Source organism: Spermophilus citellus (assembly GCF_964194105.1).
Source record: "Spermophilus citellus genome assembly, chromosome: 9".
Classification (NCBI taxonomy): domain Eukaryota; kingdom Metazoa; phylum Chordata; class Mammalia; order Rodentia; family Sciuridae; genus Spermophilus; species Spermophilus citellus.
Genome location: NC_138191.1, coordinates 61,743,005 through 62,031,362, shown reverse-complemented (window position 1 = coordinate 62,031,362; position 288,358 = coordinate 61,743,005). Strand labels below are relative to the sequence as shown.

The window sequence follows — 288,358 nt, the reverse complement described above, 5'->3', positions numbered from 1 at the left end:
AAATCCTGCCATTTGAAAAACATGTATGAAAATTGAGGGCATTATGCTAAGTGAAATACACCGGTTCAAAAACAAAAATACTACATCATCTCATTCAAATGTGGAATATAAAATGGTCTAGTAATCAAACCTGTAGCAGCAGAGAATGGAACAGTATGTCTGGAATCTGCAGGATGGGAGAAATAAAGAGATATTGGACAAAAAGTACAAAGTTTCAGTCATGCAAGATAAGTTCTGGAAGTCTAAGGTACAGCATGGTCACTAAGTTAACACTGTATCATATACTTGAATTTTGCTAAGAAGCTGTGTCTTTAGCGTTCTCATTACAAAAAGAAAAAGAAAACTGTGTGAGGTGATACATATATTAATTTGTGCTGATCATTTCACAAAGTAAATCAAAACATTAAGTTGTACATCTTACATACATACAATCTTTTTTTAAATGTTTATTTTTATTTTTTAGTTATATTTAGACACATATTTTTATTTTATTTTTATGTGGTGCTGAGGATCAAATCCAGTGCCACACAGATGGTAGGCAAGCGCTCTACTTCTGAGCCACAACCCCACCCCAAATACATACAATATTATTTGTTAATGATATTTTTTGAATTTGCAAAAAATAATTTGTTAATTATATTTTTAAAGCTGAATAAATATTATTACAGAATATCTATCTCCTTATGGAAAACAGGAGAGTATGAAAATTTAGACACTTTAATAAGTCTCAAAAATAGGCATAAAAGGAAGATCACAGGTTGGTATTGTACCTCTGTCGTGGTGTGCTTGCCTAGTACATGTGAGGCACTGGGTTCCAGCCTTAGCGCAACATAAAAATAAATAAGCAAAATAAAGTTATTATGTCAAAAAAAGACAGATTACTCAGTTTACCTATTGTTAGAAAGCTAAAATATCAAAAAACCATCTTAAAATGTGTATTATAAGTCAAAAACATGCTTTGATAGAACCAGCATAGTTGTGGATTTCTAAAAGATTTCCAGAATGTTCTGTGGGCTACTGATGAGCTTCACCATAAGAAATGCAAACTTAACTCTTCAAACTCTAACACTCAAATACAAATTGCATTTTATAGTTTGAATGGTGGATCAGAAGCCTTTCCTCATCCATGGAGATGCAGCCAATACCTCTCCACCCTCCTATCAAGTTCTCTTTATACACAACTCTATGTATTGGAAGAAATTATCCACAGCTATTAGAAGTGCAGAAGGACGACAGGCCTCAGAAGTCAGCACTCTTAATGAGAAAGGCTTCCAGGGCAGACCTCCAAGGACTGATCAGCACCAGGGATCAAGACCCAACTTCCTTGTCTCAACGCAGGATCCCTCAAAAGGGCCAACCCAGCCACAGATTTCCCCGTGGAAGTGACAGAGGTCAGACATTACTGCAGTATGGGGTCTTCCTCTCTCCAACCTGCTTCTTTCCCAGGCCCTGTGCTTAATCTGAAGCATAGGTGTGGTCTCTTCAATGGGACTAAAGGGTATTTTTGAGGACAGAGCCTTTACTTTGTCAGTAATGCCTATCTACTGAGCCCAGAAGCCTTGAACTTAATTACTTATTAGGCTTTTTTATAGAGAATCAAAACATTCACCCCAGCATCAAGAAATAAAGTATCCTCTCTAATGTACCACAGATTCATCTCAAAAAGAACAAAAGGGCAGTCAGTTAGGGTAGATAGATGATGGGGTGGGCAAGATGGGGCCTAATTCAAAAGGAAATAAAATCCTAATACCTCCAGAACACTTCCTCCGCCTCACAACCTGTTGCCAATGTTACTTCCCCTCCAGGGAATTGTTCCTCCCAGAAAGGAGTTATTAATGAGTACTTCCTGGGGGCTCCTTTCCCACTTTTTGGGTTAATCCCACCTTTTGGTCTTATAGGCAGTATAGGAAAAGGGGGCATGAGAATAAAGGAAACATGAAATCTATATAAGGACAGGACTCACCCCATCCCATGGATACTAACACTGAATCACCACCCCCTACCCGGAAGAAGTCTGTTTCTATTTTATCCTTTAAATAAAACTTCTTTTCTGTACTACATCGGCATTGCTCTGGTATTTAATTTCAACACCAGGGAAATAAGGACCTTATCCTGATTTTCAAGACCTGTTTCAGGAAGATTCAAGATTCAGTTTGCGGGTCTGGGGATGTGGCTCAAGCGGTAGCGCGCTCGCCTGGCATGCATGTGGCCCAGGTTCGATCCTCAGCACCACATACAAACAAAGATGTTGTGTCCGCCAAGAACTAAAAAATAAATATTAAAAAAATTCTCTCTCTCTCTCTCTCAAAAAAAAAAAAGATTCAGTTTGCCTCATTCACTATAGTTCTGTTTCCAAATTTCACAAATAGATCAAAGCAGTTAAATTGTAAAGGATCATAAGGCAATAAGGAGAAAATTCAGCATACTGAGGATCTGAGACTCACTGCCTCATCTCACCTTTTCCACATCGCCCAGGCCCTCAGTGTCCAGAAGGACAAGGGTGTGGTTTGGCTTGTTGGGGTGGGGCACACACCACATCCAGATGCCCTTGGTTTCAGATTGCACTGTGGAGCCCAGTGGGGAAGCCTGCAACGGAAGAGGAGAGAGCAGCATATGGTAGGAGCAGATCTTCTAAGCAGCCTAGGACACACATAGCCAGAAGTCTTGGATTGTAAATACCACAGTAGTCAGGATGGTACATTCTCTATTTCCTCAAGAATGTCTTACTTTGCAAGCCACCTGTTTCAATGTGCAGAGGTCATTAAACATGAGAGTGATAGCATTCTCAAGATGGTGGCAATATCAAAATCTCAATAACCACATAAGCATAATGGCTATCTTGTATGGCATTAAAAAATGGGAACATAGTTTGTCATCATGTAAGTTTCTTTTCAATAACGCTGCTATGTCAATGTTTTAGCACTTCCACATTACTATAAAGCAATATTTTTTTATTTTTTATTTTTTACATTTTAAGAAACCTTTACATAAGAGATAGAAATCTGTCTTTTAATTATTGGTGATTTTATTTAGTTTCCATAGAAAGATTGCTGTCATTTCATGGTAAAGCTAAAGATTATGGAAAGGAATGGTTAAGAATGAAAAGATAATAAAATTTTCTTCTGCTCTGAAAAAAAAAAGATGGAGGCAAATCATCTATGAATCAGACTAAATGGAAGGCAGCAAGAGTTTCTTGGAAGAATGGTTGGGTTCAATGTCAGAGAGGAGTTTATAGAAGAGAGATATGAGAAAATGAAAGATAGTAAAAGGAAACTCGGATAATATTATTCATACTGAACAATTGATGTTTGAGGGGTAAGGATTTGCTCCCAAGATGTAGGATCTCTATTCACTTCACAGATTGTTTCTTTTGCTGAAAAGAAACTTTTTAGTTTGAATTCATCCCATTTATTGATTCTTGATTTTAATTCTTACACCACAGGAGTCTTATTAAGGAAGTTGGGGCCTAATTCGACATGATGGAGGTTTAGGCCTACTTTTTCTTCTATTAGACGCAGGGTCTCAGGTTGTATTCCTAAGTCCTTAATCCATTTTGAGTTGAGTTTTGTGCATGGTGAGACACAGGGGTTTAATTTCATTTTGTTGCATATGGATTTCCAGTTTTCTCAGTACCATTTGTTAAAGAGACTATCTTTTCTCCAATGCGTGTTTTTGGCGCCTTTGTCTAATATAAGATAATCTCTAGGTTATATAAAGAACTCAAAAAGTTAAACATCAAAAAAACAAATAATCCAATCAATAAATGGGCCAAGGACCCGAACAGACATTTCTCAGAAGATGATATACAATCAATCAACAAATGTATGAAAAAAATTTTAATCATCACTAGAAATTAGAGAAATACAAATCAAAAGTACTCTAAGATTTTATTTCACTCCAGTCAGAATGGCAGCTATTATGAAGACAAACAATAAGTGTTGGTGAGGATGTGGGGAAAAATGCACACTCATACACTGCTGGTGGGATTGCAAATTGGTACAGCCAATATGGAAAGCAGTATGGAGATTCCTTGGAAAATGGGGAATGGAACCACCATTTGGCCCAGCTATCCCACTCCTCAGTCTATACCCAAAGAACTTAAAGACAGCATACTACAGGGACAGCATACTACAGCCACATCAATGTTTATAGGAGCACAATTCCCAATAGCTAAACTGTGGAAACAACCTAGATGCCCTTCAATAGATGAATGGATTAAAAAAATGTGGCTTATATGCACAATGGAATATTATTCAGCAATATAAGAGAATAAAATCATGGCATTTGCAGGTAAATGGATGGAGTTAGAGAAGATAATGCTAAGTGAAGTTAGCCAATCCCCAAAAAACAAATGCTGAATGTTTTCTTTGATATAAGAAGGCTGATTCTAGTGGGGCAGGGAGGAGGAGCATGGGAGGAATAGATGAACTCTAGATAGGGCAGAGGGGTGAGAGGGGAAGGGAGGGGCATGAGGTTAGAAATGATGGTAGAATGTGATGAATATTATTATATAAAGTACATGTATGAAGACATTAATTGGTCTGAATATACTTTGTATACATACAATCAGAGATATGAAAAATTGTGCTCTACATGTGTAATAAGAATTGTAATGCATTCTGCTGTCATATATAAATTTAAAAACTAATTAAAATTTTAAAAAGAGCTAATAAATTAAAAAATTCAGTGTAAAAAAGTGATTAAAAACAAAGACAAAGCAAGAAATAAACAGCTCACAGGTGCAATGAGATGTGAAATCAAGAGAGGGTTTTTAAGATGACAGACATTCAAAAATCTTTCCATATTGTTGGAAGTAGTATATAGGAAAAGAAGAATATGTTGTCTGAGAGGAGAGACAGGATATAAGAAAAGGTATGATCCTGGTCATAAGTAGGAAAGATTTTCCTTACTGAGGATAAAGAAAAGAATATTAATTGGAAGAGTTTACAATGAAGTAGTAATTTGGTGGTGATATTTAGGATGACAAGTTTGCTTTATTGAGAGGGGTTGGGTCCTCCCTTCATGTGAATGGAAATCAGCACTAGGAAGCTGCGATTCAGCTGGAGTCAAACAACTGGCCCTCCACCCAGGACACCACTCACCAGTGTTCTGCCCTGCCAGACGGTTCATCAAGTAGGATTTTCCCGTACGGTACAGTCCAACAATGGCCACCACTATCACTGGCTGATAAATCTTCTCAAGAATCTGTATAGCCTGCTGGTTCACAATCAGCTGCTCATTGTTGTTTTCCACCAGACAAATTGGGGCTGACATTTTTGGTCCAGATGCCATAGCAACCTGCTAATCTGGAAGAGCATCCCAGGAGAAATGGGATTACAAAATCATTCTCTGCCTCAGAGCTATCCAAACACCATCAATTTAGGACTGATGAGACTTCTGCATTTTGTATGGGACAACACTTATCTGAACATGAGCAGACTGCAGAAGGTCTCCTCCATCATTCCCCAAAACCTCTAATGACATTTGGAATTATCTAAAGTTGTACTTCAATTGTAATAATAAAACCCAAGGCATTATTACATAATAGGAGGCCTAAGATAAGCTGTGTCTCTAACCTTATTGATATTTAAAAGTAACGCAAATTTGAAATTATTATATTCACTTTGCAAATGAAATAAGTGAATTTCACAAAGGCTTAGTGATTAAGTCATACAGGCACAATTAAGAACCTAGAAAATCAAACTAAAAATGGCCAACTTGAAAGTTCTAAGCCCTAATTTCCTCCATGAGACTTTATCAAAAAAAAAAAAAAAAAAAGCTCTAAAATGGTTATAGTAATCTTATAGGAACTCTGAAAAAAAATGAAAAGTCAAATAAGACAAAGCTGAATTCATAATGGTAGGAATTCCATGGTGTCAGCCTGCTCATTCGCAATCCATTCCCCCAGAATGGCAAGGTCTTTCCTGAATAGCATGAAAACATATTTAGCAACACTAATCACTAGTATAAAAGAAAAATCTGAGGCGCAATACATTTTAAAGAGTTTATTTGAATAAGTTATTTTTCATGAACTGAGGAACAGATTGAAAGACAGTGTTGGTGTTGGCATTTGTGTTCTGTTGGGCAAGTGTCAGAGGCAAGTATTTATTAAGAAAATGTCAAAACAATGTAAAGAAATTATTTGAAAAGGTTTAGCAACAAAACCATTATTTTGTAGTTACAAAAATCCCAATTTTTTGATACTTTCTTTGAAAGTTTTTAGTCACATAACCATGTTAGTGGGCTGCTTATTAATAGTGTTAAATTTTGTTTTTCTCTTAAATAAGTATTTATGTGAAATGACTCAAGCTTAGTGTTGCTTAATTTTGGAGGTTAAGCAAGGATAAGGCTATTTTTAAGGCCTACTTGGTTTTGCTTGTTCAGTATTTTTCATGTCTGGTCTCCATTTTAATTTTGCATTAACATTAATGAAATGCAAATCAAAGCCATAACAAAGTGTCACTTCACACCCATGAGGATTGCTACAATAAAAAATTAAACAAAATATGAGTTAGTTTTAGGATGTGGAGAAATTAGAAATTGGTAGCAGAAACATAAAGTGGGAAAAATCTGATGATTCATCAAAAAAATTAAACTCAACATTAGCATTTGATCCAACAATTCCACATTTGAGTACATACATCACACACACACACAAAAAGAAAAAATCAAAACAATGAAGTCAAGGACTTGAACAGAGAACTATACCCCTAATTATGACAGCATTATTCACAAGAATCAATGTGTGGAAACACTCAAATTTTCATTGGTAGATAAATAGATTAACAAAGTATCCAATTCTGTACAACGGAATGTAATCACCCATAAAAAGAGGTGAAGCCCTGACACATACCCCAACATTGATGAATTTTAAGGACATGATGCTAAGTGATATAACCCAGACACAGAAAGACAAATATATACTTCTGCTTATGTGAGGTACCTGATAAAGCCCAATACATCTAACAGAAAAAGTAGAGTAGCGATTATTATGTGCTGTTGGGAGGAAGAATGGGGGATCACTATTTAAAAGGTACAGAGTTTAGGTCTGGATTGTTGAAAAAGTGCTGGAGATGTTTAGTGGGAGTAGTCACACAACAATGTGAAACACTCATGTCCCCAAACTGTACTCTGAAAAAGTACAGAGAATTCTTAATCCAGTAAATTTTGCAATGTACAGTTTACCACCAAAAGGAGGAGGAGGAGGAGGAGGAGGAGGAGGAGGAGGAGGAGGAGGAGGAGGAGGAGGGGAAGAAGAGAAAGAAGAAGAAAAAATAATAATCTTGGATATTATGAAAATCTATTTCTCTGTGCTATGCTATAACAACCACCTGGAAGAAAATCCTCCTCAAAGACATTGATTATGCTAGAAGTTCTTTGATCAATAGCTTGCACTAGCTTTGGAATGACCAAAACATATTCTTGAATGCACCAGTGTGACTTAAGTGCACTTTTATTTCCAGGATTAGAGGAGTGTTGGGAATGAGGGCTGGAAGCCCTGGGAATGAGGCTTGAACAGAGACAAGAGAATCAACTTGAGCCCCTGAGACCAGGGTGGGGAACATAGTGAGATCCATTCTCAAACAAATAAACATAAAGAGATGGGGATGCAGGAGAATGTCTGGAATTTTAAGAATTCAGATACAGCCTGTACTAATTGACTGAGAAGGATCCAGTTCTCTGCAACCTACTCCCATGGATGAGAATTAAAATGCATATAATATTGTATCTCTTTAGTGAAACAAAGGGGAAGGCATAGGAGATTTCATTGTCATTTATTTTTAGATAAAAGTTTAATGTAAAAAATGAACTGCTCTGTGTCTAATTACTTATCCCATGCATCTCCTGGCACATTTTTTGTTTTCACTACTTTAAAATGCTTTTCTATGATAACTGCTTATTTTTTTCATTCTTGGAATATGCAAGCATAATGTTGCATAGAAATGTCACCTATATTCAGTTTTATAATTATTTGTTAAATATTCAAGATGCATCTAGTGCCATCAAAATTATCAGCTCTATCATTTACTACTAGAGTGGACTTTATCAAAGAGTTTCCTTTAGTTGAGCCTAAGTTCTTTAGGATAATTATAGAGCTAATGTGAGTAAAATTAAGGTTGAATCTGATTGTTAAATGAGACACCACAAATATATCTTAGCATAGTATGAAACACAAAATATGAATTCACTAAATGTCAAGTTAGATGAAAATTAAATTATAATTACAATAAGCAAATGGGCCCATTAGATTATATATTTCAACAAAATCTGTATACTATGAATTACAAAAAATAAAATTACCATTAAATTTTTCAGCAGACAGAATAGTAGTCAAGTTCAAACATACTGTTCCTGTATGACAACCTCTTGTCTGCTTCTTTAGTATAAGGAGTGGGGCATATGGAGGTAAAACGTGAATTCCTAGCACCTACATTATAATTCCTGGAACTGTGTGCTCCCTTCTCTGAAGTAAGGATCAAAGGCAGGCCTAGGATGATGTAGCTGTTAACTGCAATCAACTTTAGATACATCTCTGGTCTCTTGGCTTTAAATGAAGCCTGGGACTTTTAAATTCAAATTATTCTATTTGATCCCGTTCAAAATGTTTTTCATTATACATAAGATTCACTCTAAGCTATTGTTAAAATGTAGATTCCCAGCTAGCGATGTGTCTCAGTAGTAGAGTGATTACCTAGCATGCAAGAGGTCCCCAGCACCACCACCACCAAAAAAAAAAGAATTCCTAGTGCTGTGGAGCACACATAATCCGAACAACTTGAGAGGCTGAGACAGGAGGTTCATAAATTTGAGGGCAGCCTCAGCAATGTAGTGAGACCCTGACTCGTAATTTAAAAACTAAGCACTTGATATGTGGCTCAGTAGTACAAAGATTCTGGGTGCAATCCTCACTATCAAAATTTTTTTTAATTAAAATCTAGATTCCAAGGCCTAAGTATTTACACCTAACAAATGCTACAGGGGACTCTGAGATCCCTGTGAGAAACAAACATCACACATATGCACATACAAAGTTTTGACTATGAAGTTATTTTGAACTAATAAAAATTATGAATTTGAACTAATAATGTAAAAATGATAAATAAAGTCAAGGTAAAGACTGAATTGCATGTTTAAAAAAAAAAAATGCCTTCTCCCAGCACCAGAGGTTCCAGCGCAGTTCTCAGCTGCCTCACACTCACTCCTTGCTGTTTTTCTCTCTTCTACTTGTCTGCCACCCTTTACATAGCTATAAAAACAAACAAAAGAAAAACATAAAAATACTTAGAAAACTCATCCTTTCCACAAATGGAATGCTGCAGTAAAACTGAAATTGAAAGTGAATAATTTATACTGTTTTTTTCACTGATTAGAATGGGTTTGCTCGTTAGTGAACGCAGAGCCAAAAAGCACAACCAGGAGATAAGAGCAAAGGAAGCCCTAGTACTCACAGCCAGTAAAGAGAGCACTGGGGATATTATCCAAAACACTGTCTGTTTTATTGTAGAAACTTATGCATATTCATATTGGAAAGACTCCGACGTCATCACTTGAGAGATGGGCACATTTCTGAGCATGCTCAGTTAGAGACCATGCCGCCTCTTACATTCAAATGTTCAAAGGTGGAAACAGGACACCTTTGGGATGAAGGAGAATTTAGAATTATAATGGGATTATAATGTGGAAAGTTTACTCTAGGCTACCTAGAAAAATGACTACGTGATTTTGGCTGGTTTAAATGATGCCTTGTGGTTTTCTCTGGCAGGCCTTATCTGAAACAAGAAGACAACTTAGCAGCTTCTTTGCCAGAAAGTGCTGGTACTTGCCCCCAAAGTTCCTGCCTAGAAGTTGGCATCATTAAAGGTAGCAAAGGCATGTCTGGAACATCTGAGCAGAGCTCAAATATGGATGTTTGGTGCAGAGGTGAGAGGTCAGAAAAGCCACAGACACTCCACTGTTATACCCAGGCAACACAATCCTGCCAGGTTATATTTGTCCTTGTCTTGGAAGCTTTCACGGGATCCTTTCTGGATTCATCTCTCAGGCTGCCTTAAGATTCCTGAACACACAAGGAATATAGAAAATCCATGGCATAAATGTTTACAAAGATATTATTTCAAATAATTTCTTCTTTTAAAACATTATTTACTTAATGGAAATTCCTAGAAGTTTTATTAATAAAGACTTTTAGTAAATTTTAACATATTTTTTCATAAAATAAGGAACATTAAACAGGTAATTGCTTATTAGTAAATTATCTAGACAATAAAGATAAGATAAAGTGAATAACATCTAATTTAATTTATTCAGAGATATTCACTGTTAACATTTTTCTCAAGATTTTTATGCTTCCCTGATATAGAATCTCTCCCAAAACAGGTGTCCCTTTTTTACAGAAACATAGACAATTGGCCCAAATACAAGGCCTTTATATAGTCAAGAAAGTTATTGAGTGTACCTATTCATGGAATGAAGAAATTAATCAGTTCAAAGAGGAAGATGAGAGATGAAATAGGAAAACCCCTGAGGAAGCAGGCCTTATTTGAGGGCAGAGGGTAGTTTCTGTCCTCTATTCCTTCCCCACTATCACCTTCCTTATCTATGCTATTGTTTTTTTTTTTAAAGGCAATGCAGTACTATTTTAAGCCATAAGGTCTCTATTGTGACCAATTTTCTAGAGCATCAGCAGAAAATAAATGGGAGTGACTGTGTTCCTATAGCACCTTATTTACAATAGCAGGCAGAAGGCAGATTTGGCTCATGTGCTGGCCCTTGGTTTGGGTAAATGGATGCTACAACATGCAGAGTGTGATCACCACCCTAGTATGGTTGTCTTAAGGGGTAGTGGATTGATTCCCCACCCAAATCTGAGTGCCTACTTCTAGTGTCACCTAGGTCAAATAGCATATAAAAATCTGAGAGCTTTTTAAGCTGAGGTGTTGAAAGAGAGTATGTTTCCTCCTCTGTTTTTCACCCATGAGAGCTCTTGCCTGGGTGTCTTGGCAATGTGATCACAGGTCCGCACAACTAATAGTCCAACTCCCAATATCAGAGCACAGGCCACATTGCTCACATAAGCCAAAGATGAACAGGTGGTGAAGGAGTATAGTCATCTCTATTGCAGGAGAATGTGGTTTGCTTGGGGAATAGCTGCCCAGGTCTGCCGGCTTCTGTGAGTGAGCAAGGAAGTCTATTCAGCTATGCATCATGGTGGTGAGTCCAGTTAGCCTAGTGGGATAGGAAAAGGCAAAGATAATGATTACAAAGACAGACTTTTCTGTCTACATTCACCAGGAACAGGCTTGTTCATTCTAACCATGGATTAAAGAATAACACAGTTGTCATGCATGTATCACAAGCCATACTTGAGAGAAGAGTTCTCAGGCCCTCCTAATATGTAGTAACTCAAAAACATAATTTATTCAGTAACATGTTCATGATTAGATTTTTCCAATGAAAAGCAATTTATTGATGTCAATGTGAAATTTATGGAAATATATTGATATTAATATAAAACTTACAGAGATTTTTCAATTTAATATAAAATATATAATAAAAATAAAAAGATAGGCAGAAATCCACATGCAAATGTACCAAATGCACTCAACAATAATGATGCCACTCTATGTTCCCTCACACACATTGGCTATAATGTAGTTTCTGAAAAGTTTCACTGCAATTGTCCTAGGAGGGGACATGTCTTTGAAGAAGGGTCTTAGCAGTTAGCAGAGAATACAGGAAACTTGTCTCAGGACCAGCAAGGTTCTTGTCATAAGTGATGGGAAAGGGGTTTAAACACATGCCTGGCAAAAACAGAGGTTTAATTAGAAGAGCAGATCTATATTCAAGGGAAAATTGGAGCAATCTCAAGAGAGATGCCTTTTGGGTAAAAGAAGAAATGCATATTCAAAGGAGAGTGAAGGCTCTCTCCAGAGGGGGACACAGCAGCCCCTTGGTGTGGGGTATCAATATTTATAGAGCACACGTGCTAGAGGTTGAACTAGAGTTGGATCTAGGGTGGACCAACCTACTTTTGTGCCTGTTTCTGCCTCATGTTAAAAGAGCATGGATAAAGGGTGTGGGCCAAGGGCGTATGTTCAGGAATTGTGATTCTTCCTGTATACTTGTTGCATTGCAATGGTTCATAGGTGTTTGATTTGAGGCTCAGGATCTCTCCCTTTACTCCCAAGTTTCTATCTTGGAATGATATGAGAGATCAAAGGTCTTAAGCGCCTGTGGAGATAAAGGGGTTTTGTTTGAATTCCTCCTGCAAGAGAAAAAGATGTGAATGCATGTGGTTTATTTGGGATGTGATGACAGGAAGACAATTGGGAGTAGAAAATGTAGTGTAAAAATGGGAATATGGAAACACTAATAACACAAAGTATTGAGTTGGTAAACATCATGGGAAACTTGATATTAATCCCAGAATATCCCACTAGTTATAATCATTGTTTCCAGACCTTCTCAGAGGGAGAGATGAAATGTGTGTCTGTGTGTGTGTATGCCCATACACCCTAGCATGAGCATACAAACATCTATATGAACTTTGTATCTATGAATTGTCATATATAATTTGAGTTTCTAATATTTTCATTTCCAATCCAGCACAACTAAACTCATTCAAGTTTTCCCCCTCTCTTTATTTTTAACTCCTCTTTCTATGAGAGTGTTGGTTGTTATTATATACAATAAGTTTAACTATTTGCTCAAGTCTAGCTTACACAGAAAGTAATTTCAAAGTTGTTGACCTAAAACTCTATAAGAAACAAATTTACTAACCAGAGTTACACTAATAGTGGACAGTTCTTTTGGTATATGTGTGTATGCAATTGGTCAAAACACTGTATTCCAAAGTTGCTTAGACAGCTTGTTTCTTCTTCAACTACTGTGGTGTTAATTCACTTGTAGTTCAGAATGATTCATTCATACTGTGTCTGTTCCACTTGGGGCTCCTCCATTTTTTGTGTCTTAGTTGATTTTCAGTTTGTGTTTATTTATTTATTTTTTTACTATATCACGGTTCTAAAATGCAAAGTTAAGCATAGTGAGACCCTGTCACAAAATAAAAGATAAAAGGACTGGAGATGTAGCCCACTGATAAAACATCCCTGATTCAATCCCCAGTACTCAAAATAATAAAATAAAATAAAATAAATCAGAGATTTCAAAAGATGTAGTTAGAAAAATGTCACTACATCTTACCACTTTATTCCAATTCTAGTTGTCTTTCTCTTCTTTCTACTCCATTTCCACCTCCATCTTCTATTAATATATAATCTTGTTAGTCACTGGTTTGTCCTTCCTGGGTTTCCTTTTCAAATTTAATAATCAAGGTAGTAAGCATTTCCATCACTTCCAACATTAATCATTTTCATGTGTGAGGAATTTCAATCTTGGTTATTACCTCCATGCACATCAGCTGCATGTAGCTTTAAGTTATTTCAGGAAATGAAGCCTCCATCACAGAACAGTCTCTGATGAATGTGCCTTGTTTTTTCTCTGAATTCCGCTCCATATGGAATATTATAATTATATACACAATTCTAGGCAAATCTCCTTTAACCAAAGCTTGATGATTGGATAATTTTGAAAAGTTTATGAAGTTAAAAGGAGGAAACATTTTTCATTACAAATGCAGTAACAGAGTGTTTATTATGTCAGCATTTCAATCCCTGTCACTCAAAGAGTTCATGATAAAACTTGTGAGGTCCTTGAGATACAAATATACAGCATAAACACTAAGTTTTCATTCTTTCACTTTGTAAAGTTGGTTACTTCTGACTTGTTTCACCTAAATCATAGAATGCCATTCCTGCCTCAATCTTACTTCCAAAGTCTTCAGGGAGAGATTGAGGATAATTCGATACATTGTGTGTGTGTGTGTGTGTGTGTGTGTGTGTGTACGTAACACACACACATATATATACAATATATATATATAACATACATACACTATATAATCCATTGTGTATATATATTGTATATGGCACATATATACCACATGTTGAATTATTTTAATACATAGTATATATACTATGTATTGAATATATATATAATTAACATATTTATTATTTTTAAATCAATAATAAAAATGTAGAAGACTGTATACTCAAAATTAAACAGTAGTTTCAGCTCATAGTTTTTATTCATAATTAGTTGACACTAGTATGCTTCCTGAGTAGTGTGAATTTTATACACAAATGATTTTATCATAGAAAAAACATGCATAGCAAAAAAGAAATATCCCTTTGAAGAACAAAATCACTTATTCACAAAATACTTTCTGCTGGTTATTATGTGCTGCAATTTTTTTGTGTGTATAGTGCTGGGGATTGAACCCAGGTTCTTGTGCATGCTAGGCAAGCACTCTACCAACTGAGCTATATCCCCAGCCCTGTGTTGTGATTCTTTTGAGACAGTTGGAACCACCTTGGTGGGAGAAAAAGAATGGGACAATGAAATAAAACCCTGATTGCAATAAATATTTGCTCTTTGTAGCATGGCAGATAGCATCTCTACCCTTGGACTAGTTCTAACATACCCATTATAAGACCCTGTTAAAACTAGAAGCAGAATGTTTATATGAGATTTTTAAGAACAAGTGAAGCTGGGGAAAAAAAACCTAATTAAAACCTCCAGCTTCACTTGTTCTTATTCATCATTTATTTTGGAGGTCACACAGCTGGACAATACATTATTAGTGTCCCACTAGTTTGCTGTGGATAACACCTCTGACATGTGGGTCATGATGATAATGAAGGCTGCTTTTGCTGAAAACTGACTCATCACTGAATTTTTGGTAAAATTCTCCTCAGCTCTGCATACAGACATATTGCCTGTGGGAGCTGGTTTGTGTTTTCCTCTACTCCACCCTTGTGCTTTTTCATCAGCTACAGCAGCCCAAACATGCAAAGTCCTTCAGCCTATTATCAGACCCAGACTGAACGACAAGGCCAGGATGATTGCACAGTATGATGGCACCTGAGTCACTCAGCAGTTCCTAGCACAAGTTGAAGGTGACCACCTGGTGCTCTGAGTCTCTGGTACAAGAAGAAATATTTTTTTGAAAAGGTGTCTCTGGTCAATGGAAAACAACCAGATTTGAGGCCACTCCAGAAAATTAATAAAAGCTTGTAGGTCATTTTTCTCAGAATGCAGCCTGGTACTTGATTACTGAGATCTCGCTTCAGCTAAACCCCTTTTCTCCCTTAGGCCTACACCCCAGTAGAAGCCTTGCATGTATATTTGTGCTCATTTAACTAGATTTTGTTTCCATTGTCTCTATGTCAGGAACTTTTGACATAGAGACAATGGAAACAAAATCTAGTTAAATGAGCACAAATGTGTTTGTTTGATAATTGTTGAATAGGCAATGAATATACACAGTGTCTCAGTGCATTAATGTTCATCAGAATACAGTTCTTATATTAAATTATATCACATAGGAAAATTTACTCTGGAAAGATGAATTATACTTGTTTCCTTTAGAATAAAACTAGGAATATTTGTTATATATCCAGGGGGGAGCAATAAAGGTGTTCCTTTGGTCAAGGTGAGTAAATAAGATAAGACTTTTTGAAAATAGCAGGTTAGAATTTTCCCAAATTGTTATTTTCACCATGTAAAAATATACTTTAAATTATTTGGGGGTATCTTAATTTTTTATGAGTGGCTAAAACAAAATATCATAAACTAGCTGGCATCATATGTATGATAGATAACTAATCCTTACAGTACTGGAGTCTGGGAAGTTCAAAATCAACTCATTGGCAGATGAAGGGTCCAGAGAGGGCCCACGTTCTGGGTTCAGATGGTGGTTTCTACTTATGTCCTCATAGGGTGTAAGGAAAAAATTCTGTTCTTTTAGGCACCTCAGAAAGACAATAATCTCATTCTTGCAGGCTCCACACTTGTGATCTGAGCACTTCCTATGACCTCCCTTCCTAGTAACCATCACATTGGGGATTAGGTCTCAACATGTGAATTTAGGGTCATTCATAAGCATTAATTCCTTTGCACAGAATAAGTACTGTGCTATAGCTGTTTAAAAGCAGATTCCAGCTACAGCGATGATGAGCAAGTGAATTGGCCTGATCTGAAATGATCATCTTAATAGCTGATGATTTAGCATGGGAGTCATTCTTCTCTATAAAAACAAGAACGGATTGACTAACTTATAGAAGAAATGATAGAGGACTGGGGTTGTGGCTCAGTGATAGAGTGCCCGCCTAGCATGAGATTCAATCCCCAACACCAGATAAAAATAAATAAATAAAGACATAAAAAAATCGAATCATCTTAAAAAGAAGAAAAGAAATGATAGAAATAATGGGTCTTAAAGGGTGTGATTGTTTATGAGAAGTAAGCAGTTGCCTATTCCCTTTCATGATTATGAAATAAGGCACCAAAGTCCTGGAAGCTCATGGCAATTATGTCATGTTCCAGGGACTGGAGCTGCTGCCCACTTCCCTCACTCCAGAGAGGAGGCAGCTCTTGATCTCACTTTGAGGCAGAGAACCTGCCTCAGAACCTCCTTAAATCCCCATTGGGTGAGGCTTTGCTAGAGATGTGTTAAAGTCACCCAGGATTATTGTGTTGTGCTCTATTTGATTCTTGAAATTGAGAAGGGTTTGTTTGATATATGTAGATGCTCCATTTTGGGGGGCATAAATATTTAATGATTGTTATGTCTTGTTGATATATGCTTCCCTTAAGCAGTATGAAATGTACTTCTTTGTCCATTATGATTAATTTTGGCTTGAAATCCACTTTATCTGAGGATAGAAACCCCCTCTTATTTACACAATCCATGTGAGTGGTATGTTTTTCCCATCCTTTCACCTTCGGTCTGTGGCTGTCTTTGCCTATGAGGTGAGTCTCTTGGAGACATCGTATTGTAGGATCTTGGTTTTTAATCCAATCTGCCAGTCTATGTGTTTTGATTGATGAGTTTAGGCCATTAACATTCAAGGTTATTATTGAGATTGATTTGTATTTCTGCTCATTTCAGTTTATTTCTAGTTTTCAGTGTGGATTAGTTTCTCCTTTAATTGAATTTTCCTTTAGTGTAGTTCTTCCCTTTGCTGGTTTTTACATATTCTTTTTAATTTCATCTTCATGGAATATTTTGTTGAGATGTTCTCTACTGCAGGCTTTCTAGTTGTGAATTCTTTTAACTTTTGTTTACCATGGATGGTTTTTATTGAGTCTTTACATACAGAGCTTAATTTGCGGGGATGTATTTGGATGACATTTTGGTTGACATCCATTTTTTTCAGAGCTTAGTATATGTTATTCCACAGCCTCCTAGCTTTGAGGATCTGGGTTGAGAAATCAGCTAAGATCTGTTTTCTCTCTATACATAATCAAATATTTTTTTCTTGCAGGCTTTAAAATTCTATTCTTATCTGTATGTTAGGCATTTTCATTGTAACGTGTCTATTATTTTGCACATTTAGAGTTCTTAAGCCTTTTGTATTTGATTTTTCATTTTATTCTTTAGGTTTGGGACATTTTCTGATATTATTTCATTGAAAAGTTGTCTATTCCTTTGGTTTATATTTCTGTACTTTCATCTATCCCAATAAACCTGAAATTTGGTCATTTTATGTTAAACCTAGTTCTTGGAAAAATCTGTTTAGGATTTCTTAACATCTTCTCTCTGTTATATAGATATATTTTTCATTGCCTGAGGTTCTGTCTTCCAAGGTGGTCTAGTCTGTTGGTGATGCTTTCTATTAAATTTTTAATTTGGTTTATTGTTTCCTTAATTTCAAATATTTCTGCTTTTTCTTTTTCAGAATCTCTGCCTCTTGATTGAAGTGATCTTTCACTTCCTGTATTTTCTGATTTCATTCCTTTTGCTATCCTTTCCTTTGCAGATCAGTTTAACTATGTACATTCTAAACTCCTTCTCTAACATTTCTCCCATTGTGGTGTTGATAGATTCTGTTATTTGAGTATCTTGGTTTGTTTGGGGCAATTTGTTCCCTAGCTTTTTAATGTTGTTTTTGTGTCTATCCATCTAATAGTATGGATCTGAGGAAGTAGAGTTCATATCCTGTGGACTTAGAGTGTCCCTGAAGGTTTCCAGTATCACATTGTTTAGGGAAAGACAAATAATAACAACAAACAATTCAAACAATGTACAGCATTAAATCAAATAATTCCTATTATAATATCTATAATGTTAATTATCACAACAAACAGAAATAATGTAATCAGTTATTGCTTACAAAAAACAGCAAGTTGCCAGGCGTGGTGGTGCCAGGTGTGGTTTTGCCAGGCATGGTAGTGCACATCTGTAATCCTAAAGGCTTAGGAGGCTAAGTCAAGAGGATCATGAGTTCAAAGCCAAATCTCAGCAGTAGAAAGGCATTTAGCAACTCAGGGAGACCCTTTATCTAAGTTAAATACAAAATAGGGCTGGAGTTGTGACTCAGTGGTCAAATGCCTCTGAGTTCAATCCCTAGTACCAAACGAAGAAGAAGAAGGGAAAAAAAAACACAGCAGCTTATAAAAGGGTTTATAATTTCAAATGGTAGAGAGAAAGAGGACAGAAGAGACATGAGATGTGATGATTATGAGGGAGGAGGAGAGACAATAGAAGTAAAAAATTTTAAAAAGTGTGAAAGAGTAAACAATAGAGATTGGTTGATAGTGGAAGAAAAGAACAAATCAAGGGAAGCAGGTAGGTGAAAAATATATATAAAGTAAAAAAATTTTAAGAGTAAAAATTAAAATGGAAGAATACAAAATAAAACTAAAATACACTAACCAAACATTGTAGTTCACACACACACACACGCACACACACACAAAAACTAGTCCATGAAAAATAACTGGCTTCAAAAATGCTATGGAAAGCAGTATGGAGATTCCTCAGAAAACTCAGAATGGAACCACCATTTGATCCAGCTATCACACTCCTTGGTCTATACCAAAAGGACTTAAAATCAGCATACTACAGTGATGCAGCCACATCAATATTTATAGCAGCTTAAATCAATCACAATAGCTAAACTATGGAACCAACCTAGGTGTCCTTCAATAGATGAATGGATAAAGAAAATGTGGCATATATATTTGAAATCCACCTTATCTGAGGATATATATATATGTGTATATATATATATATATATGTATATATATATAAATATAAATATCTATATCTATATATATATGTATATATATAAATATAAATATCTATATATATATATAGATATATCAAAAATATGTTTTCCTATAGTTCCCTAATCCCTCCACTCAGCTCCCTCAGCTGCTAGCCCCCTTAACATGGCTGCCAAATTTTTCCTTCCTTTGTCCTCTGCACACCACCTAGAGAGAGGGTGGGTTTTTTCCTTGCACACAGATATTATGCAGCACACCTTTCAGGTTTGTCAGTCAATGTCCTTGGTCTCTAAATGCTCCATACCCAGACATCCCTTGGGCCTCCCAAAAATATGGATTCCTATAGTTCTCTAATCCCTCTACTATGCTCACAGGAGAATGACACTTGCTGGTGCTTCTGGCCTGGGTTGTGGCAGGAGCTGTGCCACTGGGGATTTTTCCCCTTACTTTATTATATCCAATCTCCTGTGTCCCCATTCCTTTGAATGTTCAGTTTTAAATTACAGTAAAGTTCACTTTTTTTTTTTTTTTTTTTTTGCTCACCCACCTTGAAGAGAAGCTGCCTGTCTGCTTTCATGATTTCATGCCATGAAGCTACCAGGAAAGTAACCTCCCCTATTCCACTGTCTTGAAAAGCCCCCAAATAGCTATAATTTCACACAAATGTTTTTTATGACAGCTTTATATTTCATTGCTGGTCACATGTGTTGGGGAAATGTGATGGGGAAACAGAGCTCTTGCCTGACCACCTAAACGCCTTCACCAGACCATCCCAATATGCAGTATTCAGGGCTTTTATCTGAGGGATGGAAAAAGTTCCTTAGGCACTTGTTATCCACAAGCCTTCTGTTTTCAGTGGTGTGTGTGTGTGTGTGTGTGTGTGTGTGTGTGTGTGTATTGGTTTTGTATCTGTTTTTCCCATTTGCCAAGCTGGAGACAGAACCTAGGGCCTCACATATGCTAGGTAAGCTCTCTTTCCTGAAGCCACACACTAGTCCCTTACAATTCTTTTGTGGCCAGGCGAGGGTGAGGGAATGGGGGTGATGGATTGGAAGGCAAATAGACATTACTGTAAAACCCCAAGGAAAACATGGTCATGCTCTTAGGGACTTAGTGGAAGAAAGAAATAAGGAGAATTCACAATGTTAACATCTTGTGGCTCTGTGGACAACATGCACATTCCTCTGACAGCCTGTGGGTATCTTTTTTAGTGAGATTTTGTTCCTCATATAAAAGGTATTGCATATTGGCATACCACAGCAAAACAGCTACATCAATATTTATAGCAGTATAATTCAAAATATCTAAAATACAGAATCAATCCAGATGATTGTAATTGATGAATGGATTAAGAAATTCTGAGATACTCACACACACACACACACACACACGCATACACAAATGGTGTTCTTCTAAGGCCTTAAAAGAGAATGAAAATATGGCAATTGCCAGTAAATGGATGGAAATGGAGAATATTATGTTAAATGAAATTAGCCAAACTAGATAATAAAAGGTTCAGTGTTTTCTCTAATACATAAAAGATAGAGTAAAATAAAGAAAAGAGGGAGGGAAGGATAAGATAACATAAAGAACTAATCAAGTGAGAATTTATAGATGATTGAAAGAAAGTCTACTAGAGTAGGGAAAGGAGAATGGGAGAGATGAGGGAAGACAGGAAGGAAACAGGAGAGATCAATAACTGAAATAGATTCCCATGCATGTGTGAGTTTGTCAGGATGAACTTACTACTGTGTAAATCTATATAGTCTTAATAATAATAAAAAATAAAATGCATGGTTACATTTCAGCAGAACGATCTTGGACTGATAAAGGACTACGACAGGTGTAAGGTTTACATGATTTGGCATGTTTTTTACTATGCTAAATGTCATCTGTCTGTTGGAACTAAAGATAGTGATGCCATTCTTGGGTATTTACTGTGAGGGAGAAGCTTGAAGAAGCAGACATGTGGGGTGTCCAGTCCTGAGAGACAACAGGCATCAGTTTCACATCAATGTGTAGGTGTTGGGGTACAAGTCTTCTGCTTTCTAGTTTCTTGTTCTCATGAGCAGATTTTCTCCTGTTGATCTGACTTATGCTATTCCTACTCATTCTAAACATTTTTATCCTTTATATAAATAAATAAAATAAAAGCCCATTGACAACTAAAAAATATTTAAAAAAATAAAATAAAATATTTCTTTCTTCCACCTGGGAATGTGCCCATCCATGTGCTTTTTTATTTTGAACTGTGTTTTCACCATCTTTGAAAACAATTTGGTTTGTATAACTCCAGCCCTCATCATTCAAATTGTTGCAATTATTATTGCTGTAGATGACATAGTTGACACCTGCTACCTACTTTAAATCTGCTACCAGATTTGTTTTACAGTTTTTTCTTGTTTTTGCTGTTGGCAATAGGTGACTTCATCATTACTGTTCTGATGGTAGTTAGTGTGGTAGAAGTTACTGTATTCACTGTGAATTTATTTATTTTATTTATTTTTAATATTTTTTAGTTGTCAATGGACCTTTATTTTATTTATTTATATGAAGTGCTAAGAATGGAACCCAGTCTCTCACACATGTTAGGCAAGCGTTCTACCATTGAGCCACAACTCCAGCCCTGGAAATTTATATTAATGCTGTTTATTGTTTGCTTTGGTTGTTGCTACTGTTTGTTTTCCCCCTTTCTTTGAGGTCCTGGGAATCTAAGATAGAGTCTTTGCTGCTGAAAGAAAATCAGCCAAAAAATGTTGGACCATGTTCTACATACAAATTTAAAAACACTCAAGCATTAGCTCTACTTTCATACAAAGCATAAAAGAGACTAAAACCCCAAACAAATGAACAGGTGCCAGGTAGAAATGTCTAGAGGTGGGCCCTTGTGCCCCACATATGGATATCCATTCCTAAATCAAAATAGAGAATTAATACAAAGCCTGTGGATACCAAACCTATGAGGGGGTCTCAAACTTGATCACTCTTGGACATTTTGGTAGGAAAAAGCTGTGACCCAAACAGACCCACACGTAAGAATAGAAGAGGAATCTATCACAAAAGATGCATACAATCCAACATATGGATATGAAAAAGTTGAACAAAAAAGGTAACACAGCAACTTCTAAGGTCATAATTCACCAGCAACTGACTCCAAAGGTATTGAAGTGGTGAAGTACTAGGTAAATAATTAAAATGAATGGTTATAAAATTGATAAAGACTACAGAAGAACAACTGAGTGAGAGTACACTATGCTGAAGACAGAATCTCAAAGCTGGACACAAAGTGAATAGGCTTAAATATTCAGTCAGAATTAAAGAAAAGAAAATGAGTCACCATGATAAAAATATAAAAAGAACTCTAAGACACATGAAGAGATCAGATTTAAGACTCAATTAAATTGAATAGGGGTGTAACATGAAAGTGAATACAATGGATAATCTCTTCAGGAGAATACTAACAAGAATTTTTCTAATACTTCAGTCATTCTGAATCTCAAATAGATAAGATCAAAAAAGAACCTCTCACCAGGTATGGTGGCATATACCTGTAATCCCAGTGGCTTGGGTGGTTGAGAATGGAGAATCAGAAATCCAAAGCCAGGCTTTGCCAATTAGTGAGGCTTTAAGTAACTTAGCAAGACCCTGTCTCAAAATTTAAAAGTAAATAAATAAAAAGGACTGGGAAGGTAACCCAGTGGTTAAACACCCTTAACTCGACCCCTTATTTAAAATAAAAACAAAACAAAACAAAAAAACCTCTCCAGAACACATTATGATGAAAATGCCTAACATATTAACAAGGATAGAATTTTTTTTCTGTGTGAGGTGGGGGAGGGGCAGTGGTTCTGGGGATTCAACCCAGGGTCTTGGGCATGGGAGGCAAGCACTCTACCAACTGAGTTCTATTTCCAGCCCAAAGATAGAATTTTTAATGCATCAAAATAAAAATAAACGTCAGGTTACATTTAGAGGCCAGCCAATTCGATTACTTCTGATTCCTTATCAAACTCTAATTGACAGGTAGATTTTGGAATAATGTGTTCTAAGTCCTGAGAGAAAATAACAGTCAACCTATACTGCTATATAAAGCAAAGTTATCCTCAAAAACTATAGACAAATAAATACCCACCAAGATAAGAAGAAATTGAAAGAATTCATGATTACTAATGGAGCACTACAGAAATCAATTAAAGAAATACTGCACTCAAGTTAAAAGCAAACTCCAGAGCTCACAAATATCATTAAAAGAGTAGTTCAGCAAATGAGAAACAGGATCACTTCAAACATTAGAAATAAATCAAAATGGCAGGGGTTTGTAAACATCTCTCCATAATAACATTGACTATAAATATATTCAGCTATCCAACTTAAAGACATAGGCTTGCAAAATGGATTTAAGAGGAAGACCCATATCCAAGTTGTTTGCAAGAGATTCACTTTACTGGCAAAGATAGACACTGGCTGAAAGTGAAAGTGTTGAAATTGATATTCCATGCAAATGGAGTGTCAAAGTAAGAAGGAGTAGCTAGTCTCATATCTGAAAAAGCTGAATTCAAGAAAAAAAAATAATCAGAAGAAACAAAGAAGGTCACTTCACACTAGTAACAGGAACATTCCAAAAAGAAGATATAACAATAATAAGTATTTATAGCCCAAATATGGGTGCAACTAATTACATAAAATAGACACTACTCAAACTGAAGCATCAGATTGACACCAGTACAATAATGTTGGATGATTTCAACACACCTATCTCACAAATAATTTGGTCATCCAAACATTCCCTCAGTAATGACTCTTTGGACCTGAAACATGTTATAAATCAAATTGACTTAACAGACATCTAAGAAGTATTTCATCCAAGAACAGCATCTAAGTACACTTTCTTCTCAGTTACTCATGGAATGTTCTCCAAAATAGACCATATTTAATACCACAAAACCACACTTGTAAAATACAAAAAAAGAGATATGATTCCTTTCATCTTATTTGATCATAACAGAATGAAATTTAAAATATCCACCAAAAAACTCTACAGAAATTATATAAATGCATGAAGATTGAATAAAAGACTTTTGAATGGTGAATATGTGCTAGAAGAAACAGAACAGAAATTGCGAAATTCATAGAAGCAAATGAGAAGGGTTATACATACCAGAACATTTGGGACACCATGAGGACAATTCTAAGAGGAAAGTTTATAGGTATGAGCTCTTATGTAAGAAAATCAAAAAGATCCCAAATAAATAACTCAATGATGTATCTCAAGACCTTTGAAAATGAACAAACCAAAAACAAAACAATACAAACCAGTTACCAAACCAGTAGAGGGAAGGAAATACATAAAATCAAAGTAAAATAAATGAAATTGAGAGTTTAAAAAAATGCAAAGGATCAATTAAATGAAAAATTTATTCTTTGAAAGATAAACAAGTTTCATAAACACTAGCATACTAACAAGAAGGAGAAGGAGGAAGAGGAGGAGGAGGAGGAGGAGGAGAAGGAGAAGGAGAAGGAGAAGATTCAAATTAATAAAATTAGAGATGAATTAGAAAACATCACATAAATTTAGAGTATCTTCAGGGTCTATGTTGAAGATATATGTTTCAATAAATTGGAAAACTTTAGTTTGAGCATTCAAACTAGGGTGGACTGATTAGGTTGAAGCTCTCACAACCGAATCACTTTACCTCTGAACATCCCTATATTAACAGGAGTTCTGGGGAAATAGCTTATTTTCAAACCATAACTTATACTTTTATAATTTTGAGTCTTACAGTGAAGTCTCTCAACAATTTTTTCTACTTTTTTGTATCTGGTATGAGATAAAGTCTAATTCATTCCCCTTCATGTGGCTATCCAGTTAACCTAACACCTTCAATAAAGATACTATCCTTTCACCATTATGTGCTCTTAGCAACTTTTGCCCAAATCATTTGACCATGAAAGTTTGAATTTTTTTCTGGGTTCTTAAATATGTTCCATTGGTCTACATATCTGTTTTCATGCCAGCACTGTGCCTACTTGTATCAATTGCTATCACTTTGTAGCACATTTTGAAATCAGACTGTAAGATGTTTCCTGCTTTGTTTTTGCTTTGCTTTGTTTTATTTCTCAAAAAAAAAAACTTTGTATATTCAGTCTTTCATGGTTCTATACTAATTTTAGTATTTTTTATATTTATGTGAAAAATAATTTTGACTGATATTACATTAAATGTCTAGGTCACATTGGGTAATGTAGACAATATTAATTCTTCCAATCTATGACAACAGGATTTCTTTCAATTATTTGTGTCACTTTCGGTTTTGTTCACTAATACTTTAGAGCTGATAGTGCATAGGTTTTATACCTTCTTGTTTAAATTTACTCTCAACTACATCATTTTATGTAGCTATTTTTATAGAATTATTTTCTTGATTTTATTTTCAGGTAATTCATTATAAGCATATGGAATCACTTTTGATTTTTTTAAATTTTATTTTTTTTAATTACTTATACATGACAATAGAATGCACTCTGATACATCATATATAATGGAGCATTATTTCTCATTCTTCTGGTTGTACACAATGGAGAATCCCACCAGTCATAAGGTTATATATGTACATAGGGTAATAAGTCATTCTACTCTTTTTTCTACCCCCATACCCACTCCCATCCCTTCACTCCCTCCTGCCCAGTCCAGAGTTCCTCCATTTTTCCCCTGCCCCCCACTCCCATTATGGATCAGCATCTCCATATCAGAGAAAATATTTGGCCTTTGGTGTTGGGGGATTGGCTTATTTTGCTTAGCATGATATTCTCCAGCTCCATCCATTCACTAGCAAATGCCACAGTTACATTTTTCTTTAAGGCTGAATAATATTCCATCGTACATATATGCCACATTTTCTTATCCATTCATCTATTGAAGGGCAGCCCCTCAGTTGGTTCCATAGTTTAGCTTTTGTGAGCTACTACAACCATTGATGTGGCTGCTTCACTGTAATATACTGATTTTAAGTCCTTTGGGTATAAACAAAGAAGTGGGATAGCTGGGTCAAATGGTGGTTCCAATCCAAGTGTTTTGAGGAATTTCCATACCGCTTTCCATAATGGTTGCACCAACTTGCATTCTTACCAGCAATGTATGAGTGTATCTTTTCCCCCACATCCTCTCCATCATTTATTGTTGTTTGTATTCTTGATAATTACCATTCTGACTGAGGGGAGATGAAATTTTAGTTTTGATTTGCATTTCTCTAATTGCTAAAGATGTTGAATATGTTTAATTTGTTGATTGATTATATTTTTTCTTCTGCAAAGTGTTCAGTTCCTTAGCCGTTTATTGATTGAGTTACTTGGGTTTGGGGTGTTACGTCTTTTGAGTTCTTTATATCTCCTGGAGATTAATGCTCTATGTGAAGTGCATGTGATGAAGATTTTCTCCCATTCTGTAGGCTCTCTGTTTATGTCATTGACTGTTTCCTTTGATGAGAAGAACCTTTTTGGTTTGAATCCCTCCCATTTATTGATTCTTGATTTTATATCTTGTACTTCAGGAGTCTTATTAAAGAAGTCAGGTTCTAAGCCAACATGGTGAAGATTTGGGTCTACATTTTATTATTATTATTATTATTATTATTATTATTATTATTAGGCACAGGGTTTCTGTTCTAGTGCATGAGTCTTTGATCTACTTTGAGTTGAGTTTCATGCAGGGTGAGAGATAGGGGTTTAATTTCATTTTGTTACATGTGGATTTCCAATTTTCCCAGCACCATTTATTGAATAGGCTAACTTTCCTCTTGTGAATGTTTTTGGTTCCTTTGTCTAGTATGAGATAATTGTATTTATGTGGATTTGTCTCTGTGTCTTCTATTCTTTACTGTTAGTCTACATGTTTGTTTGGGTGCCAATACCATGATGTTTTTGTTACTATTGCCCTTTAGTTTTGTGTAAGTTCTGGTATTGTGATGTCTCTTGTTTCACTCTTGTTGCTAAGGATTGCTTTCTATCCTAGGTCTCTTATTTTTCCCAATGAATTCCATAATTGCTTTTTCTAGGTCTATGAAGAATGTCATTTGGATTTTATTTGGAATTGCATTAAATCTGTATAACACTTTTGGTAGTATGGCCATTTTGACAATATTAATTCTGCCTATCTAGAAGCATGGGAGGTATTTCCATCTTCTAAGGTCTTCTTCAGTTTTTGTTTGTTTGTTTGTTTTGTTTTGTTTTTAGTGTTCTGTAGTTTTCATTGTACAGGACTTTCATCTCTTTTTAGATTGAGTTCTAAGTTTTGTCTTTTGTTTTTTGTTTGTTTTCCTTTTTTTTTTTTAGAGAGAGAGAGAGAGGAGAGAGAGTGAGAGAGAGAGAGAGAGAGAGAATTTTTTTTTAATATTTATTTTTTAGTTCTCGGTGGACACAACATCTTTGTTGGTATGTGGTGCTGAGGATCGAACCCGGGCCGCACGCATGCAAGGCGAGCGCGCTACCGCTTGAGCCACATCCCCAGCCCCTGTTTTCTTAATTATTGTGAATAGATTAGTTTTCCTAATTTCTCTTTCAGTAGATTCATCCCTGATGTGTGGGAACATGTTTGATTTATAGGTGCTGATTTTATAACCTGCTAATTTGATGAATTCATTTTTGAGCTTTAGAAGATTTCAGGTGGAATTTTTTGGCTCTTTTAAATGTAGAATCATGTCATTGGCAAATAGTGATAGTTTGAGTTCTTCTTTTCCTATTTGTATCCCTTTAATTTCTTTCCCCTGTCTAATTGCTCTGGCTAGAGTTTCAAGGACAACGTTGAATAGAAGTTGTGAAAGAGGGCATCTTTATCTTGTTCCAGTTTTTAGAGAGCATACTTTCAATTTTTCTCCATTTAGAATGATGTTGGCCTTAAGTTTATCATATATAGCTTTTATAATGTTGAGGTATGTTCCTTCTATTCCTAGTTTTTCTAGTGTTTTGAACACAAAGAGGTGCTATATTTTTGTCAAATGCTTTTTGTACATCTATTGAGATGATCGTATGATTCTTGTTTTTAAGTAAGTCTATTGATGTGATGAATTATGTTTGTTGATTTCTGTATGTTAAAACAATCTTGCATCCCTGGGCTGAACCCCACTTGATTGTGGTGCACTATATTTTAAATATGTTTTTGTATGTGATTTGCCACAATTTTATTGAAAATTTTTGCATCTATGTTCATCAGGGATATTGATCTGAAGTTTTCTCTTTGATGTGTCTTTGTCTCGCTTTCAATTTTATATGCTAATTTTATATTATGCAAGTTTACTTAATTCATTTACTAGTTTTGACAAATTTTTAGTTTTTGGACAAATTACTAGATTTTCTATATGAGATCATGTTATCCTTGAACGGGGAAAATGTAACTTCCATTTTTATAGTTTGCATGCCTTTCCTTTCTTTCTCTTGCCTCATTTCTCTAGCTAGAATTTCCAGTGAGCTGTTGAACAGATGCAAGCATGGGGTAAGAAGTTTATCTCCGTGGTAGAGTACCAGCCTGTGGGTTTGAGTCCTTGAGCGTGGGCATTCATATGCACACATGCAGTGCAAGCCTGAACATCTATGTCTTGTTCCTATTCTAAGAAGAAAGGCTTTGATCTTTCCATCACTGAGTGTGATGTTAAGTATGAATCTGTTATAGACAGCCATTATTGTGCTATGTTACATTCCTTCCATACCTAAATTGTTAATCATAGGGCTGGGGATGTAGCTTAGTGGTAGAGGGTTTGTCTATCTTGCTTTAGGCTCTGGGTTCAATCCTTAGTACCATATATATATATATATATATATATATCATAAAAGAATGTGATATTTTGTCAAATGCTTCTTCTGCATCCATTGAGGTAATCACAAGATTTTTTATCCTTCATTAAGTTAATATAGTGTATCACTCTATTGAACTGCTTGTGTTCAACCATCCTTGCATCCCTGGGATAAATGTCACTTGATAATTTTAAATGACAATTCTCATGAGCTGTTGAAATTGACTTAATATTTTGTTCAGAATTTTGCAAAGGGGATGTTGGGCTGTAGTTGTCTTCTTTTGGGGGAACCCTGACCTTGCTTTGCTATCAGAATTTTGTTACCTTTTGAATGAGTTAGGAAGTACCTCCTTCTCAGCTTTTGCAAGGAAATAAATAATGTTGGTATTAGTTCTTATTTAAAAGTTTGGTAAGAAGAATTAAGTCAATAATATGTCCTGAATTTTCTTTTTTTCTTTTCTTTTCTTTCTTTTTTTTTTTTTTTTTTTTTTTTTTTTTTTTTTTTTTTTGTTGCTGTTGTTTTGTTCTTTTGTTTTGTTTTGGTGGAAGACTCTACTTATTTTCTTTTTATTATTAAAAATAAAATCCACACATTTGGAGCCTTTCTCCTGGCTTTATTGTGGGTAATTGTTGTAAGGAAAACTATCATCCAAAATAATATTCTGGCGGGGCGCCGGCGAGCTCTTGGCCTGTGGGTCACGAGCGGCGCTCCGCGGAAGCCGGCGCCAGCCAGGCGCTGTCCGGCGGCCCGGATGGAGGAGGCCGGAGCGGTGGTGGCCACTGCCGGAGAAGCGGAACTGAGCTGGTCCCGCCTCAGTGTGTCCGCCGAGACGCTGGAGTCGGAGCTGGAGGCGCGCGGCGAGGAGCGGCGTTGCTGCGGCTGCTGCTGCCCCATAACCGTCTGGTGTCACTGCCACGGGCTCTGGGCAGTGGCTTCCAGCACCTCCAGCTGCTGGACGTGAGCGGTAACGCGTTGACCGCGCTGGGATCAGAACTGCTTGCGCTGACCGGCCTGCGCACGCTGCTGGCTAGAAACAACAGGCTTGGCGGGTCAGGCGCGCTACCCAAGGGCTTGGCCGAGTCGCCACTCCGCCACAGCCTCCAAGTGCTCAATCTCAGCGGCAACTGCTTCCAGGAGGTGCCCGCCTCGCTGCTGGAGCTGCGTGCGCTGCAGACCCTCAGCCTGGGCGGCAACCAGTTGCAGAGCATCCCGGCCGAAATCGAGAACTTGCAGAGTTTAGAGTGTTTATATCTTGGAGGAAACTTCATCAAAGAAATCCCACCAGAATTAGCAAATTTGCCTTCTCTGACTTACTTGGTATCATGTGACAACAAAATCCAAAGTGTGCCTCCTCAGCTTTCACAGCTGCATTCACTTCGTTCCCTCAGTCTCCACAATAACTTGCTGACATACCTGCCTCGAGAGATCCTCAACCTCATTTGGAAGAGTTGAGTTTACGAGGAAATCCATTGGTTGTTCGTTTGGTCAGAGATTTAACATATGACCCTCCAACTCTCCTGGAATTAGCTGCACGGACCATTAAGATCCGGAACATTTCCTACACTCCTTATGATCTTCCGGGGAATCTTCTTAGATACTTAAGTTTAGCCAGCAATTGCCCAAACCCAAAGTGTGGAGGAGTCTACTTTGACTGCTGTGTCAGACAAATTAAATTTGTGGATTTCTGTGGGAAGTATCGCCTCCCACTGATGCACTACTTATGTTCGCCAGAATGCTCTTCACCCTGCAGTTCTGCCTCTCACAGCTCCACTTCCCAGAGTGAATCTGACTCAGAAGACATCTGACTCAGAAGACGAAGCTAGTGTTGCTGCACACAGAATGCAGAAAGTTCTTCTTGGCTGAACAGAAATACAGGATGTTGTGAAATACTTTAAAAAAAATGAGCAAAGATGATTAGAAAAGAAAATAGAGCTAGAAGTTGACTAGAAACCTTATTATCTTCATCTTGAATGTCCATGAAAGAATCTGAGATGATGTGAAAGATTTTATGTTCATCTACCCATTCAGCAGGAAAAAGTTCAATACCATGTTTGGAATCTTTGAATATAATTTGAATATAATCCGAATGGCAGATTCAAATTTGGCTGATTGTTGTGCAATTTCACAAGTTTTGCATGAATCACATAGCAGAATGGTATATTTTGAAGAGCAGTGGTATAATAAGGCCATGAATAGTGAAACTTGTGGCAGGTGAGATGAAAAATAGTAAGAAATTATCAAAGCTATAATTATTACCAGGGTTATCCTTGGGTTTAGGCTGAACACCATACAACAAACAAGGTTAGCTCTTTGCTTATTTTGTCTGTCTGTGTAGATTGCAGACCTATTCATATAAGCTCACAGATGGTTACATAGGACCTAAACTTTTCTGACCAACTAACTGTAAAGTAAGGGGTATAACTTGTAAGTGGGATAACTTTTCATTTCTTCTTCTTTGTTTTGTAAGATTGTTATTAACTTTATATAGTTCAGCAATGACTTGTTATAGTGCCTTAATCCTAGCAAGAATATGGAAACTTACTCAAGAAATAATGCCAGAGCAGCCTATAACCTAATGTACTATGCAAGACACTTTAAAATATGATTTAACAGAACTATGTAAAAACTGTATAACTAACAGCTGAGCTCATGGCCACCTTAATTTTTTTTTATTATTTATAATTTTTTTCAGTGTGCAGTGGTCCCTTGTAAGCAAATCACTTTTTATAGTTAATGGGAAGCTACCATCTTGATCAGTTTATTCCTTATCAGACAGAATAATACTTTTAATAAAAATCTGGAAAAGATGTAAGCCAAGAAAGCTTCTTTGTATCTTGAATGAATAGGGGGGAAATTTTAACAGTCAAATGTGACTCCTTTGTGTAGTGTACTAAAGCTGCAACTTTCTCTGCATTTTAAAGAAAAATGAATAAAACTAGAAAAACATGGCAATAAGGCAAATAAAGTTAGGAGCAGGAGTCGTGTTCATACACAATAGAATACCAAAACTAGTTATCCATGGAATAATTTTTTGAAAATAAAGTACTGATAGAATAGAGGGGGGGAAAACAGAATATGAGATACAGGGAGTTGATGATACATTTAAAATGTATCCTTGAAGTATAGGAGAAAAATAGTTTCAAAAATTACCAAATTTTAATTAACTAAGTGCTTATAAACTAATATTATAAATCGATATTACAGAATACACAACACTTTCATCATAATTAGCTAACCAATCTATGATAAAATGATGGCTAGTTGGCAAACGTTAAGTATACAGTGATACACAGGCAGATTACGTTAGAGCCTCCTGATCTCTTTTCTGACTTCTAGCATTCATGACTGGGCACATCATTTCTTAAAAGCTGATTATTGTATATATATATATATATATATATATATATGTATGTTAGATTTTTTCCATATGTATTATTTTTTACTTTAGAAGAAAGTATAGTATAGGATAATTCAGGGTTTGTGTGTTTATTTGTGTGTTTATTTGTGTGTTTATTCATGAAACGTCATGAAAGTTTCATGACTGCAGTTGTGAAACGCTGCTATAGAGATCCCTTTACCTTTACCCTGTTAAAATGTAGTAAGGTTCTTATTTTCTTTTTAACTCTGAATTTTTTTATGTGTATAGAAGTGATTTAATATGTTTCTACTGTCTATTGAAGTAGTATGTGAATAGTTATAAAATATAAAGTCTTTGCTTACTTCTAAAATGAGCCACAGCGAGCTGCAGACAGCAAGATTATGAAAAGTAAAAATGACTTAGGCTGTGCCTAAATGACAAACCTAAAATGTTTTGTAACTAACTGATTTAGATTGGTAGGACCAAATTTTTCTGGCTTAAATGCCTCTGTTTATTTCTTAATTGACTATTAGCTTTGACATAAGTTAACAGCTTAGTTGATCTTCTAAGAATTAAATAAACATGTAAATATAGCATTTAACCTTCCCAGGCTTCCTAGAATATAAACTACTCCAACCAGAGACAGTTTCTAGCCTGTGCCATATAATGGAGATGAATACCAGTGTTCTTTCAACAAAATCTTTGTTAGGGTTCTTTACATGTACAGTTGAAAAATCTATGATCGGTGTGCTACTGTCTTTGGTAACTTTTAAGTAAATCTACATTTTAGCATTAGTTTTTCTTTTGTTGTTTTGTTTTTTTCTCCCAAATCTTTGACCTTAGCCTTTATAAGAGCTGCTGATAGTTTCTAAGATTTTCTTCTTTTTCACTATTTTTCCTTTCCTTTTTAAATAACTGGTGATTATAGAAATTAACCAGAAAATGAGATACAGGGAGTTGATCATCTAAAACAATATAAACAGCTCCCAAGTCATGTAGCAGACTTTGTATTTAAAATGGTAGTCTTACTTGTTAGTTGCTAAGTTCCATGTTTCTGTTTAACTACTGTTAATGAATTTGAGGATTTTTTTAAACGATGTGAAAAAACAACAAAGTAGTTTTCATAATCAAATTAGGTTTAGATATTGCTCCACTTGGATGATTTTAGTGAACAAAACTACTTAAGCAGAACATTAATATATGTTGAGTGGAATTCTTCAGTGCTAATATTCAAAATTGGAATTGGGTACATTATACATTCTCAACTTATTCCTAGAATCCAGTGTATCAGCCTCACCAAACTGAGGCAGAATAGGACTTTAGGAAATAGGAAGATTCACTAATATGATATTGATTCCATGTTGCAAGGGATTGACTGACATAAGGACCTGTGGTCAGAATTCTCAGTATTCCCTGTATATGAGTAGTAGAGATAGATCTAGAGGTGACTGTTCATATTTTATTTCTAAATGTGTGCCGAAGGAATCTCTTGTCCTAAAATTCTTGATACTAAAATTTTAAGTTAAAAAAATTCTAAAGATTTGCATTGTAAATTGTACCTCAAATGTGAGAAAGTTTTGTGTTTATGTCAATAAAAGTAAAAGGCAGTTCATAATGGTGCAGCATAATACAGCAGACCAATTTTACCAGACGTTATAAATATCAAGTTTATTGCTGGAGTGGTAAAGAAATCTTTAAAAGCAACAAAGTGTAGGGTCAGAGAAGTCACCAGACACCCAAGAATATCTCTGAGCCAAGAAAGCTCTTTAGAGTAATAGTGAATTGTTTTTAAATTAAGTCACTAAGTAGCTTATTGACTACCATCTAAAAGCCTTTATTACTAAATTTATTTAATGTCTTGGACTTGGGAGATTGTTCACATCCTGCCATAACTGAGGGCCCAAGTAATAGGATTTTCTTCCAGCCAACCTTGCTCTTCACAAAGAGAAGGTAGTACCTCATTAGCCTGAAATTTGTGGTACGGCAGGTAGCCCTGGTTGATATTTACTTTTTCACTATGTGTTTAAAAAAAAAAAACCACTAAGTAAATAGTGCAAATAAAGTTCGATCTTCTAAAGCATTTTAGCAGCAGCTATTTATGTATTTAAACAATGGTTATTATTTCTAAACCTCATATAACCCCTGTAGACAAAACTATATTAGAGTATGTATATAGAATTAGTTTAGCAGCATTTAGTTAGAAATACCTAATTTTAACCTAAATGAGCTCTTTCTCATCTAAAAGTAGATATGATTATGTCATGAATACCATTCCCCATGCGAGGCCCTGAGTTCAGTCTTCAGCCCTGAAAAAAAATAAAATATAAATATACATTTACATATATATCTGTATATCACTCTCCATTTAGTCCAAAATAGTGAGATTTTAAGTTGTATGGAATGTTTAACCCTGTGGTAAAGGCTGCTGTATAGGTTTTTAGGCAACGTGCCCTGTAATGCATAATTCTGATTCCTCATTATATCTCTGTACTAAGCACTAAACACAATATAATAATAATGAATTTAGTAGCATGCTGTTTTGTATTTTCATTATAAACATCATAATTTTATAGGTAGCAGTGTCTTGATTTATGGTCAGAAAGCATGTGCCTTAAATCCTCCACTCTAGACCCAAAGTTTGGGAAACTAATCATTAAATAAGTTATGACAGCTTCATGATTATTTGTATTTCACTTGAGAGATAAGGACTGATCCTGAGAGATTTCTTCACCTAAAATAATGCCCAGGTATGAGTTCTAGGGCTTCTGGGGAGGGAACTGAAATCATGTATACTGTTATAGAGGTCAAAGCCATAAGCATCAGGGTTGTCTGAAATAAAATCAATGAAAAAGTGTATTTTCTTACGTATTATTTTAATTTAAAAATATATCTGGTACCACCAAAGGGTAACAGTGGTTTCTAACCAACTTCATATTTATAGCAATATATAAAAATATTGTTATTGTGAGGCCTAGCATATTTTGCCACTGTTTTGTTGTTGTTGTTGTTGTTGTTGTTGTTATATAGGTTTAAAGGGGGTATGTTTTAATATTATGCATGTAAATACCTCCATTCGCTTTTTTTTTATTTTTTGGTTCATATTTACTAAGAATTAATGTAAAAAATAACAATTCATTAACAACCATTACACATCATTGAACACTCACAGGGTAATACTGATTTGGGTGCTACTAGACTTTTAGCTAGCATTTGTCAATCTCAAGAATTCATGTAAAGGACAGTATTCAATTTAGTATATATTAAAATCCATTAGTTTAATGAAGGTTATGTATATACTGTCATACAGAAAGTCATGGCAGAAAGACCATCTGCATTTACCAGAACTTCTTTGTTCAGCTGTGAATAAATTGGTTAACATTTTTTTATTCAGAATTCCATCTAAGGGAAGAAACTGGGATATTGCTGGTATTGCAAACTGCTATTGCTGGTATTGCAAAAACATTACTAAATTGGTTGTTTCTGCTTACTATTTATATTAAGAGAGTTCTTTCACTAATTGAAATGGTTAACATTGAGGTGGTGTTGAGGAAGAATATTAACCTTCAAAGTCACTTTACAACAATCATGCAGACTTGTGTTGAGGTTTGTTGCATTCTGAGCCCTCTTCATAATTTATGAGAAACAAAAACATAATGGGACAAAATTATAGAATAATCAGTATTTTTAACTTTTTATAAATAAAAAGTTTGGTCCTTCAAGTATCAATGGAGGATACTAAAATGTATAGACTTTTACTTTGGTCAAATTACTATTTTTGATCTGATTTTTAAATTTTCTGTAATTGAAATCTTGTGAATTAGGAATATCTTTATAGATATATGGATAATGAAAGCTTAATGGTAAAATAAGTGTAATTCAGCAATATGATAAGTTTTTTTCTCAATGTAAGCTATAGTTTACTTTATCAGATTTATATGTAACCTTATAATGGTAAATGCTCTAAAAAGAATATCTAATCTACTTCAACTCTATTACCTACTACCCCTTCCCCCCAGGACATATAAAAAAATGTATGTATTCGATCTTCTGTATGAATTTTGCCTTACTAAACATTGTGCCTTATTTTATTAAATTGTTTTGTTGGAATCCAGTTCTGTATTTTAAAAATGTAACAATTAACAAACATTTACCTGTTTAAAAAATCTAAAATCCTAAAAAAAAAATATTCTGTAAGTCTGTTGGAAGTATATAATGTGGGGGAAAGTATTGTCAAAATGATTTCCTAACCCTATGGAATGAGACTTGTAACTAAAATGAACTTTTTCTTATTACAATAAGACAACTCTAGAAAAGATTAGCCAACATCCTTGTTCAGAAATTGTGATTTGTTAAAATTTTATTTTATTTTTTTATTCATTTATCTTGGTGCCTATATTTAGCTCTGGATTTGGTGGAAATTCTCAGGTGGGAAGAGTATTATTTACTAACACACTATTCAAAACTTAGTGAGGAAACAAAATACCATGGATGTCACAGCCCTTCTGGAGGAGCATAGACTTGAAGTATTTTCAGTTCAGAATTCTGAGTAAAATTAAATAAGAAGCACAAGGATTCATGGGTGTGTCAAAACCATATCAGAGAAACCAGACAAGATTCTGTAATAAATTGGGCTCTCGCTAGGAGTGGAGTCTACTGATAACTTGATCTTTTTTTTTTTTTTTAAGAGAGAGTGAGAGAGGAGAGAGAGAGAGAGAGAGAGAGAGAGAGAGAGAGAGAGAGAGAGAGAAAATTTTTAATATTTATTTTTAGTTCTCGGCGGACACAACATCTTTGTTGGTATGTGGTGCTGAGGATCTAACCCGGGCCGCACGCATGCGAGGTGAGCGCGCTACCGCTTGAGCCACATCCCCAGCCCATGATAACTTGATTTTGAACTTCCCAACCTCCAAGGCCACGAGAAATACATATCTGTTTATTAGCCAGTTCTATGGATGATTAATAAGCAGCAGTCCAAATGGACTGCACACCTCCACTCCAGCTTTCAAGTCAAAAGATATGTTTATATTTAAAGGTGTTACCAGGCTGATGGTGGTTGTTTACTTGATGTTTATACATATCTGCATTTATAAATACATAAATATGTTACATTGTTAACATATATATAAATATGTTATATTGTTATAAAATATTTATATACATATATATATATATTTTTTTTACCAAGCAGATAGTGGTTTTTTACTTGCACAATCAAGGTATAGAATTGCTCTATGTTGGCTCTTGGGCTCAAAATGGAGCAACTCATGGCAAACCACTGCTTAACAAAATGGAGTGATGCAGAGCTGGGCACAACCTGAAAACAGTGTTCTGTTCATCATGGAGGAATTCATAGAAAGACACAGGCTGCTCTCCACAGGATTAAAGCAGAAAGCTATCTAAAAGCCACTATCAGTTAAGGACTAAGAAAATTAGGCCAAAAGTAGGAGAAATAATTAAATCTGAGAGAGAAAATTTTAATGTACAAGAAAACAAATATACAATAGAATCAAAGCATCCAAAATGTTGGTGTCTGATGAAGATTAATGGAATTGGCAAAACACAAAGAGATGACAAATTGCCATCTTCATTAGCAAAGCATATATAAAATGACTCAAGAAAATCTTCTCCTACACCTACAATCAGAAAGAGGCAGACAATCAAAGCATCTTAATTTCATTAAGCTACTAAAGAACTGAATACATAAGAGAAGCGGATAATCTGAACTTCCAAAAAGAAGAATATCCCTTGAAGAGACAGGTCTCAAACATACATTTTAAATTTTGTCTGAATCTGGAATTAAAAAGTAATAGACTTAAGACTTCTCATAGCAAAATTCAACAGTCATTTTTTTTCTAGTAATATTTTCTGGGTAAGTTTTATGTATCAGGTGTGGCAATTCAATTGGTCATTTCTCCGCTAAGAAGTATTCCGTAGGCACTGAATACATCCAATACTCAGACACACAGCACAGCTTACTTGGGTACTTCTAAGTTATTGATATTAAAGTGGTCAGATAGGAAAGGCTGCTCAGTTGATTGGTTGTTCTCACCTTCGTAGTATGAGCAGAAACCAAGCACTTGATAAAGTAGCAGGGTAAAAAAGAAAAGATGGTATTTAATTGTGAAAAATGAGGAGGCAAACTCCTTAAAAATAGATTATTGCAACTGGGGTGATCCTTTTATCTATGTGGCAACCTTCCTTAAATTATTGCAGAGGATGCAGTAACCTGAGGCTGTTGCAATGTGCCTTCTCCAGTTCATATCCATGGGTTGGATAAGGAGAGTATGAATTCCCAATTCTGGAATGATCATTTTAGGACTTGGGAATTTAGCACAGGAAACATTCCTCTCTCTATCAGCAAAAGAGGGTTTGTTAATGGATAAGGACAGGGTAGTCCTGAGGAATAATGAAGTCAGTGGGGTTTAAAGTGTGTGATGGGTCAGGAGAGATGAACAGGAGGACTAGGTCACTTTCTGTGAAAAGGCAGGAGGCACGGCAGGCACAGATCTGCTCATGCCAGCGGTGCATCCTCCAGAACTACAAACCCTGACCCATCTCTCCTCACTCCACAGAGGATTCCACCATAGACCTCACAGGCTCCAGGCTGGACTGAGTCTTGCTTTATAGGAAGCACATTTTCACCTCCCTGTCATATTTTATGAGCACAACATTGGCAAAATTTAATCTGAAGCTCTTGCGACTGAAAACCAGGTTGTCAAATTTGTGGAGTTGGGAGTCCAAGGTCCCCTAACTTCTAAGCAACAGGAGCTACAAGTATCACCACAAGAACCCAACATCTCACAATAGGCCACGAGGTTACTCAGCACAGCAGATGTCTTCACAAATACTAAGGTGAAGAACTAGAGAGCCCCCAGGGGCAGATGTCAGGGACCCTGGGAAACAGAACCCAGAGTAGTCTGGAGCCCAGTCAGTGCACTCAGGACTCACTCCCCAAGGGGTTCTAACTGGCACCCCCATTGCCAGGAGAAAGGCTGACTTAAGAAGTCACAGTTACAAGCCTGTAAGGGCATGAGATATTAAACATGTTACCTGAAGAGAATTCTGAAACAAGGATCAAGCTCAAACAAGATGTGAAAGCTCTGGCAAGCCATGGACAGCTGGAGCTCACCTCAGACACAGATTATCTCTCAGGTGTGTCTTCTCAAGCCTAACTCAGGAGGGGAAAAGTCCTAAGAAACCGGTGCTGGCACTCAGGGCTGGCTTGTGAATATGGGAAGATAGTCAAGAGCTATGGACAGAGAATGAGAGCAATTGAAACTAAAAAACATTACTTTCCAAAACTGTTAGGAATTTGCAAGCTCAGCATATCCATCGTTTCTGAAAACCTCCGTAATTCCTCAAAGCATTTGAATTACAGGAATTCCAGGTTCCTGTCAGGAGCTGTCAGTACTGTTTGTACTGGTGTCAGGATCACCCAAATGTAGCAGAGCCTCCTGTGTTGGTTACCTTCCCGCCCTGCTGCTGCCCATGTGGACTTTGAGCAGGCCAGAGAGGACCATGTGACACTGTCTTGTCAGCTTTCCTGCTCCCTAACATTCCCAGTAATTTTGGAGAGAGGTTTACTCTCTATTCTTTGAACTTCTAATGGGTTTCTGCCCAGACCCACCTACCACCCAGCCCTGAAGAGTTTCTGTAAGAGGGAAATGCTGTGAGGACTATCGAAGGCCTGAGGGACCATGGAGAAATGATTCCAGAGGGACATCCTGGAAACTAAATAGGGAATGGAGAAAGGATTGCAGAAGTGTCCAAAGCAGGGGTCTTCATATTGTATCAGAACACCATGAGCATGAAATTGCCTCACTACAATTGAAGAAGTGCAAGAGATAGAACTTGATTATTGAATCATTCAACTGATTAATTTTTATTATTAAGAAAATTTAACAAGAGCCTCATGCATCCTGAGGTGTACATGAACTTGCTTACAACAGATGACAGATTATGACTCAAAGCCAAAGTGCATGAAGAATCTTCTCACACAACTGTTATTTTCCATTTTCTCACCTTTAATCCTTACTTCTAAACCACAATCACCTCAAGTCAACATTATGATGTTGTTGAGAGCCACAGCCAAATCGGAATGGCCCCTGGCATTTTGCCAGAAGTAGAGGTTGAGAGGTGACGCCTGCGAGCCATTAAGATGATGACTTTTGAGTTCTCGAGGATCCCGTTGAGTTCTGGTGGAGCTCTCCAGGGGATTCCTGAAGAGTTCGCGTTGGTGGGTGCAGTTCCAGTGGAGGGAGTTCCGGTTGGTGTGTGGTCGTTGGAAGGACCCCGAGGGTGGCTTTCGGGTGAGTTCGAAATAAAGTTTGTTCCTGCTTGAGTGGCTTGTGATTTGTGCCCAGCCAGACTGCGGCATGATGGGACTATTTATTATCGTTTATTGCTGCTTATGCAAATTAGGGAGATTTGATGGGAGTGCAGTACTACCCTGCTTTAGCACCTTATCTAAATAAAATAATTAACTATGTACTCTTTAGTATTCAGGGTTTTTCAATTCTGTTTGTGACATTAGTCTACATTTTTGTGTATGGCTAGAGGATCACTTACTCCCACTGATATTAAGTACTCCAGCTGTGGGTATATCAAATATTTATCCATGCAAGTGCTGATAAACATTTCAGTAGTATCTAGTGTTTGAGGATTATAAGGGAAAAAAACTATTATGAAAATTCCTGTACTTTCTACTTAGTTCGCAGGCAGGCACATACTTCTAATATATACACTGTAGAAAGGCACGTGTTCAGCACAAGCAGATACTCCAAAGAGTTTCAGAGCTGTGCTATCTAGTCTTTGCACTAGCAGTGTGTGAGCATTCCAGGTTCTCCACAAGTTCATCAGACCCTGATTGTCAGCTGTGGGGACAAGTGCATGGAGTACTGCATACATGGCATACGTTAAGGGCATCTTAGAGGCAGGCCACTCCCCTCGTGATAGGCATGTGAGCGGCCACTTACCCTGTAGGTACAGCCCTGGGCATGAGGCCATGTGTTGCAGTCCCTGTGCTTGCTCCACTGCCCACTCCTGGATTGGTCGCTGCAAGGATAGTTAGCAGACATTGCATTGGTGGCTACCTGTAATCTGCTTAGCTACTGCCTGAGTATTTATACATGGTAACTGTGCAATAAAATCAGACCTGCTTCCTGCTTGGTCTCCGGAGGTCTTGATTAGTGACTTTGCAGCCACACTCTCCTCTACTCTGTTCTGTGGACCTCCTCACTGGATGGCTGGATGAGAGACAGCCCACGCAGTCAGCTGTATTTTTATTAGCAGATGTGTAGAGGTAACATATAATGGTATTAATGAATCATACAATTGAACACTTTTCATATGTTTATTACCCATTTGAAAATCCTTAGTTTGTCTTTTACATGCATTCCACTTTAAAATCCTTTTGTCACACAATATTTTTTACATCTGTGTGTTTATGTATGCTTGAATGGCTTGTTACATGAAAATGAATAAATATAACATTTGCCCATTAAAACATATTTAGGCTGATATATATATATATATATATATATATATATATATATATATGTGTATATATATATATATATATATATATATATATGTATATATATACATACATATATATATATATATATCGCTGAAAGTAAGGGCAACTTTATCTTACTGAAAATTAAAGCTCCAAGTTGTTTTAACTTGCCAACCTCCTCGGACTCAGAACAGAAATGACCACAAATACACATGTTCCATAACACTGCCTAACTAAATCTACATTCTATTACTATTACAATCTATTACTGCCTTTTGTCCCACTTTGCCAACACTTCTCTTATAAAAGCTTCCCTTTCCCTTGAGTTTTCTGAAGATGATAATTTGAAATGAAAAGGTTTCCTCTGTCTTCCATCAAAACTGGGCTTGAATAAAAATTATTTTCCTGCCACCCTGCCTCCTGAGGTTTTGGTGGAGTGAGGAGGGGTAAAGCCTTGCCTCTTGTCCTCACAGGGAACAGTTCTGTGCATCAATTCTGTGGGCAATTTGGAGGGAGAAAAGGGGAAAACATGTTTTAGAGTTCCAGCACTTACGATTATTGTTGTTCAAGAACAAGCATATGACATTTTACTCTTTCAAGTGTTTCTACAGATAGGCAGGTCATTTTATAAGTTAAATTGGTGGAATTTTTATAAGCACTGATAGCCTGACCAGGAATTATCACTTTTTACCATCTCCAATTCATTCTACCTGCTCAGTCATGGGGAGTTGTCAAAACACAAATTAAGTCATGTCACCATTCTTAAAAGTCTTTAAGAATGAATTTTTAAGACTCCCATTACAGCAAGAATCAAGTCTAGTCTTCCTGTCAAGACTTGCAAAAACCCTACCCAGCTGGGCTCCTGCCTGCTCCTCTTCTCATCTCTCTTTGTCTCAGATTCACCATCTGGCCCTTCCTGCAGGGCCAAACACATCAAGTTCTTCCCCACTGAGGAATTTGTGCACAGACCCTTTTCTGTCTGGAATTCACATCCCTCATTTCCATCCTAATTTTGTGCTCAGTAAAAATTCATCTTAACTCATTTCCTGATGGAAAGATCACCAACTGATTAGCCTCAACTGGTTCTACACTTTGTTTCTACACTGACTCCTGCACACTGTGCTAATCCTTTACGATGCTTATGAGCAATTAAAATTCTTGCTGTTGGTATAATTCATTTGATGTCTTATTTCTGAACTGAGACATACAAGAACACAAAAATGTAGCCACTTTCCCCTCAGCACCTTCCCAAGGCTTCCCTAGTGCCAGCAGCACATGGCTAGGGTCAGTGCAGTTACCTGTTTACTCACTGACCAGATGCAATTATGATTAAAAGTACTTGTATTGACCTCACTCAGGATCTCATATGAGTTTTTTTTTTTCTCTGCATTATGAATGTGTAAAACAAATCAGAACACAAACTCATAAAGGTGAGCTTTAAGTCAGTGTCGAATTTCTGGCTATAATCATCACCATCGTCATCATTTTGTTAGCTTTTCATATAGATTTCTATGATTCAGAAGAAATGATGTCTGTAAGATAGATAATTTTATTACATTATCAACTTGTTTTAAGAATTTTGCTCAGAGTTGTTCATTTATGTACTAGAGTTTTAGATTTTATTCTTAGTCCAATTATTTACTTAATATTTGTAATGCTTAATTTGAATTGTCAACTTGATTGGATTAAGAGACCTCAAAGATTAAAAGGCTTCTGGGTGTGTCAATAAGGGAGTGTCTAGGAATGTTTGGCATGTGGGATATCAAACTGAAGTGAAGACCCTGCCTAAGCACGGGCAGCACCATCCTATAGGACAATGGCTTGGATGGAATAAAAGTAAGCTGGCTGATGTTATTTGCAGAAATAATGAGACATTTCATCATATAATGGTCAAATCTACTTTCATTATTATCACTATCACTAATTTATAATTTTTTTTCAAAATGAATGAGATACAAGCTTTCTTTATGATCTTCCAAAGATGGAGTAGGTAATGAATGGTATGTGTCCCTGGAACCTCTGATTCCAATCATTTCTCCCCAAAAGGAGCCAAAGATATTAGTTTCTCATTAAAACTTCAGAAGACATTTTATTTGTGCAATGTATATTTGCATATGATAATTTCACTTTTAATAGTGGTCAACCATATATACTATTTTGGACTTTGTTTTTACATAACAATTTATCTTCAAGATCCTTCGTATTAGGGTACCTAGAGTTCCAAGGCATTTTGTTTCCTGGCTATTCCAGTATTGACACATATGAAAATTTATAGTACCAATTTTATGTAGATGACATTTACATAGTTTCCGAACTTTTCTGATTAAAATCAATGCATTAAAGAACCTCTTATGTATGTAAACTATTGCAAATGTGAGTTTACTAAAACTAGCATTATCTGTAAATGTTTCCAAGCATTTGTTCCATCTAAGGCAGGTCATGCACTGATATCTTCTAGCAAACACTTTTTATGTTTAAAACTTTGCAGAACTAAAATGAAAAACTTGAGCACCAAAATAGGCCAAAGCATGTACCACAAGCCACATTTTTCCTTACTTCTTTCTAAACAGTGAGTAAAGTCCTTTTCCAAGTTTACCAACAGAACTACCAAGAGAAAATAATGCATTTAGACCATTGCCAAATGATTCCAATACTTGAAAAATCCAGGGAATTTTACTCTCCTTTGTATTATCAATCATATTTCTCAGTTGATTAATTGTTGCATTCATTTCCTCAGATTTCCTCTTGAATCCTTCCTCAAGCAAATCCTTTTGAACCTAAAATAAATAGAATTGAAAGGGGTGTAAATATTTTATAATTTTGATACTTTGAGTTATACTTTGTTTAAAAAACTTTGTCAACATGTCTTATTTTCTCCCTAAAATGTTTTCTCAATTACTGTAGGATAATTTAGCAACAGACTATCATCTGAGCTAGACCTAGACACTACCAGGAAGTAACATTTCCTACTTTACTAATATTCACCCACCATTACAGATTGGCTGTGTGCTAACCAAGGTGTGAGAACAAATTCATATTCTTGCCAAGAAATGTTATTGGTCTGAATAAACAGATTCTCAGTCCCACTGGGATGGCATGGTCACCATCACATAGCAATGATGAGAACACATTATCTGATCCAGAAATCTATTACCATATAATTTCCAAATGGACAATGAGGGATTTCCTCTCATACCCTGTGCAGCTGTTTACATCTGGTTTTAACTGCAGCAAGTTTAGAAGCTGTCACTTTCCTGGATTTCTACTTCTGTCAGTGCAGATCTGCCTTAAGGTCTTTGAGTAGAAATAGGGCTCCAGACAACATGGGACTTGGTGATGCTAACCAATTGCTTTCCCATCTTGACTACAGCTGGTTAAAATCTGTCTGCTTAATCAGGCCCTCATGAAATTTTTTTGTTTGTTTATTCCTTTTAGTCATTTACCAAATACTTGAAAGTAACACCTTAACATTCAATCATTTTACCACTACACCTCGTATATGCATCTCTAAACAATGTTAATATTTGTCTTATATAAACACAAGGGCTTTATCATACTTATCAAAATTATTTCACATTATCTAATGCTTCAAATTTCCTTGATTGCTTCAAATATTCTGGAAGTTGTTTTGTTCAAATCAGGGTCCCAAAAAAGTTTATATACATTTGGTTATTAGGTCTGAACTATCTTTTAATCTAGAAAAGTTCACCTCACTACTGCTGCCATGACTCCTCCTTCTCTTCCTTCTTATCCTCCTCTTTCTCCTTCTTTTCTTTTTTTAATACCATTGATTTGTTTCAGACTGAGACAATCGCCCTATAGAATGCCCCACACTCTAGATCTCACTGTCATAAGATTACTTTAAAATCTCCTTAAACAGCAGCTTACACCATGTATAAAATCTAAAGATTTAAGGGACTATAAATGATTCTCCAGAGTCTAAATACAGAATACAATTTAAAAAAAATCTTTTTACAAGAGAATTCAGGGCTTGCAATAAATCACAAGCAACACATGGTGATTATCTTCCTTCTGTGAGCGGAGTGTAATCTGCACTATTCCTTCTGGGGCCCCAGGACCATCAGAACTACTGAGCAGGGCATCACCCACCTTCAGCTGGTGCTCCAACATGGTGTTCTGGTTTTTCAGGAGCTCTTCTCTCTCCTCCTCCAGCTTCTTTTTCAGTTGCTCCATGTTTTCCTTGAAACTCCTCTCTTGAGCCTCCATCTGTTGCTGTTGTTCCTGTAGTCTCTGTCTTGAAAGTTCCTCTTCCCTCTCAGCTGCCTCCTTCTTGGCCCGCTCCTCTGTCACAGGAAAGTTTTAGAGAAGGAAGAAAGAAACAGCACTATACTATAATTTCCTGAGCTCAGAGACCAAACCAAATCTGAAAGGCAGGGCAAGGCAGGAAATCACAGAATTCACACAAGTCCACACCATCAAGTGCAAGTTTCAGACACTGATAGGAAAGGTCCTGCCCATCAGGTTGAGGTCTGACCTCTACTTCCCCTTGTTCCTCACACATTCAGCAGAGCATGCATTCCACAGAGAAGGGAAAGCTCACAGTTTGGAGAAGGTCTTCCTGTCAGACCTGTCAGAGGGCTTTACAGGAATCCAACCACCACCTGGGAGTGGAGTCCTGTCCCTGTACCTGCAATGGCCTTCTCCTTATCACTGAGGGCTTTATCTGCCTGCAGGATAGACTTCTCTGTTGCTGTCTGTGACTGCAGAAACCTCTGGAAGACCTCGCCTGCCTGTGGAACCAAGAAGCAAAAAACTTAGATTTCATTGGAAGACCACTTCTGTAAAAACAATATATCAGCCAGAGGCAGTGGTGCACACTTATAAATCCCAGCAACTTGGGAGGATGAGGAAGGAGGGTTGCAAGTTCAAAGCCAACCTCAGAAACTTAGCAAGGCCCTAAGCAACTTCACAAGACCCTGTCTCAAAAATGTAAAAATAAATAAAAAGGGTTGGGGATGTGACTTCGGATCGTTAGGCACCCCTAGGTTCAATCCCCAGTCCTCAGCAAAAAATAGAATAAAATAAAACAAACAAAAAACACACATGTCCATATCATTTTGGCTTCATGGTTAAAATTTCAGTGATTCCCTTCTAAGTGACCAAGCTCCTCGGTGTGACCTGAGACCCTCCATATCTCCTCTTCCTGCCCCCTCCTCCCCTTCTCCCAATGCTTTTTCCCTCTACCTGCTCTAGGCTCCACCTAGTCTAAATGATGTGAAATTGTACAAATTATAATCTCTAATGCTTTCACGTGTTTGTTTTCCAATGTGAAATGCTGCCTCTGGTCTATGCTGCTGCTCTCTCCCACCACTGGCTGGGTATTACTTTGGACCAGTTATTAAATCTGTCTGGGCCTCTCAGTTCAGATGTATAAAATGTTCACATGAGGAGAGGTATTACATAGAGTTGTTTGGGAAACTAAATTAAAAGTTCTCGGGAAAAAGCATATCACCATGTCTATAGTCAATAGAATATGAAATGTTAATTGTGCCATTATTGTGTTTCCTGCCACCACCTATGTAGCCTGTTGTCCCTGGCTCATAAGTGATATCAATAAGTGATATCACTCAATATGTACATTTAGTTGACTCTTTCTTACCTTGATCAGCCCTGAGAGCAAAGGTTCAGACTGAACCTTGGGAATCACCAGCACTTGGCACATTTCAAATAATGTGGATGAAGAAATTCATAAGTTTTTTCTGTCTTTCCTGAATTTCTGAAATCCATAATACCTTTGGAAATGAATACTTCCACTCTCAGGTAAATATAATAAATAGGAAGCATTCGAAGACTAAGTGGGGTCAGGGAGTAGCTCAGTGGTAGAGCACTTGTCTAGATAGCACAAAGCCCTGGGTTTCCATCTCCAGCTCTGGGGAAGAGGGAGGGAGATAGAGGTATCATGCTTTCTTATCACTCACAAGTAGATTTAAGAGATCCTTTGACTGTTCTCTAAGCTCCCCATGTCCCCTTACTCCTCACCTTGACTCCTTTCCTGGGCACTTGCAAATAGTTCTGTTCAACATTTTCTCTTGCTTTCATGTAGAGCTTGTGGCCTCCAGGAACAGAGAAAGTTCCTGCAGAAATGCTTTCCATTAGGGTCTTTGAAAACCGATTCAGTTCAGCCTGGCAGTATTTTTCAGAAGTCTCCTCATTCTTCAGCAAGAAATAGTTCTTCTTCTCCTCTACTATTTTCTGCAATGGAATTATAGACACATGTTACTGGAAGATAGGAATGAAAAAGATAAAACTCCAAAGAACCTTATAGAAGGGTCAATCTAACTGTATTGATGATGAGAAAAGCATTCAAGTGGAATAAGACTCGGGATGAATCAGAAATCACAAAACTTGACTCATTACATCCCTGAAGATCCTCTGCAAGTCTACAGGAAAATTTCTTAAACTTCCTGGGCCTCAAAATGCTCATCTGTGTGATGAAGCGATTGCATTCCAGAAGCTCCATGGTGTCTTGCCAGCTGTGGAGTGCTGTGATTCGATCTTCAATGATGCAATGAAACAAGGAATAACATAAGATGAACAGCAACGTGGAAAGAGGGTCTGGTGAAAGAAACTTTGGTTCCTAGGAAAAGGAGAGTGTGCACAGAAGAAGAAACGGTATGGGGGTGACTTGCAGGTGTTCCAGGCTGGCTTGTCACCAATAGAAGGATTTTCCAGTATTCATTAGAAGCATTCAGGGGGATATTGATACAGATTTGACTTCAGTCATCAGATTATTATGGAAGATATCTATTCTGGTTTTCCTTCAGTCATCTGAGAGATTTCTGGATAATGTGCCCCAAGTTTGGGGGAAGGGGCAAAGAGGGATATATGGTCTTTGGGAACTGTATTCCTCATGAGAATCCAAAGTGCTTTATCCTTGAATTAGAGAGAGGAACCCTGAGGTCCATAAAGGCACCTCTAGGCTTCCTTTTCAAGGGAACTACCAGAAAAGGTAATAACTGAGACAATTACCGCCAGTTCCTTTTGGAACTCCTGATTTTCATCCTTGAAGGAGTGCTCCATGAAGACTGTGATGGCTCCCTTCTCACAGGCTGCGTGCACCTCCAGCAGCTCCTGGAGTGTGTCTGTGGGGAACTGCACCCGCTGGGCCATCTGCTCACTGTAGTGGTTGGCTGCCTTCTGCACAGCTGCTGAGTTCTCGCGCTGGGCCAGAGTAGTCACAGCATTCTCCAAACAAGGCACTGATCCACTAGCGATGGTATCTACATAGGTCACCACCAGAGTCCCCAGGCCTGAGGAAGCCAGAAATTTTAGGGGATAAATTGGAATCTATAACTCAATAAGATCCAAGATTCTAAGACAATATTTCTAAAACCTCATACACATAAAAACACACATGCCTACCTCTTTCTACTATCATCACTTTGGTGTTACTATTGACCTCAGTTTTATGGTTCTCTAGGCCACAGTATTTAAAATGTTAACTATCCACCTCCCTGTAATATATTAAGTGTATATGGAAAACATGACGTCTCAATTAAAAGTCAAAGGAAAACACATTACATAGGTTGACCAATGAGGAAAGGTATATCAGATTATATTTATTGCCAAAACTTTCAAAGGATTTTCAGGTGTTTATAGGCCAGCATTTATATATGAGCTACTATAAATTTCTAAAATACACATCATATTCTCCTTACAAACAATACTTAACATATAAGAATTCCCCTAAAAAAATAGTATCTATCTGTTTTTATATACTATTAGTGATTTTTATTATCAATGGAGGACTTTTCAGACATGTGGAAGCCACAGACAGCAGTAACAAAGTGCATAATTTTACAGAAGGTCTGTAAACCTAACAAGTAACCTGATTTAAAATTGTGCATATTTCTCTAATTATCAAACAAAACTAATGGAAACACATTATATAGTATATTCAACATGTATTAGTCAACACAGAAATATGAAAAGACTCACGATTGCCAGTAACCACAATCCCCTCTCTGAGTGTCTTGATCTTTGCCTGGGTAAAGATGTAAGAACTGAAACTATTTGTTTGTTCCTGGAATTTAGGATCCAGTTGGTCTTCTGAGATGCTCTCAATATGGGCTAGGTGTTCTTTGTTATTTGTTGGCCGGTCAAAGACAAAACACTTCCGTTTTGGAAAGAAATTCCTGATGCATTCCCTGGGCTGATTGAACATTGCAACTCTGGAGCCGTTCCCTGAGGGATGGGGAAAACAGAGAATACAATGGAAATTGTTTTAGGACCGGAAACTAAAGATTTTTTGACAGAGGTTGTTGTATCTTTGCAGTTAATATATACTGTTAAAGAATTGTTTTAACATTAACATTCAATACTTCTTTGTACACCAAACTTGTGCCAATGATGTAACTCTGACAAGAGATTTAGATCCTAGCAGAAAAAAAATATCTAGACTGATATCCCCAGACCTGAACGAGTTGTTATTTATTATATGTTCACTGAATGAATGAAAGGCTAAACATAAATCTCTGGTCCACTCAATCCCTTGCAAAAATTGAGCTGTAGGAACAGAAAGAAGACACACAAATAAGTGATAATGGAGCAATATCAGAAATAACATTAGGAATACTGAGAACGATACCATAATTCATTAAGGGAAACTACTTCCGTGCTCAAAAGAATTCATTTTTAAAAAAGCCAAATAAACAGAAAGAATGAAATAGTTGTTACCAGGGGTGGGGAGGAAATGGGAAATGTAGGTCAAACATTAAAGTAACAGATATGTAGGAAGCAGAAGTTTAGGGATCTAATGTCCAACATGAGGACTATGGGTAACAAAACTACTATATTTGGGATTGTTATTAAATCAAATCAACTAACTATGTGAGATGATAGATGGATTATTGGCTTCACTTGACTAATCACCTTACTATCTGTATATATCCCATAATATAACAATGTAGTTTGTTTTTTTAAAATAACTTTCACACAATGTTAGCTATTTGTAGCAAACATTTCCAAAGACCAAAAGTAAACAAAATGTGATTTTTAAAATTTGAGACAGAGGTGTATATTTGATTTGACTATTTGCTTTTCTGCCTACCAATTTTTCAATTAATGTTTTGAGAAAGCATAGAGAGAAAAATGAAAGCACAAAAGAATACATCAGAATTGGTATTCTCACAAGATTTCTTTAGCTATGCACCCATGCAAATAATTTACATATAAGCAATATGTACACCAATTAATATAATTTTTTAAAATAATACCATGAATAAATGCATTGGAATTAAGAGAAAGCCATCATATATAAGTAAAATGAGTGTTCTTATAATCATAATAAGTATTGGAAAGGAATAAATAGAAAAGATACATGCTTCTTCAGGCCTATTTAGAACACAAAGGTATGAGAGTGGGAAGGGAGTACTGACTGGCAAGTGAACTCAGGGCCATTCCAGAGAGTTACATACCCAAACTTTTTAGGTTTCATTTTAAGATAGGATCTTGCTAAGTTGCCCAAATTGGCCTCAAATTGAAATCCTGCTGTTCTAGGCAGGGGCCACTACCACTGAGCTATATCCCCAGGCTTTTTAATTTTTTCATTTTGAGACAGGTCTCATTAAGCTTGAACTTGAGATTCTGCTGCTCTGTACTCCGGAGTGCCAAGAATTACAGATGCCACACCTGGATCACAAAGGTATTCATATGAATGAAATAAATACACTAGTATTTTAAAATTAGAAGAATTATCTGTGTGAAATACATATTTTTTCATGAGATGGGTTTTGGATTATAATTTCATGTCTAATAATTTTGAGGCCATTTGTTCTCCTAAACAGAGGACAGCAGATGCCAAAGAGGGTACAGAAGTGTCTGGTCACTAGAAAGTTTTAGCCTCCATTGTAATCAGGATACTAAAGTAAAAATTGTTTAAAAGAATTTGGTTTTGAATAATTTCATTGTACTTTAGGCCTTACATATCATAAGTAAACATCAGTTCCTGGAGCTCTTCAACCTATATTCCACTCACCATTGCTACAGACCTCAGTTCAGTTTCAAATACTAATGGAATTCCAGAAATGATGGACAGTTTTCAGTGATCCCACCCACTCCTGAGCCACACTCTGGTACCTTTAATCAGCTTCAAGGCATTCTCCAGGTACTGGTCTTCTGTGATGTCCTCACCATTAAACTTCAGCTCTAGGGTGAAATCCCGGACAGTCCAGACAAAGTCTGGAAAGAAACTCACAAACTCTGTGCAATCTTCTATTTCATCAGGATCTGAGGAGGACTTTGCCCTGATTAATTCTGTCAGCTCTGTCACATAACTAGGTCTTGGCTGAGGAAAAAACATCATTTCTGTGTTTCCCTATTAAAAAAATTCTAATAAACAGCCTCTTTGACATAGGTGCTCGCTGCTTCACCAGAAACTACTAATTGACAGGGCAAAAGATAATGACTCAATATTCATTCCCCTAAACTCAATGACAGGGAGGTTGAGTTCCTGGAAGGATACTGCAGCTGGTCCAGGGCCTGCTGATTGATGGTGCCCATGCTGTTGTAGACAAAGGTGCTGCTGAGAAGCACAGCCAGCGCAAAGATCCAGGAGTCATTCTTAGGGTCACCCTAGAAGCACATTACAGCAAGGAACTTAGGAGTTAAGTTTTACAAATTCATTCAGACTTTATTCTGTCAGTCTTTCGTTTATGGGTTTACTAATAGGAATTCATATGCAATGAAGAAAGACCTGAACAAATAACAGCTTTGACAATTATAATGTTTCTTAGAATCATAATTTCTTCATATGATGATTCTCATCCTCACATAGCTTTATTTTTCTCAGTGAGATGAAATAATATACATACATAAACTTGTACTCTATTGGGTTCTCAATAGGATATTCATTCAATCGTTGATGTTAGCATTTCCTCATTCTCTCTATATATTTATTGGCCATAGACCTTATAAAACATATAAATATCAGAGTAGGGATAGCTGGGCATAGATGGCTACTGATCCCCTGATCTTAGATTCAGAAAAACAAATTTCACAATGACAAGTTACTTTGAGATGACTAATTCCAAGCAATGAAGATATTCACAAAAATAAATACAACACAGATAATAATATCTATAAAAATTTGGATCTTAGTAATTTATATAAGTAGTGAAATCCATAGCTGTTATATTAAATTAAGAAGTACATGTCAATCAAGAAAGAACAGAGATATGAAAGTTGGAGAAAAACATGTATGAAGCCTTCCTAGAGATCATGAGCTGACCATTAAAGAGTTGGCAGAAGGTTGACAGAACAAATAAAGATGATCCTACAAGTAGAAAGATCCACAGTAACAAAACTAGAGATTGTAGGAGTCTTTGCAGTGAAAATAGTTATTTTGTTTGACTGAGAAGCAAGTAAGAGCAGGAAACAATGCTGGATCGTGAGCACTGACACAGGTTGATGAAGGACATGAAAGGTCAGGCTAATTTGTTTCTATAAATTGTAGAATTTGTCTAAATTAAATCTAGAAATTACTTATAAAGAGTATATAAAGCTTGTTCCTAGAGAGCAAGGTAATAACAGATTCAGGCCTATAATATTCTATATAGCAATTTAAGGGTGGGGAGATTAACCTATTCGTTTCCTATTTCACCAAAACCCTAATATTAAAAAGTAATCAATGTTCTTAGAACTAAGACTTGTGGCAAACGAAAACCCATTTAGATAAGCACATACCATTGTTTGATAGATGGCTTTCAACTGCCTATGACAATGACATTCTTAAGTAAACAAAAAGAGAAATTCTAAAATCTATACAGGACTACAAAGGATACTGAATAACCAAACCAATCTTGAGCAAGAAGAACAAAGGTCAAGGTATCACACATCCTGATTTAAAATGTTACAAAGCTACAGTGATCAAAGCAGTATGGCAATGTTGTAAAAGCAGGTATCTAGACCCATGGAACAGAAGAGCACCCAGAAAAAAATCCATGCTTTAATAGTCAACTCAGCTTGGACAACAGTGCCAAGAACACACAATAGGGACAGAATGGCTTTGTTAACAAGTGATGTCAGAAGAACTGGATATCCATAGCCAGAAGAGTGTTTAAAATTGAACTCAAAATAGATTTGAGAATTGCATATAAGCACTGAAAGTGGATGTACTACTGTGTGTTATCCAAAGGAAATGAAGTTGAGGCAAGGAATCAAACCAAGTGTTCATCAATGGATAAATGGATGCAGAAAATGTGGGAAATGCACACACCAGAATACCATACATCCATAAAAGCAAGGAAATTTTGTCATTTGCAACAACATATATGGACCTGCAGGACTTTAAGCTAAAGTGAAATGAAGAGAGACACAAAAAGCAAATACCACCTGACCTCACTTGTATGTGGAACTTAGAGAAGTTGCATCCATACAAGTAGAGAATGGAATGGTTGTTGAAAGGGTGGTCCAAAGGCCGGAAAAGGATTATACAGAAATATTGGTCAAAGGACACAAAATTTCAGTTAGATAGTAGGGAAAAAAAATGACCATGTGTCCTGAAATTTCAAGAAGAAAACAGGCAAAACCTTTTTAACATTGGTCTAGCCTTGGCTTTTGTGGAAATGACACCAAAGTACAGACAACAAAAGCAAAATCCAACTGAAAACCTTCTTGCAAGCAAAAAAAACCAATCAGCCATGTAAAAAGGAAACTACAGAATGGGATAAAAAATATTAGCAAATCATATCTGACAAGGGGTTAATATTCAAAGTATATAAGAAATTCATATAACTCAACAGTAAGTCAAGCAACTCAATAAATAAGAGAAAATGACTTGAAAATACATTTCTCAAAATTTAATATACAAATTGCCAATGGGTACATGAAAAGATATTCAACCTCACTAATTATCAGGGAAATGAAAGTCAAAATCACAATGAGCTATCACAACAATTAGGATGGCTATGAACAAAAAAACAAAAGATGACATGTGTTGATGAGGATATAGAAAAAACAACACTTGTATGCTGTTGATTGCAATGTAAATTGGTATAGCCGTTATGGAAAACATTCTGGAAATTCCTCAAAAAAATAGAAGTACCATATAATCCAGCAATATCACTTCTCAAGAGCCAAAGGAAGTAATTGCAGTATCTCAGATACCTGCCCTTCCATATTTATTATAGCATTATTTCACAATGGCCAAGATACAGACATTTATCAAGGAATAAATGGGTAAAGAAAGTGTGGAGTATGAGTACTCAAACCTAAAAGGACAAAGGAAATCATGCCATTTGCAAAACATGAATGAAAATTGAGGACATTATGCTAAGTGAAATACGCCAGGTACAAAAAGAAAAATACTATATTATCTCATTCAGGTATGGAATGTAAAATGGTCCAATAGTCAAATCCATATCAACAGAGAATGGGATGGTGTGTTCTGGAATCTGGGGGATGGGAGAAACAGGGAGATACTGGTCAAAAAGTACAGAGTTTCAGTTATGCAAAATAAATAATTTCTAGAGGTCTAAGGTATAGCATGGTGACTATAGTTAACACTGTATCGTATACTTGAATTTTGCTAAGAAGCTTTGTCTTAGGTGTTCTCATTAAAAAGCAAAAAAGAAAACTAAAAATTAATACATGTATTAATGTGTTTGTACTGATCATTTCACAAAGTAAATCAAAACATCAACTTGTGCACCTTAAATGCATACAATTTTATTTGTTAATTATATTTCAAAGAAGCTGATAAAAAATAAGCACAGGATATCTAAATCCTTATGCAAAAAAAGGAGTATAGAAATTTAGATACTTTTCTCAAATAAGTCTCAAAATAAAGCATAAAAGGGCAGATCACAGGCTGGGACTATAGCTCAGTGGTAGAGTGCTTGCCTAACAAGTGTGAGGCACTGGATCTGATCCTCAGCACTACATAAAAATAAATAAAATAAATTTATTGTGTCAAAAAAAAAACAACAACCAGATCACTCAGTTTACCTATTGTTAGAAAGCTACAATATCAAAAATCCATCTTAAAATTTGTATTATAAGTCAGAAATATGCTTTGATAGTACCAGCAGTCATAGATTTCTCAAAGACTTCCAGAATGTTTGTAGTTTGAAAGGTGGATCAGGAGGCTTTCCTCATCCACAGGGATGAGGCTGATACCTCTTCACCCTCCTATCAAGCTCCGTTTACACTTAAATATTTGATCAAGTTGGGATGTGCTGTGTGGGTCATTTTTCAAGCTATTGGAAGTGCTAATGGATGACAGCCCTCAGAGGTCAGCACTCAATGAGAAAGGCTTCCAGGGCAGACCTCCAAGGACTGATCAGCACCAGGGATCAAGACCCAACTTCCTTGTCTCAACCCAGGATCCTTCCAAAGGGCCAACCCAGCCACAGATTTCCCCCATGGAACTCAACAGGGGTCAGGCACTACACTGCAGCATGGGACCTTCCTCTCTCCAACCAGCTTCTTTCCCAGGCCTTGTATTTAACCTGAGGCATAGGTGTGGTCTCCTCAATGGGGCTGCAGGTTTTTTGAGGACAGAGCCTTTACTTGGTCAGTAATGCCAATGTACTGAGCCCAGAAAGCTAGAACTTAGCTGCTCAATAATTTTTTTATTATATTGAATCAAAACATTCACCCTACTGAAACAAAATTAAATATAGGCAGTTAGTGTAGATAGTGATTTGGTCAGATTGAGAAAATGGAGGCCAATTTGGGTCTAGGAAGTTAGAGACTGCCCCTGGAGATTGGAATGTTAATGCCTCCAGAGCCCTTTGAGCACCAAGATCACCTACCTGTACTGCCCCTCCCAGAAGGTTGTTAAGGAGCTTACAGTGAGCAGGCAGGAAACTGCTAATTAATGCCTCCCAGGCTGCCCATTCCCTTCCTGCCCAGATCACTCCACCTTGGCCATTTGAACCCACCTGCTTCTCACGTTTTACCATTCCACCTAGATCTCTTGGGCAGGAAGGAGAGAGATAAGGGGGAAGAGGTCATGAGAACAAAGAAAACCTAAAATGTATAAAAGGAGCAAGATGCTGTCACTTCTTGGGATACCAGGATACCAGCTATGGCCCCCTTCTCCTAGGAGAAGTCTGTGTTACTATTTTTTAAAATAAAATTGCTTCCCATACTTGCCTCGGCTGCTTCTATAATGTTCAAACTTCCACATCTGAGGAAGCGGAACTCCTCAGTGATAAAGGGTGGTATTGCTAACCATCAAGAAATAAAACATTCTATTCACCATACCTCTATCTTATTTGAGCTGGAGGCAAGATTTAGACTACCAGTTTGCCTTATTCACTATAGTTCTGTTTCCAGGTGGTAGATCAAAGCAGTTAAATTAGAAAGGGTCATAAAGCAATAAGGAGAAAATTCAGCATACAAAGGATCTGAGACTCCCTCCCTCACCTTTTCCACATCGCCCAGGCCCTCAGTGTCCAGAAGAACCAGGGTGTGATTTCGCTTGATGGGGTGGGGCACACACCACATCCAGATGCCCTTGGTTTCAGATTGCACTGTGGAGCCCAAAGGAAAGCCTGCAAGGGAAGGGGAGAACAATATATGCTGAGAGCAGAACTCCTAAAGCAGCCAAGAACTCACAGAGCCTGAGGTCTTGGATTGTGTGTACCCCAACAGCCAGGATGGTGGAATCTCTACTTCCTCAAGAATGCCTTATTTTGCAAGTCACCTATTTTAAGGAGCAGAGAATCAGTCATTAATCTGAGAATGATGCCACTTGAGGGTTCTAGATGAAGACAAAGAGGCATTCATGAACTAGACAACATGGAGGTCACTAGTAGGAAGCATTTTAAAGAAATGGTGAGGCTCAGAGATCTGCAGATTAAAGACAGACATAAGAACAAAAACAAATGACAAAAAGGAAGTTGAATACTATTTTTTTTTTGCATTGAAAAATAAGTGAAAGAAAAAGCAAAACAGAAAAAGAGTAGTTGCAATAGGAAGTGAAGTCCAGGAAGGATTTTTAAGATGACAAATATTCAAAGATCTTCACATGTTGATGAAATATTACATAGAGGGAAAAAATATTTTATATAAGACAGAAGAAACATTTATGGAAGTGTTAGAAAAGATGTGGATGTTAGAAAAGATACAACTGTGAACACCAGTAGGAGAGATTTTCCTTAATCAGAATAAAGAAAAGAATATGGGGAAAGATTACAGTAAAGTAGTAATTTGGCCATGAGAATTAGAATGAGAAAGTTCCTTTACTGAGAAAAGTTGGGTCCTCCCTTGAGCGAGGATCATCACTAAGAAGATGAGATTCAGCTGGAGACAAGCAACTGGCCCTGCCCAGGACACCACTCACCGCAGTTCTGTCCTGCCAGACGGTTCATCAAGTAGGATTTTCCTGTACGGTACAGTCCAACAATGGCCACCACTATGACTGGCTGAGAAATATTCTCAAGAATTCTTAGAGCCTGCTGGTTCACCATCAGCTGCTCATTGTTATTTTCCACCAGACAAATGGGGGCTGACATTTTCGGTCCAGATGCCATAGCAACCTGCTAACCTGGAACAGCCTCCAAATAGAAATAAGATTACAAAGTCATTCTCTGTCTGAGAGTTATCCAACCACCCATCAACTTGGGACTGATGAGCCATCTGTACTTTGTTTGGGACTACACATAACTGAACAAGAGCAGACTCCACAAGGTTGCCTTCATCATTCTCCCAAATCTCTAATGTTTTTGATGAAACATAAGGTGTTATCTTCCCTGAAATGTTTCTACAAGTAATAATAAAACCCATGTAATGTTACTGAGGGTCTAAAATATGCTAAAAACTGTAATAAATAATTTATGTACCTGCAAGGTAGAGATTATTCAGCCCACTTTGCAAATGAGATAAATAAGCTTCACAAATGTTGAGTGAATATGTCACAGAGACATGATTAAAACCTAGACAATTGAGCAGAATGGCAGACTAGGAAGCTTTAAGCTCTTGTTCCTTCCATGGAGATGTGAAAAAAAAAAAAGCTAAAATAATCTTATAGGAATTCTGAAAACCATTCAAAGAAACAGTGTGCAAAGCCACATTCAAAATAGAAGGAAATTCTATGTCTTTGCTTACCCTTTCCCTAGCCACTCCCCAGGACATCACAGTCTTATTCTGAAGGTCTGATCCTGAATCCTCCCCACACTTTGCACTGGAGGGAAAGGAGCAGATCTTGTTAGCAATAGGCTAACCTGACTGGGGGGGGGGGGCTACTTTTCTAGTTTGTTTTTTCCTAACTTGGATTTCAGATAACCATGAATTCTTGGATATGATACCAAAGCACAGGAAATAAATGAGAAACAGATAAACTATACTTCTTTAAAATTGAAAACTGTTATGCACAAAGGATGCTATCAATGGAGCAAAAGAAAACTCACACAAAATGGGTGAAAAATATTTGCAAATCATTTGTCTGATTAAGGATTAATCTCCAGACTCTACGAAGACCTCCTAAAGCTCATCAACAAGAACAGAAAACCCAACTTAAAAGTGAGCAAATGACTGAAATAGACATTTCTCCAAAGAAGATATGCAAGTGACCATAAGCACATTGAGACAGGCTCAACTCCACTAATAACTAGTGTAAAAGGAAATTTGGAGATATAATAAAATTTTAGAGTTCATTTCAATAAGATCAGTTTGTGTTTGGGGAAATATCCAGATTGAAGACTGTTTGTTTTAGTGTTTGTGTTCTGATAACAAAGCCTCAGAATCAAGTATTTATTAGAAAAATGTAGAAAGAAGCATGAGGAATAACTGATTAGTGGTAGTTACAAATTTGCCTTTTATGGTTTAACATGTAATAAGTATTAGTCACATAATCATATGTTAATTGGCTACTTATGAGTAACTGAGGTTAGGTTTTCATTCCATTTTACATAAGCATTTACCCAAATGACCCAAGTTTGTTTTGTTTAGATTTGAAGCTTTCACAAGGCTAATATTATTTTTAACATCTAGTTGGTTTTGTTTGCTCAGAAATTTTTCAGGCCAAATCTCCACTTTAATCTTGCTTTAATATTAAGGAAATGCAAATCAAACCACAATATAGAGCCAGGTGTGGTAGCTCAGGCCTGTAATTCCAGCATAAACAAGAATGAGTTTATAGCATTTGCTGGTAAATGGATGGAACTGGAGAATATCACATAAGTCAGTCATATTAACCAGCCCTAGAAGGTCAAAGATTGAATGTTTTCTCTCATATGCAGGAACTAGATGAAAATAGGGGGAAAGAAAAGAAAAAGAGATAGGGGAATACCATAAAAATTGAAGAGAGTTCAGTGAAGTAAAAGAAAGAGATTGAGGGAGAAGGAGGAGGAATAGGAAAAGGGAGGAACAGTGAAATTAATCTGACCAAATTTTCCTATGTATATATATATATGAATATACCACAGGGAATTTTACCTTTATATGTTTAAATAATTTATGCATATAAATTTATGTATATAAATTATTTATATGTAAATAATTTTGTATCTTTATTGTATATTATACAATTTATATATTAAATATTAATATAATTTTTATTATATATATTCTTTCATATATATATATATATATATATATATATATCCATAAAGCACTGTTTTTTTAAAACCATAAATAAATAGAAGAAAGATCAGTAGGGTAAAGAGAAGAGGGTGGGGAGAAGGAGAGGCAAAGGATAAATATGGAAACTGAATTGGAGCAAAGTTTATTCCATGCTTGTATAAAAAGAACTCCAGGGCTAGGGTTGTGGCTCAGGGGTAGAGCGCTTGCCTAGCATGCCTGAGGCATTGGATTCAATCCTCAGCATCACCTAAAAATAAAATAAAAGTATTGTGTCCACCTACAACCAAAAAATAAATATTTTTTTAAAAAAGAACTTCAATATTATGTATAACTGAAATGAACTAATTTTTAAAAATAGCTCTAAGATTCACGTGAGTTCACTTAAGCCAGGAGTTTCCTCTAGCAAAGCCTAAGTTGGGTAATTACAGAGTTAATATGAGTAAAACTATAGGTCCAACCTGAAGGGTGTTCTGACAACTAAATGAAACAGCAGAAGTTTATATCTTAGAATAGCGTACATCCAATGCAGAATTCAGTAAATGTTTCTTGAATTAATGGAAATTAAGTTATAATAACCATACTAAGCAAAATGATCCATTAGATCATATGTCTCAACAAAATCTGCACACTGTTAATTTTTCACAGGAACAGAACATTAATCAAGTTCAAACATGCTGTTCCTCTTATCTGGTTCTTCAAGTGAAGAACATATAATCCCCCAGCATCAATGTTTTGATTCTGGAATTGTTATAATTCCTCAAATTGGGAGGGCCCCCTCTCTGCAGTCACAGGTCTAGGATGATACGGCGGTTACTGCAGACAACTTTAGAAATGTCTCTGGTTAGCTATGAATGAACTGTTGAGCATTTTAAATTCAAATTAATGATTATTCTTTTGGTCCTGTTGAGGAATGGTTTCAAACTTCAGTGTACATAAGACCCTAAGGGATTATTAAAATGTAGATTCTTATGCATCTATATTCTTAACAAGTGCTACAGTTGACTCTGATGTCCCTGTGAGAAACAAACATCTCTCTCTCTCTCTCTCTCTCTCTCTCTCTCTCTCTCACACACACACACACACACACACACACACCACACACACACACACACACAGCATCTTGCCTATACAGTTACTTTGAAGAATAAAGATCAGCACTACAGTAACTAAATTTGTTTCTACATGGGAATAGTTCTCACTCTAAAGATATCTTAAGTGTGACTACGAGAAAGATAAAAAGAGAAGTCTCTGGATTATAGTTGCCTTAAGTTCCTAGGCAGGGAACCTCTCCTTCTGCATATTCCAGATCTGTGAAGGGAACTGAAAGAGGTCAGCAGATGGCAGATGGGCTTCCATCCAGGGCTCTTTCCACTCCCCTAGCTTAGGCCTTGAGTTGAAGATGCAGGGAATTCAGGGACCAAGGGCTTCTGTGTGTCTGGCTGTTACCTCAAAGCTGTTACTGGTCAAAGGGAGAAGCTGAGCTTCCCCAGAACTAAAGCCAGGGAAAGACCCCTGCAGGCTCAACAATGGGCTACCTTCCCTTCCTGGCCGGCCTCCAATTGCCACTTTGAACTGGAAATCAAGTCATAAGTAAGACTAAGCCGCATGTAAAAAGAAGAAGAGGAAGAAGGAGGAGGTGGGGGAGTTGGGAGGAGGAGGAGGGGAAGGAGGAGGAGGAGAGGAGGAGGAGAGGAGGAGGAACAACATACCTGAACTACACTGAACTACAGCTCCACTGAACTACAGCTCCTCAGCTTCCTCGAACTCTCCTTTCCAGTCATCTGCCTTCTTCCACTTCGGTCTCTCCTTTATATAAGCTGAAAAGCAAAACCAAAACTAAGTTAGCCCTTTCCACGAATAGAATACTGCAGACAAACTGAAATTAAAAGTAACTCACAGCATTGCTAAGCCTAACAAAGACATGTCTGAAAAATCAGACCACAACTCAGATACAGATGTTTGGTGTAGAGATAAAAGGACAGAAAGAAAAGCCAAACACTCCTAGTGACATCTCCGCCAACACAGTCCTGCCAAGCTTCTTTTTTCTCCCTCCTCTTGGAAGGCTTTCACAGGCTCCCTTTTAGATACATTGCTCCAGTTGGCTTATGTTTCATTAAAAAAAGAGAGAGAGAGAAAATCTGTGTTGCAAATGTAAGCAAAGTTATATAAATCAAAACTACTTCAAGCATTTTGCTCTTAGTGGAAATCCCTGTTTTGCTACTGAAGAGTTTTTAATGTTTTTGAACATAGTATACGTTATCATTTTATAATAAAATAGAGAATGAAGATAAAAATGAGTAATCCTTTATTTTATTGTCCAGAGATATTCATTATTGGCATTTTTTTCAGTATTCTCAACGCTTCCCCAATACATAGCCCTTCCTAACACAGGGGTTCCCTTTCTACAGACATGTAGCCAATTGGCAGAGTTTCTAAAGCATTTTAGAATTTGTGCATGTTTGTGCAGCAAAGAGACTAATCAGTTACCTCTTCCCATGGTAGGAAGATAAAGGGTGAAGTGTGGGGGAAGAGGGGAGGGACATGCATGAGAAGGCTGGGCTGTGTGAGGGCAGAGGGCATTCTCCTTCCACCTCTCCTTCCACCTCTCCTTCATTAAAAACTCTTCAGTAGCAAAACAGGAATTTCCAGTAAGAGAAAAATGCTTGAAGTAGTTTTGATTTATATAACTTTTCCTAGTAGCTCTTGATTTTCATCTGTGTGAGCTCTTGCCTGGCTGCCTGAGCTGTGCATTCACAGGTCTGCACAACTAATTGTACAACTCCCAACAACAACATAGCACAGCCCACAGCCCTGAGATAAGTCAAAGATGAACAGGTGCTGAAAGAGTAGAGTCAGCTATACTGCAGAAGATTCTGGTTTGGTTGGAGGGCAACTGTCCACATTTGTAGACTCCTATGAGCAAGGAAGCTTAACATTGGGGTGCATGGCATGGTGACTCCAGGCAGCCCTAGTAAGGGTGGGCAAAAAGCAAAAATGAAGGTCATAAAGACAGACTTTGTAGGGGTGAATTCGCCTTCATTTTCTAGACATAGCCTATAGAGTTGAACCATAAATTAAGGAATGACACAGTGGCCAGACATGTTATCACGTGCTACACCCGAGAGAAAAGTTTGCCGGCACTGCCACCCTGTGGTGACTCAAAATCATAACTTACTCAGTGATGTGAATGCTGGATTTTGCTATGAAAAATGATTAGCTGATATCAATCAACATGGAATTTATGATATGTTGTTATTAATATAGAACTTTATACTAAAATATAAATTATAATGAAGTAGAAATTCATGTATGGAAATATATCATCTGCACACAATGATACCAATGCCTTTACACATTTTCTAATGTACTCATTGGCTATTATGTAGATTCTTTAAAAGTTCAATGAAATGATGGATGAGGTATAAAGTCTTAAGCTCCTATGGAGAAAATGTGTTTTTATTTGTGTTCTCCCTTGAAGAAAAAGAAATTTGAATGCATGTTGTTTATTTGGTGTGTAATGACAGAAGACAGAGGAATGGAGAAGGGGAAAAAGGAGATTAGACAGAGAAATGCAAAGTGTCTCTGAAGGACAATGTGGAGTATCTATTTATTCAATATCACACAGTTCCCATTGGTTTAAAATTGCCCCAGAGATCTTTTATCCCTCTGAACTTATACTTTGTGCTTGCGTAAATGGGCAGGCTTTCACACACTGGAGAAAAAGCCAGAGAAAGAAAAGGAGAAAGATATATGAGGTGGGACACAGAGGAATACTAGAAATATCTACCACGATACAATGAGTTTGAGAATAAACACAAGATGTGGAGTGACCAGATATTAAGAATAGAAAATAACTTAAACTGAGGACAGAAGAAATATGGTGGCCTAATTTGACTATTCTCTTAATTATCAAATATATATATACACATATATTATATGTATACATACAATCTCCTATTGGTCCTGTTTCTCTATAGAATCCTAACTTATATAGATTTTAAATGCCAGAGGTGGTTCTAGCAAACAAAATTATAAGGATATATTTCCTGAGTTGGTTTTGTGGTTTCTAGAGTTGGCTCTCTAAGTTAATTAGGCCTAAAGTTCCTAAATTCTTTCCTGCTGGCAGCATGGAGGGCCATGACCCATGTGGGAACTGTTTAAAGAGATTCATCAACTAAATGCATCCAGTGCTCCTAATTCTATAAGAGGCAAGGAGTTTAGTGACTCTGTACATGATACTTTTGAACATTTCTGGAAAACTGAGGAATGTAACAATTCTGGATCATTGCTCTGGCTTCACTCAACAAAGTAACAAAGGAAAAGGAACAGTTCCAGACCCACATGACCAGTTTAAAAGCTTCTTAGTGTGCTCTGAAGGAGAATGTTCTCTCTTGTAGTCTCTGAGGTGTCTCTTGTAGGACAGAGGTTGCTGAAAATCAGATACAAACCCTTATCCTGAAATTGACAGAATTAAGATGCAAGTTTAACTCTCAGCCTCAAAACATGTCTGTAGTTAAAGTGATGACACAGCTTGGAAAAGAATGGGATTCTGTAAATTGGGGTGGAAACACACGGGAGGACAATGAAGAGTCTGGAGACACTGAACTCCTACATTCTGATGAGTTTATTCTGCCAGAAGGAGTTGAGTCTCTTAGTGATGGCAGTGTCACCCTTACTCCCACCCTCTGTGGCATTGACCTCTCTACCTCCCCCAAAGGGAATTAATCCTGCTTTGCCTGTAAAAACACCAATGGCCTTCCATGAGTCAGTTGTTGAGCATGAAAATACTGATACTCCTCTGGACCCTCCCTCATCACCCACTTCTGCCTTATCTAAGTCTATAATTAGATCCAAATCTAAGCAGGCCCTTAGAAGTGATGTACACAGTGACCAATGAGGAGGTGCACTACACTCCAAAGGAACTTCTTGAATTTTCTAATTCATACAAAGATCTGGGGAACATGTGTGGGAATGGATTTTAAGGGTGTGGAATAAAGGAACATAAAATTAGACCAGCCTGAATTGATGGATATGGGTCCATTAAACAAAGGTTATAAATTTAATGTAACAGTTTGCAGTGTTACAAAAAGTACTAATAGTTTGTTTGGATGGTTGGCTGAAGTATGGGTAAAATACAGACTACTGAGTGAGCTGGAAATGCCTGACACCCCTGTTTACTGTTGATGAAGGGACTCAGAGGCTCAGAGAGATTAGAATGCTGGAGTGGATCTGCCCTATAGGACCTTCTCCTCCACAGTGGGAGGGTCCAAAAGATGTACCTTTCACCAAAACTATAAGAGTCAAGTTTGTGAGGGGGGTACCAGCATCCTTGAAGAATTCTGTGTCATTGCTCTTTTCTGTATGCCGGACTTCATGATGGGAGCTGCAGTCAATCAATTGGGAGAATTAAATGCAATGGGAATAATTGGATCCCAGAGAGAAAGGGGCCAAGTGGCAGCACTCATTTGCCAAAAACAGGGTGGCTGCACTTACCATAATGGGCAGCAAAGGAGAAGAAATGAATTGAACATTCTGACTCATGTAGATCTGTGCTCTTGGCTAATTAATTATGGTGTCTCCGGAAGTCAAATGGATGGGAAACCCACCAAGATCTTACTCAACTTATATAAGCAGAAAAATTCAAGGGCAAATGTACAAAATCCTGTCTTAGATCATAAAAACAGAGGACCATGGCCTCTCAGCCAATTCCCAGACTTGAGCTAGTTTTCAGTCCCAGAACTCCTTGAATGAAGGGGAGGTAGTTCCCCTTGAGGAAGGACCCTGGTACCTACCAAAAACATTTACTGTTCATCTTTCTCCCATCCTTCCCCAAAGGGACCTAAGGCCTTTTACCATAACTGTTGTTTATGGAAAAGGCAATGATCAAATCTTTGAGGACTGCTAGACACAGGCTATGAATTAACATTGGCAATCCAAAATGTCATTGTGGCCTTCCAGTAAAATAGGAACTTATGGGGATTAGGTGATCAGTAGAGTTTTGGTTAAGCTCCAACTCACAATAGATCCAGTGGGTCTCCAAACTTGTCCTGTGTTTATTTCTCCAATCCCTGAATTCATAATTGGGATAGATATTCTTAGCATTTGGCAAAACTCAGAAAATTGTCATGAATGACATCAAGGTCAAATTTCAAGGGAAAATGGGAACCCAAAAAGTTAAATGGAGCATTAAAGTTGCTTTTTTTTTCTGGAAGCATTTGCTAATTAATGAAATGTCTCATCCGTTTTGGAGGCACTATGAAGTAAGAGGCCAGAGGTCAAAGGCCAGAGCTAGATAGTAAAAGACAAAATCAATAATTCTTAATATCTAGTGCACATACATATCAACTGGACTGTGCTTCTCAAATGCTCATTTTTGGGGAGATCCAAGATGGTGGAATAGAGGAGGTCACATTCTTGGCTGCTCCATGGCATGAAACCAAGAAAGCAGATAGGCAGCTTCTCTGCAAGGTGGGTGGAAAAAAGGGTGGGGGGACTTTACTGGAAACTAAAAATGGACATTCAAAGCAGACTGGGGTCACAGGAGATTAGATATAATAAAATAAGGGGGGAAAGCCAGCACTATAGTCACTGCCACAGCCAGGCAAAAGCTCCAGCCAGAGGTCCCTCCATGAGCATAGTAGGGGAATAAGGAAATTAAAGGAACCTACATTTGGGGGAGGCCAGAGGTGTGTCTGGGTATGGAGCATTTAGAGACCAAGGACATTTCTTTGAGGTGTCTTTGTCTGGTTTCTGAATCAGGGTGATGTTGGCCTCATAGAATGAATTTGGAAGAGCTCCCTCTTTTTCTATTTTTTGAAATAACTTGAAAAGTATTGGTGTTAATTCTTCTTTAAATGTTTTGTAAAACTCTGTTGTATACCCATCTGGTCCTGGGCTTTTCTTGGTTGGTAGTCTTTTGATTGCTTCTTCTATTTCATCCATTGATATTGGTCTGTTCAAATTGTGTGTATCCTCCTGACTCAGTCTGGGCAAATCATATGACTGAAGAAATTTATCGATGTCTTCACTATCTTCTATTTTATTGGAATATAGGTTTTCAAAATAATTCCTAATTATCTTCTGTATTTCTGTAGTATCTGTTGTAATGTTGCCTTTTTCATCCCGTATGTTAGTTCTCTCTCTTCTTCGCTTCGTTAGCATGGCTAAGAGTCTGTCGATCTTATTTATTTTTTCAAAGAACCAACTTTTAGTTTTGTCAATTTTTTCAATAGTTTCTTTTGTTTCAATTTCGTTGATTTCCACTCTGATTTTAATTATTTCTTGCCTTCTGCTACATTTGCTGTTGTTTTGCTCTTCCTTTTCTAGGGCTTTGAGATGAAGTGTGAGCTCATTTATTTGTTGGTTTTTTCTTTTTTTGAGGAATGACCTCCAGGCGATGAATTTCCCTCTTAAAATTGCTTTCATTGTGTCCCATAGATTCCGATATGTTGTGTCTGTATTTTTATTTATCTCTAAGAATTTTTTGATTTCCTCCTTTATGTCTTCTGTAACCCATTGATCATTCAGTAACATAGTGTTCATTTTCCTTGTGATGTAGGATTTTTCCTTCCTTCTTTTATCATTGATTTCCAGTTTCATTCCATTATGATCAGATATGGTGCATGGTATTATCTCCACCACTTTATATTTACTGAGGGTTGCCCTATGGCATAATATATGGTCTATTTTTGAGAAGGATCCATGTGCTGCTGAGAAAAAAGTATATCCACTTGATGATGGTTGATATATTCTCTATATGTCAGTTAAGTCTAGGTTATTAATTGTGATATTGAGTTCTATAGTTTCTTTTTTACTTTTGTTTGGAGGATCTGTCCAATGGTGAGAGAGGTGCATTGAAGTCACCCATAATTATTGTGTTGTGGTCTATTTGATTCTTGAACTTGAGGAGAGTTTGTTTTATGAACATCACAGCACCATTATTTGGTGCATAAATATTGATAATTGTTATGTCTTGTTGGTGAATGGTTCCTTTTAACAGTATATAATGTCCTTCCTTATCCCTTTTGATTAACTTGGTCTTGAAGTCGATTTTATTCGATATGAGGATGGCCACCCCTGCTTGCTTACGAGGACTGTGTGCGGGGTGTATTTTTTCCCAACCTTTCACCTTCAGCCTGTGTATGTCTTTTCCAATCAGATGTGTCTCCTGGAGGCAGCATATTGTTGGATTTGTTTTTTAATTCCATGTTACCAGCCTATGTCGCTTTATTGGAGAGTTTAAGCCATTAACATTTAGAGTTACTATTGATATATGATTTGTACATCCAGCCATGTTTGATTATTTATCTTTTTTTTTAAATTTAGTTTGTTTCTCTATGATTAGCTTTTCCCCTGCCCTCTGTCTTTACTGAGGCACTTCCCACTGTTGGTTTTGGTTATTGTTTTTTCATTTCTTCCTCATGTAGTGTTTTGCTCAAGATGCTTTGCAATGCTGGTTTTCTGGCTGTAAATTCTTTTAGCTTTTGTTTATCATGAAAGATTTTTATTTCATTGTCATACCTGAAGCTTAATTTTGCTGGATACAAAATTCTTGGTTGGCATCCATTGTCTTTCAGTGTTTGAAATACTTTGTTCCAGGATCTTCTCGCTTTCAGCGTCTGTGATGAAAAATCCATTGTTAACCTTATTGGTTTACCCCTGAATGTAATCTGCCTCCTTTCTCTTGTAGCTTTTAAAATTTTCTCTTTGTTCTGTATGTTGGATGTCTTCATAACAATGTGTCTTGGCATTGGTCTACTGTGATATTGTATGCTCGGTGTCCTGTATGCATCTACAATTTGTATATCTATTTCTTTTTTTTATTTCTGGAAAGTTTTCTATAATTAGTTCATTCAGCAGGTGGCTCATTCCCTTGGTTTGAACCTCTATACCTTCTTCTATCCCTATGACTCTTAAGTTTTTTTTTTATGTTATCCCATAACTCTTGGATGTTTTTCTCATGATTTTTTACCAGCCTTTCTGAGTTGGCTAGACTCTTTTCAAGATGATATATTTTGTCTTCATTATCTGACGTTCTGGCTTCTACTTGCTCCACTCTGTTAGTGATACTCTCATTTGAGTTTTTAATTTGGTTTATAGTTTCCTTCATTTCTAGAATTATTGTTTGATTTTTTTTAATAATCTCTATGTCCTGATAAAGATGCTTATTTGCTTCCTTTATCTGTTTATGTAATTCGTTTTCAATGAGTTCTTTCACTGTTTGAATTTGCTGTCTCATATCCTCTTTAAGTTTCCATTCCATCTTTCTAACGTATTCCTCGAGTTCTTTATTTGACCATTTTTCGGATGCCTCTAGGTCCTCCTGAATATTTAGGCTGTCCTGCATTGTTTGTATTCCTTTTCGTCCTTGCTTTTTCATGCTGCTCATGTTACTTCTTGTTCTGTTTGGCTGCTGAGTTATTGTTTATTCCTATAAATTTATTTGATGCTTGGGAGGAAAGGTATTAGAAGGGAAGGGAAGAAGTCACTAAAGAGAATGAGAGTAAGCAGGTAGAGTTCAAGGAAGAAGGAATAAGGAAATTGAAAAGAAATGAAAAGACAAAAGAAAAAAATAGAAAATAAAAAAAGAAACAAAATTTAAAAAATAATAAAAAAATTAAAATAAAATTAAAAAAATAATAAAAAATATTTAAAAAATTTAAAAATTAAAAAAAAGAAAATGAAAAAAAAACCCAAATAATTAAAAAAAATTAATAAATGCAGTCTTAGAGTTTGATTAACTTCTCTTCCAGTAGGTGGAGCTGTGCCCACCGGGCCAAGCTTCTCCTCTCAATACATGGGAACCAATCACTGTGCAGCAGCTCATCCTCTCAGACTGGGCGGGTCTCCAATCCTGAGTGCCTAGGGCCTTCTCTTGTGTCTAGTCACTTCCCCACTTTTCCTCAAGCCAGGGCCCGCTCACTGGTGATGTTCACCACAATACTGGCTACACGCCAGGTCTGCTGCTCCCGAGAGCCCTATTTTCTTGAATGACTGGGCACACTCTCCCTGTTTGCCATTCCCTCAGACCCTAAGTTTGTGGAGCTTGGGGCTGAGAACCCTCAGTGAATTTTGCTTGCCCTCCAGTAGCAACTCCCTGGTAGCTCGTGCAAGAGACCTCAGTTGTCAGCACTGGAGGGAGCAGTAGCTGTGGGTTCCGCGCCACGGGTCCCGCGCTACTCCTGATTCCCTAGGTCTGACTATCGCACTCACGGGAGAGCTGGGAGGGGCCCTTAAGTTTTCCCTGCTGTGTGGAGAGGGAGGGCTAGGGGGTTACACACCTGCTGCCGCCGGTTTCAATGAAGTTATCTTCTCCGCCGCATTCTGGTGACGTCAGTTCTCTGCCATGGTGGTATCCCATGAAAATGGTGACAGTTCATTCCCTTTGCCTGGTGACAGATGCAACAGGTGGGTCCTGACTGGCTCTCCCAAGCCCCATCTCAATCCTGTGGCCACTGCCTATGAAGGCTCAGTTGGTATTAACCTCCGCAGGTTCAGAAGGGCCGACCAGTTGTTTCAGCGGGATCGTTTAGTGCTGAGTCACAGCGGTTTGTCTGTGAGACGCAGACGAATAGGAGCTTGAAATCAGCCGATCCGGGCTCGGTGTGTGTTCTGAGAGGCCCAGGCTGTTCGCCCCAGATCCATGTCAGCTCAGCATTGCCTAGTGATCCTGAGCAAACAGCATTTAGATGGTTTACGACTCCCTATGCCTGCGCAGCTGAAGAGGTCAGAGACTTGATCTCTCTGCACCTGCTGCCATGTTGGATATGCCTCATTACTTTAAAAAGTTCTTTAATGCTCATCTTCAATTCCTCCCACACCTATGTACCATCCTGTACCTTAGAAATCAATTATATACTTTATTATAATTAATTAATTAACTAATTATTTTAGTTGTTGATAGACCTTTATTTTATTTATTTTTATGCAGTGCTGAGAAATGAACCCTGTGCCTCACATATGCCAGGCAAGTCCACTACCACTGAGCCACAGCCCCTGCCCCTACTTTTTATCACTAAAGATTAGCTTTCATATTTGCTAATATTTCATGTACTTGCAATAATACTGTTACATATAAGTATTTTTTTGGGTGGAGAGGAATGACTTTGATTTAGCATAATGCTTTTGTGACTCATCAATAGTTTTTTACTGTGTAATGGATATATATTGTTAAGTATAAAATAATGAGTAATAAAGTGAACTATGTAATGGACTTCTTATTATGTAATGGATATTTATTGTTAAGTAAGACTATATACCACAGTTTGTTTATCCAATCAGGGATGCTAGGTTGTTTCTATTTTTTGGTATGAAAAATATTCCTATGAACAATTTTGAACAAGTTTTGAAGGGAGTGTATGTTTTAATTTCTTTTGTGTATATAAAAGAACAAGATTGCTGTGTTGTATGTTAAATGAATATTCAAGTGTTTAAGAAACTGTCAGGGACCTGGTGATGTAGCTCAGTAGTAGAGTTTTTCTAGTGTGCACAAGGTCACCGGGATTGGATCCCAGTATAAATAAAGAAAAGAAATGAAACTGTCAAATTGTTTTCCAAAGGTTTTGTGGACCTTGTAGAGCAGTGTTGTATTACAGGTATAATAGTTGTTCATCTTTATCAACATTTAGTATTTCAGTCTAGCTGAAATTAAAATTTCTTGTGAAAATTTAGTGGTCTTTCAGTTTAAATTTGTAGTTCCCTAATACTAATGATGTTAAGCATTGTTTCATATGTATTTCTCAGTGTGTATCATCTTTTGTGATGTGTCTATTCACTTTATTATTCATTATTTTATTTATTTATTTGCTTTCTTATTATTGATTTGTAAGAGAATATTCCTATGCTGATATCTTGCACTGTCTTGATTCTTGTAGCTCTACAGTAAATCTTAAAGTCAATCAGTCTAGATTCTCCAGCTCTGTTCTTTTTCAGAATTTCTTTGGCTATTCCATATCTTTAACATTTTCATATAAATTTTAGAATCACCTTGTTAATTTCTGCATAAAAACCTGGAGGGATCTTGGAAGTGCCTGAAACTGTATATCATTTTGAGAGAAAAAAAATTTTAGAGTATTGAGTTTTGCAATTCTATTAATGTGGCATACCTGTCAGTTTATTCAGTTCTTTCATTTCTTGCAGTAGTGTTTTATAACTTTTAATTTAGGATCTTACACATGCTTTGTTCAACTTATCTCTAAGAATATCTTGTTTTTTGATGGTATTATAAATGGTTTTTAAAATTTTGTAGTTCAATTATTTGTTGTTAATATATTGTAGTGTATTGACTTGTATTCTGTGACCTTGCTATATTCATTTATTGGATGTAGTAGCTTATTTATGAGTTCCTCAAGACTTTTTTAGGAACACAGACATGTCATCTCATTAAAATGCTTTCTCCCCTTTCAGTCTGAATGCATTTTATTTTCAATCTACTATACTGGCTAAGCCCTTTGGTAACAATATTGATCCAGATTTCTAAGGGAAAGCATTATCTGTCACCATTATGATGAATAGGTCTTAGTTTTTTTAAAAAAAAATTTATAAACGCCTTTTGTGAGGGAGAAGAATTTCCCTTCTGTTCTGACTTGATGACTTTCTCATGAAAGGGCATGGAATCCTGTTAGATATTTTTTTCTGTGTCTTTTGAAATGGTCAGATAGTTTTTCTCTAGTGAATGTTAAACTAAGTTTGCATCCTGGGACAAAGCCTTTTTGGCCATGGTGTTGTTGGGTTTAATTTGCTAATACTGTATTGAGGAATTTGGGCTCAGTTTTCTTGTAATGTCTTTGTCTGGCTTTGGTATCTTTTTCAGTTTTAAACATGAAAAGAAGTAGAATAATAAAATTAAAACATTAATCATAATATTGATTAGAGGTATAATACAATCTGTTTTAGTACTGTGTGTGTGTGTGTGTGTGTGTGTGTGAGAGAGAGAGAGAGAGAGAGAGAGAGAGAGAACAGATTTTGCTGTCTTATTTAAAAATTGTCAACTTTTTTTTTACAACGTTGGGTTACTATTTTTTTAATTTTTAATATTTATTTTTCAGTTTTTGGCGGACACAATATCTTTGTATGTGGTGCTGAGGATCGAACCCGGGCTGCATGCATGCCAGGGGAGCGTGCTACCACTTGAGCCACATACCCAGCCCTCTAGGTTACTAATCTGACACAGTTACTTCAGGTCTATTCTTTTTATTCAGATACGTGAAGTGTTTTATTTCAAACTTGTCTTATGTCTTTAACTTTTGTAACATCTTTACCAATAACAGTGAAAAAGTTGCCTAATTTTACTAAATTTAAAAGCTGCCAGAGGCAAAAAATGACTTTGATTAAGTAAACTGCAAAAGTGATAAGATTTGTTAGGTTAATCGCTCTTCAGTTAGTGATTTACACAAGAGCTGCCCAAATAAGGCACTTGAATTTTTTGTTGAATTGTTTATTTCTCTTGATGGCAAAAATTAGGTGTAATAAGAGTGCTAAAACATGATCTGAGGTTCATTTTAGAAATTACATATTTAAGGATTAACATTAGATAGGCTTGAAACTAGTTTAAGTGTAGAAAATCTATTTTTAAATAATTTGGAATTAACAAAAGAATATTGAATAAAGGAACTTTAAAAGCTATTAAAAAGTATTGGGAGTGGGGTGCTGGGGTTACGGCTCAGTGGCAGAGCACTTGCCTCGCACATGTGAAGCACTGGGTTTGATCCTCAGCACCACATAAAAATAAACAAACAAAATAAAGATATCGTGTCCATGTATAACTAAAAAAATATTTTAAAAAGTATTGGGTTACCATATTTACAAAGAACATAATAGAAATACAACTTTTATTTCAGTTTTTTTTTTGTAATTTTGCCTTCACTCAGCTTCATTTACTTTTTTTTTAAAGATAACATTTTAGAGATAGATTTTTAAAAAGTTTTCTCTTTGAAATATTGCAAAAATCCAGAGTTATTTTTGTTTCTGTAAAAGTCAGTTCTAACTATATTAATTTATGTTCACTGTTTCTGCAAATTCATGATTCATTCTGCAAATAGTTTTGAGTAGTTCATTCTTTCTTTGTAAAGCACAGTGCTGTGAGCAAGAGAACAAATAATTAACAACCAAGACAAGGTCTTAATTTCTTTAAGATTCTAGTCTAAATGGTAAGATTGAATTATCTATTTGGACTGTGGTAAGTGCAGTGATGAACAGTGTAGGATGCTGTAGAGCATTGCTAGGGGTTCTGTTCTAGTTTGGTAACGGTGGTTATGGGACCATGGGAGTAGTGCAGGAGAGTTTCTCTGAGGAAGTGATCTTGGAGTGAGATTAGAGTCAGTGATTGAAGAAGAAGGAATATTGCAGGCAAGTTGATCTGCATGTAGACTGGACCCCCAGTTGAACAATAGGTGTTTTTCAAGCTATAGTGTCATGACCCTATTGCATGTATGAAGCCAATTTAGTAACTTGAAATCAGCATTATAAAAATGAAATTGAATAGAATGAAAAAATTCTGAGTACATCTTATGGATCCTTAGCTAGAATCTGTTTTACGAAAGATTCTTACACATACCACATACCAACATTACATACTAATATATATATATAGTCATGATGTAAAACTGTTTCATACTGTGGGTTAAAGTAAACAAATACTGTTAGAAGAATGAAAAGGAGGTGTATGTGGCAGGAATGTTTAGAGCCCAGGAGTATGATGGTACTGCAGAGGCAGGCAAAAGCCATGTCTCTCAGTCTCACAGAGCATGACATTTTTCCTTTGGAAGGGTTTAAGTAGAGAAATGACACCATTTTGAAATGGTCACATAGTTTTTCTTTACTGAATGTTAAACTAAGTTTGCATCCTGAGACAAAGCCTTCTTGGCCATGGTATTGTTGGGTTTAATTTGCTAATACTGTATTGAGGAATTTGGGCTCAGTTTTCTTGTAATGTGTTTGTCTGGCTTTGTATCTTTTTGTTTGGTATCTTTTATGTTTGAAAAGTTTACTTAATAAATTTATAATGGGACAAGAATGGTTGTGGAATGATCATTAGGAAATTAGTGCAGTAGCTCAGGCAAGAAATGACAATTCACTAGTGTGGGAGAGGCAGAAATAGAAGTGGACAGACTAGAGAACTGTAATCACAGGGATAAACCAAATCTGTGGAATTGGGCATGGTGTAATAGTACATGATAGAGTAATGTATCTTACAATGATTAAAATATTGCATAAAACTTTCTACTGTTACTTCATAGGAGTCCTTTGTCATTTTACATTTTGAAAGTATCCAAATATTTAAGACAAACTATTTGAAAAATCTTTTAACGATCATGCTTGTGCTAATTCCTCAAGTTGTTTCCTTTTTTATTTTAAGAATTTTTTAAAAATTGGGTCTTTTAATTCTGGAAAGTTAAAATAAGGATGAAAAAGAAACTAAGATTCTCTTTGAGTCCCAGTGGGCCAGGAATAGATATTTTAACATAAAAGTTTCTAAATTTCGTGATCCCTTCTTTTAATCTCCATGCAAACATGAGAGTAAATTGTGTAAGTCACACATTTAGAAAATATTAAAGCCAGGATTCAAATCTAACTTGTTTTTAATTCCAAAACATTGTCTTTAACATCCTTAAATTACCAGAAGTATTACTCTGATAATATGACATTTATTTGTTTAGTCAGGATACATCAGATTAAGGGGCATCCTTAGAATTTGTTTTCAACAAAAATGTTCTTTATGAAACTTAATAACCCAGAATGTCAGTGTGTGTGTGTGTGTGTATCTGACCTTGCCACATTGGCCCCCCTTGACCTTCATTGGATGAAATTTTCCCCAGAATTTTTTGTTCCCCAATTAAAGGCCTATCCCTAGTGTGTTCTCTCTCTCTCTGTCCTCTTCAGTAAATCCTCACTGCCCCCCTGGGGAGCTTGAGGCTGAGGGTTCAAGGAGCCATCCCAGAGCTGATTTAAAGGTAAAATGGTGTCTGTGTCTTTAATTTAAACTCCCTGAGGATTTTCCCACGTGACCAAACTGTTCACACCATCTGCGCTGGCCATGGACTAAATAGCACCACAAACTCTTCTTGCAATCATAGAATGAGAAAGGGCTGACTCTTATGTAGATCAACTAGGAGTTCCTTTGAGTTTGTTGAGATGAAAAGTGCTTAGAACAGTACCTGACCTAATAAATTCTCAGTACACTTCACCATTACCTGGTTAAGATCAACATTTCTTATTGTGTACTATATATCCTGAGATAGTGGAACTGTGTGCCTTGCCAGTGGTCTGATGGCTTTCCAATGGTGCTGTAGTCTGGCTGGGCACAAATCACGAGCCACTGAAGCAGGAACAAACTTTGTTTCTGAACTCCACCAGCACACTCCACACATGCTCCCGAACGCCACATGGCCGAGGCGGTCAGTAAAGGTCTAATATACAACCGAATCAATCCAGCATCATCTTAATGGCTTGCCTCCCAACCAATACTATTGGCAAAATGCCAGGGGCCGTTCCGACTCGGCTGTGGCTCTCAGCACAATGGCCCTGTTTATAGCCCATGGTTTTCATCCCTGCCACCTGCTTCTTTTCCCACATCCTTGGGCAGTAGTTTGCAGATAGGTGCACACCAGCATCCCTTGCAGGTCATCATTTCATCTGACCTCCTTCTACACCTGAGGCTGCTGTTCTCTCTTCCCTGGTTCCCAGGCAGTGGTAATGTGATTTGCTCCCCTGGGCCCTTCTCCACATTGATAGAAGGGAGCTGAGCCATTGTGGTTGGATTGTAAACACCAGACCATAGTTACAGTCCTGCAGAACTTCTAGCACCATGAAGTTTGCAGGCTCTGCAGCCAGCTGCCTGGGTGCTGGCTCAGCTCCTGCTCAAGTTCTGCCCTGGGCAAGTCCATTGCACTAGCTCTACCTGCCTTCCTCTGTCAAGACTGATTCCTATGTGGAGATATGTTGGCATGTGGTCTTAATGATCTACTAAAGAACAGGCTTAGAATTACTTGGTATGTAATAAGCAGTCAAAATTAAAAATTTTAACTTATCTTTTTTAATATTCCTCATTAGGAGCCCTAGGTCTTGGGATAGTAAAATAAATGGAAGCTAGCTGGGTTCAAATTCTGACTGAATGACTCATTGGGAGCACATTATTGAACTAAAATCAGCCTGTTAGGCTATAGGATTAATACTACCTACTTCATAACACACAGTTGTTTCAGAAGTAAATAAAATAAATGGAATTAAGCACTTTGTATACTGCCTAACATGTAATAAATAGGAATTACTAAACTTCAGTGCAGTGGTTTTTAGACCTTATGATTCCTGATACCAGATTTCAGATCAAAGTTATCATATAGGACTCTATTTTCATATATCAATTTGAATTTAGCTCTTCTAGTATCGAGAACTGCAGTAGCAAGAAATAGTTTTTTAAAATCAGTGTTTATGAACTCTTACAACAAAAATATATTAGAAAAAAATTGAGTGAAATATAGTTTAAAAAGTATATTCACATATGTATATTCACTAAAGGCAGACCACAGTCAAAAAAAGTTAGAAAATTCCTTATGAATTTCAGAAGTCTAGTTTGACCCCTGTGGAGCAGTTAGTCAAGAAAGAACTTTCACTGTGTTAACACACCCCTAGCTTGGCTTTGTTTCATGGAAGAATCTCCGGTCTGTTATTTTAGTGCTGTGCTATTATGCATTAGATGAACTAGTTTTCCTGGTTGGTTTTCTATTTGTAACATTCAATTGATAATCAACCCAGATTTGTATACAAGAGTTGGGACTTTTAAACTCATTACAATGCTTTTTTGTATATACACAGCAAAGAGGCTATTTTCCAAATGATGTTATTTTGCCAACATCATGAATGAGATGCTGCCGATTTGACTGGCTTGTTAAGAAGGTCCTTTTATTTTTTTGGTTTCAGGATGTCCTCTTGTAGGTCACAATTTGCTAAGTGTTTTTTTTTAAACATAAATGGTGTTGATTTTTTTTTTTTTTTTTTTTTTAGATTCCAAAAATTCCAGTTTGGTACTCTCCTGTGGGTCTTTTCTTTCTGGTTGCTAAGCACTCTGGTTGGCTCTTTTTTTTTTATTTATTGGTTGTTCAAGACATTACAAAGTTCATGACATATCATCTTTCATACATTTGATTCAAGTGGGTTATGAACTCCCATTTTCACCCCAAATACAAGTTTCAGAATCACATCGGTTACACATCCACATTTTTACATAATGCCATATTAGTGACTGTTGTATTCTCCTACCTTTCCTATCCCCTACTATCCCCCCTCCCCTTCCCTCTCATCTTCCCTTTCTACCCCATCTCGTGTTATTCAATTATCTCCCTTGTTTTTCTTTCCCCTTTCCCCTCACAAACTCTTATATGTAACTTTGTGTAACAATGAGGGTCTCCTTCCATTTCCATACAGTCTCCCTTCTCTCTCCCTTTCTCTCCCCCCACTCGTCTCTGTTTAATGTTAATCTTTTCCTCATGCTCTTCCTCCCTGTTCTGTTCTTAGTTGCTCTCTTTATATCAAAGAAGACATTTGGCATTTGTTTTTTAAGGATTGGCTAGCTTCACTTAGCTATTTTTTTCTTGAATACATGGTACTTAAACAAATCTGACTTTTGCAAATGTGAAAATAAAATCCACTGAGAGTTAGCTGCCAATTCCTGGTAGTATTTAGTTGTAAGTTCCACAAATACAGAAAGGTTTTTTGTTTGTTTTTAGTACTGGAAATTGAACGCAGAGCCATGCACATGTTAGGCAAGCACTTAACTGTGAGCTTTACTCCAGCCCAGAAAGTGTTTTTAAAGATTGTCTTATCTCTGTTATCTAGCATGGTGATGATATATAGTAAATTGTCATTAAATGTTTGTTTAATTATTGTAATTAAATATCAACAACCTAAAGCTTTAAACTACCCAACAGTCCTTAAATCCTATAATCCAATAGTGACATCAGTTCATGTGAGTAGCAAGATGGAGATGGGAACCAGGGCCACAGTGCAGTGATCCCTAACTGGTAGCTGAAACCTCAGGATGCAAGCTGCATCAGCACAGGGCACTGCCATGTGTATAGACACATATTTGGAAACAGCCCACTAGAATCAAGGTCTATTTACCCTACAGTCTTAGGTTCAGAGATAGAAAGGACTTTCCACATTATTTAAACCAACATTCTTTCCCCAGAAGGATTTCTCTCTTTTTTATTGGTTGTTCAAAACATTACAAAGCTCATGACATATGATCTTTCATACATTTGATTCAAGTGGGTTATGAACTCCCATTTTTACCCCAAATACAAATTGCAGAATCACATCAGTTGCAAACTCACAATTTTTACATAATGCCATATTAGTGACTGTTGTATTCTGCTGCCTTTCCTATCCCCTACTATCCCCCCTCCCCTCCCCTCCCATCTTCCCTCTCTACCTCATCTGCTGTTGTTCAATTCTCTCCCTTGTTCCCCCCCCTTTCTCCTCACAACCTCTTATATGTAATTTTGTGTAACATTGAGGGTCCCCTACCATTTCCATATGCTCTCCCTTCTCTATCCCTTTCTCTCACCCAACTCATCTCTGTTTAATGTTAATCTTTTCCTCATGCTCTTCCTCCCTGTTCTGTTCTTAGTTGCTCTCTTTGTATCAAAGAAGACATTTGGCATTTGTTTTTTAAGGATTGGCTAGCTTCACTTAGCATAATCTGTTCTAATGCCATCCATTTCCCTGAAAATTCTATGATTTTGTCATTTTTTAGTGCTGCGTAATACTCCATTGTGTATAGATGCCACATTTTTTTTATCCATTCATCTATTGAAGGGCATCTAGGTTGGTTCCACAGTCTAGCTATTGTGAATTGTGCCACTATGATCATTGATGTGGCAGTTTCCCTATAGTACGCTCTTTTAAGATCCTCAGGGAATAGTCCGAGAAGGGTGACAGCTGGGTCAAATGGTGGATCCATTCCCAGCTTTCCCAGGAATCTCCATACTGCTTTCCAAACTGGCTGCACCAATTTTCAGTCCCACCAGCAATGTAGAAGAGCCCCCTTTTCCCCACATCCTCGCCAGCACTTATTGTTGTTTGACTTCATAATGGCTGCCAATCTTACTGGAGTGAGATGGTATCTTAGGGTTGTCTTGATTTGCATTTCTCTGACTGCTAGAGATGGTGAGCATTTTTTCATGTACTTGTTGATTGATTGTATGTCCTCCTCTGTGAAGTGTCTGTTCAGTTCCTTGGCCCATTTGTTGATTGGGTTATTATCTTATTGTTTAATTTTTTGAGTTCTTTGTATATTCTGGATATTAGGGCTCTATCTGAAGTGTGAGGGGTAAAAATTGGTTCCCAGTATGTAGGCTCTCTATTTACCTCTCTTATTGTTTCTCTTGCTGAGAAAAAAACTTTTTAGTTTAAGTAAGTCCCATTTGTTTATTCTTGTTATTAACTCTTGGGCTATGGGCATCCTATTAAGGAATTTGGAGCCCGACCTCACAGTATGTAGATTGTAGCCAACTTTTTCTTCTATCAGATGCAGTGTCTGTGATTTGATATCTAGGTCCTTGATCCATTTTGAGTTAAATTTTGTGCATGGCGAGAGAAAGGGATTCAGTTTCATTTTGTTGCATATGGATTTCCAATTTTCCCAGCACCATTTGTTGAAGATGCTATCCTTCCTCCATTGCATGCTTTTAGCCCCTTTATCAAATATAAGAAAGTTGTACTTTTGTGGATTGGTTTCTGTGTCCTCTATTCTGTACCATTGGTCCACCTGCCTGTTTTGGTACCGGTATCACGCTGTTTTTGTTACTATTGCTTTGTAGTACAGTTTGAACTCTGGTATCGCTATACCTCCAGATTCACACTTCCTGCTTAGAATTGCTTTTGCTATTCTGGGTCTTTTGTTTGTCTATATGAATTTCATGATTGCTTTATCTATTTCTACAAGAAGTGCCGTTGGGATTTTGATTGGCATCGCATTAAACCTGTAGAGAACTTTTGTTAATATTGCCATTTTGATGATGTTAGTTCTGCCTATCCATGAACAGGGTACATTTTTCCATCTTCCAAGATCTTCTTCTATCTCTCTCTTTAGGGTTCTGTAGTTTTCATTGTATAAATCTTTCACCTCTTTTGTTAGGTTGATTCCCAAGTATCTTATTTTCTTTGAGGATATTGTGAATGGAGTGGTTTTCCTCATTTCCATTTCAGAAGTTTTGTTGCTGATATACAGGAATGCCTGATTTATGCGTGTTGATTTCATATCCTGCCACTTTGCTGAATTCATTTATTAACTCCAGCAGTTTCTTTGTAGACCCTTTTGGGTCTGTTAAATATATTATCATGTCAGCCACAAATAGCGATAATTTAAGTTCTTCTTTTCCTATTTTTATGCCTTTAATTTCTTTTGTCTGTCTAATTGCTCTGGCTAGTATTTCAAGGACTAAATTGAATAGAAGTGGTGATAGAGGGCATCCCTGTCTTGTTCCAGATTTTAGAGGGAATGCCTTCAATTTTTCTCCATTTAGGATGATGCTAGCCTGAGGTTTAGCATATATAGCTTTTACAATGTTGAGGTAAGTTCCTGTTATCCCTAGTTTTTCTAGTGTTTTGAACATAAAGGGATGCTGTACTTTGTCGAATGCTTTTTCTACATCTATCAAGATGATCATATGGTTCTTGTCTTTAAGTCTATTGATGTGGTGGATTACATTTATTGATTTCCGTATATTGAACCAGCCTTGCATCCCAGGGATGAATCCTACTTGATCATGATGCACAATTTTTTTGATATGCTTTTGTATTCAATTTGCCAGGATTTTATTGAGAATTTTTGCATCCAAGTTCATTAGAGATATTGGTCTGTAGTTTTCTTTCTTTGAAGTATCTTTGTCTGGTTTTGGGATCAGGGTGATGTTGGCCTCATAGAATGAATTTGGAAGAACTCCTTCTTTTTCTATTTCTTGGAATAGCTTGAAAAGTATTGGTATTAATTCTTCTTTGAAGGTTTTGTAGAACTCCGCTGTATACCCATCCGGTCCAGGGCTTTTTCTGGTTGGTAGTCTTTTGATGGCTTCTTGTATTTCTTCTTTTGTTATTGGTCTGTTTAAATTGTGTGTGTCTTCCTGACTCAATCTGGGCAGATCCTATGACTTAAGAAATTAATTGATGTCTTCATTATCTTCTATTTTATTGGAATATAGGGTTTCAAAATACTTTCTAATTATCTTCTGTATTTCTGTTGTGTCTGTTGTGATATTGCCTTTTTCATACCTTATGTTAGTAATTTGAGTTCTCTCTCTTCTTCTCTTCGTTAGCATGGCTAAGGGCCTGTCGATCATTTATTTTTTCAATGAACCAACTTTTAGTTTTTTCAATTTTTTCAGTGGTTTTTTTTTGTTTCAATTTCATTGATTTCTGCTCTAATTTTTTTTAATTAATTTATTCATGAAAAGTTGATATTCCCACAAACCAAAGAGAGACTTTACATTGCTCTGTTCTTACAGCCAAGATTATTTCAGGAATGCTTATCAAATAATAAAAACCATTTTTTCTCTCCTTTAGAGACATTTCTTTTTATACTTATATGAAATTTTTGATATGATTACTTTATGTCTCAAAACTCTGCTTTGAAGATGACAATTTTTTTCTTGGCAGAGACTTGTGAGTCATGCAAAGTAAACTTCAAAGCATTTTAAAATAAAAACAATTCTATGTGTTCATTAATAAATGTTGGCATTAATTTCTGTCATAAAAATGGCCCAATTTTTTTTCTTTTTTTTTTATTGGTTGTTCACAACATTACAAAGCTCTTGACATATCATACTTCATACATTAGATTGAAGTGGGTAATGAACTCCCAATTTTTACCCCAAATGCAGATTGCAGAATCACATCGGTTACACATCCACATTTTTACATAATGCCCTATTAGTGACTGTTGTATTCTGCTACCTTTCCTATCCCCTTCTATCCCCCCTCCCCTCCCCTCCCATCTTCTCTCTCTACCCCATCTCCTGTAATTCATTTCTCTCCTTGTTTATTTTCCCATTCCCCTCACAACCTCTTATATGTAATTTTGTATAGCAATGAGGGTGTCCCTTCATTTCCATGCAATTTCCCTTTTCTCTCCCTTTCCCTCCCATCTCATGTCTCTGTTTAAAGTTAATATTTTTTTCCTGCTCTTCCTCCCTACTCTGATCATAGTTGCTCTCATTATATCAAAGAAGACAATAGGTATTTGTTTTTTTGGGATTGGCTAGCTTCACTAAGCATAATCTGCTCTAGTGCCATCCATTTCCCTGCACATTCTATGATTTTGTCATTTTTTATTGCTGCATAGTACTCCATTGTGTATAGATGCCACATTTTTTTTATCCATTCATCTACTGAGGGGCATCTGGGTTGGTTCCACAGTCTAGCAATTGTGAATTGTGCTGCTATGAACACCGATGTGGCAGTATCCCTGTAGCATGCTCTTTTAAGGTCTTCAGGGAATAGTCCAAGAAGGGCAATAGCAGGGTCAAATGGTGGTTCCATTCCCATTTTTCCCAGGAATCTCCAAACTGCTTTCCAAATTGGCCGCACCAATTTGCAGTCCCACCAGCAATGTACAAGTGTACCCTTTTCTCCACAACCTCTCCAGCACTTGTTGTTGTTTGACTTCATAGTGGCTGCCAATCTTACTGGAGTGAAATGGTATCTTAGGGTGGTTTTGATTTGCATTTCTCTGACTGCTAGAGATGGTGAGCATTTTTTCATGTACTTATTGATTGATTGTATATCCTCCTCTGAGAAGTGTCTGTTCAGGTCCTTGGCCCATTTGTTGATTGGGTTATTTGTTATCTTATTGTCTAATTTTTTGAGTTATTTGTATACTCTGGATATTAGGGCTCTATCTGAAGTGTGAGGAGTAAAGATTTGTTCCCAGGATGTAGGCTCCCTGTTTACCTCTCTTATTGTTTCTCTTGCTGAGAAAAAACTTTTCAGTTTAAGAAAGTCCCATTTGTTGATTCTTGTTGTTAACTCTTGTGCTATGGGTGTCCTATTAAGGAATTTGGAGCCCGACCCCACAATCTGTAGATCGGATCCAACTTTTTCTTCTATCAGATGCAGAGTCTCTGGTTTGATATCAAGTTCCTTGATCCATTTTGAGTTAATTTTTGTGCATGGTGAGAGAAAGGGGTTCAGTTTCATTTTGTTGCATATGGATTTCCAGTTTTCCCAACACCATTTGTTGAAGATGCTATCCTTCCTCCATTGCATGCTTTTAGCCCCTTTATCAAATATAAGATAGTTGTAACTTTGTGGATCAGTCTCTGTGTCCTCTATTCTAAACCATTGGTCCACCCGCCTGTTTTGGTACCAGTACCATGCTGTTTTTGTCACTATTGCTTTGTAATATAGTTTGAAATCTGGTATTGCTATACCGCCTGATTCACACTTCCTGTTTAGAATTGCTTTTGCTATTCTGGGTCTTTTATTTATCCATATGAATTTCATGATTGCTTTGTCAATTTCTACAAGATATGCCGTTGGGATTTTGATTGGCATTGCATTAAACCTATAGAGAACTTTTGGTAATATCGCCATTTTGATGATGTTAGTTCTGCCTATCCATGAACAGGGTATGTTTTTCCATCTTCTAAGATCTTCATCAACTTCTCTCTTTAGGGTTCTGTAGTTTTCATTATATAAATCTTTCACCTCTTTTGTTAGGTTAATTCCCAAGTATATTATTTTTTTTGAGGATATCGTGAATGGAGTGTTTTTCCTCATTTCCGTTTCAGAAGTTTTGTCGCTGATATACAGAAATGCCTTTGATTTATGCGTGTTGATTTTATATCCTGCCACTTTGCTGAATTCATTTATTAGTTCTATTAGTTTCTTTGTAGACCCTTTTGGGTCTTCTAGGTATAGAATCATGTCATCTGCAAATAGTGATAATTTAAGTTCTTCTTTTCCAATTTTTATGCCTTTAATTTCTTTCGTCTGTCTAATTGCTCTGGCCAGTGTTTCGAGAACTATATTGAATAGAAGTGGAGATAGAGGGCATCCCTGTCTTGTTCCGGATTTTAGAGGGAATGCCTTCAACTTTTGTCCATTCAGAATGATGCTAGCCTGAGGCTTAGCATAGATAGCTTTTACAATGTCAAGGTAAGTTCCTGTTATCCCTAATTTTTCTAATGTTTTGAACATAAAGGGATGCTGTACTTTGTCAAATGCTTTCTCTGCATCTATCGAGATGATCATATGGTTCTTATCTTTAAGTCTATTGATGTGGTGAATAACATTTATTGATTTCCGTATGTTGAACCATCCTTGCATCCCAGGGATGAATCCTACTTGGTCATGGTGCACAATTTTTTTGATGTGTTTTTGTATTCGATTCGCCAGAATTTTATTGAGGATTTTTGCATCTAGGTTCATTAGAGATATTGGTCTGTAGTTTTCTTTCTTTGAGGTGTCTTTGTCTGGTTTCGGAATCAGGGTGATTTTGGCCTCATAGAATGAATTTGGAAGAGCTCCCTCTTTTTCTATTTCTTGAAATAACTTGAAAAGTATTGGTTTTAATTCTTCTTTAAAGGTTTTGTAAAACTCTGCTGTATACCCATCCGGTCCTGGGCTTTTCTTGGTTGGTAGTCTTTTGATGGCTTCTTCAATTTCATCCATTGATATTGGTCTGTTCAAATTGTGTGTATCCTCCTGACTCAGTCTGGGCAAATCATATGACTTAAGAAATTAATTGATGTCTTCACTATCTTCTATTTTGTTGGAATATAGGTTTTCAAAATAATTTCTAATTGTCTTCTGTATTTCTGTAGGATCTGTTGTGATATTGCCTTTTTCATCCCGTATGTTAGTAATTTGAGTTCTCTCTCTTCTTCTCTTCGTTAGCATGGCTAAAGGTCTGTCGATCTTATTTATTTTTTCGAAGAACCAACTTTTAGTTTTGTTAATTTTTTCAATAGTTTCTTTTGTTTCAATTTCATTGATTTCCGCTCTAATTTTAATTATTTCTAGCCTTCTGCTACATTTGCTGTTGTTTTGCTCTTCCTTTTCTAGGGCTTTGAGATGAAGTGTGAGCTCATTTATTTGTTGGTTTTTTCTTTTTTTGAGGAATGACCACCAGGCGATGAATTTTCCTCTTAAAAGTGCTTTCATTGCGTCCCATAGATTCCGATATGTTGTGTCTGTATTTTCATTTATCTCTAAGAATTTTTTAATTTCCTCCTTTATGTCTTCTGTAACCCATTGATCATTCAGTAACATATTGTTCATTTTCCATGTGATGTAGGATTTTTCCTTCCTTCTTTTATCATTGATTTCCAGTTTCATTCCATTATGATCAGATAAAATGCATGGTATTATCTCCACCCCTTTATATTTACTGAGGGTTGCCCTATGGCATAATATATGGTCTATTTTTGAGAAGGATCCATGTGCTGCTGAGAAAAAAGTATATCCATTTGATGATGGTTGATATATTCTATATATGTCAGTTAAGTCTAGGTTGTTGATTGTGATATTGAGTTCTATAGTTTCTTTATTCAATTTTTGTTTGGAGGATCTGTCCAACGGTGAAAGAGGTGTGTTGAAGTCACCCATAATTATTGTGTTGTGGTCTATTTGATTCTTGAACTTGAGGAGAGTTTGTTTTATGAATGTCGCAGCACCATTGTTTGGTGCATAAATATTGATAATTGTTATGTCTTGTTGGTGAATGGTTCCTTTTAACAGTATATAATGACCTTCTTTATCCCTTTTTATTAACTTAGTCTTGAAGTCGATTTTATTCGATATGAGGATGGCCACTCCTGCTTGCTTACGAGAAGTGTGTGCGTGGTATATTTTTTCCCATCCTTTCACCTTCAGCCTGTGTATGTCTTTTCCAATCAGATGTGTCTCCTGGAGGCAGCATATTGTTGGATATGTTTTTTTAATCCATGATACCAGCCTATGTCGCTTTATTGGAGAGTTTAGGCCATTAACATTCAGAGTTACTATTGATATATGGTTTGAACTTCCATCCATGTTTGAATGTTTATCCTTTTTTTTTTTTAAATATTTAGTTTGTTTCTCCGTGATTATCTTTCCCCTCGCCCTCTGTCTTTACTGAGGCACTTCCCACTGATGGTTTTGGTTATTGTTTTTCATTTCTTCCTCGTGTAGTGTTTTGCTCAAAACGCTTTGCAATGCAGGTTTTCTGGCTGCAAATTCTTTTAACTTTTGTTTATCATGAAAGATCTTTATTTCGTTGTCATACCTGAAGCTTAATTTTGCTGGATACAGAATTCTTGGTTGGCATCCATTGTCTTTCAGTGTTTGAAATACATTGTTCCATGACCTTCTTGCTTTCAGTGTCTGTGATGAAAAGTCCGTTGTTAACCGTATTGGTTTACCCCTAAATGTAATCTGTCTCCTTTTTTAATATTTTAATATTTTCTCTTTGTTCTGTATATTGGATATCTTCATAACAATGTGTCTTGGCGTTGGTCTACTGTGATTTTGTGTGCTCGGTGTCCTGTATGCATCTTCAATTTGTATATCTGTTTCCTTTTTTATTTCTGGAAAGTTTTCTGTAATTATTTCATTCAGCAGGTTTCTCATTCCCTTGGTTTGAATCTCTGTACCTTCTTCTATCCCAATGACTCGTAAGTTTGGTTTCTTCATGTTATCGCATAACTCTTGGATGTTTTTCTCGTGATTTTTTACCAGCCTTTCTGAGTTGGCTAGACTCTTTTCAAGATGGTATATTTTGTCTTCATTATCTGACGTTCTGGTTTCTACTTGTTCCACTCTGTTAGTGATACTCTCAATTGAGTTTTTAATTTGGTTTATCGTTTCTTCATTTCTAGAATTATTGTTTGATTATTTCTTATAATCTCTATCTCCTTATAAAGATGCTTAACTTCTTCTTTTAGCTGTTTATGTAACTCATTCTCAATGTGTTCTTTCGCTGCTTGAATTTGCTGTCTTGTATCCTCTTTGAGGTTCCATTCCATCTGTCTAAGGTGTTCCTTGAGGTCTTTATATGACCATTTTTCTGATGACTCTACGTCCTCCTGAATATTTAGGCTGTCCTGCATTGTTTGTACTCCTTTTCTTCCTTGTTTCTTGAAGCTGCTCATGTTGCTTCTTGTTCTGATTGATTGCTTGGTTACTGTTTATTCCTATAAATTTATTTGATGCTAGGGATTAAAGGTATTAGAAGGGAAAGGAAGAAGTCACTAAGGAGAATGAGAGTAGGCAGGTAGAATTCAAGGAAGGGGGATAATAAAAATGAAAAGACAAAAGAAGAAATAAATAGGAACTAAAAAAGAACAAAAATTTAAAAAAATATTAATAATAATTAAAAAAAATTAAAATTAAGATTAGAAGAGAAAGAAGAAAAAAAAGAGAAAAGAAACAAAAAACAAGATATAAAAATGAAGATGAAAGAAAAACCCCAATCAAAAAAAAAAAAACCAACAATAAAAAAGACTAATAAATGCCGTCTTAGAGTTTGATTAACTTTCTTCCACTAGGTGGCGCTGTGCCCACCAGGTCAAGTCTTTCCCGTCAGTTCGCGGGAACCAATCACTGTGCAGCAGCTCCTCCCAGACTGGGCGATTCTCCAATCCTGAGTGCCTAGGGCCTCCTCTTGTGTCCAATCACTTCCACTTTTCCTCTAGCCAGGCCCCTCTCACCACAATACTGGCTACAGGCCAGGTCTGCTGCTCCCGGGAGCCCTGTTTTCATGAACGACTGGGCTCACTCCTCCAGATTGCCATTCCCTCAGACCCTAAGCTTGTAGAGCTTGGTGCTGAGAATCCTCAGCGAATTTTGCTTGCCCTCCGGTAGCCACACCCCTGTAGCTGGTGCAAGAGTCCTCAGCAGTCAGCCCTGGCGGGAGCGGCAGTCCCACACCACCTCTGACTCCCTCGGGCTGGCTGTAGCACTCTTGGGAGAGCTGGGAGGGCCTCTTAAGGTTTCCCTGATGCGTGGAGAGGGAAAGCCAGGAGACCACACACCTGCTGCAGCAAGCTTCAATGAAGTTATCTCCTCCGCCGCAGTCCTGCCACGCCAGCCCTCCGCCACAGTGGTGTCCTCCGCAAACGGCTACAGTTCGCCTCCCCCTGCCGGGCGACCAATGCCACGGGCAGGTCCCCACTGTCTCCCAAGCCCCGCCTGGCCCCTGCGGCCACTACCCACGAAGGCCCGGCAGGCATCCACCTCCGGGGGATGAGAAGGGCTGACCAGCCGCCTCAGCCGGATAGCTTAATGCTGAGTCGCAGCTGTCTGTCTCAGCTTTTCAGACGCGGCGGTGCAGGCCACGGAACATGGAGGGGCTTACTCACTTCCCGCCGCCATCTTCCTCTTCTCGCTATTTCGGGATGATGGCAGGGTGCTGGCTCGCTCTCTCCGGTGTGTCTCTGCCTCGAGCTCCCACGCCTCTCTCCACCGCGGTTTCTACAGCCGGCGCTGCCCTGGTCGCTCTCTCCGCCCCCGGCATTCCCGGCTTCTAGCCGCACCGCGGCCCGGTCCGTGTCTTTATGGCTCGCGGCTCCAGCGGCGCCCGGAGCCAGGGAGGCGACGGCCCAACTCCGGCAAGTACCACAGTCCCCAGGCCCCGAGTCCCGGCGGCCACAAACCGACACTTCTAATAGACCTACCAGATCCCGGCAGGACCCCTCTTCATGGAATTTTGCTAGAAGTTCCTCAGTGTGAAGACTGCCGCTGTTGCAAAGGGTCTTTTTGATCTCGTTAGTGCGGAGACATTAGAGTCGCTGCTTCCTCCTCGGCTGCCATGTTCCCTCTTGCTCTAATTTTATTATTTCTTGTCTTCTACTACATTTGCTGTTGTTTTGCTCTTCCTTTTCTAGGTTTTTGAGGTGTAGTGTGAGTTCATTTATTTGTTCTTTTTTTCTTTTTTTTTTTTTTTTTTGAGGAAAGAACTCCAAGAAATGAATTTCCCTCTTAAAACTGCTTTCATTGTGTCCCATAGATTCTGGTATGTTGTGTCTGTATTGTCATTTGTCTCTAAGAATTTTTTTATCTCCTCCTTTATGTCTTCTGTAACCTATTGATCATTCAGTAACATATTGTTCATTTTCCAGGTGATGTAGGATTTTTCCTTCCTTTTTTATCATTGATTTCCAGTTTCATTCCATTATGATCAGATATGGTGCATGGTATTATCTCCACAACTTTATATTTACTGAGAGTCACCCTATGGCATAATATATGGTCTATCTTTGAGTAGGATCCATGTGCTGCTGAGAAGAACGTGTATCCACTTGATGATGGTTGATATATTCTATATATATCGGTTAAGTCTAGGTTATTGATTGCGTTATTGAGTTTTATACTTTCTTTGTTCAGCTTTTGCCTAGAGGATCTGTCCAATGGTGAGAGCGGTATGTTGAAGTCCCCCATAATTATTGTGTTGTGGTCTATTTGACGCTTGAACTTGAGGAGAGTTTGTTTTATGAACATTGCAGCACCATTGTTTGGTGCATACAAATTGATAATTGTTATGTCTTGATGGTGGATGGTTCCTTTTAACAGTATATAGTGTCCCTCTTTATCCCTTTTGATTAACTTAGGTTTGAAGTTGATTTTATTCGATATGAGTATGGCCACTCCTGCTTCGTTCCGAGGGCCATGTGAGTGGTATGATTTTTCTCAACCTTTCACCTTCAGCCTGTGTATGTCTTTTCCTATCATGAGTCTCCTGAAGGCAGCATATTGTTGGATTTGTTTTTTTAATCCAGGTTACTAGCCTATGTCTCTTGATTGGTGAATTTAAGCCATTAACATTTAAGGTTACAACTGAAATATGGTTTGTACTTCCAGTCATGTTTATTTATTTATTTATTTATTTTAGTTTGGCTAGTTTTTCCTCTTTGGTTATTTTTCTCCCCCTTTACTGAGATACCTCCTACTGTTAGTTTTGGGCACTATTTTTCACTTCCTCTTCTTGTAGTATTTTGCTCAAAATACTTTGCAATGCTGCTTTTCTGGCTGCGAATTCTTTTAGCTTTTGTTTATCGTGAAAGATTTTAATTTCATTGTCAAATCTGAAGCTTAATTTTGCTGGATACAGTATTCTTGGTTGGAATTCATTATTTTTCAGGATTTGAAATATGTTGTTCCAGGATCTTCTCGCTTTCAAAGTCTGTCATGAAAAATCAGTCGTTAACCTATTTGGTTTACCCCTGAATGTAATCTGCCTCCTTTCTCTCATAGCTTTTAATATTCTCTCCTTGTTCTGTATGTTAGCTATCTTCATAATTATATGTCTTGGAGTTGGTCTATTATGGTTTTGGATGTTTGGAGTCCTGTAGGCTTCCAGGATTTGGCAATCCATTCCATCTTTCATCTCTGGGAAGTTTTCTAGGATTATTTCCTTTAATAAGTTGTCCATTCCTTTGGTTTGAAACTTTGTGCCCTCTTCTATCCCTATGACTCTCAAATTTGGTTTTTTTATGAGATCCCATATCTCTTGGATAGATTGCTCGTGGGATTTAAGCATCTTTTCTGTGTTGACTATATTCTTTTCAAGTTGATAAACCTTGTCTTCATTATCTGATGTTCTGACTTCTACTTGATCTAGTCTATTTGTAATATTCTCGTTAGAGTTTTTAATCTGGTTTATGGTTTCTTGCATTTCTAGGATTACTGTTTGGTTGTTTTTTTAAATCTCTATCTCCAGGTAAAGCTCGTTCTTTGCAGTTTGAATTTGTTTGTTTAGTTCGTTTTCAAAATATACTTTCAATGCTTGGACTTGCTGTCTCATGTCTTCTCTAATATTCTGTTAAATCTGAGTTAGGTATGCCTTGATTTCTTTCCCTGTCTGTGTTTCTGATGCTTCTAGGTCCTCCTGTAAATTTAAGTTGTCTTGCATTGTTTGTAGTCCTTTTATCCCTTGTTTTTTCATGTTGTTCATGTTACTTTCCAGCTCTGTTTGACTGCTTTGTAACTGCTTTCCCCTATACATTTGTTTTGGCTTTGTATATCTCTGTTGTCTCTCCTTTGTGGTGGGAGATTATGCCTAGAAATGTTGGGCTTTATTGTACTTTAAAGCTGATTCATTCAATTCATAAAAGGCTTCCAGGTTCTGTATGCATATAGTGATTTGTTGTTTGTTCTTATGACTATATGTTTAGATTAGGTGCTATGGTGGTACGAGGGTTAGTATGTCTTGACTACTGTAGAAGATTGCTCTACTGAAGGTGGATACTAACAGGCAATTGGATCAGGGTGTTGGTAGTAGCTAGGTATTTAGGAGCCCTATAGACAGCCTCAAGACCTTCACCTATTTGCATTTAGACAATTACATGTAATGGAAGACGTAATGCTTGGGATGTAAGTTGGGGGGAAGGGGAATGAAGGTGCTCTTAAAAAGAAAGAAGGAGAGAGAGAGAGATAGATTAGAGGAGAATGAAAAGAACAAGAAAACTTGAAATGGGAAAGAAAGAGAGAAGGAAAAAGGGAGAAAGGAATAGAGAGAGAAGAAGAAAAAAAATATTGAAGTCTTAGAGATCCATTTTCTTCTCTTCCAGTAGGCGGAGCTGTGCCCTCCGAGTGGATCTTCTGCTCTCTACCTACCCATAGCAATCCCTGTAAGGCATCTCCTGGGAGTCTCTCAGACTTGTCAGTCCAGAGCCGTTTCACTTCTCCAGCCCTTACTCCCCTTCCTCCTGTCGGCCAGCCAGCCAGGTCCTGTTCACCAGAAGCGGTTCCCCAGAGATCTAGTTACACTTGCAGCTCCACCGCATGTCGCATTTAAGCCCCAGTGCTGTGGCAAACTGGCGGCTAAGACCTTGGGAGTTACCGCTGGTGATATGGGGGGCTGGGGGTCGGGGATCCCCTCTACTTCCCTACAGACACGACCCCTGAGAGGTCCATGAAGTTTCCTGGCTGCTTGTATCTGGATGTGGAGGGAGTCACAAACCTGCTAAAGTGGATTCTGCTGGGAAGGAATTCCGTCCGCCCAACTCCGATGACATCACCTCTCTGCTATGGCGGGCCCCAGGCTCCTTGCCAGAGTGTCCGAAGGGAGAGGTGGGACTGGTCCTTTCCCAGTTGGCCTCAGCTCCCAGCGCGCTAATTCATGAAGGCTTGGCTAAAGACTTCTTCCTGCCAAGCTGCGTCTCGGAAGCTAGCGGGACCTAGGTACAGTTTGCTGCGGGCAGACGGGCCTGCAGCTGCGCGCCACAGTGCGAGGACTGTGGCTGGCGGATCTGGACCTCTGCGTCTCGTGGGGCAATCCAGAATAGCAAGTAAGCGTCTAAGTTGACGTAATAAGCCACAATTCTTTTCTCTAAGGTGATAAGTGGATGGGTTGTTATTGACACTTTGGCTTATTCACAAACTTCTTAAGTCTATTAGATGCAATGCCAAGTTCCAACCTCTACATGCCGCTGCTGGACAATGCAGACAGAGCAAGCAAGACAGCAAGCAGAAAGCAAATGGCGGCTCCCGCAGAGTGAATTTTCGGCACAGAAGCCAAGGCCCAGCAAACAATCCCAATCCACGAACTCTCCTGGAACAAAAAATATTCAAAAAGTGGGGCGCAGTGAGCTTTCTTTGCCTCAGGTACTTACACATTACACATTCAGCTTCTCTGCCCGGAGCAAAACAAAAGAGGAAGCAGATGGGAGCAAAGCGCCCGCAGCTCTGAGCAGCAATGCATCCAGGAGCCAAGTGTCTCCTTTTCGATATCTTTGTTCTTTCTGCTGCTTGGCAAAGTGATCCGCTACAGATTAACGGTGAAAGGAGCTCTAACAAGCTTCGCGAAATCTCGCTTAAAGCGCTGCTCTGAGCACCATGCTCAGCACTTCAGCAACCCCCGGTACGCAGCGGCCATGATCATCCAGGATTTATCTTTAAAGTGTATTAAGGGGCTGGGGATGTGGCTCAAGCGGTAGCGTGCTCGCCTGGCATGAGTGCGACCCGGGTTCGATCCTCAGCACCACATACAAACAAAGATGTTGTGTCTGCCGAGAACTAAAAAATAAAACATTAAAAATTCTCTCTCTCTCTCTCTCTCTCTCTCTCTCTCTCTCTCTCTCTCTCTCTCCCCTCTCTCACTCTCTCATTCAAAAAATAAATAAATAAAGTGTATTAAACATGGTTGCTATGGTCTGAATATGTTCTTCCCAAATGTGTATGTTGTGACAATCACCATTGTGACAGCAGCAAAAGGGACAATGAGACTTACTATACTCTCCAAATCAACTTAAATAAATTGTTTCTCAATTCTAATGACATGTACATTTTCACTGGTTGATAGTACAGGTAGAAAAAGTATGTTAAGTGATTAATAAGTCAAAACATGTGATTAGGTCATGGGGCTCTATATTTTTTAACAGAATGAATGCCCTTATATTAGAGGCTTCACACATCATTCACATCCCTTTCCCCCCCTCTTCTACTTTCAGTCAACAGATGATGCAGCAATACACACCACCTTGGACAATGTGAATATACTTAGTGTGACTTAACTGTACACTTCAAAATGGTCTAAATGGCAAATTGTAAGTGTATTTTACAATAAAAACATCGAAAGATGCATTTTCTATTGTTCAGTGTTTCCTGCTATTCATTAAGAGCACTAACCAGCCAGGCACAGTGGCTCATGTCTGTAATCCCACTGGGAGGCTGAGGCAGGAGAATTGCAAGTTCAAAGCCAGCCTCAGCAAAACAAAAGCAAGGTGCTAAGAAATTCAGTGAGACCCTGCTCTAAATAAAAAACAAAATAGGGTTGTGGATGTGTGCTGAGAGCCATTGCCAAGTAGGAATGATGCATGGCAATTTCTTTGTCAGCCTACCCAATATTGCTTAGAGGAAGGACTCTCCATATTGGACCCAGGTCATTTGCAGTGACATTGCATGTATGCTTGAGTAAGGTGACCCTGCTCAAGGACCAGAGCGGATCCAGGTTTAGGGTGTATCCTGCTGAGATTAGGGAGTATCCCGCTCTTTGGGTTTAGGGTGGTTCCAGGTTTAAGGTGTACCCTGCTGGGAATAGGGCATATCCTGCTGCCTCAGTTTTGCCCGCTCCTTGAGTTCCCATTGAGTTCTCGCAGGATTCAGAGAGTATTTGGGATTTAGAGCCCAGTGGATTTCGCCCAGAACGTGAATTTCCCCAGAACGTGATTGTAGAGTGCCAGTGTGAGTTCGGGAATAAAGAATTGCTGTTTGAATCTACAAGGCTGTGAGTCGCTCGTGATTTTGTGCCCAGCCAGATTGTGGCAGATGTGGCTCACTGGTACTCCAAAAAAGAAGCACTAATCAAAGTTTCACAACCCTGTATTTGAGATTCAATTCTGCTTGCTGAATCTCTGAAAACTAAAAGCATGTCACTTAGCTAAGCCTCAGTTTCCTCATCTGTAACACAGGAATTATAAAATGCTTCCTTACCCATTAGAGGTTGCTGTGAAATTTCAACTTGGTAAAGTCTAAATACACAAAGCTCAATAAATGTTAGCTCTGATTTTATTTTTAAGTTTTCAAACCAATTTGATTCTTGTACTTTGTATAAGGAAGGCTAAAAAACGGCTTTAGCATTAAAAAGCCCGCTTGTTCATTTCTCCTTAGTGCTTAATATTATGGAGAAGTATAAGACAACATGCCCTACAACCCATTTCATATCATAGTCAAGTGATGAGCCCATGTGTTGATCACTGAGTCAATAGTTAATAATCTTAAAGTATCATACTCCAAGAGGCAATAATTTCAGAGAAGCCACAATAACTTATTGTACTTGAAATAATTTACATATAATAATGTGTGTATAAACCTGTACATATAATTTTTATCAAGTATAATATGATCATACAAAAACACTGACTCACAATATAGTTCACACATACCAAAGAAGGCTATTTTATTTTTGTCCCTTTTACATCATATTTTAGGCAAGATGAGGAAACCCAGAAAATAACAGGAATGGACTAGTTTATAAAAACTGGGTATTTTATAAGTGAAACACATTCAGTCATCTACATCTCTCAAATTGCAAACAATGTGATTTACTATACTCCCAAAATGAACTTAAATAAATTATTGCACATTTCTAATGACATATACATTTTCACTGGTTGATAGTCAGGTAGAAAAAGTATGTAAAGTGATTTATAAGTCAAAATATTTCATACAAAAGGATTTTTTGGGGGGGGACTGGAAATTCAACTAAGGGACACTCAACCATTGAGCCGCATCCCCAGTCTTATTCTGAATTTTATTTAAAGACAGGGTTGCTAAGAGTTTTGCCATTGCTAAGGCTGGCTTTCTACTTGAGATCCACCTGTCTCAGCCTCCCAAGCTACTGGGATTACAGGCATACATCCAAAGGAATGGTTTTAACGAAACCCTCATAATGTCAAGAGAAAATGCATTGAAATTAAAAATATCTGAAGCACACATTTTTAAGACCATTATAAAAAATACAAAAAAGGTTAAAATGTCATAAAATAAAAATTTATACAGATAAAGTTAAGGGGTTAAAAACTATCAAATGTATTAAAATCATCTAAAGCCAAATAAGAAATAATTTATCTATATAATTTAAATTATAATATTATATAAATGTATTGCATATGTAGTATATAATATATAATACATAATATATAATATATAAGTATAATTTAAATTATATAGTTTAGTTATTTGGCTTTAGATGGTTTTATTGCTTCTGATAGTGTTTTTTCCCTTAGCTTTATCTGTACAAATTTTTATTTTATGACAGTTCTAAACTTTCAGTATTTTTTTTTAAATAACAAACATTTATTGGTGTCACTTATGGTAGAAAAAAGTTCCTACCCCAGATGTGCATGACCCAATTGTTAAATAGAACATTTCTGAGGTGAACACACATCCTGACCCACATTTTAATATCCAGTTTTTAAAGATAGCCAATTCCTCCTCTCTCTCTTCCCCAAAACATGTGAGCAACTGCTAATGGAAAGCAGTAAACAGCCATTTGGGCTATAGCATTTTCAACTCCACTCTGAGGTGCAGATTCCAATTACATTCCAGACTTAAGTTCTCTCAGTTTTCTCCTAAGGAAAGTTCTGAGTCCAGTATTTACAATATTAGAGCACCAGCAGATCAGTGTCTTCAACTCGTCTTTCTGCTGTATCCTCTTCACCAGTTGGGGGAGGGCTTACATTTCCATAGAATTTGCTGATAATTGGCTGAACAATTTCTTCTAGTTCCTTCTTTTTAGTTTCGAAGTCTTCAATGTCAGCTTCTTGGTGGCTTTCCAGCCATTCAATCTTTTCCTCGACAGCTTTTTCCATGGTCTCCTTATCTTCAGAGGAAAGTTTGCCTCCCAACTTTTCTTTATCTCCAATCTGATACTTTAGAGAGTAGGCGTAGTTTTCCAACTCATTCCTAGTATCAATTCACTCCTTGAGTCTTTTGTCTTCCTCAGCAAACTTCTCAACATCATTAACCATCTTTTCAATTTCTTCAGGTGTCAGGCAATTTTGGTCATTGGTAATTGTAATCTTATTTTTGTTCTCTGTAGCTTTGTCTTCAGCTGTCGCCCAAAGAATAGCATTCACATGTATCTCAAAAGTGACTTCAATCTGGGGGACCCCACAGGAGGAATTCCAGTGAGATCAAATGTACCCGGAAGGTGGATGTCTTTTTTCAGGGGTCCTTTACCTTCATAGACCTCGACTGGAACAGTAGGTTGATTATCAGAAGTTGTAGAAAAGATCTGAGACTTCTTGGTGGGTACCACAGTGTTCCTTGGTATCAGTTTGGTCATGACACCTCCCACAGTTTCAATACCAAGTGTCAGGGGACATACATGAAGCAGTACTAGGTCACCTGTATCTTGATCATCAGAGAGTACACCAGCCTGGACAGTGTCACCATATGCAACAGCCTCATCTGTGTTTATGCCACAGATGGATCCTTGCCATTCAAGAACTCTTTAACAAGTTGTTGAATCTTTGGAATTTGAGTAGAGCCACCAACAAGAACAATCTCATCAATATCAGACTTCTTCAAGTCAGAATCCTCCAGTACTTTCTGAACAGGCTTCATGTTTTCTCTTCAAATTTTGCCTGAGTCAGGGTTTCAGAAAAGTCTTCTCCTTCATAGAAGGACTCAATTTTAATTCTTGCTTAATGTTGAGCAGACAGGGCCCACTTGGCCTTTTCTACTTTATGCTGGAGTTTCTGCACAGCTCTGTTTTCTTTCCTAACATCTTTGCCAGTCTTCTTTTTGTACAGCCTGATGAAATGTTCCATAACACGCTGGTCAAAGTCTTCTCCATCCCGATGAGTATCTCTATTGGTGGCCATGACTTCAAAGACATCAAATTGTCAATGGGGAGAAGAGACACATAGAAGGTTCCACCACCCAGATCAAACACCAGGATGTTCTTCTCTCCCTCCCTCTTATCCAGACCATAAGCAATAGCAGCTGCTGTAGGCTCGTTGATGATCCTCATAACATTCAGGCCAGCAATAGTTCCAGCATCTTTGGTTGCTTGGAGTGGCATCATTAAAATAGGCTGGTACAGTAACAACTGCATGGGTAATCTTCTTTCCCAAATAAGCCTCAGCAGTCTCTTTCATTTTAGTGAGAATCATAGCAGAGATTTCTTCTGGAGCAAATGTCTTAGTTTGCCCACCTCCAATATCAACCTGAATGTATGATTTATGTTTATGTTTCTCTTCAAACACTTTGAAAGGCAAGAACTTGATGTCTTGCTGCACAGAAGGGTCATCCCCAGTGCTGCAAATGAGCCACTGGGCATCGAAGACCTTGTTCTCAGGATCTGAGGTGAGCTGATTCTTGACTGTATCTCGGATCAGATGTTCTTCTTCAGGGGTAAAGGCCACATAATACGGCCTGATGCACTTGCCCTGATCATTGGAGATGATCTCCAGTGGCCATTCTTGAACACCCCGATGCAGGAGTAAGTGGTCCCCAGGTCGATGCCGACCACGGTACCCATGTCCTTTTCTTGTCATCCTCCTCAGCCATGCTGCGCAGAGCAGCAGCAGAACCACGGCCACCAGAGAGAGCTTCATCTTGCCCTAGCTATTGGCCCGTTGCTCTCCTCAGCAGACAGCCAGAATTTGCAGGCAATCCAGCAACAGGCTGCAGCTGAGAGCAGTGAGGTTACAGGTCTCTTACACTCGAGATGCCTCAACTCTGTCCGTCTGTGTTGTCTCTGCCAATGTCTCAAACTTTTTAGTATTGATGTGCCTTTCCTTTCTACAATTGTATTAATTACCATATGTAAAATTTGACAAGTAGAATGCTAGTAAACACAGATTCGCAAGCTTTTAGGCCACTATGTAAATATTTAAAAAGTTAAGTGAATTGCCAATGCTTCCATACATGCTATAACAACACAAGTGGTCAAAGATGCACTAGAACATTATGTGGGAAAAAAAATATATTCATACCCAATCAACATTTTTCAGGCACTTGCATTCAGAAGCATTTTATGAATCAGCACCAGGTTTGCTCCAAAATAAAGCTCATTTTCCCCTACTGCCCCTATTTGTTGAGAACAATATTATACATTAAGGATGCATTTACATGAATCATTTTATAGAGAAAATTATATTAAATTTAAAATTATAATACTTATTTTATGCATAACTTCAAAAACACAGAATTTAAAGACAATACCAGTGAGCACTAACATTCTATATGACTAAAACACTATCATTCTATATGACTAGCAAACACAATACAGGCCAAAAGGCAAAATATACACTTTGGCAATCCTATACAAAAGGGGTTCTCTTACAACATTCTTTCATAAAATAAACACAATACAGAAAAACGAAACAAGAAAAAGAAAAACTGAATTTTGACAACCTACACAAACTGTGGCATTTCAAATTCAAGGTCTTGTAACTCTTCCATTTGTTTTAGCCTGAGTCCCTGGCACATTGGATTCATGTCAGGCAGGCCAACCTCCTCACAGTTCTCTTTAGGCTCAGCAGCTGGTTTCAAAGCATAAGCTGATGTGCTGTCTGCCTCTGGAACAGATTTCTCCACATGACTCAGGGGAATAAGTGCTGTGCTAGGAGGCACTGCTGCTGAAGGTGAAGCTGGTCTCTCCTCAGTCTCCCTGACTTTGCTGGTCGGGGTAGGTGGTTTGTAAAATGTTGTCCCGAGATGGGGCTGCAGTATTCTGGGTGCTCTTGCAGGAGCAAGACGGTGAGAATGAGAGGACAGTCTCACTGGTGACTCTCTTGCTGAACTGGCTGGTGTGTTGGGCTGTGTGGCACCGTTGGAATGGTCACCACTAACCTTGATGCTCATTGTCACTTTTTCCTGGAGTACACTTGGCACAATCATTGCACTCCTGCCAGTTAAGTTCTTTGGTTCACATTGTTGTTCCTGAGTTTTTTGTGGAATCTGAAGATCAAAACCATTAATTTGGGAGCCAACAGTAGTAGAGGTATCTTTTCTATTAAGTCCTTCAAAGGTAAGATTCTGGCAAAACTTGTCTGAATTGACATTTCCCACATTTCTGCTGTTTTTCTCATTAGGAGAGCTTGCAAGATGGAACCTATCTACAGGCAAACAGCAACATCTGATCTTGGGGCTTGGTATAGGCCTCTGTATATCATTTGTTGTCACATCAGATTTCAGACTAAGTGGTTTTGTGGTTTTACACATATTGTCCATCTTTTGTGATGATGATTCAAGTTCTTTGTGATCTGAAAAAGAAGAGATTTTTTTTTAACTTCATGAAGCTTGGTTAATAAGGAAGTGTGGTTATTTATGAATGGGCATTCTCTCAAACAACAGAGTCTTACATATTTTTTCCAACATTATTTTCTCAGTCATCTATGCAGAGGAATTAAAAATCCATACAATATTAAAGGCACATTTTTAATTAAAGCATTACTTTTTCAAATTCACCTTAATAGAACAAATAGTCACAAAGCACATAAAATTAAAAAAAAAAACACTTCCTGTAATAACTTGTTTTAATATACTACCCATGAATGAATATTTTCTGTGTTAAGATTTTCCTGATTTCAACAGGCACACAATGGTAACCCTAGAACAGTAACACTACTCTGTACACCAACAAACGCCATGTCCTGAATACCAAGGACTTTGCCTGTCACTTAATCTGCTTTCCAGCTACATTCTGTCCATACTGAGGGCAACACACCACAGAGGGCTTGGATGCCCTCCCAGCTGATCCACTAATACATGGCAATATCCTCTGGACAAAGGAAGGTTGAAGAGCTGTCAAAATTGCCATTGTGCTACTGGTACTGGAGACTCCAGATTTACCTCCTTCTCTTTCTCCTCTAGTCTGGTCCCAAGGTCCATTTTCTCACCTATAACTCTAGCATCTCCCACTCTGTCTTTGCTGCATGTACCCCAGAAGCTCCTGTTGCTAGAAAGGTGCAGCCATCTGGCCATGATCCTCGTCTCCCTGCAGAGAAACATCAGACAACTGTGTGCCTTGCCACTGGTCTGATGGCTTTCCAACAGCCTTGTTCATAGCTCACAGTCCTCATCCCTGCCACCTACTCCTTCTCTCATATCCTTGGGCAGTGGTTTGCAGACAGGTGCACAGCAGCATCACTTGATGATGATCGCAGGTCATCATCTCACCTGACATCCTTCTTCACCTGAGGCTTCTGGCCTCTCTTTCCTGCTTCCCAGGCAGTGCTCATGTGATTTGCTGTCCTGGACCTTTCTCCACATTGATAGAAGGGAGCTGAGCCATTGTGGTTGGATGGCAACCACCAGAACATATTTACAGTCCTGCAGAACTTCTAGCACCACTTCTAGCTGCCTGGGTGATGTCGCAGCTCCTGCTCAAGTACTGCCCTGGGCAAGCCTAGTGCACTAGCCCTACCTGCCTTCTTCTGTCAAGACAAACTCCTATGTGGAGATATGTTGGCATGTGGTGTTAATGATCTTCTAAAGAAAAGGCTCAGAATTACCTGGTATGTAATAAAAATTTCAAATATTTTAAAATTATTTATTGTTATTAGTATACCTATCTGGGAATCAAATTTCATTGGACAGTGAAACAAGGTTCCATTTAGGAATGAGACAGGATGAGGTTCAAATCCTGAATCAACAATAATTTAGGGACATGACCCTTGGCATTATTTACCTTCTTCAGACTGTTAGCTATGGCTTAAATGAGGCTAAGATTCATAGCACAGAAGTGCTAATAAGATCAAATCAGATAAATGGAATCAGTGAGTCCAGTGCTTTTCTTTGCAGAGAGGTAATGGACTGTCTTTGTTTTCAGACTTTTTCAGGCTACGCTCATTGATATTTCATTAATTTAATATATCAAATTTAACATTTATGACTATGTATTGAAAAATTCAGATTCAGCTCTACTAAAGCAGTAAGGAATGAAAGGTTTTCAACCCCCTTACCAGAAAACATTCACTGAAATAAAACGATCAAAAAAGAGTGAACAAAAAGACTGGAGCCAAGAAAATGGAAGACATGTGTGCTTAATGTGCTAAAGTTAGGCCACAGGTAAAGGGACATCAAAAAACTTTAGGAGTCTATTTTTTTTGAGTTTCAGGAGTCCAGCTTTTTTCTGTTTTGACTTTAAATGATGAAAAAGAAGTAAAGGTGAAAACAAATCTCAGAAAGTGAACAAAAATAATTTATGAATTTCAAGATATCTTTTTACAAGGAAGAAAAAAACCCCATGATAGTCATTTAAATGACATTCACTAAACTTTCTCAATGGCTAGAAAAGTTAAATAATAAAACTTTGAAGTTTGAACTTACCTCAAATAAACTAACCTTTTTTTTTAAAGGATGAGTATTGTAGATGGACACAATATTTTTATCTTCATTTATTTGTTTTATATGGTACTGAGGATCCAACTCATGGCCTCACACATGCCGAGGCAAGAGTTTTACCACTGAGCTACAAGCCCAGCCCTCACCTTGGGTTTTAATCATGACTTCTTGGCAAGGTTTGAAATATGCAAAGATATATGTTACATGACCACTCACCAATGAGAAATGCATCCCTTTTTTCCAATGCATTTTGCTTGCATTCTGACTCCTCAAATGATGTAGCCAATGCATAATTTTCAATTTCAATATCTGCAGTGTGAATATCCTATTGACACAAGAAAAGTTTTAAACTAAAAGCAAAACACACCTCAAACAGTTCAAAGATTATTAACTTGTTAACATAAACATCACAAATTTAATCCAATTCTGAAATGGTCAAAACTCACTTGCTTTGTAGAAAAATATTGTGACATTGTGGAATGTTCTGTTGATATTACAAGTTTGGAAGGAGGGCTTATATCCACCCGAGGTGCAACAACGTCAATATTAGATGAAACATTTTGTGGCTCTAGGGACCCATCGAAGATCATCTGTGCATTGGTAATAAGGAACTCCACCAACAGGGCCTGATTGGCATAGGCAACAAGAGAGGAGGAGATGGTACAAGGAGTGGTTGTAGGCCTGGGCCTCATGAGACAGGGTCCAAATACCACCCCCAAGTTTTTTGAGTTCATCAGGTTCTCTTCAGAATGGTCTACAACCCTGAAAAGAAGAACACATAAAGTGTATGAGATTTGCATAATAGACGTCCTTAATGGTAGTTTACTATGACTTGAGAAGGTTGGAGAAAACTCGGGCTATAGAAGACTACAAAACATTTGTCAAGGGTCAAGTTAGGTAGGTCTAGGGAAAGAATCCTTTGTTTCATTATGATACTTACCACACACCAAACTGAGTTTCAGAGTACTATATTAGGAAAAAATGCATGTAAGTAGAAGGAACTACTGAACTCAGTAGCAGAAGGAAGAAAAACACCTCTAAAAATTGCTCCATCATTGTATGTCGGATATACTCCCCATTTCTTATACTGGAAACTGGCACTGTCAATTTCTCTCTCACTTCCCAGTTAGTTTTCTTTTTTAAAAAAATAATTTTTACCTAGACATGGACACAATACCTTTATTTTATTTATTTATTTATTCTTATGCAGTGCAGAGTATCAAACCCAGTGTCTCACATGTGCTAGGCAAGTGTTCTATCACTAGACACACTCCCAGCTGCCCACAGCTAGTTTTCTAGCCTAGATGATTCTCTCTCCTGAACATCTCTCTGTTCTCTTGCCACTATCAATGTTCTGGTTTTACTTCAAACACTCTCAGCTTGTTATTTCTATGACTATCCAAAGAAATCTCTCTCTGCCTGGTTTAGCTATCAGGATGATACTAGATTCATCTATGGGTGAAAAAGCTGTGAGATATATATATAGTGAATGGGGTAGTTTTGCTATTTGTCTTTCAGAGGATTCATCACTGATGTATAGAAATGCATTTGATTTATGGGTATTAATTTTATATCCTGCTACTTTGCCAAATTCATTTATTATTCTAGAAGTTTTCAGGTGGAGTTTTTTTGATCCTCCAAGTATAAAATTATGTCGTTGGCAAAGAATGCTAATTTAAGTTCTTCTTTTCCTATTTGTATTCCCTTGAATTTCTTTCATCTAATTGCTCTGGCTAGAGTGGCAAGCATTATGTTGAACAATTTTTAGATGGAATGCTTCCAATTTTTCTTCATTTAGAATGATGTTAGCCTTAGGTTTAGCATAGAGAGCTTTCACTATGTTGAGGTATATTGCTACTACCCCTACTTTTTCTAATATTTTGAACATGAAAAGGTACTGCATTTTGTCAAATGCTTTCTCTGCATCAATTGGTATAATCATAGGTTTCTTCTCTTTAAGTTTATTGATGTGATGAATTACATTTATTGATTTCTGTATGTTGAACCAACCTTGAAACCCTGGAATACACAACTTGATCATGGTGCATTGTTTTTTTTTATATGTTTTTGTATGTGATTTGCCAGAATTTTATTGAGAATTTTTGCATCTATGTTCATCAGGTAGATATGGATCTGAAATTTTCTTTCCTTGATGTGTCTCTGGCTGGTTTCAGTATCAGGGTGACACTAGCTTCACAGAATGAGTTTGGAAGGGTTTCCTCCTTTTCTATTTCATGGAATAATTTGAAGCCCTTCAAGATATGAATAGTTAAAAAAACTGTGGTATATATACACAATGGACTATTACTCAGAATCACAAGAGAATAAAATAATGGCATTTATAGGTAAAAGGATGGAGTTGGTGGATATCATGAAGTAAGCCAATCCCCCAAAATCAAAGGACAAAATTCTCTCTGATAAATAAATGTTGATACATAATTGGGTCTCTGGGGATGGAGGAACATTGATTGGGCTCAGGAGAGGGAAGGAAGAGGAGGGGTACGGGGTAGGAAAGATGGTGGAATGAGACAAACATCATTACCCTAAGTACATGTATGATGGCACACGTGGTATGACTCTACATCATGTACAGAGAAAAGAAAATTTGTGCTCCATTTGTGTACAATGGATTGAAAAGCATTCTGCTGTCATGTATAACTGATTTGAACTACTAAAATTTTTTTAATTTTTTATTTTATTTATTTCTTTGTATGTGGGGCTGAGGTTCAAACCCAGGGCCTTGCACATGCTCTACTGCTGAGCCACAATTCCAGCCACAAAAAATAAATTAAAAAAAATTTAAAAAGGAGATCTTTATTGTTGTCAGAAAGGTCTAGCAGGCAAATCTGAATATGTGAAATTCCTGATTCCAAGTTCTTTAGTGGGTATAGAAACAACATGGTCAACTAATCTGCCAGGTAGGTAAAATTTTTTATCAAGTCTCTAGGAAGGGTAGCACAGTTCCTGCTACTACTTGCTATATTGTAGCCTAATGAAATCAAATTTTCTAAATGCAAAATGCTTTCTTGTGTCTCCATGTCTGTTTCTCTCTGCCTCGTATGCTCTTCTGCACGTTCAGTTCTTAAAATCAGACACAAGGCCTTTTGCCTTTTCTGCTCTATTCCTACTCCCAAAACTTCCTCTGCATGCCTACAAGCTGTGCACAGCTACTAGAAAAAGGGTGATGGTGAACTGTGGTTATATACAGATCTGTACCCCAATAGGATAAGCCCACAAATAACAGAAACCCTATACTTCCATCCTAGTTTCCCCAGCCAGAGCCTCGCACACAGGAAGCATCTGAGGGAACCATGTTTGCTGCATGAACATGTATTCAATGTCTCCCTCTCCCAACACATAATAAAAACATCCTAAAATCATTTTGAAAATCATAACACAACAATATAATGTACTGAATACTATTGCCCTGTTCAATTAAAAATGGCTAAGATGGTATAAAAATTCTTACCTCCTAAGATGGATGATAAGGTAATGTAGAGTGTTGAAATTGGACGGTGGCAATTTTCTTAGAAGGTCCTTGGTTTTAAGAATAATTTGGTTGATTTCCGTACACATATTTGGAGATGTGTTGTCTTCAGAGTTGTCCCTTTTGGTGTCCTGTTCTTGGTTAATATGTTGGATGACATTTGCAAGCTCCATAAATTCCTGGTACCATTGGAATAAAACCAATGGTTCTGGTAGCTAAAGAAACAAATTATATTAAAAATACCTCTGGGATGAGGTTGTGGCTCAGAGGTAGAGTGCTTGCCTAGCACATGCGGGAACCTGGGTTTGATCCTCAGCACCACATAAAAATTAATAAACAAAATAAAGGTATTGCATCTCGCTACAACCAAAAAATAAATATTTTGAAAAAATCTTCTGCCTGTTTTCTTTTTTAAAGTCAACTATAAGTGAGAATTGCTCAAATAATTTAGCATGTCCCTTTAGGTTAACAAAATTTTCTAAAGTCAATCTGTATTTATTGATATCTCTTTCAGTACTGGAGATTGAACCTAGGACCTCAAGCATGGTATGCAAGCACTCTAGTACTCAGCTTCATCCCTGCCCATAAAATAAAATATCTATGTTTGGTAGAGAAGTGACTTAGAAAGCAAATCAAAATCTTGACTATAAATTATATTTATGTTAATAACAAATTAATAGATAATGAGTGAAATTCTAAACTTTAAATGAAGTTTAAGCTTTAAGCTTCATTATGGGATTTTAAAACTCTTCATCTCTATCCTAAACACATTATATTCACATCTGTCCCCCAAATAGCATAATCTTCAGCTGTTTTACTGGAACAAACATAGAATAGTGAACAAAATCTATAAAATGAATCAGAAACCCATGGATTTTATGAGTAAGGGGTAAAAATATCAAAGTGCTAAAGGGCACAGATTTTACTTGGGCAAGAATGAAGATCAGCACAAGATAATATGACCTACAAAAACATACTGTCAACATCTCATGAAACTTTAAAACAGGCTGATTTGCCATGAATAGATCGAAAGAAGTAGTTCTTACAACAAATATCCACTGCCATAATGAATTTCAATGTTTCTACTGATCTACAATAGAAAATTCAGTGAACAGTTAGCTACCTGATGTCCTATAATATCTGTGGGAAGTTAAGGTGTTGCCTTGTGATCAGTTTCTATCTTCACCACTCTGGGATCTGAGGCAAGTCACATCACCTCTTGGAGCTTTAGGTCAATGAGTCAGATAAAGGCTACTCTCTAACACTATTGCAAGAATTGAGCACACTTTCCCAAATGAAAGTCTTAGACATACAAAATTCCTCAACAGAATGCAAGTTGATTGTATTGGACCCAATTCATCTCCTCTCCCTGACTGACTAAACAAGGTTAAGGATGACACATTATGAGACTTCCAGTCATTCAAAGGTATCAACCTCCATTTCTCAGTTGAGGGGTCTGTAGAATGTGATTAAAGGGTTATCAATGCTTTCCTGGGCTAACATTGTAGATCCAGCAATTTATACTTAATTTCTTTCCCTCCTGCAATTCCACTAAAATACAGTAGGCTCATAAGGACTAGGAAAATAGAGAAAACAAAAAGCAACAATTCACAAGTAGAAGAGCAGATGAATAAGTCCTGATGCAGCATTTCCAAGAGAACTGACCCTTTGTCACTCAACATGATTTTCAGAATCCTAAAGGGATGTGGACAATCACTACCAGATCCTCTGATCTTGGCTTAGGTTGCAGGTGGGCCAGCTGAGAAAGCTTAGCTCTCTATGGACTCCTGTCTCCACTCCATGTACTAGGGCAATCTCCTTTCTAAAACTCTGGAAAATTTTTCTCTGGGCAATGGGATACAGAGGCTCTCTGAATCGAGGCAATGCCAAACATAAGGAACAGAGAAGTAACTGTCTTCAAATGGGGATATGTTGGCTATATGCACACTGAAAGCACAGATCCTACAGTCTTAGTAACCCTGGCTCCCACAGAATTGGTACTGTATCTCTAGGCAAGGAAAAAACCCTTTCCTGGGGGACTGGGGTTGTGGCTCAGTGGTAGTGCACTCATCTGGCATGTGTGAGGCGCTAGGTTTGATCCTCAGCACCACATAAAAATAAATAAATTAATTAAAAGTATTGTGTCCATCAAAATTAACAAAAATGCCATCCCAGGAGGACCACACCAGTGCCAGAACAGGGAACTAGAGACATGTAGTTAGGCATATACCAAACAGTCCACCTAGACCACTTTATACTAAAGTTCAAAGTTTTTAAAAAGCCTTGATGTGTGTTCAAGTGCTTCCAAAGTGATTTCAAGCCCAAACTCATGTAACTAGACACCATGAAAGACAAAAATCAAAATGGGTAGATAAAGAACAAATTGAAGGTGTAAAATGATGCTGTCAATATGCTGGCAACTAGTCAGATATGGTGAAAGAGCACTGGAAATGCAACTGATCTAAATTGAGATGTGCTCTAAATGAAAAATAGATACCATATTTCAAAGAAGAAGAGCTGCAATACAAATAAATAAATAAGCAAAATACCTCATAATTTGAAAAACTAGATATTCAAAATGTTAAATGATATATTAAAATTCGCTTCACTATATTTTTAATTTTTATGTTGCTATAGAAAATTTAATGTTATATATGAGGGTCACATTGTATTTCTACAAAGGTTAGAGGCCAAATAGAGAAAAGAACCCTTAATGAGAAAAATCTATGAATATCCACAATAAAAGAGAATCATATAATCATTTAAAAATGTTATCAAAAGAATAGAAAATCAGACTTCTTGAATATTAAAACATGATCTCACAAATGGAGTAATTTACTTATTCAAGAAGAAAAAGACAAGGAAATGTCTTAGAAAGTTTTTGAAGAAAAAAAGAACAATAAAGAAAAGGTAAGGGAACTGGAGAACAAGTATGCTTGCCAAGCAAGTGCAAGACCCTGAATTGTTAATCCCCATGAGTACAAATAACAAATTTATAAATATTTATATGTGTGTTTGTGTATGTGTACACACACACATCTCCAAACAAGAGCTTCAAGTACAAGGGTGGGAGAATGGCAATAAAAATCAAGAAAAGTTCCAAGAACTAAAGTGCTCACAACTGACGGAGCTCATGGAGTGGCCAGAATACTGGATGGAAATATATCCACATCAAAGTACATCATTATAAAATCTTAGAATAATGAGGGGGGTGATGACATAGTCTATACCAATGAAAAATATGAAACATAAAATATTTTTGCTCTTTGCATTTGATGGTAGGTTTAGAATAAAACTTTAACCTGCTGAAGGTAACATTTTAACACTTCACAGATATCGTGTGAAGAAAATTCGGACAGATCTACTAAATGCCTTCCGTTTTCCAGAGCTTGACACAGTATTGCGATTTTTGCCTTGTTGCCACTCACTCGATAAATTCCCTTGAAGAGAAAAGAAAAACAGAATGCAATATTTTACTTTAGTACAAAGGGCTAAATGCAGACATCTAGACAGAGTTGATGTATCTACTTCAATTTTATTACTATTTAAAAAGTACAAATTGAAGTAAAATAAATTAACATTTTCCAAATAAATGTGAATAAATTTAGTTATTACAAATGGAGAGTGCTGATTTTCTTAAAGTCTCTTTTTCATTAAGACAAATCAAAAAGGCTTTTATGTTTTTAGAGTTTTAAGAGTAAACAACATACTTGTAAACACAAGGCAGTCTTTTCAATTTCTAAAGTACACATTTTGATTATGAAAGGAATGCCATCTGGCTCCTTTTTGGCAACACAGGACAATTCTGCTCCAAATAAGTGCATTTTCCCCGGAAGCTTCCGATGTCCGCAAATGATGGTTAAGTTTGCCATGCATCTTTTATGGCAGACAAGAAGACACTATAAGAAAATGATATTTGAAAACTGATTGACTCACCTTAAAATTATTCACAACTAAGCAAAATACAGGCCGACTAATAACGACAAAAATATGTTAAAAAGTACTATTTGTGGTTTGTGAATTACATTTAACAGGAAAACAAAGAAGAAAACTATAGAAATAAACTGTGGGACTTTATCAAACATGTACTGGCAAGCCAGGTGTGATGGCATATGCCCATGATTCCAACTACTTGAGGGGTTGAAACAGGAATTTCACAAGTTGAAGGCCAGACCAATCTAGCAAGAAGCCATTTCAAAACACAATTTTAAGAAAGGGTAGATGGGCTGGGGATGTGGCTCAAGCGGTAATACTCTTGCCTGGTGTGCGCGGGGCGCTGGGTTCGATCCTCAGCACTACATAAAAATAAAATTTAAAAGAAGATATTGTGTCTACCAAAAACTGAAAAATAAATATTAAAAAAACTCTCTCTCTCCTCTCTCTCTCTCTCCCTCTCTCTCTCCCCCTCTCCTTCTCTCTTTCTCTTCTCTCTCTCTCTAAAAATATGGCATGTGCAAGACCCTGAATTTAGTTCCCAGGAGTACAAACAACAAATTTATATATATTTAAATGTGTGTTTGTGTGTGGACACACACATCTCTAAATAAGTAAAATCATAACAAAAAAGTATATGGCAAAAGAAAAAATTGTGATTCCCAAAAGATCTTACCTCTTCGCATTTAAGACCTCTAAATATGACAATGCGTTCACAGTATCGACATCTTGCTGGAAATCTCCATTTTCTGAACTTATGGGTGGCAGCTGCTTTTGCCATTAATGATTGCTGAAATGTTCCAAAGGAGCTCGGTCCTTACAACAGAAATGTTAGTATGTAAGAAGGGTAAAATGACAAAAACATATACCACATGATATTGTACTTGGAATAATTTTTAGACTTTGAGATTACTTATATATTACAAAAGCTATTATTTTGCATTTCTAACATAAAAAGCATCTCATTTATTGATCTCTTATAAAACACATTTTTATGTACTTATGACAGAGGAATGCATTACAATTCATATTACACATATAGAGCACAATAGTTCACATCTCTAGTCATATACAAAGTATATTCATACCAATTAGTGTCTTCATACATGTATTTGGCATAATGATGACCTTCTCATTCCACCATCATTTCTAACCCCATGTTCTCTCCCTTCCCCTCCCACCCCTCTACTCCAGAGTCCTCCCTTGTTCCCCCTCCCTACCCCACTATGAATCCGCCTCCTTATATCAGAGAGAACATTTGGCATTTGTTTCTTTGGGCTTGCCTAGCTTCACTGAGCATTATCTTCTCCAACACCATCCATTTATCTGAAAATGCCATGATTTTATTCTCTTTTATTGCTGAATATATAGGATTTTGGAAGAACCCTGCATGTTTTTATGCAGAAATTAACAAGTTGATTCTAAAGTTTATACGAAAATGTTAAAGATATAGGAGAGCTCTAACTGTGGGCTTTGGGACCAGAGCCTGGAGTCTCACCTGAACACAGAGTTCTGCTTGGTGTTCACAGCTCTGGTGGATTCTGCGAAAATCCGCTGGATGGAGTCCTGTCACATGCACTGAGATGTTGTGTTTCCTCAAGGCAAGACCTGGAGGAGGAGAAGCCACCTGATAGCTTTCTCTGATTCAGGCACAGAGAGGCTAGAAACAGGATCTCCTCTACTCTGCCACCTTGGATCCCAGTCAACCGATTTCTGACAGAGATGCCAAAGTACTTCCGTGGTCTTTCAATAAACGGTGCTGAAATAACAGATATCCATAATGTGAGGGATGAACCTCATACCTTATTTCAGTCAACCCTAAAATGAACAGGAACCACACACCTAAACATACAACCTAACACTATCCATCCTTGAATTCAAGGTTATAAAGGGCAGCTGCCTATTTTTTATAAATAAAGAATGTTTTAGGAACACAGCCATGTTGATGTATTGTGTATAATTGCTTTTAAGGATTATTAAGTATAATGGTAGTAGAGATAAAAGACTGTACAGGTGTTGATAATTTTTGAAACTGAGGTTGTATACACATAATTCAAATACTCTTGGGCCTACTTTCATGACTGTTTGAAATTTCCCATAATAAAAACTTGTTTTTCTTTTTTTAGTCTACCTTCAGATCTACTCTGGGCTATCTCAAGATCATCCCCGTAAGCTCCATCACTCTCCTTCCCATTTCTCTCCAGCAAGGCTCAACCAATCCTAGAGTCCCCTGAATGTCCTGTGGAAGCCAGCCATTCATTCTAACATGCTAAGCACAGATGTGACATCATGGTGGTACTGAATGAATATTAGAGAAATATATTGTAAGTAAAATTATGGAAGGTTCTGTCTACATACACCCTGAAGTTGAAACTGAACTTACCCTTCCCTAACACTTCTATAAACATGTTAATTAGTTCCTACTTCTTCCTTTCAAAGGAAGACTATGGGACTAGACTGTAGTTCAGTGGTGGAGTGCTTGCCTAGCATGCCTGAAGCCCTGGTTCAATATGTAACACCACAACAAATAAAATAAAAAGGAAGACTGTGACATTTGAAAACTTTCTCAGCAATACATCCTGAAACTTTCTTCAAGAAAAATAAAACTCTTATCAAGGGAGGCATTATTGCTGAATATCTGCTCTATGAGCAAGGTGGCTCATTTCCTTATCACGTAATAATAAAGACAATTAATAAAACACATACCACTTTCCACAGAAAAGACCAGAATGTGCTCCCAACCTTTATCAATCCCCTGGATTCTTTACACACATGAATTATCTTTGTGTGTGTGGCTCATCACCATGATGAAAGTGAGTGGGAAATTAAAAAGAAACAGCAAACCAACTACTCTTCAGAGCTATTGTCTGTGACTTGTTGTCTCAAATCAAGTGGTTCTGGCTTGATTTGAGACACCTGCACATTCTGGCCACCTACAGAGCTTTCTTTCAGATTCCTCAATGGCTCAGAGCACATGGCTGCACTGTCAAAGCAGTGAGATCCTGGTAGACATTAGAGATAACCAGCAATTCTGTGCAGAAAGCCTCCCCACTTCTGTGCTTATTAAAGTTACCTTTCACTTTCAAGCTCACACAAAAATATCACTTCATTCCCTCCATTGAAAATAATCATTCCTTTGGCTCTAGTATTTGTTATTGTATTCTGCCACTCATTAAATGGAAAGGTTCTACAGGGAGTCTGTCTAGCATAAAGTGACACCCTGCTAAATTTTCAGAGTGAATGGTGAATAAATTATGATGGACAAGCATCAGAATTCTTCCAGAATCCCTTCTGGGAATCATCTTTGTTCAATGGTAGTACTAACCCCCTGGGACCAAGAGCAGTTGTAAAGGCCCACATTCCTAGGTCAAGGACTTTTGCAGGTGGGAGGTGAAGGGGATGATAATTGAGAAGTTGTTCTATTTTCGGGAGGTGGAGTGGGCTGGTGTTACCCTACGTTCACTGAATAGTGATTCCTCAACTCAGCTAAACTTCAATATCCTGCCAACTTTTGGGCTGAAACTTTTCTACCTGGGCCCATCGGGCTTTCTTCAAATTCAGTCTGAAAGGTTTTATCAAAATCATGAGACCAGAGCTATAGGTATTGTCAACCTAATGAGGCTTAAGTGTCACTGTTCCTCACTTGCACAGTTCTAACAATAAGTTGGCATTTCTGGCAAACTGCTTAAAGAACTCACTGCAGGGAAAAGGATCTAAATCTCAAAGACACACATGTATAATGTGCTGTGATTTATTTACTCATCCTAAATACTCACCTTCACATCTAATTTTGAATTATTTTTCATGAAGACGGAGACCCCTACACCCAAACTCAATAAGGAGGTGAAGTGAACCCAAAGAAGAAAAGAACAAAACTGATATAGAACAAAAGCTGCCTGCTGTTTAGAAATGGTCTTGGAATTTTCACAAAACACCTAACACTCCTCCCTTCCCCCAAAAGATCCAAAGAACTCAGTGGATGTCAAAGATCCAAATGACTCAGTGTGGAACCCTCTCCTTGGTCTCTAAGGCAGGGACAGTAGTGAAAAAGTGAAATAAACCAGCACCTGTCTGACTCAAAGAAAAGGACAGTCCTGGTCCACTTGGTTTCCACAGAAGGGGGGCGACCTTTGGAACACCAGATTTTTATCACCCACAGGGTCTTGGGGTATCCTGGCCACATACTCACAGGGACATACTCTCCTTGTAGCAGTTGGGATCTCCCAGCTTATCAATTCCAATTTACACCCTAACTTTGTGTGCTAAGGTCATGGTTGAAAAATGGTGAATGGAAACAGAAGGGACAGTAATAAGGAAAGGACAGAGAAGAGGTAGGATAGAGAGGCAACAGAGGGGGCACTCAGAAATAAAGGCAAGGAGAGTGTCCCTGCACCTTTAGACCCCTCTCCCCTCCCCAAAGTAGTCATCAACCAAGGCCTAGATGAGGTGAAGTGGGTAAAGAAAAAGTAAAAAGGGAACAGCACTTGTTAGTTTCTTTACCTAGGTACTCATCAGAATGAAATTTCAGGAAATGTCACAACACTTACAAAAAGATCCCAGTGGGAAAGACGATTGTGAAGACCCGAAAACCAAGAAGGAAAAGTCAAGTTAACCCGTGAGTATCCTGAGTATCACGAGTATCGCTCTGGTCCGCAGCTGCCTCAGTGAAGTCCTCCTGCTCCAACTGCTCACTGATCACCAAGGACCACAGTGTTCCGGTTCCCATAGTGCCCGCTCCTGACGTCTACCGCTCCTGGGCGCCCATCCCAAGGTTCCATCCTTCTGGAAGACCCCGCCCCGCCCGCAGCCGCCTCCCCTCTGGGACCACCGCATGACCCTGTGGCCGCCCTGACCCTGGATGGCAACTGGTCAGCAGCCATCTCTGCAGTCCCCAGCCCAATGCAGCCCCAGAGCGACCACCGCCATCCCACACTCATCCCCGGGCTTCCTCCAGTCTCCAGGACTCAATCTCCCGCCAAATGCATGGCAAGAGAGGGCCAGAGCTCCCTGCCTCCATCCCCACGCATGGCCCTTGGATGCCCTATCAAGCCACCTCCAAGACTACCCTGTCCACATAAGCCCCTCCCCGCCATGCACTGCCAAGTCCCCCAGAGACCAGCCACTGGCCAGAGCTGGGGGGGGGGGGGGGGCGGAACCAGGGCCAGCTTCATTTTATATAAAAAACTTCATTTTATATAAAAGCATATAACATAAAACTTCATTTTATATAAAAGCATATATTGTAATATAAATATTATGTGTATTTTGTCATAACAATTATCAATGGTATATTTGCATATATATTATTATATATTCCTATATATACATTCATCACCAAGTTTAATAAGTGTATTCATGACTCACATTAAAACTTTCCCAAGTTCAAAACATATATATATATATATATATATATATATACACATATATATGTATTTATATGTGTGTGTGTGTATATACATGTATTCTCATACATACTTTCACATGTACCTTTTCAGCCTTGTATTTGAATTTCTTATTTTGATTAATAGGCTATCAGTTGAACTGAAATAGCTTTGAACAACCAAAACATAAAAATTAGGAAGAATTGCAGCAAGCAAAAGCAAACAAACAAAAAACTAGATCAAACAAAAAATCCCAAACATTCTATGTTCTTACATAAAATTCAATGTTGTAATTATGTTAGTTCTTATTAAATGTACTTAGTGAAAAAGACTAATAGTTTTTGGATTTGAAAAATACATAAGAATAAAAGTTGGGAATATATAAGAAAATTCTGAAAAATGAAGAGTAGGGAATTGGTTAGAAAATAAGGTGATAAGATAAAAACTAATAAATATTAAAACAAAAACTACAGTAGTTAAGTGAATGTGTAGGCAGATAACTTCAACAATAATCCCTAAATGTAGGTCCTACTATTAAAAAAAATCAATGACTGAAAAAAGGCATTACCATAAACATTCAACTTGAATTTAGAGTGCAACAATGTTTAAAAAATCTAAGTGATTTTTACCTCATATCAGATATAACTGTTAAAAAACCCATAAGTCCAAAGGAAAATAGAAGGAATGTTTATTAAATTGTGTGTCTGATTAAAATTTGAAGGGAGAGAAGAGATAAGTAAAAATTAAAGATTTGATTAAAGAAAACTTAAAAGCCTTTGTGAGTTAAACAAAAAATTCTCCTAGCCAAAATAACAAAACCAAATATATTAGGAAAACAAATATCAGGAAAAAAGTTGGAGCTGGTGGGGATGTGACTTAAGCGGTAGTGCACTCGCCTAGCATGCATGTGGCCCGAGTTCCATCCTCAGCACCACATACAAACAAAGATGTTGTGTCCGCCGAAAACTAAAAAATAAATATTGAAATTCTCTTTCTCTCTCTCTAAAAACAAAACAAAACAAAACAAAACAAAAAAAAAAGTTGCAGCCAAAATGACAAGATTTCAATACTGCTTTATAATTTTATAATTCAAGACCCATACAAATAGAAAAAACAAAAACAACAAACCACTAAGCAAATTCCTTGAGTTCATTATATCAACACATTGAGGATTTAAATAAGTAAAGTTAGCAAGTTTGATAAGTTAACCTAAAACCATTTGATAGTTACAGGTTTAGATTTTTAGGTTAAGACCTTTTATCTGAAGATAAAGGTATATATCTGCATTAAAAAAATGAAGCAATACTACTTAAGGCAAAAGTTAAATATATCAATTTAGGTTATACATATACACACATATATATTATTCAGTAAAATAATATAAAAGTGACAAAATCTTTATTGGTTACTTCAGTAGAAACTATTTATGTATGTCTATTTGACATGTTGTATTTGCATTTAATAAGTTGAAAGGAAAATAAAAAGTTCATGGTATTGAAGACATACAAGAGGAGTGCATAGTTGCTAATAGATCTATTTATACATCAAGAGTTTAATTTGCTCCAAATTTTGACATGACTAATTAAATTATCAAATGTCTTAAAATTCTTCTTTCTCTGTCCCCACACATCCTATCAAAAAGGTAAGCACCCAAATAAGTAAGTACTTAATAGATGTCAAGTTAATTGGAAAATGATGTAATAAAATCAAAACACAGTCCTTTAGAAAACATTTTATTTTCTTGGCACACAGAGATATAAATGACATTTGCCCACGAGATACAGCAGCATAAGACTGATATCAGAATCGATTACAATTCATATTACAATACTGATACATATGATAAGTTTCATGTTTCCTAAATTACCTTTGAAAAGTTACTAAAATATCACAGCACACTGGTAAAAGTGGCAAGTTTCATTCTCATTTTGAAGGGTTCAGATTGATTTGGATTAATGAAAAACCAAGACACAACCATTGTCAAAATGTAATATAATAACAGCGTATCCAGTGTTGCACAGGAATGAAGCATTCTACATAAATGTTCTTCAGTCAAATGGCATTTATCCTTCTAAAGTCTAAAAGTGTTACTTTAACTACCATGGATGGAATAATGCAGAACATGCCTTCTTCATCTTCTTTGTCTTTTTCCCAATGTGTGTCTGTGTGTGGGGGAGAGAGATGCAGGGGATCTAACCAAGGAGCCTTGCAAATTCTAAGCAAGCACTCTACTAGTGAGCTACATCCCTAGCTCACAACATGCCTTTTTAAACTTTAAAGCAGACCATGCATAATATGATAATATTCTTTCATTAATACTCCTAATTAAGAATGCAATATCCAAAAGATTTACCAAGATGGGTATTTCCCCTACAGTAGATAAACTAGCATATCTATTTTTTAAAACATCAACTTGTTATTTATTTTTTTATTTAGTCACATTTAACGGTCAGCTGTCAGTTCTTGCTTTAGTTACATATGCAGGTTTTCTGTTACCTTTCTTATTTCCTGTATTGTTAGGGTAGAGCAGCATAGCTACATAAACCTTGGATGAACTAATAGTTCCCTCAAGGAAGGTCAGTCTCCCCCGCTCCCAGTACTGGGGATTGAACCCAGTGGTGCTCTATCACTAAGCTACATCTCTAGTCCTTTTCATTTTTTATTTTGAGACAGGGTCTCACTAAGTTGTCTAGGCTGGACTTGAACTTGTGATCCTCCTGCCTCAGACTCCTGAGTTGCTGGGATAACAGGTATGGGTTTCTAGGCCTGGCTAAGGTCATTCCATTTACCTCCAACGTTTAGAGGAGGTTATATATTGAGTAAGGGAGGGATTAAAGAAAAAAGGAAAATCTGGAAATTCTTGTTTATAAATAGTGGTCAGATTACTATCACAAGCTTCCTTGAATTTGTAGGACTTAATCTGCTCTAGGTTAGGTACCAGAAAACTAAGCTAGTGAAAGCAATTTCTAAAGCAGGGTCAGCTTTGCAAAAGGGTGGGTAGGTAATCCTGCAGTAAACTGTATGAGCCTTTCAACATGGACATTTGACATTTGATGCATTTATAGATTTTGGCACTAGAAGTTGTGCCTTGAACGCCTATCTTTATTTTCATTTCTTAGGTTGTTAGGTATATGACCTCTTGAGAAAAGTTCTACTGTATCATTATTTTATATATAAACATACATATCCCTGAATAACATTAAATAGTAATGAAAGGATTTTTACAACTACTTTCTCCCAAACAAAAGTATAATGATATAATTAATTTACTCTTGAGAAAAAAATAGTAAAAAAAAAATTCCATCTAGGAAAAAAGTACTATTCAAAAATGTAAATTCTTATAAATGTTAAAAACCTTTTCACTTTTATGTCATTTTCAAGTTTAAGGTATCTTAAAACAAAATATGATTCAAATTATTTTATTGGATTCAAGATAACTACTGAATTTGTATCTGTACTTTTATTATATTAAGATTGTCAGCCTGGGGATGTGGCTCAGTGGTAGAGTGCTTGCCTAGTATGTATGAGGTCCTGGGTTTGATTCCCCAGTACCAAAAAAAAAAAAAAAAAAATAGATTGTTCTGAATACTGAACTTGTTAATGTAGGCTTTCATTAACAGAAACCAGTATTTATTATGCTCTGTCAATAGACTTTTGCACAGAAACTAGAGATAGCTATCAAGTTTTAAAAATTAATATAACATTCTTTTCTTCTTGAAAGTTCTCATAAATATGTCCAACAATTTCTATTTTGAAAATGTAAATCATCTCATATAACAGGAAACTGGAACTTGAGGCTAATTTTACAAAATTGTTTTTAATGAAATCAATTTCTTAATGCTCTGCTTTTTTCCCAGCCTATGCATCATTAGCACAAGTCAGTTGTCTTTAATAAACTATTGACATTCATAACATTTGAAAACATATTGATACATCAGTGAAAAAATAATATCACAGTTTGAACATCTGTGCTTCATTTATGAACATATATGGTAGAAATGTTGATAATTCTACATTTATGAAGCACTTCTGAAATATATATTGAATAAGGTATTAAGAAGGCAGTCATAGGCCGGGTGCAGTTGTGCACACCTGTAATCCCAGCAGCTCAGGAGGCTGAGGCAGGAGGATTGCAAGTTCAAAGCCAGCTTCAGCAAGAGAGAGGTGCTAAGCAACTCCAGGAAATCCTGTCTCTAAATAAAATACAAAACATAGGGCTGGCTCAGTGGTTGAGTGCCCCTTGAGTTCAATCCCCAGTACCAAAAAAAAAAAAAAAAAGAGAAAGTCATAGTACATGGTGAGAATGTTAATTATCCACAGCCTGTTCAGTAGGTATTGTTCCTGAATATATACCACAATTTAAAGATACTTTTCCATTTTCACTTTTGTAGAAAATTAAGATTATATAAGTTTTCTTTTCCTAACTCTGGATTTCAAGGAATACTTAATGAACTCAAAAGAAAATTCTGTTAGTAATCTTATTTTTCTCTTATTCAAATTGAAAGCTATCTTCATACACTAAAAAGAAAAAGATAAATCAATGCTTTTATAATCTTACCTAATTGGGCATCAATATTATATGAAAGATTTTTTTAAAAACTTGAATTTTTATACATAGGCATTTGCATTATGATCTTGCATTGCATAATGAAGTTGTCTATTTATTAAATATATCTGAACCAACTATAAATCATAAAGTGTTTCAAGAATAACAGCAATTCACCAGGCTTGTGTCTCACAGCTGAAAGGACAATAATGGCCATTCTCATTGGTCAGTTCTGGAAGTCCTTTCCAAGGGGATCTGAAAAATAGAAAGGATTTTTTATGAGCCATAATCTAACACATTTTAACAATATAGTTAATAGTTCATGTTTTTTGCCTTTTAGTACAGAAACAATCACTTGTAACAAAATAAACCAGAATATCCTAAAGATGTCCTTTTTCCTATTCCATCCTTAGGATTTATAACTTTCAAATACAAAGGATCCTTTTATCTATTAGAAATATAGTAAACCCTCACCATTCCAGGCAATATAGGAATATTCTTTGAGGCTTAATTTCATTATTTTAGAATAAATTATAAGACTCAAGTTGTAATTATGTAGATAGTATGTGTGATTTGTGTGTGTGTGTGTGTGTGGTGCTGGGAATTGACTCCATGGCCTCATACACGCTAGGCAGGCACTCTACTTTTGAGGTACATCCCCATGTGTGATCTTGATATAACTGTAAAACTAAATAAAATAATAAACACTAGGAATTGTCACTGAGAAAAACTGACCATTTTCATTTTACTAAATAACAAATTTATATAGTATACACTTATGTTATAATATTTAGTAATTTATATACATTACCTCATTTAATGCTCACCGTCACCCTATGATACATGAGCTAGAATTACTCCTTACTAATACAGACTTAAGAGGCATTAATAAAGCTTAAAAAATGTGTTCTAGAACACAGAATTATTATTGTATCTAATTTATTCTTAGTTTCAAAATACATCCTTAAATATGAAGCAAATTTCAAACAAATAAAAATACAGAAATTTGTAATATTTCTTTTAAAAATTTTTTTTACTTGTAGATAGACAACATCTATTTGTTTTTTTATGTGGTGCTGAGAATTGAACCCAGGGACTCGCATATGCTAAGTGAGCACTTTACAGCTAATCCACAACCCCAGCCCATAATGTTTCTTTCTTAAGTGGGGTTGTGAGAATATATTAATTTCCTTATTTTTCATTGGAACTCAGCTGTGTTACAAATATTCTGTACATAGGAAATATTTCATAATTAAAATAGGAAAATAATTCCATGAGATGAATATGAGTTATTTTTGATAGGTATTATCAAAGAAGCTAGATATTATATTCATTTTTTAATAAAGGTATATGTACATGAACATATACCTTTATTTATTTTTATGTAGTGCTTAGGAATGAACCCAGTGCCTCACATGTGCTAGACAAGCACTCTACCACTGAGCTATGACCCTAGCCTGGTATTATATTCCTTAAAAAAATCTATCAAATAGAAATGTAAAATATAGAAAAATTATTTAAATGTCTCCAAGTATTAAAGTCACTTCAGAGCGAAATGCCAAATCTCTGAAGTTGGATAGTTGGGTAATCTGTAAGTGGTCGAACTATATCCCCCACATTCATGATTAGTTATTAGCAGAGATGATTAGTTAAGATGAGGTTATACTGGGGTAAGGTGGGCCCTAATCTAATATGACTGGCATCCTTATACAGGAGAAATTTGGACACCAACATGCACACAAAAGGAATGTCCAGTGAAGACTGAAGGTTTGCTGTCACAGCCCTAATGCCTTCAGAGAGAGAATGGCCCTGCCCATGCCTTGATTTCAGATTACTGGCTGCAGAAATTGAGACAATATCCTGTTGTTTAACAGCTTCTGTGAAGTCACTCAGTTTGTGGTGCTTTGTTATGGCAGCCCTGGCCATAACAAAGTCCCACTGATATTATGAAACGATACAAGGTTATAAAATTACTAAAATTATAAGATTATAAAACTATGCTGCTCACAATTAAATGTGGACACTAGTACATGGAACGTACCCACACTAGTATAAATAAGTCTCCTTTCCTGAAAAATTCATCCCTAAATTCATTAGGCAGGCAGAACAAAGGGGGTATCTACAATAAGAGAGAGGAGGAAAAAAGAAGGAAAGGATAGTGTTATGGTTTAGATTAGGTGTTCTCCAAAAGCTCATGTGGGAAAATGTAAGATTTAGAGGTGAAATGGTTGGGTTATGACAGCCTTAACGCAAACAGTGAATTAATCTCCTGACAGGGACTAACTGGTAACTGTAGGCAGGGAGGGTGTGCCTGAAGGAGGTTGGTCACTGGGAATGTGACTTTGGGATATATATTTTGTCCTTGAGGAATAGAGCTCTTTCTCTGCTTCCTGCTGTGATGTCTTGAACTGTTTTGCTCCACCACACCCTTTTGCCCTGATATTCAGCCTCACCTCAAACCTTAAGGAATGGAGTTGAGCCCCAAGGAATAGAGCCAGCTGTCTATGGACTAAGACCTCTGAAACAGTGAGCCCGCAAATAAACTTTTCCTTCTCTCTGCTGTTCTTGTCAGGTCTTTTTGGTCACAGCAGTGAGAAAGCTGACTAAGACAGATTACAAGTACTTCAAAGCAAGATGTCAGCGCTCAAGAGGTATAAGGAAGGAGGTGGAGGTCACAACAGGTGTGGGGGTGGTTGAGAGTAACCTGAATTCAAGTGATGTAAGGAAGGCACTTGCCTGTAGAGGTTGCCTAGTGTGGAGTGTAAGACAATATGGGAAGGGCATTTATGTCTCAGGACATCTGTTCAGGGGATGTCAGAGCCAGAGAAGGCACAGATAGTTTGAAAATATAAGGATGGAAAAATATATGTTGGTAACAAATAAAAGAAATCTGGAGTGCTATATTAATATTAAAGAAAGTAGACCTTGGAGCAGAGAAGTATCAGTGAAAAGGAAGGTGATTTCATAAATGTTTATATACTTAATAATAGTGTTTCAAAACACCTGGAGCAAAGACATATACAACAGCACACAGAAACAAGTACAGCAGGAGATTGCAATATTCCTTTGTCAGCAATTCATAGAACAAGGAGATGGAAATCCCTTAAGGAATTTGAACATCAACCAACTTGAACTGACATTTCTAGAACACGCCACCTAAGGATCGCAGAATATATATTCTTTTTTTTTTTTCAAGAGAGAGAGAGAGAATTTTTTTTAATATTTATTTTTTAGTTTTCGGTGGACACAACATCTTTGTATGTGGTGCTGAGGATCGAAGCTGGGCCACATGCATGCCAGGCAAGCGTGCTACCGCTTGAGCCACATCCCAACCCCAGAATATATATTCTTTGGAACTGAAAACAGATGAATTACCTAGACAGAAAATTCTGAATCATAACTACTAATAAGTTTATAAGGATTTGAGTCACACAAAGTATATTCCTTGACTACAATAGACTCAATTTTAAAAACAATAATAGAAATAGCTCTGGAAAATTCATGAACATTTGAAAACTAAATAATAAATTTCTAAATAACCTATGAGTGAAAGATGAAATCAAAGGAGAAAACAGAAAGTACTTCAACAAAACTTAGAATAAAACCACAATTGGACCCAGTTATCCCACTCCTCTGTATATACCCAAAGGATCTGAAAAACAGCATACTACAGTGATATAGACACCTCAATGTTTACAGCAGCTCAATTCACAATAGTGAAGCTATGGAACTAACCCAGGTGCCCTTCAACAGATGAACAGATAAAGAAAATGAGGTATATATACACATGGAATATTACTCACCATAAACAAGAATGAAATTATGGCATTTGTCTGTTAAATGGATTGAGCTACAGACTTACCATGCTAAGTGAAATAAACGAATCCCAAAAAATCAAAGGCCAAATGTTCTCCCTGATAAGCTAACACACAATAAGGGGTGGGAGAATAGAAAGTCATTGGATTAGACAAAGGGGAATGAAGGCAAGGCAAGGAGGGTGGAAATGGGAAAGACAGAAGACATTCCTTTTCTATGTTCATATATGAATACACAACCAGTGTAACTCCACATCATACACAACTACAAGAATGGGAAGCTATAATCCATGTATATATAATATGTCAAAATACATTCTACTGTTAAGTAAAACTAAAAAGAACAAATAAAAAATTTTAAGAAAAGGAAGTACTTCAATACATGAAAATAAGTATACAACATATCAGAATTTGTGGAATATGATAAACTGATACTTAAGGGGAAATGTATATCACTAAACACCTGTATTAGAAAGGACAAGAGGCAACCAGGGTACACATCTGTATCCCAAGCTACTTAGGATGCTATGGTAGGAAAATCACAAGTTTAAAGCCTGCCTGGGCAGGGGATGTAGTTTACAGGTAGAGTGCTTGCCAGACATGTGTGTGGTCCTGAGTTCAGAAATCAGTATTGCAAAGCAAAAACACTAACAAGAAATAAGCAAACAAACAAAATCCCTTGAATTTTTAGAGAATGAGCATACTTAGGTGCTGGAAATAAAAGCCAGAGAAAGAGTAAACAGAGTTAATAGTGTAGTTAAGAGCACAGCCTGGAGGACCTGACTGCCTGGATCTTAGTAAAAGCTAAAGTAGATTACTTGCTGTTTGACTTTGTCCAAGTTACTTCACCTTCTTAACTTTGTTTATAAAATGAAGATAATTAATGATAGCTCATATCTGTCTTATTATCTTGTCTATGTAACATATGTTAATATACCATTCCTTGAAACAATCCAACCTCCAAAGATCCCAGCTCACTCTATACAGATGAGAAAACCAAGCTTTAGAGAAGTTAAACAACTTCTTCATGGTCACACAGTGAGTAAGTGGAAAAGTGGATAACAACAGTAATATGTGGTGGTGGTGGAGATGATGATGATGGTAATAGTAGCAATTTTACATAGTTGTTTGCATTAAATGAGTCATTTTACATACATACATTTAGAATAATGCCTACAACATGGTTAAGTGATCAATGAATAGCATTTGTTGTTATTACCATTAGTTCTACCATGTTAACAAGGGAAACCTAATACTAATAGTACCATAAGGTTTTTCATGAAAAAAGGAAAGCAATAGCCAGCTCAAAGTAGAGAACTAAAAGGAAGTCATGGGGTCTGGAAACTAGGAGAGATCTTGTTGAGTGGCTTTGCCAGAGTGGTGAGGGCGAAAGCCAGATGAAGGTGGTAATGACTAAGTGGGTGGTCAAAATGGAGAAAGAAAAAAGAGGTTACTCCTGAAGCGGACATGGGCTGGTAAGAGAGACAGGACCAGGTTTGAGTTAAAAACTATATGAAGGGATTTTGTTTTAGAATGGGCTGACAGATATCTCTGTAGCTTCAGTAGGAAAGATACAGTGGAATACCAAGAGAAGATAATTAATTACTGAAACAAGGTCTCATAACAGGTCTGAAGTGATGAGATGACAGGTAAAAGTAGAATGACCCCATGCATGCCAGACAGTCTTACTTTTAACAGATAAAAGGGAACAAAGAGAAAATAAATGCAAAACCCCCAGAAACAGTACAGGGCAATGACATTGGGCTTTCTGTGAGTATATTTAAGCTAATGAAAACCAATTTTCATGCAATATTTGCCGTGATAGTTTGAAGTTCCTTATGTTCTTGAAAGAGAGGTGATACAATTTATGCCAATTATGCATAATTAGTCTGAGCAACAAAATGAAGGCATGATCTAGAATTTGAGAAATTAAGATAGACTTGATGAAATTTGTACCATTTTAGAAAAATATGTAACTCTGACACTGTTGATTTGCTAATAATTAGGACAGAGGAGGTGAGAAACTGTTTTTAAAATAATAGTCAAAAGGCCAATTCCAATATTTTAACTATAATTGGAACATTTTTGAAAATTGTTATATATTATCTCAACTAGTTCAAAAGGCCTGATTCAAATATTTTTGTTTTTTGCTAACCACATTCTAAAAATATGAGCTAAATTTTGAAAATCAAAGACTATTCCATATGTACAAATCATACAATATCAAATCCTTAGCTTTAAGTAACTTACTATCTAAAGTAATGAAGGGAAGGTAAAATTTCCACGATGGACTCTGCCATGTTAAAGAAGAAAAGTTTCAAGCTTAATTGTGATACCTAGAGCACAGAGAAATGAATCCCAAGGTAACCTAGCTTACCTAATACCTAATGAACTGAGGACACACCAGTTATAGACATTACATGCCCATGACAACTTACCTCTCAAGATGAACATAATGTCGAGAAAGAACGTTTTTAACCAAAAACATTGTCTTTGCACTACACTCCGGACCCATCAATTTGGAAAAATACAACTTTGCACGAAGAAAATATCCAACAGGCCATAGCCATTCCTGAAAAAAAGATAATTTAAAAGTAAAGGAAAGAAAAAGAACTGTGAATATCTAAAACTATTTGAAAAATAACTGAAAACTCAGAGAAAAATGAAATTCTTACAGGTCCTTGGTGATAATTGAAACCTCTAGCAAGATTGTAGCTGTCATTGTCTAAGGCATTGTCGTATATTCCACAGTAAACCATATCACTGCAAAATGATTGGAACTTAAGTTAAATAAAAGAATCTCAGATATCATAGAAAGCATTGAAAACATTTCAATAGCAATATTAAGAGAAATAATCATGTTATCTTCCAATTCATAGAATAAGCTCAGCATTAAAACATAATTTAACCTTAAATAAGAATATAATGAGTCCAGAGGACTTTAGCGATGTGTTCAGAAATGATTAACAAATACTGACTAATATAAAAAATATTAAATATTCAGGTATCTTGCCTTCCAGGAGTTAGCTTGACACTAACCATTGGTTTAAAGTCAAGTATTTCAAAAGGTCTCTAATATATGAATAATAATTGAAATGGCCATATAATAAATTGAATTACTAAGTATTATAGATAAGGTTTTACTGGTTATAGATTATAAAGGTTGTTTTTGAAACTTCTCCATGAAGTTATTTTAAAATCATATTTGGGGGCTGGGGATGTGGCTCAAGTGGTAGCGCGCTCGCCTGGCATGCGTGCGGCCCGGGTTTGATCCTCAGCACCACATACCAACAAAAGATGTTGTGTCCGCCGAGAACTAAAAAATAAATATTAAAAAAAATCATATTTGGTATATCATCAGACTACAAATAGCAATTCAACATACATTCTGATAGTATGTAGAATTTATAACATATTTATGCAGCAAACAATATTACAGAATTATTGCAACAGATAATACAAGGGCTATGTATACTTGATTTAATTTAAATACAAAGGTTTTTTTAAGTCAGATAGATGTAGCCACAAAAATAAACTTTGTGTTTTAGTTTTGATCAGTGCTACTTAACTACTCTGAAAATATGAGAGTCTCAGAATGTAGTTAAGAAAAAACATATAAAATTTTGCATCTCGTGATGGAAATAAGTACATAGTAAAGTAGGAAAATTCTACCAAGGTGAGGTTCTGTCATCAATTCATACAGAAAGCAAGTTGATAACAACTATCAAGTTTTAAAGAAAAATCATAAAGGAAAAAGATCAGGGTTATTAGAAACTCAAGAAAAAAAAACAAAGTTGGAAAGCACAAGAAATACATGATGGCATAAACCCACAACGGTAAAATAAAAATGAAATCATTTATGGATATAAGTAAAAAGAGTAGTATAATTACAAAGAAAGGATGGAGAAGACTAATATTGAGAACAGAATTAAATCCTCACCTGTCATCACTATATGTGAATAATAGCTAATACTTAAAATATCATAAAACAGCAGCATATACTTTTTTTTAGAAATGTAGAAACAGCTATTAGTAGGAACAATATAGAAAATAATGACCACCTTTCAGGTATAGAATTGAGGTGAAGAAAGGAAGCAAGGGAATGATTTTTTTTTTTCTTTTTGTGGTGCTGGGGATTGACCCCATGTAATGTTTTGCATAAATTCTCTTAGGTATATGCCCATATGGTCCAAATTGTACAAAAATGCACAGATAGATCAGATGATAATGATGCTTACTTCTAGATAAAGGGGTTTAAAGTAATTTCATGTTTTTCTTTATATATCTGTAACTTCTAATGTTTATAATAATCATTTACCACCTTTATGATCAGAAAAATGCACATCAGAAAATATTCATGACATTAGTTTAAAAACTAAAACTATAACTGATTATTGAATACAGAATAAGACAGAGGCATTCTGAGTATTGATGCTTAATGAAAGTACAGATGACGCTTTTAAAAACTCAGTCTGAATGAAATTTTGGAGATGTTATCGATAAGAAAAATTAATAGCTGGTGTTAATATATTTGGATTAAATATAATACTAACAACATTCTTAATATTAGATTCCAACTTACTCTGGATCTAAAGTTTTCATGCCAAGGGGACCAAGTAATTTTTTTTCTGCAATCTCCAATGCTCTCCATGCTTTTTCTGTAGTAAACAGCTCAGGGGCCTAATGAATGTCAAAAACAAACATACAACTTTTTCACATCACAGAAGAATTACTTTCCACCAACATATACAAATCATCATCTTGAAAAAGAATGAATATATTTAAAAATACAGTGTGGGCAGAATTTCAGAGTAGATGCCTAACCAGATTTATTTCCATGAGGCTAACTTGGAAGCATTGTTCTAGGCCTTAGAAGTTAGGAAAATGTGTGGGTATTCTTCAAAAGTGTATTAGATCAATAGGAAGTTGCCATAGTTATTAGGAATATAGAACTCACTTCAACTCATGTAATTGATTCTTTATAATATTTACAAGAGTTTCCTTTAAGGTATATCTGAACCCACTTTCTGGTTCTAGGATCATAATAAAATGTAGAACAGTGTAAAGTTATTTGAGATACAGAGAAGAAGGAGAGGAGAATCTGCATTAATTTTGGTGGCTGACCTACAGTTAATGTTAATGATTAATAAAATCATATGCACATTGAACCAAAGCTGTCTTGTGTGCCTGTGTGTTTTTCATTCTACTGTAATTTATAATACCATGTTTAGTTATGTTTTTGACAAAATGGAAACAGCTAGGCAGGCATGGACAAACACAAACCACTATTTTATTGCCCTCATAGTTTAGGCAGAATTTAGAAAGGAGAGACTCTAGAATCCTTGGCTATACATAATTTATTAATTAAGCTATTCCTAGTAATTCACTACTCCAGAACTTCCCATCTAGCATGCTGAGGCACTGGTTTTGGCACAGATGACTGGAAATACAGACATCTTTAGCTTTCAGGACAACTGGGTGGGTGAGGGGCTCATCGAAGCAGCTGGATTTGGCATAAACAGCAAAATCTAAGCACAGTGGCTTGCACAAATATAATTTTCTAAATGTATTCAGGATGTGAAAAATACATCAAGAAAACACTTCATTGATCATCTTCCATTGTTTTCTATTTTTTGATACTGATTGGTAAATGTTAAAGGTGATAAGCAGACCTTTTTAATTATAAAAGACTATATAAAACTAGTAAGCAATATCCTTTTCTGCAGTTCAATGAAAACAGTAAAAAATAAAAAATAAAAAATAAATTAAGTAAATTCTATTACAATTTGGACAGTAACAAACACTTCACTTACCACAACCATTGCTATGGTAAAATTAGGCCTTAGCTGGTAGTCACACCAAGGACTTGAAGCTCCATAACTGTCTTTGTATATGCCACGTTTGTGAACTAGATTTGGATGCTTCTCATTAGAATCAGAAGGATCTTCTGAAACATGAAACAGTTTTTCAAAGTTGTCTTGTATTTTTCTGTTCCATTCTTCATATGAGACTGTTACAACTTTCCCTGGAAATTGATGAAAAGACATGGCAGTTTCAGACATTTAAAGCAATTCAAACCTCTAATAAAAGCCAAAAAGTTGTATTTGGTATACTTATTACATTTTATCTACTAGGGAGAAATAAATTGTCCACTTTTTGAAAATGTAGCTACCCTAAATTGAGATGTGATATAAAACATTTACTGGATTTCAAAAACTTAGTACTTCCCAAAATATAAAATAGCTCAGGAATAATTTTATATTGACTACATACTGAATAATATTTCACTCGCATTATCTTAAATGAAACATAATTAATTTCATCCATTTCTTTTTACTTTTAACAAATGAATTAGAAAATTTTAAATTATTTATGTGGCTCAAATAATATTTCAATGGGACAGAATTTTCTCAAAAAAGATGTAAAGATTTCAAAATTGTTCATGAAAATAGAACCTGTTCACAGTCACACTAAGATAAAAGAAAAGCACAATAAGGCAGTAACTCTTGTTTTTCTTACCTCAGTTTAAACTGCTATCAAAAATATGGTTAGTAACTAGATTTGCTACAATTTCCACAGAGTAGATTAATGATTTTTCTTTCTTCTTGAAATTTATGGTTTTCTAATGTTAGCTAACTGCATCAAATGATAAGTACATAGTTAAAAATACAGACAGTATTAGAAGTTTCTTTGTAAATAAAAGGAACAGCTTACCATGTCTTTTTACTCTAACTTCATGATAAGGAAAAATATTTTTTTTGGATAATTCCAGCAACCAACGAACGCAGACTTACACAAGCCTACAATTTCCACAGCAGACCCATCTGTAAAATTAAAAATAAATTCTATTCTCTAAGTAGGATTTGTTTAGGCACTATTTTAAGAAGGTATTTGATAAACAATTCTGATAAATAATATAACCATTTCATTATAAAAGCAACTATCTAGTAAGAAATCCTCACTTTATAAGGAATATATAATTTTCCTGGGGACTGAAACCAGGCCTCACCCAAATTAGAGAAGTGTTCTACCAGGAAGCTACACCCCTCAGGCCAGTAGCAACTATTTAAAAATTATTTTTTAGATAATTCTGACTGAAGATAAAATTTGAAGAAAAGAGCTTCTCAGCTTAATATAGTACAAGAAGCTATTTGTTGATAGTTTCTGAAATAAAAAAAGAAAAATGACAAATTCTGGGACAAAAGTTTAAAGAATTACGAAGAAAAAGATTCCCTTTTTATGAAAAGACTTCATAAAAGACAGAACAACTGATGGTTGCTCATATTTACAAAAGATATGCACAATGAAATATTAACCACTGGGATAATAGATCATAAGACTTGATTTTGAAGTACTTGCAGAGGCTAAAACCTTGGTAATTTCTAAAAAAAAAGAACAGAGAGCTTTGTTATATAACATATATCAAAAGGAACATATCTGCATGACAAGGAGAAAGAAAGGATGAGTCAGAAAATAGAAGAGAGGAAGAGAGGCAGATTTTTATGATTTACTATGAAGAATACATCATTAATAGAGTAAAAGATTCGACAAGTGTGTGTTTTTAAAAACTAAAATGGTGAATTAAAAGGGCATAATTAGGGAATGGGGTTGTGGCTCAAGTGGTAGAGTGCTCACCTAGCATGCCTGAGGCACTGGGTTCGATCCTCTGCATGACATAAAAATTAAAAAAAAAAGGTATTGTATCCATCTACAACTAAAAAATATATATTTTAAAAATATTTTTTCAAAAAAGGGCATAATTACAAAAGCACTTTAAAATAAACACTACCTTGGAGTGGCTGGGATTCCTCTGTTTCTAGCTCTGTCACTTTCTCCCATTTTATCCATCCATGTGCCACAATTTAAGCGATTTCCTCCATAAATAAATCCTGTTTTGTCATCAACCCCTGCAGTTATATTAAAACCTAAAAAACCCAAAACATATATAAAACAAATGTTCTATAACTGGTACACATTATACATAGCAAATGAAAATTAATATTTTATTTAAAATACTTATACAATTTATAGGAATATAATAAACCAGGACAACTATTCTGAAGATCAACTTGGTAATATCTTAAAAATTAGAGACGTAAAATTGAACAGTAATTACATTTCTTTCTAAATATACTCTAGGGAATCCTTACTTCTGTGTACATGGAAATGCTTATAAGAATATGCATCATTACATTGCTTTTATCAGTAAAAAAATAAGCCACTCAGTAGAGGAATGATTAAATGCTGTTTATATATGGGGAAACATCCTATATCATATAAAATTAAAGAAGTAGATTTATGTGAACAAAAATACCAAAGACAAAATGATTGAGTAAACAAGTCATAAAAGGAGATATATAATAAAAACTTTTTCTGTAAAAGCTTAAAACAGATAATACTAATGTATACAACTATTCATGTCTATCTGGTCTATATGAAACTCATGAAATTATACACATATTTGTGTATAATTTTAAAATACATCAAATATTTACACAGTGTATATGTTATAGTACACTGAATATATACAACACAACATAGATCACATGTAATTTGCATATACTTGAATACACACAAAAGTCCAAAGCATTAAAAATATACATGGAAATAGTGAACCCTGATTATAAGATAGTCATTAATTCTAGAGAGGAAAGGAAGAAAAGGAGAAATGAAGCTTTGGATATACCTGATATGGTTTATTTCTTTTCAAACAAAAACAGAAAGATCTGAAGAAAATATAACCAAATGTTAATATCTGCTTAATTTGAGTACTAAGTTTGAGGTAGAATTTATACCACTATCTGTAAGTTGAAATGAAAAATGAAATTAATTCAAAGATATCACAAAATATGTTCTTTAAATATAAAATCTATTTCTATTGATTTACTGAAGGATAAAAGAACTATAAGTGATTGTTAGCAGCTAACTTGGGTTAGCAGGGTTAGTACTTGAATGTTACTTGCTAGAAATAATAAACTAATGATTTTAAATTAATATATAAAATGTAATTTTGAACACACAATATTTGCCAATGAGTTTAGTGAGTTAGCTAGAAACTCAAAGGTTCATTACGTTATGTTAAAAATGGTGCCATTATATTAATATTAACATATTAATATATTTTAAATATAATATTATATTTTAAAATCATAAATTATAAAACCATAATCATATTTTAAAATCAAAAGACATATATTTCCTTCTAATATTTTTATACAGTAATATTTTTATAAATGGCTTATATCCAAATATTTTTTATTTACTAGATTTCACATTTGTGTGTCACAGGTATAATTTTGTAATTTTTTCATTCTGGTCAATGTAAATATTTTATGTTAATTGTAAAGGCTGTTTCTTCCTTTTATATAATTATAAATGATGGTATGATCAATATCATCATATAATATGACTTTTTTGTGTGTTTTAAATTATTTCATAGGCTAGATACCTAGGAGCAGATTAAATTAATAAAAACATAAATATTTTATATCTCTTTTTTATTTATATATGACAGCGGAATGCATTACAATTCTTATTACATATATACAGCACAATTTTTCATATCTCTGGTTGTATACACAGTATATTCACACCAATTCATATCTTCATACATGTACTTTGTATAATAATGATCATCACATTCCACCATCATTAATAACCTGTGCCCCCACCCTTCCATTCCAACCCTCTGCCCTATCTAGAGTCGGATAGGGAGAGGGAGCATGGGAAGAATATTTTATATCTCAATAAATACATTTGTGAATTTTCTTTCTTTCTTTCTTTTTTTTCTTTTTGGAGAAAGGGTCTCACTAAGTTACTTAGGGCCTTACTAATTTGCTGAGGTTGGCTTTCAACTGGCAATCCTCCTGCTTTAGTCTCTCAAGCCATGGTATTACAGGCATGCGTCACCATGCCTGATTGTAAATTATTTTAAAAAAGGAATGCCATCACAAATTGGTGTGAATATACTTAGTATACAACCAGAGATATGAAAAATTGTGCTCTATATGTTTAATAAGAATTGTAATGCATCCCACTGTCACATATAAATAAAAAAATAAAATAAAAAAGGAATGCCATCAGTAGTATATAAATACTTCTCAAAACTAAACATTTTTGTTTTTGTTTGAATGGATCCCTCCCCACAAATTTAAAAATTTTAATCCTGGCCTCCAGTGTATCTGAATGTGACTTTATTTAGAAACTGAACTTCACAAAGGTGATCAAGTTACAATGGTCATTAGGGTGGACCCTAATCCAATCTGACTGGTATTTTTATAAGAGGAGATTTGGGCACAGATATACCCAAAGGGAAGATGATGTGAACTATAGGAAGAATGCCATGTGAACATGAAGATCCCATACTAAATAAAGAGAGAGGCTTGGAACAGATTTTCCCCTCACAGCCTTTTTGAAAGTTGCCTTTTCTCTTCACCCTTGAATAGATCCAGGATTTGATGAAACTCATGAAAGTGGGTGGCAACTGTTTTGCCCCTTCTCTTTTCTAGGGTGCACTCTACATGTGACTATGATTTCCAAGGAAATTTGTTTGCTATTTGCTGTTTTGTTTTTTTTTTTTTGCGGGGGGGGGGGGAATTAATTTCTAACTTCTTCCACTGATAAATAAACCACATGGATTGAGTTTGTAATTAAAAAACATTTTTTTTCCTGTCAGTCATTGTCTTATATACTTGGTACAGATTTGCAATTCAAAAATGTATGGCCTTCTTGGAACTCAGCTATAGACTTGGCACATAGCGGTGTGGTGCCAGAAGACAGATGCCTACAGAACGACTGGCATCCTTTCAGGTTTGAGAATGTAGGCCTGCTTCATTAAGAAGCCACGGATGTGGAGAGAATACTTACCAACAAGGGGAACAGCCAGGGGAAGTCCTTTTTTTCTGTTTGGCATATAAAGACCCTCTATCCCATTGAGATTCTCTAATGAAAATCATGGAAACAGTCTGGAAGAGAATCTCTGTAAGTTTTGAGAGGGTTTTTTTTTTCCTTCCAGCTTACTTTGGTTGTAATTTCTAGTTTTGAAAAATGTTAGATGGAAAATTTCATTTTACAAGTTTTGGAATTCTGATACACATACAACATGGTTGAATGGTAAAAAAATTATGCTCGATGAAATAAGCCAGAAACAAAGGGCAAATGTATTATTATTTCAATTATATGAGGTACACAGATGCTATGATTTAGATGTGCTGGAAGCTTTAAGAGATGTGGCCTGATGAAGGTGGTTGAGTCACTGGAGACATTACCATTGGAAAAGATCAATGACAGCCTTTCAGAGTGGGTTAGGTTCCAAAGAATAAGAATGATCGTGACCCCTAAATCTCTGCCTTTCTTTCTTGTCATGAGATCTCACCCACACATAATCTCTCCCACTATGAGGTTATCTGGCATGATGTGATATAACCAAGAGGGTCCTCACCAGAGGCCAAACTCAACAGGGATGCTTCAGCTTATACTTTCAGCCTCCAAACCTTTGAGCTAAACAAATCTTTTTCTTTATAAAGTGGCCTGCCTCAGGGATTTTGTTATAGCAACAGACACTGGACAAATACATTCAAATAGTTAAATACATAGACACAGAAAGTAGAATAGCAATTTTTAGGAGCTGGGGAATGAGTACTTATTGTTTACTGGGTAACTTCTGTTTGGGATGACAAAAAAGTTCTGGAGATGGATAGTGATGATGGCTACACAACAATGTGAATGTAGTTAAAGCCACTGAACTGCACACTTACAAATGGCTAAACTGGGACATTTTATAATAAAAATTTTAAAACAATATTTTTAAAATGCTTAACAGTCAAAAAACCAGCAATCCAAATAGAAATAAGCAAAAGACACAATTAGGGAAGATGAATGGCAAATAAGTACATGAAAAGATGTTTAACATTAGAGAAATGCAAATATTGTATAGCAGTCTACACAACCATTAGCACTTCTTTGAAAACAAAACAAAACAAAACAAAACTCCATAACAACAAATGGTGATTCAGTGTAGATGAAAATCAACCAGAATGGTACAACCATTCTGGAACATTGTTTGGCAATTTCTTTATAAAATAAAACAGGCACTCATTATATGACTGATTCATATCCTTGGGCATTCCCTGAGAAATGAAACATATGTGTCATGTAAAAATCTACATATGAAATATTCATATTAGTTGTATTAGTAAAAAAATGGAAGTACCTAAATGTCCTTCAGTGGATGAATGGTTAAATAAATTCTGACATCCCTAAGAGGGAATACTATTCAGCAACAAAAAGGAATAAACTACCAATGCATGCAACCGCTTGGATGGATCTCGGGGGCATTATGATTAATGAATAAAACCACTCAAAAGGTTATATGCAGTATAATTCAATTTACATAACATTCCCAACATAATAAAATCATATATAGAGAGAACTGATTAGCAGTTATTAGAGTTCAAGTGTGGCAGTAGAGTGGGTAGGTGTTAACTAGAAAGGCAAACAGACACAAAGACCTTTGTGGTGATGGATTAGTTCTATATCTTGATTGTGGTGGTGGTTACATGAAGTTATACATGGAGTCACATTTCACAGAGCTACATGCACACATATATGCAAGTGTGAGCATATATGCACAAACGCACAGACACACAGATGAGAAAATGTAAAAACTAGAAACCAAATCAGGTTTAGTTAACAGTTAATAGGCTAGTTAACAGTATCACACTAATGTCAATTTCCTAATGGTACCATACTTCAGTTATATAAGACATCCCCATTGGGAAAAGCTGAGGGAAACTGGGAGAACGGTTCATGGTTCTCCATGTATTACTTTTTTGCAAACTTTTATGAATCTCAAATTCTCTCTAAACTATAAAGTTAAAAAATTGATACGCATGGCATTTGCTATTAGATGGATAGAACTGGAGAACAGCATCTCAGTGAAATAAGACAGATCCAGAAAGTCAAGGGTATACTGTTTTCTTTCATATGCAGAAGCCAGAAACAAGGAAAAAAGAAAAGGGTACAGATCCCAAGAAAATTGAAGGGAGATCAGTGGAGCAGAGGGGGAGGGAGACAGGATGGGAGAGGAACAGTAGAATGCAATTGACCAAATTATGATTTTCACCTTTATCTGCATCTATAAATCACCAATTAAAACTATATAAATAAATAAATAAACAGTAGAGTAGAGGAAAGAGAATATGGTGGCATGAACATGGGTGGAGGGAATAGGGGAAGAAAAGAAGAAGTACTAGGGACTGAAGTGGAACAAATGGTTGTGTGACTGTCTCAAAATGAACCCAAAATTATATATAACTATAATGCACTAACAAAATACTAAAATGACATATAAATAAAATAATACATGTTTTATACAAATAAATATACAATAAATGCATTAGAATGATTCTCTAAGAGAAATGGGGGAAAAATGAAACAATCAGCCTTGGCTGGTAATGATTGTGTACCATAAAATAAGGAAGAAGAAGTTAAAAGTTTATCAATTTTAACTTGATATACATATATCCTTTTTGTAAAAACTGTTTTATAGGAGCCTAAGCCAAAGAGAGAGAGAGACCAGGGAAAAAATCGTAGTTTGCCACTTAGTAGCTCTTTAGCTCTGGGCACGCTACTCTTCAGTTTTCTCATTTAGTAAAATGAAAACAAAATAACTTGTTCCAAATGTTCTTGGGAGTATTAAATTGGAACAACATAGCTTAAGTAGTTAGCACAATGCCTACCAGATAATGACTCAATTCATGGCAATTAATATTGATATTATTGGGGCTGAGGATGTGGCTCAAGTGGAGGCACGCTCGCCTGGCATGCACGGGGCGCTGGGTTCGATCCTAAGCACCACATAAAAATAAAGATGTTATGTCCACCAAAAACTAAAAAATAAATATTAAAAAATTCTCTCTCTTTTTAAAAAAATATTGATGTTATCATTATAAATTGTAACCAGCAATATTACTGTTAATATTGGCTGACTAGAATGATATGAAATTTCATATTTCCTCTAAAAACTAAAAACTAGGTGAGATCACAAACAGTGTTATCTTTCTCACTGTTACATCCTAAGGTTTTTCACCCATTACTGCAAAGTGAGAGAATGATTACAAGGTTTAATTTCTCTGCATCAGTGAATATTCACTATGGAGTTAAAATTCCATACCTTCGTCCTTCATGTTTCCATCTATCTGTGGTCCAGCATTCCTTTCTCGAAACTGTATGCCTTGCATGTGTCTTTGCATGGCTTCCTGTATTACTTCAAACAATGGCTGATCCTGTTTGAGACAGAATGGATGTGACCTCTATTAGAAACTACATACCGATCTTCTCCTAACTCCCACAACTTAAGTAATATGAAAACACATACTTTTCTTTGGAGGGAGAAACAAGGATTGGACTAGGCCCAGGGAGAAGCAGCAGCTCCCACTACACAAAATAGTACAATCTGTCATATGAATATTTAACATTAGTAGTTTTAACTATTCAGGCCTGTGACAAAATAATTTGTAATTTTGCAGAGAGGTGAAATGATGAGCTTGAATAGTTTCTATCAGAACAATAAACAATAATGAGTTTAGCTTGTCACTTAGCACCTAAATATTCTTACTCCTCTGCACATATAGGTAATAGTGATTAAATTATGTGCAAAAGTGGTACTCTCAGACATGGGAATCTATGATGACTTCAGAAAATATCCCAGTGAATGTAAAGAGTCCACAGATAATTTTCTTTGTCCATATTAATAATAAAGTAATACTTAGGATGACATATAGGGAGATATATAATTGTATTTTTTAAAAATAAGGTGAAGCATATAAACTAAAAGTGAAATTTAGAGTCCTTGTATATTTGATTATACTTTATACTTTATTTTTTAAAAAACCTGTAAATAAATCTGAATCTATCATATAAAAATTCTTGATATAATTATAAAATGTATGAAGCACATAAAAATACTGTGCAATTTTTACCAAATTTTGAGAAAATAAATAGATTAAAATAAATACCTACTTGATAACATTAACCCATGTAGGACAATGGAATGTAGATAAAGAATTATTTTTTGACAAATGTCTTTTGAGTACTTCATGATAAATATAAACATCATGGGGACACAAACATGCTAGCCCTGAAGCAGTTTTCACCACCCCTGAAGTCTTATACTGAACACATGATAACAAAAGCAGATCAGAACTGACAAAAACATAGTATTATTGTATATTCCCTATTGGGGAAAAACACTCAAAAATGTTTATCAGTTCAACATCGTTCATAAGATAGACTCTGAACTACCTGGATTGGTTGCCAAGGCCCTCTACACCTGATTCACCCTTTCCATATTCTCTCACTACCCTCAGGTGTTTTACACAGAAATTGAAACTAGGCTGAGCAGTATGTCCTAAACTGTGCTTCAACTCAATATGCTTCACTGTTCCTTTCATTTTTCAAGTCTTCCCATACTCTCCCACAAACTCTCCTAAAATCCTACTCACATTTTAAGAGTCCATTATTGGTGAAATTTTAGCTACTTTATAAGTCCTCCTCCCTGAGTCCCACCTACTACTCCTCTCTCCCTTGTATGAGACTGCATAGTACTACTTGTCCATCTTTGCAATGACCGTGTTTATGTGGACACATCATCTCTTCTACCATGTTACAAGCTCTTTAGGCAAGGAGCAGTTTTATGTTGACTGTGTATTAGGAAATAAGTCATATTTCAAGAAAAATGTTTTAATAAATTCTCTTTACCAGTGTGCCAGCAGGCAAAGGAGCAGAATCATCTGTTAGATACATTCTGGAAACTGGGCACTTGAGAATGTCTACACCATTTGGAACCATTTTACAGTAATCCTGAATACACTGGAGCCACCACCACATAGCATCCCGGCAATTGTATCTGGCATAAATTTCTTCACCGAGGAGATTGGGAATGAGACCATGCCTCAGGGTACCAGCAAATGCTAAAATAATATTCCTAAACAACAGAATTGAATGGATCATTTGAAATGAAAACATATTATTAAAAATTGAAGACAAACATGTTCACTTTTGGTGACTGTGTCATGGAAGTATTTTCTCACTTGTCCTTATTTCTTTTTGTATATATTTTTAGAAAGCAGTCATAATATGATAAACAAGCAATGAATTAAAAATAAGAGATTTTGGTTGCAGCTCTGGTTTTTCTCTAACAATTTGTGACTTTCTTTTTGGAACAGTTTTTTCATCTGTGTAGTCAGGGATTGGGCTGGGTGATTTTAAAGTTCCTTATAGCTCTAGATTCTACTTTTGAAATCCATAGTATTTCAAAATCCAAGTAATTATTAGGCATAAACTTTTATTTTATAACATACCAAAAGCAAAGCAAATATATAAGAAAACCGATGGCTAGAAGCTGACTTTAAAAAAACCACTCAATTTTAAAAATTGGTATTTAAAATTTAAAAATAGTATTCTACTATCATACACCAAATGAGATGTAAGATTTAGTGTATCTCATTTGTAAGATGGAGTTGTGTTCTGGAAAGATCATAAAATTAAGAAATAATATGGCTGAGGTCTAAATCCTAGCTTTGTCAACCTGTATGATCTTGGAAAAAGTCATTTAAAAACATCTAGACTTTAATGCTTCTTAACTAAAACATTCAGAAATTTTATTAATTCTATGTTTCAGTTTAATGTTTATCCAGTAATAGTATAATAGGAAAGTTTTGTTTTCTAAAATACAAAAGGGTCCGTATGCACATGACATTCCCAATTAATAAAAGGTGAGAGTTCTAGCAATCTTGACCCTCCAGAAAAATGTCATACACATGAAAACTGAATAAAAAGATTTCTGATCCATGAATACCTCTACAAAGGGAGGAAGGAAAACCACCCCTGTGGTATAGGTAGTCAAAATAGTTGTTCCATTTCGCATTTCCTAACCAGACTTCCAGTTGGTGATTGCTACCTAGATGATGTGAATACAGTTTCTCCTACCAACCTTTCCCTCTCCATCCCCAGGTTAAGATTCAGGGGGTCTGCCATAGGCACAAAGAATAGGCATTTCTAACAAGTTCTCAGATGATGCTGTTAGTACTGGTTTGTGGAACATTCTGAATCACACTGCTGCAGAACTTTCTTTTCAACCTCCAATAAATTCATTTATATTATTGTGTGACATAAGAAAAGATCACTTTGAATCTGGAAACTGGAGCTTACAAGCTTGCAGCAAACAGAAGGAAAGCTGCTATCTTTTTTTTTTTTTCTGTAAGATTCAACAAGCCAGCAGTAACTTCATTATAAAAGACATAAAATGATCAAAAATTTTATCTTATAAAAATAAACTTACAAATTCTGAACATAAAAACCTAACCTATAATATGAATGAGTAGAACTTGGTAAATTCAAAGAGTTTTCCCTCCTTTAATTTTTTCTTATATTTTTCAACGAACATTTATAAAAATACCATTGAAAAATTTATGGAAAACATACCTCTCAAATGTTGAGATTAGATGGATCAGAAGAAAGGTTTGAAGAACATACAGAAAACATTAAGACATAAACTTACATTGCAACTTTTTAGATGATCTCTTACCTGGCTTCTAAATATCGTCCAGTAACCAGCAGTAAAACTTTAAGTGCAATAAAAGTATCCCTTCCCCAGCAGCGGAAAAGACCAGAAGAAAAATGAGGTAAGCCTAACAGAAAAGATAAATATATGTAAATATAATAAACTGTATTATCACACAATAGTTACTCTAAGCATGAGGTAGAAGAGTAAGTTACAATGTGTCTACAAACTCTCTAAAATTATCTACAAAATGTATGCCCGGTATGTCAACTTTTATGGAATGAAATTTATATTTATATATATATATATATATACACACACACACACACACACATACACATACATACATACATATATAACCACTGAGCCAAATTTCCAGGCTTTTTTATTAATTTTGAGACAGGGTCTCACTACATTCCTTAGGGTCAGCATGCCTTAATTCCTGAGGCTAGCTTTAAACTCATGATCCTCCTGCCTCCAACTCCTGAGTCAGTAGGATTATAGGCATGTGCCACCACCCCCAGAGCAATTCTTCTTCTTTTTAAAAAATATTTAGTTTTTAGTTGTAGTTGGACACATACCTTTATTTTATTGATTTATATGTATTGCTAAGGATCAAACCCAGGGTCCCGCACATGCCAGGCAAGTGCTCTACTGCTGAGCCACAACCCCAGCCCCAATTCTATACTCTTATCAGGTTATTTTTTGATTGTTTGTTGGAGATAGGCTCTTTCTATGTTGCGCAGGCATTCTCCAGTTTCAGCTTCTGATGCTCGGAATATAGTGTGTACCACCACATTTGATTTACCAGATTTTTAAAAGACCCAAAGGAGATTAGAAAACAGTGCTAGATTTTTTTTTTTTTTTTTGAGGTTCTGGGGATAGTACCCAGGGACTCCTGAATGCTATGCCAGCACTTTACCACTGAGTTATATCCTCTGCCCCAAGAACAAATGCTAGACAATTGATTTTAAGATTGCTAGGCAACTGATTTCAAGATATCTTTAAAAAGACAAAAACCTTTAATAAATTAAAAGCAAGAAATCAAATATTTAACATATAAAGTAATATAATATGATACTAAGTACATGCTTTAAAGATTCTACCGTGTCTTTAAGGATAATAAATAAATTTAAATATGAAATGATTACCTGAATGATAACCAACTAAATATGTATATTACTCTATTATTCTGGAGTCAAACATATTACCAAATTTCCTATTAATTTAAAATAAATTAATACTGTTACACTTTGTATACAATAAGTAAATATAATGTTTGTCAATTGAAAATAAATATATTTTGGCTGGGTGTGGTGGCACAAGACTGTAATCCCAACAATCTGTAATGCTGAAGCATGAAGTTCACGAGTTTGAGGCCAGTCTCAACAATTTAGCAAAGCCCTCAGCAACTTAATGAGATCCTGGCTAAAAAAAAAAAATAAAATAAAATAAAAAAGGTCTAGGATGAAGCTCAGTTATAAAGCACCCCTAGTTTCAACCTTCAGTACCTGCCCCCTCAAAAAAGGAAAAGTAAAAATAAATGAATTTTTAAAAAGTGTTATACTTTCATAAAAATTTTTTGCAGATGAAAACGGGATCTTGTATGCTAAATAATGAACATTCCTGGTAATTACAACTTTTATGTGTAAGATAAAAATAGGATATGTAATAGGAAAAATTCTAAAATTTTACTTTTAAACTGATTTGAGTTTCTTTATTTTTTTTTTTCCCTGTGATTCAGGGGATTGAAGAAAGTTCCTTGTACATGTTAGGCAAGTGCTCTACCACTGACTTACATTCCCAGTCCAGTTGGTTTTTTATAAAACGTTTGAAGAAAAATGATTGTTAGCTGTTATTTGTACTAAAAAAAAAAAAAATAGTCAAAAAATGGTGAAGCAGCCAGGTACAGTGGCACAGACTTATAATCCCAGAAATTCAGGAGATAGAGGCAGAAGGATCACAAGTTCAAAGCCAGCAGGCCCTAAGCAATTTAGTGAGACCCGGTCTCAAAGTAAAAATTTAAAAAGGGTGGAGATGTGGCTCAGTGGTTAAGCACCCTAGGTTCAGTCCCCAGTGCCAAAGGGGACCCCCCCTAAAAAAAGAGAGAGAGAAAGAAAAAGAGGAAGAAGACAAAGAGAAATATTGGAACAAAGGGCAACATTAGACATTTTTTCTATGCTATCTCCAAAATGATAGTACAGAGTTTCCCTAAACACACTGTTTTTTTAAGTATGTTTTTTAGTTGTCAATGGACTTTGTTTATTTATATGCATAACTGAGAATTGAACCCAGTTCCTCACTCTTACTAGGCACAATCCCAGCCCACACTGTGTATTTTTAAATAATGGTTGATATACATGATTGATGGCTACAAACTTTGATGATGATGACAATGACAGCAGCTAACATAGGTAGCAGTCTGTGTCAGACAGCATTCCTATAGTTTAACCCATTCAACATTTTGTAGGAAACCTAGATAGAGAGATTCAAAGGTGACTTTAAATTTGTATATCCTAAAATATATACAGTCTGTCTTTGTTAAAAAGGAAAGGCTATAAAATCTGTATCACTGGTATGTGGAAATATATATATTAACTTTTTTAATTTGTTCTTTTTAGATATACATGAGAGTAGAGTATATTTGGACATATTATATATACAGGGAATATACTTCCCATTTTTGTGGTTGTACATGATGTGGAGTTACACTGGTCACGTGTTCATAATGTACACAGGAAAGTTACTGCCCAGTTCATTCTACAGGCTTCCTATTACCATCTCTGCTTCTGTTCACTCCCCTTTGACTAATCCAACAAACAAACATCTATTCTTCCCTCCCCACACACCCATATTAACCTTTTCATCTCTGAGAGTATACAACTTATAGATCATATATCTTTGGAATAATTTCTGTTTTGTCAATTATTATAAAAGTTTATAATTATAACATGTTTTGTAATACTATCACCAAAGAAATGAATTCCCAGCCATTTTAAAATGAACCTCCAAAAAACCTACCTGCAAATCTGAGTTTATTCTATTTTTGCCAGTAAGCACTAGGCAAAACATTCCATGCTAGAAGAAAATACCAGAATTTCTATTTACTTACTATACTATACTTGGATGTAAGCGTATCAGGTACCATTAACATATATTGGTATACAATTTATAAATAAATGCATGTATTAGGGGTATTTAACAGCAACAGCATACAATCAAAAGACTGAGATTTATTTGATGTAATAGGCTTCTATGAAATAGGCTAAAACCTAAAATTCTTCATATCAGCATGTTTTTCCCCCACAATGGCTCAGTTCAGTTTCACGAGTATTTGCATGGATTCTTTGGGAAATGACAGGTACTAGAAGATCAAACAGTCAAGTGAAAATATGAAACAATTATAGAACTAAACCAGAGTTTTAATTTCATTCTTTAATAAAATTGTTTTATTTTTTCATTTTTGTGGTGATAGGGATTGATCCTAGGGCCTCACATATATTTGGCAAGCACTCTACCCCTGAGCTACATCTCCACTCCCAAAAAAGAGTTTTATGATTTTTTTATGATCATTCTAAATGAAAAGGTAATTTTTATTGTAGTTGTTGGGTACCATGAAGCCTTTTCATTTGATCTGAGCAGATACAAATTTAAAGAAATTTAAATTTAACAGAGGGAGCCATGAATATATAATACTTTCTACAATTTCACATATTTCAGGTTAGTTTTGAGAATTCTCAATTTCAGTGACCTCAAGTATTAAACATTTTCCAGAAATATGATGGAAATTTATTTATTTAAAAAGAAAGCCTGTTCTTTATCCTATTTTGCTTACTCATATTTGTTATTTGATTAAATTTTTTAATCTACTTTCAGGAACAGATGCCAATAAGCATGGCTGGAAGTATTTTATGTCCAATTGACAGTATCTAGATGCATAATAATATTAATTTCTTAAAAAAGTTTTATTACTTGTGGCTGGGGCTATGGCTCAGGGTTAGTGCACTTGCCTGGCATATGTGAGGCACTGGGTTAGATTCTCAGCACCACATATAAATAAATAAAATAAAGGTCTATCAACAACTGAAAAAATATTAAAAAAAAACAAAAAAATTTATTAGATGTTGATAGACCTTAAATTTATTCATTTATTTATATGCAGTGCTGATAATTGAATCCAGTGCCTCACAGATGCTAGGCAAGCATTCCACCACTGAACCACAACCCCAATCCCCATATAATAATTATTTAAAATCAGTTTTGTGTTTTGTAACTTATAGGACACCTTTAAATGATCTTTAGATAAGTTTATTTTAAAAACTGGGAAGAGATACAGGAAAATGGGTTGTAAAATAATGATTTAAAACATATATTTTAAATATTATTTAAAATAATACCATGAGTTGGAAGAGAAGGATTAACCAGATACAATAAAAACACACATAAATGCCTCACACACAGTTATAACTAAATAATAACATGGTTAGTATTTTAGGAGTATCTATGAAATTTTACTAAGCAATAATATACAGTCTTGGATAACTTCATTAATTTTTTTAAAAAGTCTTTTTCTTGTAAGTTTTCCTTTTGAATACTATTGACTTATACATTTTAACCTTCTACAAAATTCCTTACCTGCAGCTAAAGAAGCACAACACTGCTGCTTTTCCTTTGTGATCTCATTCAACCTATATGGTACATCCAGAAGGGAAGGTGAAAGAAGTGGCAGAGAAGGGAATTTTCCTACTCCACACATTTGGACTGAACCCAGTGAAAGGTGTTTCACAAAGGTTGAACCATTCTGAACAAAGCTGTAATGAAAGTGATATGATCTGTAAAAATACAAAACTTTTTAGCAGTTTTATTCTGGTTTTCCCCTTCAAATGATTTCTCCACACAAATGTATAAAGATAGTAATACAGTAGGAAAAAAAAATGTTCAATTTGATTAGATTTCAGAGCTGCTTTCATGGCATCCATTATTTTAGCCGGCTTTAGTCCAGGCCTTGTTGTAACACAAATGGCAGAATTGAAGTGCTTTTTCTTTCTGAAAAATCTGAAAACATGCCCAAATCAACTTGCTGGCTCTCATAATTCATTTCCATTTGTAGTTTCATTTTAGAAAATTTCATTGTAAAAGGCAGATTTCATTCATAATAATACCAGAATATTTTTTCTTTTAATTGATGAAAATTAGAGAAAGAACTCTATGTACATATTCTAAACATTATATCAATTAAATTTAACAAATCAATGAATAAATAAATAGAAACAAATAACATAAACAAGTTAATTTTTCCCAAACATATTTTATATAGAACAGATTTTACATGGGTTTGTTTTTGTATGTTTCAGACTAAAGGATGTTAATAAATTTACTCTCCACTTAAATACTTTTCCAGCTCTTGAGTCTCTAAAATTCATGCTTTGGACTTTTAAGAGCATGTATAAAGTGACTCTGTGTATAGTTTCTATGCAAACACACCTATTTACGTAAGCTTTGTTGGATATACCTTGACATCTGCTTCCATGCTGCATCCAGAAGAGTGGTGTATGCACCAGTTAATATAGCATCAAAGTAACATGGGATAAGGTATCGTGGGATCTGCTTCAAGTAGAAGAACATAGCCTGCAACCATTTACCAACCTGTTGTAAAAATAATTTAAAAAGTTAATTTGGTGTGTTCACAGGCCACGCATATTTTAAGAGATAAATCATAACATGAAACTGTGCTACCCAATAATTCATGAATCAAATTTCCATGTATTAAAACTAGAAACACAAAGAAGGGAGGAAAACAGGTAAATATTATATATAGATATATACATTATATATAATGTATATATCTATATATAATAATTCTTATTGTGCCTTTGCTTATTTTAGACTAGAACACAGCTTAATTATTTAATACTTACTTCAGCAATATTTCCTGAACGTGAAATAAGCCGGCCACTGACATAATCAATCATCCAATCTCCAGATCTCAAATTTTCACAGAAAGGATGCCCCAAGTCATTCTTTGGTCTTATTTCTGCCAATACGGACATTAGTCCTGAAAATTCAGATATACCATGCTGCATTACTGATAGAGTCAAAATGTCCCATAGGTGAGTTATGACTAGTCCTGATGATTTGATGTGAACAGAGAAGCAGACAAAATGGCCACTTAGTCCACAATGGCACTCAGCATAGTAGAAGGAAAGTGTGGTGGTATGGACTGGAACCAGGATGCAAAGGCATGTTGATGGAGACTACTGCCACAATTCATACAAAGCTTCCCAAAAGTTATAACTTGTGGCACTGGTCTACTTTTTTTATTTTTATAATATTCAAAGTCAATTGGCATTTTTACTTTTGCCTTAAGGCATAAAGAAGAAAAAATTGATAATCCTGTATCTTTCCATGTTAAAAAGTGGTAAATTCATTATTATTCAGGCAAGATTTAAGAAAATCACAGAACTGGTCTCAGAGAAAGCAAGAATACCTTTGGTGATAAGAAGAATAAAGCTTGCTTTAGAGGGACTCTGAGGAGGCACTTCAAAGTAAGCAAATTATCAAAGTGAGATATTAGGCAAATTCTCATTTAGGCAAAATTATTAATTATTAGGCAAAATTCTCAAATAGATGCATTAGAATGTCTATGTGTACATAGCAGAGTCTGCTATTCAATGAAAGAACAATTGCATTTCTTTTATCATTCAACAAGATAATCAGAGCTTAGCTACTGTGAATTATGCTGCTATAATGCCTGCATGACTGTAGTATGTGATTTTAAATTGTTTGGATATATGCTAAGGAGTGGGTCAAATGGTGGTTCCATTCCTAGTTTTCTAAGGAATCTCCCTCCATACCGTATTCCAGAGTGACTGCACCAATTTGTAGTCCCACCAACAATGTATAAGTGTACCTTTTCCCCCATGTCCTTCCCAACATTTATTATTGTTACTTGGATTCTTGATAATTGCCATTCTCACTGGAGTGAAATGAAATCTCAGTGCACATCAAAAGATGAATGGATAAAAATAAAATGTGGTATATATACACAATGGAGTATTACTCAGCCTTTATGACATTTGCCAGTAAATGATGAACCTGAAGACTATCATGCTAAGAGAAATAAGCCAATCCTCAAAAACCAAAAGTTTTCACTGATACATGGAAGCTAACCCACAATAAGGCGGGGTGGTGAGAAAACAGAAGTTCAGATTAGACAAAGGGGAATGGAGGGAAGGGAGGGGGAATAGAAAAAGAAAAGGTAATGGAATTAATCTTACATAATTTTGCTATGTATATGTATGAATACCCCACTGTGAATCCCACCCAGGTGTACATCCACAAGAATGATGCCCTAATTAGAATAAAATACATTCCCTGCTTATATAGTTATATCAAAATACACTCTACTGTCATGTATAACTAAAAAGAACCAATAAAAATTAAAAATTAATCATTCCCACCTTATTAAAAATGTTATGTTTGTTTCAGTGATATCAACTAAATTTAGTTAGAATTTAATGAATCCATGAACTGTGTATATGGTATACTCTGAGAAATAAATAAATTTAAGATAAAGTTTTTCCTTCAAGGGAAGGAAAATTTGGGAAATAAAGCTTAAATACAAAAAATCTGGAAAGCAAGACAGTATAAAATAACATTCTACATATGTCCTAAAACGTTTGTGAAAGGTGAATGTTGCTCAGTAAATATTGGTACCAATGTTGAACAATGAAATATGATGGGAACAGTGTTTCAGGAAACAGATCTGATAGTGACCAAAGGGATGGAATTAAGTGTGGAGGAAGGAACAACAGCTAGAGTGAAAATGGAGTAGGGTAACTGCTTAAAACAACTAACAGATACATTTACTTACTACTCATAGAACAAAATACTTTGTTTTGCCAATAAGTACAACAGGTCTCAGAAAAATTTACTAGAACTTATGTGCTTGCTTTAGTAGGAGGTATAAAAGCTGAAGACAAGAACCACAAAAAAGATTAAAAGCTACATTCTTCTTTCTCAAGTTATAATCTTAGTAGAATTTTAGAGTAAACACTTCCTAAGTGCTTATTATGAACTCCGTATTGTCTAAGTGTATTAAATGCATTAACTCCCTTCATTCTATCAACAATCCCTTGTGATAGATACTATTATTAGCGACATTTTTCAATGAGAAAACTGAACCATAGAGAGTTTAACTACTCTAAGGTTATGCAGCTACTCAGTGGAACCTAGGTCTAGTTTTAGAGCCTGCTTCTTAAATACAATGATAAAAATTCATAAAAAATTATAAGTACCAAAATAAGGTAATATATTCCAGAAAGTATAGTAAATAAAGGTAATGGGTGTCTGTCTGGAGAACAAAGAAATTACTGAAGAAAGCAAAGCGATAGTTTGTAAAAGTTCAGCTGGGCAAGACGGTACACACCTGTAATCCCAGCAATTTGGGAGGCTGGGTTTGGAGGACTGCAAGTTCAAGGCCAGCCTGGGCAACTTAGTGCAACTCTGTCTCAAGATTAAACAATAAAAAAAGGCAGGGGATGCAGCTCAGTGGAAGAGCATCCCTGGGTTTAATCCCTGGTACTGCAATGAAAACAAAACGTTAAAAAAATAAAAATAAAAGGAAAGGCTTTATGGAAGGTGTAAAAATGAAACTGGTCCTTAAAGAAGGGTTAAGTGACAAAGAAATAAAGGTCAAAAAAGAGGCATGACAAATGGGAAAATATATGAACCAGAAATATGGGTTTGATAAACCAAATTTCTTATACAAAAATCTGGGAAAATATTACCAACCAGACAGATTAATATTAAACTCATAGTTAAATATTTGGTTTCTATAACCCATCTTATAAATACTCTAACTACATAATATACTAATATAAGTTTGTTCCCCACTCCCTCTCTTAGATGCTGGGAATCAAACCCAGGGCCTTCAGCATGCTAGACAAGAACTCTACCACTGAGTCATGTCCCTAGCCCTGTAAGTTCCTTTATAGGAGGAAACAAATATGCAATAAGAACAAAAATCCAATTAGTCCAATTAGATGAAGGAGGAAGAAGAATGTGTTATATTTATAACTCAGTTTCTTTTGGAGACTAAACAAACATATTCTGCTTTTTGAACATAATCAACCAAGTCAAAAAATATTAATTAAGGTTAAAGTATATTTAAGAATTCTAAATGATTTGAACGAATGACAGAGGACCAGTAATTCTAGGTAGCATTTACTGAGTGAATACCTTATGCTATACCCTGGTTATCGTGTTTTACTTGAATGATTTTATTTACTCCTCATGAAGCCTTCTGAATTAGTCAATTTATTCACATCTTACTGAGGCAGGAACTGGGGTACAGAGAGATTATGTTACTTGCCAAAGGTCAATGAGTATGGAGCAGAGTCACAGTTTGAACCCAGGCAGCTGCACTCTCAGCCCATACTCCTATTTATTTAAAGAAGACATTGTATGTCTGTAAAAGAAAAATGAAAAGTTTGTCTGTTCTTATACTTGCTTACCTTGAAGACCTGCATATTTAAGGGAAGACCAGTTTGGTATGTCATAGCAACCTCCACCATCTTCCTGTTCTTCTGATTCACATCGGTAAAGTATCTGATTTAGCTCAGTCAAAGTTAATTTAGAGGCAATACTAAGAATTGAAAAACAAAGATAAATGGTTAAATATACTGACTTTTACTTGCTTTTAATAAAAGCAAAAGAATAAAACCTGCATTATAAAGTATGTTAGTAATGTACATTTTAGGAACTCAGTATTGAAATAAACATCATATATATGTTATAAATAGTAATCAAGATGCTAGAAATTAAATTACAACCAATATTACTCCAAAACCAAGTACATGATTAAAGTACCAAATTTTATTGATTAAAGCATGATGGAGGACTTAAAATCAGCATACTACAGTGACACAACCACATCAATGTTTATAGCAGCTCAATTCAATAGCTAAACTATGAAACAAACCTAGATGCCCTTCAACAAAGGAAAGGATGAAGAAAATATGATACATACACACAATGGAATATTACCCAGCCTTAAAGAAAACTGAAATTATGACATAGGCAGGTAAATGGATGGAACTAGAGAACATCATGCTAAGTGAAATAAGCCAATCCCAAAAAACCAAAAGCTGAATGTTTTTTCTGATAAGTGAATGCTGATCCATAGTGGGGTGGGGGATAGGGAAAAATGATGGGACACTGGTTTGTGTACAGGGAAGTCAAAGGAGTCAGGGGAAAGGTGTGGTTGTGGGGAAGGGAAGGACAGTAGAAAGAGACAGACATTATTATCCTATATATATGTATGATTACACTACTGGAGTGACTCTGAACCATGTACAGCCAGAGGAATGAGACGCTGTGCTCCATTTGTGTACTATACGTCAAAATGTATATTCTTCTGTAAAATAAATAAATAAATTGATTTTTTTTAAAAAAAAAAAAAGGCATGATGGAGCCAGCTGTGGTGGCGCACACCTGCAATCCCAGTGGCTGAGGAAGCCAATACAAGAGGATCTCAAATTCAAGGCCAGACTCAGAAATTTAGCAAGGCCCTAAGCAACTTAGTGAAACCCTGTCTCAAAATAAAAAAATAAACAGGCCTGGGGATGTGATTCAGTGGTAAAGCATCCCTGGATTCAATCTCTAGTACTGGAGGTGGGGTGGGGAGAATACAAAGATCTTTTGGTTTTTTATATACTTTATATTATAAGTCTATTTTTTAGTTCTTTCAGTTAGACTTAGTTTTTTCCCTGATAAGTGTGACATAAAGAACTTTTTATGCTGTTTATCTTAAAAACTTGGAATATCTATCAAAGGATCAATAAAGGGATAATCAAAAGTCAAAGTTAACCACCTAAGAAACAACAGTCTCTGCCTTTGTATTTCTCTCCTGGCACCATCTTTCGTATCAGGTTGCACTGCCCCTCAGTTCCATCATTCAAAAAACCAGTATCTTCCCAGAAAAAAAGATAGTTCTTGATAATGGTCAGAGGAAAATCTAAGTGTCGTGGCCTTAATTTCCCTTCATTCAATTAGCACTGAGACTGTAAAACTGACTGCAGATGAATATAACTGAGTTGTATTTTCCTGTATTCCTGGTTGCTCAGGTGACTTCATTTTACATAATTGCAATTTTATGTGAACATATGTCCTCTTGAACATACATCCTTCTTTGTCTTTTTGTTCTGTCTTGGCTTAGAGCTGTGCTTTGTCTCTATCTCGGCCTCTCTCCTCACAGCTATATTTCATGAATCAAGACTGACCATTTGCAGACTTAATACCAACTTCACTTTAGGGCATTCTTTTCCAACATGTAGCCAGTGGACTCCTTCCACAAGAATAACCCTGAAAGCTGTTTAGAAGGCAGATTTCTTGCCCTTGCCCTGAAATAATCAGAGTAGGTTCAAGGGGGAATGTGCTTTTATAAGCATTCTACAGAAACATACATCTATTGCAGATTGTTTTTTTAGCAGCTACTTTGGTAAGAACGGTTTGAATTTCTTAATTCTTTAATTCTTAATTTCTTAATTCTTTCTTAATTTCTTAATTTCTTCAATAATAAATGTGCTCATAAAACAACAAAAATTTAACACCAAAGAAAAATGGGCTAATATATAAAATGACATTTCACCAGATAAATACAAATGGACAAAAAACTTAATTAATATGTTGAGATGTTATTTTAAAGTATTTTATACTTCATATTTACCAATTTAATTAGTAATAACTAACATTTATGATCATTTACTGTGTGTTAAACACGATGTGTTTTATATGAATAATTCTCATAACTCTCCATTAACAGGCACTAATTCTTATTTCTTATAGCTAATAAGAATCCAAAAAAAAATAATTCTTACCTAGTCTGGGTCTATACTCAGCTTTAACGTACTGCATTACAATAATATATATTCAGTATTGTAAGGATGGACACTCTAACACTGAGCTGAATAGTCTCATTAGTACAATCTTCCTGGAGAAGACTTGGCAGTATAGACTGAAAGACACAATCTTATAATACAATCTAACCCCAAAATTTAATTTCTGGAAACTTATCCTAGTAAGAATGAGAGCAAACACATCAAGCCCTCTATGTGCTAGTCATTCTATTATAAGTGGTTTGTATTTGCCCTATTTAATCCTTACAAAACCTAAAAGGTAGATACTATTTATTATAAGCCCTTTTTCCCAGATGAGGATTGAGCTGAAGAAAGTTATTAATAACTTGTCTAAAATCATATTGATGGTGATGAAACTATAATTGAACCTACATCTAAGCTTCAAAACCCATATTATTCAGTATTAGTGGAACAGATAGAAAGTGAATAATTAAAGATTTATTCCAAGAAGAATGTACAAAGACATAAATAATAGGGAATAATTAGAAGCATTCTAGATGTCCAAAATGGAAAATGATTGAATAAATCATGGTATAGCCATATAATAGAATAATATGTTAAAATTTTTAAAAATGATATAGTAAGGAGTGTGATGTATAGAACCTAATCTCAGTTCAATAAAATTGTGTATGTCTCTCTGTTTATGTAGACATGTATATATCTATATCTGAAGAAAGACTGCACAAGAATGAGAAAGCACTCCTGTGAATACCCACATGAATGATAATATAATAACAACAGCTGATGCTGACACTGCTGGTCCCTGCACCACACTTTGAGTAGTATGGACAGAGAGGACCCTTAACGTGTTTAAATCAAGACAGCAACAACTCACCAGTTATAAAAATGTTAAATCTCTATAAAATAAGACATACCTGCGAAGCAAAGGGGATTTTTAATATAGGATCTGCGTTGTCAACAACAAGGCTCCCAGATTTAAAGTGAGGACTGAACTGTGTCAGATGATTTCGAAGAATTCCAACAGCAACTTGTGCATGTGGATCAAGACTAATTCTGAATGATGTTAATAAAAAATGGTTGATTTTTAGGAGTGATTTATTCAAAGTTTACAGTTAAATTGTTTTAAATATAAGTAAAGTCAATAATTTGAACTCTAATTACATACCTGAATATTACAACACTTCCTGGAGACAAGTTTTCAAATTCTATTTCTTGAATATATTCATTGGGTCCTTTTGTGGCAACTCCAGCTTGTTTAACAATTTTACTTTCATTAAGCTTGAAAAAAATTATGAAAATCCATTCAACAAATAATTCTCATGACCTTAAAATATTCAACATAATAGAAAGAGGTGAATCCCAAATACCTGAATATGTTCTCTAATTTCTTTTTTTTTTTTTTTTTTTTAAAGAGAGAGTGAGAGAGGAGAGAGAGAGAGAGAGAGAGAGAGAGAGAATTTTTAATATTTATTTTTTAGTTCTCGGCGGACACAACATCTTTGTTGGTATGTGGTGCTGAGGATCGAACCCGGGCCGCACGCATGCCAGGCAAGCGCGCTACCACTTGAGCCACATCCCCAGCCTGTCTAATTTCTACTGTGATATTTGGTAACCCATTGATTGAATTCTCATCCTTCTTATAAGGTTTTGTATTTCTCTCAATAGTTCTAGCTTCAAGAACTACTTCTTCAATTTTGCCTACAAATATATTAAAAAGTTAACAAAAAATTGTTCCTAATGTACATTCAAAATTTAAATAAGAATATTACCAAACAGTAAATTTTATTAAAAACTGAATGACAAAATACGAAATACACTTAAAATCACAATTTGTAGACTTAACTGATGGAAATGTTTTAAGAATTACTACTGATCAAAACAAAACCTGAGATAATACTGTACAGTGAAGGAGTTCTGTAAAAGTAACTATGAAGGGATGGGGCTGGGAGCACGGGTCAGTAGTAGAGCATGTGCTAAGCATGCAGGAGGCCCTGGGTTCAATCCCCAGCATCAAAAATAGAAAATAGGGCTGAGGTTGTGGCTCAAAGGTAGAGTACTCACCTAGCACATGTGAGGCACTAGGTTCAATCCTCAGCACCACATAAAAATAAATAAATAAAATAAAATCATCGTATCCATTGACAACTAAAAAAAAATAGAAAATAAACACAAAAATCTATGAATATTAGTAAAGATTCAATGAGATTGCTGAATATAAATTTAACAGTTAAGAAAAGTAAGGAATATTTAACACTAAAACTATTCAGGTTGATAATATTTAAAGATTAGAATTATACATATTTAGCAACCAGAAATGAACACCTATAGAATGTGATTATTTTTATGAGACTCTCCAAAGTCGTACTGTTGCTGCTTACACAGAATCATGCTATGCTATCATATACTATCTGTAATAACAAGAAAATAAAATATACTTACCTAGAAAAAAGTCTAGAAATAATAACATATCTCAGGGATATAGTTTATAATTAAGTATCAAAAGAGAGACATAGAATATGATTGTTATATGTTTAGAAAGAAAAATCACTGAGTATGTATAGGTTTTTCAAAGAAGTGGAACTTTAGTCCTTGAAGGATATAAATCATATACAGATAGAAATAAGACTTCTTGGGAAACAGTGAAAACATCTATTTGGCTGAAACAGTAGAATAATGCAGGGTAGGATAGTAGATGAGGATGGATTGCAAGGAATCTTAAGTATCATGTTAGACTATTTTACATTTTTGTTTATATATGTGTATGTGTGCAAATGCAATACATACTTATACACACATATATAAATGTATGTCACATATATAAAAAGAAATATTTATCTATGTCAGAGTATAATACAAATAAATGTTCATTAAGGGAAAACAGAATGTACTAAGATGTAAACAAAACATTTTAAAATTCAAAAAAAGGTTAATATTTGAGTGTATTTCTCCCCAGATTTTGTTCCATGCAATAAAAATGTAAGTTATCCAAAATTTGTAATTCCTCTGTTTAACTACATTCACACTTGCATTTGTTATATAGAACATATAATAATGAGGTATATGGCATTATAGTATAATTTAATATAATGATATAATTACAATAACAATTTTTAGATTACATTACCGGGGATACACATTTGAGGCACTTCCTTGCTGTAAAATGAAGTTTTGGGATTCCTGAAAGCAGTTCTAGATACAGCCACAACAGACTGATGGATACTGGGTGAATGTCTGGTTACGGCCACTATATCTTCATCAACCTGATCCAACATACACCTGAGAAGTGAAAAAAAGCACTTAATTAGCACTCAAATTGTAAATGAGTGCTCAAACTGAGAAGTCTTCCCCTGTAAACTTTCAGAAAGACATTTAGGAAACTTGGTCTCTTGCCTGAATAAAGCCCTTGGCTCCAAGCTCTTGATGAAGTTTATTGATAGCATGCCTGGCTGCAATAATTCCACTTTGGAAATTGACATCACCGGTATTTGATGGGGATGCTCCAGGATTCCACTTAGTATAAAACCGTTCTTCAGAAACCACTGATATCTGGAGAAAGGTAAAACTTGGCCATGTATACATTTTAATTACAATGAGAGTTTTTTGATAAAAATGCTAATCATATGAATTTTAAAAAACAACACATAAACAAACCTGATGAGGTACTAGTTCGTCATAGCCTCGTGTACTTCCACTAGCACAACATGCCATAGAAACAATTGTGGTACTTAGGAGAGCATCATAGGCTGATCTATGCTAGGAAACAATTAAAAAGCAAAATATACTTTCTTTCAAAGGAAAAGCACTGTATCATAATAAAATAAATAAGTAAAATTCTGTATCATAATGAAATAAAAGATAATTACACAAATACATTCTATAAGATACATTAGTTTGTTCTACAACAAAAGAACATCTTTAAAACCATAAGCTATAATTGCTTTTAAATCGAAGATACTATTTTGAAGTATGTGGATATTCATGCCACAAAATATCAGATAAGTAAATATCAAAATATCTAGCAAAATAAGTAAATACAAGAAATGGAATGATGCTTACCACAATAGGACACTCGTTATCATGGGTAATATCCATAAACAGAGCATGTGCAATAGCTGGCATTAAGGGTCTCAAGCAGGGCTGAACAAAAGATCCGACAGGTTCTCCTCCATATCGGTAAACTAACCTGCCCTCTTCAGGACTATTATATGCACTCATTGCCTCTGCGGAGCATTACAGAACATTTTAACAATCTCTATTACTTATGTCCAAGAAAAGGTTAAATTTCACAATTGATTTTTAAAATAAAGAACACATCAGTATAATCAAAAATAAAACTTCTTTAAGCAATTTCCTAAGTAATTAATGATAATTACTAAATGTCTACTAGTTTAAGTGACCAAAGCAGTCTTTTATAACTTAGGGGGAGAGATGGCTCAGATAGAAAAAAGGAAACCTCAGGTGTTTATTGAGATGTTAGCTATACAAAAATCTATAGGAAAAAAATCTAAAGATTATATCATATACCCAGGTAGAAAATGAAGAACAGATTTGTATATTTTTAACAACAAAAAATGGTTTTGATTGTGAGCCATTAGATCATCCTGCCAACCTTGTGATTTGAAATGAGATCGTTTACCCCAACGTAGAAATATATACTGATAGAAATAAATTGAGTTAGATTGGAAACTCTCACATAGACTATCCAAAAGAATATTAATTGTATTGAAAATTATTAAGAATTACATTAAAAAACTACTAAATGTCTTTTAGTACACTTAAACAAAAGCTGAAGTTTTAAATGGGAAAGACACTTCAACAAGCCTACCTCTTATTAAGGAACTAATGCCCAGTCTAGTAACAAAGATATTGTCCAGTTCTTTGTTTCCCGTGAACAGTTCAGCTACTACATATAAATTGGGTTGTAATTTCCGAGCAGCATCCAACATGTACTGAAAAAAAGCACAGTCACACATGTAAAAGAGAGAAAAGTGAGACAGGCAGGAAAGGAGGAGACAAGACTAGGCATGGGTTTAACACAAGAAGATACATATGGTAAGACAAAATGAAAATTCAGAAAGAATTCCAAATGAAGTTTGATGTACAAATGTGACAAAACAACAAACAGAACCAACAAACATAGGGAATATGAGAATATGTAGAGTAAAGCAGTTAAAAAGAAGTTTAGATTTTGCAGAGATAAGGACACAAGGAGAAAAGAAAAATGTTAGTGCTTTTAAAAAATGTAACCTGTATCACTGCAATTCTGCCAGTATTTCTCCCAGCTTCTTGTTTTGTTTATTTATATATATATATATTATTTATATATATATTTTAGTTTGTAGTTGGACACAATACCTTTATTTTATTTACTTTTATGTGGTGCTGAGGATCGAACCCAGGGCCTTGCACGTGCTAGGTGAGTCACAACCCCAGCCCTTGTTTTTTTTTTTGTTGTTGTTGTTGTTTTTTTTTTTTTGTTTTTTTGTGCGGCAACTTTAATGGGGGGACCTGGGGAGGTGGCTGGGAGCAGCTGGGGAGTTATCTGGGAGAAGAGCACTCTAGGCAGAGGGCAGAGCTGTGCAAAGGCCCTGGGGCAGGAAAAACCTGGTGTCTTACATGCTCAGCAAAGGGTCCCTGTGGCTGGAGCAGAGGATGAAGGGGTTAAGGGAGGTGACCAGGCAGGGTGGGCAGGGCAGGTACAACCTGAGAATCAGGAAGGAATGGATGTTTGCACCTGTGACAAGCCAGGGAGCAGGTGCCTGGTCACCTTCTGCAGAGCCTGCTGAGAGGACGAGGGCTCTCATCTCCCTTGGGCAGAATTAGAGGTCTCTTGCAGGGTCCAGTCTGTAGCCAGAGGGGCCTGGAGGGGGCAGGCCCAGGCCATCAGTGGACCTGTGTGGGGCAGAGTCCTCCGAGAGGCCCCTGCTGCCCGTCTGTCACTAGACACCCCCCTTGCCCTCCTCCAATCTGGTGGGCTGGGGTCTTGTTCCTAGGCGGTCCTCACAGCTGGGCTGGGCGAGAGGATGCAGGGACCCGGCTCCCCTTGGGCTGCCCACCAGGCTCATGATGCAGCTGAGGAGGGCCAGGCCGGAGGGAGGACCAGGCCTTTGAGCTCAACTGACTGCCCTGAGCAGTCCCCTCGCCCAGCTCCACTTGCTGAGTGTGTGTGTGTCGGGGGTGCTGGCCAGGAGACCTGAGGCTAGGGGGGAAAGATCCAGGGACAGACAAGACACAGGTCTTTATCTTGAAGCACCTGAATCCAGCCCTGCCTGAAGCCCGACACCTGCACCTGGGCTTTTCAGTTCCTGAAGCTCAAAGGCTCTCTCCAGCTCCCAACAGCTCCGGGCAGGTTTGAGGCCCTGGCAGAGGCTTCGTGAGGACAGCCTCCCTTCCTAGGTTTGGGGCCGAGGCCTCTGGACAAGGCCAGGCACTGCAACAGCCCACTGAGGCCTGGGGAAGGGGAGGGAAGGCCGGCGCCTGCAGGGTGGGCAGGTCCAGCCGCCTGCCCGCTCACCACAGCTTCCTGCTCTTGCTCAGCCAGTTGTGGCGCCAGATGTTGAGCTTCCGCAGCAGCCGCCAGTACTCCCGCGTCTCGGGGTCCAGCTCCTCCAGCTTCTCCGGGGGGCCCACGTTCACCTGGAACAGCCACTCGGGGTACTCGGCGTCCGGCTTCAGGGCCACGTCCTGGCCCGCCTTGTAGATGTTGACGCCCATGGCGTGCGAGGCCAGCCGCACGGGGTCGGTGCACACTTCCGGGTCCTTCAGGCCCTCGCTGACCACACAGCCCTTCCCGCCCTTGGCGCCCTTGGTGAACCCTGCCAACGGCCGCGAGGTTTCGGCCGGCGGCTGCGCACAGAGCGCAGTCGCATCCGCAGGTGTCTCCCAGACGCGCGCCGGCGCTCCGAGTCGTTTGTTTTTAATATCTAGTCAGACTGTTAATTTCCAGATGGTTTCCTAAGTAATTAATGATAAATTCCTTCCTGGTGAATTATTTAGCTATTGTAAAATTTAGGTCTGAATGACCAAATTGAAGCCTGCAGATAACAAACTCTTAAGCCACTGAGTCCCATTTTCAATTCTGTAAATATTCCAATGAAATTGACATAGGTACATTAAAACAGGTAAAAAAAATCATAATCTGGGCTGGGGATGTGGCTCAAGCGGTAGCGCGCTCGCCTGGCATGCGTGCGGCCCGGGTTCAATCCTCAGCACCACATACCAACAAAGATGTTGTGTCCGCCAAAAACTAAAAAATAAATATTAAAAAAAAAAAAATCTCTCTCTCTCTCTCTCTCTCTCCCCCCTCTCTTTTTTAAAAAAAAAATCATAATCTACAGCTTACATATATTAAACAAATTTATATTATCATATAATTAATCATATTATGTAATATGTATTCTATGTTGTATACTCTAAGTTTTTATATGAATTCCATATCTGGGATTATAGGACAAAACAGATTAAACTCCTTACAATTTCTACCTCTGAGATTTATGATCTACATTGATGCTACACAGAATCAGAAAATAGTAGCTTATAATAAAAAAAATTAGATTGGTTCCAAAAATGTTTTAACATATCCTTACATAAAAGATAACAAAATACCTAGAATCCTAACAAGCACAATCCCAGAGGATTTTATAACTTAAAATTAAGTGAATTAAGTTAGCTTTAACATTTAGTTGTGCCATAATGTTATAAGTATATATTTGTGTGTGTACATATATGTATATATTTTTTTTGCTATTGTTAAAGCACAATATGAAGACAAAGAGCTGCCATTTGGGGAGGTAAATAATGTTCTATCAGCCAATGTTCTTATTTCATGTTTACTTAATTAATGTTTACTAAATCCCTCAAAAATCAAATCAATTTTTCATCACAGGACTTCAGACATATATATTATAGAAAATTATTGAAATAGGTATTTTTCAGATAAGCACATATTTCCAAAAAATTGTTGCTAGGAAGCTATCAAGGATCTTATTAGCAAGATTAAAATTATAAGTATTTATTTACAAAGTTGTATTAGGTAGAAGATAATATTATAAATATTGGCATTATTCAAAAGCTGCTTTAAAAAGCCCAAAAGAGGAATAGACTATAGTTATATTTATATTTTTGTTCTCATAAATAATTGATAAAAATGGAATTACTGACAAATATGATCGCTCTTCCTGAATTCTTCCTGAATTAAAATTTAAAAATTAACTTGCTAAACATTTTATAACCCAGTATTCCTTAACAATTGCATTTAAAGATTGTTAGAATTATTCAAATTATACAAAAATATAATTCAATGCCAAATCAATGCTCGTGTTCAACTAGCCGAGTGAAATGGCTAGTCTGTATAGTCTACTTGAGGAAAGCTGGGAAGAAATGTTGAATATCTTTGCTTAATGTGGATGAATTGTTTTTCTATACCTCAGCTACATGAAGAGGTGTTGAATGGCAGTTATCAAGACGCACTCCCTGGAAATAAGTTGCAGTTATTTCGGTATATTTTTTCATATGTGCCCAGAGATAAGGGCAGTCCTCTGGTTTATTTCCATAGCGTAATTTAACACTGTCTCCCCAACAAATCAGTTCTCTTCTTAAATAAACATCTGAACCTGTTAAAAAAGAAGTTTGTTTTCAATGGCTTAAGAAATAGAATAAACATATTCTGGCTTCTACTTGCTTAGGCACAAGTAGAACACACATTGATATATCTTGTTTCTCTGTTCCATGAGGGTCCAAATCCCTCAGAGAGTCTTTAGGAAGAATGATTCCTGTATTGAAAATAAACTTGGAGAAGTTCATGGTTTAAACTTTTATTGGTACTTATTTGGAATTTTCTGAAACTCACAATAAGGTTCTTTTCCAATTTATTTTTATACCTGGCTAAAAACAGAAGCAGCTGAGTTGTGGGCTTTGGGCATAACTGGTAGATAGGATGTTTTGTTAATTCTACCCTCTGTAGAAAATAAATATCCATAACTAAGTTTCCTCCCTTACATTAATGGCCATTGGTCATAGTAGTGGTAAAAACTCACTGAATCATGAACCACATCTATGCATATATCAACTTAATGCATCTGTTTCATGTCATAAATATTTTAAAAAGCATATATCTGTATACTACAGCTTGGCATTAACTTTACAATGGCTCAAAATAAAGTTATTGTCATGAAAGTCTGTTACTATAAAAAAAATGAAATAGAATAAAAACATTTACTTCAAGGAACTATACCATATTAAAACTGCATTATTTCTACCATAAATGATATATTGGCTAAAATCATATCTAAAATGATATAGGACAAAGTTTTCTATCTGATATATATGTGGCAAAAATTACACCTTATAGTCTCTTCTAAAAGTTTGAGCTCAATTTCAAAATTCCAAGTTATTTCCTGAGGAAAAATAGTGATAGTATTATCATAGACTCTTATAACTATAGTTCTACCAAAACATTTTAAGGCTCCATCTCCAACTTGCTACTCAATTTTGGCAAGAGGTTATATTAAATTCATGGCATATAGAAGAATTTCTTTTTTTCGTTTAGAATGATTAGAAAAGAAAGGGTAGAAATACTTAAGCCCAAGGTCATATTCTTACATAACAGCATATAAGATTTCTGAATCAATTCTAAGGTCACAATAATAAACTACTAATTCTAAACTGTTGAAAAAATACACGTCAAGGTGTTTCCTATAAAATGCTTCCTGGCAATAACATGGTTGTTGAAAACAAGATGCTAGAGTAAGTGAGGGGAACCTGAAAAAAATTAGTTTCTGGTATAACTGCCTTTCAAATACCTTAATACCTCTCTGGCCAGTGGTTGAAAATCTGTCTTATGTAGATGTAATTATAACAGCATTAGTTTCAAAGTTCTACCTCTTTTTCTTCTCTCAAATTGGTGAAACAGTTTAAAAACCTCTAGCCTAGTGGGGAAACAAATCAAAAAAGCAGATCATATTGAACTTTCTACGAAATTTTTTCCCTATCCATTGAGAAGTCAAAAGTGATGTACCTGGTTCAGCAAAGTTTCAAAGAGGATCATCTCCCATCACCCATCCATTATGTGCCATGAAAACACAAGCTTTATTTGGAAGGTGAATCATAGATTTTTCTGCAGATAAGGCCATTTCTTCAAATGGGAAAGTAAAATACCTATAGAGATAAAATTAAATATTAAATCCACACAGAGAAACTGCTTGGAGAGAATCTGAATTGGCAACATTAAAAATTAAACTTTCCTTATGAGTATAATAAATAAAATTAGTGTGACACCATTTACAGGAAAAAAAACTTCAATATAGGTGAAAAATCAATAAACATTATTTACCTCCCCAAATGGCAGTAAATCTAATAGGATCTGACAAATGGAGTTAACATTGTAGCATATATAATGCTAACATTTTAAGGAATTTTTAAAACCTCTCTTAAAATCACAAGAAAACAATTGAGATATTGATGCTACTTCTCAAAGGCTTTTACTATCTTCTAGTTGCCCAATTTATGTTACATTTTACCTATAAAGTAAAGAACTATGGGGTTGGGGTATAGCTCAATGTAGATGGCTTGTGGAGCCCCTGGGCCCAATCCCCAGCACTGTCAAAAGTTGAAAAAAAAAAAAAAGAGGAGGAGGAGAAAATAAGGATCTAAATGCTTGCTCAATTTGATTAACACTGTATTTATCACTAACTGCTATGGTTTGAGTGTGTCTCCCAAAAGTTCATGTGCTGGAATATTAATTTCTTAATGTGAGAGTGTTAGAAGATGGGCATTATTTTTAGTACTTGGGTCATATGAGTGGAGCCCTCATGAATGAATTAATGCCTTTCTTGTGGGAGGAACTCACACAAGGGACTGGATTAGTTATCAAGAGAGTGGGTTGTTAAAAGTAAGACTGCCCCTCCTGCTTTGTCTCTTTCATATGTGTTCACTTGCCCTTCCCCTTCCTATCATGAGTTGAGGCAGCTGGAGGCCCTTACCAGAAGCTGAGTAAATGCTGGTGTCACACTCTTAGACTTCTCAAGTCTCCAAAACCTTGAACAAAACTAAATCTTGCTTCTTTTTTTAATATTTATTTTTTAGTTGTAGTTGGACACAACTACACAACTATTTTATTTATTTATTTTTATGTGGTGTTAAGGATTGAATCCAGGGCCCCACACGTGCTAGACTCTACCACTGAGCCACAACCCAGCCCCTAAACCTTGTTTCTTATGAATTACCCAACATCAAGTATTTTGTTACCACAACAGAAAACAGACACTAAGTATGCACACCTCCAGAAACATTAATGTAAATAACAACAACTATAAATTTGTTCATATGGATGATTATTTTTCTAACTAAAGATTTGCCTAACACAATTAAGCCTAATTCCAAATCAAAACTCCCGTAGTTAAGAAATGTACTGAAGTTGTGCTTTAAAGGAAACATTTAGGTTAATTCACAGTTAAAAACAAATTTTAGTTTTTAATCGTTCACGAAAAGAAAAGAAAATGGAATACCTGGTAACTAAAAAATATCTTCTAGTGACAGGTCCTAGTTTAGGACCATGGCCAGCCAGTCGTTCATAAAACACATTTCCCAAAAGGCAATTAACTGCCTGGAAAACATTAAATTATATTGCATCATCATCAACAATAAAAAAATAGTTTAAAGACTCAAAGAAAAGCAATAAATATAGGTAAAACCTGTTCCTGATGATAATTCATGAGTTGATGCTTCTCTGAATTCAATTCATCAATTCTATTAAGGAACCAATTACAGCATTCTTCAATCGCAGCTGGCCCATCACTAGAGCAGATAAAGCAATACAAACCTATTTAACGTTTTTTACAAGGGTCATAGAAATCTTAATCATCAGAATCTTATTATGACTGAAAAACTTTTCCAACAGTAAAGACTGTTACATACATGCACAGGAATATGACCTGGCACATATAAAAAACATGAATACGTCATGTGCTGAAGTAGAATTATGGTGCCTATTTCATTTCATATGAAGGATTTCAATAAGCTCTTTGAAAATTATACTAGCCATAATGGTTTATAAGTAGTAGCAGTATTTATTTCACAAAGAAAACAAATAACATACTCATGTGGTATAAAAGTCGCTAGTGCAATGTTCATATCCACAGTGCAGCCAAGCTGTCTGTACTCAGGATCCTGAATAATCTTCAGATGCTGCTTCGGATCAGACTTGGTTACTCTCCTATTTCCTGAAAGAAGAAAAGATGAGTGCTTAAATGCAAATATTCACAGGGAGATTATAACTGTCACTGATTTTAAATTTTTTTAAATATTTATTTTTTAGTTGTAGTTGTAACAATACCTTTATTTTATCTATTTTTATGTGGTGCTGAGGATCAAACCCAGGGCCTCGCATGTGCTAGGTGAATGCTCTACCGCTGAGCCACAAACCCAGCCCCTGATTTCAAATTTTAAATATACAATTATTTCATAGAAAATAAAACAAATATTAATTTCATAACCATCTTCCTACCCCTCCATCCTCCTGCTTATCATCTCCATACCACATACCATACACATACACACAGTGGGTGGGGGTAACACACAGAGACAAAAATATCATTATAAAACAAAAAACAAACAAACATAGGGATTGTTATCAGTTCAACTCAAGCCCCACTTTTTTGCTCTCAGTCAATGTCCACTACTACAATTGCTTCTTCTTTTTTAACACTGCTGGGAATCAAATTCAGGGCGTTATGAGTGCCAGGAAATACTCAACTCCTTCAGCCCTACTTATTAAACTTTATGACATCTGGACTTTGGTAGTAGCATTTTCTTCTCAAGTGCTACCAAATAGTCTAACCTCAGGAGTTGTGTTTCCTCAAAGATTGCTTCCAATTCTAAAGTAAATCTTATTAAAAACTTGACTTTCTTTGCTTTCTCTGAAAGAAGTACTTGTGATGGAAGGCGGGAATGAACAGTGGGCACATCTGAGCCAACTCTAAAGGGAGGTAGGCCCTTTGGAGAACACTTGGTGCAATTTCACTGATCTGAGACCACTCCATTGCTTTTGTGGATGTCTGACTCAGAGAGAATTCTATTATACTGAGGAATTTATTGGGTGAAACAGCCCCAGGTTCAAACACAACTCCCGGGAGATGGAGAGAGATACCAGTGCCCCAACTAGTCTTGAGGTGCCAGCTGCCTCCAGGAGGAAGAATTACTGGGCAAGTGGTAAGTCACCAATTAGGCCAACTTCCCCCACAGCCTCCTGCTTCTTATTTTCCTTTGAAGAAACCTTCCTCACAATAAATTCCTTTGGCCTGTTTCTTTATAAATAAAGCATTTGTGGGCTTTTTCCTTTGTTATATACTAGGCTTAATTTTCCTTTAATTAATTAATTTGTCCTTGTTTTATTCTAAAGAGACCTTTAGAAATGGCTTACAAAAACACAAGCAATAAAATAAAACAGATTCTTAAAACTCAGTTTCTAAGGTTCATCTGGAAGAGTAAAACTGCTAAAAAATGCTTGAGAAAGAAAAAAAACAAATCTATACCAGTAGTATCAATGAATAGTTTTTAGTATTGGTAGAATTGAAGGCAGATAAATGGAAAACACAGATAAAAGCCTAAAGTATATTTCGGATATGGCTATACACTAAGAAGTATTATGGTTGTATTTCAAATCAGTGTAAAATTATGGATTATCAATTTAACAACATTTTAAAAATAAAGCTAAATACCTTTTTCATGTGATACACATAAATTGTAGCTTCATAAAATATTTTATTGGAAAATATGGATAATATTATTAGAAAAAACAGTATGTTTATGAAAAGCCTTTTCTAAACATGATGTGAAAAGCCATAAAAGAAAAGACTGACTACATTGAAAATAAACAGCACCATAAGCAATAGTTAAAAGATCAACAGCATACTAAGAGAATATATCTAACACCTATATAATAAGGAACCATCAATAATAATGAATCAATTTGAAAAGGACAAACAGTCCAATAAAAAATGGGAAGAAATACTAACACACAATTAATGCAAGAAATGTAAGTGGCTAATTAACATGTGAAAAGATACTTCATTAACATAAAAAGAAATATCAACTAAGACAAGAGATTTAACCATACATACCAAGATGATTTGCCTGATTGAAAAAAGATTTTAAAGATTATTGGTATCACATGTTGGTGAGAGTTTTTCAAAACATGTGAGTAGGTATAATTTTAAAAAAGCAATTTGATGATATCTGTTGTATTTGAAATTTGCATATCCTTTGATCTACTTGTTTTACGTATAACAATTTATCCTGTAGATCTACTTCTATAGCAAATAAACATACATATACAGGGTATATTTTAGATAGTACTGCTTATAAGAATATAAGTTCCACTAGGACAAGGTTCTTGCTATGTTTGCCACTGAATTCTCATGCCTGAGTGTCCAGCACACAGTAGGTGGATCAATAAAAATGCATTGAATGAAAGAATTACAAAAAAATTGGGGGAAAAAAGCTAGTTAAAGTACTCTTTTTATTTATAAACATTTGTTTGTCTATTTGTTTGTTTGTTTATTTATCTATCTATCTATTTTTTTATGTGGTGCTGAGAATGGAACCTAGTGCCTCACATGTGCTAGGCAAGCACTCTACCACTGAGCCACAATCCCAACCAGTTAAAGTATGTTAAAACAGTGTATTGCTACTTGGGAGTTAAGAGAAATAACTATAATAAATTCATATTGTCAACTAATGAACAAATTAAATAGTCCATGCTTTAGTTTAATGTATGTAACATATATACAAATATAAAACGAGTATATATATAGTTTACAGAGAGAATTATGTAAAACCACATGTAAAATATGAATTTCTTTCAAAAATAATCTGAAAGGAAACACAGAAACTATTACTTGGTAGTTCCCTCAAAGTATGTTTTGTAGGAGGGGAAGTTGCACATTGTATTTTATTATATTTTGAACTATTTGAGGCTTTTTCTCTTTATAATGAGCACACGTATTACATATAAATGATACTACTTACAAATATTAAAGGAGAGAGAAATTTTTGGTGAATGAAATATGAAGCAAAATCAGGACTAAAAGTTCCTGTATTAAGGTGATACATACTTGTAAAAGTTGATGCCTGAATCTGAGTTCTTAAATGTAAAGGCAAACTCATTTCTACTTCAAAGGCAGTATATTGGGGTCCTATTCTAGTTTTGGTCTCTGGACAAGGAAGAAAATTTCCTATTTTAAAAGAACCCCTCCAGGATCCCGAAACATCCTCCCTGCCGGGCTGTCCCATACTACTTACAGATACTTTCTTCATAATCCTTTCTAATTTGTCTCTTAAAAACCTCAAGTTCTCTTTGAGTATGTTTTTTCCTCTTATTTTGTTAAGGGGACACTGATTAACTAGATTAGTTACATCCTTAACTGAATATTTACTTCTTTACCTTTTATTAGTAGCTAATATCTAGCTTCAGTCTCACTAGTTGTAAGGAGGGTGTTTGTGGTGAACACCATCGGTTGGAAGTCCCTCTTGCATAGTTAAGATTCTTACCTTAGACAGCAGAAGATTCACATTTCTCGATTTCAAAGCCTTGTTCAAGCCTTTCTCAGCTGAAGTAACCTGCTCTACCTAATTACCATTCATGCTTTTAACAAATATATGCTGAGTTTGACTATATTCTGAGCATTCTGCCAACAATAAAATAAAAATTGGTTTTATTATTAGAGCATGCCCTTTAGATGTTTCAGCTTCCAGAATCAGTTTTCAAATACCAAAAATAACAAAAATATTGTATCAAAACAACAGATTTAATGAATATTAACCAAGAAAAAAAGGAGTTATCCTTTTAAAAGTAATATTAAATTTCTTAAAATTGATAGGAACAATCTACTGCATCTATTTACCTTGTGTTACAAGTCTTCTAAATTGTTCAACTGCTTTGTGAACATCTACTTGGAAAAATTCCCAGAGTTGGATCTTTGGAAAAATATCCTCCCAAATTATTTTTCGAATACACTGAAAAATTTTAACAGTTAAAACATATTTTTAAATATTTCACCAAACATTGTTTAACATATTAAAATACTGATTATAAATAATTTTCAGCTATATATTTAATTTGTACTTAAGAAATTTTGTTATTTTGATTTAGTGTGGTATTACTGTATAAATACTTACATTCATGTGTTGATCATTTTCAATCAAAGCAGGTATTCCTTTTTCTTTGTATTTCCCTTCTGCAACATCACAGGAAAAATGCCAGAGTGCTCTGTCTAAGACCCAGGCAGGTTTTAAGTGTGGAGAATTCACAAGATTATATGCAGATTCTGGATGTTCCTGGATCCATTTACTATTAGCAGCTTAAAAAAAATAAAAACAAATAAATTTGAACAAAAAAACCCTCATATCTTATAATTAAATTGAAAATGGTATCTATGTTAAGTTTAAAGATGAAATATCAACATCTACCACCCACTTCCTTTTATATTTAGATATCGATACTTTATACTGATTCTGTTTTATGAAAAAAAAAACTTTGGTTTTGGTATCTTCTCATACACTTGTTTTTTAACTTAAATATTGCTTAGGAAAATACGAAGGATGAAAAATTAGTTCTTTCACAAGTAACATCTTTGCACAGCTAATCCTAAAGGGTAAAATATGTTGTTTTTATGAGATTGAGAAATTGCTAATTTAATTTTTTAAATAGACAAAAGTTAGACCCAATTTGTTTTATGTTTACAATGGACAAATGCCCCCTGAATTCATACTGAGGAATACAAGTAGTTAGAAAAATGGAAAGTAATACCTACTGCACACCCAGAATTGTTCTATGCAGTTAAATACACTTTGTTATTCTTCATTTCCTCTCACACAATACAGAACATACTGTTATGTTCCTCTCATAGAGGAGGAACTAAGGCTCAAGGGTTGAGTAATTTGGCCAGAGGAATTAATGTAAGTCTCTCTTCAGAATCTGCAATTGTGACCACTTTGCTGTGCTGATGAGATGACTATGTTTGTGTCTTATTTACTCAGTGAGCACTCCTACAGAATTTTAGAATCAGTATCATTATTAGTTTCTGTCATTTATTTAGTAAGCAATTTAGTTATTATTTATTTATACCCACAATAAATAAACACTTAGGTGAAGTCAGGATATATAAGGAGCAGAGATCATATAATAAAAGTGAAATTAAAGCCCAGCTTGGTGTGCACATCTGTAATCTTAGCTATGTGAGAGGCTGAGACAGGAGGATCAAGAGGTTATAAGCCAGCATGGGCAACTTAGTGAGACCCTGTCTCAAAATAAAATAAAACAGGCTGGGGATATAGCTCAGCGGCAGAATAACTTACTTAGAATGCACAAGGCCCAAGTACTGCAAAAAAAAAAAAAAAAAAATAGTTAAACTGATAGTTCTCCAAATTGGTACCAAGATACTGCCCCCTAGATTTATCATCACAGTCACTGAAATTCAAGTTAAAAAGACAAAATGTAGTCATATTTGTATCCCATTAGGATTTTCACTTACTGGTGATGTAACCTAGTGGTAGAGTCTCATGAGCAAGGAAGGCCCTGGGTTTGATTCTAAGGACTGTGCACATGTGCATGGGCATGCGTCTGCATGGGCACACGCGCGTGCGCGCGTGCGCGCGCGCACACACACACACACATACACACAGATATGTATGTTAAGGATAAATGCCAACGATATCCTGATTTTTTTTCTTTTGATATGTTGCCCTAACTGGTCTTGAATTAGTAGGCTCAAACAATCTTTCTGCCCAGATTCCTAAGAGGCTGGCCATCTTCATGTCTAACTCTACCCAATTGTTTTTAAGGGTAAAATCTTAAAACTCTATTTCTTTTCTCAATATTTTGATACAAAATCAAGTGGTAAGTGAAAGAATTCTAAACATTAGGTAGTGTAAGTATTTTTCTAATTTTACATGAAAGAGAAATCCACTCTATAGACTTCTGGAGTGCAGTAGTATAGACCTCAGCAAGTATTATCCCCAGCAAAACAATTGGTGAGAATTATAAAATACAATCATCTAAAGTCTCTGAAAATTATCCTGTGAACATTCAGCATATGGAGAGCATTTATCTAATGTAAGAACAGTAATTATCTCACAATATGATCAATAGTAACACATATACTAGACCATGCACTTAGAAAACATAGCTTCCCTTTACCATCTTCTCTGGGTGGGATATGACACAGGAATTGGAACAGCCATGTTTGATTAAAAGCTGTAAGCAAAGCAATGAAGACAGCAGAGCTACAAGAGAAACAGCCTCCTTTCCCTGCACCATTGAGCTAGTACTCTAGTCCTGAAATGCCTATCTAATCTTTTGTAAAATCTACATACAATCTCAATGTTAAGTCAGTTTTTCTGTCTCTCTGTTACAGCTACCTAAGCCATATTCTAACTTTTACCATTTGTAACTAATACAATGCCATCACATGATTTGATGAATTTGACATAAATAATATTATACATGCCTAAGTAATTACCAATACTGTCAATTTTATAAGTAATGAATACTTAGTTGTTAGACTACAATGGCTTCACTGGAGACTTGGAAACCTGGTTTCCAGGCACACAAAGAAACACCGAATGTTAGAATATATCTATTTTTTCAACCTAATTTTGCTATTGTTGGAGATTATCATCTATATTGATGAAATAGATCAATAAATTTTTTTAAGTATCTTCATAATTCTTATGTTTACTTGGAAAATACCTCATGAAATTTCTTGAATTTTTGAACCATCCAGAATTCCTGTTCTATACATATGCAAATTAGTGGTTTCCACACTCTTCAACATTGTGGCCCACACAATATTTTGTAAGGTATAATGGGTTAAACTGAATGCATGCCCAGAGGCATCATCAGTCCAGACTCAGTTGCTATGACAGGTAAGAGGAATAACTATCTCCTTGAAGATCATCAGTTGAAAAAATTTGGTACATTTTATAGAACTCTATATAATAGCTAAGGTATCTTGGGAACAAAAATAGTCTTTTTTGGTGCTGGAGATGATCTAAAGCTCTTTTAATATGTGAAGGATATAACTTCTGAGAGTTTACTGATAATTTTCTCCCCAGTAGTAGAAATCATGTAGTTCTTTTCATACATGCTATACTACCAGATATTTTGCTATACAGAATATGTTTGTTAGTCTGGAAAGTATTAATACTCTATGTTGAGATATGATTATTAGGTCCTTTCTATCATAACCCTTTTTATAAACATCACATACAAATTATATATTGACTATTTCCTCAACTAGCACTGTTTTCTTGGAACAAAAAAAGTGATACTACATACAGTGATATTTGAAGTTGAAAGACGTTATCATCATGTATGTCTATAAAATTTACATTACATAAGGAATGAGGATGTGGCTTGATAGTGAAATGCTTGCCTAACAGTTTTGAAGCCCTGAGTTCAGTTCCCATCACTGAAACAAACTGTTATATAAAATATCGAGGAATGAAATAATCAGAATTTAATATTCTCATCAAAATTAATGAAGTTCATACCAGTATGATTGTAGACAACATCTGTAATACAAAGAATATTCCATTCTTTTTTCAGTTTTTCCACAATCTGTCCAACATCATGCCATGTATACTTTTTATTAGGTCATGAGAAATCAGGATTTAATTCTAACTGATCAGCAAGGGAGTAGCACGACCTAGATAGTCCGAGTGTCTGCAGTGGGGTGAAATGAATCAAGTTGTAACCTGAAAAGCAAGACAACAAAGACCACTGTAAGAAAAAACAAACAAAACCAACCTAAAACTAAGAAAAATATCAATGTAAACTTTCTTAAGTAAAATAGAAAGGCTACCATAATGAGTCAACGACTTAGGTTCAAATTCTAGCTGTACCAAAAGAGACTTTAAGCAAGTCCACTTATATCTTTCAGAATATCAGTGTCCTCATCTATAAGACCAGGGTAATAAAATAGTGTACTAGAAAAACATCACAAAACAGTGCTCAGTTATTATTAGGAATTCAATTTCTATTTGTTGAATAGATATATTTATACACAAAAATATCAGTATATACTCATCTCCTAATTTTAATGTTTCACAGTACTTATAGTACATAGTTATGCCAGTGAACTTTTCATTCCTTTCTTCATCCTACATTTAACTTGAAAATAGAAAATTAATGTTACTCCTATTTTATGTAAGAGTAAAATAAGTTTTATCTTATTGTAAGTATTATTGGCAGCTCATGCCTTCCATGTGGAAAGTCAATATTTATTAATTAAAATTATATAATAATATATTTCCTCTACATTTTAATAGTTTGCTACTGGTTTTATATGTCAAAGCAAAAATATCAGAAATAACAATGATCACATTTTATCATAGATGTCCTTAAGTTGAACCACATAACGACATTTTTATGGATTAAAAAGGGTCAACTTTAAAAATTTTCATATGGTTCTATTTTCATATGGTTCATATAATTACTAAATATATTAAGAGGTGAAATTAGAAGTAGGAGAAAAACATGCAGATTTCAGAGGATAATTACATTTATTTTAAAAAAGAAAAGGAAAAGAAACCAAGCTGACATCACCTGACTCTTTTGCAACCCTCAGTCTGTCTTCCCATTCATCCAAAGGTCCTAAACACTTGGCTAAGAATGTCTGGAGAGTAACACAGTCCAAGGGTAACACGTGATCATCACTGCCAACACGTAAAACAGGGTCCACAACTATGTAACCTCCACCACTTTTCTCATTTCTAAGGAAAAAAAGCAAAATGAAAACTTTCCATTTAATGAGAGGGAAAAAGTGAGATTTTTCTAGTATCTGAATAACTGGAAGGAACTATCCTATTTAAAATTATATTATTTCTAACACATACAATAATTAACAAAGTTGCAACAAAACTTAATGGAAAGCAATTTTTTTACCCATTCTGCATTATTACACAGTTAATACTGCATTGTACCATTACTATATAATTATACCACATACAATATACATAATATCTAATAATGTTGTTTTAATGAAAAACAAATGTACTAGAATTTATCAGAAATAGCCAGAACACTTAAATAAATATAATCCTATAATCAGGTTGTAGGAAAAGACTAGATAATCTCATAGAAATTGAAGAGCCATATTCTATTTGTATCTCAAAAAGCAATGTAAAAATTATACTGCCATGGTTGATAACTTTTTATAAATTACATAACTTCAAGTTTTACAATGAATTAACATTTTTCCCCATATACAGAACACCTAACTTCACTTACCCTTGAAGGAAGTAATACTGAAATGATCCCGATTGTTGCAGATTAAGTTTACAATATTTATCAGAATCATCTTCTCTTTCTGTCGGATTTTCCCAATCCAAGGAATGGAATTTTTCTCTATTAAATGTTTCTCCAGGAAATGGGTAGTTTGTATACACAGTAACTGCTTTACCCTGAAAAGTTGGGCCTAATCAGAACTGTAGTTCAAACCCTAAATAAAAACCATATTTTAAAAAATTATGTTAAAAATACTGTTTCATTTAAAGAATTATAAAAACTAAGATTCTGATTTAGCTGCATTTTGTTTTACCAAGTATAGTAAACATTGTGGAACCATCTGCTTCACAATGTCCTGTTTCTTTCCCTGTAAACAGATTCCTATTCACATAGTTACTTTAAGATGTGAAAATTCTTAGATCCTTATTTATGTTGATCTCCTCAATCCCTCACAGCACCCTACCCTCAGCCCTAAATTGACTTGTGCAGAGGTGGGCATCTGAGTGAAGATGTTCTCCAGTATTTTTCAAACTGCAGCAGAGAAAGTGAGTTTCTCTATGGTGTCAAGAGTATGGGATTGTATATAAAACTTGGGAGGTATACTGGGACAACTATACTACTCTACAAAGAAAACAAGTCTTCAGTGAAAGAAGTCAAACTCAAAAGAGGCAGAGTTTGAACTTTTCACAATTCTGAAGGCACGTGAGCCCCATATTGATATCTGCTGAAATACAATGGTATGCTAACAAAGATGTACCAACTGGCTGGGGTGGGGGGAAACACTAACTTGTGGTACTTGTTGACTTCTTGATAAGAACAATTCCACCATGGATAATCTAAAGCTATTGAAGCCACATCATTGAATGTGGAATCAGAAGGGAAGTACACATTGGTTCTTCTGAGTGAGTACATGAACCTCCACATGAACTGCTATCCCTACTCATCATGATTTAGTTATTAAAATCTTTGTTGGAATCCTGACACCCAAGATATTCCCATTCTTTCCCAAGTCATACTATTTCTATTAAACTATACCTGAGACTTGTATTACAAGTACTTATCATTAGAGGCAACAACAACAAAACCCCATTATAGTTAAAACTTTACTGTTGAAGAGTTTTGGTTGGTTTAAGGAAGACTTTGAACTTTTGTTACAATTGCTAAAATGTGAAAGTTTTGACTACACTCCAGTCTGTTAGGAATATAAAGCTTCTAAATATGATGTAACTTAATTAATGATAGGCAAAAAAAAAAAAACTGAAGTCAGCAGGAAATTTAGTTAAGTATAATTTTTAACTTAAGGAATATTTTTGAGAAGATAGGAAATACTAGTAGTTATAATGACTGATTTATTAAATAGCCAATAAAATAATAAAACATTAAAGACTGAGCACCTATAGGGAACAAAATAGAAAATTATTCCACCCTTGCAGTGCTGGAGTTCTAGAGAGGAAAGAGCATATTAAACAATGAACTTCACAAATAAATAAGTAAAGGAGGGGACATATATTGAGAAAAAATGGGGAAATAAGCATTTTAATGACAATGGAGGAGAGGAAAGAAGTTAATGTGGTGGCAGAAATTTTAAATAGGATGCTAATTGAGAAGCTAAAGGGTTTGAGAGAAGTAAGGTAATTGGTCACATCTCTATTATGGCCATCTAGGGAAAGCACTGACTATTTGAAGAAAACAGGACAATAAAACTAGTATTTAAGTATGTGCTGGTTTCAGAAATGACAAGCAGCTTAGTATAGCTGGGTTGGAATAAGGTGAGGGAAAGGAAAAAGAAAGGAAACAGGTAATTAGATCATACAGACCTTCTAGGCCACTGTAAGTATTTTGGCTTCTCTTATCAGAATGAGAACACAAAGAAAAAGTTCTTGAAGGAAATTATTAGTGTTGCTCCCATGAATATGTGAATAAAGGAGGAAAATAGCCTTAATGCTGAATATGGAAAAAGATTTAATAGTCTGAATAGAAGATTAAATGAGCCACAATATTCCCTTCAGCAAAAGCCTAGTCCAGAGCAAGACTCTAACTTTTTCAATTCTATGAAAGCTAAGAGATGTAAGAAAAGGTTGAAGTTAGCACAGGTGGGCTCATGAGGTTTAAGGAAAGAAGATATCTTCCTAATATAAAAATCAAAGCAGATTCCAAGGTGGCAGCTGCAGTATGAAGATCTAACTAAGATTATTGATGAAGGTGAAGGTGGCTACATTAAACACATTTTACATGTAGATGAAACAGTCTTATAGTGCCATCTAGGAGTGTTTCATAGCTACAGAAAAGTCAATGCATGGCTTCAGAGGCAGGCTGACACTCCTTAGGGCTTATGCAACTGGTGAATTTATGTCAAAGTCAGTACTCACCATTCTGAGAATCCTAGGGACCCTAGGAATTACACTATATCTACTTTGACTATATTCTATAAGTAGAACAACAAAGCCTGGATGATAGCACATCTGTTTACAACATGGTTTACCGAATATTTTAAACCCACTGTTGAGACCTACTGCTCAGAAAAAAAAAAAAAAGTTTCTTTTCAAAATATTACTGCTCATTGACAATGCACCTGGTCATATCAGAGTTCTGACGCAGATTTACAATGAGATTAATGTTTGCATGCCTGTTTAAAAAAGCATTCATTCTGTAGCCCATGGATCAAGGAATAATTCTGACTGTTAAGTACAAATATATGTATGTATTGAGTGGTACTAGGGATTGAACCCAGGGAAGTTCTCTTAGTGATATCCCCAGCCCTTGCTTTTAAATTTCTGTTTTGTTTTGAGGCAGGATCTCACTAAGTTGCTCAAGCTGGCCTCGGACTTATGATCTACCTCTTGCTTCAGCCAGCTGAGTTTCTGGAATTAAAGATGTGTACCATTGTGCCCTGGTAAGTCTTTATTATTTAAGAAATACATTTTGTAAGACTAAAGTTGGCACAATAGTGATGGATCTGGGTAAAGTAAACTGAAAACTTTCTCAAAAGGATTTGCCATTCTAGGTGCTTCTAAGAACATTCACGATTCATGGAAAGAGGTCAAAATATCAAGTTTAAAAGGTATTTGAAAAAAGTGTAGTTCAATCCTCATGGATGACTCTGAGGGCTTAAGACTTCAATGATGTAAGTGATTGCAGATGTGATGAAAACAGCAAGATAACTAGAATTATAAGTGGAGCCTGAAGATATGGCAGAATTGCTGTAATTTATTTAAAACTTTAATGGATGAATAGTTGTTTTGTATGATGAGCAAAGACAGTAGTTTCTTGAAATGGAAACTACTGGTAGATGCTGTGTACACTGTTGAAATGACACAAAGGATTTAGAATATTCATAAATTTGGTTGATAAAGCAATGGCAGGGTTTGAGAAGACTCACTTCAGTTTTGAAAGAAGGTCTATTGTAGGTAAAATGCTTGGAGTGTCCCATGCTATAGAAAATTTTTGTGAAAGTCTATTGAGATGGCAAAATTCAATGTGACCTTATTTTAAGAAATAGCAATAGCCACTCCAACTTCCAGCAACCACTGTGCTGATCAGTCAGTAGGAATCAACATTGGGAATTGTCATTAAGGCTCAGATGATCATAAGCATATTTTAGTGATAAAATATTTCTTTCCTTTCCCTCCCTTCCTTTCTTTTCCCAATGCTAGAGATCAAATCCAGGGTCCTACACAAGTGAGGCAAGGACTGTATCACTGAGCTCTAATAAATTATTTCTTAATGAAGGTATGTACATTGTTTTTTTAAGACAGAATGCTATTTTATACTCAGTAGACTACAGTATAAGGTACACATAACTTTTACACACACTGAGAAACAAAAATACCATGTGACTTGCTTTATTGTCTTGGTCTGGAATGGAGCCTGCAATATCTCTGAGGTATGCCTCTACTGTTAGCTTAGAATTCTATATACCTGGTAAAAATACCTTTCAAAAACAAAGATTATGAGAATCAGGTTTTTCACTATCAGAGAGGGTTGTTACAAATAAACAAGGGGGGAAAGTTATAGTGAATATTATATTGGATATGATTCAGAGGTAACAGTATAAAGCACTGTTTACAGTCAGCTTGGGCCAAGTGTCATGGGAGGATTAGCAACTTGGGAGGCTAAGACAGGAGGATTGCAAGTTTGAGGCTAGGCTCAGCAACCTAGTAGGGCCCTAAGCAATCTAGTAAAAACCTGTCTCAAAATTTTAAAATTGATGGGTTGGGGATATAGCTCAGTTGGTAAAGTGCTTGCCTTGCATGCACAAAGCCCTGGGTTCAATGCCTAGCACCACACACACAAAAAAAAAAAAAAATTGAAAAAAATGGGTTCCATTCCCAGCATGGAAGGAAGGAAGGAAGGAAGGAAGGAAGGAAGGAAGGAAGGAAGGAAAGAAGGAAAATTAGTATGGTTCAAGGCAAATCCTGACACTAAGAACATGCTGGTATGTTCCTCTCAAGTCTAAAATTATTCTTTTGTAGCCGTAAATTGCCCACATTGATGTTCAACAGGTGGTAAATTTTTCTACAATACTAAATAATGGGAAAGATATTTTCTGTAAAGATTTCAGTAAAACACAATAGAATACTAGACTCTTCGAATTTACTCTAATCCAATCAAATTCTATGACTTCCAAGAGAAATATAGCCTGCTTTCATACTGTAGTATGAATAATGTGAGTAAATAGAAGTTCTAACCATTTCTGAAAAAAGTTAGTGATAAGAACTGTTAATTACATTCCTGAATTGAAATAAAATATGGATATAAATTTATTCATAGTAAATGGTGTTAGTAAATCAAAAACAAATTATCCAAACAGTGTTATTAAGTAACTAAACATCCAGAGACTCACTTTTCACATTGTACCATAAAACCAAAAATTTTTTCCCCAAGGAACTACGGAACTACATACACAATTTTTTCTACAAATTAATATAGCATTGATATATTCATAATTTATATGTATTACATATGTGTGTATACAAATATATGTGTGTATGTGTATATATATATTTTAGTTGTAAGTGGACACAATGCCTTTATTTTTATGTGATACTGAGGATAGAACCCAGTGCCTCACCCATGCTAGGCCAAAACCCCAGCCCCAAGAATTTTTATTGTCTTGACCTAATAATTTAATGTAGGTATATATCTTTTTGAGGAAATAGTGATGTAAACATAGGTCACGTATTAGGATATTTATCATAATCTCATTTACTATGATTAAATAAACTGACAAAAAACTAAATATCTAATAATTGGAAATAATGAGATAATTTATGATATATCTATAAGATGGAATATCACAAAGCCATTTTAAATCATGGTATCAAAAGGTATTTAAACAGCATTTAATACTTTGTTAAATTTTATGTATCTGAAATCCTTTCTGGAAAAAAGTATGACTGAAACAAGGTAGTAAGGAAGGTAATATACACTCAATAACATTATAAGCAGTAGGGGGGAAAGCAGTTACAAAATTGTTTAAACAGTATGATCTCAATATTTTTAAACAAAAAGCACAGGAAAAAAAAAACGTCTTTTTTATACATTCTTGTAATTGGTGAAAGTCATTAGAGCTGCAACATAAAAGAATAGATTAAGAAACAGTTGCATGTAGAATTAAAACATGAAATAAAATACTTAGTGTCTATGAGAATCATCTATATACCTTTACAAGAATGATTACATTTATCATCAGGGAAAATGGTGACATTTTAAGCATGTGCAAATATCAGAGACTAGCCAATTGGACATATTTAAACAAACTGCCACCCATTACATTTATACAAATATTGTTTTTCTAATTACACAAAGAACTCAGAGAACTTGCAGTACAAAGGTTAAAACTCATCTAACATCTTTAAAACAGTATTTGAATAGTCTAACTTCAGAAAAAAAGACAAGCATTCCCAAAATGAGTATTTATATAATGTACACGTAAATTCAATAAACTATGTAAATTGTGAAACACCAGAGAAAAATTAAAGGAATAAGATATAAATGAAATAAACACTTTTTAATAACTAATTTTATTTATTAATAAGTGGAAGTCTTTCAACTCTCAGTAAAAATTAATATTGATACTGTCAGTGAAAACAATGTGATTAAATAAATTTCATTATTTTTAAAGGTCTTTAATATTCTGTGATAAAGTGATTCAAAGTTCAAAGTTCTATATTTTGATAAGTGGTTTTAATGGCCTCAAAAGTGGAAAAAATATTGTACAATGGTATCCAAATACAAATAAAAGACGATCTTAGTGCTGTGTTCATTAAACCATATATTAATCTTTTTTCTCAATTGTAGATGGACACAATACCATTATTTTATTTATTTATGTGGCACTGAGAAGCCAAAACCCTGGCCCCATGATACTAATCTTTAATCACATTCACCAACTTTTGCTTTTCACAGACTTTTGCTGAAATGCTAGTGAAATTATATTTTCTCTGACATCAGCAATTGTTTTTATAAGCTAATCACACAAAATTCTGAAGCATGACTATAATAAACTAATGATGTGAAAACCAATTGAAAACTTTCATGTGGAAGATTTTTAACACAAAGGAAAATTGGTTATCAATTTTTTAAAGTGGGCATGTGTTCGTTTACATGGGTAAAAATCACACAATGATGGAAGCATTTCTAAAATATATATTCAAACACTTTTGCTACAGAAAGGAAAGTATGTCTAGATACTAAACTGGACATACTGTAAATTGTTTCTATAAATCAAGTTTCATTGTACACAGTGATACCCATTCATTGCCTATGTCTGCTTTCGGGTTACAATGGCATACATAGTTCATTAGCTCCAAAGGTGCGTAACCTATAAAGCTGAAAAGATTTGCTATCTGAAAGTTTATGGGGAAAAAGTGTGCCAAACTCTGCTCCACAGTATCAATTTCCTTCAGTAAAGCAATTAACTTTATCGTTTGTGTATCTGAAAAAGATAAATGCTTTTTATTTTTTTCTGACATTTTCTAAGAAGGCTACTTGTCATTCCTGAAAACACAGAATCTCAAAGGGCAAGTCTCAAAACACTTAAACAGTTTGTAACTCATCTTTCCCAACTTCAGTAGAGTAAAAGAGTCATTTCTGGTTATTCTTCCTCTTGTTTCAGAGTTTTGGAAAGATTGTTTTGTTTTGTGTTTGTTGTGTTGGGCATTGAACCTGAAGCTTCACACATGCTAGGCAAGCTCCCTACCACTGAATTACATTTCTAACCCCTATTATTTAACATAATATAACTTGTTTATCTACTTAACTTGACCTAAGTATGTATGTAATCCATGGCAACATACTGAAAAAAAACAAGGGTTTGATTGGAAGTGCCCCCAGACCTATGACCTCAATTCTTTCCTCATAATGTTTTTTGTTTGTTTGTTTTTTAACTTATCTGACAGAAACTAGGAGTGTTAATATTAGTTCATATATTAACAAAATTAAACACTTTTTTTTTGGTACTGGGGATTGGACCCAGGAGTACTTTACCACTAGGTCACATCCCCAGCGCTTTTAATTTTTATTTTTATTTTGAGACAGGTTCTCTCTAAGTTGCTGAGGGTCTTGTTAAGTTGCCGATGCTGACCACAAACCTGAAATTCTCCTGCCTCAGCCTCTCAAATCACTGGGATTACGGGTGTGTGCCACTGCACCCAGCTTGGGTTACTTTTAAAGAATCAAAACAGAAAGAAAAGCAAGCTCGCAAGCAAGCAAGAAAGAAGAAAAAGTAATAGTCTATGCTGTCTTTCTATGTCCCAATACATAGATCAGTGTATAAAAGACACTCTAGACCTCTAATCCAAGTCATAGAAACTAAAATTTTTATGTACAGTAAATGAAACACTAGAATACCTGGCCTATGCCAGATTCCATAATTAATCACCATCATGCTAAAATTGACTTAGATCACAGCAATACATAGCATGGCTATCTTATTTCTCATGCTAAAACTGGGAATACTTTATTCAGATTTGCAATACATATTACAGATTTGCAGACATAGGCAATACATATCCCTCCTGGAGACAGCTAGCAAGATGAGTGATAAAGTATTATTGGAAATGGAAGGTTTTCCCTCCACATGATTTATAGAAACTGAAGCTCCTAAACAAAGAATGTTTATATATAAAATATAAAATGTTTATATTTTCTTAAACAGGAAAAATGATAAATTTAACCAACCTATATAAAAGATGGAAGAATTCCAAATATGGAGAATACTTATTATGTTCATTATTCTGCTACTAAGTGAGATAAATAAAATGGGAAGACTCATGCTTTGGCTAGAAAATAATTATCCAGTCTTCTACTTGTTGAATTAAAAGAATCTACAGAGATGTCAGTCTTGAAAATGAAGATAAATTCTTTTAGGGAAAAAAGAAAAGAAAAATGAAGAAGGGTTTGGTTGTTTGTCAATTAACTATGAAAAAAATAAAAATTCCCAGCTTTTTCACTCTAATTGGTTACTAAGTCCTGTGCATTTTAAAATGTCTCATTCTGTCCCCCTTTGCAACTCTGATAGTTAAATCCTTATCTTTAACCAGATACCATTTTTAAGCTTTTTTTTAATTGTAGATGGACACAATACCTTTATTTTTCATTTACTTTTATGTGGTACTGAGTATCAAACCCAGTGCCTCACATGGGCTAGGCAAGCACTCTACCATTGACCTGCAACCTCAACCCCCAGACAGGTTTTTTAAAAGAGCCTTCTGGATGATTTCTTGTCCCAGTGTTCCCTCTCTTTAATTCATCCTTCACATTACAAATTATCTTCTAAAATAATATGATCACTACCAAAAAAAAGTGACATATTCCCATTCACAGCATTTGGACAGAATTATTGTTTTTTAAGTAGAGTTACAAAGTCAACCACATCATTCTTATTTCATAAGACCTTCACAGTTCCCTCTTCAAACAGGTTAGCTGAATTTGCCAAGTTTTGGTACATTTAATCAGAGTTGTAGTGATTGATCAGCAAGTATTTATTAACTGCCCTTCTACAGAATATCTTTATTTCACAAATAGAGAAATTAATGCTAAAAATGTAACTTGACGAAAGCCACATAATTTGTTAGCAGCAGAGCCAGGAAAATGCTGATTCCTTACACTTGTCATTACACTGTACTCAAAAGCTTCCATGAAGAAAGCAAAGCTCAAGGACCTCTTTTAAGGAGTTCTTGGCACAGAGGAAACAGCTGAGGCAGTAAGAATGCATAATTCTTTGAGGCTAGGGGAACAGAAAAAAAGGATTCCTAGCAGATACTTGCAATTAATTAAAATGTAGAAGGGAGTCCAGTGAGACACATTAAGTTGACAGGAATATTAAGAGGGTAAAGAGGAAAAAATAGTCAAAACCAGAAAAGTGCAGGGTCCGGAAAGCCAAAAATGGAATAAGTACTTGGTGATCTTAAGTGCCACACCAAGTTGGAAGAAGAGGAGAGTTGGCATTGGGGGTAACACATGAGATGGCTGAAATTCAAAGAAAATAAATTTAATTCTTCAAACATTATAGAAATAACAAAATTTCTTCAAAATGATTATCATTGTCCATTTGGTACACCAGTAAGGGGGAGCTGTATTTATTTTTCATATATTCAATTTCTATTTCACAAATTATATTACATAAAATCACTGTGGAAAGTTTTTCAATGCTGAAAAATTACAAAACCTAAGAAAATACAGCATCTATGAATCTGTTTTATAGAAACACAATTTGATCTTTTAAATCACAGGTTAACTATATCAGCATAATTTCATTGGCTATTTTTTATTTGGCAAGAAAATATTTTCAGCTTTTATCTTCCCCACATTTGAGAGCATTTTGATTAATACTAAAAAATAGTTTATTATATTTTTGCTGTATTCTACTAATTCAGAGGTTCAGTAAAGGAAAAGAGTGAGCTATAAAAAACCAAAGTTACAGATATACTCAGCAAAATTATATATAAAGTATTTTCACTAAGTTTTAATAAGAAATGCTATCAGAAATAATGTGGTCATTAATGTGGGAGTTTGCACAGAAGGAAAATTGACCTATTTTACCCTTGTTCTTACACGACAGATATAAAACACTTTTAACTAAAATCAACTATAATTAGTTTAATCTGCAGTATATGAAGATCCTAGAAAACTGTATCTAACTCAAAGTTTTATTGTTTGGCGCTGGGGATTGAACCTAAGGCCTTACTCTTGTCAAGCTCGAGTTCTGCTACTTTAGACATCATCCCAGTCCCTAACATAAAGTTTTAAAAATTTTAAATTGTATAACTAAGAAGAACCAATAAAATTTTTAATTGCCCATTAATGAGTTAAAATTTAAAAGACACAAAGGAGCTATTCAAACAACTTGCTACTGACCTTGTTCAAGTCTGAAGAGGGTCTTTTCCAGCTTTTCCATTTTGTTTAGTAGTAAAGTTCTAATCTGTTTACCGTGTCCCATTTTTGGATTCTGGAGGCTTTGAAATCTTTCAGAAGAATTAAAGGAACTCCAAAATCAAATGAGTTACCCCTGTGACACACAAAAAAGGAATTAAAAAAAGAAAATAACTATTACCTTAAACTCTCCAGGGCTGACAGCTGCACTTACATGTTCTAAATGTGGTTTAACTCTAGCAGAGCAATGAGAAAGAAGGAATCTTATAAAGAAGATTCGAGAAGGCAAATTGTTTTCTCTTCCCTTAAAGCACAATGAGGAAGACTGAAGCAAATATACTGTATTGTCAATTCTTACCAATAAAACATAACAAAACCAAACAAGCTAAAGCACTCTCAGAGAAAAGCGATACTATTTAAGAAAGCCTGGAGTTCAAGGGGAAAAATTCCGCGGTCTCAGGACAAATGGCTGTCAAGTCTCCAAATGGCACTTCTGCTTACAGGAGACTAGTCTGCTCAAAGATAACAGGTGGGAGATCGCCCCATTCCCAAATTCGGGTCAGAAGCCACCGATGGGGAGATGAGAACAGAGGAAAGCAGTTGTCGCCCCTGGAATAGCTGTAATAGACATAGGATGGACAGAGAGAGCTATAGATAGAAAGAATGCATTTCTCCGGGAGGCCAGCAGCCTTCCTAGCACTTACCGTGAGCAAGTGATACAGGCGGCATCTGGGAAACCCCGGGTCTGGCGCTATTCGGGGGAGGGCACGGGAAGGCAAGCAAAAGGGGAGAGGCCGGCTGCCCAGCCTTGGACCAACGCCGCAGCCCAGGAAGGGGAGGGCGCGGTGAAGGGCAAAGGGAGGGGAGGTGGCGCCAGCACCCGGAGACCAGCGGGGAGCGTCTCCGAGACTCCGCCTCGCGCGGGTCCCCCGGAGGCCCAGATTCCACCCGGCGAGGCGTGCACTGGCTTAGGTGGGAGTGGACCTGCCTCTCGTCCACTTCCGGGAACCTCCAGGCCCGCTAGCCCAGACCGCTAGTCTCGCGAGAGCGTGTTCACTGCGGAGTTTCAGGCTGCGGGAAGCCGGCTTCCCAAGCGGCTGCAGCGGGCCCAAGCCGGGAACCGCTATTTCTGCCGGCTTTCGGGGAGGTGTGGCGGCGTGGGTGCCACAGCCTGTGAACTTAAAATTCTGTGGTTCCAGGCTACGAATTAGATTGAGCCGCCCAGTAGGATCTTTTCGTGGGAAGGGATGAATGCTGGGGGCCAAGCAATGTGGCTTCCCGTGCCTTTTCTACCACTGTGTGTTTCCTGTTGTTTTTTTTTTTTTTCCCAAAAAACTTGCCTAAGTTCTCCTAGCCTTGATTTCCCTGGGTTTTGAAATAAGGAACCTGGCTACAGTCTCTGAGTACCACCCAACAGGTGCCCATCCTTACTGGGCTCCGTGGTGCATCTGTGTAAGCCATCTATTCAGGAAGCTCAGGCAGGAGAATTGCAAGTTTGAAGCCAGCCTCAGCAACTCTGTGAGACCAGCTCAAAACAAAACAAGACCCCACAACAACAACAAAAACAACAAACAAAAAATCATATCCTAGCAGGGAACATCTTCCTGAATGCAGACACTGGACTAGGTGGGTGAAGGGTGGCCAGTCTACAATAGAGAGGATGAATACTGCTTGTATTTACAACATCCGGTTGTACCAGATGATCATCTTGAGATTAAGCTGCACATATTTTACACCAGAATTTCTGGACTCTGTGTAGATGCCTAAGAAGATTTTATGCCTGAGGAAAAAGGAAAATCCATCTTTCAGAGTTTTTCAAGAACACGTAATGGTCATGAGAAAATGGACAAAAGGTTGGGGTTAAGTTAACCAGGTATGGATAAGAATCATTTTACTGTGAAATTACAGTTTCATAGGTCCAAAAAGGATGCTGAGGTGTTTTTGTTAACTTTGTGTGTGGGGGGGGGGGGGTGCTGGGAATTGAACCCAGGACCTTGTGCATCCCCTTCAAGCATATGCCCCCATATAACTGGGAGATTTCCAATTAGACTTGCCTCTTAGAGGTCCCACCTAATAGTGTTGCAGGCTGGGGGCCCAGTAATCAACACATGAGCATTTGGAGGACATTCAACCAAATCATAGAAGATGGGGTGGGGTAGGTCATCAAATCTTGTAAGGCTTTGCAGGCCATTCTAAGGACTTAGGCTTTTACTCTGGGAAAAAGAGCCACTGAAGGATTCTGAATAGAGGAGTGACCCTTTAAAAGTATCACTCTGAGGCCTGGGGATATAACTCAGATGGTAGAGTGGTTGCATTACACGCACAAGACCTGGGTTCAATTCCCAGCAGCACACACACAATTTGTAAAAATATCACTCTGCAACTTTGTGGGGGACAGCTGAATAAACTGAAGAGGGTAGCAAAGAAGGACATAAGGAGGACAGTTAAAACATATTTCAATTATCCAAGAAAGAGAAAGTGATGTACACATGTGCAAGTTTTGGGATAAAGGTGTAGCTGTGAGAAGTTGTTGAATTCTACTTTCTATTTTGGAGGGCAGGATTTACTCGAGAGAAAGGTGTCAACTATGATTCCAAGGTTTTTAATCTATGAAAACAACCATAACAAGCACTGTTCAATAGAAATCTTGAGTGTAATTGAAAATTTTCAAGTTGTCACTTTAAAAAATGGGTGAAATTTTCGTATTAGTAACATATATTAACACTATGTCTAAGTCATTATTTCAACAAATAATCAATGTAAAAAGTGACTGATGAGATGTTTTATGTTCTTTTTTCATATTAAGTCTTCACAGTTGTGTTTGCACTTTATACTTCTAGAATGTCTCAGTTCCAACAGCCACATATCATGGGCTCAATAGCTTCATGTGGCTAGTTGCTACCATGTGGACAGTACAGAAGTTGCCATTTTTTTTTTTTTTTAGAGAGGAAGAATAAAGGGAAGGGGTAGGAGTAGTTGATGAAATCAGGAGTTTGTAGACAGTAAACTTGAGAGCATGGTTAAACATCCTACTAGAGATATCAATTTAACATTTGTATCCCTGGCTTCCAAATTATTGTTTTTCAAATTCGTTGGAGACCTGTAAAAACAGTTTATTAGCTGTAATCAGCAATTTTTAAAATGAAATAAATAATATATTAATGAATTACATCTGGTAAAAGTATTATTTCATAAAACATCACTTTCTATTTCTTAATTTTGATGTATTGAGTCATGATTCCTACTGGATATCATGGTTAAAAAAATGTTTGAAAGTGATTGCCCTGGAATGCCTGCTGTGCAAAACTGTAATTTATTATTGTGAAATAGTGCCTGGGTTTTATTTCCAGCTTTGTCACTAACAGAGAAACTTTGAAAGGTACTCAATCTCTTTGTGATTGATTTTTTCAACTGTAAAATGGGAATAAAAATACAGATCCAATGCAATAAAGATTCTGCTCTGAACTTTCTCACAGAAAACCCTTTGATGATAAAACCTTTGATGATAAAATCTCCATCAAAATACCAGTGATATTGGAGCTGGGGTTGTGGCTCATAGTAGGGTGCTTGCCTAACATGTGTGGGGCATTGGGTTTGATTCTCAGCACTGCATATAAATAAACAAAATAAAATTCATTGACAACTAAATATTTAAAAAATACCAATGACATTATTCATAGAACTAAAAAAGATAATACTAAAATGAATATGGAAGACCATGCCAGGCATGGTGGTACATGCCTATAATCCCAGCGACTCAGGAGGCTGAAGCAGGAAGAACACAAGTTCAAGGTCAGCTCAGCAACTTAGTGAGGCTCTAAGCAACTTAGACAGAATCTGTCTCCAAATTAAAAAAATAAAATAAAAAGGACTGGGGATGTTGCTCAGTGGTTAAGCACCCCTAGGTTCAATCCCTGGTACCAAAAAAAGAAAAAAAAAATGTATGCAAGAACAAAAGACCCAGAATAGCCAAAGCAATTCTGAGCAAAAAATAGTAAAGCTGGAGGCATCATACTACCCAAATTCAAATTATATTACAAAGCAATATTTTTAAAAAACTTGATATAGACATATAGTATAATGGAACAAAAGAGAAGCACTGAAACAAACCCACACAACTAGTAATCTGATTCTTGACAAAGATGCCAAAAATTTACAGTGGAAAAAAACACATCTTTTTAGTTTTATACCATCCCATTTCTTGACTCTTGGTAGTACTTCCTGAACGTTTTCACTGGTTGATAGTACAGGTAGAAAAAGTATGTAAAGTGATTAATAAGTCAAAACATGTGATTAGGTCATGGGGCTCTATATTTTTAACAGAATGAATGCCCTTATATTAGAGGCTTCACACATCATTCACATCTCTTTCCCCCCCTTCTGCTTTCAGTCAACTGATGATGCAGCAATACATGCCACCTTGGGCAATGTGAATATACTTAGTGTGACTTAACTGTACACTTCAAAATGGTCTAAATGGCAAATTGTAAGTGTATTTTACAATAAAAACATGGAAAGATGCATTTTCTATTGTTCAGTGTTTCCTGCTATTCATTAAGAGCACTAACCAGCCAGGCACAGTGGTTCATGTCTGTAATCCCACTGGGAGGCTGAGGCAGGAGAATTGCAAGTTCAAAGCAAGCCTCAGCAAAACAAAAGCAAGGTGCTAAGAAATTCAGTGAGACCCTGCTCTAAATAAAAAACAAAATAGGATTGTGGATGTGTGCTGAGAGCCATTGCCAAGTAGGAATGACACATGGCAATTTCTTTGTCAGCCTACCCAATGTTGCTTAGAGGAAGGACTCTCCATATTGGACCCAGGTCATTTGCAGTGACATTGCATGTATGCTTGAGTAAGGTGACCCTGCTCAAGGACCAGGGTGGATCCAGGTTTAGGGTGTATCCTGCTGAGATTAGGGAGTATCCTGCTCTTTGGGTTTGTGGTGGTTCCAGGTTTAAGGTGTACCCTGCTGGGAATAGGGCATATCCTGCTGCCTCAGTTTTCTCCGCTCCTTGAGTTCCCATTGAGTTCTCGCGGGATTCAGAGAGTATTTGGGATTCAGAGCCCAGTGGATTTGGCCCAGAATGTGAATTTCCCCAGAACGTGATTGTAGAGTGCCGGTGTGAGTTCGGGAATAAAGAATTGCTGTTTGAATCTACAAGGCTGTGAGTCGCTCGTGATTTTGTGCCCAGCCAGACTGTGGCAGATGTGGCTCTCTGGTACTCCAAAAAAGAAGCACTAATCAAAGTTTCACAACCCTGTATTTGAGATTCAATTCTGCTTGCTGAATCTCTGAAAACTAAAAGCATGTCACTTAGCTAAGCCTCAGTTTCCTCATCTGTAACACAGGAATTATAAAATGCTTCCTTACCCATTAGAGGTTGCTGTGAAATTTCAACTTGGTAAAGTCTAAATACACAAAGCTCAATAAATGTTAGCTCTGATTTTATTTTTAAGTTTTCAAACCAATTTGATTCTTGTACTTTGTATAAGGAAGGCTAAAAAACGGCTTTAGCATTAAAAAGCCCGCTTGTTCATTTCTCCTTAGTGCTTAATATTATGGAGAAGTATAAGACAACATGCCCTAAAACCCATTTCATATCATAGTCAAGTGATGAGCCCATGTGTTGATCACTGAGTCAATAGTTAATAATCTTAACGTATCATACTCCAAGAGGCAACAATTTCAGAGAAGCCACAATAACTTATTGTACTTGAAATAATTTACATATAATAATGTGTGTATAAACCTGTACATATAATTTTTATCAAGTATAATATGATCATACAAAAACATTGACTCACAATATAGTTCACACATACCAAAGAAGGCTATTTTATTTTTGTCCCTTTTACATCATATTTTAGGCAAGATGAGGAAACCCAGAAAATAACAGGAATGGACTAGTTTATAAAAACTGGGTATTTTATAAGTGAAACACATTCAGTCATCTACATCTCTCAAATTGCAAACAATGTGATTTACTATACTCCCAAAATGAACTTAAATAAATTATTGCACAATTCTAATGACATATACGTTTTCACTGGTTGATAGTCAGGTAGAAAAAGTATGTAAAGTGATTTATAAGTCAAAACCTTTCATACAAAAGGATTTTTTGGGGGGGAACTGGAAATTGAACTAAGGGACACTCAACCATTGAGCCGCATCCCCAGTCTTATTCTGAATTTTATTTAAAGACAGGGTTGCTAAGAGTTTTGCCATTGCTAAGGCTGGCTTTCTACTTGAGATCCACCTGTCTCAGCCTCCCAAGCTACTGGGATTACAGGCATACATCCAAAGGAATGGTTTTAACGAAACCCTCATAATGTCAAGAGAAAATGCATTGAAATTAAAAATATCTGAAGCACACATTTTTAAGACCATTATAAAAAATACAAAAAAGGTTAAAATGTCATAAAATAAAAATTTATACAGATAAAGTTAAGGAGTTAAAAACTATCAAATGTATTAAAATCATCTAAAGCCAAATAAGAAATAATTTATCTATATAATTTAAATTATAATATTATATAAATGTATTGCATATGTAGTATATAATATATAATACATAATATATAATATATAAATATAATTTAAATTATATAGTTTAGTTATTTGGCTTTAGATGGTTTTATTGCTTCTGATAGTGTTTTTTCCCTTAGCTTTATCTGTACAAATTTTTATTTTATGACAGTTCTAAACTTTCAGTATTTTTTTTAAATAACAAACATTTATTGGTGTCACTTATGGTAGAAAAAAGTTCCTACCCCAGATGTGCATGACCCAATTGTTAAATAGAACATTTCTGAGGTGAACACACATCCTGACCCACATTTTAATATCCAGTTTTTAAAGATAGCCAATTCCTCCTCTCTCTCTTCCCCAAAACATGTGAGCAACTGCTAATGGAAAGCAGTAAACAGCCATTTGGGCTATAGCATTTTCAACTCCACTCTGAGGTGCAGATTCCAATTACATTCCAGACTTAAGTTCTCTCAGTTTTCTCCTAAGGAAAGTTCTGAGTCCAGTATTTACAATATTAGAGCACCAGCAGATCAGTGTCTTCAACTCGTCTTTCTGCTGTATCCTCTTCACCAGTTGGGGGAGGGCTTACATTTCCATAGAATTTGCTGATAATTGGCTGAACAATTTCTTCTAGTTCCTTCTTTTTAGTTTCGAAGTCTTCAATGTCAGCTTCTTGGTGGCTTTCCAGCCATTCAATCTTTTCCTCGACAGCTTTTTCCATGGTCTCCTTATCTTCAGAGGAAAGTTTGCCTCCCAACTTTTCTTTATCTCCAATCTGATACTTTAGAGAGTAGGCGTAGTTTTCCAACTCATTCCTAGTATCAATTCACTCCTTGAGTCTTTTGTCTTCCTCAGCAAACTTCTCAACATCATTAACCATCTTTTCAATTTCTTCAGGTGTCAGGCAATTTTGGTCATTGGTAATTGTAATCTTATTTTTGTTCTCTGTAGCTTTGTCTTCAGCTGTCGCCCAAAGAATAGCATTCACATGTATCTCAAAAGTGACTTCAATCTGGGGGACCCCACAGGAGGAATTCCAGTGAGATCAAATGTACCCGGAAGGTGGATGTCTTTTTTCAGGGGTCCTTTACCTTCATAGACCTCGACTGGAACAGTAGGTTGATTATCAGAAGTTGTAGAAAAGATCTGAGACTTCTTGGTGGGTACCACAGTGTTCCTTGGTATCAGTTTGGTCATGACACCTCCCACAGTTTCAATACCAAGTGTCAGGGGACATACATGAAGCAGTACTAGGTCACCTGTATCTTGATCATCAGAGAGTACACCAGCCTGGACAGTGTCACCATATGCAACAGCCTCATCTGTGTTTATGCCACAGATGGATCCTTGCCATTCAAGAACTCTTTAACAAGTTGTTGAATCTTTGGAATTTGAGTAGAGCCACCAACAAGAACAATCTCATCAATATCAGACTTCTTCAAGTCAGAATCCTCCAGTACTTTCTGAACAGGCTTCATGTTTTCTCTTCAAATTTTGCCTGAGTCAGGGTTTCAGAAAAGTCTTCTCCTTCATAGAAGGACTCAATTTTAATTCTTGCTTAATGTTGAGCAGACAGGGCCCACTTGGCCTTTTCTACTTTATGCTGGAGTTTCTGCACAGCTCTGTTTTCTTTCCTAACATCTTTGCCAGTCTTCTTTTTGTACAGCCTGATGAAATGTTCCATAACACGCTGGTCAAAGTCTTCTCCATCCCGATGAGTATCTCTATTGGTGGCCATGACTTCAAAGACATCAAATTGTCAATGGGGAGAAGAGACACATAGAAGGTTCCACCACCCAGATCAAACACCAGGATGTTCTTCTCTCCCTCCCTCTTATCCAGACCATAAGCAATAGCAGCTGCTGTAGGCTCGTTGATGATCCTCATAACATTCAGGCCAGCAATAGTTCCAGCATCTTTGGTTGCTTGGAGTGGCATCATTAAAATAGGCTGGTACAGTAACAACTGCATGGGTAATCTTCTTTCCCAAATAAGCCTCAGCAGTCTCTTTCATTTTAGTGAGAATCATAGCAGAGATTTCTTCTGGAGCAAATGTCTTAGTTTGCCCACCTCCAATATCAACCTGAATGTATGATTTATGTTTATGTTTCTCTTCAAACACTTTGAAAGGCAAGAACTTGATGTCTTGCTGCACAGAAGGGTCATCCCCAGTGCTGCAAATGAGCCACTGGGCATCGAAGACCGTGTTATCAGGATCTGAGGTGAGCTGATTCTTGACTGTATCTCGGATCAGATGTTCTTCTTCAGGGGTAAAGGCCACATAATACGGCCTGATGCACTTGCCCTGATCATTGGAGATGATCTCCAGTGGCCATTCTTGAACACCCCGATGCAGGAGTAAGTGGTCCCCAGGTCGATGCCGACCACGGTACCCATGTCCTTTTCTTGTCATCCTCCTCAGCCATGCTGCGCAGAGCAGCAGCAGAACCGCGGCCACCAGAGAGAGCTTCATCTTGCCCTAGCTATTGGCCCGTTGCTCTCCTCAGCAGACAGCCAGAATTTGCAGGCAATCCAGCAACAGGCTGCAGCTGAGAGCAGTGAGGTTACAGGTCTCTTACACTCGAGATGCCTCAACTCTGTCCGTCTGTGTTGTCTCTGCCAATGTCTCAAACTTTTTAGTATTGATGTGCCTTTCCTTTCTACAATTGTATTAATGACCATATGTAAAATTTGACAAGTAGAATGCTAGTAAACACAGATTCGCAAGCTTTTAGGCCACTATGTAAATATTTAAAAAGTTAAGTGAATTGCCAATGCTTCCATACATGCTATAACAACACAAGTGGTCAAAGATGCACTAGAACATTATGTGGGAAAAAAAATATATTCATACCCAATCAACATTTTTCAGGCACTTGCATTCAGAAGCATTTTATGAATCAGCACCAGGTTTGCTCCAAAATAAAGCTCATTTTCCCCTACTGCCCCTATTTGTTGAGAACAATATTATACATTAAGGATGCATTTACATGAATCATTTTATAGAGAAAATTATATTAAATTTAAAATTATAATACTTATTTTATGCATAACTTCAAAAACACAGAATTTAAAGACAATACCAGTGAGCACTAACATTCTATATGACTAAAACACTATCATTCTATATGACTAGCAAACACAATACAGGCCAAAAGGCAAAATATACACTTTGGCAATCCTATACAAAAGGGGTTCTCTTACAACATTCTTTCATAAAATAAACACAATACAGAAAAACGAAACAAGAAAAAGAAAAACTGAATTTTGACAACCTACACAAACTGTGGCATTTCAAATTCAAGGTCTTGTAACTCTTCCATTTGTTTTAGCCTGAGTCCCTGGCACATTGGATTCATGTCAGGCAGGCCAACCTCCTCACAGTTCTCTTTAGGCTCAGCAGCTGGTTTCAAAGCATAAGCTGATGTGCTGTCTGCCTCTGGAACAGATTTCTCCACATGACTCAGGGGAATAAGAGCTGTGCTAGGAGGCACTGCTGCTGAAGGTGAAGCTGGTCTCTCCTCAGTCTCCCTGACTTTGCTGGTCGGGGTAGGTGGTTTGTAAAATGTTGTCCCGAGATGGGGCTGCAGTATTCTGGGTGCTCTTGCAGGAGCAAGACGGTGAGAATGAGAGGACAGTCTCACTGGTGACTCTCTTGCTGAACTGGCTGGTGTGTTGGGCTGTGTGGCACCGTTGGAATGGTCACCACTAACCTTGATGCTCATTGTCACTTTTTCCTGGAGTACACTTGGCACAATCACTGCACTCCTGCCAGTTAAGTTCTTTGGTTCACATTGTTGTTCCTGAGTTTTTTGTGGAATCTGAAGATCAAAACCATTAATTTGGGAGCCAACAGTAGTAGAGGTATCTTTTCTATTAAGTCCTTCAAAGGTAAGATTCTGGCAAAACTTGTCTGAATTGACATTTCCCACATTTCTGCTGTTTTTCTCATTAGGAGAGCTTGCAAGATGGAACCTATCTACAGGCAAACAGCAACATCTGATCTTGGGGCTTGGTATAGGCCTCTGTATATCATTTGTTGTCACATCAGATTTCAGACTAAGTGGTTTTGTGGTTTTACACATATTGTCCATCTTTTGTGATGATGATTCAAGTTCTTTGTGATCTGAAAAAGAAGAGATTTTTTTTTAACTTCATGAAGCTTGGTTAATAAGGAAGTGTGGTTATTTATGAATGGGCATTCTCTCAAACAACAGAGTCTTACATATTTTTTCCAACATTATTTTCTCAGTCATCTATGCAGAGGAATTAAAAATCCATACAATATTAAAGGCACATTTTTAATTAAAGCATTACTTTTTCAAATTCACCTTAATAGAACAAATAGTCACAAAGCACATAAAATTTAAAAAAAAACACTTCCTGTAATAACTTGTTTTAATATACTACCCATGAATGAATATTTTCTGTGTTAAGATTTTCCTGATTTCAACAGGCACACAATGGTAACCCTAGAACAGTAACACTACTCTGTACACCAACAAACGCCATGTCCTGAATACCAAGGACTTTGCCTGTCACTTAATCTGCTTTCCAACTACATTCTGTCCATACTGAGGGCAACACACCACAGAGGGCTTGGATGCTCTCCCAGCTGATCCACTAATACATGGCAATATCCTCTGGACAAAGGAAGGTTGAAGAGCTGTCAAAATTGCCATTGTGCTACTGGTACTGGAGACTCCAGATTTACCTCCTTCTCTTTCTCCTCTAGTCTGGTCCCAAGGTCCATTTTCTCACCTATAACTCTAGCATCTCCCACTCTGTCTTTGCTGCATGTACCCCAGAAGCTCCTGTTGCTAGAAAGGTGCAGCCATCTGGCCATGATCCTCGTCTCCCTGCAGAGAAACATCAGACAACTGTGTGCCTTGCCACTGGTCTGATGGCTTTCCAACAGCCTTGTTCATAGCTCACAGTCCTCATCCCTGCCACCTACTCCTTCTCTCATATCCTTGGGCAGTGGTTTGAAGACAGGTGCACAGCAGCATCACTTGATGATGATCGCAGGTCATCATCTCACCTGACATCCTTCTTCACCTGAGGCTTCTGGCCTCTCTTTCTGCTTCCCAGGCAGTGCTCATGTGATTTGCTGTCCTGGACCTTTCTCCACATTGATAGAAGGGAGCTGAGCCATTGTGGTTGGATGGCAACCACCAGAACATATTTACAGTCCTGCAGAACTTCTAGCACCACTTCTAGCTGCCTGGGTGATGTCGCAGCTCCTGCTCAAGTACTGCCCTGGGCAAGCCTAGTGCACTAGCCCTACCTGCCTTCTTCTGTCAAGACAAACTCCTATGTGGAGATATGTTGGCATGTGGTGTTAATGATCTTCTAAAGAAAAGGCTCAGAATTACCTGGTATGTAATAAAAATTTCAAATATTTTAAAATTATTTATTGTTATTAGTATACCTATCTGGGAATCAAATTTCATTGGACAGTGAAACAAGGTTCCATTTAGGAATGAGACAGGATGAGGTTCAAATCCTGAATCAACAATAATTTAGGGACATGACCCTTGGCATTATTTACCTTCTTCAGACTGTTAGCTATGGCTTAAATGAGGCCAAGATTCATAGCACAGAAGTGCTAATAAGATCAAATCAGATAAATGGAATCAGTGAGTCCAGTGCTTTTCTTTGCAGAGAGGTAATGGACTGTCTTTGTTTTCAGACTTTTTCAGGCTACACTCATTGATATTTCATTAATTTAATATATCAAATTTAACATTTATGACTATGTATTGAAACATTCACATTCAGCTCTCAGCTCTACTAAAGCAGTAAGGAATGAAAGGTTTTCAACCCCCTTACCAGAAACCATTCACTGAAATAAAATGATCAAAAAACAGAGAACAAAAAGACTGGAGCCAAGAAAATGGAAGACATGTGTGCTTAATGTGCTAAAGTTAGGCCACAGGTAAAGGGACATCAAAAAACTTTAGGAGTCTGTTTTTTTTTTGAGTTTCAGGAGTCCAGCTTTTTTCTGTTTTGACTTTAATTGATGACAAAGAAGTAAAGGTGAAAACAAATCTCAGAAAGTGAACAAAAATAATTTATGAATTTCAAGATATCTTTTTACAAGAAAGAAACAAACCGAGATATTCATTTAAATGACATTCACTAAACTTTCTCAATGGCTAGAAAAGTTAAATAATAAAACCTTGAAGTTTGAACTTACCTCAACTAAACTAACCTTTTCTTTAAAGGATGAGTATTGTAGATGGACACAATATTTTTATCTTCATTTATTTGTTTTATATGGTACTGAGGATCCAACTCATGGCCTCACACATGCCGAGGCAAGTGTTTTACCACTGAGCTACAAGCCCAGCCCTCACCTTGGTTTTTAATCATGACTTCTTGGCAAGGTTTGAAATATGCAAAGATATATGTTACATGACCACTCACCAATGAGACATGCATCCCTTTTTTCCAATGCATTTTGCTTGCATTCTGACTCCTCAAATGATGTAGCCAATTCATAATTTTTAATTTCAATATCTGCAGTGTGAATATCCTATTGATACAAGAAAAGTTTTAAACTAAAAGCAAAACACATCTCAAACAGTTCAAAGATTATTAACTTGTTAACATAAACATCACAAATTTAATCCAATTCTGAAATGGTCAAAACTCACTTGCTTTGTAGAAAAATATTGTGACTTTGTGGAATGTTCTGTTGATATTACGGGTTTGGAAGGAGGGCTTATATCCACCCGAGGTGCAACAACGTCAATATTAGATGAAACATTTTGTGGCTCTAGGGACCCATCGAAGATCATCTGTGCATTGGTAATCAGGAACTCTACCATAAGGGCCTGATTGGCATAGGCAACAAGAGAGGAGGAGATGGTACAAGGAGTGGTTGTAGGCCTGGGCCTCATGAGACAGGGTCCAAATACCACCCCCAAGTTTTTTGAGTTCATCAGGTTCTCTTCAGAATGGTCTACAACCCTGAAAAGAAGAACACATAAAGTGTATGAGATTTGCCTAATAGAGGTCCTTAATGGTAGTTTACCATGACTTGAGAAGTTTGGAGAAAACTCGGGCTATAGAAGACTACAAAACGTTTGTCAAGGGTCAAGTTAGGTAGGTCTAGGGAAAGAATCCTTTGTTTCATTATGATACTTACCACACACCAAACTGAGTTTCAGAGTACTATATTAGGAAAAAATGCATGTAAGTAGAAGGAACTACTGAACTCAGTAGCAGAAGGAAGAAAAACACCTCTAAAAATTGCTCCATCATTGTATGTCGGATATACTCCCCATTTCTTATACTGGAAACTGGCACTGTCAATTTCTCTCTCACTTCCCAGTTAGTTTTCTTTTTTAAAAAAATAATTTTTACCTAGACATGGACACAATACCTTTATTTATTTATTTATTTATTCTTATGCAGTGCAGAGTATCAAACCCAGTGTCTCACATGTGCTAGGCAAGTGTTCTATCACTAGACACACTCCCAGCTGCCCACAGCTAGTTTTCTAGCCTAGATGATTCTCTCTCCTGAACATCTCTCTGTTCTCTTGCCACTATCAATGTTCTGGTTTTACTTCAAACACTCTCAGCTTGTTATTTCTATGACTATCCAAAGAAATCTCTCTCTGCCTGGTTTAGCTATCAGGATGATACTAGATTCATCTATGGGTGAAAAAGCTGTGAGATATATATATATATATATATATATATATATATATATATATATAGTGAATGGGGTAGTTTTGCTATTTGTCTTTCAGAGGATTCATCACTGATGTATAGAAATGCATTTGATTTATGGGTATTAATTTTATATCCTGCTACTTTGCCAAATTCATTTATTATTCTAGAAGTTTTCAGGTGGAGTTTTTTTGATCCTCCAAGTATAAAATTATGTCGTTGGCAAAGAATGCTAATTTAAGTTCTTCTTTTCCTATTTGTATTCCCTTGAATTTCTTTCATCTAATTGCTCTGGCTAGAGTGGCAAGCATTATGTTGAACAATTTTTAGATGGAATGCTTCCAATTTTTCTTCATTTAGAATGATGTTAGCCTTAGGTTTAGCATAGAGAGCTTTCACTATGTTGAGGTATATTGCTACTACCCCTACTTTTTCTAATATTTTGAACATGAAAAGGTACTGCATTTTGTCAAATGCTTTCTCTGCATCAATTGGTATAATCATAGGTTTCTTCTCTTTAAGTTTATTGATGTGATGAATTACATTTATTGATTTCTGTATGTTGAACCAACCTTGAAACCCTGGAATACACAACTTGATCATGGTGCATTGTTTTTTTTTATATGTTTTTGTATGTGATTTGCCAGAATTTTATTGAGAATTTTTGCATCTATGTTCATCAGGTAGATATGGATCTGAAATTTTCTTTCCTTGATGTGTCTCTGGCTGGTTTCAGTATCAGGGTGACACTAGCTTCACAGAATGAGTTTGGAAGGGTTTCCTCCTTTTCTATTTCATGGAATAATTTGAAGCCCTTCAAGATATGAATAGTTAAAAAAAAAACTGTGGTATATATACACAATGGACTATTACTCAGAATCACAAGAGAATAAAATAATGGCATTTATAGGTAAAAGGATGGAGTTGGTGAATATCATGAAGTAAGCCAATCCCCCAAAATCAAAGGACAAAATTCTCTCTGATAAATAAATGTTGATACATAATTGGGTCTCTGGGGATGGAGGAACATTGATTGGGCTCAGGAGAGGGAAGGAAGAGGAGGGGTACGGGGTAGGAAAGATGGTGGAATGAGACAAACATCATTACCCTAAGTACATGTATGATGGCACACGTGGTATGACTCTACATCATGTACAGAGAAAAGAAAATTTGTGCTCCATTTGTGTACAATGGATTGAAAAGCATTCTGCTGTCATGTATAACTGATTTGAACTACTAAAATTTTTTTAATTTTTTATTTTATTTATTTCTTTGTATGTGGGGCTGAGGTTCAAACCCAGGGCCTTGCACATGCTCTACTGCTGAGCCACAATTCCAGCCACAAAAAATAAATTAAAAAAAATTAAAAAGGAGATCTTAATTGTTGTCAGAAAGGTCTAGCAGGCAAATCTGAATATGTGAAATTCCTGATTCCAAGTTCTTTAGTGGGTATAGAAACAACATGGTCAACTAATCTGCCAGGTAGGTAAAATTTTTTATCAAGTCTCTAGGAAGGGTAGCACAGTTCCTGCTACTACTTGCTATATTGTAGCCTAATGAAATCAAATTTTCTAAATGCAAAATGCTTTCTTGTGTCTCCATGTCTGTTTCTCTCTGCCTCGTATGCTCTTCTGCACGTTCAGTTCTTAAAATCAGACACAAGGCCTTTTGCCTTTTCTGCTCTATTCCTACTCCCAAAACTTCCTCTGCATGCCTACAAGCTGTGCACAGCTACTAGAAAAAGGGTGATGGTGAACTGTGGTTATATACAGATCTGTACCCCAAGAGGATAAGCCCACAAATAACAGAAACCCTATACTTCCATCCTAGTTTCCCCAGCCAGAGCCTCGCCCACAGGAAGCATCTGAGGGAACCATGTTTGCTGCATGAACATGTATTCAATGTCTCCCTCTCCCAACACAGAATAAAAACATCCTAAAATCATTTTGAAAATCATAACACAACAATATAAATGTACTGAATACTATTGCCCTGTTCAATTAAAAATGGCTAAGATGGTATAAAAATTCTTACCTCCTAAGATGGATGATAAGGTAATGTAGAGTGTTGAAATTGGACGGTGGCAATTTTCTTAGAAGGTCCTTGGTTTTAAGAATAATTTGGTTGATTTCCGTACACATATTTGGAGATGTGTTGTCTTCAGAGTTGTCCCTTTTGGTGTCCTGTTCTTGGTTAATATGTTGGATGACATTTGCAAGCTCCATAAATTCCTGGTACCATTGGAATAAAACCAATGGTTCTGGTAGCTAAAGAAACAAATTATATTAAAAATACCTCTGGGATGAGGTTGTGGCTCAGAGGTAGAGTGCTTGCCTAGCACATGCGGGAACCTGGGTTTGATCCTCAGCACCACATAAAAATTAATAAACAAAATAAAGGTATTGCATCTCGCTACAACCAAAAAATAAATATTTTGAAAAAATCTTCTGCCTGTTTTCTTTTTTAAAGTCAACTATAAGTGAGAATTGCTCAAATAATTTAGCATGTCCCTTTAGGTTAACAAAATTTTCTAAAGTCAATCTGTATTTATTGATATCTCTTTCAGTACTGGAGATTGAACCTAGGACCTCAAGCATGGTATGCAAGCACTCTAGTACTCAGCTTCATCCCTGCCCATAAAATAAAATATCTATGTTTGGTAGAGAAGTGACTTAGAAAGCAAATCAAAATCTTGACTATAAATTATATTTATGTTAATAACAAATTAATAGATAATGAGTGAAATTCTAAACTTTAAATGAAGTTTAAGCTTTAAGCTTCATTATGGGATTTTAAAACTCTTCATCTCTATCCTAAACACATTATATTCACATCTGCCCCCCAAATAGCATAATCTTCAGCTGTTTTACTGGAACAAACATAGAATAGTGAACAAAATCTATAAAATGAATCAGAAACCCATGGATTTTATGAGTAAGGGGTAAAAATATCAAAGTGCTAAAGGGCACAGATTTTACTTGGGCAAGAATGAAGATCAGCACAAGATAATATGACCTACAAAAACATACTGTCAACATCTCATGAAACTTTAAAACAGGCTGATTTGCCATGAATAGATCGAAAGAAGTAGTTCTTACAACAAATATCCACTGCCATAATGAATTTCAATGTTTCTACTGATCTACAATAGAAAATTCAGTGAACAGTTAGCTACCTGATGTCCTATAATATCTGTGGGAAGTTAAGGTGTTGCCTTGTGATCAGTTTCTATCTTCACCACTCTGGGATCTGAGGCAAGTCACATCACCTCTTGGAGCTTTAGGTCAATGAGTCAGATAAAGGCTACTCTCTAACACTATTGCAAGAATTGAGCACACTTTCCCAAATGAAAGTCTTAGACATACAAAATTCCTCAACAGAATGCAAGTTGATTGTATTGGACCCAATTCATCTCCTCTCCCTGACTGACTAAACAAGGTTAAGGATGACACATTATGAGACTTCCAGTCATTCAAAGGTATCAGCCTCCATTTCTCAGTTGAGGGGTCTGTAGAATGTGATTAAAGGGTTATCAGTGCTTTCCTGGGCTAACATTGTAAATCCAGCAATTTATACTTAATTTCTTTCCCTCCTGCAATTCCACTAAAATACAGTAGGCTCATAAGGACTAGGAAAATAGAGAAAACAAAAAGCAACAATTCACAAGTAGAAGAGCAGATGAATAAGTCCTGATGCAGCATTTCCAAGAGAACTGACCCTTTGTCACTCAACATGATCTTCAGAATCCTAAAGGGATGTGGACAATCACTACCAGGTCCTCTGATCTTGGCTTAGGTTGCAGGTGGGCCAGCTGAGAAAGCTTAGCTCTCTATAGAATCCTGTCTCCACTCCATGTACTAGGGCAATCTCCTTTCTAAAACTCTGGAAAATTTTTCTCTGGGCAATGGGATACGGAGGCTCTCTGAATCGAGGCAATGCCAAACATAAGGAACAGAGAAGTAACTGTATTCAAATGGGGATATGTTGGCTATATGCACACTGAAAGCACAGATCCTACAGTCTTAGTAACCCTGGCTCCCACAGTATTGGTACTGTATCTCTAGGCAAGGAAAAAACCCTTTCCTGGGGGACTGGGGTTGTGGCTCAGTGGTAGTGCACTCATCTGGCATGTGCGAGGCGCTAGGTTTGATCCTCAGCACCACATAAAAATAAATTAATTAATTAAAAGTATTGTGTCCATCAAAATTAACAAAAATGCCATCCCAGGAGGACCACACCAGTGCCAGAACAGGGAACTAGAGACATGTAGTTAGGCATATACCAAACAGTCCACCTAGACCACTTTATACTAAAGTTCAAAGTTTTTAAAAAGCCTTGATGTGTGTTCAAGTGCTTCCAAAGTGATTTCAAGCCCAAACTCATGTAACTAGACACCATGAAAGACAAAAATCAAAATGGGTAGATAAAGAACAAATTGAAGGTGTAAAATGATGCTGTCAATATGCTGGCAACTAGTCAGATATGGTGAAAGAGCACTGGAAATGCAACTGATCTAAATTGAGATGTGCTCTAAATGAAAAATAGATACCATATTTCAAAGAAGAAGAGCTGCAATACAAATAAATAAATAAGCAAAATACCTCATAATTTGAAAAACTAGATATTCAAAATGTTAAATGATATATTAAAATTCGCTTCACTTTATTTTTAATTTTTATGTTGCTATAGAAAATTTAATGTTATATATGAGGGTCACATTGTATTTCTACAAAGGTTAGAGGCCAAATAGAGAAAAGAACCCTTAATGAGAAAAATCTATGAATATCCACAATAAAAGAGAATCATATAATCATTTAAAAAATGTTATCAAAAGAATAGAAAATCAGACTTCTTGAATATTAAAACATGATCTCACAAATGGAGTAATTTACTTATTCAAGAAGAAAAAGACAAGGAAATGTCTTAGAAAGTTTTTGAAGAAAAAAAGAACAATAAAGAAAAGGTAAGGGAACTGGAGAACAAGTATGCTTGCCAAGCAAGTGCAAGACCCTGAATTGTTAATCCCCATGAGTACAAATAACAAATTTATAAATATTTATATGTGTGTTTGTGTATGTGTACACACACACATCCCCAAACAAGAGCTTCAAGTACAAGGGTGGGAGAATGGCAATAAAAATCAAGAAAAGTTCCAAGAACTAAAGTGCTCACAACTGACGGAGCTCATGGAGTGGCCAGAATACTGGATGGAAATATATCCACATCAAAGTACATCATTATAAAATCTTAGAATAATGAGGGGGGTGATGACATAGTCTATACCAATGAAAAATATGAAACATAAAATATTTTTGCTCTTTGCATTTGATGGTAGGTTTAGAATAAAACTTTAACCTGCTGAAGGTAACATTTTAACACTTCACAGATATCGTGTGAAGAAAATTCGGACAGATCTACTAAATGCCTTCCGTTTTCCAGAGCTTGACACAGTATTGCGATTTTTGCCTTGTTGCCACTCACTCGATAAATTCCCTTGAAGAGAAAAGAAAAACAGAATGCAATATTTTACTCTAGTACAAAGGGCTAAATGCAGACATCTAGACAGAGTTGATGTATCTACTTCAATTTTATTAGTATTTAAAAAATACAAGTTGAAGTCAAATAAATTAACATTTTCCAAATAAATGTGAATAAATTTAGTTATTACAAATGGAGAGTGCTGATTTTCTTAAAGTCTCTTTTTCATTAAGACAAATCAAAAAGGCATTTATGGTTTTAGAGTTTTAAGAGTAAACAACATACTTGTAAACACAAGGCAGTCTTTTCAATTTCTAAAGTACACATTTTGATTATGAAAGGAATGCCATCTGGCTCCTTTTTGGCAACACAGGACAATTCTGCTCCAAATAAGTGCATTTTCCCCGGAAGCTTCCGATGTCCGCAAATGATGGTTAAGTTTGCCATGCATCTTTTATGGCAGACAAGAAGACACTATAAGAAAATGATATTTGAAAACTGATTGACTCACCTTAAAATTATTCACAACTAAGCAAAATACAGGCCGACTAATAACGACAAAAATATGTTAAAAAGTACTATTTGTGGTTTGTGAATTACATTTAACAGGAAAACAAAGAAGAAAACTATAGAAATAAACTGTGGGACTTTATTAAAATGTACTGGCAAGCCAGGTGTGATGGCATATGCCCATGATTCCAACTACTTGAGGGGTTGAAACAGGAATTTCACAAGTTGAAGGCCAGACCAATCTAGCAAGAACCCATTTCAAAACACAATTTTAAGAAAGGGTAGATGGGCTGGGGATGTGGCTCAAGCGGTAATACTCTTGCCTGGTGTGCGCGGGGCGCTGGGTTCGATCCTCAGCACTACATAAAAATAAAATTTAAAAGAAGATATTGTGTCTACCAAAAACTGAAAAATAAATATTAAAAAAATCTCTCTCTCTTCTTCTCTCTCTCTCTCTCCCTCTCTCTCTCCCCCTCTCCTTCTCTCTTTCTCTTCTCTCTCTCTCTAAAAATATGGCATGTGCAAGACCCTGAATTTAGTTCCCAGGAGTACAAGCAACAAATTTATATATATTTAAATGTGTGTTTGTGTGTGGACACACACATCTCTAAATAAGTAAAATCATAACAAAAAAGTAGATAGCAAAAGAAAAAATTGTGATTCCCAAAAGATCTTACCTCTTCGCATTTAAGACCTCTAAATATGAAAATGCGTTCACAGTATCGACATCTTGCTGGAAATCTCCATTTTCTGAACTTATGGGTGGCAGCTGCTTTTGCCATTAATGATTGCTGAAATGTTCCAAAGGAGCTCGTTCCTTACAACAGAAATGTTAGTATGTAAGAAGGGTAAAATGACAAAAACATATACCACATGATATTGTACTTGGAATAATTTTTAGACTTTGAGATTACTTATATATTACAAAAGCTATTATTTTGCATTTCTAACATAAAAAGCATCTCATTTATTGATCTCTTATAAAACACATTTTTATGTACTTATGACAGTGGAATGCATTACAATTCATATTACACATATAGAGCACAATAGTTCACATCTCTAGTCATATACAAAGTATATTCATACCAATTAGTGTCTTCATACATGTATTTGGCATAATGATGACCTTCTCATTCCACCATCATTTCTAACCCCATGTTCTCTCCCTTCCCCTCCCACCCCTCTACTCCAGAGTCCTCCCTTGTTCCCCCTCCCTACCCCACTATGAATCTGCCTCCTTCTATCAGAGAGAACATTTGGCATTTGTTTCTTTGGGCTTGCCTAGCTTCACTGAGCATTATCTTCTCCAACACCATCCATTTATCTGAAAATGCCATGATTTTATTCTCTTTTATTGCTGAATATATAGGATTTTGGAAGAACCCTGCATGTTTTTATGCAGAAATTAACAAGTTGATTCTAAAGTTTATATGAAAATGTTAAAGATATAGGAAAGCCAAAGAAATTTTAGAGAATCTAGACTACTTGACTTCACAATTCACTGTAGAGCTACAGGATTCAAGCCAGTGTGCTTTTGGCCTGGGAAGAGACATGCAAATCAACAGAATAAAATAGAATTCAAAGTAGACTCTCTTGTATTTAGTGAAGCTAATTTTTTTTATAAATTCATTTAATTTTTTAAATACATGACAACACTGGAATGCATTTCAATTCTTATTACACATACAGAGCACAATTTTTTGTATCTCTGGATATAAAGTATGTTCACGTCAGTTTATGCCATTATATATGTTCTATTTTTTGCATTACAATTCATAATACACATATATACCACAATTTTTCATATCTCTGTTTGTATATAAGGTATGTTGACACCCGTTTCAAGTCTTCATATATGTACTTTGTATAATGATGTCCATCACATTCCACCATCCTTGCTAATCCCCTTCCCCCTCTCTTTCCCTCCCACCCCTCCCTAGAATTAATCTCATCCTCCCATGCTGTTCCTCCCAACTCAACTATAAGTCACCCCACTTATAGCAGAGAAAACATTTGACATTTTTTTTTTTTTTGGAATTGGCTGACTTCATTTAGCATTATCTTCTCCAACACCATCCATTTACCTGCAAATGCCATAATTTTGTTCTTTTATCAGGCTGAGTAGTATTCCATTGTGTATAAATGCCACTTTTTTTTATCCATTCATCCACTGAAGGACATCTAGGTTGGCTCCACAGTTTAGCTATTGTGAATTGTGCTGCTATAAACATTGATGTGGCTGTGTCCCTGTAGGGTTCTGTTGATTTCATTGTATAGTTATTTCACCTCTTTTGTTGATTCTCAGGTATCTTATTTTTTTTCAGGATATTGTGAATGGGGAGTTTTCCTCATTTCCTGCTAAGAGGATTTGTGACTGATATACATAAATGCTTTTGATTTATGGGTGTTGACTTTATATCCTGCTACTTTGTTGAATTCATTTACTATTTCTTGAAGTTTATTTAACTTTTGTTTGGAAGATCTCTCTAGTGGTGAGAGAGGTGGGTTAAAATCACCCAAGATTATTGTGCTGGGAGGTCAATTTGACTCTTGAACTTGAGAAGAGTTTGATGAGCATAGCTGCACCATTGTTTGTGGCATATATATTTATGATTGTTATGTATTGTTGATGTATGGTTCCCTTGAACAGTATGGAACGTCCAACTTTATCCCTTTTGATTAGCTTTGGTTGAAGTCTACTTTATTTGATATGAGTTTGGAGACCCCTATTTTTTCCTCACTATATGTGAGTGGTATGATTTTCCCAACCTTTCACCTTCAGTCTGTGTATGTCTTTTTCTATCAAATGAGTATCCTGTAGGCATTATATTCTTGGATCTTTTTTAAAAATCTAATCTGCTAGCCTATGTCTTTTGATTGGTGAGTTTCAGCCATTAACATTTAGGGTGACTATTGAGATATGGTCTGTATTTCCAGTCATATTTGTTTATTTGTATTACTTAACGTGACTTGGTTTCCTCTTTGATTAGTTTTTCTTTTAGTGTACTACCTCCTTCTGCTGGTTATCAATGTTTTTCATTTCCTCTTCATGAAATAGTTTGCAAGGATGTGTTTCAGTGTCAGTTTTCTAGCTGTAAATTCTTTTCACTTTTGTTTATCATGGAAAGTTTTATTTCATCTTAAAATCTGAAGCTTAGTTTGGCTGGATACAAGATTCTTGGTTGGAACCCATTATCTTTCCAGTTTGAAATATGTTGTTCCAGGATCTTCTAGCTCTCGGGGAATGTGTTGAAAAATCTGCCGTTATCCTAATTGGTTTACCCCTATAAGTAATCTGATTCTGTTTGCTTGCGGCTTTTAATATTCTTTCCTATTTCTGTATATTGAGCATTTTCATAATAATGTGTCTTGGTGTGGGTCTGTTGTGATTTTGCACATTCAGTGTCTTGTAGGCTTCTTGGATTTGGATTTCCATTTCATCCTTCATGTCTGGAAGTATTTCTGATACTATTTCATTGAATAGATTGCTCATTCCTTTGGTTTGAACCTCTGTGCCTTCCTCTATCTCAATGACTCTTAAATTTGGTCTTTTTATGCTATGCGATATTTCTTGGGTTTTCTGCTTGTGGTTTCTTATCATTTTTGCTGTGCTTGTCTACATTCTTTTCAAGATGATATACTTTGTCTTTGTGGTCTGATGTCCTATCTTCTAAGTTGTATACTCTGCTGGTGATGCTCTCATTTGTGTTTTTAATTTGGTTCATTATTTCTTTCATTTCAAGGATTTCTGTTAAAATACATATATATATATATATATATATATATATATATATATATATATATATATCCTCAATCTCCCTGTAGATGTTATCTTCTGCTTCTTGGATTTTTTTATGTAGCTCATTGTTAAAATGATCTTTCACTGTCTGTATTTGTTGTCTAATGTCTTTTTCAAGATTCCAAAATATCTGAATAATGTAAATCCTGAAATCTTTCTCTGTCATTTTTTTCTGCTGTTTCTGATAATTCTTCGAATGATGCATTGTCTTCAATTGTTTGTGGTATTTTCTTCCCTTGACTTTTCATGTTGCTGCTATTTCTTTCCTGCTCTATGGGACTGGAGTGTTATTCTTTTTACCCTATGTAGTGCTCTTGTATATTCTAAGATCCCTTCTTTGTGGGGAAGGACAATGTTGACAGTTCCCAATATCAACAATACATCACTTATGTGTAAATTACTGCTATTAAGACATTTATTGTCTCAATGTCTAGTAATGTTAGATTCAATTATAATTTAAAATATAATCAGTAGTTTCATAGAAGATGTACACTTTCTTCTTGTGGTGGACAGAGAACTGGAGGTCAGGTATCTGACATTATGTTAAGGGCGAAAGATGTAAGGGCAATGGATTAATAAAACTTAAGAAATTTGGAGGAGAACTCTAATCAAGAAGGTTAGTAGCAGGGGAATAGACAGGAGGTAATTTAGGGGAGACAAGTATGTGGGAGGACAGTAGAATGCATAAAAACAAACACATATATGTGTGTAGAAAATTACAAGAAGTAAAAATAGTAAAAATTAGGAGGTTGAAAGAGAAAGAGAGGGAGGAAGAAAATAAAAAGGAAGCAAAAAAGAGAAAAAAGAGAGAAATAAAAAAAGAGGGATGGCTTATGCAATTCCTTTATATTATATTATTCTGGTCACTCAGTTCTATTTCATGCAAAGTTCTTGGTTGTGGGGTTGTGGGGACCAGAGAAGGAGGGGTGGCGGAGAAAGAAAGAGGATAAAATGGAAGAGAAGAAAACAAAAAACAAAACAAACAAACAACAAAATACTCTCAGAGTTCCCTTTTCTTCTCTTTTCTTTCAGTAGGTGGAGTTGTCTATTCCAAACTTGGTTCTCTGCCCTCAGGGTGGTGTAGGTAACCAGTGTGAGAAGACTGAAGCTCTTCCTGTCTTATCTTGGCTTCCCTAATCTTGGTCTCTCTGAGTTGCTCCTAAGGTTTTAGCCCCCTTCTCTCTATTGCTTATCAGGTCTCAGCTGGGGGACCTCACACCCTCCACCTTAGAATCGCACCAGGTGGGCAGCTTCCTGGTGGCACTGCTCTCATGTTCAACTGAGAGCTGATTTTGTGCTGATCATTTCTATACTGAGTTATTACAGCTGGGGGAGGGGATTTGGAACCCAGGTACCTGTTCAGTCACAGATCTGGCTGGTAACCACACCCACCAAAGATGGTGAGAAAGGTTGAGTCAGTCCTTTTCCCAGTTGGGGTGTCTGGTGAATTGGGGGGAGCTGGGATGTCCTTGTGCTGTGCCTAGAATGTGGTCTGGGGACCTGCGTGATAGCAGAGCATCCTCTGGAGTTCTGCCACTCCGCCGAGGTGCTGAGTTGGTGTCTCTGCTCCCCCACTTGAGAGGGGCACCAGTGCTCAAACTGTGGGCTTTGGGACCAGAGCCTGGAGTCTCACCTGAACACAGAGTTCTGCTTGGTGTTCACAGCTCTGGTGGATTCTGCGAAAATCCGCTGGATGGAGTCCTGTCACATGCGCTGAGATGTTGTGTTTCCTCAAGGCAAGACCCGGAGGAGGAGAAGCCACCTGATAGCTTTCTCTGATTCAGGCACAGAGAAGCTAGAAACAGGATCTCCTCTACTCTGCCACCTTGGATCCCAGTCAACCGATTTCTGACAGAGATGCCAAAGTAATTCCGTGGTCTTTCAATAAATGGTGCTGAAATAACAGATATCCATAATGTGAGGGATGAACCTCACACCTTATTTCAGTCAACTCTAAAATGAACAGGAACCACACACCTAAACATACAACCTAACACTATCCATCCTTGAATTCAAGGTTATAAAGGGCAGCTGCCTATTTTTATAAATAAAGAATGTTTTAGGAACACAGCCATGTTGATGTATTGTGTATAATTGCTTTTAAGGATTATTAAGTATAATGGTAGTAGAGATAAAAGACTGTACAGGTGTTGATAATTTTTGAAACTGAGGTTGTATACACATAATTCAAATACTCTTGGGCCTACTTTCATGACTGTTTGAAATTTCCCATAATAAAAACTTGTTTTTCTTTTTTTAGTCTACCTTCAGATCTACTCTGGGCTGTCTCAAGATCATCCCCGTAAGCTCCATCACTCTCCTTCCCATTTCTCTCCAGCAAGGCTCAACCAATCCTAGAGTCCCCTGAATGTCCTGTGGAAGCCAGCCATTCATTGTAACATGCTAAGCACAGATGTGACATCATGGTGGTACTGAATGAATATTAGAGAAATATATTGTACGTAAAATTATGGAAGGTTCTGTCTGCATACACCCTGAAGTTGAAACTGAACTTACCCTTCCCTAACACTTCTATAAACATGTTAATTAGTTCCTACTTCTTCCTTTCAAAGGAAGACTATGGGACTAGACTGTAGTTCAGTGGTGGAGTGCTTGCCTAGCATGCCTGAAGCCCTGGTTCAATATGTAACACCACAACAAATAAAATAAAAAGGAAGACTGTGACATTTGAAAACTTTCTCAGCAATACATCCTGAAACTTTCTTCAAGAAAAATAAAACTCTTATCAAGGGAGGCATTATTGCTGAATATCTGCTCTATGAGCAAGGTGGCTCATTTCCTTATCACGTAATAATAAAGACAATTAATAAAACACATACCACTTTCCACAGAAAAGACCAGAATGTGCTCCCAACCTTTATCAATCCCCTGGATTCTTTACACACATGAGTTATCTTTATGTGTGTGACTCATCACCATGATGAAAGTGAGTGGGAAATTAAAAAGAAACAGCAAACCAACTACTCTTCAGAGATATTGTCTGTGACTTGTTGTCACAAATCAATTGGTTCTGGCTTGATCTGAGACACCTGCACATTCTGGCCACCTACAGAGCTTTCTTTCAGATTCCTCAATGGCTCAGAGCACATGGCTGCACTGTCAAAGCAGTGAGATCCTGGTAGACATTAGAGATAACCAGCAATTCTGTGCAGAAAGCCTCCCCACTTCTGTGCTTATTAAAGTTACCTTTCACTTTCAAGCTCACACAAAAATATCACTTCATTCCCTCCATTGAAAATAATCATTCCTTTGGCTCTAGTATTTGTTATTGTATTCTGCCACTCATTAAATGGAAAGGTTCTACAGGGAGTCTGTCTAGCATAAAGTGAGACCCTGCTAAATTTTCAGAGTGAATGGTGATAAATTTTGATCAACGAGCATCAGAATTCTTCCAGAATCCCTTCTGGGAATCATCTTTGTTCAACGGTAGTACTAACCCCCTGGGACCAAGAGCAGTTGTAAAGGCCCACATTCCTAGGTCAAGGACTTTTGCAGGTGGGAGGGGAAGGGGATGATAATTGAGAAGTTGTTCTATTTTCTGGAGGTGGAGTGGGCTGGTGTTACCCTACATTCACTGAATAGTGATTCTTCAACTCAGCTAAACTTCAATCTCCTCCCAACTTGGGGGCTGAAACTTTTCTACCTGGGCCCATCAGGCTTTCTTCAAATTCAGTCTGAAAGGTTTTATCAAAATCATGAGACCAGAGCTATAGGTATTGTCAACCTAATGAGGCTTAAGTGTCACTGTTCCTCACTTGCACAGTTCTAACAATAAGTTGGCATTTCTGGCAAACTGCTTAAAGAACTCACTGCAGGGAAAAGGATCTAAATCTCAAAGACACACATGTATAATGTGCTGTGATTTATTTACTCATCCTAAATACTCACCTTCACATCTAATTTTGAATTATTTTTCATGAAGACGGAGACCCCTACACCCAAACTCAATAAGGAGGTGAAGTGAACCCAAAGAAGAAAAGAACAAAACTGATATAGAACAAAAGCTGCCTGCTGTTTAGAAATGGTCTTGGAATATTCACAAAACACCTAACACTCCTCCCTTCCCCCAAAGGATCCAAAGAACTCAGTGGATGTCAAAGATCCAAATGACTCAGTGTGGAACCCTCTCCTTGGTCTCCAAGGCAGGGACAGTAGTGAAAAAGTGAAATAAACCAGCACCTGTCTGACTCAAAGAAAAGGACAGTCCTGGTCCACTTGGTTTCCACAGAAGGGGGGCGACCTTTGGAACACCAGATTTTTATCACCCACAGGGTCTTGGGGTATCCTGGCCACATACTCACAGGGACATACTCTCCTTGTAGCAGTTGGGATCTCCCAGCTTATCAATTCCAATTTACACCCTAACTTTGTGTGCTAAGGTCATGGTTGAAAAATGGTGAATGGAAACAGAAGGGACAGTAATAAGGAAAGGACAGAGAAGAGGTAGGATAGAGAGGCAACAGAGGGGGCACTCAGAAATAAAGGCAAGGAGAGTGTCCCTGCACCTTTAGACCCCTCTCCCCTCCCCAAAGTAGTCATCAACCAAGGCCTAGATGAGGTGAAGTGGGTAAAGAAAAAGTAAAAAGGGAACAGCACTTGTTAGTTTCTTTACCTAGGTACTCATCAGAATGAAATTTCAGGAAATGTCACAACACTTACAAAAAGATCCCAGTGGGAAACACGATTGTGAAGACCCGAAAACCAAGAAGGAAAAGTCAAGTTAACCCGTGAGTATCCTGAGTATCACGAGTATGGCTCTGGTCCGCAGCTGCCTCAGCGACGTCCTCCCGCTCCAACTGCTCACTGATCACCAAGGACCACAGTGTTCCAGTTCCCATAGTGCCCGCTCCTGACGTCTACCGCTCCTGGGCGCCCATCCCAAGGTTCAATCCTCCTGGAAGACCCCGCCCCGCCCACAGCCGCCTCCCCTCTGGGACCACCGCATGACCCTGTGGCCGCCCTGACCCTGGATGGCAATTGGTCAGCAGCCATCTCTGCAGTCCCCAGCCCAATGCAGCGCCAGAGCGACCACCGCCATCCCACACTCATCCCCGCGCTTCCTCCAGTCTCCAGGACTCAATCTCCCGCCAAATGCATGGCAAGAGAGGGCCAGAGCTCCCTGCCTCCATCCCCACGCATGGCCCTTGGATGCCCTATCAAGCCACCTCCCTGAGGATTTTCCCACGTGACCAAACTTTTCACACCATCTGCACTAGCCCTGGACTAAATAGCACCACAAACTCTTCTTGCAATCATAGAATGAGGAAGGGCCGACTCTTATGTAGATCAACTAGGAGTTCCTTTGAGTTTGTTGAGATGAAAAGTGCTTAGAACAGTAACTCACCTAATAAATTCTCAGTACACTTCACCATCACCTGGTTAAGATCAACATTTCTTATTGTCTACTATATATCCTGAGATAGTGGAACTGTGTGCCTTTCCAGTGGTCTGATGGCTTTCCAATGGCCCTGTTCATAGCCCATGGTCCTCATCCCTGCCACCTGCTCCTTCTCCCATATTCTTGGGCAGTGGTTTGCAGACAGGGGCCCACCAGCATCATTTGCAGGTCATCATCTCATTTGACCTCCTTCTTCACCTGAGGCTGCTGGCCTCTCTTCCCTGGTTCCCAGGCACTGCTCATGTGATTTGCTCTCCTGGGCCCTTCTCCACATTGATAGAAGGGAGCTGAGCCATTGTGGTTGGATGGTAAACAGCAGAACATAGTTACAGTCCTGCAGAACTTCTAGCACCATGAAGAGTGCAGGCTCTGCAGCCAGCTGCCTGGGTGCTGGCTCAGCTCCTGCTCCAGTTCTGCCCTGGGCAAGTCCACTGCACTAGCTCTACCTGCCTTCCTCTGTGAAGACTGACTCCTATGTGGAGATATGTTGGCATGTGGTCTTAATGATCTACTAAGGAACAGGCTTAGAATTACTTGGTATGTAATAAGCAGTCAAAATTAAAAATTTTAACTTATCTTTTCTTAATATTCCTCATTAGGAGCTCTAGATCTTGGGATAGTAAAATTAATGGAAGCTAGCTGGGTTCAAATTCTGACTGAATGACTCATTGGGAGCACATTATTGAACTAAAATCAGCCTGTTAGGCTATAGGATTAATACTACCTACTTCATAACACAGAGTTGTTACAGAAGTAAATAAAATAAATGGAATTAAGCACTTTGTATAATACCCAGCATGTAATAAATAGGAATTACTAAACTTCAGTGCAGTGGTTTTTATACCTTATGATTACTGATACCAGATTTAAGATCAAAGATATCAATAGGACCCTATTTTCATATATCAATTGGAATTTAGCTCTACTAGTATCTAGAACTGCAGTAGCAAGAAGTAGTTTTTTAAATCAGTGTTTATGAACTCTTACAACAAAAATATATGAGAGAAAATTGAGTGAAATATAGTTTAAAAAGTATATTCACATATGTATATTCACTAAAGGCAGACCACAGCCAAAAAAAGTTAGAAAATTCCTTATGAATTTCAGAAGTCTAGTTTGACCCCTGTTGAGCAGTTAGTCAAGAAAGAACTTTCACTGTGTTAACACACCCCTCACTTGGCTTTGTTTCATGGAAGAATTTCCAGTCTGTTATTTTAGTGCTGTGCTATTATGCATTAGATGAACTAGTTTTCCTGGTTGGTTTTCTATTTGTAACATTCAATTGATAATCAACCCAGATTTGTATACAAGAGTTGGGACTTTTAAACTCATTCCGATGCTTTTTGTATATACACAGCAAAGAGGCTATTTTCCAAATGATGTTATTTTGCCAACATCATGAATGAGATGCTGCTGATTTGACTGGCTTGTTAAGAAGGTCCTTTTTATTTTTTTGGTTTCAGGATGTCCTCTTGTAGGTCACAATTTGCTAAGTGTTTTTTTTAACATGTATGGTGTTTAATTTTATTGAATATTCTTTAACACATCCACAATACCAGTATCTTGATGTGATGCTTCCTCTTTATCAGTGTTGTCCAATAGACCTTTCTGCCATGACAGAAATGTACAGTATCTGCACTGCACTGTCAGGTATGATAGCCACCAGCCCATGTGGTTACTAAGCTCTGAAATAAGTGGTGGTACTGAGATACTGAAATTTGATTTTGTAGAATTTTAATTAATTTAAATAGTCATACAAGGGTTTTGGTTCCTGTATTGAATGACTAATATGTAGGTTAGCAGAAGACATTTTAATTGGTGTTCATTATAATTTTCTTTTCCTGATCTTTTTCCTTACCTGCCTTCCTTTCTTTGATCCTTCCTTCCTTCCATTCCTTTTTCCTCCCTCTCTCCCTCACTTTTCCCTTTCTCTCCTTCCTCCTTCCTTCCTTCCTTCCTTCCTTCCTTCCTTCCTTCCTTCCTTCCTTCTCTCTAGCACTGGAGCTCAATCCCAGGGCCTCAGCATGCAAGGAAAGTGCTCTACCACTGAAACACATCCCAGCCTTCAGGACAGTTTTCAATTAAAGTCTCCTGAAAGAAAGCTGGGTGCACAAATATGATAATTACAATTTTAGAAATGGGAGTCCATGCCTTTAATCCCAGAGGCTTGGGAGTGTGAGGCAGGAGGATCATAAACTCAAAGCCAATCTCAATAAATTAGTGAGATCCTGTCTGAAACTATAAGGGAGGAAGGGAGAGAGGAAAAGGATAGAAGAAGGATCTATGGACCTGATCAATGCACAGTATATGCATGTATGGAAATATCATGGTAAATTCCATTAACTTGTACAATTAATATATGCCATTGTTCATGATTTTAAAATCCCCAAAAAAGAGAATTCCTCTTGGCACACAGATTGAGATCTAATGAATTATCAGTTCCACTGAAGTAGCATGGCTATGATCTTCTAACAAATAATAGGAAATACCTAGTAGAGAACACTAGTTATCAAGCTCCTGGTTGGGACAAAGACTTTAATTTATTTTTGTTGTAGAAAGAATCAGGCTATAGAAATAAATGGAGCAAATTCAGAGCTTTCAAAGATCCTCCACTTTATATCAGGTCAAAGGTGATATGTGCAGTTCAGATGGATCTAATTTTGATCTCTTTGATGGTTGTGCCAAGAATCCTAAAAAGACCAATGGGCTAAAACACTATTCAACTGGGACACAGTAAGACCACCCTGTAATCTCAAAAAACCTTAATCCATCACCCTGGGGAACACTGTATACTCTGAATTCTATCAATATACAAGGTGCTGGAGTCTCAGAGATTTACAGACTTCAGGAGGATGCAGGTATACATGAGGAGTTAGTGAAACATGCACCTTTTGAGTTTCCCTTTGAAATCACGTCCATGCTTAACATGTTGGTACTTCCCTTCCTGAGGAACCAGGGCACTGTCTGTCAGGCACTGCCAGGCCCTGCCCAGGCTCACCTTTAGCTTATGGTCCAAATTCCTTTCCAACCTTCTCAGGAGGTTCTCCATTTTCCTGTCCAACTTCTTCTCCAGCTGAGCAATGTGTTCTTTTAAGCTTCCCTTTTGTGCTTCCATCTTTTCCTGCTGCCCTTGCTGTTGCTGTCTTAGCAGCTACTGTTCCTTCTCAGCTGCCTCCCTCTTGAGCCGCTCAACTGTTCCACAAAAGTTTTAGGGAGGGAAAAAAAACACAAAAACAGTCAGGTCTGAGCTCTACTATCCTAGCTTCACAAACCAAACTTATTTCAGAAAAAGCAAGAGGGATATCTGAATCCTCCCTTTAGCCATGATAGCCACAGTATGTTTCCAAATGTGATGAAAAACTGATTTGCTGGCCTCCCCTGTTGCTCTCAGATTTAGCAGAGCATGTGCTGTCCACAGCAGGAAGAATCTTCTGGTTTCAGGAAGGTTTTCCTGTCCAGTCAGTCAGTCTATGCAGGAACCTCCCCACTCTGTAAGAGCTGTGACCTCCCCTGTACCTGCTATGGCCTTCTTTTGAGCAGTGAGGGCTTTATCTGACTGCAGGATGGATTTTTCTATGGTAAACTGTGACTGCAGGAAGCTCTGAAGGACCTAGTTTGCCTGGGGAACCAAGAAGGAACAAAAACATTTTAGGCATCAAAGATCTAGTCTTCTGATAAGGAAGTTATTATTCAATAGACCACAAAACGGACTTTATTTTGCATCATTCTTAGTTAGGATCCCATAGAGATTCCTGTCCTTCTAAGGACACAACAAAAGTCCGTGCTCTGGTGAGACATGAAAACCCTCTACAGCAGACTCCTCTCCCCTGAGTGCTGCCCACCAGCCACCCCAGTCATATGTAAGAGCAGTTCTACAAACACGTACCCTCTCCATTGTTTGTGGTATGTGCACATCCTTTTTCTGGATCTTTTCTAGCCTTCCTTAACTAGCATCATATCTACAGTTTGTTTGACTTGTGTCTTCCACCTCCTATACTAGAAAGCTTTTCTAGGCTGCCTTCTGAGTTTCTTTTCAGCTTTGTTGAGATTAACAAATAAAAATTGTATACTTTGAAGTTATATAACATGATGTTTGATATATGACTGCATTGTTGAATGGTTCCTACAATCAAGCCAGTTTTCATGCTGATCACATCACACAGTTACATTTTCCATTGTCATGAGAATGCACAAGGCCTACTATCTTAGTAACATTAAGGTACACAATAGAGTATTTTAACTACAGTCACATTTGTACATCAGGTGGGCAGCACTTACTCATCTATACCTGCATGTTTATATATTTTACCAGTATCTCCCTTCCCCTCTCTCAGGCCCTGCTAATCACTATTCTACTCTAACTGAACACTGTGTTAATATGAGCTTAATGGCTTTTTGCTCCTTTTGTTGATTGGCGCCACTGAACATGAACCATGCAGCATTTATCTTTCTGTGGCTGACTTATTTCATATAGTGCAATGTCCCTAGGTTAATCCATGTTGTCGTCATTGACAGTACTTTTCTTTAAGACTGAATGATATTCTATCACATATATGATATGTATAGTTGTATTACTTAGTATTCATAACTGCATGGTACTACCATAAAAACAGACACATACACCAGTGGATCAGAATAGAGAGCCAGGAAAGAATGAAATTGAACCATTATCTTATGCCTTCTATGAAATGAACTAAAAGTTTATTAAATATTTAAACATAAGACCTGAAACTATAAAACTCCTAGAAGAAATCTTAGGGGGGGAACCTTGACATTTGCCTTTACAAAGATTTCTTGTATTTATAACCAAAAGACAGGCAACAAAAACAAAAAGTAAAATAAATGTGACTGCAACAAACTAAAGTTTCAGCACAGCCTGGAAACCACTAACCAAATTAAAAAGACAATGTATAGAATGGGAGAAAATATTTGTAAGCCATATATCTGATAAGGGGTAATATACAAAGCATATTAGAAAATCATAACTCAACAGTAAAAAAAATAAATAACCTGATTACAAAATGGGCAAAGGACCTGAATAAACATTTTTCAAAGAAGAAATTCAAATGTTAATCAGATATTTGTAAAAGTGCTCAACATCACTAATACCAGTGAAACACAAATGAAAACTACAATGAGATCTTAGTACATCTGTGAGGAAGCCTATTATCAATTAGTCAAAGACAAGAGATGTTGCTGAGGATGTGGGAAAAAGGGAACCTTGTAGAATAGCTGGAAGAATCTGAAGGGGTGCAGTAGGAGTATCCCCCTATCCCCCCACCTTAAAAATAAATTCTGAGTTTAAAATGGCTGCTCCATGAGCTCTGTCACTGGCAGGCTGTTATGATCTTAGGTCACGTATTAGGCCCTCTATGCACTACTTTTCTTAAGGGTATTAATATGGAAGATAGTAATATGTACTTTGTGTATTCTGAGAATTAAATAGGTAATGTAAGGAAATCACCAGAACCTGTACCTGGTGTAGGAAGAGAATGTTCAATGTTTCCTAACAACTACATCCATCATCATTCTCTGCTACTATGAGTACACACCAGTTACCGTTAACTTATGATAAACTTATCACTTCATATACCATTGACTATTATTTGTCCAACTGAAATATGTTAAGCCTCACAAGAACAAAGTCATTTCTTTCATATTGTACCTTCTGTGTTTTAGCAGAAAAAAATTAAAACCGCTTTTCTGATAAGTAAAAGAAATGGTTGGTTTCACCTGAATTCCTGGTTCTAAACCCTCTCTGGGAAGAACTGTTTCTGGTTTACTTAAGAGGATCTAACTAACAGGGGATATAAAATTATATAAATGTCAACATATAGCCATTCTCTGCTTTTGTTTCACAAATAATGGTGGCAGCTTAGTTTTAGAAGGAGCAGCACAGACCCTCTGACCACATACTGGCCCTCTCCCCTCCCCTTACTCCTCACCTTCACTCCTTTCCTGGACCCTAGATTGTACTGAAGTTCTACCTTCTTCTTTGCTTCTAAGTAGAGCCTATGGCCTCCAGGAACAGAGAATGCTCCCCTTGAGATGCTTCGCATCAGGGGCCCTGAAAGCTGCTTCAGCCGAGCCTCGCAGCAGTTGACAGATACCTCTTCATTCTGCAGCAGGAGAGTTTTTTCCTCTCTCTATGGTGTCCTGGAAGGGAAATGTAGGGAAGTAAAATACAAAGAAGTTGTTAGAAGGAAGGCCCAACTGGTATCCCCTCAGAAAAAGCAGTCTGACCGCCTCAAAGAGGACTGGAACATAGAAGGAGTCAGGAGACATGCTTCAGTCCCAGGTCTGGCCAATCCATTGTGTGACTCTGAAAAGTCTCTTACCTCAATGTCAGTCTCAATATATGTGAAATGATGGAGTTGGAAGACATAAACTCTATAGTTTATTTAGTAATAGTATGATTAACAGCAACCGAAACCCTAACAATCACTAATAAAATGTTTAATGTTTAATTCTGGTTGAAGTAAAATTCCCCTCAGAGAATGCGTGTTGCTACAGATGAAAATATATGCATGGCACACCTACCCACCAGAAACAAGTATATTCTGAGCAGAGTTTTGACTGCTTTGCAAGTTCTTTCCGTGACAGTTTCAGTGTGTGAGGATATAAGAATAGGTGCATTTGTTTGTTTGTTTCTATTTGGAAGTTACAATCCAGCTGGATTTTCCTCAATATGAAATAAGAGAATTTTGTCAAATTAAGATCTGTCCTAAATGGTCTGAAAGAAAAACTTTCAGTGAAGGTGCATCTGATCAGCCGAACTAAGTTGTCACCTGAGGGGGTCCGGGAGCGCGGCGCGCGGGCGCCGGCAGCGGGCCATGGAGGTTCCCCCGAGGGTGGAGGGCCCTCGCGGGAGGAGGAGGCCGAGCCGCAGGGCACCGCCTGGAGCGGGGACAGCGGTAACGTGTCCCAGAGCCACAGCAGCGCCTCGGGGCCGTGGGAGGACGAGGGCCCGGAGGCCGGCGCTCCTGGCCGCGACCTGCCGCTCCTGCGCCGCGCCGCCGCGGGCTAAGCCGCCTGCCTGCTGCCCGGGGCCGGGACGCGGCCCGAGGTGGAGGCCCTGGACGCTAGCCTCGAGGACCTGCTCACCAGAGTGGACGAGTTCGTGGGCATGCTGGACATGATCCGCGGAGACTCATCCCACGTGGTCAGCGAGGGCGTGCCTCGCATCTACGCGAAGGCCACGGAGATGCGGAGCATCTACAGCAAGATCGACAAGCTCGAGGCCTTCGTGCGGATGATCGGCAGCAGCTTGGCCAGGATGGAGGAGCAGGTCACCAGGGCTGAAGCCGAGCTGGGGGCCTTCCCCCGGGCCTTCCAGAAGCTCCTGCACACCATCAGTGTGTCCTCCTTCTTCACCAAGCCGGCCCCCGCGAGGCCGCCGCGCGCCCCCTACAAGCCGCTGGTCCTGTTCTGCACTGAAGACCACTTCCCCTGCTGCCCTGACAGACCCCAGCTCTGAGTCCCGTGGCCCCTGCGCAGGAGGACCCCAAGCGAGACACTTATCCCAAGTATTAAGTTAATTAAAGGGCCTACTCATAGGCGTTTAGGATGTGGAGCATGGAGTTTTGAAGTTTATTTTCTGCAAACAAATTCTCAGTATATTCATTATTCCACGTAAAAGTGCAGTTTTCCTGTGTCTTCCAGTTCTCATCTAGCTGCTTGGTGGGGGATGGGGAAGCAAAATGAATGAACTTAATCTGTGCACTTTGGCAAAACTGTTATTTTTACGGATTTTACTACTCAACAGTATTACCTTTTCAAGATTTATATATTTATATGATCATAAGAAAAACTACTGAGCCAGTAAAGCTTTGTTATTATTTCAAAAAAAAAAAAAAAAAAAAGTTGTCACCTGAGAGTTCTCTCCACTTCCTGCCTTGTCCCCGGGTCTGTGAATATGATGGTTAGTAATCCTATGGTTACAATATGTGGCATTACACAGGATGAATATAATAAATGAACAGTACCCTATTGAACCTAACCACATCTGCACATTAGAACAGTTTTTTCCAGCTGTGGCAGAAGGGAAAACAGAGAGACTAGAAAGGAAGGAAAGATGGGATGCATCACTGGTATGTTGAAGATGAAAAGGGTACCCAGGTGTCCAGATGAGAACTAAGCCCATTTTATATCTTGTTTTCAGCTTGTGAGGCACTGAGAAGAACCCCCACATACCCTATGCTGGGATCTAACCTTACTGTGAGCTAATGAATGCATGCTATTTTAGGCTGTTGAGTACATGAGCATTTGTTTTGCAGCAATAGAAAACAAAGTGTCATCTTTTAGATAAAGAGAGCACTTGTAGCCTGCAGAGTCTTGTTACCCACAAAAATCTAGGTTATTTCTGAGATAAGAAGGATACAAACCCTGGAATAAAAATGTGAGGCCTAGGGGTTTGGGATGTGGCTCAGTGGTGGAGTGATTGCCTAAAATGTTTAAGGCCCTGGATTTCATCCTTAGCACCACACACACACACAAAAAGACTATCAACCTTATTCCAGGACAAGATCAGGAAAGGTATAAGCTAAGGGTAATTACCATCAGCTTCTTCTGGAACTCCAGCTTATCATCCTTGAAGGAGTGCTCCATGAAGACTTCGATGGCTTCCCTCTCACAGGCTGCGTGCACCTCCAGCAGCTCCTGGAGTGTGTCTGTGGGGAACTGCACCCGCTGGGCCATCTGCTCACTGTAGTGGTCGGCTGCCTTCTGCACAGCTGCTGAGTTCTCACGCTGGGCCAGACTGGTCACTGCATTCTCCAAACAAGGCACCATTCCACTGTTGATGGCATTCACATAGGTCTCCACCAAACTCCCCAGCCCTGAATAAGGCCGAGAATAGGTATGCATGTCAAGTTCTCACTCAATAGGATACAAGAGTCTGAGACTGTTTTTAAAATCACACATAACACCATGGACTGATTATTAATTCCCACCATGAAGGTGATGGAACTAGGAGGTGGTGCCTTCTGTGAAGTGATTAGAGACAATGGGGGAACAGTTCTCATGAACAGAATTAGTATGTTACAGGAGACCCCAGAGAGCTAAATTGCCCCTTCTACCATGTGAGGTCACAGCAAGAACTCAGCAATCTGCAACCTGGATGAGTTCTCAAAGACTCTACCATGTTGGCACCCTGATTTTGGAGTTCCCAGCCTACAAAACCTGGAGAAAAAAAATGTATGTTGTTTCATACTCCCAGTTTAAGGTATTTTTAAATAATAGTCCAAAGGACAAAGATAAACACATGCCTTGCATACTTTTTCTATCAGCACATACAATTTCACACCTTTTCTTCATTCTATTACTCACTGGGACTTAACAGTTTAAAATATTGAATACCAACCTTCATCTAAAATCTGATTTAGATGATTATGACCCAGTTATCCCACTTCTTGGTGTTAATCCAAGAGTACTAAAATCAGCATACTATAGCAATACAGCCACCTCAATATTTATAGTAGCAAAATTCACAACACCCAAATTATGGAATCAAACCAGGTATCCTTCAATTAATAAATGGGATAAGAAATTATGGTGTATATATACCTATTGTGGCTAAATACAACTCCATATATACAATGGAGTTGTATTTAGCCACAAAAAATAAATAAAATTATATCATTTGTTGGTAAATTCATGGAAATGGAGAACATCATGCTAACTGAAATAAGTCAGTCTTATAAAATCAAGAGTCAAATGTTTTCTTTTATATGGGGAAGCTAGGGCAAAATAAAGAAATGAAAGAGAGGGGATTAAATATATAAAAATATAGAGAAGATCATGGAATAGAAGAAGGAAATTGAGAGGGAGAGAAAAGAGATGGGAAATAGAAAAATGTGGAATGAATTTTTTAAAATCATGCTAAGTACATTCATAAATATACCACAGGGAATCTCACTTTTATATATAAATAGAAAGAATTAATCAAATATAAATAAAAAGGTGAGTGATAGGAAGATCAGTGGAGAAGAGGAAGGAGAATGGGGGAAGGGAGGAGGGAAGAGAGAAGGGCAGATATGAACTGAAATTGAACTCCATGCATGTGTGATTTTGTTGGGAGGAACCCAACTACTATACTAACTATAATGTTCTAAAAAGTTTTAAAGATATGGTCTGAGATCTTTACAAAGCTGAGTTTTAAATGGTTACGGTGATGAAAGCAACTGAACCATGAAAATCCATGTGGACAAGGGACTAAAGGAGGTAGGATCTAGGCAGGTTCCTCAAGCCCACATCCCATTAGTAAGGAATTGTGATTATTTACAAATACCATAATATTGTGATTCTTCTTTCTCTTTTGAAAGATAAAAAAAATAAAATAATCATGGTTGTTCAGGAAAAACAGAAACTATTTTTTGTTTATATATCTGAAGAGAAAAGTAGGATAAACAGATAGACTAAGGAAGTAGGGGAATCCAAAAATCATTTATTTCTAATTATCAAGCATTCAAAGGATTTTCAGGGCCTCATAAGCTAACATTTATTTTGGACTGGTTTAAACTGCCAGATAGTCTCCCTTTTCACAGGACCTCCCGTGAAAAGACAATGCAGTCTGTTTTTGACCCTATCACTTCTATTTCATCCATGATGGGTACCTTCATATATGTAGGAACTGTCCATACCAGTGATGTTTGAAGTTTTGGAAAATAAAATAAATAATAGGATTTTGTAAATCCTATGACATGAACACTTGCACATTTTCATGTGGTATATGAATATTGATAAATAGTCTATATGCTTCTGTATAAAAATAAATAAAAAACTGAATAGCATGTACTATGATTCAACAAATATTAGACCACACAGAAGTATCATTTAAGAAAAGTAAACTCACGATTCCCAGTGACTTTGACTCCTTCCCTGAGGGTCTTGATCTTTGCGTGGGTTAAGATGTGAGAACGGAAATTTTTTGATTGTTCCTGGAATTCAGGATTTAGTTGATTTTCCAACACGTCCTCAATATGAGCTAGGAGCTCCTTTTCGTATTTTGGCCGGTCAAAGACAAAACACTTCCAGTTGGGAAAGAAACGCCTAATACAATCCCTTGATGTGTTAGTATTTTTCGCTTTATCATTATCACCTGAGGAAGAGGAAAAGCAGAGTCACCCTGAGCACAAACTAGGGACAAGGCATCTCAAGCATACCATGACTTGGAATTATTGTTCATTGGAATCTTCTTAAAGATCCAATTTTATATATTCATTCAATGGCTTAGTGCAAATCAAACTCATATCAGTGATGCATCTCTGTAAATGAATTGTGGGAGGCATGTGCCCAGGAATAAAAAAAAAAAAAAAGAAAAACTTGGGTTGATATCCACTGAACCAAGATAGCACCTGGCTTATAAGATTTTCAGGAGTGATTTGATTGGTAGATGGTTACATATCAATTTCTGCTCTGATAGTACTGATAGTGGAAGTCCAACTGTAAGACTGAATGAAGAGGAGCCACAAATAAAGATAGTAGAGCAATAACTAAAATAAGACAGATGACACATTGTTAAGGAAAACTGTAATCACTGTTATTCACACAACAAATAGGATTATGTAGTTTGGGTATAAACTCTAAAGAATATAAACTCTCAAAATGTAAGATATATAATTTGTCTCTACTTAATAAACTCATGGGTTTTATCAGACACTCACCCACCTACATTCAATACATTAGAATAATTTATTAACTGAGAACAGTATCATCATAGGTGCTAATATGAAGAGAATGACATGGTAGGGAAACAAATGAAGGCTCTGGCAGACAGTAGAAGTATTGAAAAAGTTTGGAAGGGACTGTTGAGGCCTATTTGGAGTGTAAAGTTGCTTTTATGGAAAACATAACTAGCCATTCTCTTAAAAGTTAATACATGTCTGTTATGGTTTGGATGTGAGGTGTCTCCCAAAAATTCATGAGTGAGACAATGCAAGAAGGTTCAGAGGAGAAATGATTGGTTTACGAGAGCCTTAATCTATCAGTGATTTAATCACCTAATGGAGTTGAGGCAGGCGTCATGTGGCTGAAGGCAGGTGGTGTGTGGCTGGAGGAAGTAGGCATTGGGGGCGTGGCTTTGGGGTATATATTTGTATCTGGCAAGTGGAGTCTCTCTCTCAGCTTCCTGATCATCATGGAAGCTGCGTCCCACTTTCACACTCTTCTGCCATGATGTTCTGCCTAAGACCTCTGAAACCATGAGTCCTCAAATAAACTTTTCCTCATTTATAATTGTTCTGGTCAGGACCTTTAGTCACTGCAGTGAAAAAGCTGACTAAAACAATGTCTGAAAGGAGAATAAATAAAACTGAACAAAGTAGGTTCTGTGTTGTAATTCTATGACTAACAATTAACTAGTACATTGTTTTTCTCATTGTTTTTCCACAAAAAAAAAAAGGAGAAGCAAAAGAAAGAGCAATGTCAGGTATCTGGAAAGGTTTAGTGCCTGACATAAGCTAAATGCTAAAGTACAAATTATTTTGAGTGAAAATTGGTTTGGAATAACTTTGTACACATTCACGCCCTACTATCACTGGGTGAGTTAACTCTAGTCATTAGAACTTATCAAAGAGTAATAACCCACAACCCCAGTCATTTCTGTAGACCTGAGCTAGTCTGAAGTACAATGCAACCCCAGAGATGATGGACAATGTTTATCAAATATCATCCTTTACTAGACCTTACTAGACAGCTCCCGACCCACATCATGCTCACATACCTGGAATCATCCTCAAGGCATTCTCCAGGTACTCGTCTTCTGTGATGGGGTGACCATGTAGGTTCAGCTCCAGAGTGAAATCCCGTACAGTCCAAACAAAGTCTGGAAAGAAACTCACAAATTCTGTGGAATCTTCTACTCCATCAAGTCTCTGGGAAAACTTCACCCTGATTAGTTCTGTGAGTTCTGTCACATAACTAGGACTTGGCTAAGGAAAAGGAGCGGCCAGGCACAATTTCCTTGTTCCCCTTAAAAAATTATTACGAATGCTCTCCCTTCCCCTGGGTCCTCTCTGACCTACCAAAGGCAACTCAGCCACTGGGGGAAGGATTCAGCTTGGTTTCCATTCCCTCCACAATTTCTCAATAAACTAGAAAGGATACTGCATCTTCTCCAAGGCATCATTGTTGATGGTGCCCATGCTGTTGTACACCAACATGCTGCTCAGAAGCACAGCCAGGGCAAAGATCCACGTGTCATTCTTAGGGTCACCCTGGAAAACATGTGAAAACAAGCACTGAATGATCTTTTCCTTCAATGTTCATTCAGGTTTTGTTGTTGTTGTTGTTGTTGTTGTTGTTCAGTTATTTTTCATTTGTTATTACAGACAGCACAGTGTTGACACAAAGAAAATAAAACATGAAAACAAAATTAAATCTCAGCTTTGGCAATGAAATTTCTGTGACCCCTGTTTCCTCATCTATGGAAGTATTCTAACAATACTTTCTTCAAATGATCCTTCTTTTTCTGAATGAGATGAAATAAGAAAATACAGGTTGAAAAAACAGAGTCCAATATGCAACTAGTTGCTTAGTAGTAAGAGACCAAGTCTCACTTAACAATAAGAGGGCCACATAATACATGCTGTGCTAATCACCACTGAGCACTTAAGTCAAATCCACAGAGCATATATATGTGTGAGCTACTAAAAAATGTTGCTCACCTTGTTTATTTGGTGAAAAACATACTTAAGCACAGCAAGTTTTACAATCTATGTGATTATCTAATAATACATTAATTTAAAAACAACAACAAACAAGGATAATAACATAATTAAAGCGTTTACATATTAATAATGGATCTAAAGTAAAAAGAACAGTTATTATATTGAATAAAAATAATGAAAGTGTCAATGAGAACAAAAGTTACTGAAAGTAGGAAATGACTGTATGTGACATAGAATATAACTGGAAATTACATCTGAGTGCTGAAGTTTTTATAAAATGTGGACATAACAAAAGGGTATGCAAAATAGAAATACTTGCAGAAGCCAAATCAACATTAGAATTAAATAAGCATAGAGTTCTTAGGTCTGACTGTCTCAGAGCCAAGGGTAGATACAGAAGATGTGACTTCAAAGGTAGCTCTGTGGCAAGATGGTGAGAGCCTTGAAGAGGCAAAGCTGCTTTTGTGTTGACTGAATCACTGAAGCCAGCAGTCAGTTGTAGTAAAACTCTGATATGTTTTATTACCTGCTTGAGGAAATGAAAATCCTGAAATTCAAATCCAGAATATGGGAATTTGGAAAAGAAAAAAAATATTATGAATATACTGCATTTCCCAAATTCTAATTATTTAAGAAGTAAATTGACTGAGATCAGAACAAGTTGGACTTAGAGAAACAACAATAGGTTTTGGCACCAAGACCGTATCTTTGGTATGTTGTTTTATAAGTAAGGACAGAATATCTGCTTAAACTTGGGAGGAAATGAACCCTACAGAAATATAGATCTTGTTTCCAATTTAATCTCTAAATAGGGAAGGAGGAAAAGAGGGAGAGACAGATACAGAAATAGACATGGTGTCTTAATTGCACTCTAACGTAAGAATAGGCAAACTAAAACCTGAATTAAAAGACCTCCTGCCTGTTGGTGTCTCTTAGTCTGCTTTCTAGGAAATTCACCTGGTTCACTCACACCCAAGCAGTGATCACATGGTATTCTAGTTGACTTATACACACCATCTCCTCAACAGAGTTGAAGGCTCTGAGAGAGCAGGACCTTTACCTCATCAAGAGTACTTGCCCAAGACCCTATATCTCAGCTTCTCCATAAAGGCTTACTAAAATGGATGAAACTGTTCAATTCACTTCTCAGGAATACAATTTTACCTAACGTATCACATTATATGGTATAAATTCAATGAGATCGAAGTAAGTCTCATCCCATAGAGTAGCATTTGGGGATTTCAGGAATGAAATACATAAGTTGAAGTAAAAAGTATCCTGGAAAGCTAAGAAAAAATACCAGAATAAAAAAGATCTGTCTGAGCTTCTTCCTCACCTTTTGCACATCTCCCAGGCCCTCAGTGTCCAAAAGAACCAGACTGTGGTTTGGCTTGTTGGGGTGGGGCATACACCACATCCAGATGCCCTTGGTTTCAGATTGCACTGTGGAGCCCAGAGGAAAGCCTGCAAGCGAAGAGCAGATATTCAGGAACCTCCTGAACTACAGAATCGCACTTGTAGGATCATAAGAGCCGGTGATACGAGACACTACTTCTCTGATTTTATATATTTACATGTACGTTTCATATATTTATAAAGCATAAGCATGTATATCCATATGTATATGTGTGTGAATATTTGTTTTTAGTGGGTGTGGATATGTTGTTGCATATACTATATTTATGTTTTACAATAATACTTATTTCAATGAAAAAAAAAAGATGATGCTTCTCTGTTCTTTGAGGATATCCAACTTAAGTGTCACATAAACACCCATATTTTTCTCTGTCAGCTTCTCCCACATTTTAAAGTTTGGTTTGTTCATAATTTCTAATTCCTCTTCCCATTGTAAGAAAATGTGCCTTCCTGTTGGTGTGGCCCACCAGTGCACTGGATGAAAGAAGTTACACTACACACAAAGATGCTTTGATTCTTAGCTGTCCAACCACCCTGACTTCAAAAGGAAGTTAAGCTAGTGATGGTATTGTAATTAGATCAAGTCCTTTTAATCATCTGAGGAATAAACAAAGAAATTTAGTCAACAATTACTTATTAAGTAACTATTATTTTCCAGGTACTATCGATAAGTTAAAGCTCCAGGAGATACAATAGGACTGAATGAGGCTGAAATACCTGCCCTTCTGAGGCTAAAGCCTGTGAGTACCTTGAAAAGATGGAGATGGAGACTCAGAGATAGAAAGAAACCAAGAGTGTGTGGTATAGAGATAATAAGAAAGGAAAGTATTTTTAGGAGCAAGCTGGTGAAACAGGAGAAGTGATGCTAAGCAAGGGTCTGGGATGGATAAAAAGAAACATTTTGAATCAGAAAAGATAGGGTCATTGGTATATATTGAAAGAGAAAGAGCAATTCAGTGGAATGTTGGGTTTTAAGAAAAGAGAGGAGTTGATTGAAAAGTGGGAAGAAAGTAGAAAAAGGAAATTGAGACAATATAATTTTGCTTGTGATAGAGTTTAAAAAAAACAGTGATATGGCAGCCATAATGAGATACAGAATTCAGAGAGAGCATCAAGTTAATAAGAATAAGATAGTGGAAAAAGGAAAACCACAGGTGGGTGAAGGTCATTGTAAGAGCTCAGGTCCTAAGCTGCTAGAAATGAAGGATATCCCTTTTACAGGAAGCTGAAATGACAGATGTAAATCAAAGCATTGGACACATTGACAAGGCTGCAATTTTGCTGGAAAGAATTAGATTTGTTGGAGAGGAGATTCAGAATCTCCCTCCTTGTTACCCTGAAGATGCAGTGACAGATAGAGCTGGATTGAAGTAAATAGCCCTGCCGAGGGACCTCACTCACCAAGGTTTTCTCCAGCAAGACGGTTCATCAAGTAGGACTTTCCTGTGCGATAAGGCCCTACAATAGCCACAACCACTACAGGCTGAGAAATCTTGCGAAGAATCTTCAAGGCTTTCGGGTTCACCCTTAGCTGCTCATTGTTGTTTTCTACCAGACACACTGGGACCAACATAATTGGTCCAGACGTCATGGTGATCTACAAAAATAAAAGGGCCTCCCTGTAGAAATAAGATCGCAAATTAGTTCCCCCAACCCCTGAAGTTTAATCAAACATGTTATGACAGGAGGGAGCTCAGAGTATTTCCATATTTTTCTATGGCACAAAATGTAGGATATCATTTGCATAGGGCTTCCTCTACTAGAAATCTGAAGTTAAAAGTAAAATGAAAAAATCTGAAGTAATGAAGTAGTGGTTTTACTTCCATAATAAAAATAAAATTCAAGCAATGTTTATCATGCGTTGACAGTCTATACAAAGCTGTCACGTAGGTGTTACATACCTGAGCTCATTGATGTTTACAGGAATTTTGAAAGTTAACGCTATTTATACTCACTTTGCATATGTACAAGATGAAGTTCAGAAAGACTGAGGAGTTTGCTTCATCATATCTAGTGAATAGTGGGAGTCCCAACGTTTGAAGCCAGGAATGTCACTTCCCTACACCATGCTTTGTGACCACTCATTCTGACAGAATGATCTTTGTCAACAACATTGCTTCCTGTGCTCCTTAATCAGTATCATACAGGGGCTTTCCATTGACACTCCTTTACCAACAGCATGATGCTCTGATCCATTAGGGTGGTGGAATGGACTCCACTTATTCCTGTAGAGTCAGGCCTGCACACATGAGAGGTCTTGTTCTCTGCTATTTTGTCAACTAAAAATTGGAATAGGAATGAAAATAGAAAAACTATGCTTCCATTTGTAAAACAAAAGCACATAAATGATGTCCAAAATATCACCAGGAATGAATCTAAGAGAAGAAATATCTGAACTTTCATGTAGTCTTAAACTTTCTCTATAATTCAGAATTACTTTGTTTAAAACAAAGATTTAATTAGAGCTTATTAAGCATTAAAAGTACTATAATTACACGCACAGGGCATGCCAAGAGGGCCAGAGGGGGGCTCATCACTGCTCCAAAGATCCAATCATCGCACCTGACCTTGCCACATTGCCCCCCCTTGACCTTCATTGGATGAAATTTTCCCCAGAATTTTTTGTTCCCCAATTGAAGCCCTATCCCTAGCATATTCTCTCTCTCTCTCTCTCTCTCTCTCTCTCTCTCTCTCTCTCTCTCTCTCTCTCCCCCGCCCCCCCTTTTCAGTAAAACCTCACTGCCCCCCTGGGGATCCTTGAGGCTGAGGGCTCAAGGAGCCATCCCAGAGCCGGTTTAAAGGTAAAATGGTGTCTGTGTCTTTAAACTCCCTGAGGATTTTCCCACGTGACCAAACTGTTCACACCATCTGCACTAGCCCTGGACTAAATAGCACCACAAACTCTTCTTGCAATCATAGAATGAGAAAGGGCCGACTCTTATGTAGATCAACTAGGAGTTCCTTTGAGTTTGTTGAGATGAAAAGTGCTTAGAACAGTAACTCACCTAATAAATTCTCAGTACACTTCACCATCACCTGGTTAAGATCAACATTTCTTATTGTCTACTATATATCCTGAGATAGTGGAACTGTGTGCCTTTCCAGTGGTCTGATGGCTTTCCAATGGCCCTGTTCATAGCCCATGGTCCTCATCCCTGCCACCTGCTCCTTCTCCCATATTCTTGGGCAGTGGTTTGCAGACAGGGGCCCACCAGCATCATTTGCAGGTCATCATCTCATTTGACCTCCTTCTTCACCTGAGGCTGCTGGCCTCTCTTCCCTGGTTCCCAGGCACTGCTCATGTGATTTGCTCTCCTGGGCCCTTCTCCACATTGATAGAAGGGAGCTGAGCCATTGTGGTTGGATGTTAAACAGCAGAACATAGTTACAGTCCTGCAGAACTTCTAGCACCATGAAGAGTGCAGGCTCTGCAGCCAGCTGCCTGGGTGCTGGCTCAGCTCCTGCTCCAGTTCTGCCCTGGGCAAGTCCACTGCACTAGCTCTACCTGCCTTCCTCTGTGAAGACTGACTCCTATGTGGAGATATGTTGGCATGTGGTCTTAATGATCTACTAAGGAACAGGCTTAGAATTACTTGGTATGTAATAAGCAGTCAAAATTAAAAATTTTAACTTATCTTTTCTTAATATTCCTCATTAGGAGCTCTGGATCTTGGGATAGTAAAATTAATGGAAGCTAGCTGGGTTCAAATTCTGACTGAATGACTCATTGGGAGCACATTATTGAACTAAAATCAGCCTGTTAGGCTATAGGATTAATACTACCTACTTCATAACACAGAGTTGTTACAGAAGTAAATAAAATAAATGGAATTAAGCACTTTGTATAATACCCAGCATGTAATAAATAGGAATTACTAAACTTCAGTGCAGTGGTTTTTAGACCTTATGATTACTGATACCAGATTTAAGATCAAAGATATCATATAGGACCCTATTTTCATATATCAATTGGAATTTAGCTCTACTAGTATCTAGAACTGCAGTAGCAAGAAGTAGTTTTTTAAATCAGTGTTTATGAACTCTTACAACAAAAATATATCAGAGAAAATTGAGTGAAATATAGTTTAAAAAAGTATATTCACATATGTATATTCACTAAAGGCAGACCACAGTCAAAAAATGTTAGAAAATTCCTTATGAATTTCAAAAGATCAGTACTACAGTAACTAAATTTGTTTCTACATGGGAATAGTTCTCACTCTAAAGATATCTTAAGTGTGACTACGAGAAAGATAAAAAGAGAAGTCTCTGGATTAAAGTTGCCTTAAGTTCCTAGGCAGGGAACTAATCAGTTACCTCTTCCCATGGTAGGAAGATAAAGGGTGAAGTGTGGGGGAAGAGGGGAGGGACATGCATGAGAAGGCTGGGCTGTGTGAGGGCAGAGGGCATTCTCCTTCCACCTCTCCTTCCACCTCTCCTTCATTAAAAACTCTTCAGTAGCAAAACAGGAATTTCCACTAAGAGAAAAATGCTTGAAGTAATTTTGATTTATATAACTTTTCCTAGTAGCTCTTGATTTTCACCTGTGTGAGCTCTTGCCTGGCTGCCTGAGCTGTGCATTCACAGGTCTGCACAACTAATTGTACAACTCCCAACAACAACATAGCACAGCCCACAGCCCTGAGATAAGCCAAAGATGAACAGGTGCTGAAAGAGTATAGTCAGCTATACTGCAGAAGAGTCTGGTTTGGTTGGAGGGCAACTGTCCACATTTGCAGACTCCTATGAGCAAGGAAGCTTAACATTGGGGTGCATGGCATGGTGACTCCAGGCAGCCTAGTAGGGTGGGCAAAAAGCAAAAATAAAGGTCATAAAGACAGACTTTGTAGGGGTGAATCCGCCTTCATTTTCTAGACATAGCCTTAACGACAGATTAAGGAATAACACAGTGGCCAGGCATGTTATCACGTGCTACACCCGAGAGAAAAGTTTGCAGGCACTGCCACCCTGTGGTGACTCAAAATCATAACTTACTCAGTGATGTGAATGCTGGATTTTGTTATGAAAAATGATTAGCTGATATCAATCAACATGGAATTTATGATATGTTATTATTAATGTAGAACTTTATACTAAAATATAAATTATAATGAAGTAGAAATTCATGTACGGAAATATATCATCTACACACAATGATACCAATGCCTTTACACATTTTCTAATGTACACATTGGCTATTATGTAGATTCTTTAAAAGTTCAATAAAATGATGGATGAGGTATAAAGTCTTAAGCTCCTATGGAGAAAATGTGTTTTTATTTGTGTTCTCCCTTGAAGAAAAAGAAATTTGAATGCATGTTGTTTATTTGCTGTGTAATGGCAGAAGACAGAGGAATGGAGAAGGGGGAAAAGGAGATTAGACAGAGAAATGCAAAGTGTTTCTTTTTTTTTTTTTTTTTTTTTTTAAAGAGAGAGTGAGAGAGGAGAGAGAGAGAGAGAGAGAGAGAGAGAGAGTTTTTAATATTTATTTATTTAGTTAGTTCTCGGCGGACACAACATCTTTGTTGGTATGTGGTGCTGAGGATCGAACCCGGGCCGCACGCATGCCAGGCGAGCGAGCTACCGCTTGAGCCACATCCCCAGCCCATGCAAAGTGTTTCTGAAGGACAATGTGGAGTATCTATTTATCCAATATCACACAGTTCCCATTGGTTTAAAATTGCACCAGAGGTCTTTTATCCCTCTGAACTTATAGTTTGTGCTTGCGCAAATGGGCAGGCTTTCACACACTGGAGAAAAAAGCCAGAGGAAAAAAAGCAGAAAGATATATGAGGTGGGACACAGTGGAATACTATAAATGTCTACCATGCTACAATGAGTTTGAGAATAAACACAAGATGTGGAGGGACCAGATATTAAGAATAGAAAATAACTTAAACTGAGGACAGAAGAAATATGGTGGCCTAATTTGACTATTCTATTAGTTATCAAATATATATATACACATATATTATATGTATACATACAATCTCCTATTGGTCCTGTTTCTCTATAGAATCCTAACTTACATAGATTTTAATGCCAGAGGTGGTTTTAGTAAACAGAATTATAAGGATAAATTTCCTGAGTTGGTTTTGTGGTTTCTAGAGTTGGCTCTCTAAGTTAATTAGGCCTAAAGTTCCTAAATTCTTTCCTGCTGGCAGCATGGAGGGCCATGACCCATGTGGGAACTGTTTAAAGAGATTCATCAACTAAATGCATCCAGTGCTCCTAATTCGATACTTGTAAGAGGCAAGGAGTTTAGTGACTCTGTACATGATACTTTTGAACATTTCTGGAAAACTGAGGAATGTAACAATTCTGGATCATTGCTCTGGCTTCACTCAACAAAGTAACAAAGGAAAAGGAACAGTTCCAGACCCACATGACCAGTTTAAAAGCTTCTTAGTGTGCTCTGAAGGAGAATGTTCTCTCTTGTAGTCTCTGAGGTGTCTCTTGTAGGACAGAGGTTGCTGAAAATCAGATACAAACCCTTATCCTGAAATTGACAGAATTAAGATGCAAGTTTAACTCTCAGCCTCAAAACATGTCTGTAGTTAAAGTGAGGACACAGCTTGGAAAAGAATGGGATTCTGTAAATTGGGGTGGAAACACACGGGAGGACAATGAAGAGTCTGGACACACAGAACTCCTACATTCTGATGAGTTTATTTTGCCAGAAGGAGTTGAGTATCTTAGTAATGGCAGTAAAAACACCAATGGCCTTCCATGATTCAGTTGTTGAGCATGAAAATACTGATACTCCTCTGGACCCTCCCTCATCACCCACTTCTGCCTTATCTAAGTCTATAATTAGATCCAAATCTAAGCAGGCCCTTAGAAGTGATGTACACAGTGACCAATGAGGAGGTGCACTACACTCCAAAGGAACTTCTTGAATTTTCTAATTCATACAAAGATCTGGGGAACATGTGTGGGAATGGATTTTAAGGGTGTGGAATAAAGGAACATAAAATTAGACCAACCTGAATTGATGGATATGGGTCCATTAAACAGAGGTTATAAATTTACTGTAACAGTTTGCAGTGTTACAAAAAGTACTAATAGTTTGTTTGGATGGTTGGCTGAAGTATGGGTCAAAATACAGCCTACTGAGTGAGCTGGAAATGCCTGACACCCCTGTTTACTGTTGATGAAGGGACTCAGAGGCTCAGAGAGATTGGAATGCTGAAGTGGATCTGCCATGTAGGACCTTCTCCTCCACAGTGGGAGGGTCCAAAAGATGTACCTTTCACCAAAACTATAAGAGTCAAGTTTGTCAGGGGAGTACCAGCATCCTTGAAGAATTCTGTGTCATTGCTCTTTTCTGTATGCCAGGTTTCATGATGGGAGCTGCAGTCAATCAATTGGGACACTTAAATGCAATGGGAATAATTGGATCCCAGAGAGAAAGGGGCCAAGTGGTAGCACTCATTTGCCAAAGACAGGGTGGCTGCACTTACCATAATGGGCAGCAAAGGAGAAGAAATGAATTGAACATTCTGACTCATGTAGATCTGTGCTCTTGGCTAATTAATTATGGTGTCTCCGGAAGTCAAATAGATGGGAAACTCATTAATATCTTACTCAACTTATATAAGCAGAAAAGTTCAAGGGCAAATGTACAAAAGCCTGTCTTAGATCATAAAAACAGAGGACCATGGCCTCTCAGCCAATTCCCAGACTTGAGCTAGTTTTCAGTCCCAGAACTCCTTGAATGAAGGGGAGGTAGTTCCCCTTGAGGAAGGACCCTGGTACCTACCAAAAACATTTACTGTTCATCTTTCTCCCATCCTTCCCCAAAGGGACCTAAGGCCTTTTACCATAACTGTTGTTTATGGAAAAGGCAATGATCAAATCTTTGAGGACTGCTAGACACAGGCTATGAATTAACATTGGCAATCCAAAATGTCATTGTGGCCTTCCAGTAAAATAGGAACTTATGGGGATTAGGTGATCAGTAGAGTTTTGGTCAAGCTCCAACTCACAGTGGATTCAGTGGGTCTCCAGACTTATCCTGTGTTTAATTCTCCCCAAATTCATAATTGGGGTAGATATTCTTAGCACTTGGCAAAACTCAGAAAATTGTCATGAATGACATCAAGGTCAAATTTCAAGGGAAAATAGGAACCCAAAAAGTTAAATGGAGCATTAAAGTTGCTTTTTTTTTCTGGTAGCATTTGCTAATTAATGAAATGTCTCATCTATTTTGGAGGCACTATGAAGTAAGGGGCCAGAGGTCAAAGGCCAGAGCTAGATAGTAAAAGACAAAATCAATAATTCTTAATATCTAGTGCACATACATATCAACTGGACTGTGCTTTTCAAATGCTCATTTTGGGGGAGATTCAAGATGGTGGAATAGAGGAGGTCACATTCTTGGCTGCTCCATGGCATGAAACCAAGAAAGACAGGCAGCTTCTCTGCAAGGTGGGGGGGGGGGGAAAGGGTGGGGGGACTTTACTGGAAACTAAAACTGGACATTCAAAGCAGACTGGGGACATAGGAGGTTAGATATAATAAAATAAGGAGGGAAAGCCAGCGCTATAGTCACTGCCACAGTCAGCCAGAAGCTCCAGTCAGAGAGGTCCCTCCACGAGCATAGTAGGGGAACAAGGAAATTAAAGGAACCCACATTTGGGGGAGGCCAGAGGTGTGTCTGGGTATGGAGCATTTAGAGACCAAGGACATTGCCCAACAAACATGAAGGACAAGCTGCGTGATATCTGTGTGTGGGGAAAGAAGCCACCATCTCTCCAAGCAGGTGTGGAGGATAAAGGAAGGAATCATTTTGCAGCTGCAGCACAGGGACCGGCAACTGAGAAAGCCGATTCCTGGCAAACCTGAGTTTGGCCTGAAATACAACTGCTTGCAGGACTGGATGGGAGAGATGCATCTGGCCATAACCCCAGAAAGGGTGGAGGTGGGAGATATTGTTTGGAGACTGAACCTGAGACCAGGAAAAATGGGGTCTGCAGGTGACACAGGGGACTAAGAATTGGATCCCCATCACACAAATGGAACCCAGGAGAGATCCCTGGGGTACAGTCTTCCTGCGTGGACCAGCGAGTACTGGGCACTGGAGGTGCACTGATTTAAAATCCCCAGACCAATTACCATTTAGTGAAGAGCTTGGAGCCGGTTTAAACCTAAACCCTGCCTCTAGTCACTTCATCTATGGGATTACCTTTCTCACTCCAGCAATCCAGAGGGTGCAGCATCACACAACAGAAGATTCCACCTAAAACTGCTGAGAAGAGAAGCTCAGAATATTTTTAACTCCAAAGGAAAAAAAATTATTTAACTTGGCTGAGGTTGTGGCTCAATGGAAGAGCGGCTGCCTAGCACTTATGACGCACTGAGTTCGATCCGCAGCACCAAAAATACATAGATACATAAATAAAATAAAGGTATTGTATCCATCTACAACAACAACAAAATTTTTTTAAAGAATTCTTTATCTTTTCATCAAGATTTTTTTTCTTTTCTTTTTAAATTATTTTTCACTGTTTGTGACCTTAATGGTATGTGGACATTTATGCAGTTTCCTTTTTTTTCCCCTCATCTCTAGCATTTTTGAAGCCACTTATTTTACATGGATAAGTGTTTTGTGCAGTAGGATGTTTGACTAGTATATTTTAGTGGTTTTTTTTTAGTTTTTGTTATATATATTTTTTTCTCCTTCCTGTTTCCCTTAATTCTCTTTTTCTGCTAACAGCCATTCTCTAATGTTCTCTCTTTCACTCTTCCTTTAATTTTTTACTTCTGTCTTCTCTTCTCCTCCCTCATAATCATCACATCCTATATCACTTCTGTTCTCTCCCTGTTCACCATTTGAAAATATTTTTATTATAGGCAATAACTGATCATGTCATGTCTATTTATTGTGATAGTTAACATTGTAGACATCATAGTAGGAACTATTTGGTTTAATGCTATAAATTGTTTGCATTGGTTGTTATTATTTGTCTCCTCCTAAACAGTGAGGTACTGGAAACCTTCAGGGACACTATAATTCCACAGGGTAGAAACTCTACTGCCTCAGATCCATACTGTTATATGGGTAGATTCAAAAACAACATGAAAAATCAAGGAAACTAATTGGCCCCAAGCAAAGCAAGATACTCCAATAACAGAATTCATTGACACAACAGTGGATGAAATGTCCCAGAAGAAGTTTAGAATGTACATAGTTTAAACTGATCTATGAAGTAAAGTATGATGTAAGAGAGCAAATACAGGGAGAAAAAGATGACTTTAATAAAGAGATAAATATGCTGGGGAAAAAAAGCCATATATCCTTGAAATAAAGAAACAATTTAAAAAATTAAAAATTGAATAGAAAGCATCACCAACAAACTGGACCACTTGGAAGACAGAATTACAGGCGATGAAGACAAAATATATAATTTTTAAAATAGAGTTGACCATGGAGAGAAGATGTTAAGAAACCATGAACAGAACTTCCAAAAATTATGGGATAACATGAAAAGAACAAATTTAAGATTTATTGGGATAGATGAAGGCATAGAGACACAAACCAAAGGAATGCACAACATTTTCAATAAAATCAGAAAATTTCCCAAATCTAAAGAATGAAATGGGAAGTTAAAAAACAAAAATAAAATGTAAAATCATATACAAGAGGCTTATAGGACCCAAAATGTGCAAAATTACAATAGATCCACATCAAGGCACATTATAATGACAATGTCTAGCATACAGAATAAGGATAGAATTTTGGAGAAGTCTCAGATTTAAGGCAAAAATACAATGTGTGGTCATGACATATTTCTGTTCTATGAAGCCAAAAACATGATCAAGAATTAACAGTTACATTAAAAAGGTACAAAAGGTCACTTAAAGTGACATCCTATAGTCAAAATTGCAGCATTGTAAATATCTAAAAGCTCATAATTATAAGTGATTACAATTACACAATGTGAGCAAGCATTTCAGTGGAGTTTCCAGTGTATGGGAAACACAGGGGGGGAGTAAAACAAGTTAAATTCTACCTTGAGAATGCAAGGTAGGTCGATCCTGAGCGACATGAGAAAATTAATCTGCATTCTTTAAAAAGTTGATGGGATTTAAAAATGATTAATAAATTTTAAAAACAAGACAGTTATTATAGTTTGAATCTAAGCAAATATACAAATACAAGGTATTATGGTTGAATCCAGAAAGACCACCCTCCCAAAACTTTTGTGTTGAAAGCATGATCCCCAGAGCAGCAAGTTCAGAGGTGGGGCCTAAAGCAATGATTACTTGACTAATCCGTCTCAATGAATTAATCCATTTGATGAATTAACAATTTGAATGAACTACTAAGTGGCAACTGTAGTCAGGTAGGACATGGGGACATGGCCTTGGGCGCTATATCGGTCCCTGGGCTCCTTTTCTCTCTCTGCTTCCTGGCCACCATGAGGTAAGATGCTTTCTTCTCCCATGCTCTTCCACCACAATGTTCTGCCTCACCTCAGGCCTTTGGAATGGAATCAGCCAAGTATGGACTGAGCCTCTGAAACTGTGAGCCAAAATAAACTTTTCTCCAAATTGTTCTTGTCAGGTATTTAGGTCACAGTGACAAAAAGCTGACTAACACACAAGCCATGAAATTTTGTTTGATACTGGCTCAAAAAGCATAAATAAATAAATGGCATAGCTATAAAAGTATTTTAAAGGCATTTGGGTAAATGAGAAAGTGATGGATTACCAGATTATGTTAGAGAATTAGCATTAATTTTTGTGGACTTCTCTAACTGTGCTAATAGCGTTGTGTTTATTTATAAAAATGTACTTCTTAGGAGATGCAAGCTGAAGTATTTAAGGGTGAGGTATCATGAAATCTATTAATTACTTTTAAATGATCCATCTAAGAAAATATTCAAAGAGAGATAAGAAGTATGTCAAAAATATTAACAAAATTCTTTCTTAAGTAAAGGTATATGAGTGTTTGTTTCTCTTTCTAGTTGAGTCTTTTAAATATTCCTATTTAAAATGTTAGGAGGGAGAAAATAACTGTCCAGGTGCACAAAGACATTCTTGTAATGTTAAAAACATGAAAAACTGGGCACAATTGAGAGCTCTTAGTACCAAACTGCTTGAATGCATTTGGTTTTTGCATCAGTCCATCCATCCAATGGATGCAGCCAGCCAGCCAAGGAATATCGACTGAGCGAATTCTCTGCATCAAATGCTATTCTAAGCCCTGAGGATAGAACAATAAAGACAGCAAAGATCTCAGCTCTATGAGTTTACATTTTATTGGAGAAGAGCCCCAAACAGGCAAACAAATAATAAGATCATTTCAGACAGGGAGTGACTAAGGGCATAAAGAAAATGACAAGTGGCAGGGGAGGCTCCTTAGAGTGAGGCACTATGGAAGCCCATGTCCAGGTGTTGGCATTTGAGGTGAGACTTGAATGACAACAGGGAGTCAACCTGAGGAGACCTCTTAAACCTTCCTGTCCTCACAGAGTGACACTGAAGTACAAACTATAAACAGTATAACTGTATGCTGAGATTCACAAGTAACTTTCATTGTCTTTCACTACTTGATCTTCCTAGGTACAAATAAACATTTACACCAGTCCTGGGAGGAGAGGGGTAGAGAAGAAGCAGCCCATAGTCACTCCTTTATATCCAAATGAAAGTCAGTTTGGACCCCAGAAAAGAATCCTTTTGATCTCACTGGTTAACAATCCAACAGATGGGCAGGCCTCCCATTTCCAAAATGAGCAGTGAACTCTTCACATGGAACTGTTTCATACAATTTAGTGAAGAAAATGTCTTGCATTCTGCCTTGACTCGTAACCTTGGAATTGAGACAAACAAACAAACAACAACAACAAAAATTTAAAAACAGTGAAAACTACTCATACATTAACTACAAGAACAAACTAGCTAAGTCTATCAAATAAAACTTTAAAGATTATGTAGCTGAGACCAGCCATGGAGGTAATCTCCAAGTTGCTCATTGGTGGGAGCAAGAAATAATACCACCAATTCCCTGTTTCCATTTTGCCTGCCAAATTCCAATAACTTTGAGGAGCGTGAGTAGTTATTAGTAGATATCCACAAGAGGGCAGACAAGGGTTTCCTTTAAGAGTTGTGCTCTTTATAGAACTCAGAAAAAGAGTATAATAATAATAATAATAATAATAATAATAATAATAATAATACTTACATACTGAATTTATGTGTAACAAGCTGGATTTTCAAGAAGCAGTATGCTGAGCTTTCAGAAGCAATAGTTCTTGCTTTCACAAAAAAACTGTATAAAGATACAAGTCTACAGGAAGGGACTTAAGGGTCATAGGACAAAAGTTGTAGTTGTAAAAGGGATAGGTAAAGAAATCTGAATCCAGCAAAACCTGCATATTCCTAAGTGTGGAAAGCCAGATCTGAGAGGGTGACCTACTGAATGATTTCAGTTATATAATATTCTGGAAAGGACGAAACTGTGGAGACAAGAGTGATTGCCAAGGCTTGGTAGGAGGGAAAAAGGAGCAGGCAGATCTGGGCACTATGCTGCCTGTCAGGAATCAAGAAAGTGAGACATTCCCTCTGACAATTAACTTGGAAGGACAGAGTAGAAGTTACTCAGTTCCTCAGGTTGCTTTCTGAGACTTTCTGAAGATGCAATCAATTCATGTTCAAAATCTGCTGTGAAGTGTGATTGCTTTCTTCCTGAGCCACGGTTGAGAAATGCATTCATGTCACAGTCAGGACATGTTTGGAATGGCTGAGGTTTCCCCAATACCCACACATCATACAGTTTTGCTAATAATGTTGCCTGATGACCCTGTGGGAAGTCTGAGACAGAAGTTTTGGAAAGCACACTCCAAATCCTGAACTGAATTTAGTGTGACCCTTGCTTCATTTTCCCATTGACTCTTTACAACTCCAGCTTGGTTTTGGAAAGTTCAGTGCACCTGGTAGAAACTAAGAACCAAATAATTGTTAACCTAAGCTTTTTCCCCAAGCTTTCAGTGGAAATCATTTTGAGTAAAATTCAATGGAAAACAATCATCCTATTTCTTACAGCTGAACTTCCATCATAGTCAGGTGAAGCTTCTTTTTTTTTTTTTGAAGATTTATTTATTTATTTTTTTAATTTTTTATTGATTATTTAAAGCATTACATAGCTCATGATATATCATCTTTCATACATTAGACTCAAATTGTGTTTTGAACTCCCATTTTCACCCCAAATATAGATTGCAGAATCACATCTGTTACATATTCACATTTTTACATAATGCCATATTAGTGTCTGTTGTATTCTGCTACCTTTCCTATCCCCTACTATCCCCCCTCCCCTCCCCTCCCCTCCCATCTTCCCTCTCTACCTCCCCTGCTGTTGTTCAATTCTCTCCCTTTTTTTTCCCTCCCCCTTGCCCCTCATAGCCTCTTATAATTTTATGTATCCTTGAAGGTCTCCTACCATTTCCATATGCTTTCCCTTCTCTCTCCCTTTCTCTCCCCCCATTCGTCTTTGTTTACTATAAGTCTTTTCCTCATGCTCTTCCTTCCTGTTCTGTTCCTAGTTGCTCTCTTTATATCAAAGCAGACATTTGGCATTTGTTTTTTAGGGCTTGGCTAGCTTCACTTAGCATAATCTGCTCTAATGCCATCCATTTCCCTGCAAATTCTATGATTTTGTCATTTCTTAGTGCTGCATAATACTCCATTGTGTATAGATGCCACATTTTTTTTATCCATTCATCTATTGAAGGGCATCTAGGTTGGTTCCACAGTCTAGCTATTGTGAATTGTGCCGCTATAATCATTGATGCAGCCGTATCCCTATAGTGCGCTCTTTTAAGGTCCTCAGGGAATAGTCCAAGAAGTGCAATAGCTGGGTCAAATGGTGGTTCCATTCCCAGCTTTCCCAGGAATCTCCATACTGCTTTCCAAATTGGCCTCCAGGTGAAGCTTCTTTAGTATTTAGTGATATAATTGGAGTAAGCCTGTTCTGAGACTGATTACATTTTTAAAAGTTTAAATAAACATTTTTCTTCAAGAAAGCTGGACACTTTCCAGCCTGCAAATATATTTCACAGGTGATTATTATTACCTTGGACAAATCCAAGGGCTTTCCCTCATGCCTCAGATGGCTTTTGGGCAAGCAGAGCTGATGTGTGTTACTGAGCCACCCAGCCTTCCAAGGACTCTGCTCTGCTCTTGTACAGCTCAGCTCCTCAGCAATTGTGCTGAACTGGGACAGTGATCACACTGGATTTTGTAGGTATTAGACACAATGTGGTGACATGCTTTTTTTAAAAAATGACAACATACTCAAAAAGTTTTTTATTTTTCTGGACTTCTTAGTTCTAAAACTAAGATTGTGCACAAGTGGAATATGAATTAAAGTGCAGGGGTCCAAAAAGGAAGGAATCACACCCAACTTGCAGTTCCATGTCTTTATAAGTTAGAAATGGACGCAAATATCTCTGGAAGGTTAATTCATAAAACCTCACTCATCTTTGTCTTGATGAGTTTCAGATTACCTCTATAGAACCAACTGGCAAAGCAGGAAAAACCAAGACCTGAGAAGAACATGAGAATGAGCATCTAAGTAGGAATTGGACTCAGACTTATATGAAAGGAGGAGTGCTAAAGGACAGTGGAACTACCAAGAAATTTTATCAAGCCAAACATACAGAAAAAAGGATAATAACCCTTGGGGCTGGCCCTTTCCACAGTTGCATTTTGCAGAATGTCTGTTCCTAGAAGTAGAGAGCTGCCAATATGAGATAGGCAAAGAGCTGTGCTCATGGTAATATTTAATTTACTGCAGCTGCATGGTGAAATGAAAATTTAACTATAGACATACAATCCAATAATGGTACATTTAGTCTCTTGTTCCAGGATTAAAGCTTTGAAACACACCAGAAAGAAATTAACAGCCCAATGGATTCATGTGATGTGGAAAAGGCCAGAGACCACAGAATCTCTGGAGTTGGGAGCTTGCATTTGCAATTGTGTCTGCACATAAAAGACACAGGAAGTACTATGTAAATGTTAATTTTATGGCAATAGAAATATTCTCACAGTACTGAACCATTCATCTTAATTGCAGGTTATGCAAAAACCTCAGTGTTTATTTCATATATTGCCCAGTTCCTATACATATACATAATATTTATCCCTTCATAATGTATAGTAAATGCTGGAAATAGCTAATATTTATGCATAATTCTTTTCATATCTCATACAATGCCAAGAATCAAAGATTATGTATGTCATTTTCATTGAATTTCAATCAAAATTACAATAGGACCTTTAGAGGACTTCAGAAAATTTTGGATATGAAGAAAATAAAAGTTCATGAATACCTAAAAAAAAAATTTTAGTACCATGTATTGAACCCAAGGGCTCTTAAACACTGAGCCACATCTCCAGCTCTTTTCTCATTTTTTTAAATTTTGAGACAGGGTTTCTCTAAGTTGCTGAGATCCTTACTAAGTTGCTGAGAGCCTCACTAAGTTGCTGAGGCTGATTTCAAAGCTGCAATCTTTTTTTAAATTAATTTATTTGCTTTAATTAGGCATATATGACAGCAGAAAGCATTTTGATTCATTGTACACGATTACAGCACAACTTTTTAATTTCTCTAGTACCTAGGGTAATGATGTCCGTCTCATTCCACCATCTTTCCTGCCCCCATGCTCCCTCCCTTCTCTCCCTCCCCTTTGCCCAAAGTTTCTCCATTTATCCCATGCCCTCCTCCATTATGGATCAACTTCCATTTATCAGAGAGAACATGTGGCCTTTTGGGGGGGAATTGGCTTACTTCGTTTAGTATGACTTTCTCCAACTCCATCCATTTAACTGCAAATGCCATAATTTTATTCTCTTTTAATACTGAATAATATTCCATTGTGTATATATACCACAGTTTCTTTACTCATTCATCTATTGAAGGGCATCTAAGTTGGTTCCACAGTTTAGCTATTGTGAATTGAGCTGCTATAAACATTGATGTAGCTACATTACTATAGTATGCTGATTTTAAGTCCTTTGGGTATAGACCAAGGAGTGGGATAGCTGGGTCAAATGGTGGTTCCATTCCAAGTTTTCTAAGGAATCTCCATACATCAAACCTGCAATCTTTCTGCCTCAGTGTTCAGAGCCATTGGAATTATAGTGTGCGCCATCACATCCAGCTTAAAAATATCTTTTAAATATAGAAATTGAGAAATTAAAACATATCACATGTACATCATATTTTCAAAAAAACACATAGTGCTGACATAGGAACAGACAGGCCAAAGCAATTAAATATAGAATTCATAAATACTAGATCTCTGTCATATGGCAATTCACCATGTGTTGTGGTTTGGATATGAGATGTCCTCCAAAACATCACATGTGATGCAAGAAGGTTCAGAGGAGAAATGATTGGGTTACCAGAGCCTTAACCCAATCAGTGTATTAATCACTTGATGAAATTAACTGAACGGTAACTGAAGACAGATGGGGTGTGGCAGGAGGGGGTGGGGCATTGGGGGCTTAGCTTTGGGTTACATATTTTGTATTTGGTGAGTAGAGATCTCTTCTGCTTGTTGATCATCATATGAGCTGCTTCCCTCTGCCACACACTCTGCCTCACCTTGAGCCCCAAAGAATGGAGCTGGCCTTCTATGGACTAAAACTGTGAGCCCTCAAATAAACTTTTCAATGTATCAATGATTGTTCTGGACAGATCTTTTAGTCACAGCAGCAAAAGAATAAAAAGCTGACTAAAACACCATATCACGGAGGATACCACAAATAAGTGAAGAAAGGATGTCTTGTTTGTGAAATGATATTAAAAAAAATTTGATTATTACATGGGAACAAATTGAGTCGGATCTTTACCTCACATCAAACATAAAGGTGAGCTTAGCAGGATTCAAGAACTAAAGGTATAAGGATAAATATAAAGCTAATAGAAAAATATAGACTACACCTTTGTTATCTTGGGGTGGGAAAGATTTTCTAAAGAAACTCAAAATCACACACCATAGGGCATATGGTTGAATTTCATTTCATCAGTGGAATCCCTCAACCCTTAAAATATAGATGATCAGGCAGAGATAGTTATGGCATCTATAATTGCCATGAGATCTATGTCTGGGAATATGTTAGAGGATGTGCATTTGTGGCAGGGGTCTTTGAGCAACCTAGATGTCATCATTAGAAAGGGGATAGCTAATGTGCTGGAATGGAACCATCTTGAAAACAACAGGAGTGTAAGAAAAAAGACATTCTTTATAGTACAACACATCCTATTTAATTAAAAATACACACATGTACACACTAATGAGTACTTTTTAAAGTAATATTTCTATATCTAAAGACACATAGCAAGTATATTGGAGAGAATTTATTGAGAAGCCAGTAGAAGAATGAGATGATGAGAATTTGATGGAAACGAGATGAGAATTACTAATCTTACTAATTAAAATCCAACAAAACTGATGATCAAGCCTAGATCAGAGAGTCAAAAAATTTAGTATACTAAACTGAGGAATACAAAAAAAAAAAAACCCTCTGTACTCAAGGTTCAGTTGTTTTTTTTATTTTTTTTTAAGAAAAAAAGGTAGGGGGATTGAAGAAATAAGTAAAGCTAACAAAACAAGTTCATTCTGTCCCACTCTGCTCCCTGATGGTCTTCTACTGACCTCTGTGGTTACTACAGTAGGCTGGTTAATGGTCCCCCACATATGACAATACCCTCATCTCCAAAACCTCGGAGTGCTTCCTTGAAGAGAGAAAGGAACTTTACAGGTGTGACCTAGGAGAGGATTTTGAGGCGGAGAGATTCTCCTGGATAATCCAGGTATGCCCAGAGCAATCAAAGGTGTCCTTACAAGAACCACGTAGGAAAAGTCAGGGAGAGGAGTCGGAGAGAGGATGATGGGAGGAAGCAGGAGATGAGAGCAATGTCAGGAAAGAGGCACAAGCCAAGAGCTGCAGGGCCTTCTAGACATGAAAATGGCAAGGAAACAGATTCTCCTATGAAGCCTCCAGAAGAAACCAGCACCTGGATGTCAGTCTCATGAGATCCCTTTCAGAGTCTTTACCTCTGGAATTGTAAGAGAATATACTTGTGATGTCTCAGCTGGTAGATGTGTGATCATTTACTGCAGCAGCAACAGGAATCTAATTCAGTTAGAAGTACTTTAAACTCACTTCCAGATCTTTAAAGCCATCGAGGAGGTGGTCAGTATGCTTCCAATAGGCCCAACAACTAGTTGATGCCATTTGGAATGAGAATCTTTTTTTTATATTATACAATGTCTATTTCACACACATTCTACCTCTGGGACAATGAGACAAAATGGACTACAAGACCTTCAGGCTAGGAGTTTAGCTCAATGGTGGAGCACCTGCCTATAGCATGTGCAGAGTTCTGGTTTCAGTCCCAGCACCTCAAAAAACAAAAAGAAAAAAAAATAAAGGAAAACAATAGCAAGGACCATCATCCCCACCCTGAGAGCTCTGGAAGAGACTTTGAAAAGAACAGCAAAGTGGGACTTGGAAACAGAGAATAATGAAACCAGAGCATCTAGAGCTGAACTGTTCCATCTCTAGTTATATTTCAGTTCTCTACTGCTGGTAAACTATGCCTCACAGATGTTATAACTAATCGGTCCTAAGACAAAACATGTGAAGAAGATAGGTTACTCTTGAAACAGTTTTAGGTTTGACACTAACCACTGTTCAGCTAATCCCTTCAAATTGGACTAAAGCTCAATATCCCACTGGAATCATACTCTTGATGCCTCAGTACTAGCTGTTTGCACTACATCTTGCAGTAGCACAGGTAAGCCCCTGGAGTTGTAGCAGCAGGGAGATGGATGGCAAATGCAATGTAGATATTAAAAGTGGGTAAATTGCTTCTAAGGGAGTGCAGGTGTGAACACCAGGCAGAGAGCCCTGCTGGCTTTCTCACTGAGAATAGTGCAAGATACACAAGTGAACCTCTCTATGCTTAAAGTCTTATACATGGAAATTTGTGATATAGAACAGTTCCAGTGTGATTCAATTGCTTTAGCAATGCTATCTACATATGCTAATAAGTTCTTAACAAAGATTTTCACAAGGTGAGGAAAGATACGTATATTATGGATGTTGCTGTGATATAGTAAAAAAAAAAAGAGCATTAAAGTTGAAATCAGAATTGGGATAAATTTCCAATTCTGCCCTTAACTTTTTGACTTGAGTAAGTTGGTTCTCCTCTCTGGTTCTCAGATTCCTTGTCCATGGAATGGACTGCGAAATCCATTTCAGCTCCCACAAACTAGACTAAAAACTCAATGTTCTCTAAACAAGACTGTGCTTTCTAACACAGACACTCAGAGGGAGGCCAGACAGCATCCATTTTCACAGAGTGACTCTTGCAAGCCAGGTGCTAGACTCCATACTTCACTTCTGTCATGTTGGTCAATTTTCATGGAAAGTCATATTATGATACATGTTTTACTATCAAAAAGACAGAAACTCAAGAGAGGTCAAGTGGCATACTCAAGGTTCATAGCACATGCTAGTTAAACCATCCATGTCTGGTTCAAAACCTTGTAGTCTATGACAGTGAGCTTTCTCATCCCCAAAGTTTAAACAATAACATCTAGTACTCACACAACCCTTTTTAGGTTATAGACTCTTCCACACATACTAATTCACTCGGTCCTATCAGTAACACTACAACAAACCAAGGCAGAAGAGGAAACAGGCTCAGATACACTTAAAGAACCTAACATCACAGAATTAGGAAATGGCAGAGATGGTGAAAGTTGAATTCAGGTCTCTCTGGCACTATTCTTTTCCACTAACCCCCAGTACTCTGATACCTCTAAAGAACCATGAACAAGTCATTTAACATTGCTAAACTTCAATTCCCTCCACTGAAAGACCTCAACTGTAAAACCTGCCACCTGTCTTCCTGAAGATTTGGCAAGTCTCAGTGTTTTATAAGCGTTTAAGAATATACAAATAGCAGAAGTATTTCAGCTTCGCTTGAGCACCCACCATTTGTGTCATCCAATTTAACTACTTCCTTAAAGGTTTGGCTAGAACTCCCATAACAAATCAGAGACTAAATACCTCCATGAAATAAATATACTTCTATAAAGCCCAGCACAGGCTTGGGGCTCAATAAACATATGTTTTATATTGTCAGTTAGAGAGGAGCTGTTAATCAGTAGTTCTTCTGAAAGACAATTCAGCAGATGTTCAGGTCATCAATAACAGTAGCTAGGGCAGAAACCGATCCATCAGCTAGCGTTGAAACCATAGATCACATCACTGCATCCCAGTGCTAGGGAAGAATCAATTTACTAAAAATAAACTCAATATGATATTAAACCTGCTTCAAGAAGAAAAAATTAAAACCAATTTTTCTGAAAAAGTGTTGTATCAAGACAAGTCACACAAGTGGTTTCTCATGCCATATGGGCAAGTAAAGATATGATGTGGTTAGCAGCCCTATCATCAACCACCCATGAAGGGCTGTGTCAGGAGAAGCCAGCTCTAAAAACAAGTTCTACAAATTAAGTGGGGCCATCAGATGGAGTTACAGGAAAGATAAGCTGGCCCTTTTTTTTCCTAGAAGATTGGCCTAGTTTTTGTAAATCATTACATTTTAATTTAGGATGGTTGAATTAATTTTTCTACATAAGTGAAAGGGCAACTTCTTTTACTTTGCATAGAGTATTATGTGGAGTGTGTGAAAGCAAAAGAGAGAAGGAGGAAAGAGGGAGAGAGGGGAAGTGGGGAAGAAGACATAGCCAGAGGAGGGGGATAAAGAGGATCATTCATTTCACAATGACAGATGTTTTAATTTGAGAAAAGGAAAAGTATTTCTCAATCTTTAGAAATACCTATAATAACAGCCTCAAAATCAATTCTCAATACATTCCATACAGTTCATTCATACAGAGTCTATCTTTGGCCACAATACATTAAAATGAAAAATGGAAAGTAACCAGAAAAAAATGTCCAAATATTTTAAAGAACTCATGGATCAAAAAGAAGTCAGAATAAGAATCAGAAATATTTTGAAGTCTTCTTTGTGATAATAAATGAGTATATGCTTCTTTAATTTGAGTGGCAGTCTCTGGGTTTATTGTTTGCTCTTTAAAATGCAGGGCATATTTTTTCACTCACTTGAAAAAAACCAGAATGGTCCCTTCATAGCGGATGTGACTGCTGAGTTGAAGCACATTCTGAGAATCAGAATTGAATCTCCACTTGCTTAATATTAATAACTTCCCCATTTGCTCTCAAGTTAATTCTTTTTTTAACATCAGGAAGCAGGGATTTATTCTGTAATATGCAGGAAACACACTTTGCCCATCTGCTTCAGATATAAATTTTACAACTCAGGAAATGGCAACCCAAGCTCCTTGTGGACCCCATGCAGGGTTCTAAAAACAAACCAGAACCCGAAAAATTTAAGCTTTCTTCCCTAAAGCATACCCATATCATTATTTACAGAATTCACTTTTTTTTTCTTTTTTTTTTTTTTTTTTTTTTTTTTTTGGTACCAAGGATCGCACTCAGGGGCACTCAACCACTCAGCCACATCCCCATCCTTATTGTATTTTATTTAGAGACAGGATCTCACTGAGCTGCTTAGAGCCTCTATTTTGCTGAGACTGGCTTTGAACTCATGATCCTCCTGCCTCAACCTCCAAAGCCTCTGGGATTACAGGTGTGCACCACAGTGACCAGCTACAGACTTCATTTTTATACTAGTATCAAAATACTTGAATAAAAATAGATTTATATTTTTAAATAATAAATAGGGAAAAAATAAATCACTTTATCCCAAGTTTGTATCATGGTTATCAATTGAGAAAGGGAAGAGGATTTTTGTAATGTGATTTTTTTGCATGTTATTTATTGTAAGAGTTCATAGATAAAAACAAAATTGTAGTCAAAATAATTTCTCAACATGATATATTAATTGTCAGCTTGCTATAACTGGAATAATCTGAATTTCAAAATCTTACTATTACTAGCCAAAGGAAAGATTTTTTAAAATATTTTCTTTAATGATAGATGTATTTGTTGATGAATTTCTTCGATCAACTTTATATCTAACTTTGATTATGAATTAATGACTCATTTATTTAAAATAAAACATAAATCAGCCATGAAAAGCTGCTAAAGAATCTTAGATGTCACATTTTGAAAGAATGTTACCAAAATATTTTATTAGAATTTTTTATATATGTAGAATTATTTCAAATAGAGTTGGAAGATATGTATTAGAATCCTAGCTCTGTCATGGGCCATCTACACACTTAAACTCTCTGTCATATGGGCATAATGATGATACTGCAAAGGTTTATTTTTATCCAATTCAGTGATAACTGTGTTCTTAGTTGTTTTCTGGTGCTATAAGAATATATCTGAGATTAGGTAATTTATAAAGAATTGAAGTTTGCTTGAAAGTCCAAGAGCCCACACAAGCATCTGCTAGGCATCTGGCACAACAACACAGCAGAGGGCAGCCCATGGCAAGACAGAGCATGTGTGCTAGCTCAGGTCTCTCTCCCTCTTCTCACAAAGCCACTAATGCCACCATGTAGGTCACCTTCATGACCTCATCTAATCCTGATTACTTCCCAAATGCCTCATCTCCAAATACCATTATCATTTAAGTTTGAGGTATGTTTCCAACACAGGAACTTTCAGGGAATTCGAATCAACTATAAGTCTTAATGTTTTGTAAGCCTTTAAGAATATGCAAATAGCACAAGTGGAAAGATGATGGGCTTGACTGACAGATACCAAGAATGAAGGGAGAAGCTCTTGACATAAGAGACTTGGAAAAAAAAGAGGGAAGCTCAACCAATCCACCACTAAAGCAGCCACCCCAGGTGAGGCACCAGACATGTAATTGAAGCTCATGGACCTTCCAGCAAGAGTCCAACACCGTATCAGCAAAGAAGCTATCCCTACAGAACTCTACCCAGACTGCAGAATCATGATCAAATGAGTAGTCATATAGTTATTGTTGCCACTTGTTTCAGTTGTTTATTGCTGTATAATAAACCACCTCAGACCATAAACCATAGGTAATTGAGACCTAAAAAAATTATTCTTAATGTATTTTACACTGAGCAACAGAATCAAAATTCATGAAATTATAACCTCTCTCAGTTGTTCAGTCAAAATGAAGCTAAAATGCAACTTAGTAATAACTCTAAATCTTTTGCTAGAATGCCATGTGATTTATTTATGCTGTTCATATTTGAAAATTGCAAAATTCTGGACAAACTTCCCATTTATCCCCAATTATATATACTAAATTTTAAAAGACTATGATAAAATATCTGAATCTTTGAGAGATGTGATTAAAAAGCAAGGATATCTGAGCAAATTATGAAGGGAAAGTTATTCCTCTCAACTCATTTTCAGCTTATTTTGTTTAAAACATCATAAACTGAATTCACTGCTGGAGAACTTAGAAATGAGAATTTTAAAAACCAAACAAAACTCAGAAATCATAATAGTTGGAGACAAAATGAGGTTGGATTAATATTATTTTTTACTCCTGTCAACCTGGGAAAAAGATAGATAAATGAGCTCCAGAGATGAGCTCCATCCTTAGTGGAGGCTTTAGATTCCATCCCTCCTCCACTAAAGTTAGAAGAAATGATGAAGAGAACAGTGTTCCCCAGTGTTGGATTTCATAGCCCAACCTTCTTCCCATAGACACCTTATGGAAGTAAAAATGGACAGAATACATATGAAACTGAAGGCTAGGAAAGGTGCCTGATTATTAAGAAATATTGCAAATACCCAAACCATTGACTAAGAACACCTGACAGAAATATCTGGAAAGAGCCATCTGTCTGCCTCATGCGTTGCTCCACTGTCACTAGGGTGGCTGGTTGATTAAGTGTGTTCCCATCCACACCCACTACATCACAGTGCCCTGCCAGTACTGCAGGATGAGCCCAGGAGGAGAGAGTCCTCACCAAGAATGCAGGAGTGGCTGCACATCCCTGCTTGATGCTCTAAGAAAGATCAATCTGTCTGAAGCAGAGTAATCAGGAAACATTTTCAAATTCTATTAAATGACACGGAAGCTCATTTTCCTTAAACCTCTAGCATTTTGACCAATCCAAATCTAGTTAGATAATAATCTAACAAACCTAAACCATACAATTAACTTTATAAATAACCAATATATTCTCTAGGCTTTGAGTTAAAGAACAAATGTTAAAATGAAAGAAATTTCTAAAACATAAAAAGCAAAGCAATAAATTCACAAACTAAGTCTTTATAAAGTTAATCGTTTAAGTCACGTTCTGAATCTTAATCTATTTTAACTATTTAGCTGAGCTGAGTTCTTTGATAACAACAAGAAATATTAACAATACACTATGATTTCTTAGATTAGAATTTGTCTTATTTTTAATAACTTATATGTGTTTGGTTCAAAATCAAAATGTGCATAATATACAAAGTCAAATTTCTGTCCTCACTACCCTACTTCCCCACCAAAAGATTCTTCTGTATTTGTCGCATGATATTTTATGCCTTCCTAGCTATTTTTTTATTTTCCCTTTCCCACAGGTTTCTCAAATAGAAATGACTATCTTATATTTATGTATTTTATAGTACTAGTCAGATCTCCAATATTATAAAATGATACCTAATAATAATAATTACACTGTGATAGTCAAGCAAAGGTGATTCCATTTTGTTTGATAACTCCATTTTGTAAAACAACCAAGTAGAAGGGTCATGTCCAGGGCAAAATGTTCTTTTCCTTTTGCTATAGAAACCTTTAAGAACATGGAACTGCCTAATGGGGCATTGTTTCTGTAACTAGGGTAACAGGGCTCTGTTTCTGTAACTGGGGTGACTGGGGCTAATTGTGATTGGCAAAGTGTCCTGCCGCCTGACTGCACTCTCCCGCTTCTGTAACTTGGCTTGCTTGCATTGGCTGGACCCCCAAACGTCCCTCTTGCAGCTTTCAGGCTTATAAGGAGCACTCTTGCAATTGTTCAGGGCTGATCAGAGGAACAGCTTTATGTTCTGGTCAGTCGCCACCAGTGTGCTTCAATAAAGGCTTGATTCAATTACGTGAGTGGTCTGGAAGTCAGTTTATGAAACCCAGGGACGAAGCTTTAACTATAATAATAATCAATTTAAAAAGAGATAAGGTTTATTTTGTCTCATGATTTTTGAGGTGTTAGTCCATGTTCAGTTGGCTCCATTGCTTTCAGGCCTGTGGCAAGGGACCACATGATGGTGTCAGGGTGTAGCAGAGGAAACCCATTCACTACACGGTGGGAAAGTGAAAAAGAGGAAGGGGCATGGTCCTACTATCCTCTTTAAGAACCCTCCACCAATGACCAACAGGCCTCCCACTAGTTTCCACCATCTCCCAACAGCACCAAGGTGGTCTTTAGAAAATATTCTAGATCCAAACTATAGCAGTTCTACAATGTATGTTAAGATACAATCAATTTTTAAGCCTCAAAACTTCTTAAGGTAGAAATTTATTTCAATTTTACCAGTGAAGACACCAAGAAAATCTTTGGAACACTTGTCCAAATGCAGTGTTGAAACATAGACCTACATCTTCTTATTCCAATCAACATTCTTTACACTCCAGCATCCTTGTTTGTTATTCATTCATCTATTCATTTATTTTTTTCACATACATATTAAATTCTCATTATAGACAAAATAAGTTAAATGTTTTGAAAGGTACACATTTTGGCAAAGCCCAATCTTTTTTCTAAAAAGTTTAAATCATATAGTTAGTGGAAATAAAATATCTAGAGATATAAAATAGATGGTTACAAAGATTTTATAATTAAAATTAAATGGGTCCTAAAAAAGAAACAACCTTTTTGCCTAGAGGTATCAGAAAAGGTATCTTGATAAAAGTAACACTTATATCAAGCTTTAAATTACAAATAGAATAGAAATAATACAACTGTATCTGTGCAATTAAAATACTTTTACATACAGCAGGTTATAAGCATGGTTGTGTTAGGTTTCTGTGACTGTCACAAATATCTGAAACAATAGGTTATAAGGAAGAAAGGTTTATTTTGGTTCCTGATTTCAGAGCTTTCAGTCCATGGTAGCTTGGCCCTGTTACTTTGGGCCTGTAATGCACAGTATGTTGTGGTGTAAGAAACTACTCACTTTATGGCAGCCAGAAAGCAGAGAGAGTAAAAAGAAGGACTTGGAGTCCCAACACCCCCTTCAAGGGGGTGATCTATTTCTTTCCACTAGGCCTCACATTTTGAAGATTCCACTACCTTCTGATAGTGCCAAGTACTGGCACCCAAGCCTTCCAACACAGAGGAAAGTTTAAGATCCAAACTATAGCAATGGAAAAGGACTTCATATAAGTAAATAGAGAATTTTCCATAAGAATAAAATTTGAAGTCTTCAAAATTCATTAATTTATTCAAGAGTCTTTCCTTACTCAAAATGAGAATCACATTTAGTTATAAAAATGGATTACCTTATACAGAGCATAGCTTATTTTGAACATTCAATAAAATAATAAGTCATGCTAACCAGTCATCCACTTCTAACAGTGACAAAGCAATCAAGCCAATCTTCCCACTGAGAACTAAAAGAGATTGTGGTGGGTGGGAGGAATGTAAACATATGTCTCAAGGACTCGGAGCACTAAAAAGATAGAGAAAAATCAGGTGGCTTAATTCTGAGAGAAGAAAAAGCATGGACTTAAACCAAGCACATGAGGCTACTTTTCTCACAGGGGTATCTGTCAATTTCTGTAAAGACAAGTGAGAGGTTGAGAAACTGATATGGATGTAAACAGATTTCATCATTAAGAAAGCAAAACTAGGGTTCAGGACCTGCCAAGGATTGAGGATCCTGAGAGTCCGTGTGGTTTTTTGGTGGCATCTCTGCAGTTGCAATAAGGTAATACCAATTAGTTTTCAGATTGATATAGTTAAAGCTGAACATCAGTCCCTGAAAGAGCTAGTATAAAAAAAAAAACAAAAACCAAAAAAACTCCCACTTAATAATACTGAACTACACACTTAAAATACTTATGATTGTAAATTTTGTAATGTGTATTCTTTCAGAATTAAAAACCTAAAAGTTACAAATAATGTGCTTAATCTTCTATTATATAGAAACTTAAGATCTCAACAAAATAAAATAGTAAATGCAAATAAAAGCCAGAGTGTTAGACTTAATAATCAAATAAAAAACACAACTATATTCTGTTTATAAGAGAAATATTCAAAATAAAAGAATGATTAAAATTTAAATGATAGAAAAATGGTATATCATTAAAACTCCAACCAAAATAAAACTAATATAGCTATATTTATATCAGAAAGTAAACTTTAATACAGAAACATTTCTATTAAAAATGGTAATTTTATGATTAAAAAATTTATTCAACAAGAAATTTCAACAATTCTAGGGCTGAGGCTGTGGCTCAGTGGTAGAGCGCTTGTCTAGGACATGTGAGGCATAGGGTTCAATCCTCAGCACCACATAAAAATAAATAAATAAAAGATAACATGTCTATGTACAACTAAAAAATCATATATATACATAGGTATGCATATATATAAATATATTCCAACAATTCTAAATCTATACATATATATCTAATAACAATAATACAGACTTAAAAGAAATACAGCAAAAATTGACTATATTTCAAGAAAAAATTGCATAAATCCACAAGCTCAGTGGTAAATGTTAGCATGTATCTCTTATTATCTAGAAAAATCATGCAAAAGTATTAGTAAATTTAGAAAAGTTTTGAACCACATAATGCCATTCTTTGGATCTTAAGGGTCCCCTAAAAGTCCATATGGCAAGTCTTGGTGACCAGTGTGCCACTATTAGGAAGTGGTAGCAGCTTCAAGAGGTGAGGCCTAGTGGGGAGGTCTTCAGGTCACTGTGGGTGTGCCCATGAAGGGCACAGTAGGATGCCAGCCCCTCCCACTCCCTCTATTTTACTTGCCAGCCATGAGGTGAGCCATTTAGCTCTACTACATGCCCTCATCGTGATATGCCACCACAGGCCCAAAGCACTGGAGACAATTGGTCATGGGCTGACACCTCTTAGACTGGAAGCCAAATACACCTTTTCTTTTTGTAAGTTGATAAACTCAGGTACTTGTTACAGTGACAGAAACACATAATAATGACTTATTTGACAAACTAAATACTGCACCCTACTACTGTGCTTATTTTTTTGAACCCTTTATCAAACCACAAGTCAAGTCGCAAATTCCAAAAGTTGCAATCATACAGGGCATGTTTTCTCACTGTAGTAGAATTAAACTAGAAATCAGTAGTACAAAGATAGAGTGAAATCCTCACTATTTGTAAGTTAAGAAATACTCATTATAAATATCTTATGACTAGATAAAGGCTCCAAAAACACACATTGGGGACAAAATAGCCTATTCAACAAATGGTGCTTGGAAAACTGGAAACCCATATGCAGCAAAATGAAACTAAACCCCTATCTCTCATAATGAACAAAAATCAACTCAAAGTGGATAAACGACCTAGGAATTAGATCAGAGACCTGACGCCTAATAGAAGAAAAAGTAGGCCCAAATCTTCATCATGTCGGATTAGGCCCCAACTTCCTTAACAAGACTCCTAAAGCCCAGAAATAAAATCAAGAATTGATAAGTGGAATGGATTCAAACTGAAAAGCTTCTTCTCAGCAAAAGAAACAATCAATGAGGTGAACAGAGAGCCTACATTTTGGGAGTAAATGTTTGCCACACACACGTTAGATAGAGAACTAATCTTCAGGATATATAAAGAACTCAAAAACCTTAACACCTGAAAAAAAATTAATAAATGGGCTAAGGAGCTGAACAGACACTTCCCAAAAGAAGATATACAATCAATCAACAAATATATGAAAAAGTGCTCAACATCTCCAGTAATTATAGAAATGCAAATTCAAACTACTCGTAAGATTTCATCTCACTCCAGTCAGAACGGCAGTTATTAAGAATACAAACAACAATAAGTGTTGACAAGGATGTCGGGAAAAAGGTACACTCAAATATTGCTGGTGGGACTACAAATTGGTACAGTCCAATCTGGAAAGCAGTATGGAGTTTCCTTAGAAAACTTGGAATGGAACCACCATTTGACCCAGCTATCTCACTCCTTGGTCTATACCCGAAAGACTTAAAAACAGCATACTACAGGGACACAGCCACATCAATGTTCATAGCAGCACAATTCACAGCCAAACTGTGGAACCAACCTAGATGCTCTTCAATAGATGAATGGATAAATAAACTGTGGTATAGATACACAATGGAGTATTACTCAGCAATAAAAGAGAATAATATGGCACTTGCAGGTAAATGGATGGAGCTGGAGAACATCATGCTAAGCAAAATAATTCCCCTAAACCAAAACAGGGGCTGAATGTTTTCTCTGAGAAGTGGTGCTAATCCATAATGAGGGGCATGAGATGAGGGGAGTAACTTTGGATGGGGTAAAAGGGAGAGGGGGAGGGGACATGGGGTAAGAAAGATGGTGAAATGAGACAAGCATCACTACCCTAGGTACATGTATAATTGCACAAATGGTGTGACCCTAATTTGGGTACAACCACAGAAATAAAAAATTGTGCTCCATTTGGGTATAATGACTCAAAGAGCATTCTGCTGTCAAGTGTAACTGATTAGAATACATAAATAACATAAATAGATTAAAATTAAAATAAATATCTCATGAACCAAGAAGGACATTGCAATTATAAAATGTTTTAATGTGAATGATAATAGGTATAGTAAATTTCAAAACTTTCAGAATATACAAATCAAGCTCTTGTAAAGTTAAGATGCACATTAGGAAAACTAAAAGTCAAACAATGAATTATGCTTAATTTAAAAAGTTAGAAAAAGAAGAACAAGTTAAACCCAACGAAATTATTTTTTTAAAAAAAGGAAGAGGAAAAAACAAAATGAGAAATATGCATATAGTAAGGAAGGGCAAAAAGTCTAAAAATTTATGTTGTAAATTTAAGAGGTGACATCATTATGGATTATAAGGACTTTCAAATATAAGGGAATATTATGGTAAATATTATTCAAATAAATTTGAAACTTTAGATGAAATCAATATATTCCTCTAGAAAGCAAAATTTTCTCAAACCAATATAAGAGCAAATAAAAAAACCTCAATAGTCCCATAATAATTAAGGAAATTGTGTCTATAACTTAAATACTTTCTGCAAAAAGACCTGCAGGCCCAAAAGTTATAGAAAACAAATTCTACTCAATATATTATAGAAAAGGAAAAATGCAGATCTTTTTTATCGATGACCTTTAAAGCAAATATCCCAAACAAAATAAGAATTAAAAATCAGATAAACTATAAAAGATAATATATCAGAGCCAAATTGAGATTAAGAATGAAGTTTAATTAAGAATGAAGCTTGGGCTGGGATTGTGGCTTAGCGGTTGAGCGCTCCCTTAGCACCGGCGGGACCCAGGTTCGATTCTCAACACCACATAAAAAATAAATAAAGGCATTTCTCTCTCTCAAAAAAAAAAAATGAAGCTTGATTAAGATTTTAAAGTCAACTCATAAAGTTTTCACATTGACAAAATAAAAGAAAGCTATCATCTCAATAAATGCAGAAATTTCAATGTTTTTTTATAATTTAATACAGCAAACTATAAGGAGAGAGTATCTTCCATAATTTCAAAGGGTACCTATTAAATCACTACAGAAATCATTTAATCATTTACCTAATGATTAAATGCCAATAGTGGATCCAAGAATAGAAATGTGATAAGCATACCTAATCTACATATTTAGAGATCCTAGCCAGCAAAATAAAACAAGGAAAAAGAAAAAAAATTGATAAACAGAAACATCATTATTTGTAAATAATGTAAAATGGATGCCAAAAAAGACAAATAATTCAAAAGAAAATAATAAAATGGCCGATAAACATAGAAAAAGGCTCTGAATCTCCTTGCTCATCAGGAAAACATAAGGACTCACCAGAATGCATTAGACTGAAAAGACTGACAACAGCAGCAAGTGTGTCCACAAGGATATGACACACCAGGAACGTCCATGCCCTGCGGAGGAGTGCGATCAGAGCATCTACTTTAAAAGACGACTTACTAAAATAGTCATGCCTACCAGTGACCTATGCAGCAGAGCTGGCTACATAATTTGCAAGTCTAATACAAAATAAAAATACAGAGCCTGTTCAAAAAGCAAGCAAGAAAATAGCGCTGCTTAAGGCACTAAACATAAAGATTTTTCCTTTCTTCCACTCTTTTTGGCAACCTGTTATGGTGCTACTAATTTGATATTTAATGCCATACTGAGTAAAAAATATTTTTAATTATTAGCATGAATTTTAACCATTGATCCCTGAATCGTGAAATGCCAGTTATTAGTATAAGAATTTGCAGAATGACCTAAATTGCACAGGTTGGATTTTAAATCACATGTGTGTGCACGTATTTTACCAAGAGTGGAAACACTGCACGAAACAAGCTTTCCTGTTATTTCATGGCTCACAATGCAGCCATATTCTCTACCTTTCACTTCCTGGTCACTAAAGAGGACTAGAGGAAAGAAAGCAAGGTTTGCCCCATCTTCCCTTTCTTCTGTGTCATCATTTTGTGTTAATTGATGGGCCAGGAAAGGAATTTGTACTTCTTAGAAGGCATTGACTGTGCTCTGCATGTGGTGAAGGATCTGATTCTCATGAAATTGTGGCCTCTCAAGGCTGTCAGCACCCTGCTTTCTCAGTCTGTAAATGTAACATTTCTCTTCAACTGGCTTAGAGTCTTGCTGAACTCCCACGAAGGGTGAATCCATTGGAATTCTGTGCTAGTGGGGTATTTTTATATGCAAACAAAGCCACCAGGAGCTGTGAACAGGCATCTTGTGGTTGCTTCCTACGTTTATGCATATGCTCATAATTCCACCAGACTCCAGCTACAAAATGCAGGTTTCACTATAGAGAATTTTAAGATTGCAATAGCAGAGCATGAACCCTAGTGCAGGGCACTTCTGAGCATAAAGCTCTGGGTACCTGCTCTGGTTGCCTATCAGTGAAGCCAGTCTTGTCCAGCAGACTCATGCCTAGAAGTATAGCTATCAGCATATACTATGCATATGGGCAACTGAACACATATTCAAATTTCTTCATAACATCACTATGTCTAATATCCCTAAGCTGGAAACAATTCAAATGTCACAAACATTAAATGCATAATTTATATACATAAAATAGAAGATCATGTAGCAAAAGAAAATTAAAGAACTGTTGCTTACCACTGACAGATAAATCTCTTAAACATAATGTTGAAAAAAAGAAGCCAAATACTAAAGAAAACAAACTGTGTGGTTCCTTTCATACAAAAATTTAAACTAGCCAAAATGAGCTAAGAAGTAGTATAATGTACACTTTTGAAAAAAAAAAAAAAAAAAGAAAGGAGGCACTGACTGAGGTGGGAATGGAGGTGATATTCTGCACAGTGACTACACAGGTAAGAGTGGATTGAACTGAGCATTTATATAATTTGTCCATCATTCTGAACTGTGCTTAATCCTAACTTTTAATTAAACATAGAAATATAGAAAAATTATTCCTTCCCTTTTGTTTGTTAGAGTTCTAAGGAACTCTATGAGTTGTACAAATTATTTTTAGTCACAAAAATTTTATGATGGCTTGTTGCATCTGCTGTGATAATTTTAGAAACCTCTTAGCAAATGAGCAAGTCACAGACTTTTAAGTTTGATGCCAAGTAAGTCCCTCTTTCCTTATCATTGCATATCACCATCAGACATCTTTACTTATCTAGGGACATTACCAACTTCTGACATCTGTAAGCTGTTAGAACATAATATCCTGATAATTGTACAGCTCATGGAAATCATTGAGATTTTATATACATACAATTTTTTGTTGTCCTAAGGATTGAACTCAGGGGTGCTTTGTCACTGAGTTACATCTCCAGTTTTTTTTTTTTTAAATAGGGTCTCACTAAATTGCTTAGGGCCTTGCTAAATTGCTGAGACTAGCCTCAAACTTACAATCCTTCTGTCTCAACCTCCCAAATTGCTGGGATTACAGGCATGTGCCACCTCTTCTGACTCAAGGTTATGTTGATACATATAATACATACATAGGAATTTCTTAAATTTCTGTTTGTAATTTTCATGCATTGGAGAATAAAGGAAAGAGAACATGCCTTGAATTCTTTCATGGACTCAGATACAGGAGAACAACAGTAACATCCATCAACCTGTTAGTGTTTACAAGGATGTCTTGATTTCTACTATTGTTGAACACATAAAGTATATGAATTCATAATATTAAACTTCCATTTCCAATGAATTGGTTGTAGAAACAAGTAAGCAATGAGAAATAATCCTTTACAGAACGAAATTCTGTAAGATTGCACTCTGGCCACAAGAAGGCGATAGAAGGTTAAGAGCAGGTTTATTCCAAGGCTTTAGGATCTGCGGCTGCCTAAGACCACCAGGAAATCGCTAACATCAGCATCACTACTAGATTGCATCTATTCCAAATCTTGTAGTATTTTCTACCTGGCACCAAGGAGGGTAAGTTAGGACTAAACAATAGCCAGTGACAGTACTTATTTATTGATTCTATTTAGTATTGTGTACTAGAAATACTGTTAAAGAATTCCTTAATGTTGAATACTCAATTCAATTCAAACAGTCCATCTGGATTTGGTAGGGAAAACTGAAAAAAGATCCTTTCTCTTATTCTCAATTCTTCTGTGAACTCCAGTTCCTACCAAAATGAAATATAACAACAGAACTATTCTGGAACCACTCTGGCCTTTTACAATCCTTGAGTGTTACCCATACACTTATTGAACCAACACCACCATGCCAGAATTTAATTTTTTTCTGTGTAAAAAAAAATAAAAATGTAGGTGAAATACATGGTTGTCAAAGGTTTGTAACAATCATATACCATTCAAAAAGGCATCACTGTACGTGTCTATTCCATGTTCTTCATATTTAATTGTGGGGTTTATGTCATTAGACATTTCCTTTTTAAAAAATTCATAAATTTTATCTATAAAAGAGTCATTTAGCTTGAAATGTATTAACTGTTCAAAGTCAGCTAGAAATCAACAGATCAGGAGTATTTATGATGTCGAGTAGGTGGTAAGAATTTTTTGACCACATACTATTCAACTGCAAATCCAAAGAAGTCACAGAGAAAGCCATCAGAAGGACTTGTCTATTTTCACTGCCTGTGCAGGACATGCTCATTGCTATTGATGCCTTCTAACAGAGCCTCTGATGCAAGATCTTTTTCTTTTTCTATTTCCCTGAGTCATTTTGTGAAACTTAATGACCACTTCCTTACTGCTTTCATGTGGTTGAGATCACTTAGGTCTTCACTTTTTTTTTCTGGTGGGGAGGTGGGGGTGAAATTTCTTTAAGATATCATGTCTATACCTTGTCTGTAATAATTCTTAAATATCTTGAAGTCAGACAACTGAAAAACAAACCATCTTCTTTGGTCAGCATGTTACCTCTGGTAGTTTTGAAAGAATGTCCTCAAATTCTTTGACTCTGCTCCCTTCAGTAGGAAAAGCAGGATTTCCTCCCAGTGAGTGTGGGTTGGTTTTGATAACTAATCAATGGTGATATGAATATACTAGAAACAGCAGAATTCATTTCTGAGATTAGGGTAGTAGAAACCTGCAGCTTTTGCCTGCAGCTTTTGGGTAAGTGCTTACTTTCTGTGTCTTCGGTCCCTTTCTCTGAGGGAAGCCATATCAGAAGCAGCCTTATGGAGGGATCTTGTGAGGAGTAAGTTGGGCCTCCTGCCAGCAGCCACAGCTGTCAGCTGACAGGTTCTCCAGGTCAGGCAAGGCTCAGGTGACACCATGCCTGACAGATACCTTTACTGAAGACACATGAGAAACCTTAAACCACAGCACCACCACCCTCCCCATCCTCTCCCAGATTCTGGGCCCACGGAAACTGCAAGACCATAAATGTTCACTGTTTTCGCTGATAAGTTTTTGAGGTAATTGTTCACAAAGCAATAGAGGAGGAATTCATCAACATAGGCTGAATGGGACAAAGGGAATTCATAGACACATGAGTGGACAATAGACTAGGCCCCTCTTTATTTTTTAGATGCTTAAGAAAAGGATGTTACAAAAATAGACTCCACGCTTTTCCTACTGTGGCTACTGTTACTCTAATAACCTTTCATGGCTAATGAAACAAAAAGTGTAATTCGATTCAAATACTCCCTTAGCTCAATATGTTACCTTTTACATGTATAACAAATTAAGACTTGTTGAGGACTATGAGACCAATAAATCTTACCCAGGAGCACAGATTTCACTCCCCTGAGCAATAGGATGGACAAATGTATGATTCTAGGTCATTTTGATGGCACATCTGGGGAGATGGTACTGCCAGACACAAGGCATAATAGAATTAATGATTAGCATTTATAAGCCACTTTATTTTAAGGGTGGATTTTAAATCATTTTTACTAGTTTTTTTTTTTGTCTTTATTAACTAGTACAATGGTGTTTTTATATTTCACTGATTGCATGCCTCAGAAGAAGAATACTATATTCTTAAACCACTCCAAGTAGAACCCCATATCTTTTTAATTTAGTTTAAATTATGTATTGAGCTTAATAGTATTGCAGAAACTATGATAGACACATATGAATGAAAAGAAAAATATTCTTATTCTCCAGGACCTTAAAATCTGGTATAATTAAAAGGGAAGTATGTGTAACCGATGTGACTCTGCAATCTGCATTTGGGGTAAAATTGGGAGTTCATAACCCACTTCAGTCTAATGTATGAAGTATGATATGTCAAGAGCTTTGTAACGTTGTGAACAACCAATAAAAAATAAATAAATAAATAAATAAATAAAATACAAAACAGGAAAAAAAAAAAAAAAAAAAGAAAGTCAGGCATAGTGGCACATGCCATGATCCCAGCTACTCAGTAAGCTGAGGTTGGAGGATATCATGTATGAGAACAACCTTGGAAACTTAGCAAGACCCTGTCTCAAAATACAAAATAGAAAGGCCTGGGAATGTAATTCAGTGGTACAGTACCCCTGAGTTCAACACCAAAGAAAAGAAATAAATAAATAAGAGATACGATGATAGCAATATAGCAAATATACTAAAAGCAAAGAGGAAATATAGTTTTCTTATTCTCTTATGACCAGATGATGATACCCAAACTTGAATTTCTAATGATAAGCATCTATATTTTTTCCTATTGATTTTGTATATAGCAAACTCCACCTGTACCCTAATCATCATATATTTATGAGAACCTGTTTCATTGATGCATTTTGCTATAGGATAGGATATCAAGTGGGATTTTTGTCTCAGGCATCAAGATATAATTATACCTAATCTCAAAGTGAAATATCAGACCATATGTAAATTTTCAAATAGTATTATAAGAACCAGTTTTGGTAACTTTAAAACCTCTCACCCACTTTGATGAACTAAAAGGTTGAGTGAAATTAGAGGGTGGCATTATAACAATTTTTTTCCTACTGAAAAGAGCTTTGTCCTTCAATTGAGTGTCAAAGTCTCTTAGGAGAACCTTGGAGGCCTGGATAGGTGCTCCCTGCACTTAGTGCTGTGGTCTTCTGTGGGGCAGGTCTGAGGATCGCATGGAAGATGGTGGCTGTTGGGCTAAAGGATCAGGCCAGAACCATCAAAAAGTGACTGCTACTGATCCTTCACAGGGAATGAGAGCTGGGAGGATCTCTGCTGGAATGATTTTGAGAGTGATCCTGACTTCCCACCCAGGGCTTTGGGGAGATGGCAAAAGGATCCCAACAGAGGTTGGAAATCCAAACACTAAGGGGCAGTGGCAGCTGTCGGCAGAGTGGAGCTTGAAGCTCACACTGCAAGAGGAGTGGTCAGAGGGGCCCAGCAGGTGAGCTGTCCCAGACCCAGGATGGCTCCAGAGAGGAAAACAAGGCACAGAGCATAAAAACACAGATTCCAAAATGCCAGTCGAATAAAAACTTTCAGGTTCTTCTTCCCATGTTCCTCCCTGAGCTCTGTACTAGCAGAGACATGAGGCTGCTTAGGTAGGAGAAGGGAGCCACAGGCCCTCTGCCCAGGCAGGCTAAGAGCAAGGAAGGATAGGAGCGGACAGGGAAGGGGAAGGAATTTTACCTTTAAATGAGGTTTTAAAATTTAGACAAGACGTTCTAATTTCCGAATCAAGATCTGTTTTGCAACTTACAGCAACCATGGGACTTCCTGTCATGAGGTTGGTTCCCTTGAGGTTTTATCCAGCAGCAGGGAAAACATTTATCCTACTGAATATACTTTAAGTTGACAGCGAGAGGCAAGAATAAAATTGCTTTTTTCTTATTACATTTCTCAAACCATGCTCATTCAATATACCAGTCATATTTACATTAATGGAAATATTATTCAGGTTAGCATGTGAATAAAAACAAGAAGCTAAATGGAACATTTCATTGCTATCATGAGAAAATATGACTATACATAACAGCCACAATGCCTTACATTTCAAAAGTCCTTTTTAAAAACTGGAAAATCACCTTCACATCTGCTTTTTGTTACGTGTACACTTCACAGTATTAACAGAATACAATATTCAATTAAGCACATATTGATAAACCTGCAATACACATTGCTAGCTAAAATCTCATCATTTATAAATCTAATATAGACTAATAAAATATTAAATTTATAAAGGGTTTTGCCTTGGGTCCAGCTTAGCCTGATTCCTGATTTCCATATTATTCCCCATCTACAATATTGGGTACAGAGCCAGATGCTCATCAGCTGGCTTGGTTCCTAGGCCTGGACTGGGACATATCCCAGGATTCCACTATGTTCCCTTTGTTCTCCATCAAACTCTGCCTCGAGGCCTCCCTTCTGCTATCTGAGCGTTCACTGTCTTACCAAACTGTGGCATCTGCCTCTGTGACTCACAGTTGGCTTCTGCCCATCACTAAAATCTTGATCTCTACCTATATCCCACTTCCTTCCCAGGATACTATATAGGTCACCTCTGAAGAGATGGAGTCCTATTCTATGTATTAACCCATGAAACTAAGCCTTCAGATTCTTCCACAAATCTCCCTCAAGTCTTTGTTGTTGTATTTTGCCACAACTCCTGCTACTTCATTCACAATTCTGTAACAATTCTTTCCCTGGTTGATCTTGACTGTAACCCTTGGATATTCTGCTTCCCTGCCAGCCAGATCCTCTACCCAACACATATCTCCAGCTCCAGCTGCCCCGTGCAAGTTTGTTGGCAAGCACATTGCCCCTCCTAGAAGCCTGTCCTGAGGGAAGTAGCAAAGGCATTCTGCCAAATCCCAGGAATAATGAGTTAACACTTATTAATATTTTATTACGTTCCAGTTACTGTGTGAAGTATTATAGTTTGGGGCAGGGATTCCTACAACAACCCTAAGAGGTAGGTATTATTGCCTTTTAAAATGAGGAAATTAAAGCACATACTGTTAATATACTTTAGTGGTAAGAGGAAGAAGAAGAAAACACCATTGCATTGCCTAGAAAAGGAATGTGAGCCCTTCATAGGTTGTTTACATTTTTGTCCACCCCATCCCTCCAGTACTGGAGATTGAACCCAAGGCCTCACACATGCTAAGCAAGCACTCTACCAGTGAGCTACATCCCTAGCCTTTTATTTTTATTAATATTTTTTTAAAATTTTGAGTAGGGTCTCACTAAGTTGCCCTAGCTGGCCTGGAACTTGCAAACCTCCTGCCTTAGTCTCCAGAATAGCTGGGGTTATAAGCATGAAGCACCATGTCCAGCTGGTAGTCTAATTTTATTTATTCATTCATTTACTTATTTTTATTTTTTTTCAGTGTTGGGAATCAAACACAGGATCTCACATATGCTAGGCAAGTGCTCAACAACTGAGCTTCATCCCAGTCCAAATTTTTAAAACTTTTCCAGCTCCTAGCAGATCCTGGCATATAACAGGTAGTTAACAAATATTAGTTGTATGAAGGAAGGAAGGAAGGAAGGAAGGAAGGAAGGAAGGAAGGAAGGAAGGAAGGAAGGAAGGAAGGAAAGAAGGAAGGAAGGAATCTTAGTGACTCCTTCTCAAGGTCCCTTATAGAGTTGCTTGTACAAGAGAGGGCAGCAGTATATCTGGGGGTTACAGGTAAGTTCAACGAAGTTCATTTTCTGTGTCTCACAGGCCTTCTAAGGTTTGTAGGTTATAAGGCAGAATCCAGGGCTATTGCCACACTGGAATGCTATAAGATGCTCTTATGTTTGCCTTCAGCATACAGGACTATTTCAAAGTACCAGTGTTGCCATATGCTACTTAGAATTGTTATGTGTCTGATGAGTTTTTTACTGGGAAAGTGGAGGTGGAGTGGGTCAAGAAAACAATAAACAGGTCATTCCAAGGTCTAGAGCCCTTTGCTTGACTAATCTTTGGTCTGTATTCAGCAGTGGTAAGAGTGGTATAGAGTATGACAGGAATACAGAACACATGTGTTCTGAAGTGGCACAATGTGACATCTATTACTTTGCAGTGCTAGACACTAAGATGGTTGTCTTGAAAAAGATGTAGAAATGAAAAAGAAGTTCAGGAATAGGCAGGGTGGGTTAGGGAAAATTTAGTATAGAATGAAATCATACAAGAAAAATTCTGGTAAAATTTTTTCACCACACTCTGAGAGAGTGGCTTCATTCATTCCATATCAAAAATTAAATAAAATACAGCAGCATAATGCACCTATGACTTTAAACCCTGTGATCCTTTCATAAATAAGGGACAAAGAGATATTTATATTGACGGTATTTGGAACCAGTGAATGATACCGACTTACACTACAATTAATAAAAGATCCACATCCAGCGATAGGAAACCAGATGTTTTCAGGGGCTACTGTGTGGGAACTGAATCCTCAGAGAGGAAATGAGTGCTAATGAAGACAACTGATGATAAACTGTATCCATCATATGGTAGTTGGTACAGATCCAGATCAAACATCAAACAAATCTGTGGCACTCCCAGATCTTTCTGCAGACTGGCACCAGGCAACAAATAGCCCATCTGTATTGTTGGGAATAGCACCAATGAGAGCAGTGTAAAGACAGACTTCAATAGCTATAATAACCCTATATTTGGCCTGCTTTCCTCATAAAAACTGAGCATTTAATATGCAAGTAGGCTATAATTGATACAATGAATCATTTTCTTCATGCATGGTAAATTTTCAGTGCTGAATCAAAAGAGTAAATCCACAATTTAGAAAAATCTAAATTATTTTCCCTTAAAGCTAGCTAACCAGAAAAACTACTTCACATGCAGCAGAAGTATAATGTTCTGGCCCTTTGGACTTCAAAAATATTTAGCTCATGTTTACTTGCAAAATCAAAGTTTTTTTGCTTTGCATTTTATGGTTGATAAATGACTCTATATATTTTTAAAGAATAAACTTTGGAAGTCATATGGATGAAGATTCTATAGTTGTTTTTACTACTTACTAGCTATGAGTTACCATGAACCACTCTTTCTGATATACAAAGTAAGGGTAGGAACACATAAAAAATTGTTTTGAGGCTAAACAGGATGCCAAGAAAAGCACTTGACTAAAAATTTGGAAAAATTAATATTAAATAAATATTAGTTACCCGTACTTGTTTCTTCTCTGCCCTCACTGTCCCAAGTGAATAAAATGCAATGTTTTTAAATTTTTAAAAATGAATTTGACATGCTGAGAATGTAGTTCAGTGGTAGAGGGCATCTTTAACATTGGCAAGGTCCTGGATTCAATTCCCAGCACCAAAAAAAAAAAAAAAAAAAAAAAAACAGGCAAAGATGTGGGGATAAGGTACACATCACATTTTTGGTGGGGCTGAAGATTAGTACAATGACTCTGGAAAGCAATATAAAGATTCCAGTTATCCCATTCCTTGGTATTTATCCAAAAGAACTAAAATCATCATACTATAGTGATATAGCCACATCAATATTCACAAAGCAGCACAACTCACAATAGCCAAGGTATGGAACCAGTCCAGGTACCTGTCAATAAAGGAATGGATCAAGAACACACGGTATGTGAACACAATGGAATTTTACTGAGCAACAAAGAAAAATGAGATTATGGTATTTGCCAGTAAATGAACAGAACTGCAGAACATCATGCAAAGTGAAATAAGCCAGACTCAGAAAATCAAGATTAAAATGTTTCCTCTCATATGTAGAAGCTAGAGCAAAATAAGGGGGGGAAAGAGGGTAAGATCAGATCTAATAAGGAGAGAAGGAAGACTAGTAGAGTAGAAGAAGGAGATTTGAGAGGGAGAAAGGAGGAACAGGAAAGGGGAGGAAATGGGGAATAAATTTGACAAAATTATGTTACATGCATAATTATATATATATATATATATATATATATATATATATATATATATATATATATATTGCACACACACACATATGCCACAGTGAATTTCAGTGTATCTATAAAGCACAAATTAAAAATAAATAAATAAATTAGTGGAAGGTAGAACAGTGGAATAGAGGGAGGGGAATAGAGGGAAGGAGTAAGAGAGGGAAAGTCGGGGAAACGGGAAGTGAAATGGAGTAAATTAAATTCCACACATGTACGATTATGTCAAAGTGAACACAACTATTATATACAACTATAATGTATTAATAAAAGCAAAAATAAATAAGTAAAATAAAAATTTTTTAAAAGGATTTTAGCCTAAATTTAGCACTCTATCAAAATGGATGTATTTTCCACAAAGTAGCTCAGATAGATCTGAGCCAAATGTATACAGTTGTAATGGTCACAGGTATACACTTAACGCTAACACAAATTAAAATTTAAAAATCTAATTGTTAATAATTACACAATCTAACTGACTCCTATGACTTATTCTTGCATGGATTAAATAACCACTCATGGTCTGTTTTATAACTTTAGGTTTCTCTCTTCTATATGAATAATTTCCCTAAAGTAGAATATAACCCCATTTATTTCTTTGTAAGTTAATAATTATATATTTATCTATTCATGCCAGTAGACTTTAGAAGGAAGTATTCTTTAATGTTTATTATATTTCATATCAAAAAACAAACTACTGTCAGGAAGAAAATAAAATTTGACTTATTCAGAATTATAAGACCATTATTAGATTTCAATCTTCCATGGACAGGCCTAAGAATTTAGGGGTGTGAGAGTATACATATGTGTATGTTTGCATCATGCGTACATATGTGCCATAACATAGGATACAAGCACATATTCTATAGTTGTTTAATGACTTTTTATGGCTGTTTGTTGATTGTAGAAAATATCAAACTATCACCAGCCACTGACACTTCTTGAATTAACTAAGTGTCAGTAAGAGGAGAAATAAGGTTGAAAGCAGGGAGAGAGCAAATACCTTTCACTGAGAGTTGACTTCGTGTCAAGTGGTTGGGACAGTAAAGGAAGACTAGTGGAATAGAGGAAGGAGACTGAGAGGGAAGAAGGAGGAGAGTCACTGACAAGAAAGTCCACTGCAAATTGTAATACACCAGAAAGCAAATGCATAGAACTATTAGAAAAACTGCAAAAATATTGAAATATTTCAATATTTAATAAATATCATAATACCTTAAATGTTTAATACTTTAATATTAAAATTATATGCAAAGTAGAGGTTAAATTGTTCTAGTTATAGTACGAAATCAAAATAATAACAGTAAGCTACATACTAATGAGGTTTCATAAGAAATTAAATGTAATAAGCAATAATCTAGCAGCACATAGCAATCATTAGCACCAGTGCTTCCCAAGTGTAGTGAAGCCAGCTATAATTTCTGAATCTTTTTCCACTGATACACATACAGAATTACTTCCTAGGGAAAATTTAGTTCTAAGATCTCCTAGAAACTGTTCTAAGAAATATTAAACAAAGATTGAAATACCATCTGCTAAAAAAAAATATTCTGGCATAACAAATTTAAACAATGTGAAACCCAAGAGATTAAAAATGTGGTTTAATCCTATTACACTCTTTGGCTGGCATTGAGAAAGCAGATGTTAGAGGAAAGTTTAGAAAGCATTCCTTTTGAATACGATAGAGCTTAATTTTCTCCAAATGCTTTGTTGTAGCTTCCACAATATTCATATGCCAAGGGGGTCTTTATGATTTTGTGGTGGAGTTATTAACTTGACAGATTGCAGTGGTTTTTCTGGGTCTGATATCATAGCTTCTGCTTTAGAAGAGATGAGTTACTGTTTCTCGATGAAAATCAACACTTTCAAATGTTTCTGATGTTCAAATGGTATACCATTTGGAGTTGCAGTGCTCTTTCTTAAAGGTTATTTTGAGAGTTACTTATTTGGTAATGTGTTTTGAATACACAAGATAAAGTGAGAAAGTGATTTCTAACTCAAACTGCATGCTCACTGACAAATTACCAACTCAGCTTGGCGCCTAACTTCTCATCTGAGTGGAGCCTTGTGTTTTACTGGATAGCAATTTCCCTTTAACCTAATCTAAACAAGCAAAGATTTTGAAATGGTCTTTAGGCTCCATCTACCTCACCAAATATTTTCAGTGACAGAAGTTAATGCTTATCACACTTTATAACCAGTCTAGCCGGGTCTATAAGTTCTCCTCCACTCTCTTCTTAATAATTATATCACAGTGTCACTTATTAAAGAGAGAGGAGCTTCATGCTTTACTCACAAAATACAGCTTCTTCTGAAGGAATCACTGCAGCCTTCAGTTTGAATGGATGTTTGTATAACACCTAAATGTTTAGCTCTTGAACCACAGTGGGGCTCAAGGGTATGGAGCACCACTTGAAGTCTCTTCACTGCCACTTGACTTGAAAGGGAATATTTATTGGACAGGGTTCCTGCTTTGAGAAAACAGCCCCTACTCCTTTCTATATCAAGTAATTTAAGCATATACAGTCAGCAATTGAATCATCTGCAATGCTCCCAAAATTCCCACTCTTTGGATGATATTCCACAAGAGATGTCAGGACAAGGCTGACCTCAGAAAGTCCAGGCCAAGGGCATTTATGCAACTTAATGGCCCAAGGACAGTTGTTGGTCCTTCCCTGGCATTCCCATGCTGCCCCTGCTTGTTGCCCACTACTTCCCTTTTCTGTTTCCTTTCCTTTATTCTCTCTTCATTTTTCTCTCTTTTACTTTTCCTGAAATGTTTTGCATAGGTGTACATTCTGTAGGAGAAGTCCTTAGAGTCAGACTGGCTGCACCAGAGACCAAACTTTAGCACCAAACTGGGTGACCTGGACCAAGTAAGGTAACATCTTCATCTCATTACATAATCAAAGGGATAATATCTCACTTATAATATACAATATGGTCTTGAGCATTAGACACAATAAGTGCAAAAAGTTCTTAAGCCATTTCTACAAATTGGCTAACAAAAGTAACTCATTATTTTAGTTATTGTTAGATTGATTTTTATTGTGAGGTAAATTTTGATTTTCATAGCAACTGCTATTGCAATTCACTCTGAGTCTATTACCAGGCTAGAGTATCCATCGTTAACTGCCACAGATGTTGTATCCTATAGATGTGTGCTACCTCCCTCAAGAGATGTTTGGCAACTCATGTCCCCAATGTCACCAATCCTCTAATGCTATTATTACTATCATTACAAATACATCTTAGCCTTCCACTAGCAACCAAAGATACTTCAAGCACTCAGCTGAAGACAGTGCCAATATACAATTGGTCAAAATTTCCTCTTCCATTTCCATTTCTGGCATGCTGGACTTATTCCTCAGGAAAGCAGATGAAAATTAATTTTTAAACTACCATTTAAAGTCTCTAGAAATAGCTCTATGCAGCAAATAAGGAAATATCTGCTAAATTCCGTAAGTTGCTAAAATTCTATAATCAGAGTCTATGTTATTTAAACCCACCCTCCAAACTCTGGCTCCTCATGATGGAAACCCCACCTCAAACAGGTAGAGCCAATACACAAGGTTCTGCCCCCTTCACCGGTCCCCAACTCCTGCTCATGTGATGAAGGCTATACCTGGAGTATCAGGTAGTGCTACTTACATCAGTAGGTTCCCAACTGCCCTTGATCCAACTAATGAGGTATGTTCTCTGCTGAGAGGCAAGCCAAGGATACTCGCCTCCACAGAGTACTCGGTTCCTATGTTCCTACTTCTCTCCTTCAGAGAGAAGTACATGATTTTCTCACCAACAGCCAGAGCTGTGGGTCAACATCTGGCCAGCAAGGAAAAGCAGTCATAAAATAGAGAGCTCAAAATCCCTCCCTAGAAAAATTGGCTTGGCAAGTGCATATAAAGTTCAGACCTAGGGTGCTCTCAAAAATAGTAGACATTTTGGTGAAAGACTATTGAAAATTGTTGGAAGGTATTGGCTTAACTCTAAGCCCACTAATTATTAGAGAAATGTGAGGAAAGAAACAGCTGGAAGAGCCCTTCTAGACTAATTGCACCTCAAACACTGGTCACAGGAAATATCCCTTCAAAAGATCCTGAATTTAATTGAATTCTTGGGTAGCAATATAAGCTCCATAATATTAAAAGCAACCAGTCAGCAATTGGTAGAGCTTCACAAATGGATATGATTAAGTAACCAGACACAAAGAGGCCTGATAAAACCATTGTTCTCCCAGCATGCCTGCAGACATACCCAACCTGACCCTGAGAAACAATCTAAGAGGCTCCATACAGTGTACCCTAGAGTTCAGGGAGCTGTGTGTATGCTATGGGGAGGGGATGTAGATAGACATCACAAAAATGATCCGACCAGTCACTACACCAGATCAAGAAAGAGTGAATGTATTTCCACACAATTGTGATGAGCAATCTTAAAGGAAATTAAGAAGGCAATCCCACAATCAAATCAAAAAGAATATAATATTTAGGAATAAATTTAACAAGAGAAGTTCAAAAGTTATTCTCTGAAAACTATAAAATTACTTAATGAAATTAAAGAGGATCAAGTGAAAATGAAAACATTGTATATTTATAGATCATAAAACTGTTCAGGAGGTAATGCTTCCTAAAGTGAACTACATATTCTACACACTCCTTATCAGAATCCCATCTTGTTTCTTCTTAGAAATTGGCAAGATAATTCTATCATTTATATGGAATTGTAAGGGACCCAGAATAGAATCTTGAAAAAGAACAAAGTGGGAAGGCTCACATTTTCCAATTACAAGACTTACTATAAAGCAAGAGTAATGAAGTCACTAGCATATGTGTAGACATATGGATCAATGAAATAGAATTGAGAGTAAAAATTAAATCCATATTGTCTCTGGTCAACTGATATTCTAAAAGAATGTCATGTCTTCTGATGAGGGAAAACAGTGTTTTCAATACATGATGCTGGAACAAATGGGTAGCCACATGCAAAAAAAAAAAAATGAAGCTGGACTGTATCTCACACCATATACAAAAATTAACTCAAACAGAATGTACAACCTACTTTTGAGGCCTAAAACTATTAAAATCTTTTTTTAAAAAACTTAACTGTTTATGTATGTGACTTTATATTTTGGCAATGAAGTCTTAGAGGATGCCAAAGCATGAGCAAAGGAAGAAATACATAAATTCAACTTCATCAAAATTTGGAAATTCTATATTTCAAAGGATACTATAAGTCTGTGAAAAGACAAAATAGAAGAAAATATCTATAAGGGACTTGTATCTAGATATATAAGGAACACAACTCCATTATTAAAAGGCAAATAATTATGCCAGAAGATTCATATATTTCTCCAAAGAAAACACAGAAATTAACAATAAGCACATCAAAAGCTGCTCAACATTATTAGTTTTCAGGGAATGCAAATCAAAACCACAACAAGTTACCACCTCACACCCACCAGGACTGCTAAAATAAAAAAAAAGACCAGGTACAGTAGAGGGAGGAATTAACAAGTGTTAGCAGAAATGTTGAGAAATTGGAATACTCATACTCTTATAAGAGGAATGTAAAATGTTGCAACTGTTTTGGAAAATACTTGGGCAGTTTCTCAAATGGTTAAAAAGAGTATTACCATTTGACCAGCAATTTTACTCACAGTTATACACCCCACAGAAAGGAAAATAGATATCAACACAAAAGTTATACATGATTTTTTTTATATTTATTTTTTAGTTTTTAAGTGGACACAATACCTTTATTTTATATGTATGTGGTACTGAGGATCAAACCCAGTGCCTCATGCATTCCAGGTGAGCGCTCTACCACTGAGCCACAAATCCAGCCCAATACATGAATGTTTATAGCAGCATTTTTTTATAATAACTAAGAGGTAGAAACAACCCAATGTTCATCAGCTGGTGAATGGATAAACAAAGGTGGTATATTGGTATAATGGAATATTATTCAATTTAAAGTAGGAATTAAGTACTGATATATGCAACAATAGCATTGAATCTTGGAAAAATTGGGCTAAAAATAAAAGAAGCCAGACACAAAATAAGCTATATAATTCCATTTATGTGACATATACAGAAAATGCAAACCTACAGACACAAAAAGTAGATTAGTGTTGTTTAGGGCTGAAGCTGATGACGATCAAAGAGGTGGTACCTACAGAATTCTGGGTTTAAAGGCCTTACTCCTTATCATCATTAAACTCTGGCCAATGCCTATTTTAAGTATACAAATGGAGGATATTTGAAATAGAATTCATTCTTTTATACTATTAATTGAAAAAAATTAATATACCTAATGGTTTACCTTGAGTAAAAGGCAAAATTTTAAAATTCAATAAAATCAAATAAGCCAGGTTTTATGGTGCACACCTTTAATCCTAAAGGCTGAGGCAGGAGAATCACTAGTTATAGACCTGCCTTAGTAACTTAGCAAGATCCTGCCTCAAAATATAAAAATTAAAACACAACAAAAAAAGGCTGAGGATATAGCCCAGTGGTAGAGTGACCCTGGGTTCAATTCACACAATGGAAATAAACAAAAACCAAATAACAAGTTAGATTGATTTTTTTTTAAATTTTACTTCTTTGTCAGTTATTATGGCATTATACAAATATAGCTCAGGATGTTACTTAAGTGGAAAAAAAATCTTTAACTCTCTAAGGGCTCTTTTTATTTGTGAAATTTCAGGTTTACAATATCCATTAAGGCCTGAAACCTGATTCTTGGGGTTGTTGAAATTGTTTTTAGATAATAGTGCGATTTAATTCACATACCTCCAAATTAAGCTCTTCGCTTTTTATTTGTGTGTGTGTGTGTGTGTGTGTGTGTGTGTGTGTGTGTATGTGAGGTATTGAACCCCCAGGACCTCAAAATACTAAGACTTGCTTTATCTCAAGTTCAACTTTTTTAAAAAAAGAGTACATTTCAGTGTTTTGTGTTTTTATTTTAGCATATTCAAGAGTTATGCAATCACTATCCAGTATGAGAACATTTTAACACCCCCAAAAGAAACCTTTTACCGACTAGAAGTTCCTCTCTATCCCTCTACCCATAATCCTTTGTAACCACAAGTCTATTTTATTTCTCTTGTGGATTGGCCTATTTTGAACATTTCATTTTTTTGTTTGATTTTCTGTTTTTGTTTTTAAGATAGAGTCCTTCTATGTTGCCTAGCTAATCATCCAATTCCTACTACATTCAAGCTCCCAAATAGCTGGAATTATAGGAACACACTACCATGCTCAGCTTTGGACACTTCTTAGAAACTGAATTATGTATTATGTGGCCTTTTGTGACCAGTTTATTTCGTTTAGCATAATATTTTCAAAGTTTGTATATACTGTGGCATATAACAATATTTAGTTGCTTTTTAGGACTAAGCAATACTCCATTATATGAATAAATTAAATTTGTCATTTGTTCATAAGTTAATAGACATTTGGGTTTTTTCCACTCTGCTATGAGCATTCATGCGCAGGTTTTTGTGACGCCATATGTAGTCAATGTAACATACTGGCTAACATACTTAGGATTAGAATTTTTGGGTCATATGGAAACTAAATTCAATATGTTGTGAAGCTGCTAACCTGTTTTCCAAAGTGTTTGCATCATTTACAAACCCTCCCACAATGGATAAGGGTTTTGATTTCTCCACATCCTCATTGAGACTTATCATTATCTTTTTATTTTAACCATCCTCGTGAGTTTGAAGTAGTATCTTGTTAGGGTTTTCATTTGCGTTTCCCTAATGACTAACGATGTTGAACATATATTCATGTGTTTATTGTCCTTTTGCAGATCTTTATGGGGGAATATTCAAATACGTTCCCTATCCTTCCCCAATATTTTATTGTGCTAAACTACATATGACATAAAATTTACCATCTTAATCACTTTGAGGTGTACTTCAGTAATATTAAATATACTCACAATGTTGTGCAGCCATCACTACCTTCCGTCTCCACGATTCTAATCGTGTGAAACTGAAAGCTGTATTCATTGAACAATATGCCCCACCCCCCTATCTCTGCAGACCATGGCATCCTGAATGCTGCTTTGTGTCCCCATCATTTTCACTGTGCCAAGTACCTCCTATAAGAGGAGTCTTACATTGTTGGTCTTTGTGTGACTAGCTTATTCCACATGGTGGAATGTGCTCAAGGTCCTGCCTGTCGTGGTATACCTCAGAATTTCCTTTCTCTTTAGGCTGAATAATACTCCACTCTTGGCATGTATTACATTGTTGCTTATCCATTCACCCATCAATGGATACTTGGGTTGCTCCCACATTTTAGCTATTGTCAATCATACTACTAGAAACATGGGTATGCAAATATCATTTTTGAGACCCTGCTTTCAATTATTTCGTTATATCCTCAAAAGTAGAAGAGCTGGATCTTATGGTAATGCCATTTTTAATATTTTAAGGAACTGTCATACTGTTTTCCTCTGTGGCCCTACTACTTTACATTCCCACCAAGAGTGCACATGGGTTCCAATTTCTTACTTTAACATTTATTATTGTTTTTTTTTTTAAAGAGAGAGTGGGGGGGGGAGAGAGAGAGAATTTTAATATTTATTTTTTAGTTCTCGGCGGACACAACATCTTTGTTGGTATGTGGTGCTGAGGATCGAACCCGGGCCGCACGCATGCCAGGCGAGCGCGCTACCGCTTGAGCCACATCCCCAGCCCTTATTATTGTTTTTTGATAGTAGACATCCAAGAATTGTGAGGTAGTATCTCATTGTATTTTTTATTTGATTTGCCCAATGATTAGTGATTTTGAACATCTTTTCAGGCATTTTTTGTCTTAAATTATTTGACCATGTTATGGTTTGGATGTGAGATGTCCCCCCAAAAGACAATGCAAGGTTCAGAGGAGAAATGATTGCATTCACCCAATCAGTGAATTAATCCCTTGATGGGGAATAACTGAGTAATCACTGGAGTGGTAGGGTGTGGCTGGAGGAGGTGGGGATTGGGACATGGCTATGGGTTATATATTTGTATCTGGTAAGTGGAGCCTCTTTCTCTGCTTCCTGATCTCATGTGAATGGCTTCCCTCCACCACACTCTTCTGCCATGATATTCTGCCTCACTTTGAGCCCCAAGGAATGGAGTCAGCCTTCTATGGACTAAGACCTCTCAAATAAACTTGTCTCCTCTACAGTTGTTCTGGTTGCGTCTTTTAGTCATAGTAGCAAAATAGCTGACTAAAACAGACTTTATAAGAAAGTGTTTGTTTTGGGTCTCTATTGTATTCTGTTGGCATGCATATCTATTTTTACATCAGCAGAATACTTTGATTATTCTAACTTTGTAATAAGATAAGAAACCAAAAAGGGTGAACTCTCCAGCTTTGCTCTTCCTTTGCTCCTTTGCTAACATTGTTTATACTCTTCAGATTCCCTTGATAAAAGATAGGTATGGTAAGATTCTGTCTTTAAAAAAAAAATTCTCAAGAGCTGGGGATATAACTCATTTGATAGAGTGCTTGCCTCACATGCACAAGGCCCTGGGTTTGATCCCCAGCAACAGAAAAAAAAAATTCCTCTTAATATTTCATATGAATTTTAAAATGTGTTTTTCTACATCTGCAAAAACATCATTGGGATTTAAACAGAAATTGCATTATATCTGTCCATACCTATCACTTTGGTAGTCTTGAAATCTTAACTACATTGCATCTTTTAATCCATGAACATAGAATGTGTTTCCATTTATTTATGTCGCCTTTAATTTCTTTTAGCAATATTATGTGCTTTTTAGTGTGCAAATTGTTCACCACATTAATTCCTAAGTATTTTATCCTTTTGGTAATCTTCACATATTCTCTCTACCCTTCTCTCGCTCTCTCTGGCATCCCACATTGGTTCATGTAATGCTGTCTCACAGATCTCTGAGGCTCTGTTCACTTCTATCATTCTTCTTTCTGTTCTACAGACTTAGTTATTCCCATTGTTATGACTTCAAGATTACTTCTGCCTGCTCAAATATGTTTTTAAATCCCTCTAGTGAATTTTTCATTTCAGTTATTATATTTTCAGCTCTAAAATTTCTTGATTTTTAAAATTTTTTTTTTAGTTTTAAGTGGACACAATATCTTTATTTTATTTTTATGTGGTGCTGAAGATCAAACTCAGTGCTTCACATGTGCTAGGCAAGCGCTCTACCACTTGAGCCATAACCCAGCCCCTCTTGGTTTTTTGTTGTTGTTGTTTTAGATTTTCTGTTTGTTGTTGTTGTTGTTTTAGATTTTCTATCTCATTATTATTATTTCCATTTTGTTTGTACATATTTTTTTTCTTCTTCCACATCTTCCTATAGTTTTTTGAATAATTTGTTTAGTAGGTAATTTGCCATCAGGGTTTTTTCAGGAACAGTTTTTGTTGGTGTATTTTTTCCCTTGAATGGGCCATACTTTCCTATTTCTTTGTATCATGTGAATTATTTGTTGTTGTTGAAACCAGGCATTTGATCCTAACAATGTGAGCACTCTGAAAATCAGATTTTCACCCTTCCTCAGTTTTGTTTTTATTCAACCGTTTGGTTGTTGTCATTGTGGACTGTCTAGAATCAGCCTCAATGTCTTCTCAGGTCTTTTCTGAGCCTGTGATTTCCCCCGATCATATGTGATCGCTTTCTAATTTTCTCTATAAATTAAGTTGCTTTTGAATGACCTGTTCTGTGAAGAGTGGTAACTTGAATCATGGTTTTTGACTGCCTCAGAGCTGTGGCTGTGTTTTGCTGTGGGAACTTTGTGTGCAAAGGTGCAGGACAAGATTGCTCAGGAGCTATGGTCAAGCCCTACCTTAGCAAGTTCTTTGCAAAGGTATGGAACAATAACAATCTTGACCTTGCCTTCAGACATTAGGTACTGGCGATGAAGAATTCTGAGCATAACAAGATAACCACAATATCTTGCAAGTGCTGCAATCTTCAAGCGTGCCTGCTTTGCAAACTCTGGACAATGGGCTTCCTGGGTGCAACAGGATAATAACAGATGTTCCTAACACTGCAACAGAAGACTAGGTACAAAAATGTGAATAGTTCTGTAACATTTTTAGTACACAAAGAACAATATCCTTATAGTTTTAACTTTGGATTGTGAGGCCTTATATAATGAATGTTCTGAGCTAGCTCTGGGTCACTGTTCCTCATCAGAGATCAGTATCCCACTTGGTCCCAGCTTTCTCTGTTTTGTTTGTCTTTCTTAATCCCCCACTGCCCCTCACTAGTTTCTAGGGTTCAACCATGCAGGTTGCAGCACTTTCCTTTAGTGATTACTTCACAAAAGAGGCAAAGGGAAAAAAGTGAAGGGGCACTGGTCCTTTGAGTCTCCTGCAGCTATCCTCCACCAAAGGTCTAGGGACTAGCAGCAATGTGGGGAGGTATAACATCAATGGCCACCCAACTCTTTCTACTTCTGTCATCAGAAGCATCAATCAGGAGTCACAGCACAGATCCCTAATAATTAGAGAACAGGGCTGTGGGTAAGCTTTCTAGGAACACAGGCACAGCTGCCTGCCATGAGGGAAGAGGGGTGGCAATGGGAATGGTGTAGCTGACACTGTACTAAGAGTAGAAATGACCCCAAATTTTTATTCAAGGCAGCTGAAAACCTTCAGAAGATTCCAGAATTCCATGCAATTGGAGACAGAGGGAAAAAGGATACCTGATGCTTCCCATTTCACTGTGTTCCAAGAATCCTCTCCCTTTCCCATTTTTAATTGCCATATTCATCCTTTTATTGTTGTTATACATTCTGGGTACAATTACATCATCAGATACATGATCTGAAAATGTTTTCTACCATTATGAGGCATGTCCTTTCCTTTTCTTAACATTGATGTTTTATTATAATATTGTCTCTCTCAATTTATTTACATGAGAAGAAAGAATACCACACTTGCAGAAACGGACAAACACTAGTTCTGAAGGAAGGATAGAAATATGAGATAAAGAAATGAGACTGGGCATGTAAATCATGTTATTCTTAATGATAAAACACCAACTCTGCACCTGTAACACAGCATAATAAATCTATCTGACATAAGTTATTTCTAAAATTCATAAATTCTAAACACAAATCAGAATCTTCCATAAAGAAATTAATCAACTAGCTGGGATGGTGGCGCACAACTGTAATCCTAGCAACTTAGGCTGAGGCAGGAGAATTACAGATGTGAAGCCAGCTTCAACAACTTAGCAAAGCCCTAAGCCACTTAGTGAGACCCTGTCTCAAAATTAAAAAAAAACAAAGGCTGGGGATGTGGCTCAGTGGTAAAATTCCTCTGGGTTCAAACCCCAGTACCAAAAAGAAAGAGGGAAAGGAAGGAAGGAAGGAAGGAAGGAAGGAAGGAAGGAAGGAAGGAAGGAAGGAAGGAAGGAAGGAAGGAAGGAGATCAATTAAGAATTTCTGCAGTATCAAGATCTCCAGCAGAGAGCACTAATGTTTTTTAAATATTTTATGTTAGTTACTTTGAAGCTAGAAAAGACCTAGAAAACAATTACCACCCTTCGCATCCCCACATATCTTGGAACATTGCTCCTCTTTAACTAACCATTTATTGACTACCCACAGTTCCCACATACCGTGTTAGACCTTGGGATACACAGGGAAAAGACTTTCTTAAAGAATTTAGAATCTGGTGAAGGAGCTTGCCTCAATCTACCAATTGCCCCCTTCTGCCATCAATCAAGGAAGGATTTTATTAACTAATTGTCCACTTCTTTATCTCTAACCACATACATACATTTAGAAAAATACAAGGCTGTCTTGTTTGAAAACTGTGGCTCAGAAGGGCCTTCCTTAGAGATAATCTAGTGAAAGACTTTCATTTTATAGATGGAAATTGTAAACCCAGGAGGAGTGATTTACCCAAGATGGTATTCACAGTTGATATCACACACAACTGACTTACTAATTGCCTGGGAACACCCTACCTACATTCTTCAAGAAGAAACTAAGGCACAGAGGAATTAAGTAATTTGACAAACACCAAATAGCTCACTAAGGGAATACCAAGGTTTGAAATCAGATAATCTCACTTTAGAATCCATGCTATATATAGGTGCTATTGCCAAAGGTAGTTGTGATTTTTAGACCTTCCTTAGACTTGCTTATTATCTTAGATTAGCTAAACTAATCTAAATTATCTAAACTAGTCATCTTAGTTTCCAGATTGGGATTCCAAACCCAATCCACTAGTCAATAATACCTGAAAATAATACCCTGAAAGCAAAATATAATTATCAATGAGATATTAAAATATTGTCATGCTTCAAAGTCACAAGACATCCAGGATGAAAAGGACAGTCCAATGCCAATGTGGTTATGGCTATTACCAGAAAAAGATGAATACCTCCAAAGTCATGACAAATGTTGTAAATTTTATAACAAGTACATTTTAAACATTACTTTTGCAAATTTGGTACTTATATATCACTCTCTTGTCATCTCTCATTGTGTCCTGTCCTCCCTCTCAACTCCAAAGCCTTGGTCTTTTACTTCAATTTAGTAAGAACAAGTCTATATCCATGATAATTAATGGGGACAGAGCTGGGAGTTAAATCCTGAGATGACTTCAGAATACACATGATGGGAAAGATGTGCTCCAGAAGTCCCAGACCTCATTTAATTTCATTCATTCAGTATGGAACAAATATCTACTAGGTGTAAAACACCAGACCAGTTTCTGAAGACCCACTTATCCCTGTGATAGATGTGGCTTCGCCCTCCTGAAACACAGTTTCACAGCATTCTCCAGAGGACAGGAGCAAGCCACAGTGAAGCAGTCTTCTTACATAGCCCAGTATGGGTGTACAAAATCACTCTGGAAAACAGAAAGTTCTGCTTAGACTGCTAGTGACCTACCCTAAATCCCATGACCAGAAGAGCTACCAGGAAACCCCAAGTTCCAATTTTCTTTCTAGCACACATCTTTTTCTTCTCCAGCTTTAGAAATATTCTGGAACTTGTTATTTTCCCAACTATTTTTTAAATCCTTAATAAATTACCAGAGATGTACCTGTTCCTATTCTTTGGGAATCAACTTAGTTGAGCATGAAGCCCGGTATTTAATGTGGTTTCTAGTTGACAGATGTTCTTATATTAGGCCACAAAAACAAAGCACAGCTGCTGAGGAGAAGAAAAAGGGGAAATAAAAATGGGGCTACTTCAAATCTGAGAGACAGAAAGTTTCACTATGAGGAACTTCAGGGGACAGTCACTTTCATGGCACCAAGAAACCTCTTGCACAGATTTCAAGATCTGGGGAACAGAGTGATGCCTTGCAGGGATGCCAGCAAGTCCTGTTGCAGTCACTTGCAGGACTCCTTGGTGCTATTTGCAGCCACAGAGCACAGGAGCACCAGTGCTTCTTTAATTCTGGGCTTTCTGCCTGACTTCATTTGCACATATTTTCTTAGAAGTCACCTCCTTTTTATGGTTTAGAAAAGGACAGAATCAACCACTGCCTGGCTGCTCTGTGGTGGATTCCAATATGTGACCCAGATGATAGCCAGTTTTCTTTAAATGGGATGCATGGGAAACTTTCAAAGAAATATTTGGACAAATTCCCAGAAGACAGATCAACTGAGGATGCCAGGCATCATACTGCAGGAACTGATGTTTTCTTTTTTTAATTAATTTATTTATTCTAATTTGTTATACATGATGGCAAAATGCAATTCATTTCATATTATACATATAGAGCACAATTGTTCAAGTCATTGATTGTACACAGAGTTTTCACACCATTCGTGTCTTCATACATGTACTTAGGGGTAATGATGTCGAACTCATTGCACCATCTTTCCTATCCTCTTGACCCTTCTTTTCCTCTCCTTTCCCTTTGCCCTATCTAAAGTTCCTCCATTCGCCCCCCCCCACCACCATTATGAGTAAGCTTCCTCATATCAAAAAAAGCATTCGGCTTGCTTCCCTTAGCATTATATTCTCCAACTTCATCCATTTACCTGCAAATGCCATGATTTTATTATTTTAATGCTGAGTAATGTTCCATTGTGTGTGTGTGTGTGTGTATACATACCAAAGTTTCCCTATCCATTCATCTACTGAAGAACATCTAGGTTGGTCTGATGTTTTCTTTTATGGAAAAGGATTCAAAGGAGGGTCACTTTCATGCACTGATCTGATAAGGAAGGGGCAGATAGGGTAACTCATCACAGTGGGTGGTGAGAACAGAGTAGCTGTGACTGTTTCAGGCTAGGACCATGATAGGGGACCAACTCAGAAGTGTACAGTCTGCCTTGCACAATTGCAGTCTGGACTTCTAGGTCTAGCTACCTTACTCCAAACATATGTGCAATATCCAGTTTGTCCTGCCTATTGCAAAATTCTCATCATTGAGCTCATTCCCAGGGATTATTCTCCGAATTCACCCCAGGCCCAAGGAAAACTCATTTTAAACCACTGTAACCAAGAGATGGAAAAAGTCAGAAAAATATGGTGAACTCTTTCACCAAAAATAAATAAATAAAAATGCTTCATCAATGACAATGTGCTCAGTCATATACAGCTGAATCTGGGGAATCTGTGAAAGTTGCTGAGAATGCAAAAGTAGTCTAAATTTTGCTCTTTTTCTGACCTGACAGAGTAGAAATAAGAACCTTGAACCTTGAGGCTGAAACAAGATTTAAAAGTAATATGTTCAATTATTAGTACAATGCTTCCTTAACCCTAGGGTACCACCCAACCTCACCTTCACTTTAGGATGCTATATGCACACTGGATATACCTTCACTACCAGAGTATTATAGCTTAAAAAAAATTATTCTCTTTATCTTGGTATTCTCCTTCACATCTATCAGCTCTCCAGATTTCTTATATACTTTGTGGACATTCAATGTTTAATGTAAAAAAAAATGGGAGTTTTCATTATAAAGAATTTGTAGAATACTGAAATGGATAAGAACTCTTAATATTCCATCTCCTATTAATTACAAAAATTTCTCAAGATTAAGAGAAAACTA

General features: G+C 36.7%; 5 protein-coding genes, 2 long non-coding RNA genes and 5 pseudogenes across 12 annotated transcripts in view; 3 read left to right on the top strand and 9 right to left on the bottom strand.

Moving 5' to 3' along the window:
* LOC308655511 (guanylate-binding protein 6-like) overlaps positions 1-5,295 on the bottom strand; it is a 14,061-nt pseudogene extending 8,766 nt beyond the window's left edge. Inside the window, exons 1-2 of the transcript in view lie at positions 5,103-5,295; positions 2,458-2,586 (exon numbers count right to left, since the gene is read on the bottom strand). The product of the transcript in view is annotated as a guanylate-binding protein 6-like (transcript). The remainder of the gene's footprint in view (positions 1-2,457; positions 2,587-5,102) is intronic.
* A 24,327-nt stretch (positions 5,296-29,622) lies between these two features.
* Positions 29,623-31,973, top strand: LOC308656516 (leucine-rich repeat-containing protein 58-like; annotated as a pseudogene). Its single transcript has one exon. The product of its transcript is annotated as a leucine-rich repeat-containing protein 58-like (transcript).
* Positions 31,974-43,917: 11,944 nt separating this feature from the next.
* LOC308656509 (guanylate-binding protein 6-like) lies at positions 43,918-58,309 on the bottom strand. The gene is made up of 10 exons (XM_081307686.1): positions 58,099-58,309; positions 57,180-57,307; positions 52,273-52,382; positions 51,888-52,084; positions 49,749-49,994; positions 48,780-49,060; positions 47,790-48,002; positions 46,438-46,540; positions 45,900-46,093; positions 43,918-44,566 (listed from the first exon to the last, which is right to left on the bottom strand). The coding sequence occupies exons 1-10, from the start codon at positions 58,286-58,288 to the stop codon at positions 44,342-44,344; spliced, it is 1,887 nt and encodes a 628-aa protein (XP_081163812.1). The 5' UTR covers positions 58,289-58,309; the 3' UTR covers positions 43,918-44,341.
* Positions 58,310-97,414: 39,105 nt separating this feature from the next.
* On the bottom strand, positions 97,415-99,373 carry LOC308655510 (endoplasmic reticulum chaperone BiP-like; annotated as a pseudogene). The gene has a single exon. The product of its transcript is annotated as an endoplasmic reticulum chaperone BiP-like (transcript).
* Positions 99,374-118,584: 19,211 nt separating this feature from the next.
* On the bottom strand, positions 118,585-185,730 carry LOC308656519 (glycogen debranching enzyme-like). Its single transcript, XM_081307695.1, is given in 37 exon segments — positions 118,585-120,629; positions 120,633-120,711; positions 126,710-126,843; positions 126,947-127,034; positions 128,854-128,951; positions 130,085-130,296; positions 130,986-131,057; positions 131,060-131,097; positions 132,061-132,196; positions 138,445-138,556; positions 140,031-140,256; positions 141,859-141,961; positions 146,470-146,645; positions 147,347-147,480; positions 147,753-147,889; positions 151,350-151,480; positions 154,632-154,766; positions 154,879-154,991; positions 155,287-155,411; positions 156,838-156,973; positions 157,092-157,259; positions 157,365-157,466; positions 157,770-157,933; positions 158,539-158,662; positions 162,138-162,325; positions 163,729-163,744; positions 163,748-163,868; positions 165,218-165,315; positions 165,404-165,506; positions 165,808-165,931; positions 169,613-169,724; positions 169,887-170,068; positions 174,316-174,482; positions 175,000-175,190; positions 175,194-175,210; positions 185,356-185,506; positions 185,585-185,730. Coding segments are annotated over 36 exon segments (4,380 nt in total). The 5' UTR covers positions 185,438-185,506; positions 185,585-185,730; the 3' UTR covers positions 118,585-120,593.
* LOC308656789 (large ribosomal subunit protein mL54-like) lies at positions 159,197-160,826 on the bottom strand (the record flags this gene model as incomplete). The annotated part of the gene is made up of 2 exons (XM_081308152.1): positions 159,197-160,636; positions 160,763-160,826. The coding sequence occupies 2 exons, from the start codon at positions 160,824-160,826 to the stop codon at positions 160,224-160,226; spliced, it is 477 nt and encodes a 158-aa protein (XP_081164278.1). The 3' UTR covers positions 159,197-160,223.
* Positions 185,731-185,864: 134 nt separating the features above from the next.
* LOC308656522 lies at positions 185,865-211,167 on the top strand. Its single transcript, XR_014023737.1, has 3 exons — positions 185,865-186,075; positions 187,130-187,243; positions 211,037-211,167. It is a non-coding gene; the product is annotated as an uncharacterized lncRNA (long non-coding RNA).
* On the bottom strand, positions 192,415-194,509 carry LOC308656788 (endoplasmic reticulum chaperone BiP-like; annotated as a pseudogene). The gene has a single exon. The product of its transcript is annotated as an endoplasmic reticulum chaperone BiP-like (transcript).
* On the bottom strand, positions 194,684-201,723 carry LOC308656787 (rho GTPase-activating protein 29-like; the record flags this gene model as incomplete). Its single annotated transcript, XM_081308151.1, has 4 exons — positions 194,684-196,026; positions 198,330-198,438; positions 198,560-198,875; positions 201,617-201,723. The coding sequence occupies 4 exons, from the start codon at positions 201,721-201,723 to the stop codon at positions 195,176-195,178; spliced, it is 1,383 nt and encodes a 460-aa protein (XP_081164277.1). The 3' UTR covers positions 194,684-195,175.
* LOC308656520 lies at positions 201,738-205,471 on the bottom strand. Its single transcript, XR_014023735.1, has 3 exons — positions 205,346-205,471; positions 204,938-205,075; positions 201,738-201,849 (listed from the first exon to the last, which is right to left on the bottom strand). It is a non-coding gene; the product is annotated as an uncharacterized lncRNA (long non-coding RNA).
* On the bottom strand, positions 211,048-232,337 carry LOC308656512 (guanylate-binding protein 6-like; annotated as a pseudogene). The gene is made up of 11 exons (XR_014024289.1): positions 231,830-232,337; positions 231,276-231,493; positions 229,795-229,922; positions 227,896-228,005; positions 227,513-227,709; positions 225,644-225,889; positions 223,348-223,628; positions 220,737-220,947; positions 218,308-218,410; positions 217,680-217,983; positions 211,048-211,266 (listed from the first exon to the last, which is right to left on the bottom strand). The product of XR_014024289.1 is annotated as a guanylate-binding protein 6-like (transcript).
* On the top strand, positions 221,589-222,495 carry LOC308656517 (biogenesis of lysosome-related organelles complex 1 subunit 4-like). The gene has a single exon (XM_081307693.1). The coding sequence runs from the start codon at positions 221,918-221,920 to the stop codon at positions 222,266-222,268; it is 351 nt and encodes a 116-aa protein (XP_081163819.1). The 5' UTR covers positions 221,589-221,917; the 3' UTR covers positions 222,269-222,495.
* Positions 232,338-288,358: the final 56,021 nt, after the last annotated feature.

Excerpts from the sequence above, each read along its gene's own strand:
- LOC308656509 (XM_081307686.1), bottom strand. The coding sequence starts at position 58,288 with ATGGCATCTGGACCGAAAATGTCAGCCCCCATTTGTCTGGTGGAAAAT. Across the intron at positions 57,308-58,098 it reads TCTGGCAGGACAGAACTGCG|GCTTTCCTTTGGGCTCCACA; the intron begins GTGAGTGGTGTC and ends CTTCCCTTGCAG. Across the intron at positions 44,567-45,899 it reads TGTTGGAGCACCAGCTGAAG|GTTCAAAAGGATTTGCTTGA; the intron begins GTGGGTGATGCC and ends TATTTATTTTAG.
- LOC308656517 (XM_081307693.1), top strand. The coding sequence starts at position 221,918 with ATGCTGGACATGATCCGCGGAGACTCATCCCACGTGGTCAGCGAGGGC.